Raw genomic sequence first — 275,345 nt, 5'->3', positions numbered from 1 at the left:
GGAAAGGAGGGAGTAGCTGAGCCATCTCAGTTCCTGAATTCTATCCAAAGATTGATCTTTGCACCTTAAAGGAAACTGTAATATATGTTATGTGTTGGCACCTAGGGGCAATGTAGCAAAAGTGTTTGTCTTAGAGTAGTTGGAACTGAGCTTCCTCCAAGCCTGATTTCCTGGACGTGGTTTCGAGATGGACTCCAAATGGCAATGTACGAAGAAGTAAGCCAGTTATTCTTTCTTTTTACCGGTGTAAGCTACCTCTATTACACTGGTGACAAGGATAAACAGGATACATCACTCCTTTGATTCTTCACACATTGTGAGGAGCAGTGTGGCTGAAGATGGCTGTTTATGGATTTATGAAGGAGTTTGATCCTGACCAGGAGGCCTGGGTACACTATGCAGAGAGACATTCCCAGTATTTCATTGCTCATGGCCTTGATGATGATAGCCAGAAGCGTGCCTTTTGACTGACTCTTTGTGGAGCAAAGACATATGGACTCAAAAGAAGTTTAGTAGCTCCTGATCAGCCCAGTGACAAATCATTTGAGGAATTGATTGGGATTGTCTCAAATCATCGCAACCCCAGGCCATCAGAGATTGTGGAGATGCAGAAATGGCAACTCAAAGGAGTAGACCTATTTTTCAGAAAGGCACAAGTCCTTCTCAAGAATAGATATGACCTTGAAAACTAAGGAATTTTTCACAAAAGTGGGCAAAATAGAAATCTTACCTAAATCTTTCTCAGATCACAATCTTATATCTATGGTCTAGAGGAGAAAAGGTAAAACATTTAGATGGAGATTAAATGAAACTTTGCTGCAAGATAAAGATATGGTGGACATCAGTAAAAGAAAATTGAAAGAGTATTTTGAAATGAATCTGAACAAAGGAACAGATCTCCAAATGGTCTGGGACGCAAGTAAGGCCTATACGAGAGGACATTTTGATCAACAAAATAGTCAACTTAAGGAAAAAAGGGAAGAGAAAAGACAAAATATTCTGAATGAGATCAAAAAAAGAGAAGAAGAATTAAGGAAAACGTCTGGAAAGACAAGTGCACTTCAACAAATTAAAATGCTTCCACAACAATTATCAATGTTAACAATATGGGATATGGGAAAAAAGTTAAGTTATATGAAACAAGGAAGTTTTGAATCAGCAAACAAGCCAGGAAAATGCCTGGCTTATAAATTGAAGAAAGAAAGAGAACAGAGAACAATATTTAAAATAAAGGAAAATGGAGCGGAATTCAGAGATGATACGGTCGGCCATACAAAGCGTCTTTCATCAATATTATTCAAATTTACATAAGAGACAGGATATATCAACAGATTTAATGGATAAATACATTGAAAAACAAAAATTACCCAAAATTTAAAAGGAAGAACTATTAATGATGAATGGTCCCATAACAACAGCTGAGATGGTGGCAGCGAAAAGAATGATTAGTTGGGGAAATCCCTAGGACCGGATGGACTGTCAGGTTGATACTACAAGATCCTTGAGGATGATCTCCTACAACCACTACAGTCTACAATGAACTCTATTTTGAATAGTGGGGAGATACCTGGTACTTGGAAGATGGCTTGTAGAACACTTATACAGAAAGAAGGACAGGACTTGACCTTGACCAAGAATTATAGGCCGATATCATTACTAAATAATGATTATAAGCTATTTATGGCAATTTTGGCAGAAAGAGTTAAGGAAGTCCTACAAGAATTCATACATGAGGATCAAAGTGGCTTCTTACCTAAGAGGCAGTTGAGAGACAATGTAAGAACGGCCATAGATGCTGTGGAATATTTGGAAAAACACCCAGAGAAACAGCTGCTTTGATTTTTCTCGATGCAGAGAAAGCGCTTAATAATCTTAATTGGCCCTTTTTATTTAGAACTCTAGAGGACCTGGATTTTGGAGTAAACTTCATAAAATGGGTGAAATCTATTGATACCTCTCAGAAAGCGCAAGGAATTATCAATGGAAATGTGACCAAATCCTGTGAAATACAAAGGGGGACGGGACAGGGTTGTCCCCTGTCCCCGTTATTGTTTATTTTGGAGTTAGAACTGCTGAACCACGATATTCAGACAAGATGAGCGAATCAGAGGAATAAAGAGAAGAAAAGAGTCATACAAGCTGAGGGCATTTGCGGATGGTTTGGTTTTTACCTTGGAAGGTCCTTGAAAGGGCATTGAAATCTTGGTGAGAAAATTGAAAGCGTTTGGGGCAGTAGCAGGTTTCAAAGTTAACAAGCAAAAGACAAAGTTGTTAACAAAGAATATGAGCTCCCAAGAACAATCAGAATTGATAGAAAAGATAGGCTTCCAAATTGAAAAGAAGGTAAAATATTTGGGAATTGTACTAACAAATATGAATCGTATGTTATTTCATCATAACTATGTTAAGGTGTGGAATGAAGTTTAAAAGATGGAAAAAGCTCCAACTGTCTTTTCTGGGGAGAATTGCAACAATTTAAATGAATTTGCCGAGAATGTTATTTTTGTTTCAAACAATACCCATTGTAACCTCGGACGTATCATTTAAGCCTTGGCAGAGATATGTATCTAAATTTATCTGGCAAGCAAAAAACCAAGAGTTAAAATTAAAATATTGCAGGATGCCAAAGAAAGAGGAGGACTAGGTTTACCAGACCTCCAGGCATATTTCTCTGCCTGCTGCTTAGTGTGGATGGAAGATTGGATGTTGTTGAAAAATAGGAGACTGTTGGAACTGGAAGGACATGAATTGAGATATGGATGGCATGGCTATTTGTGGTATGACAAAGCTAAAGTTAACATAGAATTTAATAATCATTATGTGAGACGTGCTATCCTAAGAGGATGGAATAAATATAAACCTAGGTTCGGACAGAAAATACCACTTTGGGTATCTGCCCAGGAGGCTATTCATAGGAGGGAATGGTCATCTATGCATACATAGTTAACATACAATGATGTATTAGAAATGTTAAAAGATGAATGTAAATTCAAATCAAGGGAGGAGTTGTTGAAAGAAGGTCATATATGTCAATGGTTTTTGTATGTACAAATTATGGAAAGGTTTAAAATAGATAAAAAGAATTGTGGGTTTGAGCAATCGAAATCTGAGTTTGAAATGGCACTGTGTACAAAAGATGAGCATGTGATTTCAAAGATGTATATAATCTTTGATTAAGGTATGAAACAGAGGATGAGCAGGTAAAAGATTGTATGATAAAATGGGCTTAACATTTTGGATATAACATTTCAGTGGAACAGTGGGAGAATATGTGGGGAAAGGGTTTGAAATTTACATTATGTTCAAGAGTTAAAGAGAATCTTTATAAGAAGATGTATTGATGGCATGCAGTACGTTACCTAAGAAGCTGGCCAAAATGTATAAGGGTAAATGTTGGAAATGTGAGGAAGAAGGAACCTTCCATCACCTTTGGTGGACCTGCAAAAAAGCTAAGGCATTCTGGATGCAAATACACCTTTGAATTCAGAAAATATTAAAGACTAATATACAAATGAAACCAGAAGCCTTTCTATTGGGGCTAATGGACAATCATCTGAAAGAGAAGGGGGGAACTTTGCTTTTGTATATGACAACGGCAGGGAGATTATTATATGCACAGAAGTGGGAAGATGAAACAACGTCAACAATGCAAGAACGCATATTGAAGATGTTCGAGTTGGCAGAAACGGCAAAACTAACAGCGATAATGAAGGATCAATCAACCGCCACATTTATATCAGAATTTATTTATTTATTTTTATACCGCCCAATAGCCGAAGCTCTCTGGGCGGTTCACAAATGGAATGGAATGGAAACCACTGATAGGATTTCTGCAAGAGACATAGAAAAACAACGTATTTGTCTGTGGATTCAATGTATGAGATTTAGTTAACTTAGAAGAAAGAAAAGAATTTGATTATTATGTTAAATGTATTGAACAAGGAGAGCATATAATTCACATTTTTGATGTGTAGAGAGCCGAAAACATACCTTAACCTTGATGTGTGTTTTCCTTTCCTTTCTCTCTCCCCCTTTTCTTCTCCCTTTTTTATAGCTTTATGTAATACTTTTAGGCTACATGTGTTTATGAAATAATAATAAAAAATGATTACAAAAAGAGAGATTGTGCAGCGATTTCAGTTTAACAGTCCCTCACGCTCCCCTGGGATGTCTGTGGCAGACTATGTGGCAGACCTGTGTCGCCTGTCAGAGCATTATGAGTTTGGAGATACCTTGAATGCCCTGTCTGTGGCATCAATGAGGACAGGATGCAGAGGCCTTTATTGGCAGAATCCAATTTAGACTTCAAGAAAGCCCTGGAGATTGTGCAAGCCGTGGAGGTGGCAACTCAGAAGGCTTCCGATTTGCAGAGGGTCTCTACAACCCCAGAGATGCTCAGATAGTCTCTGCTACTGTGCCTAAGTTGGCTGAAAAGGGCTCTTCGGGGAAGACAGAATCCACAAAGGTAGCCGAAGTCCCTGTTTTCGATGTGGAGGGAAACCTGATGGTCACCCATGCCCCCACAGGAATAGTGAGTGCTGGTTGTGCCTAAATCGAGGCCATTTCGCTAAAATGTTTCGTACAAGAAGGACACAGAAAAAGGACCAGGAAGCTCACAACAGCAAGCAGATACACCACATTACAGGTGCAGGAGAGAATGCTGAGAGCACAGATGTGGTGTACACCACGTATGACATGGCTAGAGAAAATGTTGATACACACATGTACTGGTGAATATGCCCCAGTGAGAGGCAGTATCCATGTTGAATAGATACTGTTGTTTTTATACTGCTGTTTTTATGTTTCTGATTATTTTCAAATTTTGTATCCTTTTTAAATGTTTACTGTTTATAACTTTTGTGAACCGCCCAGACAGCTTCGGGTGTGGGGCAGTATACAAATGTAATAAATAAATAAATCAATAAATAGAGGTGATATATGCGAATGAGACCTTACAATTGCCCTTAGTTGCAGGGAAAGGGAAAGGACCTAGTCTAATGGGCCAGGACTGGATAAGGCTGCTGAACCTTAACTGGGCAAACATGAATAATGCCAGTTATTCCGGAGAGACTGAAAGGACCACAATCCCTGCTTCAGATCATGCCACTGCTTTCGGCGTCTCTCCTGATGAAGTAACTTCAGAGCTAGAACATCCAGTGACACCCATTGGGTGAGCCGGGAGAACGGGCAGTTACCCTGCGCCATTGAAGGTGACATCCCAAGGCCAGGGAGAGGCTGAACTTGTCAATACAAAGGACCTTGTGGGTTAAGACCAATGTATCTGGAAACTAGTTCAGTATACTCAAGATATCAATTGATTTTCTGTATCTTCATTTTCGGTTTGTCTATATGCTGATAGTAGAAACTAAAGGGAGAGGAGTGTACTTTGGTCCAGTTTAATTTCTGCCTTGACAAATGTGAGGCAAAACCTCCGAATTTTAAAAGAGACACTGTCCTAGTTACAACTAGGTCTGTGCAAGCCTTGGGCCTCAGAATTTGAAATCCAAATTACGATGGTCATTTCGTAAGGGATCTGCCATTTTATGATGGAAAACCACCTTTTTAATGCACAGCTCTAGGCTGTAAAGAAGAAACAGCCTACGACTTTTGTATATCTGTACAGATATTTTGTACTCTGTACAGCACCATGTACATTGATGGTGCTATATAAATAAATAAATAAATAAATAAATAAATAATAATAATATATCGCCCAGAGAGCTTCGGCTATGGGGCAGGATATAAATGTAATAAATGAAATAAATAAATAAAATAAATAAATAAAACTCCCAGCATGCATTGCCTGGGAGAGCTGAGCCTATCAGAGCCCAGGATCAGTGGGCACTCACGTCCTCCCTGCTGCCACTGCAACCGCCCACTCACAAGCGTGATCGCCCACTCCCTGACGTGGTCCAGAACACTCCAGTTCCTGGAGGCGTTCTCGTGTGTTCTGCAGGCGCCCCACAGCCGACTGCATCTCCCAAAAGCCGAAGCAGGCATCTGCGTGGTGCCCGTGGAACACATGAGGACCCCTCCAGGGACCAGAGTATCCTGGACCACATCAGGGAGTGGACGATCACGCTTGCGAGTGGGTGATCGCCGCGGCAGCAGGGAGGACACGAGTGCCCACTGACCCCGGGCTCTGGTAGGTTCAGCCCTCCCAGGCGATGCATGCTGTATAGGTTGTAAATGTTTTTCATTAAAAAAGGAAAAAAAAGGAAAAAGGGAATGAGAAAGAGAGAGATGAAAAAGAAGGAAAGAAAAATGAGAGAGAGAGAGAGAGAGAGAGAGAGAGAGAGAGAGAGAGAGAAAGAGAGAGAGGGGAAAAGGGAGGAAGGAAGGAAAAGGGGGCAGGAGCACTACCAGAACCAGTATCTTTCCATTCTCATCCTGCAAAAACAGAGACATTAGAGGAATGAGTCCAAGTGGTTTCTATGGGGTGTGGCAGCGGTGCCGCCGCCAGGTGAGCCCCCCTCCCCCTTACTTACCTGCGTTTGGAGCTCCAGATGGAGGTGAACCGTTTCACCTCCATCCACAGCTCCCCCTGACCCGATTCGAATCTGCCTTTGGTGAAGACGGATCGGGTCGCTATGCCCCGGATTCACGATCCGAATCGGAGTGGAGCACAGCCCTAGTTCCTACTCATCTCTATGCATGACCAGGGCATGGTGCCACACCACAAAACCCCATCCCCAATGTCACATTTCCCACCAGCATTTCTGAAACATCGAAGCAAAAGAAAATTCCAAACCTTTTCCTTTCGGGCCCTTCATTTTTTGGCTTCCTAATCTGAAAGTGAGTGAGAGAGAGAGAGAGACATTTGTAATGGCTGATGAGGGCCTCCGTGGTTTTCTGACTCTTAGGGACCCCCGTGGGAGAGGAGGCTGAGGGGCCAACAATCCCCCTTCCCAAGGGACAACACAATTTCAGCCTCCATGTGTTTTTCAATTTTGTGGGAGAAGCTGGGTGGCTGCTGAAAAGGGCAGCAGCATTGCATCTTGTCCCTTCAAAACCCCTTGACGCACTTTGTCGCAGTGGCTCTACAGGCAGTGACCAACACAAGCTCTCGCAGAAGGACACCACACTGTGAGTTTCCCTCCCCCATCCCCTGAAATGGCAGCCAGTTCTACTGGGGTCCCAGGGTCATCCTCAGGGGCTTCCACCAACTCATGTGGTGAGTTTTTAAAGAGCCAAATAGCTCTGTGAGCAGAGAGTGCAGTGTAATGGATTGCCTTACCTCTTCCTCTGACGGCTCCAATGGAGCTGCATTCCTCTTCCTCCACGCCCGCTTTCTGCTTGGGGGGAGGTTCCCTTCGGCCTAAATAGAAGGAAAGAATGCCATCAGGCGGGTGGTCTGCATTCCCTTGGACTATCCCTACATGCTATTTCCCATCTTTGTACCTCCCTTTCTACTGTGCAGGGAAGGAGCGGTCTTTCAGCAGGGCTGGTGGAATGGCCCTGCTTCCCAGTCAAAATGGAGTCAATGGGTTGACTGCAGAACCACTGTTGCCTCTCATTTCAAGATGCTGTGGATGATGGAGGAGGAAAAGGAGAGGGCGGAGAAGGTGATCTTACCTGTGAAGATGGTTGCCCTGTTGTTGTTGTAGGAGGTGTAGCAGATGCTGTTGCAGGAGGTGGAGGAGAAGGTGAAGCTGCGGATGATGCTTCTGACTCCTGTGAAAATACCAGTACATGAACTCTATCTTGGGCTAGAGCGTAATTGATAACTTCCCCCTTTCACCACTCAAGCTCCACTACGTTGACGTTCCTTTGGCTTGAGGGCTGCCCTGAGGGGCTGCCCTTGGGAAAGTCAGGGAATTCTGATTGGCCAACACATTCATCAAGCTATTTTTATGAATCTATTATTTACCCCAGGATTACCTCAGCTTCTTTCTGAACCATTTTGACCAGGGAGAGGGGAGGAAACACCCAGATATCAGGCAGCTTACGCCGGAGTACATATTCCCCTCATCCCACATTGTCAGACAGTGATCCTGGTTGCACCCCCAGAAGTAGAACATCCTATGCTACCATGCCCCATTCATGGCCTTGCTCCTTCGCTGACTCCCGCCCTCCACCATCCACCAGCCATGTTCGCTCTGGAGAAGACTTACTTCCAAAGTTAGGAGGGCTGCATTCACTGCCTGGGCCCAGGCATTCCACGGCACAGATGTTTCCTGGAACAATTCAGTGAATTATTATTATTATCGAGTGGAATTTTAAGATATTTCTAAAACGTTTGCACGATGTTTTTTAGGATGTTTTTAAGAATGTAAATTATGTTTTAATGGAGTATTATGTATTTTATCGTTTATTGTTGTTCCCTGCCTCGATCAAAATGGAGGGGTGGGTAAGAAATAAATATATTATTAAATTATTATTAATATTATTATCATTATTATTTAACCCCCTCTCTTAAATAACCCATGTTGGGTTCTGGTGATGTCCGAATCCATGCCCCAGCCGCCTGGCAAAGGCTGCATCACATGATGCTTCCCTGATGTCCAGGAGAGGGCCAACTCTGTCACCTTGCTGGGTTCACCTTGCCTGAGAGAGGGGGAGAGAGGCTGCCTGGCTCCCTGCCCAGGCTAGCTGGTTGAAATCAAGCAGGGCTGGACTGGGAAAGGTGGAGAGCATGAGATGAGCAGGAGGGGCAGCCTTGGCCTCCAAAATAGCGGAGAATAAAATAGTGGAGGAGCGGGCAGAGAAGGGCGGAGGAAGATTGTGAAGAGGAGCGCTGAAAGAAACCCTTGGAAGGTTGCAGGATGGGAATCCAGCTTCCTAGTCCGTCTCCCCGAGGAGAGATGCCCAGCAGGCCCATTGAACATCCTGCATGCTGACAAAGCCATGCAAGTGAAATCACAAAAAGGGGGCGGCTATAACTCCAGGGACGCTTGCAGGAGCGGGACAAAACTTCAGGCGCAGCATCCACTGGCAGGGATGCACACCGGGCGAATCGCAGCCCCAGGCAGCTGCTGCCTCCCCACCAAGATGGTGTTTGACACCTGGGGGGGTTGCACAGGGCCAACGTCGGGGGAGGGGACAGGGTCCTGGAAACAGAGATCTGCCGGCTGGAGGAGAGTGGTGGGAGCGGTTTTGGCCGCTCTTCCCAGACAACCCGGAGTGCGACCCAAGGTAGCCCACTGTGACCACCCCATGACACGATAACTGATGTTGTATTATTTGGGCCAAATAAGCCATCGTGGGCTAAAAAAGCTCCTGACAGATGACATGATAACCCACGAAGGGTTAATCAATCCACTCTCTTAAATAACCCATGGTGGGTTATTGTGACGTCAGAATGCAGTCAAAGTCTAAACCATGGTTTAATTTGTTTTTAACTGTGCATATTTATTGTTTTTATACTGTATGTTTTTATCTGTACGCTGCTCTGAGATATTAATGATATAGGGCGGGATAGAATTGTTTTAAATAAATAAATAAATAAATAAATAAATAACCACAGGCAGTTATAGGTTGATTGTTCAGTTATGATTTTGGAACGGAAACTGCCTTGGTCGCCCTGTGGGATGACCTTTGCCGGGAGAGGGACAGGGGGAGTGCGACCCTGTTGATTCTCTTGGACCTTTCAGTGGCCTTAGATACCATCGACCTTGGTATCCTTCTGGAAAGGTTGCCTGGGTTGGGAGTTGGAGGCACTGTGTTGCAGTGGCTCTGCTCCTACTTGGAGGGCCAATTCCAGAAGGTGGTGGAAGTGGCTGTTCTGAATCAGTGCCTGACAACAGTAATGGACTGGAGGAGGGCCAAGAAACTGAGACTCAATCCAGACAAGACAGAGGTGCTGTTAGCAGGTGGTTCACCTGTTCGGCTAGGTGGTGTTCACTCTGTTCTGGAGGGGGTTGCACTCCCCCCTAATGGATTGGGTTCGTAGTTTGGGGGTGCTCTTGGATCCAAAACTATCATTTGAGGCATAGGTGAACTCAGTGGCAAGGAGCATCTTTTATCAGCTTAGGCTGATACTGATATACCAACTGCGTCCTCATCTCGACAGAGATAGCTTTGCTACAGTTATCCATTCTCTGATAACCTCTGATCTGGATTACTGCAATGTGTTATACATGGGGCTGCCTTTGAAAAGTGTCCGGAAACTTCAGCTGGTTTAAAACGGGGCAGCAGCTTTGCTAACAGGGACTGGCCAACGAGACCACATCACGCCAGTCCTTTTCCAGCTGCTAGGTCCGGGCCCGGTTCAAAGTGCTGGTATTAACGTTCATAGCCCTTAACAGCTTGGGCCAAGCTGTCTGAAGGAACGCCTCCTCCCAGATGTACCTGCCACAACACTAAGATCATCCTCAGGGGTCCTTCTCCGTGAGCCCCTGCCAAAGGAAGTGAGGCAGGTGGCTACCAGGAGGAGCAGGGCCTTCTGTGCTGTGGCACCCCGGCTGAGGAATGAGCTCCCTAAAGAGGTTCGCCTGGCACCTACACTGTACTCTTTTAGACACCAGGTGAAGACCTTTTTATTCTCTCAGCATTTTAACAGCCTATTAACTTAATTTTAACTTTGCTGTTATGAATTTATATTTTAGATCTGTATTAATTTCTGCATTGCTGCTCAGTTTTCTCTGGTTGTGTTTTTATATTTTATTTTATACTATGCTTTTATATTGTTTGTTTTATATTTTGAATGCTTTTCATGGTTTTAATTTTTCTAAACCATCCAGAGAGCTTCAAATATTGGGCAGTATTAAATGCAATAAATAAATAAATATTGTATTATAGTTTACTCTAAATCTATTATTATGTTAAGTACTTTGATCGTTTTATTAGAAAGCAGTATAAAACTCTGCATAATGAATAAGAAATTAATATATTGTCTCCTGTCTTTAGCAAAACAGACAGAAGAGAAGAGCCACTGACCTCCCTAGTCACCTCCGTGGCCCAAGCCTCTCCTAAGGAAGCCCAGCGAGTCTGTGAAGCAAAAAAGAGAAATAATTAAATCCAAAGGGATTTCGGACATCCACCGTGAATTCACCACCCATTTTGATGTAGATCTTCAGGAAAAGTCCCTCGTGGGGGGGGGGGAGGATCTCTTGGATGCTGCTGGCGCTAGAATATGACTGGAGAGACTTGCCCGCCTCTGCCTTAGTCAGCTGCCACGCCACCACCAATCCCGCCCCTGCTCATGCCACTGCGTGAGCTCCTGGTTGCCCCCAAAGACGCTGGGCCCAGTGGGTGGAGAGGCAGTGGAGAGTCCTCTGGACTCCTGGACCCAGTCAGGCACCCGTAACAACCTACACTAGAATGTCCCCAACCATGGTCTTGCTCCTTCGCTGACTCCCTCCCTCCGCCGTCCACCAGCAATGTCAGATCTGTAGGAGACTTACGTCCAGGGCTTTCAACGCCTCTGCGACTGCCTCTTCCCAGGCACTGCTCGGTACAGATGTTTCCTGGAAAAATTCAGTCAACAGATCACTCAGTCAACAGATCAATGGGAAGGATGAGACAACAGTCAACAGCACCTCCATCTCCCCTGGGTTCAACCTCAGCTTGTTCACCCTCATCCAGCCACTTACTGTATTAATCTCACCAATACGCCACAAAAATGAAAGAAGAGCGCAAGGCGTAACACGCTGCGAATTTCCAACAATATCCTTTCAGGGGCCCAGGGACATCTAAATCCCAGCTCACCATCTCCTCCCAATAACACCACCGGGCAGCAAAACAGACAACACAGAACGGCCACTGAACTCTCTTCCCACAGCCGCGAGCAGACTTTGCCACCTCGAAACCACATGTTTCTGTGAAACAAAAAGAGCCATAAAAGGGTGTCTGAAGGGGAGGCAGAAGATCAAACTTTTATGAAATCTACGCTGAATTCACTTTGCATTCAGCTGCACATGTTGGGAAAGGCCCCCGAGGAAAAGGAAGCATCTCTTGGATGCTCTTGGCACAACAGAGGCCACATTCATGGCCTCGTTCCTTGTTCCTTCCCTGGCTCCTCGCTCCACCCTCCATCAGGAACGTTAGACCTGAAGAAGACTTACTTAGTGTCTTCTTCTCAACCCACCCTTTGTTTGTACGTCAAGGTTAGGGAACAACAGCCCTGAGGGCCACCAGCGCTGCCAAACCTCAGGGTGAACCTACTGAGATTGAGCGCAAGTTGCACCTACCACACATTCTTGATGTCGTTCTGCTTTTCTGGTGTATACACACACACAGACATATATATACACACACATATATAATGACATTGATATTCTGCCTTTCCTCCCCATTACCCCCACATCAATCCTGTGAGGAAGGTTAGGCTGAGAGGTAGTGACTGACCCAGATCTTCCAAAGAGATCAGCAGTGGAACGGAGCCCCCAAATGAGAAAGAGGAAGGAGGCAACGTTTATGGTTCCAGTGAAACCTGATATCAATGGGGAGGATGAGACAAAGCTTATTGAACCATACCCTTCTGTTAAATTTAGAATTTGTAAAGCCGTAACTATATAAATGTATAAACTGGGTGCATCATGCTGTCTTCCCACTATCCCCACAGGGCAGCAAGACATGGAACAGGGAGACGCCACACTTACTTTGACTACCACAGGGGTTGGCTGGCCTTTGGCCAGGCGTGCGTTCTGTGAAGCAAAAATAAACAAACACTGGCAAGGTCTGATGATAACTGTGACAAATGTGTCAGGTGGTATTTATTTATTATAGGCAAAGTTTTCTTGAAGGAGTTTAATAGAGCTTACACAGTTTTCTTCCCTCTCCTCAGCCCATTTTACCTTTAAAATGTGTGAGTAAGTTACAACTGTGGGGTAGGGTCTGCTCATTGAGCCTAAACATGTGAAGTAGTTTTGTCTCGCCCATGATCCCCCAGTTACATTCTCCCCTGAGTGAGGAGTTGAACTTTGGGGTCACTTAATAATAGGGGGGGCATATTTTGGAAACCAAAGAGGAGGACAAATGGCCGGCCCAAGAGGGTGTGACCACCAACATGTCCAGTCCCCAAAGGGCTTGACCACCAACTGAGTAACCCATCGAGAGCGCACAAGAAAAGCCTCATGTTGCAATGCTCTCAATCCCACAAAGAAACCTGATCACCCCCACAAAAGGCTTTGGAAGAAGAGCCCTGGAGTTCTCTCTTTCCATTCTTACTGGTCCCCAAGGAAGTTTAAACCGCAACCCATGCCGTCCTCCCATTAACAGCCTTTGGCAGCAAAACACGGAAGACGGAAGAGGCACTAACCTTGCCTGCTGCTGTGGTGAGGCGATTCTGATGGGGATTCTGTGAAGGAAAAACACACAAACCATGTCAGTGTCTGAGGGAAAGGGAGAAGAGTACCTGGCAAAGAAATCCACAATGAATTTAACCTGCATACTGCTTCAGAAAGAATGACAAAACCGCAGACATTTATTTACCGATATCCCACATTTTCTTGAAGAGGATCAATAGGGCTTCCATGGTTCTGCTCCCCGCCACAATTCATCCTTAAAAGTGTGAATATCTTACAACTGTGTGATGTAGGTCATGCTGAGAGAGCCTAACCAAGTCAGCTAGCTTAGCCTGGCCTGTGGTCGCCCAGTTCGGTTCTCCCCTGAGTGAGGAGGTGAACTTGGCCCTCCCTTGATATTCATTGATTCACCCATTCTCTCATTCCATTTCTGTACTGCCCCAATAGCCTAGGCTCTCTGGGTGGTTTACAAAGACCAAAGACCCTTAAAACACAATATTATACACAGAGTAATATAAAGAAAATCATTTACATACAAACACATCAATAGATAGCACACAAGTAGTAATAGGAGGGGTACCTCCAATCAAACAAAAAGTGACAGGTCAGTGGGGTTGTGACTGTGGGGTTGTGGAAAACTGATGACGAACAACTTAGAGCCACCTACTTCTTTTTTTTTTGTTTAGAGCAGCCCTTCCCCAACCTGGTGCCCTCCAAAGGTGTTGGACTACGACGATCCATCATTGCAAGTCAGTATGTCCTATGGTCAGGAATGCTGGGACAGCAGGATGGGGAACGTAGGGCGGCGGCTCCAGGCAAGCCCCCCCTACCCCACCCCACTTACCTGCTCTGTTGTCGCTGGGCCCGGGCTTGAACCGAGCGCCCTGGTGCACCCGGAAGCAAGGCCACACCTGCAGCCTTGCTTCTGGGTGGACCCAGGGGCTCTCTTCAAGCCTGGGCCAGGCGACGACGGAGCAGATAAGAACCCCCCTTCCCCACCTGGCCCCTTACCTGGACCTGCCGCCACCACTGCACAAAGTGTGGCAGCTCCAGGCAACCCCCCTCCTGCCTGGCCCCTTACCTGGAGCCGCCACTGCACGAACTGTTGGGGTGGCAGCTCCAGGCAAGCCCCCCCCCCCGCACCCCACCACTTTCCTTCTCCGTCAAGGCCTGGCCTGTGCTTGAATCGAGCCCCCGAGTCCACCCAGAAGCAAGGCTGCAGGTGCGGACTTGCTTCCGGGCGGACCAGGGCGCTCGATCCAAGCCCGGGCCCAGCGACGACGGAGCAGGTAAGTGGGGTGGGCTGGGGTGGGGGCTTGCCCAGAGCTAGCGCCGCAGTTCGCACAGCAGCGGCAGCGGGTCCAGGTGAGGGCCCAGGCGGGAGGGGGGTTCTTACCTGCTCCGTCCTTGCAGTCCAACACCTTTGGAGGGCACCGGGTTGGGGAAGAGCTGCTCTAAACAAAAAAAGAAGTAGGCGGCTCTAAGCTGTTCGTCATCAGTTTTCCACAACGCCACAGTCACCTCTGCATATCCTAATCTCCATCCTGTCCTCATGGTTTATCTGCTTTGGCAGAATGAGAATTTCACTGGGACTTTCTGCCTCCTTATGGAGGATGTGGCGTTAAGGTTGGTGAGCCTTAACTCCCAATTTCCCCGCGTTTTGGTGCTTGATGGAAAAGTGTACGTACTTAACGTTGTTTCATAAACCGTAGGTTTTTGTTTTTTGAATTTCATGACTTTTTGTAAAGGATGACCAGAGCCCTGCCCTCTTTTAAATGTGGTCACTGTAGTATAGCTCCTGCAGCTTTAACTGTTGTGATGAAGAGGGAATTTCACCAGGTTCTACATATAAACAAATGACACCTGCTGAAATTCCCTTTTCTATGCAACTGTTAAAGATACAGGAGCGCTGTCCTCCGTTCCATATGGCTAGGGTGACTATATAAAAGGAGGACAGGGCTCCTGTACCTTTAACAGTTTCTTACGGACGTTTTTCACGCCCGAGAAGCAGAGGTGGAGGGTGGACACTTAGAAAACTGTTTCTTTATACAATTTAATAAAAAGCAACAAACCAAGGTGTCATCTTAAAGTTAACCAAATAGTACTTCTTCACCATGGCTAGGCAAAGCATACGTCTAAATGCAAAGAAAAGGAAACTGGAAACATGATTTTGGAGAACTAAGATGCTAAAACAATTAGCACTTACAATTTGCAAACACTGAAACACAAAGACAAGCAAAAAAGGGGTGTGAGTGGAGAAAACGCCGATAGACGTTGTGTGATTTGCAATCGCACAAGAAGGCAAGTCAAATTCCCACTCTGAACGCTGTGTTAGGGTGACCATATGGAAAGGAGGACAGGGCTCCTGTACCTTTAACAGTTCCATAGAAAAGGGAATTTCAGCACATGCCATGTGTATGCATGCAGCCACTGGTGGAATTCCCTCTTCATAACAACAGTTAAAGCTGCAGGCGCTATACTAGAGTGACCAGACACAAAGGAGGACAGCGCTCCTGCAGCTGTAACTGTTGTGATGAAGAGGGAATTCCAGCAGTGGCTGCAGGCATACAAACGACATGTGCTGAAATTTCCTTTTCAATACAACTATTAAAGATGCAGGAGCCCTGTCCTCCTTTCCATATGGTCACCCTAGCTGTGTTCACCATGCCTGGATCAACCCCCGCAAAGATATTTTGTAACTAAACAAAACGACAATTCTCCTGCTGCAGCTTTTGCCTGTATTTTCTCAAAAGTGTGTGCTTTTGTGTGTGTGTGTGTGTGTAGTGCTTAAGGAGGCGCACACTCTGTCTCCCATGCTGTTGAACTTTGAAACTGATGTTTTTTGTCAATGAATACTCAGTTGCTCTTTGCAGATGTTGGGGGTGGGGAAACGTAGGCCTTTCCTAAATTCTGTGTTAGGCTTTCCTCCTCATCCCTCATTTATCCTTCATCTGTTGCGCTGGGGGTAATACATGTTTGCTACCATACATTGGTGAAATTCCCTTTTCGGCGCATTTACAAACTTATCCCACAACTATGGGATGCACCTATTAAAGATACAGAAACATTAGATTATACCTGTCCACATTTGGAATTTTCAGTCGTGGGATAAGTTTGTAAATGCACTGAAAAGGGAATCTCACCTATGGACATGGGTTCAGTTAATGGGCTGGAGCTGCTCCCCTGGCTCCTCCAGGCATCGAAGGTCCCATTCCTGAGGGGGGCCGCTGAGATTCATTTTGAATATGTACCTACCGACTAGTTGATTTTATGGCCTGTTGCATGTAAGGTAAGGGCATCTTCCTAGGTCTGGGAATTGGGACTTCCTACCTGACTTTTCCTCCCACCTCTACAGGAAAGTTCAGAGCTTTGGGAGACTTACACGCAACTGATGTTCTTGCGCCTCCATGAAATCCCACAGCAGCCGCCTTGCTGGGTAGCTGGTCACACCCAGGTCCTGCAAGAGAAAGATGGACAACAGGTCAACAACTGGCGGATCCAATCCAGGATGACTGAGAACGTGTCGACGTTTTAGGGGAGATCCAGGGCAGGCAGAAGGGAGACAACACACTCAGCATTGCCTAACAGATTAGGGTAGCGCTTCAGAGATCAGGCAGATGCCTTCAGCTTTATCTGTGTAAAACACACTTCTGTGAAAGTGGAATTCCATTTTTAAAAAAGAAAAGAGCGTGGATCACACAAGTCAGCCCACTTGTGGCATTGAGAAAAGACGGGGGGGAGGCAGAGCGTGGTCTACCTGGGGGAGACTGGCCTGTTTCCAGTGGACCACAGAGGGCTTGGCAGCGCTTCTGACTCCTGTAATTCAGGCTGCACTTGCTGGGCCCAGGGTGTACGCATTTCGTTCAGTCTTTCTGCCTGTGTTTTGCATGTTGTCAGGTGTCTTTCGTTCCATCATCCACTCATTGAAAAAATCAATACTTTTTTTAAGAAAGTCCAAGAATTTCATCCCATTTACACTAATGCCCGTTAGCATAGATCTAATAAAGTGCATTAGTGATGCCTATTTATGCAAGTGTGATTTGGTGCAAATCCCCACAAAAAGAAAAAGTGGTTTGAAAAAGGCAGTTCAGAATTATGCACACTTTTAGTACATTTCTTCGTTCTCTCCTGCAGAAAACGAAGATAAGTTTGGTGATTTTATATGAGCGATGGCAAAAGAGCTGCGGCCAGGGGCATGCGATTAACTTCTGGCATGAAAGAGGTGTCATCGAAATAGGGCTCTTCCCTCCTGCCCCAGGACGTGCCCTGCCTTCCCCCCTGCAAAGCTGCCCCAATTTTGACTTCACTTGTGGCAGAACCCCCTAACCCATGAAATCTCCTCCAGTGCCTGTGGGAGAAGCAAAGCCCCCGATTCCCCGCTGGCCCTCTCTCTCCAGAGCCACCAGCTGACACTTCCCAAGATGGGACCCTAAATTGTTGTTAAGATGTGAGACAGAAGATGAACAAGTAAAAGACTGTATGACAAAACGGGCACAAAATATTGGGCATAATATCTTAATGGAAGAATGGGAAAATATGTGGGGAAAGGGTTTAAAATTTACACAATGTGCAAATCTTCAAGAGAATTTGTATAAGATGATGTACAGATCGTATATGTCACCTGTAAAATTAGCTAAAATGTTTAAAGGGGCTTCAAGTAAATGTTGGAAATGTAAAAAAGAAGAAGGAACCTTTTATCGTCTTTGGTGGACTTGTAAAAAAGCCAAGACCTTTTGGACTCAAATCCCTCCTTAATCCAAAAAACATTAAAGAAATGAAACCAGAAGCTTTCTTACTTGCAGTAATGGACAAACAAATAAAAGAGAAGGGGGAAATGCTTTTTCGTATTGGGTGACGGCAGCAAGATTGCTATTCGCACAGAACTGGAAAAATGAAATAACACCAAAAATGAATGCATTGATGTTGAAGATGTTGGAACTTGCAGAGATGGAAAAACTTACAGCGATGTGGGGAAAGGGAGGAAAGAAGCATAACTCTGTGAATCCAATGTAGGAGATTTTAATAAATTATAAGATCATAAGAAAAATTGAATTGGATATATAAAGGGTGATGAAGAAATTAATCAGCATTTTTGGCATGAAGAGGGCAAAAGAAAAATATACTTTAACCTCACCCTTAAGTGCTTTTAGTGTAATTGTAGTGGTTATATGTATACCCTTGTTTGTATGTACCATGTGGGATGTTTGCTTAGCTGCTGTTGGGAAAAAATAAAAAATTTAAACCACCAAGATGGAACCCTTCTTACCTTGCGCCACGTTGGATTGATGATGCTCATCATGAGCAGCGGTGGGTGGAAGACGGTGTGGGGAGGGGGAAGGGGGTCGGCTCTCTGGGATGGGGGGTAGGGAGGGGAGGGAAGGGAAGGCTAAACTATTTAACAAGTTCGCAACTAATAACCTATCAAAATATTAAACTTTAACTTTAAAATTACAAAGAAAAATGAACAATAAATGCTGGTAGCACTAGAAACACTAAACAGCCACACTCCCACGCCAATCCGCCACACTCCCACACTAATCCTCCACACTCTCTCAAGACACCAACGGTCTCTCGGGGTTGGAATCCTGCGTCACCACGGCTGCTAGAACTCCGGCATTGTGGAGAATCCGGCTCTGGACTGGATGGGATTTTGATATAGGCAGTGACCACCATGGGCAACCACAGGGGGGTGAAGGGGGCCTTCTACCCCACCCCACCCTCACCCCCCACTGACCCATGAGCCATAATCCTAGCCATGGATCCTTTGAGTTGCAATAGAAAGGAAGGTTTAAAGCACTTGTTGTGAGAGATCAATGGGTTTTCTGCCTAAATGTATTGTTTTGATTATTCCTCGCCTCTATTATAAGATATATCTGACATGATTAATTGGAATGTTTGGTCTAATGGCTTAATACTGCAATTTTCATCCTTCTATAAGAATTTCAGGGAACTCTACGTTGAAGGAAATGTAACCAAAAGAATTGACCTTGGTGCGATAGATGATAGATGAATATAAGGGAGAGGGGGAAAAGTCTAAATCAATAGGTGCCCTAGAAGGAAACTAGGGGGCTGTCTAGATGCCTTCTTTGCCCCGTGGTGCCTGTGCAGTGGTGCTGCATTGATTATTCAACGCAGTCCCCAACATCACAAGCACAGCAACCCTTTGCGACAGTAATTGGTGATCATTTCTTCAGCACTGCTAAGGTGATGGTGTTAATATCTGCAGGAGTCCCTATGCAGACCTGAATGAAGGGAATTCAGCTGCCTGATGAGCGAGTCCAGGAACTGCTCTCTGAGGGTGACACTTCATTCAGCGGATGAAGTGCATCTGGAAGCCCACGTTTCTTATGCTATACAACACTTGTTTCTCTTTCAGGGGGCCCAAGACTCCTTGCAACAGGAATCTGGTTGAATGTCAACCTGTATCTTCCTTTTCATACAATTCTACTACTTTTTACTTATTTACATATTTATCATTAAACACCTGTCATTTGCATTTCATCATAAGACCTCTTATATTGTCTTAAGACAGATGGATTAGTCTTGTCAGAATCAGCTGTTTCCAACAAATCCATTGAATAGGATAAAGAATAGAATAAATCCAGGAGACGAGGTCTATAGCCAGCTGCATTTTCTCGTCTCCCCCCATTTTATCTATGGGGACCAATATTGCCCCCTCCACTCTGTTGGGACTTTTCAGGAACACTTCAGTGCAAATAAAGTGTGATGCCAGTACTGGTGCCCACCATTCAACAACGACCTTTAATTAATGGGGTGGGGGGATACGCTGGGCTGCGTTGCTTTTCACTGGCACAATGAGTGACTTAATTCCATCCGCTATCACAGACGGCCATTGGCCAGCAATGGAGGGAGCAAGTCAGTCCGTTCAAAATCCTTGGACTGTTGCCCCCCAAAGTCCTCCCACGTTGTTCGTGTAACACGGCAGTCCAGTTCTTGTGAGGAATGACCCTCCCTATCGGTCACCGCCTTCCAGAGGGTTGTGAGTTCACGAGCAATGCTCCTGCTGACTCCTTCCAGCCTTCCTTAATAAAAGCCTCCTCCTCATTTTTTTATCATTTTATAAATCATTATTACTTATGTCTAAAAGAGGGCAGGGATATTTACTTGATTGGCATTCTGAACCAGCTTAAACCACTTCCGAAGGCATTGAGGCAGTGTGGTGTAGCGGCTAGAGTGTTGGGCTGGGACTCAGGAGATCTGGTTTCCCCACTCAGGCATGAAACTCACAGGCTAAGTTTGGGCCAGTCCCTCACTCGCAACCTGACCTACCTCACAGGGTTGTTGTGAGGATAAAATGGAGAGGAGGAGGAGGACTATTTGAGCTGCCTTGGGTTCTTTGCAAGAGGAAGAAAGGTGGAATAATAATAATAATAAAAATAATAATTTTTTGCCCGGTTTGAATGGATTCAATCCTATGCCTTTTTTTAAGCAGTTCAAAGTCATGTTAAGACACCATCCTATCCGTTCCAGCCTCGATGGTCGGAAGCCTCTGAATGTGGAAGCTCACAAGTATCCCATGGAGAGCCAGAGACATGGCGGGAGTAATTTCCGCCTCCCTCTCCTCCCTCTCTGCCCTTTCATGAGATCGGCTTGTTTGCCCGTCTAGCTGGGACGCTTTGGAGGGGGTGGGAAGGAGGCTGGAAAAGCCTCAGGATAACCTCCATCCTGACCTCCCCAATCCCCTCCCCTCTGCCCCGCCCACTGGGGGAGTTCCTGACCTCGGAGAGGCATCAATCATGGTTCTTTCTGTGTTGGCTGCAAGGAGGAAGGAGGGGGGGGCAGAGGATTGATTCCAGATCTGAGGTCAGAGCGCTGCCTTCCATGATCCTGGAATCATCAGTCTCCTGTGGCCCCCCAGACACTGTCTAGGGAGCATAGAATTGTTCCCTTACACTACTGCTTTGTAACCATTTAAAATGGTATTGACAACTGATGGGGCCCAGGACATGCTCCATATACCATTTTCAAACCGCCTTCAAAGTGTCATTTCCTGCTCGGTGTAGATCTGGCCTGAGGCTGAAATGGTGATTTACAACAACCCTGCAATGCAGTCCAGGGTTCTAAAGAGTATTCAGAGTCATTAATGGCCAGCAGGCAGTACAGCTGCCACTAATAGCACAGGCGGTAGGAGCCTGCACAAGTTCAGGAGAGGCCCGAGGCCCAGTGATGGCATCCCAGAATCAGGCCTACATTCCTATGTTAGTCCTCCTCCAGTCGTACCATGATGGGCATAACTCAGGGGAATTGCACACCCACCGCCCCTCTTTTGTGGGGGTTGCAGCTGCATGCCGGTCGCAAAATGATGAGACATCTGACTTTCCCACAAGGCAAAGCCGCAGTTCTAGATGCCATCACAAACTGCCTGAATGTGACTCAACTGGTGTAGCCTGAACAATTCAGGGGATGAACCCATGTGCTTCAAACATGGCATACCTACAGCCCTGCTTAGGACCTACAATGGTGCTAATTATTATGCCTGTACCTGTAATTTCATTTCTTTTTTGGTAAATTTTCAAGCTTCTAGTTCTCAATGAGGGTTGAGAATTTTAAAGAACTCCTAAAAATCAGGCGATGAACCCATCTGCTTCAAACGTAGCATACCTAAATCTCTACTTAGGACCTACCATAGTGCCAAGTTACATGTCTGTACCTTTAAAAATGGCAGTGTATTTTTAAAAAAATAATTTTAAAAACTCAAACATTTAAAAATTCCTAAAAATCAGAGGATGAACAAATAGGCTTCAAACCTGGCATGCCTAAACCCCTACTGAAGCTCTACCATGGTGCTAATTTTTGTGTTTGTATCTGTAATTTCATTTCTTTTTTAGGAAACTTCCTTCTCAAGCTTCTAGTCCTCAATGAGGTTTGAGAATTTTAAAGAACTCCTAAAAATCTGGGGATAAACCGATATGCTTCAAACATGGCGTACCTACAGCCCTGCTTAGGACCTACAATGGTGCTAATTATTATGCCTGTACCTGTAATTTCATTTCTTTTTTGGTAAATTTTCAAGCTTCTAGTTCTCAACGAGGGTTGAGAATTTTAAAGAACTCCTAAAAATCAGGCGATGAACCCATCTGCTTCAAACGTAGCATACCTAAATCTCTACTTAGGACCTACCATAGTGCCAAGTTACATGTCTGTACCTTTAAAAATGGCAGCGTATTTTTTTAATTTTTTTTTTAAAAACTCAAACTTTTAAAAATTCCTAAAAATCAGAGGATGAACAAATAGGCTTCAAACCTGGCATGCCTAAACCCCTACTGAAGCTCTACCATGGTGCTAATTTGTTTGTTTGTTTCTGTAATTTCATTTCTTTTTTAGGAAACTTCCTTCTCAAGCTTCTAGTCCTCAACGAGGTTTGAGAATTTTAAAGAACTCCTAAAAATCTGGGGATAAACCGATATGCTTCAAACTTGGCATACCTAAATCCCTACTAAAGACCTACAATGTTGCCAAGTTACATGTCTTTACCTCTAAAAATAACAGCGTATTTAAACATTTTTTTAAAAAAACTCAATTTTTTAAAAAATCCTGAAAATCAGGGGATGACTCCATATGCTTCAAACTTGGCATGCCTAATGCCCTACATAGGACCTACCATGGTGCTAATTTTTATGTTTGTTTCAGTAATTTCCTTCCCTTTTGGGGGAAACTTCTTAAGCCTCTAGTCCTCAACGAGGTTGGAGAATTAAAAAAAACTCCTAAAAAACTGGGGATGAACCCATATGCTTCAAACCTGGCATGCCTAAACCCCTACTAAAGCTCTACCATGGTGCTAATTTGTTTGTTTGTTTCTGTATTTTCATTTCTTTTTTAGGAAACTTCCTTCTCAAGCTTCTAGTCCTCAACGAGGTTTGAGATTTTTAAAAAACTCCAAAAAATCAGGGGATGAAGCCATATGCTTCTAACCTGGCATACCTAAAGCCCTGCTAAGGATCTAGCATGTTACCAAGTTACATGTCTTCACCTTTAAAAATGACAGAGTATTTAATTTTTTTATAAAAACCAAAACTCTCACTCAAAAAAATTTCCTAAAAATCAGAGGCTGAACCCATAGGCTTCAAACCTGGCATGCCTAAACCCCTACTAAAGCTCTACCATGGTGCTAATTTGTTTGTTTGTTTCTGTATTTTCATTTCATTTTTGGGAAACTTCCTTCTCAAGCTTCTAGTCCTCAACGAGGTTTGAGATTTTTAAAAAACTCCAAAAAATCAGGGGATGAAGCCATATGCTTCTAACTTGGCATGCCTAAAGCCCTACTAAGGGCCTACCATGGTGCAAAGCTACATGTCTTTACCTTTTAAAATGACAGCATATTTTCATTTTTTTTAAAAAACCTCAAACGTTTTTAAAAACTCCCAAAAATCAGGCGATGAACCCATATGCTTCTAACTTGGCATTATGGAACATGGTTAGCAGCACTAACCATGGCTAAAAGTGTCATCTGACACATGTCTGTGGTTAACATGCTGAAATAATAGAGCCTCAAGTATAGAGTGGCCAAAATTGCCATGGCTGCTCTATACTGCGGGCAATTCCACTGCTCCAGACGGCTGCTTTGCCTAAGCGTCTGCAGAGGCCACCATTTTGCATAGTCGGCAAAGATTTTGATGCAGTTACGTCTGATTGAACAGGCGCGTGTTAAACTCACATTTACTTCCTCATTGCCCGGCACTTCTTCCCTTTGTTGTGTCATGATATCGATGTCGCTTGTTGATGATGCGTCCCGTTCGCTTGCTTTGGCCCGCTCATTCCCATGGCCGACACACTCAAAATGGCCGCTGGAGCTGTACTATAAAGAGGAGTCACCAACATGGCGGATGGCATTAGCCGGCACAGCAGACACACTCAAAATGGCCGCGAGCATGACAGGCCATGAGCCACTAGAGGAACGGAGGATTTCCCCGTAAAAACGTACATTTACGTGCTAGTCCACGCAAAAATGGCTGGCGCTACTGCATGGGCTCCTAATGCACAGACTTCCGGGATATGGGGCGGAGCAGTTGGAGGACTCAGGTGCTCCACGCACCTAGTGTGACCGTATGGAAAGGAGGACAGGGCTCCTGTATCTTTAACAGTTGCCTAGAAAAGGGAATTTCAGCAGGTGTCATTTGTATATATGGAGAACCTGGTGAAATTCCCTCTTCATCACCACAGTTAAACATGCAGGAGCTATACTAGACTGACCAGATTTAAAAGAGGGCAGGGCTCCTGCAGCTTTAACTGTTGTGATCAAGAAGTTGATGCACGCCTCTTGTCCTGCCTGCCTCATTCCTCTCCCTAAGCGCAGGACAAACATGCGACTCAGCAGCAGCAGCAGCAGCTTCGCCTAACTGGTTGATTCTCCCCCCCCCCCCCCCCATCCCAGACAGGGCTGGAATTAGAGTAACGAAAGGCCTAAGAGGCTAAGAAGAGGAACGGGCCTGTTGCAAAAAATAAATATGATAAAATCAAACCAATTATCTAACATTAACAAATGTATCTGAATCAAACACAAAAATCTTCACCATAAATAATTTACTACACATTTCTTCAAACAAACTTTTATATATGCTTTCTTCTTTCTCCCACTTCCTCATCTTAAACCTTAATAAACCTTTTTATAAATTGGACTCATAGTTTGATCACTCAAGGAATATTCTGCCATGTGCCAGATCGCTTGGTTTCTCCTAAAGGCTTTCATTCATTGAAGAAGAAAGGGGAAACGGGTGGAGGGAACTTCTATCCTTTACTTTGCTGACTCAGAGTTCCACTGCTGCTGGTGCAAGTTTCTACTCCAGCCTTCTCCAACTTGGTGCCCTCCAGATCTATTGGATGGAGGCCCCCTCCTCTGCATTGGAAGCCCATCCAGGCAACAGGAATAATAGTTTAATTGAAACAGAGAGCCAGCCTGTGCCTGACTCAGGTGTAGGAGCATTCTAACTCTCGATGCCAGCCAGCCCAACAGCACTTTTACACTGTGGAATGTGGATGATTGACTTCTATTAGCCTGAGCAGAAGCGCCCTCCCTCTCCCTCACCCCATTGGTAGAATCAGCAGCCAGTTAGTGTTTCCCACTCCCCCAAACACTGCAATTGGAGGAGGAGACGGTCACAGACAGCACTGTGGCAATTCCTAATTGGTTAGCTGCAGATGTCAATATCAAAGCTAGCCCTCACCCCACACATCACCTTCCAAATATGGAGTTATTCAATTCACACACACACACACACACACACACACACACACACACACACACACACAGCATTGACACCTGAAAAACAGTCGGAGAATTTCAGAGACATTAAAAAAGTGTGCCAGAATCCACACTCCCATGCAACCTATGACCTTTGCCTCCTGTTTTCGCAACAAGCTTGTCCCCGACAGGTTTTAATGATCCTTCTGCAGGCAAAGGTTCTTTTTTGTGGGTCACTGTTGGTCATGAGTGTTTTCATCTAAGGATGACCCTTCATCGCCCATGATGTGGAACTCTGAGAAAAAGGCCTCTGACCCATTCTGTTTTGCCTGACCTCTGGGCTGCTTTGACTGACCTCTCCTTTCCTACATTTTGATCTGTGGTTGCCTCACCTCTGCTGAGCTCCAGGTGCCCGACTGCCCACCAAACCTGCAACAGGAAAGGTGCCCTCCTAACCCAGCACTTCTTAGCTAAAAACTGGAGATCCCCTTGATGCCAAGGGCTGAACATGCTCAAGGTGAAAGACCCCAAAGAGGAGGCTTGATAACCTGAGTTTGAAGGGTATGGCTCCCGTGGCTTTTAGAAATAATAATTTTAAAACCTCAATATTTAAAAAAATTCCTAAGAATCAACAGATGTACAGATCTGTTTTGAACTTGGCATGGCTAAAGCCCTACTTAAGAGCTATTGTGGTACAAAGTTTCATTTCTTTACCTTTAAAAATGATGGTGTGTTGTTGTTTTTTAAAAATTAAAGCCTCAAAATTTGAAAATTCCTAAAAATCAACAAATGAATGGATATGCTTCAAATTTGGCATGGATAAAGCTCTACCTAGGAGCTACCACTGTGCCAAGTTTCAACTCTTTATCCTTAAAAATGGCAGTGCTGTAAGCATTTTTGTTAATTCCAATTAAAGTAGCGCGACCCTTGGGGTGGGGAGGATGGGGAAAATGGATTTTTCTTCAAATTTCATAATCCCCCTTTCCAGATTTGTTCCTAAAATCCTAACAAACCCCAACACCTGGAAGAAGTCCAGGATAATAGTAATACCAAAACCTGGGAAAGACAACGCAAAGGTGGGATCCTATCACCCAATCACATTACTCAATCAGGATCAAAAAATTTTTTCATAACTTTTAGTTCAACGATTAAATAGGTGGTAGGTCTTCAGGTAGACCAGACTGGACTTATTCCCCAAAGACATATATCTGGACCGATACAACCGGTCTTAAATATTATCTATGATGCCAGCAGAACAGGTCACTCATTGTCACTAATTTCACTCGACATATTCAAGGCCTTTGACTGTCTTGAATGGCAATACTTGTGAAGAGTCCTAAACTATTATCAGCCAGGAACCTCATTTGTGACCGCAATTTCCAAATTATACGCTGCTAGTACTGCAACGGTGCGTACTAACAATATAGATTCTCCGCCTATCAGCTTGGCACGGGGAATGAAACAAGGCCTCTGCTCTTCACCCTCTCCCTGGAACCATTGGCTAACATTATACACCAACCCCCAGGTATTCTCGGACACAGAGGAGGGTGTGAAGAACATGTGATGAACCTGTATGCGGATGACATGATAATTCTGCTGGGGGACCCACATCAATCAGTTTCTAACCTAAAGGAAGAACTTGAAAATTTCAGACAAGTGGCAGGTTGAGAAGTTAATTATGAAAAATCTACTATCATGTCATACAACATTCACCCCAACCATCAATACCTTATTAGCCATACCATGGGAACACTAATTTGTAGAACTTCCTTTAGATAAATTAACAAATTGTTTAAAATAAATGAAATTATTAAAACTATGATTACAGACTTGAAGAAATGGAATAAATGGAACCTTGGCAAATTGCTACAATACAAATGATTCCCCTAACCCTAACCCTAACCCTAAAATTGTATTAACCAAGTTTTCTGTAACAGCTGATTAAACCCCAATTCTTAGGGGACTGTTCTATTCTCTGTTATATAAAGAAAGAAATGAGAAAAACAACAATAACAATGCAGGAAGTGAACAGACGTCTCTCAACGGGAATGCTCAAGGAGGGGATGGCCGAGGGCCAGCCCACATCACAGGCAGGCCCAGCGTTGAATGAGGCGGCCTGGGGCACATTGCAGATCGAGCACCTGAAACCTCCTCAGCTGGCCGAAAGGACTGTTTTTGAGCATCCTGGCCACGACGTCATGTGCCGCAAAGGATCTCATAACGCCTCCAGCCAGCAGGAACTCCCCTGTGAAGTCAGCCCACTGGATGTCTGTGTATACACTGTAACGGATGTCAGGGTCCACCTGACGTCCCTGCCAGGTAGGCTCCTGGACCAAACGTCCCAAGCTCCCAGGCAACCCATCTCCCTAGCCCTGTCCACAACTGGGAAGAGCCACATGTTCCAAGAAGAAAGCACAAGCACACATTAGGGACCAAAGGAGGTTTATTAACACCACTAAGACTAACATGTAAGGCCTTGGTCGGTAAAAGCTAAGCGGAGGGGACAAGGGAAGGTTGGGAGAAGGGGGTGAGGGAGAAAGGAGTGAGAAAGGAAATTGAGGGAGAAAAGGCTAGCCATTACCCCAATAAAACCATCAGTCATTTCACCACCCAGCCGCAGCGGCGGCGGCTGACCTTGTCCACAATACCCCAACACATTAAAACCTAAGAAAAGCCTAACTAACTCTGAGCAGCCCCCTTTGACTGTCCGGACCTGATCTTCTGTTCGACACACGTGTCGTCCAGTCAGGAAGATGACGACTCCTTGACACTGGACTTTTTATCCCTTCTTCGACCACCTGGCCCCATGACCGACGCCAACCAACCGATGCCCTTCCCGGGCTTCCGGCGACCCCTCCCAACAGGAGCGAGACCCACATCTTAGCAACATTCTTTCCCACAGCTGAAATGGGTTAACATCTAGGCAGCCCCTGAGAACTCCCAGGTGCTAGAGCGGGAGTCGGAAGCGCCAGGCCAAGACGACCTTGGCAGGCGCTCCCAGCTCTCTCCCTCCCACCCGAGCCTGGGACAGCGAAACTTGAAACACCACGAAATGCACTTTGCTCGTTCTTGGTAGACACAAAAAGCAACATTAGATCAAAGCAGACCCGTTTCAGACCCATTGTCCTTCACATATGCATTATGCAAACCATGTGGGGCACGGAAGATTCGGCTGTGAATAGCATGGCAATAACCAGCCAACGGTGGTTGAACTTTGGTGTGAAGTTTTGCGGAAAGGCTCAGTGGTGGAACACATGCTTTGCATGCAGAAGACCCCACACTCGATGGGTGGCCTCTCCAGGTCGAGGGGAAAGGCTCCTGCCTGAAGCCCCAGCGAGTGGCTGCCAGTCAACGCCAACTAGACTAAGGAGCATGGACTGACTCGGTACGAAGCCGCATCCATGTTCTCAGGGTGAAACACCAGGGGTGCTGCTTCAGCGGAATCCTTGTAGCACAGAGGCCCCTTTAAAGGGAGGGTGGAATTCAGCCGCTCTTGGGCGTTCTGTGGCAGTTGGTGGTGGACTAGGGATTGTTGAGATTTGAAGAAAGAGAGAGTTGCCTTGCGCCTTTCTTCTGCCACGAGCAGCAGAGAGGTTGGGGAACTTTCCTGCGCCTGGACTAGGAGAAGGAGCAGTGGGAGGCACTGTCCAAGGCTGGGACCAGGGCTTCCTTCCAGGGCATTCACAGGAGCAGACAGAGGGAGCCAAGCGCCAGGATGCCGTATACTGGCAGGGAGTGGATACGTTCACATGCCCCGTATGCCATGGTAAGCAAAGCCTGGCTCTTTGTTTCTCTCGGTACCCGATCCTTCTCCCAAAAGGCAAGTAGCCGTGCTTCATGGCGGGCAAGAGTCTGAACCTGAATTCCCTGCATCCAAGGCCACTGTGACGTGTTTGTTAGCCCACTAAATTGACCAGTTGGGTGCTCCCAGGAGTCTTGCTGCTCCACCCATAGGATGACTGACTGCTGACGGGATGTCTGGCACCAGGGAAGCGGAAATCAAGCCTACGGGAGCCGAGATGGCCGAGAACATTTCTCCTGCAGGCACCGACACAATGGCCAAGTCTGCAGTCTGCACCAACCCCAACAAAGTGCGCCATGCAGCATGTTGAGTGATCCCGGCTGTGTTCTTCCGTAGTGCAAGAATGAGCCCAAACTGCACAGTTCCCACCCTAAGCCCTGTGGGTAGACGTCACACTGAGAGAGGCCCCCTGGCCACCGGTACTTTGGGCTCCAGGGAGAAAGTCCCTTGGTGACCTTTGCATTGGGCAAAGACTAACCCAGGCGTGTTTCTGGCTGCCTTCTCCCATGGGTGGGGTTTGTGGCTGGCAGTTGGCAGCTGCTCCTTCTCCCGGCAGGGGCCTTAATCTCCAAGAAGGTCTGTTCCTCCCTGTGACCCTAGATGGTGAAGAAGACCGTCTGTCGCAGCAGTTCTCTCCCTCAACCAGGGAAGACGCCTGGCTAGGACAAGACCATCGTAACTCCCCACCATGGTCTGTCCTGTCCTGGCACTCGTGTATCCGGGAGATGCTGGGGGGTGAGTGGGAAGCACAAGACTCTTCTCTCCCCACGCCCATAGCTCAGTATTATGCCCGACACGGCCAGGGATCAGGAAGCCATCATTTGGAATGCAGGTGGAGGGCTAACGTGCTTTATACGGGTGGCAGCAAGGCATCCGTCTCCCCAGACCTTTGTTGGCAGCTGACTGAAAATATGCACCAATGGTTGGTTGTGACGTGTGGATGTGCGCGTGCGGGTATTTAAGTGGGTGATTCTGTGGATTTTAAGGGTTTTCTTTTCAGCCCCGATTTAGGAAGAGACCTGCGGCCACCAGCGCATCCTCATCTGGCACAACTACAAGGGGACTTTCGGGTAACGATTTAGGCAAATCTTTTTTTCCTTTCTTTTCAAATTTTCAAATTTATTTTAATGTAACCAACAAATGATCAGTCCCCTAACAACTGATGCGTAAACAGCTGTTATATAGAATTAATTACGTAATACAATTTTTTTTTGGGGGGGGGAGAATAATACAAAGAAGGAAAGAAAAGCAAAAAAATGGAAGGGAAAAGGAATAACAAAATAAACAAATAAATGAATTAATAAGTGTGCCGTATGGTCTTCATTTGTTGTTATAATGTCCAAAAAATGAAGACCACACTAACCATTTAGTCAAATGCTTCCCTTTGGCTTATTTATTAGTTTAAAGATATTTAAATCTGTAGGCTGTTGTATTCAATAGGGATGGGTGAATCTGTCATGCTCAATTTCACTCTGGTTCCCATTTCTCACTCAGGTTTCCTCAATATTTTTCTCCTAATTCCGCATTGGATTGCAATATGTTTTTGAGTCTGCATATGCACGCTTTCAATTTTTTTAAGCATTCCCCCAAATGAACACATTTTTGTGCACAATTTTGCCAATGTACACATTCCCCCACCCACATTGAATAAAGTCTTTTTTGTGCATTTTTGCAAATATGTTAATGTTTGTCTGCATTTTTGAAAGGTGTACATTTTTGTATACCGTCATTTTCATTTTGGTGGCTGAGATGGCCTGGACAGAATCAGATGTTTTCTTAATGCAGGATTTTAAAGCATAGATTACTAACTGCACTATCGCATACAATCACATGAGAAGAAATAATCCCATAAGTACATATTTCAGCACGGCCCTCACCCATCCTGTGAGACTGGGCAAGCATCCACTCAGCCAGTCCATAGAAGTGCCTCTGGGAACATCTGCTATTTGGCTAGCTTTATTAGCACGGACAATAGCACCATTCATATGGGCTTCAACCCCTTGAAAAGGGCTATTTACATACACGCAGCCTTCCCATGAAAGAACTGCACAGGCTCTGCCTTCCTCTTTGAGTATGAAATCTATGGCCATCCGATTCGGTATTCCCATTTGTCTGATCTGTTCTGCCTTGCCCAACTCTCCAACAGACTGCTTGAATTCATCTGCCCTGATTTCGAACAACCGCTTGAGGTCTTATGACATATTGTCTCAGGCAGGCTGTTCCCACCACTGGGAGAATCCCTACTGTGGAGCACCCAACCAACTTCCCTTGAGTGAGGGGATTCTTATAACCGTTCTCTAACATTGCCTTGGAATCCTCAACGGTGCATCTATTGCAATGTCTCCCATATGCCGTACCAATTGCCACGCAAGATCTTGTAAGCCTTAATACCACGTACAAAATAATGACCTTCGAGTGCAATGGCGTTTCTATCAGAGCCAAGTGTGAAGTATGCATAGTGGCCTCCAAATGGTATAACACTGCCTCTATCTTTGGCGGTGGGGGCACTTACTTTGGTACCATTTAGGTAGCATTCTCCCTTTGAGGCCCAGACACATTCCCAGACAGTAGCATTAGAGAACTCTGTACACCGCGCACCCTCTGCCACATTCGTTAGATCACGTACTGTGTAGAATGTTTTAAAAGTTTGGCAAGTTTGGCCTATTTTAACCCGCAGACTTCCTTGGCTTGTTTCACTGGAATGACTTCATGCACACCCAATCTCCTGCTTTCAACTTATGGCCCCTTTTGTGCTGGTTGGGAGCAGGTAAAGCAACTTTGACCTGTGGAAAGCGTCCTTGCATAGAGTTGGTTAGCTGGACCAATGGTCTCTAATCCGCTCATCGACCCGCTGCAGTTCACTGCATGGTGGTGGTGAAGCTGGTACACGCATTGGCCTGCCCATCACAATCTCATGTGGTGACCGACCAAGGGGACCTGGAGTGACCCTCATTGCATACAAGGCTAGAGGCAACGCCTCTGGCCATTTGAGTCCCATCCCTTCACAGATTTTGGCAATTTTGTTCTTTGGAATCCCATTATGCCTCTCCACGAGCCCTGTGGATTGCGGGTGAGAAGGACCACGACGGCGTAGGTCTACGCCCAAAGCCTTTTCTAGGACTGAGATCACCTTGCTGGTAAAACGAGTCCCCCAGTCACTCTGTAGAGTAGCTGGCAATCCAACTCTCAGGATGAGTTCCCAGAGCAGTTTCTTGGCATGGCATCCGCCCTCAAGGTCAGATAGGCCTCAATCCGTTTGGAGAACATGTCGATTCTTACTAACTCATATTGAAATCTTTGACATTTGGCCATTTGGATGAAATCAATCTGCAATTTCACCTGCGGGACCTTGACTGCGTTCCCCACATTATGCTTTTGACATGACATACGTTGTTTGGTTTGGTTTGTTACCATGGTTTGGTTTGTTATTGGCTTGTGGGTGGGGGGTTCACGTACGATCCCATCAGGATCCGGCTTGCAGCCCCATTTGAGCCATTCGTGTTGCTCACCAAGGCTGGCTGCACGTTGTGTTGCTGCCAAATGTCCAAGGGCACTGGGCAAAGTGTGGGTGGCATCCTGGACTATCCCTACGAAGGCTCTTGTGGCCTTTCCTGCGGCCTGATCTGCCCAGTCGTTTCCCCATTTTATTGGATCTTCTCCTGTCTGGTGTCCTGCCCGTTTAACCACTGCACCTGCAAGGGGTTTCTGCAAGGCATTCAATTGTCCCTCTACACTCTTTGCGTTCTTTATCGGTGTCCCTGTTGCTGTTGGGAACCCTCTATTTCCCCACAGAATTCTGAACTTGTGGACTGTCCCAAATGCATATCTAGCGTCTGTATGTACTGTGACCTTCCGGCCTTCATGCATCAAACAAGTTCGAGGGAGCGCAAACCATTCCGCTCCCTGAGCTGACAAACTCCCTGGCAGGGCTGCAGCTTCGAATTCCACTCCTGCGCTTCCTGCCACAGCATATCCTGCCAATGGCCATCCTTCTGCCCCCCTTTTGGCAGAGACACCCACAAAAACAACTTTGTCCCAAGTACACTACTTTCCGCTGCACCCACTGCACAGGCAATCTTACACAACAAGTCTATACCTAGTACATTGACTGGAGTGCTCCAAAATCTCATGTTCCAAAATCTCTTGCCTCCCTGGCACTTCCACTGACACGTCCTCTGACATTGGCCGGGTTTCAGACACCCACTGAATCCAATCGCGTTCACATTCTTTTGCCCTAGAGGCAAGGCGCACTTTTGTGGGTTAAGAGTGGAATCTGTAGCCCCTGTATCCACCAAAAGTTCTACTTCGCACCCAGGTACTTTCAAAGAGACTTGAGTACCCACTCCCGGGTGGGGAGTGACTTGAACACAGGCAAAATGCATAGCATCTTCCAAATCCCAATCATAGTCTGCTCCAATCCAGACCCAATTTCTATCACTTCCAGACCACAACCTTTCTCTACACATTTGTGTAAACCCATCATTTTCTGAGTCTGTCACTTCCCCCCTTCTTCCGCATGCCTCTGTAGCTGCGCTTTCCTATGGCACTTTCTTTTCAACGTAAGGACATTCTCTTTTCCAGTGCCCTGTCTGACCACAATGAAAACACTCTCCTGAGCCTGGGCTGAAAGGCAGCACCTCAGCTCTCAGTCCTCCAACTGGGGTTCCCTGCAGCTGCCCCCCTTGCCGTCCTTGACCTCTTCCTCGCCTTCCTCTGCCACTAAAACCTCCCCGACCCCCTCTTCCGCTATTCCCTCAACCCCTGCCTGCCTGTGTTTTCAAGGGAGTCGCCTGCATAACCATGATGGAACCATTTAGGTCTTCTCTCTTCCTTTCTTGAGCACCCAGACATTGTTATACTGCATTCACTGGCTCCTTCACAGTCTTCTCCCCCACCCTAAAATTACATGTGTATATTTCTGCTGCACAACTCCTGGCAGCCCCTTTACAGAGAGATCCACCATTGCTGAAGTTGCAGTCTCTTTGGCATTTGCAATTTCCACTTAACCAAATAAATCTTTGACCAGTCTGCCTTAGCCGGAAAATCCTTGTCCAAACCTTCCATCAATTTGTCTCTTTTGTCCACCAAGTCATCATATTCAGGTGCATTCATTGGCCATTGTGAGCTTTCTTTGAGAGCCTGTACAGCTAACGTTCAGCTAACGGGGAAGGGGCCCAGCGCTTGGGCAAGGGAAGCTGTTGCCCCCTGGGCTTACCTGCAGGACAACAGACCCCAGTTCTTCTTTCAGCAGCTTCTTGAATCGTTCTGTGCAGGGGTGGACACCGTGTAGACCTCCAGAAACTTGGGCCAACAACTCCCATCAGCCCAAGCCAGCATAGCCGATGGTGAGGATCATGGGAGTTGGAGGCCAAAATATCTGGAGGGCCACAAGTTGGCCTCCTCTGGATTTTCTTGTGGGATATCGGACTGACTTTTGTCCTTCATTTCCATCCAGATGCTTCAGGATACCAGCAAGTAGTTCATCAGCTGCTCCACGACTCGCCCCTTGGGGATCATCCCCTCTTCAGAAACCCATTGCCTGACCAAAAGAAGCGTGAGGTAGGTGGGGTCACCCAATGAAGTGGATTGCCAAGAGGTCCGGAACAGAGGCGGGGAAGTGTTTCTTCACACAAGGCATAACTCACGGATGGAATTGGGTGCCAAAGAATGGGGTGAGAAGCACAAGCCTAGATGGCTTCAACAGGAGATTAGACCCATGATAGGATGGAGGGGGTCTATCAGTGGTTCTTAATCCTGGAAGCTGAATATGGAACCTCCACATTCAGAGGCAGTATACTGCTAAATACCAGCTGCTGGGTAGCAAGACTAGGGGGAGGGTATTGCTCTTGCCACCAGGCCCTGCTTGTAGGCATCATTGAAGCATCTGGTGCGATCATAGCAGAAGGTAGGATGCTGGGTGGATGGACCATTGCTCTGATCCAGCGGAGCTGCTCTTAAGCTCTTATCACAAAACACGGTAACGTAAAACAGTGCAAAATGATTGCTTGTCACAAGCAAAATATCGTTAGTGACAATATTTTAGGGCCCCACCCACACGACTGATTTAGTGCAGAGGGGCAGCACACCAGGTTTGTTTGTGACTGATGACACTGTCGCCAATCCACAGTGACCGCGCAGTTTTGGAAAGTCCTTTTAGTGCATCTTTTTCCCCTTAAAGGCTGCTACCCTGCAGTTCCACTACAGTGTGCCCCAGCCCCCGGCATTAAATCCTGGGCATGCCTATTTCTCTGACCTGGCTGTGAACTGGTCAAGCGGTGGGGCCACCCCTTCCTCCCCCATTTCCCTCTTTATCCCCAATTGAAATAGGACTGCTTTTCCATTCACAATACCTAGCCTCATTTTTCCATTCACAGTATCACAGTGGTGCCATTTCAAGCATTCACAGTAGTGCAGTAGTGCTGTTTCAGGCATTCACAATAGCCTTGTACATCTTTTCCTGTATTTCAGGCATTCACAATAGTGTAATAGCTCCTTTCCCCATTTACTAGCATTTACTGTTTCAAGCATTCACAATAGCGCAGTAGCTCCTTTCCCCTTTCACAGGCTGTAGCCTGTTTTTTCCATTCATGAAGTAAAGATGACATGGCAGCCCTGCATGTCTGTCATTTAGAAAGACAAACCTATTTGCCATGGAGCAGCGTGAAGGCTGGGGTGAGAATAATCCATGAGAACTGGATAGTAGCCTCGTCTGTTCCCGGACAGCAACCAGTTAGCACACTTTGTTCACTCACATGGCCCAGATGGCTTCCTGCGCTATAAGATTACCAGCTAAAAGGGATCACCTTGAAAGCGCTCAGCCGGCACTGAACACGCTTATCTCGAAAATGGGGCGAGAATTAATGGCTAGTCCTGAATCTGCCAGGGCAGTCGCCTCAAGTTTGCATCGCATGTCTCTTTTTTCAGAGAGGGAATTTATTGCACCTGCTGGTATTGTTGCCGCCCACTCCCCACAAGCTTACTCTTCGCCGTGCAAGCAGGCTTCGTCCGACAGCTTTGCAGAGAATGCGCCCTTCTAAATCCCACGTCAAAGACGACCCAGAGGACGAAGAGCTGCGCCAGCCGAAATATGATTTTGTGCTCAAGTTAGTGCTTTATCTCTTTCTTGTGTGTGCGATGAGTATTGGGAGAATATGCAAACCTGGTGAGAGTCCTGGTGGTCTTAAACTGTGTCCCGTTCTGGTTTTAATCTAGAGCATTAGCTTAAAACCAGATGAAAACTCTTGTTGGATGTGATTAGTGCTCACTACTCCGTTCAAGATCATGTTTGGTGCCCGCATACTTGAGTCAGCTTTGTGACTCCTTGTTCTAAAGGGTTCCCTCAAACTTCGTAAAGACTGTTTCCTTCTTCATGTATCTAACCAAAGATAATGATGTAGTGTACGGATGTTGAACAGTACCATAGACTGGAGCTCCAGTTCTCCAGCGCATCATACCTGAGACATGCCTTTGAACTCCCTCTTCTCACAGAACTACAATTCCTGGGGTTCCTTGCGGAGAATCAGTTCAAACCTGTGTTCTAGAAAAAGCCCTTTCACAATCTTTCTTCTTTTATCCTTCTCTCGAAATGCTTAAATAAAGAGGGGGAGAAACATTTTCTTTGATGTTTTCATTTCCTGCCAAGCAAGGCTCCCTTCGATAGGAAAGCAGCTTTAAAATACGAATGAATGAATTAACGAATAAATAAATAAATTTATTATTAATTCGTTAATTCATTCCTTCATATTTCAACTCTGCTTTTCTGCCAAAGAGGGCCTTTTGGGCAGAAAATGAAAACCTCAAAGTAAATGTTCTCTTTTTTATGTTTTCATTTCGGCAGCAAAGTCGATACTACCCCAAAAAATCACCCCACTTTTCTAAATTTAGAAATTCAAGCGCAGAAAGAGACAGAACCTGCCAGAATGCAAGAACATTGGAAAATATCTCCTAAGAGAAAAGTGTTTTCTTTTCAACACCGAGGAGAAAGCCTTGTTACGTTCTTTTTGTGCTTTGCCAGTAGAGGCACAGAATGCAATTGCAATGAGATTTGAGTGCCTGAAAGAAAAGATGAGAAATCTCTATGCAGGAAATGGGAGATGCACAGACTCTGAAGAAGGGGCATACTGGCTAATGGAGGGCTATTGTTCAGCCCAGCCAGACCATAGTCATAAAGGAAGGGATGGAGATGAACAGGAACCTCCTAGGCCTGGGAAGGGCGCATCATCTTGCCTCAAGGCAGTAGAGACTAACCCACTAAGTAAGATAGAACAGAGATGCCATACGAGGGAAGTAGTATGCCCACTGTAAAATTTACGGACTTAAGAAGACCTTCTGCCTGGGCAGGTATGAGATACCTGGGAGATGAGGCATTTGGCTCCCCGCAGAGACTAGCCAAACAAAAGGCAACATCCAATATCCCTTATCCAAGAAAAGACGTGTGTCCAGCACTTTCAAACGTTAGTTGGTTGAGTCCCATAATGTTGCCCACTGACACATACCCTTTTCTTCTCATCCATGTGGGAACAAATGGTATTGCCAAGCGGAGCTACAAAGAAATCCCATCAGATTTTGAAGCTCTGGGAAGGAAACTCAAGCACTTTGGGGCCCAGATAGTTTTCCCATCCATCCTCCCGGTTCTTGGAAGAGGATAAGAAAGGGAAAGAAGAATACTCTGGGTGAATGACTGGCTACGAAGGTGTGTTGTGCAAGTTCTTTGCCCTTAGGGACGAGATCCAATCAGCCCCTAAGCACGACTCCACACTTCCAGCGACAGAGGGTTCAAAAGCACTTTATTGATTAGTAATCAAGGTCTGGTCTCTGAAGGCGAGCAGTCAGACAACCGAAACAGGGGATTCAGCACAGCTTTTGAAGCTTGAAAGGGGCAGTGCCCAGTAGCGGCATTAACCAATCAGAACGTAACACTGGAGCATAGCTAATCTTTGCTAAACAATCCCCTTGCTCACAGTAAGTTACAGTAAGCTAACTTTTGCCTGGAGCCGAAGCTATTGTTTTCGTTAGATAAGACAGATACAAGGAGACACCCTTGGAGACGTGGCATTTTGCTTACTACATAATGGCTGCTTCACAGTTTCCTTAAGAAAATGGAGGCACCTATGCTAACAGGTGGTGCCGACGTGAGAGATCTGGATTCTGGGACCACGGGCTATGCTACTTGGAAGATGGACTGCTGGCAAGGGATGGGTTGCACCTCCTAAGGGCTGTGAAGAATGTGTTTGGTCACAGCATGAAGAACTTGATCAGGAGGGCTTTAAACTAAATCCTAAGGGGGCAGGAGACGTAAACTTCAAGGCAACAATGGATGAAGGCTCATGCACCATAACACAGAGAACAGCTCCAACAATGTAGGAATGAAGCCAGGCTACAAAGAACATGGTCTTCGATGTCTGTATCCCAATGCCCAGAGTATGGGAAACAAGAAGAATGAACTTGAACTCTTAATACATGAAGGCAAATACAACTTGATAGGTATAACTGAAACTCGGTGGAATGACTCCCAAGACAGGAATATAGCAACTGAAGGATATAACTTGTTCAAAGAGAACAGAAGAAATAGAAAGGAAGGCGGAGTTGCATTATACATTAAAATTACTTATCCCTGCACAGAAATACCAACGGGTTTTTATTTATGATTTGGATGAGGAGATGCAGGGAATGCTTATCCAATTTGCATATGGCACAAAACTGGGGGAGGGGATAGCTAATACTCTGGAAGACAGACACAAACTTCAAAGTGATCATGATAGCCTGGAACACTGGGCTGAAAACAACACAATGGAATTTAATAGGGATAAATGCCAAGTTCTACATATAGGGGGGGGGGGGGGGCAACCAAATGCACAGTTACAAGATGGGGGATACTTGGCTCAGCAATACTACAAGCGAGAAGGATCTTGGAATTGTTATAGAACACAAACTGAATATGAACCAACGGTGTGATGTGGCTGTAAAAAAAGCAAATGCTATTTTGGGCTGCATTAATAGAAGTATAACTTCCAAATCGCGTGAGGTACTGGTTCCTGCCTATTCGGCCCTGGTTAGGCCTCATCTAGAGTATTGTGTCCAGTTCTGGGCTCTACAGTTCAAGACGGATGTAGACAAGCTGGAGTGTGTTCAGAGGAGGGCAACCAGGATGATCCGGGGTCTGGAAACAAAGCCCTATGAAGAGAGACTGAAAGAACTGGGCATGTTTAGCCTGGAGAAGAGAAGATTGAGGGGGGACATGATAGCACTCTTCAAATACTTGAAAGGTTGTCACACAGAGGAGGGCCAGGACCTCTTCTCGATCATCCCAGTGTGCAGGACATGGAATCATGGGCTCAAGTTACAGGAAGCTAGATTCCAGCTGGACATCAGGAAAAATGTCCTGACTGTTAGAGCAGTAGGACAATGGAACCAATGACCTAGGGAGGTCGTGGGCTCTCCCACACTGGGCATTCAAGCAGCAGCTGGACAACCGTCTGTCAGGGATGCTTTAAGGTGGATTCCTGCATTGAGCAGGGGGTTGGACTTGATGGCCTTATAGGCCCCATCCAACTCTACTATTCTATGTTTCTATGGAATCAAGGAGGAGGAAGAGCTATCTGAGGTGCAGATGACAAACCTGGGCTATATAAATCGACAACGCAAATAGCAGGATCATAATCTGAAAGACCCCCAGCCCAGAAACATCAGCAGGAGGAAATCAAAGGAGGGTTCGCTTGAGGCCAAAAAAGGATGTCTTCTGCTCTTATGTCATGGAATACAGCTGGGGGGGGGGGGGAGAGAGGAAGGCCAGAGCTCAGGATTGTGAGTTGATGACATATTTATCTATAGACGCACTGATATCACTGCAAGAAACATGGCTCACTGCAACAGATGAGTTACTGATTCCACATTTTACAGTGTAGTTAAACCGACAAAAGAAACCACAGGGCCAGACCTGTAAGGGGTTTAGCCATCCTGGTTAAAGAAGAGCACTTGGAGCGAGTACTGACAGAGCTGAATATGGAGTTCCCAAAGGCTTTGCTTATCCTATGAGATGATGTTAATGACAGACTGGACTCATCACTACCATTAGTTGCAGAACACGGTGGTATATCGCAAGATGTCCCTGTAGAACTAAATTACTGGAAATTCAGAGTTGTGAAGATAAATTGTGCTGCTTTAAATTTATTTAGGCTAACATAGATGTTTGGATTGCATGTTGTAGGCGGCAATGGTCCCAGCACTACATATCCTTTTACTCATTTCTTGGCTTATTCCAGCACTGTTCTTGATTACATTTGTGTTTCCAAAGAAAAAGCACATCTATTCTCCAGTGTAACGGTTCCCCCCAGGGAAGACAGGGATCCCCAACTCGTAGTGGTAATGCTGGTTGCTGAATCCGACTTAAGACTTGAAACTTTTTCAGACCACTGGTTTTCCTAGAAGCAGGAAATTTATCAGGAAAAGAGATGAAAATAGCAAAAAAATAAATACGATCAAGCTGGAAGCATTTCAGAATTTGAATATGGCTAGATCTTTGCTCAATATCACTGTGTCTTGTGATTCTGATCCTGACTGAGTTCTACTTGCGCATCAGGCCGTGTGTGATACTCTGAAACCTTTCTTAACAACTGCTATATTGTCAGTTCAAATGATACAAAGCCTATGAAGACTTTATGGTTTGATAAAGAATGCAGAACACTGAGAAGGCATTTGATAAGACACATATGACGAGCACAAGTGTCACATCGCCCTGAGGATCACTGACATCAGTTGCCCATGCGCAATCCCTAATCCGTTTGCTGAGTCTCAGATACCCTGGGTCAGTGCATGCGATTTTGGATATTTTTAAAGCAAAGGTGATCCCAGTGCTAACATTCAGTGCAGAAACGTGGGGATATGCAAATCTCACCAAAAGTGAACAAGTTCAAAATGGCCCCAGGGGTTTCAAAACTGAAATGGGGATGAGAATGATTACAGGTCTAGAGAAACAGAGAATAAGCAATCTAGGTACTTCATGGCTGCAGAAATTCTCAAATTACTAAATTTTGGTTGCTCCTTGCAGGCTTTAAACCCATGGGGAAATGTTACTAGAAATTGCTTTAAATAATAAGTCTTGGATGTTGACACCCAGTCTGATATCGCTTTCCGTACATCCTCTAGAATAGCTAGGTGGTGGCAGGTACCAGACATCAGCATCAACGCAAAGGTACCTCTTAATCTCCATGACGGTGGAATACTGAAGGGCTTTCAATGGATTGCGCTTCGAACAAATGGACTGTGTGATGAATTCCACTAGGTTTCATGGTGTATCTGTCCAAGAGAGATTGTGTGTTTGTGAGGAAGCGGCTTTGGAGGATTTGGCAGGTTATACTCTCAAATGTCAATTATACATTGACAGGAAAGCCCATTAGTTAGATTGCCCCCCCCCTTTTTTTAATGAAATTTGGGGTGTAAAGAGGAAACTGGGATTTTTGCTACAAGGAACTAAGCAATATCTGGTTTGGAGGGTTGCACCTTTTGCAGTAAAGGCTGCTCAATACAGGGAGAAGTATGTAGTTTCCATTGCTATGAATTGCCTGGGAGATGCTGAATAATGAGAAATGCGTTCTGATGCGGGTTTATAGTGTCATGTATTGTATAAGTAAAGCTAGTTATTTTAGGAATACTTTTTAACCTTAACAATTTTACTGACAAATTTTAATTGGTCACTTGTGTAACCTTTGGACTAATGCAATAATAATAATAATAATAATAATAATAATAATAATAATAATAATAATATGCAAATGCCATAAAATACATATAATTAAAACATTTAAAACTAATACATTATTAAAAGCAGCATATTATTAAAAGGCATCTTAAAATTCAACTGGGTAGGCCTGCCGGAAGAGATCAGTCTTTATAGCTTTTTTAAAATCTGCAGACCGAGGGAGAAAAGTGTTTTGCAGGAGGAGCCGCCGCCGGTGGGACACGCCAGAAGAGCCGCCGGGTGGGAGGGGGGATTATTCGAAAGGAAGAACATGCGAGGGGGAAGCGGCCAGAGCAGCGTCTTTGAATGGGGTCGAGATTCTTCCGCAGGCGGCGCTGCCTAGCTCACAGTACACACAGCAAAGAAAGAGGCGCTTCTTTTAGGCACGTCTTTAAAAAAGGCGCACGGAAGCCCCTTCGCAACGACGTGTAGATCTGGCCCTGGAAGACTGTTAAGTTGACGAGTCTCTCCTGGCAGGTCATTCCATAATCTGGGAGCGGCAGAGGAAAAAGTCCTCTGGGTAGTAGTTGTCAGCCTTGTTTTTGTTGGCTGGAGTAAATTCTTCCCAGAGGACCTGAGTGTGTGGGGCAGATTGTACGGGAGAAAGAGATCCCGCAGGTCCCCTGGACCCAAACCATGTAGGGCTTTGAAGGTGATAACCAACACTTTCTACTTTGCCCGGAAACTAATTGGCAGCCGGTGCAGAGATTTTAAAACTGTTTATTCACTTTTTATAAAAATAAATAAATAGCAGTGGTGTCATTGGTGTGATTCCCCCCTGCTCTGAGTTAGGCCACAACCCAGTTGTGGGTCACAGCCGCCAAGGCAAGATGACTGGTCCACCCTGGTCCACTCCACAGCCGAGGGATCGTGGTGTGACTTTTCAACTGATCTTTGTCACCTTGGTCTCTCTCTCTCTCTCTTTTAGGGAGAGCTTCAAGAAGCTGGTGTCCCTCAGAAGGAAAAGCCTATGCTCTCGTGCTACTTGTACAGTTGGGGATGTCGCCTCTACCTCTGGGGATCCAAACAATAGAAAACGACGTTTACGGAGGTATGAAAGAAGCTTGATCTCTGCTATGCTGGCTTCTGAAGTAAACAAATGACATTTAAAGATGCAGCTCCCACTGTAGTGGTTCAGTTTCAAGCATCTGCAAATCTCCTCTGTTGTAGCCGTGATGCTAGCAATGCTGTGCCAAGTTCCATGTTGTGTGTGTGGAGCTTGAGCTGCAGGAAGAAATACGAGAGCCACATGTGTCGTAATGGTAACGCTTCCACTGGAAAGCCGTCTGTCTCACCTTCATGTCACTGATACCATCCTGAGGGCTGCTGCTTGGGAGCCTCCTCAAAGCGTTGCAGAGTGAGATGTGAAGGGCAAGGCCTGTTGGGTGCCTTGGAGTGTTCCAGCTCCTTAGCAGCACGTTGATCCGAGGCTGTGCTTTCGTGGGAGCCCAGTGAATATGTACATCCATATGTACACTCATTCCCTAGAACCTCCCCGAAAATTCCCCATCGTCAGTGGGCTGAATCCTCTCAGTAAATGAAAGCTGTTACCAAGCACAATTACAGGGTTTTCCATACTTAACGGGAAAACAGTCCAAAAAACAGCTGTCGTTACCTGAGTTCTGCAACCTTTCTAGACTGGATGGGGAAAGAAGATGCTGCGCTATTTGGAATGCCTGAAATAGCAGTACTGTACTTGAATTCCGCAAGCCTTCTTGTTATGGAGAGGGGCAAAGAACCCACTATCACTGAAAATCCTGCACAGGCCCTGCTCTGGCTTCTGAGATCTTGCCAGGCACAGCCCAGAGACTTCCAAGTCTACCCTTAGCCAGCTTAAGGACTAGAAACTTTTTCTTTTGAAAATGAGGTTCTCAGAATGCTGAGCGCTGTACTTCTGGAGTGTGTAGAGGTGGGGACAAATAGGGTTGGGTGTGCTCAAATTTCTCCCAACTCTCCAATACAAAATGAGGACGAGGAAGTAAAAACTACCTGCTTACCTTCATGGTAGAGTCAGCACTGTCCTGTTATTTAAAATGGTCTGCGAGAAACTCTCCAATTTCCCTGGTGCTCCCAGGGAAATAGACTACTTGCTAAACCATTCTAAAAGCTTTTATTTTCATGAGTTTTGTCTTAGAAGAATGGAAATGGAACATCCCCTTGGAGGACAGACGGGCCCCCACAAAATTTCATTTTTGTATTGGAGCTGTCGTGTTTTTAGGGAATGCAGTTCACCTTAGGTCCTTCAGTTGGCCTCCCCACAGTGTGCATGTTTAAATTCAGCAGTGACTTGAGGCTTCTACACATGACCTGACCCACGGGTCAGTGCTAAGAAGACAGCATTAGAATGCTGGAATGGATTTGGCCTGGATCTCTTTCCTAAACAGGTAAAGGCCAAATGTTTTCAGGCTCTGACCCTTCTGCCTACTCCAGGCTCCGATTCTGCCTCAACTTTCTAACATCTGATTTGGTTGTTTGCTTTGTTTTCCTATTCAGTGTAGTTGACCAATGCCTAATCCGTACAGCAACCCATGTGTATAAATTCATTAAAGGCTTGGGTAACCAGGAGTAGAATTACCCTTGGCTCTCTTCTCTGTAGGCTCTCTGTTGTAGCTGTGTTGTTCCTTGTGTCGTTTCTGAACATTTTTGACTGGGCTTCTTGCAGGCATTGCCATGCATCCCGGAAGGATAGCTTCTTGAGTGCCTCTTCTTGGCCATGCCACTGTAAATAGCTTGTTCCAAAATCCCCCATATCGGCCTTGCCCAACTTGGTGCCCTCCAGATGTTTTGGACCACACCCTCAGCATTCCTGACCATTGGCTATGTGGGCTACAGCTGATGGCAGCTGAAGTCCAAAACATCTGGAGGGCACCCGGTTGGGCAAGGCCTTTCTGTTTCACAGAGGTACTTAGAGGTATGAGAGCCAGTGTGGTGTAGTGGCTAAGGTGGTGGACTGGGAGTCGGGAGATCCGAGTTCTAGTCCCCACTCGGCCATGGAAACCCACTGGGTGACTTTGGGCCAGTCACAGACTCTCAGCCCAATCTACCTCACAGGGTTGTTGTTGTGAGGATAGAAATGGAGAGGAGGAGGATTATGTATGCCACCTTGGGTTCCTTGGAGGAAAAAAGGTGGGAAATAAAATAAATAAATAAATAAATAAATAATGATAATGATGATCCAGAAGCCACAGGCTATGGAAATCCATTGTCCTGGTTCAGGTGACTGCTCTTCCATGAATGGCACCACGCAAATAGTGTGTCTTCCTTTGTCAGCGTCACCTTGCACGCCATGGCCCTTGGCAAGCGCCCCAGGCAGGATGGAGAGAAGGAGGAGGAAGAGAGCCCCCTTTGCAAAGTGTTACAGCTCTGCGCCGACCGCATTGCCAGCCGCCCTCCCCAGACGCAATGGAACACGAACAGCAACAACCACAACATTGTGGAAAGCACCATTATGGGGGAGCGTGATGAGACGACAGAGGACAAACATCATGGACATGCAGCAGGTGGTGTTCCTATTCCCGGTGGTCCAGCTCTTTTCTCTCGGGTCCAGCCGGGAAAAGCTAGCCATGGTGGAGAGCAGGGGAGGGCTGTTTTCCATGCATGCTGCCCTTTACACTGACAGTCCTGATTCCAGTGGCCTCTCCCTAAAGAGAGCAGCCTCATGAGGGTTCCAGTGAATTTTCCAACTCGGAGATGGTCTTTTTAAGACTCAACCAGGTTGTGTTGACTCATGAGCCAAGCTGCGAGGTCTCGGCACATTCACAGGTCTTATTCAAAAGACCAAGAGGGCTCTGCAAGAGGTCACATTGGACTGGCGGCCATCACGGAACGTGCTTTAGGCCACCTGTGACTGGCATGCGCTCCGTGGCTTATGACCCACCTGGCAATCGGGCAAACGGCCCCTCTGTCACGTTGCAGCTACTTCAAATACTTTGGGTTGCTGACACTGTTGGTGTGCCGCTGGAGTGTGTGTGCTTCGTCTTGTGGAGCGATTCAGAGAGCTCAGTTGGAATGGCACGGGCTTGGGAAGCCTATCTGAGTGAGAGAGCCACCCACACAGATTTGCCCACCGGGCCCCACGGAAGCAGCCTGGAAGCACCTTCCAGCCCCTGCACAGCTAACGGGGAAGGGGCACAGCACTTGGGCAAGGGAAGCTGTTGCCCCCTGGGCTTACCTGCAGGACAACAGACCCCAGTTCTTCTTTCAGCAGCTTCTTGAATCATTCTGTGCAGGGGTGGATACCGCATAGCCCTCCAGAAACTTGGGCCAACAACTCCCATCAGCCCAAACCAGCATAGCCGATGGTGAGGGATCATGGGAGTTGTAGGCCAAAATATCTGGAGGGCCACAAGTTGGCCGCCTCTGGATTTTCCTGTGGGTTATTGGACTGACTTTTGTCCTTCATTTCCGTCCAAATGCTTCAGGAGACCCGCAAGCAGTTCTTCAGCAGCTCCACAACACCTCGATTGACTCGCCCCTTGGGGATCGTCCCCTCTTCAGAAGCCCAAAGCCTGACCCAAAGGAGCAGGAGGTAGGTGGGGATCACCCAATGAACTGGATTGCCAAGAGATCCGGAACAGAGACGGGGAAGTGTTTCTTCACACAAGGCATAACTCATGGATGGAGTTGGGTGCCAAAGAATGGGGTGAGAAGCACAAGCCTAGATGGCTCCAACAGGAGATTAGACCCATGATAGGATGGAGGGGGTCTATCAGTGGTTCTTAATCCTGGAAGCTGAATATGGAACCTCCACATTCAGAGGCAGTATACTGCTAAATACCAGCTGCTGGGTAGCAAGACTAGTCGGAGGGTATTGCTCTTGCCACCAGGCCCTGCTTGTAGGCATCATTGAAGCATCTGGTGTGATCACAGCGGAAGGTAGGATGCTGGGTGGGTGGACCGTTGCTCTGATCCAGCGGAGCTGCTCTTAAGCTCTTATCACAAAACACGGTAACGTAAAACAGTGCAAAATGATTGCTTGTCACAAGCAAAATATCGTTAATGACAATATTTTAGGGCCCCACCCACACGACTGATTTAGTGCAGAGGGGCAGCACACCAGGTTTGTTTGTGACTGATGACACTGTCGCCAATCCACAGTGACCCTGCAGTTTTGGAAAGTCCTTTTAGTGCATCTTTTTCCCCTTAAAGGCTGCTACCCTGCAGTTCCATTACAGTGTGCCCCAGCCCCCCGGGCATTACATCTTGGGCATGCCTATTTCTCTGACCTGGCTGGGACCTGGTCAAGGGGTGGGGCCACTCCCTTCCTTCCCCCTTTTCCTTTCCCCCCCCTGTTGCGATAAGACTGCTTTTCCATTCAAAATACCTAGCCTCATTTTTCCATTCACAGTATCACAGTGGTGCCGTTTCAAGCTTTCACAGTAGTGCAGTAATGCTGTTTCAGGCATTCACAATAGCATTGTACCTCTTTTCCTATATTTCAGGCATTCACAATAGTGTAATAGCTCCTTTCCCCATTTACTAGCATTTACTGTTTCAAGCATTCACAATAGCGCAGTAGCTCCTTTCCCCTTTCACAGGCTGTAGCCTGTTTTTTCCATTCGTGAAGTAAAGGCGATACGGACGCTCTGCACGTCTGTCATTTAGAAAGACAAACCTATTTGCCATGGAGCAGCGCAAAGGCTGGGAAGAGAATAATCCGTGAGAACTGGATGGTAGCCTCATCTGTTTCCTGACAGCAACCAGTTAGCACACTTTGTTCACTCACATGGCCAAGATGGCTTCCTGCGCTATAAGAGTACCAGCTAAAAGGAATCCCCTTGAAAGCGCTCAGCGGGCAACGAATACACTTATCTCGGACATGGGGCAAGCATTAATGGCTAGTCCTGAATCTTCCAGGGCAGTCGCCTCAAGTTTGCACAGCATGTGTCTTTTTTCAGAGATCGAATTCAGCCGCCGTGAAGGCATTGAGTAAGGCATTGACTATGGCTAGTAACAACAAGATGACCCTTGGTACTGCAATTAAGCTTCGTCCGAAACCTTTGCAGAGAAGGCATCCTTCTAAATCCTACGGCAAAGATGACCTACAGGATGATGTGCAAGCCCGGTCAAACCAGGATTTCGTGCCCACGTAAGTGCTATGTCTCTATTTTTTCTGTGTGATGGGTATTGGGAGAATATGCAAACCTGGTGAGATTCATGGTGGTCTTAAACCATCTCCCGTTCTGGGTTTAATCTAGAACAGCGTGGCTCTTCTTTGATTCCGTTAGTGCTCACTACTCCATTCAAGTTCACGTTTGGTGCCCGCATACTTGAGTCAGCTCTGCGACTCCTTGTTCTAAAGGCTTCCCTCAAACTTTGTGAAGGCTGTTTCCATTTCCATGTTTCTAACTGAAGATAATAATGTTGTCTGTACTACTATGTTTAACACACTAAAATAAAACCACTTTCAGAGCAATTAGCAAAACCTATCCCCAAATTAACAGGTAAGTTCCTTTTTCAGTGTAATCTCAAACACTTTGCTTATTTCAGGTTTATGGAGATTTGCATCACCTGGTTCTCTGCCATTAATCTAACAGGAAAGGAAAGGAACCTCTTGTGCAAGCACTGAGTCATTACTGACTCTTGGAGGGACGCCTGCTTTCGCTGACGTTTTCTTGGCAGGCCTTATAGCGGGGTGGTTTGCCATTGCCTTCCCTAGCCGTTATTACCTTTCCCCCAGCTAACTGGGTACTCATTTTACCAATCTTGGGAGGATGGAAGGCTGATTCGACCCGAGCCGGCTGCCTGAAACCAGCTTCCGCTGGGATCGAACTCAGGCCATGGGGAGAGTTTCAGCTGCAGAAACTGCTGCTTTACCACTCTGTGCCACGCGAGGCTCTATCTAACAGAAGAACCGCTATATTGAAGAGGCTTCTGGCTCAGCTGGCATCCCAGCTCACTCACCACAAGACTGCCACAACACAGTGCAGCGTGAGGATAGGGATTGGAAGCATGTTTTTCCCCTCCAGAAGCAGCTTTGATTCAAGACTCGAGGGCATTTATATGACATCTGTATCACGTGCGAGTGAGATGACCCAAAGTCATTCCCTTGCCTGAAAACCTCTGTAGGAACACTGAGTAGCTGTAAAAGAGGCAGGGGCAGAGGCTGTGCATCAAAACGTCCCCCGTCCCCCCACTACAACTTAGATTTCCTGAGGGAATGTGTTTTGATTGGGAAATTGTTTTGGAAATAGCTCCTTGTTGTTGTTGTTTTGTTTTTTCAAAAAAATCCTTTGTATTAAAGTTTTACAACTTTTGAAAGATGACCACAAAGAGGGAGAGAGAGGGAGAATATATCCGTCTATGACCAAAGGTGGAGAAAGGGGTAACATTTTCTTTTGGGGGAAAGAACATCTGTGGGTGAGGCTCAAAGGAGAGCCCAGGAACTCATCAGCCCAGCCCCAGGGCTGACTCGCCACAAGGCCCCTGAGCAGGTCTGCAGCTCTATTAGAGGGGAAAGAAGGAAAGAAGGAAAGAACGCGGTGGTTTTGTGTTCCACAGGAGGTGGGATTTGGGGGTTTGCTTTTTTATTGTCGTTAAAATGAAATTCTAGTCACAAGAGGCCTGAAGCCAAGGATTTGGTGGTTCACTTACTCTGAATCAGCGTGCAGGATTCATCCCTTGAGACCGACCCCACACCGGCCAGGCCGCCTCCTCTTCCTGAGCGGGCGCTGCGTGAGGTGTCCGTTCGCTCTGTCCCTGACGTGCAGACACAAGTGCCCTGCTCCCTGTGCACCTCTCCTGCCCCTGGGCTGTGTGAAGTCGCCCCTCCTCTCCTTCCTGCCACCCCCTGGCCCTTTGGATATCTGGACCTCAGCGCCCTCCCAAGAACCCTGTATCCCCAAGCACACGCCTCTTCTGTTCTTCTGAGGCCCCTGTGAGGTCATTCCGTTGGATAAAGGTTCTTCACCCAGAGACGAAGATGCTTCATTTCCCCTTTGTGCAGACTCTCTATCCCCTCAGCTATTCAGCCCCCCAAGCTCCACCAGTGCACATAACTTTGGAATCCTCAACTGCTTTCCTAGCTCCCTAGAAAGAGAATTCACCACTTCCAAAGCAAACCTTTAAAAGAAAGAAAGAAAGAAAATCAGCCCAAACCCCACAGACAGAGTTCTTTTAAATGAAAATAATAATAATAATAATAATAATAATAATAATAATAATAATAATAATAATGAGGTTTAACTAGAACTTAAAATCCCTCCCACTAGCCCGTAGAGATGCAAGAACCTCACTTCGGCTCCAACCTCCAAATGACAAAATTAAGTAGCCTACAAAACATGAAGTCAAGAGACGCCTCTCTTCTCTCCCTGCTGGTCTGCCCAAAGGTGGCAGAACCATGGCTTGCTAAAGGAGAACCACGTTACTAAACATACCGCAAGGGAGGATTTTTTCTACTAAACTGAAGAGCGCCACCCGCACTCGCTGCCAACGCCGACTTGCCTCGCTAGTCGCCAGGACCGCTGCCATCTCGCCCTGTGCTGCTGCTCCTACTGCTGCCGCCACCGCTGCAGACTCAGCCGTGCTGATGCGGTTGCCGCCGCCACCTTGCCCCACGTTGCTTCTGCAGCAGCTGTGGCCACCGCCACAGCTGCGGCTGCAACTCCCACTGCCACTGCCTTATCCCACAAGGCTGCTGCTACTGCTGCCATGGCCGCCCACCTGGCTGGCCGGCCAGTGAACCGGTGTTCTCTTGGCACGCGTACACGCGCCCCACCTCCTCCAAAAGTCTGGACTCAGCTAGCTCATCCTGGAAGTCTCCCAAGACTTGAGACTTCTGGGAGAGCGGCAGGGAAGATGACTGCTCCCCCCACCCGTGCCAATCGGGACATATGAAATGGCCTCTTAAGAGGCCCTTTCAGAGGTCCCGATTGGCACAGGTGGGGTGGGGTGGGAGGGTCTTCTTGGCCTCCAGAAAGGGTGTCTAGTCAGACTCACCACTAGTATAGGTGGGAGGCAATCTGGGGGTGCACTGGAAATTGGCTAGCCCTGGCGATGGTTTATGAGTTAAGAGCAGATACTGACAAGGACAGGCTTTGCCACACCTTTATTGTCTTAGCTAACTATACAAAACAAATTGCTTGGACAATGCTGCTATTTCAATGGCTGACAAGGACTTGTTCTGAATTATTTTCATTTCTTTTCTTTCTACCTGTCTCTGTCTTTTAGGTCCCTGTGTAGGATTTGGCAAATTGCTCAGAATAGCAAGTATCAGCGATGGACGTGGCCGGCCTGGTTCTGGTAAGTTATGACCCCCCTCCTGTTTTTATTATTATTTATGAGAAGCCTTTAAAACCTTTTTGCTTTAAACTTATTTAGGCTTAAATAATTCCCTCCCTCTACTCCCGGGACATTTTTAGTATTACTCCATCTTTTAAGTTTCATCCAACACAAAGTGGCACAAGCAATATTCTCGGTCATTCCAATCCTGATCCCACAAAAAAGGACCTTTGCGTGCAGAAGGATCATTAAAAACTGTCAGGGACAAACTTGTTGCGAAAACAGGAGGCAAAGGACACTTAAGCGCCATTTTGTTGACAGCCTCCATCTTTGTCTCTGACCTACTTTGAAACTCTGGCATCGATTGGTCTATATCATTCTCCAGGTTATCTTTTCCTTGGAAAATGTCATTTCTTTCCCCTCTGGAAAGCCTCTTCTTTTTGGCCATTCTTTATTTACGACAAAAAGAGTATTGGTTCTTTATCTGTGCATCCAACAGCTCTTCTTCATCTTTCTGTTTTGTAACCGTTGGATATTTATAAAGAATAACCCTGTCTTTATTACAACGTTCTACCAGTCAGTCCATTCTTTATATGGAACAAGACAGCTGGAACAAGTTGGGGCATGTCGCAAGACAGTTAGATCTGATACAGAAACTCCTAGTAAATCTTATTTCATCAGGCCTTATTTATACTCAAAACCTTCAAGCATAGAGCCCCTGATACACTGGAGCCTTGTTTGATTTGTACCCTTAGTTACCCCGTTATTCAGCATCGCAAACAAATCAAGCCCTTTTACAGTTGCCACAGTTAGGGCATGACCCAGTTGTGGGTCACAGCCGCCAAGGCAAGATGACTGGTCCACCCTGGTCCGCTCCACGGCCGTGGGATCGTGGTGTGACTTTTCAACTGATCTTTGTCACCTTGGTCTCTCTCTCTCTCTCTCTCTTAGGGAGACCTTTAAAAAGCTGGTGTCAAAGAACTTGAACAGCAACAATCCGTGCTCTACTTCATGCTCTAATCCGTGCACAGTTGGTGACGTGGCCTCTACATCTGGGGATCCAAACAATGGAGAAACCCATTTACAGAGGTATGGAAGAAGCATGGTCTCTGCTCTGCTGGCTTCTGAAGTAAACAAACGACTTTTAAAGATGCAGCTCCAGCTGTAGTGGTTCAGCTTGAAGCATCTGCAAATCTCCTCTGTTGTAGCCGTGATGCTAGCAATGCTGTGCCAAGTTCCATGTTGTGTGTGTGGAGCTTGCGCAGCAGGAAGAAATACGAGAGCCACGTGTGTCGTAATGGTAACGCTTCCACTGGAAAGCCGTCTGTCTTGCCTTCTGTCACTGATACCATCCTGAGGGCTGCTGCTTGGGAGCCTCCTCAAAGCGTTGCAGAGTAAGATGTGAAGGGCAAGGCCTGTTGGGTGCCTTGGAGTGTTCCAGCTCCTTAGCAGCACATTGATCCGAGGCTGTGCTTTCGTGGGAGCCCAGTGAATATGTACAACCACAAGTACACCCATTCCCTAGAATCTCCCCCCAAATTCCCCATTGTGAGTGGGCTGAATCCTCTCAGGGAATGATAGCTGTTACCAAGCATAATTACAGGGTTTTGCATAAGTCATGGGAAAGCAGTCCAAAAGTCAGCTGTGGTTACTTGAATTCTGCAACCTTTCTAGAGTGCAGATGGGGAAAGAAGATACGGCGCTATTTGGAATGCCTGAAATAGCAGTACTGTACTTGAATTCCGCAAGCCTTCTCATTACGCAGAGGGGCAAAGAATCCACTATCACTAGAAATCCTGCACAGGCCCTGCTCTGGCTTCTGAGATCTTGCCGGGCACGGCCCAGAGACTATCAAGTCTACCCTTAGCCAGCTTAAGGACTAGAAACTTTTTCTTTTGAAAGCAGAGATTCTCCGAGTGCTGAGCGCTGTGCTTCGGAAGCTTGTAGAGTTGGGGGCAGTGAGGAGGCCTTCTGTGATGAGGAGTCCCTACAGCATGACAGTGAGGAGGATGGAGAAGATGTATATCATGTGCATCCAGCAGGTGAAGTTGCGTTCCTATTGCTGGTGATCCAGCTCTTTTCTCTCGTGTCCAGACTGGAAAACCTGGCCATGGTGGAGAGCCGGGGAGGGCTGTTTTCTCTGCATGCTGCCTTTTACACGGAGAGTCCTGATTCAAGTGGCCTTTCCCTAAATAGATAAACCTCATGAGGGTTTCACTGAATTTTACAGCCTTGACCTGCTTTTCTTAATACTCAACCGGGTTGTGGCGACTCATGATCCAAACAGTGTAGATCTCAGCGCTTCGCAGGTCTTTTTCAAAAGGCCCAGAGGGCTCTGGAAAAGGGCCCCTTGGATTGACGGCCATCATGGAACGTGCTTGTCTGAATCATCCCATCCTGCTTGCCAGTAGAGTATAGTGGGGACCTGCTTTTTGCTGCATCAGGCTTTCTCGGTCTTTGTTGTTCTGGGCAGATTTCTTCTCTCGCAGATTAACGGGGAGAGGGGGAAGGAAGGGCAGAGGGAAATGCATGTAATGGGCCAATCAATCCAGCAAAGAATCCGGAAGCAGAAGGCCCAGTAGAAATCGCAGGATGAAAAGCCTCTGTGTGGAGAAGCCCTAAGGTGCCCCCACTTGCTTCATAAGCTCTTCCTCAAGCCATGTTCACGCTCTTTAGTGTGAAAATGTTGAAGTTCTCTGTGGTTGACTGTTTTGTTAATTTGCGCTATCACTGAATCTCTGCATGTGTTTTTGAAGTTCCTGAAAAGAGTGGCCTTCAACCAGGTTTTGGGTCTTTCAGGAATCATTTTAACACGAATTGGATACTATACCATTCCATCCATGGAAGAGCTGGCCCAAATGACAAGCGACCAAGGAGAGTGCATTGTGACCAATTTCACCATTGGCCGGAAAGGTGAGGATGGACCCTGGGTCTGATCCAGCCTGGCAATTCTTATGTTCTTATGTTCTCGTGTATGCTTTAAAGTGGGCTCCTGCATTGAGTAGGGGGTTGGACTCCATGGCTTTATAGGACCCTTCCACTCTACTATTCTATGATTCTAGTTTTGCCTAGTGGTTGCAAAAGATTTACCCCACAGCACCTTAATTTACCTTCACCTTCATTAATTTAAAATTAATGTCAAAAATTACCTAGCTGCACCAGTGCTTATTGAGGTGTAAAAGGCCCTCTGCATGTTCTCAGAAGCACTCTCCTCTTTCATCACTTTGCTTGCTCCAAGGCTGACCTCTGGCACATGCTTACACTACATTTCTAAGACACATGTAGCTGTGTGCGCAGGATGATTTTGGTGTATCGTCGCAGCCATCCAGTTTGGGCTGACCCCGTGCTAATCATCGTCTTCTCTCTAGGCTATGGCTCAATTTACTTCGAAGGCGAAGTCAACCTGACCAACTTGAACCTAGATGAGATTGTGGGCATCTGCAGGAAATATGTTGTCATCTACCCAGATGCCAGATTGGCTCCACCCTTCGGGCAAGGTTTAAATCGGTAATGCAGAGCTCCCATTGCCGGAAAGTTGGCTTGCGTTCTCCATGACTAAATGTGCGGCCTTCGTGAAGTTTAATTGCAGGTGTATTTGCGTTCCAGGTCTCCAACCCTCTGTTTTTTTTAACAGGCGAGCCGAAATTACATTGGATGAATATTGGCCCACTGACAAAACCTCAGGTGGCTTGATAAAGAGCCCAAACCAGCTTGCAAAAATGAAATATGAAAATACCTTAGAGGCCGACTGTCGGAAATGTGGTGTCCAGTTCCTGGAGTACCGGCCCGAAACTGGTTCGTTGGTATTCAAGGTAACCCCCGTTGCTTGTGAATAGATCAAAGGAGCTCCCATGCTGAAGCCCTAGCATCTACTCCTTTTCCTTATGGCCTATAAGATTTTAAAGCAGACTCCAAAAGTGTGGAGGGAGGATCGCTTCCACAGGCTGGTTGCCGTTTTAGTGGATTTGGGCTGATGTCCACAGTAATTCTGGGCTTACAAGCAGTGCCCCTAGCGTCGTGACACCCCACCCCCCGGCTTTGCCTCTTTGGGTGTGCTTCAGCTGGTGAGTTCTCTGCTTCCGTATCCCCACTGTGTGAAGTGCTGGCAGACTGCAGGGCCAGTTTTGAAAACCAGGTTTGCCATTGCCCTGTAGTACCCAGACGGAAGCAGGAGAATGAACAGACGCTCCTGAATGTTTGTGAAGTAAAAATGACACGGCAGCTCTGCATGTCTGTCATTTAGAAAGACAACTGTATTGGCCATAGAGCAGCGTGAAGGCTGGGAAGGGAATAATCCCTGAGAAGTTAATAGTAGCCTCATCTGTTCCCGGACAGCAACCAGTTAGCACACTTTGTTCACTCACATGGCCAAGATGGCTTCCTACACTATAAGATTACCAGCTAAAAGGAATCCCCTTGAAAGCGCTCAGCCGGCACCGAACACGCTTATCTCGGACATGGGGCAAGCATTAATGGCTAGTCCTGAATCTGCCAGGGCAGTCGCCTCAAGTTTGCATCGCATGTGTCTTTTTTCAGAGAACGAATTCAGCTGCCGTGAAGGCATTGACTACGGCCACTCACCACAAGATGACCCTTTGCCCTGCAGTCAGACTTCGTCCAAAACCTTTGCAAAGAATGCACCCTTCTAAATCCCGCGACAAAGATGGCCTACAGGAAGTTGTGCAAGCCCGGTCAAACCAGGATTTCATGCCCAAGTAAGTGCTATGTCTCTATTTTTTCTGTGTGATGGATATTGGGAGAATATGCAAACCTGGTGAGATTCATGGTGGTCTTAAACCATCTCCCGTTCTGGGTTTAATCTAGAACAGCGTGGCTCTTCTTTGATTCCATTAGTGCTCAAACTTTGTGAAGGCTGTTTCCATTTTCATCTTTCTAACTGGAGATAATTATGTTGTGTGCAGATGTTGAACAGTTCCATATGGAGCTCTAGTTCTCAACCTCGTACTACCTGAGGCACGCCTTTTGACACCATCTCAAAATGTAAAACACATTGTGTGTGTGTGTGTGTTTTTTTACAGTTTTTAAAATACCGTCTCTCTCTTTCACTCCTAGAAAAGATCTGATTCCTAGTTGGCTGAACTCTAGGTCCTGCAGTATTGCATTCTGCACTTCTGGCTATTACAGAAATAGGTCAGATCACCAGTCCAGTTGCTAGTCCTCACATGAGCAGACTCAGTGAAGCAATGGAACGAAGATAAGTATGGACTTGCCAAGTTCCCATTGATTCACTGTGTCGACTCCAGTTGGGAGTAACAATTGGATTTAGGTCATTATCTCCCTTTCCAAAGAGAAACCAATAACAGAATAAGGATGTTTCTCTAATGTACCAGAGTTTGCTACATCCCATACACTAATGTACCCAGGGCCAGGGCCAATCTATTTTGCGCCCTAGGCAGGCACGCCGTTCTGAAGCCACCCCCCAACCCCAGCGTCCTGGATTCGAAGATGACTGCTCCCCCCACCCGTGCCAATCGGGACATATGAAATGGCCTCTTAAGAGGCCCTTTCAGAGGTCCCAATTGGCACAGGTGGGGTGGGTTGGGGTGGGAGGGTCTTCTTGGCCTCCATAAAGGGTGTCTATTCAGACTCACCACTAGTATAGGTGGGAGGCAATCTGGGGGTGCACTGGAAATTGGCTAGCCCTGGCGATGGTTTATGAGTTAAGAGCAGATACTGACAAGGACAGGCTTTGCCACACCTTTATTGTCTTAGCTAACTTGAAAAACAAACAGAACTTTTAGGGTTCACAATGGAGGATGAAGGCAACGGCTGGGGGAGGAGCCCTCCCAATCTGCTTTTAGCACAATGGACGTATTCCTTCAGTTGTCAGGATGTCTTTAGGATGTCTTTAAGCACCACTGTTCTCTCTCCTATCAATTACAGCTGGACTAGATAGGATGGAAGTGGTGAGTCTACTGCATGGGGACATCCAGAGTATTGCATAGTGATATTGGACGCAGTGGTTTTCAATCTTAAGCCTGAGTGGTGGCACCAAACATAAAAGTTTCATTATGCGAATCATCGTATTAGGTGATTTGTGAGAGACTTTCCACCTCCCCACTAAAGGTGAAGATTCAGGAACTCCAGTAACAACTTAGTGTGGAATTCAGGGCTTCTTTAGGGCTTCTCGACATGACCATTTCTTCCCAGAACTGTTCTGCTGTTTCTGCTCCCTCTTTCAGGGAGGGGCCTCTACACTGGCTGGTTTTATCCTGGGTCTTTCCATTTCTTTTCTTTACATGGAGAGGCAGGGCCGGTGCCAGACTATTTTGCGCCCTAGGCAAGGTGAGCTACTTTCACACACACACACACACATACACACAAAATGCCAACTTTGATTTTTAAGAATATATGTTTCCTGGAAAAAATAAGAAGCACAAAACTTGAAACTGCTACATTGATTTTAAAGTGCAAGAAATACGTCATGCCAATTATAGCAAACAAATTGGAAAGGAACGTCTATGGGTCTAAAATGCATTATTTAATAGGAATATCACCTCCAAATCATCCCCCCCAACTCACATGCACACGCACTCAGCATCACTCACTCCAAACAAACACACGCATGAACACACACATTCACTCAAAGACCCCATGCACCCCATTCACCCATACATTCTCTCTCTCTCTCTCTCTCTCTCTCTCTTCCGGGCGCGTTCTGGACGTCTGAACGTGGAGCCACTCCACCTCCACCTCCACCCCAGTGTCCCTGGCTTTGCTTCAGCTGGGCGGGCGCAGGGCGCCATCTCGCCCGCCCAGGCCCAACTGAATCCTCAGGCCAGGCCGGCTCACAGCCAACACGCGTGAGTGCTGCGCTGGGCCCGGCGCCCCTCTTAGCTTGGCGCTCTAGGTGGCCACCTGAGTGGCCTCTATGGTAGCACCGGCCCTGTGGAGAGGCAGCACCTCTCCTGAGCAGAAATGGTCCTGTGGAGAAGCCAGTCAAAATCAGCCTCTATCAAGTACTGTGATGGTTTCAGGTTGTATCTAGGACTCTCTCGATGGTTGCTAGGATAAAGAAACAAATGCTTGATACACCTTTTTAAAAAAATATTAAATTCAGCTGATACTCAGAACTAAATGCAGACAGATTGCATAGCTTGAACACCAGCTGCACCCCTGCACCCCCATTTCTAAAGCAAAGTGTTCTCCCGTATGTACCTACTCAGACCCTTCAGTCCTCTTCGGAGGCATTTCTAAAAATGCCCCTGACAAAGGAGGCGGGATGGGAGGCTACAAGTGAGGCAGAGGCCTTCCGATTTGGGGAATGGGTTCGCCTGGGACCTACATTGTTATCTTTTTGGCACCAGGCAAAGACATTTCTTTTCTCACAGCCATTTTAGAGTTTAGTTTTTAGATTTTATGGCTAGATTTTAGTTTTATATATTTTAAAAAGATTGATTCCTACACCCTTTGTTTTCTGCATTATATTTTATTCTGTTTGTAATCTGCCCAAAGAACATCTGTTATTGGTCAAATTAAAAATAGAATACATAGGGAGGGCTGGGGGGGGGGGGGGCGGTGGCTCTGGGGGCCCTCCACTGAGGCCCAACACTGCCACGCCCTAGTTCATTCCCCAGGCTGCATCATAGAACTGGAAGGGGCTTTCTAGGCCAGGGCGTTCGACCCACTCCTCAGCGCCAGTGCAGGAATCCCTCTTAGAGCATCGCTGCCAGATGGTGGTCCAGTCTCTGGTTGACTACTCCAGTGATAGGGAGCCCACTGCCTCCCAAGACAGTTGGTTCCCTTCTCTGACTGCTCTAACCAGTAGAAAAATTTCCCTGTTATTCAGCCAGAATCCGCACTTGGATGACAGAGAACATGTTTCGGCCTCCTTTGTGTGACAATGCTTTAGGTACTTGAAAAGTGCTATCTAACCCTCCTCATCTTTCTCTTCTCAAGGCCAACATACCCAGTTCTTTGAATATTGCCATTCCAATTATGAGCCATCTCACTGGAGGCAGCCCTCACGGGATGACACCTGCACAGGTCCCAGCACCAACTGAAGAGGTGGACTCATTCCGTGGCCCACCCCACTCCACCCCCCGAAGCAAGCAGACAGCTCAGAAACGTCTCCAAAGACTTCATTCCCAGCCCTTGGCGACTCACGACATGACTGGAACTCCACCATTGTGGGCCAATCCCTGGAAGTGCCGCTCTCCACGCTCTTGCTGATTGTGGTGCTAGTAGTGGTAGGAGGCTTCCGGCTCCCAACAGATTCTGGCTCAAACTCAGAGGACAGGATGGGGGTGGGATCATGTGCAGAGTAAATATCACATCCGCACCAGAGGCAAGCCTGCCTTGGAGAGGCATTTTTGGCAGGTCCTAGAGTGATCTGCTGTGAAAGCCTTGCATGAAACAGCTGAACTATGCAGGGGAGGAAGATGGAGCTCAGAGGCGATGTAGCGATGCCAGGGGCAGCTGGGCTCCCACTTACGCACATTTTCTGTGGATTGGAGCTGTGCTGAGATAAGCCAACCACAGATATGCAAAAGCAGAACGAGAACAGCAACAAGAAAGGCCACACCTCTGACTTTGTTATAGCAATTTAATTTAACAAGCTTGAGAGCTACAGCCGTTAAATAAAACAAAATTACATGATTTCTTTCTGTTGTATCTCCTTGGAAAAAGTGTTATTTCAATTCCCTTGTATCTGAGATGAATTGCTGGGGGAATTTCACGGTTGGCAAATAAGGGCTGAAGGGTGCGCATGTGTAAATGTTGCATGCGCGCTGGACTTCAACACTGCGCTGGCCAGAGACAACCTGAATCTGGCGTTGACATTTGGCCAGTGTGTTACTTGCTCTTGGCTTAACAGTAGTTTTAACCACCATACAGTAAAAGGAATTTAAAATGATTTGGGAGAAATGTAACTTTGAGACAGAGGAGTCACGAAGCAATACGATCAGTAAAATTTAACTGAGCTCTACAACAGGATTGTAGCCTCTGTCTTTTAAGACTCCGCTGTTCTGTTCATAACCCGAATAATAAATTTAGTAATAAAGTTTAATGACACAAAAGTTAGACCTAAAAGCAGTGCAAAGTCCTAAGATCACCTTTGCACCTTTGAGACATTCCTCCACTATCAATGTAGGTCAGAAAGCAAAGAACCATTTTATTATTTCACGTGTGTTCTTGCCAATGTGGAAATCCTTCAGAAGCATGTTCACTACGTCGTAGAACTGGTTGTCATAAGCTAGCTTGTAATACACATCGATAGCATCACAATAGGTCAACAGCTTCTTCAGGTTTTTTAGAGCCGGTTCATTGCCTGCCCGCTGCTTGAACCTGAAAGAGATGGTCATACTGTTAACAGATGTCCTCACCCCCTCTGCTTTCATCCTACGGCCAGCCTCTCCATCAGTTCAACCTAGTGCCGGAAGAATGAGATCTACCCCCTTTCAGTACGTACTCTAAAGGACTTGAAGACATGAAGCCAGTATCCCAATGATACAGAAAACCTGATTTGGGAGAAGTCTCCCCACTGGAGAATTGGGCTTCAAATGGTTCACCTGGTTGCAGAGGACTTACTCCTGGGCCATTTCCTCAAAGGTGCTCGCCTTGAGCAGGCCACGCTGCTTGCACTCCTCCAGGTAGCTGAAGTCCTCCTTTACAATCACTTGCTGATACAGGACTTCAGCCCAGTCCGGAACGAAGTCATAGGCCTCAGCCACGACTGCCGCCTAGCGAGAGATTGGGAGTGGAGAGGGAAGAGATTCCAGTTGGAGCAGGAGCAGGAGCATGCTAGGAGCTGCACGCTGCCCCCTGCCAACAAAAGGACTCTGCCCCCTAAGGCTCTCTGTCCATCGTACTGAGATCCTGACTGCATGTCACATTCACAGCATGAAAAGTAGCCAGGCTCTCAGAAAGAACAAGGAAAGTGTCTGGGCCCACAACAGGACCGAGCTCCAATCAAGCTCTTGCAAGGAAAAATACTCAAGATCCAACAATAGCTGTAAGCTGTTCCCGATGGTGAAAGCTCTCCTGTCCTCTTCGTCACCGGGTAGAACCTGGGCAGGGACATGGCACATTCCAGCAGGCTCTTCTGGCTCAGGTTGATCAGCTTGGTTTTGGGGTTGGTGTTCAGGAAGTGGAGCTGCAGCGTAATGAGCTTTGTCAGCCTCTTGCAGCGCAAGGACTGACGCACACAGAAGTCCTCAAAGAGGAAGGATGAAGAGAAAGGAGTCAGGTAAGCAAGGAGGAAGCAGCTGCAGTCACTGCACCTAGCTGCAACAGGACAGCCTTGGTTTGGGTCCAGGCTACCCGCGGGGTCACCTTCACCTGTACAATCCACCTCGCACACTCAGGTTCTCTGGGAAGAATTTCCATCAGCGAGCCAAAATTAGGCTGACATGTATTACCCAGAGGACCTCTTCTGCTTCTCCCAGACTGTGGCATGGCCTGCCGGAGGAGATTCGTCAACTTAACAGTCTTTTAGCATTTAAGAAAGCTATAAAGACGGATCTCAGGCATATCCAGTGGAGTCTTAGGATGTTTTTAGGATGTTTTAACAGTGTATACTATGTTTTTAATCAGTATTTTATACTTACTGTCGTTCCCCACCTTGATCCAAACGGAGAGGCAGGTAAGAAATAAAATTATCATTATTCCCAACCTGTTGCGCTCCAGATCTTTGGACTAACTGTCACCAGCCCCAGCCAGCATGGGCAATGGTCAGAAATGGTCAGTGGGAGCTGTAGTCCAAACCATCTGGACAGCACCAGGTTGGGAAGGCTGCAACAGGGCAACTGGATACATACCGGACACCAGGTTTGGATTTGCATGGGCAGAGCAGACTGTGATTTGGAGCTGCAAATAGGAGGGTTTTTCCCCACCACCAAAGGTGCAGCATGCGAAGCTGAAAGTAACAACGAGGGCCTGAGCTAGTTCTCCCCTTCAGACACAATGGCAGTTCTTCTGCAAATCCTGGATGGAGGGTCACTGACCTTCACTAATGCTAATGCTTTACCGATAGGAATAGTTCTCTGGCGTAGTGGTCTACCATTGCTTGGCTCCGACGGGCCAATTCAAATGGGTGAGCCCAGGGTGGCTGTGTGCAAAAGGACTAGGCAGAGCGTAAAGCATGAGCGTATGCCCAGAGGTTCTCGCACCTCTTCACATCCTGTGTGGGTAGAAAGGCAGCCACAAGAGTCAGTGTTTATGCTCCAGGTCTCCACGCCTTTGCTTGATGCACCTACTCAGGCACACTGGATTTTCTAGAGTCTAAGTGCTAAGCATATACTTAAAGTGGCAGCAAGGCGGAGCTCCTTCGTAACAGAACGTGCCACACCTGAAGAAGCTCTTGATGAAAGCCCTAACCCTCTTTATCGGCGCTGCTGAGAGCTATTCCAAGGTAAAATGGAACACTGAATGGGGCTGGATGAAGGTTTAAAATAGTGATGGGAGCCTGTAGCCCTCAGCTCCCATCAGCCCCAGCCAGCATGGTAATAGATGCTGGGAGTGGTAGTCCAACAGGTTTCAATTTAAAGGGGAGCTGTGAAGTGTTTGCTCCATGTGTTCTGTGGTGTGATAGTTCTTGCATCAGGTACGTGAAAAGGGCTGTGTTCTGAAGGCACTCCTCTGGAAAGGAGAGAGCAGGGTGATTGTATGACCACGGTGGGCAGCGATGCCGCCTGCTCTGTGTCAGGGGACCTACTCTGTGTCAGGGGACACACGCTCCCCCACCCCCACCCACACGGCACCTCCTCCTCCTCCACCTGAGATCGAACACCTCATGCATCCCACCGTTTCCAGGTCCGGGTGGCTCCCGCCCGGGGCTCCCCGGGACGAGCGGCAATTTACCCCAAGGCTGGGATTCAATGAGCTTCAGCTGGACCTTGGCTGCCGCCTCGTGGTTCTCCCCAATCTCCCGGCACATGCTGAAGCAGAGGGCGATCATGTTGTGCTTCTCGCTGTCTCCTGGGCGGCAGCGCTTGATGTAGTCCAGCAGCGCTGTCTTGAGGGTCCCGCTCTGCCAAAGAGGGAGGGGCGGAGAGTGAAGGCAGCGCGTGGCTTGGGACCTGGCCAGCGCCAATCCTCAGGGCAAGTGAGCTCTGGCGCTGAGCAGAGCCCTCCAACAGCAACGCCAGGCCTCACAGTCGCTTGTGAAGGAGCGTAAAGGTGGCAAGAAAAACCTGCCCTTAAGACGGGGGTGGGGCAACTTGTGGTCCTCCAGCAGATATCCAGGTCTCCAAGTCCTGCCGTCCCTCATCACTGGCTCTGCTGGCTAAGGCGGAGGGAGGGGAACTGTAGGCCAAATACACCTGGAGGGCCAGAGGTTGCCCACCCCTGCCTTCAAGGGTGAGGGCATGGGCAAGTGACGGAGAGTTCGGTAGCACGGGGCAACATGTCGTGGGAATGCAGGGACTGGGGCGGTTATTTTGGAAGAGGGAAACAAGCAGAACAAAGGCACTGGAGGTTCTACAATTTGGAACTCTTGGACTGGGAAGGGTGGATTCTGTTGTTTGTACCCACCGGGTGCAACGTCTTTCTCATTAGCACCTCAAAGTGGTGCTTCTCATGCAGCAAGTCAAAGATGTAGGTCATCTCGATGCCAGTGAGAAGTCGAACCTTTGGGGAGAGAAAAGAGCTTGAGCTTCAGAACCCACAAAACGTCACCCCACACGTCGCCGTTGGAGCAGTGCTGTGTCATGACAGCCCCACTCTTCCACTTGGGACAGAGTCCCTGCCTGGGGAATGCCACTGCCCAGCCACTTCCCCCATTTCAGTGGGGTTCCAGACACTATGGACACCTCCCAGCTGCAGGCAAGAACTCCCCAGCTGAGAGACTGAGCAACGGAAGAAACGAACGCAAGGCCAGGAGGAAGCAATGGCTGCTCTCTCACCAGACCAGTGGAGAGCCACTCGCTTCCACACACAAGGCCCGACTCCTGGCACTGCTTCTCCCGAGAGACACTGCAGGACGCTTGCTGGCGTAAGTCAACGTGCAGCACAACAGAACAAGACCTGTGTCGGAGCACAGGCCACCCTGCACAGGCGCGGGCAGGCGAGCGTCTGCCTTGCCACGGCCTTCCCTGCTCAGTGAGGGAGACAGCGGAGCTCCGGGAATCAGTGGGAGCCACAACAGCCTGCCGCTCTAAAACCCCAAAGACCAGGGGGAGGAAGGGGCACCGCAGCCGCTCAACATCCTCCACGGGGTGCTTTTGGGGCTGCCGCCACCGCCGCCGTCTCTACCTCCCACAAGGCCGTATTCTCCGCTGGGTGCTAAGTGTTCGTCCGGGAGCGTTCGGGCAGCTTGGAGAACGCGAATAATCCCTTCCAGATGACACGTGAGGCTGAAGCAATTATGGGCGAGGATCAGGAGCTCTGTAGCTAAGGGAGGGAGGAATGGGGGCTCCCATCAGTAAGCATTTTGCTTAAAACAGAGTTCTTGTGGCCCCAAAGCCAAAGAGCGGGATTTAAGTCCCTGCCTTGTTACTGTCTGCTGAATGGGACCCCCAGCAGCCAACCTCTCAGCTGTGGGAGACCCAGAGACCCAGTTCCCAGGCTTGAGTCATGAAGGTCAGAGATGGAGACCACCGCTTTCCCCTTCTGGGAATGTTCGCACAGTCTCAAAGGGCTCAAGCGGTAAACCTGCACTGCTCCCTAGACACACGTGCAGCCTGGGGAACTGCAGCAGCATGTGAACCGAGGCCTCCACGAATGCAGCTCCTGGCATCGCATTTCCCAGATGTCCACCATGCCAAGAGAGCAAAAGGACAGGACACGAGGTCGCTCCTACAGCACAGTCGTATCTATGTGTACTCGGACATGACGTCCCAGGGACTGCGACGAGATCTGTGGCCAAGTGCGCATGTTTGGGGTAGCCGTCTTAGTCACAAGACCCAAGTCCTCAGAAGCGTGACATTACTGGACGTCCAGAGATAAACACTTACTGCAGGCAAGCTCCCCGTGAGGGACAGATGGAATTTTATCCAATAGCTTCACGCCAACCAGGGTGGGGTCCTGGCACAGTTTGGCCAACTGCAGGAACGCCTCGCTCTCCTCTGCTGGATTTAAGACTTGCTTTTTCCCTGTACAGCCAGCAGGCCCAGAATGACATTGTGATATGTGGATGTATATACCTTTAAGAGGCCTGTAGCTGCTAGTCTCCAGGTCCTCATCGAAGGCCTGGGCGGAGCCTCTGTTTCAGTCAGTGGGTGTTGTGGGCCTTGCGGAGGGAGTTTGGTGTCACTGTTCTAAGAAGTTTTAGTAATAAAAGAATCCAGCAATGAAAAGACTCTGATGTTATTGCCTGGTAGTCTAAAGGCAAGTGGCAGGCTGAGCAGGTAAGCTCACCCGTAGGGTCCCTATGCCTGAGGGATACTACATGGTGTAGAAGTGGGATCCACATGAATATGATGCACACCTGGGAAACGACCCAGGCCTTCAAAAACATCAGAATAGTGTTTGAGGAGACCCTCCATCTTGGTTGGAGAATGTACTGCTAATACGTGCACACGTCTGATCAAGTCAAGGGCTACACAGGCTGACCGACCCAGAAGTGGTGGATCTCCAGTTTCTGTGACATAGAAGGTTAGATTTCGATTCTTCAGACCATTTTTGCAAGGAGCTATAATGGTACCTCTTGGTTTGACCTTTGCTCCACCAAAGGCAATTAGTGTCACATTTGTCATTGCTGTATGCACTTTATCCTGCAAGCACTCTGCAATATCTTTTGGAATTGTGTTAGCATCAGATCCAGAATCTAACTTGAAAACAACTGGAAGTCCTGCCACAACTACTGTGCTATACCAGGCTTCTGGGCTTCCCATGAGCCTAGCTTGATGGCATGTAGTTATTACTCCCATGAATAAGGCATTTACATCTTTGGTGAGACTGGAAGGCTCAGATTGTGTCCTACACATTTTAGCAAAGTGATTCCTTCCTGCACACCTATTGCAGGTCTCTCCAAAAGCTGGACACTGCCTGGGCCTGTGAACATAACCGCATCTACTGCAGGAATTGCCCCTTGCCGCTGTAGGTTTAACTGTTGCAAAGGTCTGCTTTGGGGCCCTTTTACTTTCTTGGTAGCTTATGGTCCTTCCGCTTTTATGTTGGATGGCTAAGATGTTTGTTTCTGAGGTCATTGCTGTTGCCTGAGCCCTGATAAGAGCCTTTGCTCTACAGATGGTAATAGCTTGCTCTAGAGTCAACTTAGGGTCTTCTAGAAGCTTTTCTTTAAGCTTGCTGTCTGAGATGCTGAAAACAGGCCCCAAATTCACAATGCTGAGATTTTTCTCTAAGGGCTGTAACAAAACAGTCTATGCCTGCGTCCTCATTATAAGGAAGCTGCCAGAACTGGTACCGTTCAAAAACAGGGTTTCTCCTGGGCTCACAATAAGTTTTGAATGCAGCAAGGGCTTCTTCTAGTGTCTGACTTTCAGGATCTGCATAGATATTAGGAATGGTGTTGTAAATTTCTAAAGCCTTTTCTCCTATGCAGTGCAGCATTACAGCAATTTTGTAGTCTTCTGACTCTTTCTCCGCTTTTGTAACTGTAAGGTATAGTTGTAGTCTCTGTTCCCATTTCCTCCAATTTTCTCCTAAGTTCCCAATAAAGCTTAGCTCAGAAGGAGGTTTGAAATGCTCCATGTTTTATTCCAATATGGCGGCGGGCACTAAAACCCCTCTTCAAGTGGATTTCTGAAGGGGAGAGTCCACTTCTGACACCATGTAGTATCCCTCAGGCATAGGGACCCTACGGGTGAGCTTGCCTGCTCAGCCTGCCACGTGCCTTTAGACTACCAGGCAATAACATCAGAGTCTTTTCATTGCTGGATTCTTTTATTACTAAAACTTCTTAGAACAGTGACACCAAACTCCCTCAGCAAGGCCCACAACACCAACTGACAGGAAACAGAGGCTCCGCCCAGGCCTTCGATGAGGACCTGGAGACTAGCAGCTACAGGCCTCTTAAAGGTATATACATCCACATATCACACTTCCCACCCCCTCCAAAGCGTCCCAGCTAGACGGGCAAACAAGCCGATCTCATGAAAGGGCAGAGCGGGAGGAGAGGGAGGCGGAGATTGCTCCCGCCATGTCTCTGGCTCTCCATGGGATACTTGTGAGCTTCCACATATATAGTGCTTACATAGCGCTGGATCTCCCAACTCCCAGTCCAACACTTTAGCCACTACACCACACTGGCTCTCACTGAGTTAAAAGCTGGGGTGAGACATCCTCCAACCAAAATAGGAATAAACCAAACAATTATTTAAAAATCTGTTTAAATAGATGTATATATTATTGTTCTTATTCTTATTGGCAAGTTACGTTACCCTGCCTCAAACTATGTAAATATATTGTTTTTAAATCCTAACCAATCACATCAGTATACAAATGCATGTCATATCACAAATTTAAACAAAATACTTATAGCCACTTACTATATTTCAAAAGTATATCTATGTATTGGTGGCATGTACCATATACATTAGTAATAATCAAAATAAAGTACATTGATATAATGAAAACAATTATACAGCATTTGTAATGGTTATTCTATGTTTTTATGTTCTATATAGTGTGTCCTAAGGAAGCATTCCTGGCAAAACAGGTTATGTGTACTGGACTCCTGTTTATTGAATTACCACATGCTGTATAATTGCTTTCATCATATGAATGTCATGCCGTATAATTTGGTAATTAAATTACCAACACATCTCAAGATGCTAGAAAATTGCTTTTATTTTTTAAGAATGTTCAACACATTTTGGCCCAGATTTTTTTGATTTTTTTTTTTTGGGGGTGGGGGGTGGGGTGGGGGGGGGTGGGGTGTCTTCTCTCAGAGAATTCTTTAAAATTGTCTTCAGAGAACTCTGGAAAAATCTGAAAGATATGTCTTGTACATTCAGCAAATAAAGTATGAGACCTATCTTCTAGAATCCCCCAAAGAAAGCCCCAAAGAAAATCTGGGCTGAAATGCATTGAATAGTCTCCAGAATGAAAGCAATTTTTCTAGCATCCTGAGATGTGTCCTCTTCTTGTGCATCGCTAAGCAAAGACATTTTTGTTTCCCCGGCTTGATAATGTATTACTGGTTGTTTTTAATAAATTGTTTGTTTTACTTGTATTTTACCTTGTTTTTGTGAAGCATCCTGGAAGCTCTGCTATAGAAAGAATCTATCTTCTTCAGCTGCCAAAACAGGGCCTCTTTAGCTAAATGCCTTTTAAAACAGTTTGTGGTTTTGCACCTTTTCAGAAAGCAGTGGTAGAAAAACAACACCGGATTTCCGTGGGGAGGCTGTTCTGCAGTCTGGGGGCCAAGATGCAAAAGGCGCTGCTCCTCCGTGCTTTGGAGCTCCTATCAGGGGCAGAGTTCCAGACCGGAACACGCTCTCCCAGGGGTGGGGTGGCCGCCGCTGTGCCAGGACTCTGTCTCTTTATCCCCGGCTGGCTCAGCTGATCGCTCACCTCTTCCCTTTTCAAAATACAGGGAAGTGAAATGATCGCCCTCTCATTCACGCAGATGCTCCCTGGCCAGCCATTTCCCGCCGTCGCCGGCCTTAAGAGACTAGAGAGGGCGGGGCCGGCCCTGTGATGACTGAGCGGATGTTGGCAGCCGTTGGGCCTCTTCTTCTCTGCACCTAGTTAGCCAGGCAGGTGGGTTGGGCTACCCCACTGCTCTCTCATGGTGGCAGGAACCTGGGTTGCCCTGCCCCTGTTCACCTCCCGCCAGCTCCTTCCTTCCCTGCAGCCAGGAGTGCTCCTCGCCTCCGACCCGGCCTGGCCCCACTGGGACGTTGAAGCCTCCTGGGTGACGACTGCTGTGGGGTGTGGGTGTGGGTCTCTGCAGCCCTCTGCTCAGCCCTGAGCGTCTCTTGCACGCTGGCGCAGTGCAGCCTCGGGTCCAAAGGGTCAAGGTGGAGGGAGGCCACTGTATGGGCCATGACACCCCTTCCCTCCCCGACTTCCAAGGGCACAGAGGGAGGGAGGGAGCTTCGTGGCTGATGGCACCGGGGTGGGGGAGGCAAGCAAGCCGGATCGCTCCCTGGCAAGCCACCTGTCAGGCCTGCGGCTTTCCTCTGCAAATCTGACCAGGCCCCATGCTGGGCAAAATCCCTTTTTATTATTATTTATTTATTTATTTATTTATTTATATAGCACCATCAATGTACATGGTGCTGTACATGTACCCATGTGCATTCCCATGGAGAAATCCCTGCTGTGCCTCACAGGGCGGCCTTGCTGATGGCCAGCAGTCGGAAAGGGAGCCACGGCCAGGCCAGGCCGGGGGTTGTGCCCTTTCCTGGGCTTTCTCGTTCCTTGCCCCCTGCCCTGTCCCAGCCCAGTGTGTCTGCTGTCACAATCTTGGCCTCCTCTCTCTGTTTTCTTAGGCTTGCATCCTGGTGGCTGACTTTCCTTTTGTGTAGCAGGTAAGGCTGGATTGAGGGCTCTGTCGTTTATATACACAGGAAAGCAGGTTGGAGGGAAAGTTGCCCCTGGCCGGGCCAGTGTGGGAGATAAACCAGGAGTTGCTGGCATCATCTGAGACTAACTGCAGGGGTGCCCACCTTTCCCCTGAACAGTGTCCCTCGACGACGACTCCTTCAGTTCCCCCTGCAGCCGTGGCATGTTACGCACCCAAGCTATGAGAAGAGGCACTCCATCCATGCCTAGAGGTATGCTTCTCTTTACACTTGCGCCTCGTGTTCCAAGTTAAACTGGACTTCAAAACAAGTACTACTGGCTCTGGCACGGCTTGTCCCCACGGAGCGCTCCTTGATGGCTCTGCAGCCTCCTGGAGGGAGGCCTCGGGTGGGACGCTGCAGAGCGCAGCGGCTCCAGGCCCCGTGTTGTTCCAGGCGTCCATGTAGGGCCGGGGCGAGGCTGCAGGTGGGCTGCGGATGACCCCAGGCCAGCCCCAGAGAAGGCAGGGCAACAATTCCAAAGGATCCAGACAGAAGCCCAGCGCTGCCGAGAGCAGAGGCAGCTGAGAGCAGTGTTGTCGCCTCCTCCTCCGTGACCCCTTCCCCCCAAGCTCAGCCCCACAGGAGGTCTCTGCAGAGTGGCTGACAGACAGAACACAGCTTCCCCTTGGGACGTCCAGCCGGGGCCAGGAAGGGGGACGTGTGTGGCAGAAGTAGCCACCCTGGCAGTGATCCTGCCGCCCGCTGCCTTGCCTTTAGCCTGCCAGGATCAGCGGTTTCTCATCCTCAAGTTACAGGCTGCCATGTGTGGGGGCAGGGCGTAGATTTGATTCACCCCCCCCCCCAAATCTTCCTGCTCCCCCCTCTAATTTCTCCCGGTTTGGGTATGAAAGCGTTCACTCCAAGGCCCCTCCTTACAGCCCCATGAATACTATAGTCATCCTGGGGGCAGCAGGGGCAGCCGCCCTCCTATTTTAGCAGCAGCAGCAGCCTGTCCCCCCTCTGCCCCATGCAAACCAGAGTTGCAGCCCCCTCGGTACACTGGGGGTGGGATGGCACGGAGCCGTCCCCCCACCCTAGCTGACAGGAGTTGCTGTTGCAGGGCTCTGAAGGCAGGCGGGCTGTGCGAGTCGGTGCTTTTCGGGCTCCCGCTGGTCGTCAGGCCCACAAGCTGCTGGCAGCTGAACTGGGATGAACTGGAGGCCAACCAGCAGTGTTTCCAAGCCCTCTGCCACTGCCTGGTGGTGAGTCGGGGGGGGCAGGAGAGCCTGCAGCAGGCCACCGGAGCAGAGCGGCTTTAGGGCACCTGGCGCTGCAAGGGGGCAGCCCCACAGCAATCGCACTGGGGCCCTGCAGCACAGAGCGAGCCATCCGCAAGACCGGGCTGCTCCCTCGGGGCTGGGGGGTGGGGTGGCCCTTGCCGCGGATGCCCGTCCTCATGGGCTGAGCCGCCCTGGCCCCAGCTCTGTGAGGAAGGCTGGTGCTGAGCCGCCCTGGCCCTGCCTTCCCAAAGCACTCTGCCCGCTCCAGGCAGGACAATCCCACCCTCAGCCTGGTTGGGGGAACCAGGCAGGGCCTCAGCACACCAGGATGGCTCCGGCAGGGGGCACCACAGGCCCAAGTCACCCAGCGCGGTCTCCCTCTTTCAGAAACGGGAGTTGCTGCTTCTCACCCAGTATGAGCCCCACGGAGGGGGGGGGCAGGTGGCCCCAGCTGGGGCTCCTGGGCCACCACCTACCAGGTCCTCCTGCCCTCGGGCTCCGGCTCGCTGCTGCTCCGCTCCGTGGCAGCCCGAGAGCTCCTCCTGCCGTGCAGCGTCCCTCTGCCTCCTGCTGACCCTGCAGCCGCCACTCTCAGCGAAATGGAGGCAAGTGGAAGACAGCCAAAGGCCAGCTGCATGCCCTGGCCCAGGCCAGGCCAGGCCATTGGGCCCCGGTGGCTTAAAGGCCAGCCTGCTCTCTCCAACAAGGAGACGCCTCAAGAGAACAGGGCCAGGCCTGCAGGGCTCCTCTCCAGTCCCCTGCTGGAGCCTCCCTCTCCCAGGACACCTTGGCCTGGAATGGATGGGCAACTCCAGGCCCCCAGACGTCTCGGCTTGCAACCCCCAGCAGCCTCGGTGAGGAATGATGGGAGTGGTTGGCTGAGACGCCTGGAAGGCTGCACGTGCCCATCACAAGGGGCAGCAGTGTAACGTGAGGGCGGGTTTAAACCTCGAGTCACGTGAGGCCGCGTTGAAGGCCATAAATGCCCTGGAGCTGGATTGGGGCTCCAAGACCCGCTTAGTCCAACGGTGTGTCCCCAGCATGTCCAGCCGGGTGCCCCTGCCGGAAGCCCTTCTCCATGCAGGACGTGAGCACAGGGCTCCTGCGTGTCCCCCCCCGTCCTCCATGCACTTGGCTTCCCCCCACCCCCACGCCTTGGTGGACGATGTGCTGTGCGTTGCCGGACTCCCCTCTGTCTCCTGCAATCAGCCCAGGTTGCAGGATGAGGCTCGCTCGCTCGCCCTCCCCTGCACGGCAAGCAGCGCTCCTCTGAAGCCCAGGGTGGGGGTGGGGGTGCAGTTTGTGCTTACAGAGAGGAGACGGAGAGCTCTCAGGGTGGGACAAAAATCACCCCCCCCCCCTTGCTTGCTCTCTAGGGCATCCTTGACAGTTTGGATGTGGAACTGGCCTACAACCCCCTGAGTGCCACAACTCACCTCTACCGAGCCCTGAGGAGCAGCCTGATCCGACCAGTTGCCTCCCGGCCTCAGCGGCCGGCAGAACGGCCCTCGCCTCGCCAGGTACGGGAGCCTCGAAGCAGCCCAGCAGCAGCCACGGGACAGAGGCCGCTTTGGGGAGGGAAGAGCGGGGGGGGGGAAGCAGCTCTGTGGGACCGGCTGCCAGTGCGAATGGCGACCTCCGGGCTGGGGCAGGGTGAATGGCCCCTGCAACGCTTCCCCCAGGGTAACGGCATCTTTTTCTGCCCACAGCAAGGCAGCCGTTCGCACCCAAGCAAGGCCCGGGCCACCGTGGCCCCCCTCCGCATGGCTCTCCCCACGGCTAGACTCGGGGCCCCTCTTTTCTCCAGCGAGGAGGATGAGTTCCTGGAATCCACGTAGTAGCCCCCTGGGTCCGTATGAGTCATTGAACCCCCCCCCCGAGGGCACCGAGTGCTGGGCCCAAAGCCAAAGCCCCCCACCTACTTGGAGGCAAGAGGAGCTCGAGGTACAGGAAGGCCCTCCTCACTACTCCCCAGCCTCAGAGGGGCTCAGCCCTGTTCAAAGGCGCAACCCCCCCAATTCCTTGGACAGAGCTCCTCCTCTCCCTCTCCCCCACCCAAAAGCTCCCCAGCAGTGGAGGACTGCCTCTCCCAGGAGGTCCCTTCATGCCAGCCAGCACCCCCCACCCGTTCCCAGCCCCTTTCCTCCCCTGCCCCACAGCTGCATTCCAAGAGAAACATGCCTCTGTCCTTCTGCAGGGAGCCCCAACACTCGCGGGGGCAAGGACCAGGCTGGCATCGGGCTCCAAGAGGAAGAAGGAGCCGTGGCCGAAAGCTTTTCCCTCTGATCGAACCAGCCGTCTTCCACCTTTCAGCAACTCAGAGCAATGCCCCCCCCCCACCTGGTGTGGCAATTCCACTACACTTTGGGCTTCCTCCTGTCAGCCGTTGGCCTCTTCCGGCCTCTGTTCAGCCCCGCCCCACCTCCTGCGTCAATAAACCTCTTTTGGCAGCTCTGAGCCCGACTGAGACCCGGCCTCCTTCTGCTCTTCCCCATTCCAGGCCCTTCTGCACCCTCCACCCCCCCACTGTTGCATCTCTCAAGCCCCCCTCCCCCATGCTGTAGAAGGGGGAAGCAGTTCTGGACCAGCCCCCACGTCCTCTTGCAGCAGCCCACAGAGGAGGAAGTAGCACATCAATGGGGGGGGGGGCACGGCTGTAGTTCTGCACGCCCTCGCCTGCACCTCCAGCTCAAGCTCAATTTCATCTGCATGCTGCCCTGAGATCCCAATAGCGTAATAGATAACACAACTTAGTCTGGGGGGAGCGGGGGCTGGGCCTCATCATGCTCGGGACCAGCAGAAGGAAACCCTGTGGGCAGGAGCCCCTCGCTCGCTCCCCCTGAGGCCAGGCAGAGCCCTGGCTGCCAGCACTGGTGGTGGGGCCTCCCCTGGCTAGACCGGCCCTGTCCGCCGCGGAGCTTGGCTTTTAAGGAGTGCTTTGAAGTACAGGCTGGCTAGAAGACCCTCCTCCTCCTCTTCTTTCTCCGCCACCACCTTCCTGGCCAGGCCCTGCTCGGCCCAGCTGCCTCTCCCTCGGGCCACTTCCATGCCCAGGGGAGAGGGTGGCCAGCCAGACACTCAAGAGAAGCTGCCCTCTGCTTGGAAGGGGAAATGGCTCAGACCCAGGCTGAGGAGGCTCAGGGCTGAGCACAGGTAAGAGCTGTGGCAGCCCCACTTCAGCTGCCGCCCCTGTCACAGACGACAGGAGCTTTGCTCCACAAGCCTGTTGCTTTCCCACACTCGGGACCCCAAAGAAACAGGTGGGGCGCAACCAGGGACCGTTTACTCAGCTGGCAGGAAGGGGGGTGTTTTACGAGACTTCAAAAAGCACGGAAGGAAGGAAGGAAGGAAGGAAGGAAGGAAGGAAGGAAGGAGATCTTGCATCAGGATTCTCCAGGGACAACAGCCCGGGGGGTTGGGGGGGAGGCGCAGCAGGGCTGGAGAAAGGCCGGCCTGGAGCACAGGCCATTGCTGCCAGTCAGTGTGGGGAATACTGGGCTCAATGTACCCAGGGCCGGGTGCAGCCTTAGGCAGCGGACCTTGGTCCCTGTGCTTTGAAAACGCCATGGAAGCAGGGCAGTCCTACTCTTGAATCACGCCCTCCCAGCGCAGACTCTAAAGGCCAGCAGAGTGCTGTACAAGGCGGCGGCGCCAGCCCTCCCTGCGTGCCCCAGGCGGCACAGCCCTGAGCAAACAGGAGCCAGGAGGACTCCCCCCCCCCCGCCCACCGCATCACATGCAGCTCCACTAGAAAGCAAGGCTTTAATATCAAAATAAACTTCTGTAGAGAAATACCTTCCAAAGGCCATCCTGCCATCTGCAGGGGGCCGATGTGTGTGTGTCATGAAGCCCGGTTGCGCTCGAGCGGCAGTGCAAGCCTGAGCACCGTGCGCTGGCCCAAAGCCGCCCCCCTCCAGTTCCTCAGGACCCCAGAGACCACGAGATCCCCCCCTCGCCTGGGGGGGGGGCGGCACGCTCTGGCTCCAGGCTGCCCTCATATTTCGCCCAGGTCTTCATACACAGAGACCGTCCGGCTCTGATCCACAGACTGCTCGTGGCCCGAACGGCTGGCTGGGACCGGGGGCAGCTTCAAGACGCGGCTGTAGATGGGCTCCCGGGGACCCACCGCCTCGCGGCTCTTGTCGTTGTTGTTGTTGTTGCTGCTCTTTCGGGAGCCGTCCTTCGGCCCGTCCCCGTCAGGCGCTGAAGGAGTCCGGGGCACGCTGGTGCCGCCCAGCTGAGGGGACCGCTTGTGGGCCCGGGGGACTTCGGGGCCAGGCAGGGCTTGGGAGCCTTGAGCCCTACCTTCTGGTGGAAGGCCGGCACGGCGTAATCTCCGGCACCAGGCAGGTACGGCACCTCGTAGCCCGCTTGGCTCTCCCGGCCCTGCGTCCGCCAGGCCTCGCAAGGGAGGCGCGCCTCGTCGTAGATGGCGGAGGGAGGCGGGGCCGGCCATGGGGCCCGGCCTTCCGGCTCGTCGTAGATATGGGCTGTGCCACGTGGTGGCCCCTGGCAGCCGCCGGGCCCCACTTGCTCGTAGAGCAGCCGGGCGCTCTGGGGTCAAGCGTTTGCCTTGCCTGCCCCACCGTCATGCCTGCTGTCCACGGGGTCGGCGTAGAGGGTGTCTGGCTGGGGGCGGGAGCCCTTGACTGCGTCCAGGGGCTCCGAGTAGACGTTGGCCGTGTCCTCGGAGGGCTGCGGGTGGCCAGGCAATCCGGGGAGCGGAGACCGCGGTGGGGTGCTGGGCCACGGTGCCAGAGGCTCATGCAGGCTCTGCCCCTTCGATGGAGGGCTGCCGGCCACCTCCTTCTCCTCCGCAGCGAAGCTGAGCTTGGCAGCGAGCATGGCTCTGGGTGCCCGCCTCTCGGGAGCAGGCCCCTCGCCCTCCAGGCTGAGCAAGTTCGCGATGGTGCTCTGGATCTGGACCACGCCGGAGGCCTCGGAGTCCAAGGAGCAGCTGCTCTGCCGGTTCTCTTCCACCTGGGCCTTCTGAGCCTGGATTGCAGCCTCCACGATGTGGAAAATCTCATTCCCCTGCTTGGTCTCAAAGGTGAAGTTCCCAGGGCCCGATTCACAGCGCCGGCCGGCTTCAAAGGAGAACATCACCTGCAGGGCAGAAGTCGCACTGAGCTCCCGCCCAGATGGCAGGCAAGAGCTGCTCCCCACCCACCCACCCACCCCTAACAGCGGGGGCGGAACAGACCCACCCCCAGCTTGGGTCTGCCTGGACCTTCCCTGGGTTTGAGGGAAAGCAGGGCTCTTGCTGCTCCTTGCACCAGAAGGGGAACTGCCCCGCTTGCTATTTAGTCCTTCTGCCCGATGTGCTCGAAGGCAGCTGCGCCCTACATGCCCCACCGCTCGCAGGCTGTGAGCCTCCCCTGTGTCCCATGAACCATGGGGCTGGGGCCCTTTCCTCCCCGAGCAGGCCCTGCCCCATCTTTGTAGCTCCCAGGATGGGGGTCTTGGCAGGCAGGCAGAGAGGCTCTCCCCACCCACGTCCTTCTCACGCCATCCTACCACCCCACCACTTCTCTCTCTCTCTCTCTCTCACACACACACACACACCCTTCTTGCCCCACTGCACCAACCTTGTTCCGGCCGTATCTGCAGACGAGGCGATAGGGCCACGTGAAGAGGGGCAGGTTGGAGTGGGGATCTCCAAGGATGAGGCTGTCCCGAGAGGCCTTCAGCACGTACACCCCTTGCAGCTTGCAACGCTTGGCTGCCTCTGTCTTCTGCACCGTCACCCAGAACTTGCTCACTGTGGCAAAGGGGGAGAGTCAGCGCAGGGGCCTCCCAGAGCCTGCTGTCCCGCCTCCCCGCAATTGCACGCACGTACACCTCTCGCCTCTGGCAGAGCAGGAGGGGACCCGGGGCCCAGCCCAGTGTCCCGCCCCAAGCGCTCCCCCCGCTGCCCGTCCACTCCCAGATCTCCCTGGATCAGGAGCTCCCTCCGCTGCCTGTCCCGAAGTGTGCTTGGGGAGCTTTGGGGCCAGGCTCTGCCAGGCTCAGGCCTCCTGGGTCATCATCGCACGTACACCCCTGCGGGTTCATGAGGGTACCCCGCATTTCCTCACCAGCTTTTCTGGCCTCGACTAAGGCACTGCCTGGGCCCTCAGGCCCCGCAATGTGCGGCTTCGGTGCTCACCTCCGTTCCACGGACAGCTTCTGCAAAGCCACGCGGTAGGTTTTGGCAAAGTGGACCATGCTGGGATCTGGGCCTGATTCCATCTTCTGGAAAACTAGGGGAAAGCAGTGGGTCAGGTCACACCGGAGGATTCTCTTGGAGCCTGGAAGCCCTGATCAGCCCAATCCCACGGCTGTTTCCCTTTCCCAGGACAGCTACACCAGTCCATCGGGCTTGCGTGAAGCGGCTGTGGGGCTTGTGAGCCAGCCCCCACCCCCTGCAGTTGCCTGAGTCCACCTCTGTCCCAGGGGCCTTCGTGCAGAGACCCCTGGATCTAGGCCAATGGTGTGTCTGCCCATCCTGGCTGCTCGTGAGGCCAGATGGTCTTGTGGCTCTCCTGTGCCCACCCCCCAACCCACCATTTGCAGGCAGGCTTGGAAATGATCCTGGCTTTGGGGGACAGGGGCCACATCTTGGCCTTCTTGGCCTAACTCCAGTGCTCAGCTTCCTTCCCTCAGAGGAGACCCACCTGATTAAGGAGGGCCCTCGATCCAAGGGGGCCATGAGAGGCTGCAGCAGCTTGAAATACTCTGCTACCTTTGGTGCCTCGTTTAGACATTTTCCTTCCAGCAGCAAAAAGTCTACGTCCAGCTCTCCCGAACAACTCTCTCAGGTTCACACATGGCAGAGCCAGCACCCTACTGGGGTGCCTTTGTGAGAGTTTCTCCTTTCTCACCCCACAGCCCTCAATGGGCAAAAGTGGCGGGCCCCCTCAGGCAGGCAGGCAGGCAGGCAGGCAACGTGGCATCCCTGCTGGCCACGCCGTTCAAAGGAAGGTGGTTGACCCCTTACCTTTATTCAGGTACAAAATGTCCTCCTGTTCAAGGTGTTCTGATAGCTCAGAGCTGTAATAGTTGAGCGTCTCACCTATACAGGGATGAACCGCTTGAGTAGCATTACAGACTCAAATAATCTGGCAAACAGACAGATTCCCCACCCACCCCCAATCCCACAACACACACACACAACTTAAGGCAGTGTTTCAAGGGCACAGGTGCCATTTATGCATTTACCAAATAAACACTGCAACGATGCACATGTGAATGATGCACTTTACAAGGCACTGGTGGGTTGGGGGAGGGAGGCAAGTGGGGAGCAAGTCGGGGCCGGGGCCAGAACACCTGTGTCTCACACAGCATGAATGCAACGCGCCCTTGTATTTCGTAGGAGTGGTGCTCCTCATGATCTGCACAGGCTGACTAAGTGATCAGTGACAGCCGTGACTAGTTGCGTGTACATGTTATGAGGGCACTGTGAGCAACAGGATGCAGGCTTGGCATTGTAAGGAGGTTGCCACCAGTGGGTAGGTTGGGTGGTGGGAGCAGAGATCCCTTGGGCAGGGAGCCTTTCATCCACGTCTTACTGTTGTCAATACTAGACCACACTGAGAATAGTAGGACCAAGCTTGAAAGTAAGGGTGAGGTCCTTGACCCTGTGCAAGTTATAAAGGTCAAAGGCCCCCCAGAGAGACCCAGGGAGAACGAGACGCCCACCAGACACCATGACCCACGCTCTGTGCCCCACGCTTGCCAGGAGGGCAACTGTAAGAGCTCAAGGAGGACCGCTTTGTTGGCTGAGAGGAACAGAACTTTCATATTACTAAAGAATGTGCCAGCCACGATTTCTATTAGGTTTCTAATTGTCCACATTGCATTGTACGCAATAATGTGGTTTGCTTGTTTCATCATCGCAAAGATCCTTGATACCATTTGAGCGGTAAATGCATATTTTGTGGCACCACTTTGTGTTACTTGGCTTGAGAGACATTTCAGGGACCACAACGCCCATATAAATTAATTCCGGAAGCCCAAAACACTCAGCTGGATTCACACATCTATCACTGAGCAGGGTCTTGTCCTTTAAGGCCATTGTGTTCTCTCTCTTGATGTGGGGGTGGGGTGGGGGGTCTTCACAGTGCTGCTTTGGCCCTGCTCTGCCACTCAACCCTGTGGTTTCGCTGCTGCAGGGTGGTGGTATGTAACGCGGGTTGCTTGAGGGGGGGGGTCCGGTGGTCATCTGGGTACAGGAACCCCCGCTCCCCCTTCCCCGCGCTGTCTTTGGCTTCCAGCGAGCAATCAGCTGTCACCCCAGACGGCTCCTGGGTCCCTGCCGGAGCGAGGTCACACAGTGGAAGGGCCGTGGTGACCTCGCTCTGAAGAAAAAAGCCGGGGTGAGTCCCTAACTTTGCTACTGAGCATTTGCGTCTATTTGCCCCGCAGTGGCTGAGAACTGGCGGCTGCGTCATATGACTGACGCAGCACCAATTCACCAACTCTGCTTCTTAATGGCTGCCCACGTGATCCTGCTCTCCAGCTGAACAGAAGCGGGGTGGGTGGGGGGTGGGATAGCACCAGGGGGAAATGGGCAAGCTCCACAATTCAGATTCGGACGTTGACATTTCACTCCAACCTGAAACATCTCCACTTTGAAATTTGACATCAAAATAGAAATATTTTTGATTTCCAGCACTTATTCGAGGGGCTGTTTCCAGATTAATCAAATTAATCATTGAGTGTGATACAAAACTTAATAAATCATACTGGGGGAAAACCTGCCAACAGCTGCTTCAAAGTCCTGTCAAATAGCAAAGGTTTGCTGCCTATTCATGCATCCCAAAAATATGTAGCGAATATTCAGTATTTGAATGGAGGCTGTAGGGTGGGGTGGGGCTTTCCTAGTGTCAGCTCTGTGGCCCGAGGAGGCCCCCCTCCCACACACAAGCGACATCCCAGAGGCCGTTCTGCAGAAGGGGCAGAGGGCATTTCCCTTGGCTTACCTGTGAACTGTGCAGCCGCGTGCCTTATCTCTCCCTGGGGGTGATGGAGGTATCCCAAGGCCTGGGATAGGAAGAGGTGGATGTTGCCATGGCTGTTTCTCATCTGCAGAGAAAGAAAAGGCAGGCGTATGTTTTCAATGGACGTTTGATGCCTTGGCCATTTGGGAACAGTTCCTTCTTACAGATGGGGAGATAACTTCTTCTGCATGGCTGGACTGACCTGAGCATCAAGCCAGTCACCCCAATGGAAGCCGAAAGGGGGTTGCGGACACAAGACCGGTGTGCAACTGCCCTGGCGGCGCCCAGCAACGAGGAACTCCACCGGGAGTTACGGGGGCTCAGGAACGTGGACGTCTCAATTTCTCAAGGGGGGGGCGCATGGGGCTAGACTTGTAAAGGGGGGGGCTACGCCTATTTGTTTACATTTATTTACATATTTCTATTTCTGGAAACCATCCTTCAATCAACAATGGATCCCAGAGTGTTTAAAGCCACATATTGAAATAACAAATACTCAACAAAATACTACATTTTAATTACATTATGGTAGTTTACACACTACCCCACCATCCATTGTCCTAAACCATATACCAGTGTTCTTCAAACGTTTTTCCCCATGACACAATGCAAGAATATCAGATGCCATCAAGCCATCATTGGATATTAACCAATAAAACAACTTTTATATGATTCCTGAAGCACCAGAGCTTGCCTCTTTTCAGTGCTTTTGTTACATGGTGCTATTTCCCCCTGCATAGTCACACTTGAATTCCCAATGCCAGCAGATCGACGGCGCTTCAATGGGCCCATGACGGACTCACAGCCAGGGTCTGTTCATCCATCCATCCGGAGGCCTGTGAGTGATGGGGACGCCTGCACTGGTTGAACCTGCTTTGGTTCTGGTGTGCTGCTGCTGCTGCTGCTTCCATTGAAGGGCAGGGGTGGGGCAGGCAGCCCTTTTGAGGTTGAGGGCCATGTTCCCTGGCAGACATGTTGCTGCTGCTGCTGCTCAGGGCCAGAGCTGAAAGGGAGGGGATCAACCCATCCCCTCTCTGACCTTCCCTCTCCCCCTCCCTTCTGTGGACTGCCAGGGAAGGGTCAGGCTGCTGCTGCCAGAGGCCTGATTGCAGGCTGAGGTCCAGCGGTTGCCCTCCCCTGTGGCAGGGGATTTAAAAGAGGGGATGGACAGAGGCCGCCCCTTCTAACAAGCATCTCTTAGTCTGAGTCACGATCCAGTGGAGCGCAAGGCACGCCCGTGTCCTTGTTCACGAGCTGGGGCTGCGTGGGGGCACTGCATCCTTTCATGCCAGCCTCATGGGCAAGGGAAAAGAAGGGGGGCCCATGGGACTGGATTCCCTCCTCTCACACCCCAAACTGAGGGTTGGTGGCACTACTGGCCATAGCTGTCAACCTGGTCCATTGAGCCAACAGAAACCCCCAGGCAGCCCCCTTTGGGCCACGGACTTCCTTCAGGACACTCATTGTGGGCTACTCGTGGTTTGCCCATCATTGGCGTGAGTGCCATTAATTTATGGAACCCACTGTCAAATGAGGCATTGGTGGCTTTTAGGTTGGATGACTTTAAAGTATGTGTGTGTGGGGAGGTTCTAGAAATTGGAGGAGGGCCAGGCCCATTGGCAGCTATTAGTCACGATGGCTCATTGGGGCCTGCAGGTCCAGAGGGAGTCGGCTACCCGATGCAAAGGGTACGGGCGGGACCAGAGCAGGGAAGATGGGCCCTTTCCCCTTCCCACTGGGCCACCCCAGTGGACTAGACAGACCCCTTCCTTTGGTCTGATCCCCCTCCAGTGGGTTCATGAAAAACACTGTGACAGTGCTGAGCCAAGTGAGCAGTGCTCTATAATCCGATTCACATTTTTGATATTCATAAATGTGCCGTTTGCTGGCTATTAATAAGTGGCCACGTGACCTTATCTATATGGATAATTTGGTATCTTTAAAAACCCTGCCTGCTGGCCCACGCAATCACTGACCAGGTATTTCCAGACTTTCACCAAGCAGCTCCGGAGGTTGTCCCAGGCCAGGCTGCGAAACATCAGCTTCAGGTGACCCCATCCAAGGAAGACGCCACAATGCAAAAGGGCCAGTTTGCATCTCTGCAAGCAAAGGGGAAGCTGGGTCACCACGTGAGATACACAAGGACGGCAGCTGCGTCAAGGGGGCAACCCCCAGCCCCGTCTCGGCGACCCTTTGGACCTCACCACCTTCCCGAGTTTGTGTATTAAAAAGGGTTGTCGGAGCCTTGCTGGACTGTCCCTCTCCGGCAGTGGGGCTGGGCCATCCTGTGGGGCAGTGTGTGTCTTCCCAGCCTTTCCTTCGCTCCCCTTAAATACCAGGGCGCTCTTCATCATCTGTCAAGTATGCTGTAGGGTGGATCCCTGCATTGAGCAGGCGGTTGGACTCGATGGCCTTATAGGCCTCTTCTAACTCTACTATAGTATGATATGATTCTATGATACCACTGTGTTAGGGCCTAGTAGCCTGACTCAGTCCTGAGGTGCTCCACAAGAGCCCTGTATTGACTCTTCCTCTGGTCCTCCTCCAGGTGCCTACTCTGAGGGAAGCTTGGAGGCTGGCAACAAGGGAGAGGGCCTTTTCAGTGGTGGCCCCCCCAATTATGGAACATTCTCCCTGATGAGGCTCTCCTGGCATCAACATTGTTAGCTTTTTGGCAAGACTTTTCTCTTCTCCCAGACATATGTTGAGTTTTTTTAGCTGACCCCAGAATAGTTGTTCTAAATAGATACTGTCTGTCCTGGTATGTCATCTGTTTTTATGGTTCTAAAATTTGTGTATCGGTTTTAACGTTCAGTGTTTTAATCTTTGTAAACCACCCAGAGAGCTTCGGCTATGGGGCGGTATATAATAATAATAATAATAATAATAATAATAATAATAATAATAATAATAATAATAATAATTTTTAAAAAATTCCAGGGTTGCTATCTGTGCTTGTTTCGTGCAGGATTCAAGCAAGGGTGGGGTGGGGGGATCCCACTCCTTGCTCAACCCAGGTGTTTGTTCGGGACAAGAACAGGCTGAAGACTCCAACTGAACGACATGCATGGAGACAGCTGCTGTGAAAGAACGGGGTGGGGGTGGGGTCCTCTTCCGCTGGAGCAATGCAGCTGCTTGGGGCAGCAGAAGAGCTGCAGCTGGCCTAGGCAGGGAGAGGCCTTCCCCGGCAGGGCTCCCTCTGAGGGCTTAGGGCCAGGGCAACTGTGGCGCCTCTTCCTCCTCCTCTCCCATACCCCTGCCGGGACTCCAAGGTCCTCCTCAGAAGCCTCCACCAGATGGCGGGAGATGGGGAGCTACTAAGGCTAGTGGCCTTTTCAGTGGTGGCTCCCCAGTCCGGGAACGTCCTCAGTTTGGGAGGTGGGAGGCAGAAGCCACCCGAGGTTCGAGCCACGGGGAGCAGTGGCCTGGATCACCACCATGCTGGGAGGCTCGGAAGCCACCTTTTGCCAAGAGGCAGCCATGGGCCATCCGACTCAGCACCACTGTGGCACGTTGTGGAAACCTCCGTGGTGACTCGGGGCTTTCCTGCTTTGCTTGTTTCTTTATTGTGGTGTTTTGAACCATTTATTATGTTTATATTGCTTTTCTATTGTATTGTGTATGTCTTTTGGTGTAAATCCCTTAGGCCGGGGAAGGCAACGGCAAACCACCCCACTATAAGGCCTGCCAAGAAAACGTCAGCGAAAGCTGGCGTTCCTCCAAGAGTCAGCAATGACTCAGTGCTTGCACGAGAGGTTCCTTTCCTTTTCCTTTATCAGAACTAGAAATAAATGTCGACTGCACTAAAAATGTAAAAATAAAATGTTAAAGTGTGAGCTGGCTTGGATTCCTTGGGAGAGGAAAAAGGCAAGCTATAAATGCCATCAAATCAGTCAGTGCCCTCACCGGCCGCTCTCTGGGGATTGTGTGTGTGTGTGTGTGTGTGTGTGTGTGTGTGAGTCGGTCTTCCTTCCCCAGCTGTCCTCCAGCAGTTGAACCCGGGCCTTTCCTTGTGCAAAGCAGGGCAGCGCAAGCGGTCCCACCGCCATGCGGAGGGGGGGAGGACATGCGCCACAGCCCCTGAGGAACAGATCAGGCAGACGGCCTCTCCAGAGCACTCACTTCGGGGGAGGGCTCAGAGCGAGAGAGTTGTGAGGGGGGGCTCACCCTCCAAGAAGCGTGGCTCGCTGGCCGCACTCCCTCAGGGGCCTTTGCCAGAATGTGTGTGTGTGGGGGGAGGCAGGTGTAGCAGCAGTGCCCGCAGGGGGCCCAGTGATGTCGGGGTGGGTGGGCGTGATCCACCAACCCCCCCCTCCACCGCCTGAGTAGGGGATTCAGCCTGTGCCGTGGAAGTGCTGGCCCTAAAGTAGGTGCTCTAAAAGGGGGCTACCGAACACCCCCCGCCATGGGCTGGGGAAATGCGCCTGAGGAGGGGCTTGGCTCTGTCCCGCGTGGGCCTCTAGACTTGCCATGACAACTGTGCCGTCCCGGTCTTTCAGGTGGAGCAGCAAAGGGAGCAGGCTGTGCACAACTTCCTTCTCCAGGAGGGTCTTGTCAGCTTCTTTCGATCTCATCACCAGCTGCCCGAACAGCGAGATGGCCATTGCACGCACGCCAGCGCTTTCCTGGGGATGACACCCCCCCCCACAAGCACCTCTGAAATCCACGTGAGGTAAAGCGCACAGGAGCACCGCTGCGGGATGGCCTGGCGCAGGCCCTCCCACGAGCCCTTCGCTGGGACAGGTTCACGCTTGCTGGCCGGGAAGGCTGCTTCCAGGCCATGGCCCAAACGTACCCTCTGCCTGCCGACCTCACCATTTCCGGTCAGGGAAACCCTGCCTGCCCTACAAGACGGTGCTAGGCAGGAGTTCCACACCACTTGCATGGAGCGAGGTGTGCCTGGGCCACGGACCCAGTGCCGGATCGGCCCTTCCCTCCGGAAGCCAGGGCAAGAGCTGTCTTCAGCCGTTCTTGCTGCAGAACAATATTCTTCCGGTGGCCTTGCTGGACCCCTCTGTGTTTCCTAATAGCCCGGAGTTTTGACTGAATTTAGCAGGGGCTTCTGGGTGTAGGAGGGGAAGCAACCCCTCCTCACCTCTGCATGTGACATTTGGCTAATATAGGTCACAGTGCATGGAATTCAGCTTGGTTACTTTGGTGATAGCACACGGCCAGAGAATGAGGGGAAGGCTCTTCTGTGCTTTGGAAGGAACACGGACGAAAGTGTGTGCGTGGGGTGGGGGGCAGGGGGCTCTCTGCTCTCATCCATGATATTGAAAGTCTAGGTGAAGCCCCTGGCAGGCTTGGAGTAAGGGGGAGCCGAGCACACTCTGTTTTTTCATTCTCTGCCAATCCAGGAGACTCTGCCTAAAACCTAAAGGCATGAACTGCAGCTCCCCACCACCACTTCCCCCACCAACAGCGTTTGAAATTGCGCATGTCAGAGAATCCCACGGACCGTCTAGTCCAGCTCCTGCCGTTGATGCTGAATACCAGTAGCTGCAGCATGCCGCTTGTTCAGGTTCAGAGGAGGGCAACAAAGGTGATGCAGGGACTTCAGGACAGGCTGAAAGAACTGGGGACGTTCAGTCTGGACAAAAGGAGACTGAGGGGAGACGTGTGAGCAGTGTTCAGGCGCATCAAAGCGCGCCACAGGGAAGATGGTCAAGAACTACCTTCCACGGCCACAGAAATTAGGACCCAAAATAACGGGTATAAGATACAGCCGCCTAGATTTTGATTCAATATAAGGGGAAACTTCCTGACAGCAAGATCTGTACAACAGTGGAATAGTCTAACTACGGAGGTGGTGGCTTCTCCATCTCTGCAGGTTTCTAAGAAGAGGCTGGACAGCCGCCTCTCTGGGATGGTTTAAACGGTTTTCCTGCACATTGAAGAGGGTTGGGCTAGATGATCCCTGTGGTGACCTTCCAACCCCACAATTCTGTGATTCCTCAGCAGGTGGCCATTTCTAACCCCTCTCTTGTAATTCAGATCCTGCCTTGGGGAGCAACAGAAAACAAATTTGCTCCATCATCATCTACATGACAGCCTTTCAAACATTTGCAGGCGGCAAACCCTGGAGCCTCTTCTCCTGGCTAAACATACCAAGCGCCTGCAAGCTTTCCTCCCGGGACGCGGCCTTCAGTCTGATGCTAGGGCCCCAATCCATCTCAGAGCTGGGGGTGCGCTGTGGAGTCAATGCCCTGCTAGCATCCCATGTGACTTAGTGCATTGCATTGTACATGGGGCTGCCTTGGGAAGCTGTTTGCCAGGAAGCTGTCTTTGGGGCCAAACGCAGTGGGGGTCTGTTACTGACGGGGACCAGGCAAGGGGACAGGTCTTGCCCAATACGTAGACCACTGCCCTGGCCACTGGTCCGTGTCTGAGCGCTGTGCTGCCTTTCACCTGGAAAGCACTAAATTTGAGGGCTCAGGTCCCATAAAGGCCAGGTTTTCCCACCTGTGCCTGACCAGGCGTTAAGAGGCCCTTCTCGGGAACCCACCACCATCAGAGAGAAGGGACATGAGTAGAGAAAGGGGCTTTTCATTGGTGGCACCCTGACTTTGGTGTGCTTTTGATGTCAGATGGAGATTAAGAAGGGAAGAGCTCTCTCTCCACAGCGTGGCTTGGTGCTGGTGACGCTATGCTGCCTCCAGTATCAGAGGCAGTAAGGGGGCTGGTGTGGCCCGCGGCCCTGGATGACCCAGCGGGAGCTTCTGATGTCCTCGTGAGAGCCCTTATTCCGAAGAACCGGAACTCACATCCTCAAAGAATGAGCGAACATTCATAGCCAGGTCCACGCAGAGAGGCCCAATCCCCTGGCCATCCATCTTATAGATTGCGGTCATGATAGCTCCCAGTCCCTCGAGGATGTGCTCTTTAGGCCCGCTGAACATGGAGTCGATCAGGGTTGGGAGCTCTTCTCGGAGAAGCTTGACCTGAGCAAGCATGAGGGAAAGGCAAACTCCATGTTAGGCATGATAAGAAAAGGAATGGAGAATACAATGGCCAGTATCAGAACTGCCCTTATTCAAATCTATGGTGTGACCACACTTAGAACACTGTGTGCAGTTCTGGTCACCACCCCTAAAAATGGGTATTATAGAGCTGGAAAAAGGGCAGAAAAGGGCAACTGAAATGATGAAGGGGCTGGAGCATCTTCCCTATGAGGGGAGTTACATCAGCTGGGATTGTTTAGCTTGGGAAAAAGGAGGCTGAGGTGTACAAAATAGAGGTGTACACCTGATAGAGGTGTACAAAATTATGCATGGTGTGGAGAATGTGGACAGGGAGACCTTTTTCTCCCTCTCTCAAAATACTTGAACCCAAAGGGGTCATCCCATGAAACCGATTGGTGGGAGATCCAGGACCAATAAAAGGAAGGACTTCTTCACACAGCGCATCGTCAAATTGTGGAACTCACTACCACAAGATGTAGTGATGGCCACCAATTTGGATGGCTTGAAAAGGGGGTTGGATAAATTCCAGGAGACAAAGGCTATCCATTGCTACTAGCCCTGATGGTTGTGTGCTACCTCCAGTATTTGAGGCGAACAGAGTGCTGGACTAGATGGACCCTTGGTCTGATCCAGCATCAGGGCTCTTCTTACGTTCTTATGAAAGGGGAGTGGAGGACAGAGGCGTCTTCCAAAAGGCCTCATCATCTGCTGGTCATTGGAGAAGGAGGTACAATGCCCCCCATCCCACCCCACCCCTGTGAAGAACAGCTAGAAGCCGCCCGCTGCTCCTTCCTGCACCACAGCAGGTGTCACGTTTCCTTCATAAAATCAGCATTTATGTGGCTTTTCAAACCACGCATCATGAACGCTCAAGCCCACCCCACTCCACCACAAAAGCATTGTTTTACAGTTCCATCCTACACATGTCTACTCAGAAGTAAGTCAAAAGGAGTCCAATAGGGTTACGTGTACACAGGATTGCAGCCTTATTCTTGAAAAGAAGCATTTATACGTTGCCACTGCACACAAAGCGCTCTTTACACTATAAGCACAAAACGAAAGGAAATGGAATCGCCCTGAGGAGGGTGCCCAGTGCCTGGCAGTAAGGAAGAGGCAGCGGGAGGGAGGGAGGGGAAGGGTGGTCCAGTTGACACTGGGTGAGGGAGGGTGACCCCTTCCCTGTTGCTGTTGGACAGGGTGGCCCATGTACCCTACTTGGTCCTAAAGCTTTTAAAACTTGATGTTGTGCAGACTTTATACTGTTAGTTTTACCCTACCCTGTGCCTGCTTACCCTACCCTGTGCCTGTTTGCATTCTCTTCCCCTCCTTATTGTTTTACTATGATTTTATTAGATTGTAAGCCTATGCGGCAGAGTCTTGCTATTTACTGTTTTACTCTGTACAGCACCATGTACATTGATGGTGCTATATAAATAAATAAATAATAATAATAATAAGGGGCTGTCCAGCCCAGATCCTCTTTAAATATGTAGTTTTAAAGGTTTTAATGTATTTACTGTCCTTGTTTTTATTGCTTTAAGGTTGAATTCTTAAAAATTGTATACCACCTCGACGGCTGTTCAGCAGGTAAGGGGGCCTGAAAACATTGATGGGGAAAATAAGAAGAAGGGGGAGTGCGGGGGAGGGGGGAGCCTGGACGGTGGCCAGTAAACGGAAGCAGAATCCCAATAGGACAGTTCCCAGGTCCAGGAATTGGGCTGTCCGCCTGTTTGGGACAGGGTTGCACTCCCTCTGAAGGAGCAGGAACATCGTTCGGGGGTGCTCCTGGATCCATCTTTGTCACTGGAGGCCTCGGTGGCCCGGAGCATCCATGGCCAACTATGGTTGGTACACTGGCTGCCTGTTAGCTACCGAGCCACATACAAGGGACCAGCATACCTAGCAGACGGCCTTCCCTTGTATGCACCTGGATGACAACTACGGTCCTCAGAGGAGGCCCTGCCAGCCATTCCGAAACAAACAAGAGGCCGCCATGAAGCCTTCTCAGTGGCGGCCCCCACCCACCCTCCGGAAAACCCTCCCTCATGCGGTTTGGGTGGTGGAAAACGTAACGTCTTTTAAACGCCTCCTGAAAACTTAGCTGGTTTTATATTGCCTTTTTAACTTTTAACATTTTAAATTTATTTGTGCACTGCCCAGAGAGCTTCAGCTGATGGGCAGTATAAACATGTAATAAATATATAAAATAAATAAATAAATAAATAAATAAACTACACGCATTCCTGTATAGGGCTAGCCTAGCCACGGTCATCCATCCACTGGTCACCTCACAATTAGACTACTGCAATGTGCTCTCTGCGGGGCTACCCTGGTCTGCGGTCCAGCAGCTGCAGCTAGTGCAGAAGGCCTCAGCTAGGGTGCTCACTGGGACACCCAGCTATGCTCACATGACGCCTGCTTTAAAAGAACCGCACTGGATGCCAGTTAGCTACCGAGCGACGTACAAGGTTATGTTATTGTCCTGCAAAGCCCCAAAACATCTTGGGGCCAGAATACCTAGCAGGCCGCCTTCCCTCATCATACATGCCCAGGTGACGTTTAAGATCAGCAGAGGAGGCCTGGGTGGTCATTCCGGAACTAATGGAAGTTCACCCTGCCACACCCCAACGTCTGGCCTTCTCAGTAGCAGCACCCACCTTCTGCAAAGCCCTAACCCTCGTGCAGTTCAGGAGGCAGTAAATGCGCCATTTTTATGTATTTAATATTTACTGTTGTTTTCAGCCTCGATCAGAATGGAGAGGCGGGTAAGAAATAAATTATTATTATTATTATTATTATTATTATTATTATTATTATTATTGAGCAGGGGGTTGGACTCGATGGCCTTGTAGGCCCCTTCCAACTCTGCTATTCTATGATTTTATGATTCTTACCTTTCAATATCACCTCCTGGAAACACACCTGTCCTCATGGGGTTTCCTTGGGCTGTAACTGCTGTTGGGTTTTACTTGGGTTTTACGTGGTACTTTCAAACTTTTTATGTGTCTTTTCATGTTGCATTTTATGGTTTGGATTGTGAACTGCCCAGAGAAGTTCAGCTATTGGGAAGTATAAAAAAATGTAGAAAATAATAAAATGTGGCCTAGTTAGAGCATTTTCCACAGTGTATTGTTTTTCTATTTACTGTTTTTATACTGTATGCTTTTATCTGTATGCCGCCCTGAGATCTTATTGATATAGGGCGGGATATAAATGTTTTAAATAAAATAAATAAATAAATAAATAAATAATATTTAAATTATGGGAAGTATTTCTAAATTTGCACCTATACACTTAAATGGACCTAGGCCAATCCATGCCCTCTGAGCAAAGGCTTCATGGAAGAGGAGACGGCCAAAGATGGATGGGACAGATGAGAGGCCCCCCCGCCCCATCCCTGAGAGGTTCCCGCTGGAGCCGTTGAAAGGCAGCCGGGGGCTCCCGCCGACTGAGGGTGATGCACCAAAGACCCCTTCGGCTGCCTTTCTCTGCCACCCCCCACCCCGCCCTGCCTTTCGCATCTTTAGGAACTCACCTGTCCTTCATGGGCTCCTCATCTCAAAAAGCGGCGCCCCCTTCTCCACTCCCCTATCCCAGCTGCCAGGAAGCTGCGGGGGGCACCAGAGGGCAACACACGCCCCCTGAGGCGGCATTGCCTCTGGTGGGCAAGAGAGGCCAGGCTGCCCCCCCCCCCCGCCTCATTAGAGAGGCACTTTTCCATGGCTGGCCTCTCTGGTGGCCACAGCCCTGAGCCCCAGTGCTGCTGCTGTCTCCTGCTCCTCCGCCTCCCGGAGGCTCTTCTTCAACCCCGCCCTCAGCACACAGAGCTGCTCAGGACCCCTCCGGCACTCACCTTCCCTGGCTGGAACACAAAGCTGCTCAGCCCTTTCACACAAAGGTCTCGGATGACCGGATTGGAGGATGCCGCGCCGTCCTCGAGGTGGTCCTTGAGGTTGAACCTGTTCATCAGCTTGGCGGCAGAGGGGCTCTTGAGGAACTGGAGAGGGTGACGGGCAACAGGACCCCGCCAGGTGAAGCGCTCGTGCGGTCCCCCGAGCGGTCCTCTCTTGGGGGCAAGGTCCGCCCGCCAGCCCCGACGGACAGGCCCCCCCGCCCCGCAGCAGGAGAGACACAGCCGGTGGGTCGCCCAAGGCAGCCTCCGGACCTCTGGCTCACCTCAATGACCAGCGCCAAAGCCGTCATCTTGCTCAGCTCGTCCTCCTCGCTGCTGAGGATGAGGGCGGCCTCCCCAAAGATGCCGGGGATGTGTGGACTGTCACACTCTGTCATGGCCCTGTGGGGTGGAGGAACAGAGCCCTGTGGGGCTTACGATGGGGCTGGGGTGATGGAGGGCGCCACCCACTCTTCTGGCCAAGAAGCTCCCTGGCAGTCCTGAAAGGGAGGCCCAGAGCAGCCCATGGGGTGGGCAGCCTTTCCCAGACAAGCCGTCCCTCTCCGCATCCAGCCACCCTGGGTGACGCTGGGACTGGGTCACCCACCGGGTGCTTCGTCTGCCCAGCAGCTGTGCTGGGGGGAGGGGAGAGGAAGGCCCCATGCTGACCAGAGCCAGCAGCACATGGGGAGGGAGGAGGGATGATGCGCCCCTCCCGCACCATTTTTACTAAGGAATTTGCCTCTCCTCCATAGCAGATCCTATCCTTACCACAGAGGGTAGGGGGAACAGCCATGGAGGAGGTCCTGCCACAGGGCCTTTTGTCCCCCAGGGGCACTCAGAGCTACAACAGATGTAGATGGAGGAAATGGAGCGGGATGGTTGTGGGGTGGGGGAGGGGTCCAGTCAAGCCCCTCTCAATATGGACGGCGGGGAGAAGGGAGGGTGGCTGCGGTGCGGTGCGGATCGCCTGAGGAGGGGCAGCCGCAGGGCCCGGGTCGGGGAGCTTTCCGTTGGGGGCCCCCTTACCTGGCCAGCAGACGCGTGCCTTCTAAGAACTGCTGCGGGGTGCTCAGCGCCAGCCATCCTTGCTGGAACTCGATGCAGGCGTAGACCGGCCAATCCCAAGCGACAGAGAACAGGTTTTTCATGATCTCGACTGCCATGCTAGGAAGTGACACCGGCCGTCAGGCCCGGCGCTCTCCCTGCGCTGCCCCAGCCCCTGGCTCCGGGCCCCCTCCGAGGGGAGGTGCGGGCCCACACGAGGGCGGAGGTGGCGCGTGGCCACAGGAGCAACCGTGCGGCTGGCTGCGGGCGGGGGTGAAGCCTCGGCCGCCCTTCCGCCCAGGGAAGGCGCAGGCTGGTGACCCATCCTGAGCACGAGCCCTTCCCCGCCTCCTGGACAGGGCTGCTGCTGATGGCAAACAAGCGACTGCAGGAGACCACGTGGGGAGGGGGCGAGGTGGGAGAGATGAAGCCGGAAGTGGGGGCCCAAAAGGCGCAGGAAGACTTGGCCCCAGCCACGGTGGGTGCTGGGGTTTTTTTTTTGCTTTTCAGGCAGCAAAGTACCTTGGGCTGTCATGCTGCCTTCAGTGTGCAGTCACCCTACCCCACACACTTCTGGTCAGGATGGGGCAGTGGGGTGCGCGTGTGCGCGGAAGTCGCCGTCTTCCACGTGCCGTCTTCCCATCCACCCCGACCGCTGCTGAACCCTGGCACAAGGCTCAGAGCCCCCCGACTGGCAGCCCCCTGGACTGACTCCTCCCCCTTCATGAGGTTGGCCTGCACTCACTTCTGCCCCCTGCTGATTTTTAAGCGAGCACATCTGGCTTAATTGCACAGCGCGCCGGCGCGCCTTTGCAGCCCAGCCCCGCTCGGCAGTGATGGCCCTCTAGGCAGGTGAAGCTGGGGGCCTGGAAGCGCCAGGAGCATGTGGCTGATGCGCAGGGGAAGGAAGGTGGCGTGGGCACAGCTGGACCAGGAGCACAGGGGTTAGCGGCGGCGAGGCTGCTGCTCCTTTAGCTCTGCCTTCATTTAATTCCTAGGCCACCCTCTCTGCAGTTGGAGATGCGATTTCAATGAGGCAGGCACGTTCTGAAGCCTCCGCCCCGCCCCCCCGTGTGCGTGCCCGCTCCCCGCTTTGAAGCCAGGACGCTGGGGTTGGGGGGCGGAGCGGAGGCTTCGAAGCGGCGCACCTGGAAGTGGCTTCCTGGCGCGCCATTCTGAAGCCTCCGTCCAGCGCCCGCTCCCAGCTTTGAAGCCAGGATGCTGGGGTTGGGGGGTGGGGCGGAGGCTTCGAAGCGGCGCACCTGGAAGTGGCTTCCTGGTGCACCGTTCTGAAGCCTCCACCCCCAACCCCAGCATCCTGGCTTCGAAGCCAGGAGCGGCTTCCGGCCGGGCGCTGGCTTTGAAGCCAGGACGCTGGGGTTGGCGGGCGGCCGGGGCGGCGGCTTTGGAACAACGCGCCCGGAAGCTGCTCTAGGAGAGCAGCTCCCGTTCGGCACCCTCATTTGCTTGGTGCTCTAGGCCGCCGCCTGAGTTGCCTCTATGGCAGCGCCGGTCCTGCATATGACCAATCAGACACCTCTGTGCATTCATGCTGTTGCGGGCTGGGACTGGTGCCGACGTTGGGTCCTCTTATGATGCCTGGAAAGTAATCCGGTTCTAGGATTTGCTCTGCAAGTCTCCATAGAATCGATACAAAATAGTCTGTCCTCCTCTCTCATCAAGAGTATTTTCCGGGGGGTGGGGCTGGCAGGGGGACACTTAAGCAAGTGACAGAGAAGACAAGCCAGGGCCTCTGCTGTCATAGAGCTCGCTGTCCCCGCTCTCCACCCCCACCCCCACCCCCACCCCCACCCCACGCACTGCTGTGGTTGACTTGAAATGAAGCAACTTTTCACATAGGATTGTAATTGAATCATGGATTAAAACAAGGCTGCAGCCCTAAGCATGCATCCTTGATGGTTAACACAATTACAATCAGTGGGACTTACAAAGGATAAAATATGTTCAGGGTGGGAGCGTCAAAAGGGACAGCAGAACAACGGCAGAGAGGGAGGGGGGCTTGTAGCCCCGTCCCACCACTGGCCCTCCAGGGAGCAGACCCCAGTGCTGAAGGGCACTTCCTGCCAAGGCGTTTTCTCCTGCTGTTCATCCCAACTCAACCTGCCTGGAATTTGCCCCCAGGGGACCTAGTCATGGCTCTCCTGGGCAGCAGAGGTCAAGTCCTGATCCTCTTCTGTGTGAAGAGTGCTACCTTCAATGCAGGAGGTAATCTTTAGCCATCAGGACTACTAGCCACAGACAGCCTCATTGTCCTTGTTGGTCTGTTCCCCTATTAAAGCCACCCCCGTTGGTGGCCATCACTGCATATTGGGGCAACAAATACCACACTGGAACTCTGCACTCTGTGAAGAAGCCCTTCCTTTGATCCGAATTTCCTACCAGTCCTCTTCATGGGACTCTGCTGGGTTCTAGTGTCAGGAGAAAGGGAGAAAAACATGTCCTCCTTGCCAGGAATAGCTTTGTGTAGCTCGACCATGTCTCCCTGTTCCTCGCCGTTTTTTCTAAGCTAAAGAACCCAAACCTTGTGCTACATCTTAAGGCCCTCAGCAAAAATGCACATTCCTAGGAGGGCAATCAGGATGGGTGCTGGTGGTGCTCTGGAACCCAGATCCTGTGAGGAGTATTTGGAAGAGCTGGGTATGTTTAGCCCAGAGAAGAGAAGAGAAAGGGGAGAGAAAGAGAACGTCACGCGGAGCAGAGAGCACAATTGCTCTCTGGGCAGGACTCAAGCTGATGGGTGGAAACTGCAGGGAGGCAGATTTGGGCAAACCCTTCCGAGAAGCGTCCTGACCACAAGAGGTGCCGGACAGGGCACAGGCTGCCTTGGCAGGTGGGGGTTTGGCGGGAGGGGTTCCGCCAGAGGCCTGTCAGGGAGGCTGTGCCTGCGGATCCCTGTGTCGAGACAGCCAGCCTGCTCACATACATCCTGCCAGGTACCTCTTGAAGCTGAGTGCCTCAGGGTTTTCTCTCAGGATGACTTCCTGCCTGGCTTTTAAGGCCTCTGGCAAGTTGAGCTGCATCACGTAAAGGACCTGCTTGAGCAAAGGGATGAATAGCTGAAGGTGCATCTCTGCCAGGGCTGCGCAGTACCCGGGAATGCAGAAGGTCTCGTAGATGACGTTCATTGCCTGGCAAGAAAGAGGAGGGGACACGCGAGAGGCCAGTCTCAGTGGGAAGCTCCTCACTCGGCCACCGCCTCCCGCCCACACAGGTGCACTCCCCCTCACCCACCCACCCACTTCCACTCTCCCAGCCTGCCCGTCACCCACACTTAAAGTCAGTATTCGAAAGAGGTCCCAGCACACAGCTGCTCCTTCGGCCTTCCTTAGGAGTGGGGGGGGGGGACGCCATTGGGCCGAAGGAGGCCTGGGCGTGAGTGGCTGGGGCCCACGGACACCCTCTTTCTGAGGACGCTTTCTTGAGAATCACTCCTGAATGCCCTGGAGGGGTGTTCCTCCACTTGGCATTGTGCCTCCCCTGGAGCAAGCATGTATGTAACGTATGGCTATTTCTTTACTGAATTTCTTAAATGCCTATTAAAACAATTTAAAACAAGGTAAATAGAATAAAGATGATAAAAAAATAGCAGAGCACACGTAAAAGTCCAGCAAACCTAAAGTAATGACAAGGATTCCAAAGCTAAACACAGCCGTCGGAGGCAGGAGTTTAAAAAACCAAACCACAAGAAACTAAAAAGCCCATCTTTCGAAGCCCAAAGAGGCTAATCTAGCATGTAATGTAGCAGAGCCTCACCTTGGGCTGCTGGTTGGGGGCGCGGGGTGCTGTGAGAATGGAGGTTTGCGTGTTTACAATTGCCGTAATCTCTGTTTGTTTTTTGAAACCCCTTGTCTCTCCCCCCACCACCACCACCTCTCCATCTTCAGCATTATCCTTCATCCCGTGATCACTTGTTCTCCTTGTCCTTCATTTTGGGCTGCCAGTTTTATTAGTCATGGCTGCTTTTGTACTATTTTTGAAAACCCTCTTTAGGAGGGCTCCACACCTAAAGGCAGCCTGAAACTAATTTTAAATTAAACCGTTAGACGCACATCCAATGTGGCTCGGCCAACTCTCTGAAGCCCCATCCTCTGTGCGGAGGGGATTTTCCTGGTCCCCAGGTGTGCTGGGATGAGGTGGGACGGTTGCATGGCTGGCCTTGAGGGGGTGGGGCAGGGGAAGGGGCGGCAGAGGGGACCGGCACGGTGGGCCCAGTGCAGCCCAGGCAGGGGAGCCATGAAATCCCCACCCAAGCTTATCTCAGAGCACCACAGTGTCCTGCCAGCCGCAAAAAGTGCAGCTGGAAAGGCAGGCAGGCCTCCATGAGCGGTGCCCAGTGACTTACAGCCAGAGACATGGTGGCGCTGGCTTCATCCCCCTCCGAAGGATCCTTGACCTGGAGGTTCTTCAGCAACAGCTGCAGGATTTGCCCGGCCACAGGGGGCGTTGAGGCTATTGCTGCCCAGAGCTCACTAGCGTGCCTGTGAAACCAGCAAGGGCGGTGGGTGGGGTGGGGGGAGAGAAATCCGTCAGTGGCCTTCCCTCGGCCTTCAGTCCGGCAGGATGCGGCCCCTCCAAAGAGAGGCTGGGCGTGGCTCCGCAGGGCAGCCCACCAGGCCCCTACCTGTTCACAGGTATTGAAAAAGAGAGGCAGCTTCGCAGGACTTCCTCCATGTGATACGGGATCAGGAAGGCTAATGTCCTCAGCACCACTTTCCGAGTCCAATACGAGGCCTGGCGCAGCTGCAGGCACATGTAGATGGCTCCCACGATGTCTTGCACCTGAACAAAAGAAAAGAGCCGAAGGCTGCCTTGACGCTGGGTCGCTGAGCCTGAGCTCTGCCGGGGCTACCGGGGCTGCCCCACCGGCCCCTCCCCACACAGTCTGGTGGGGACTGCTGAGCGCAGCCTGCTCTCCCAGGGCGGTGAGGGGAGCAGGAGGTGGTGGCTGCGAAATGCCGGTCTGTTCCTGCTGGGCCACCCGCCTGGTGCGAAACTGGTCAGGCTTCCAGGCCCGGAAGCACCTCCACCTCCAGGCCGTGAGGCGCTTCTGCCCTGGGACTGCTGTGCCTCTGGGGCAAGGGGGGAGTTGGCACATCTGGCCTGTAGTTCGTTTCTACTGTTTCGTTGTCTCTTTCGTTTTGGCTTTGAATGCTCTTTCTCATGATCTCGATATGTTATTGCTGTAAGCTGCCTCTGGGGTGGGTGGGCTTTTAGAGCAAAAAAGGGGGCACGGATCTCTTCTGTCGATTAAGTAGAATCAAGCAACTACGATGAGTAACAGACCGTAGGCTGGCGAACGGCACACCCCAAAGGGCCCCTGTGCCGGAGCTCCAGAGGCTGATGTGGCTCCACCTGCCGGCCAGCCTGGCCCAAAAGGGGCCTCTTCACCCATAACAAAGAGCGATCGAGCCCCCTGTGCGGTGCTGCCTCAGCCTCCAACAGGGCACTGGGAAATCAGCCCCATGGGCCACGGGGGGGGGGCAGTCACGGGGGAGGCCCGGAGCCACGGCCACGCCGGGCCTTCACCCAGCACATCCCTTGCAGCTGGAACTGCCAGGCCGGCAGCGGATCCTTTAGAAGGCACAGGTGAACTCAGTGGCAAAGAGCACCTTTTATCAGCTCAGGCTGATGTACCTACTACACCCTTATCTGGACAGTGATAGCCTAGCTACAGTGATCCAGGCGCTGATAACCTCTAGCTTGGATTACTGCAATGTGTTATACCTGGGGCTGCCTTTGAAAATGGTCCGGAAGCTTCAGCTGGTACAAAACAGGGCAGCCCGTTTACTAACAGGGACTGGCCGGTGAGATCACATTACGCCAGTCCTTTTCCAGCTTCATTGGCTGCCAGTCCAGGTCCGGGACCGATTCAAAGTGCTGGTATTGACATTCAAAGCCCTAAACGGTTTGGGGCCTGGTTATTTGAAGGAACGCCTCCTCCCATATGTACCTGCCCGGACCTTAAGATCATCTACAGGGGCCCTTCTCCGTGAGCCCCTGCCAAAGGAAGTGAGGCAGGTGGCTACTAGAAAGAGGGCTTTCTCCGCTGTGGCACCCCGGTTGTGGAATGAGCTCCCCAGAGAGGTCCGCCTGGCGCCTACACTGTACTGCTTTCATCGCCAGCTGAAGGCCTTTTTATTCTCTCAATATTTTAATACTTAATTTTAACCTAAATTTAAATCTTACTGTTTTAACTCTGTATTTTAATCTTATATCAATTTTGCTGTGTGGTTTTATCCTGGTTGTGCTTTTTACACTGTATTTTGTAATTGTGCTTTTAACCTGTTGGTTGTTTTATTGTGGTTTTAATTCTTGTGAACCGCCCCGAGAGCTTCAGCTATTGGGCGGTATAAAAATGTAATAAAATAAATAAATAAATAAATAAGCGGCTGCAGAGGCCGGAGGAAGCAACCGCCTGCCCCGATCTGTGTGGGCCCAGGCTTTAGTCGGCAGTGGGTGGGTGCGCGTCCTACTCTTGAGCAGCCAGGGCATGGGCAGAGGTTGCCTTCCCCTTGCTCTGCTCCGTGATCAGGCCGCTGGCTCAGGCCGAGGCTTGGCTGCCCCTGCTGCATTGGGATGGCGTGCTGTGTCCCAAACATCCGCCCTCTCCCGACTGATCCATTTTCTACTCCCGACACCTCCTTGGCCATCCAGCTGATGGGGAACAAGAGAAGAATCTGCTATGCAGCTCCCTGAGCAGGAGTCACAGGAGGCCACAACAAGGTCAGCCGTGAGTCTGCCTGGAAGGAGACCAGCAGCACCACAAATCTAGCAGCGGCGGCAGCGCCTGCTTTCCAGCCTCCTTCCTTGCGTCATTCTGGAGTTTGCTCACATGGAAGACCTTTCACGACAAGACTGGCCCATCGTGAAGCTGCGAGAAAACTTGTGGCCCGGGAGACGGCACCTTTGCCAAACCGTGGAGGTCTCTCGTATATAAACCCGACATTTATAGCCCACGATACTCATTTCGATATTACCCTGGCCAGCCTCATCGTTTGCAACCTGCTCAGGGGTGCGGAGGCCATTGTCCTCCCTGTGAATCTTTCCAGCAAGTGATCACTGACCAGGACATTCGGAGCCTGGTGTCTGAAGCATTTGTACCTGGCATTTGCAAAGGAAGCTACATCCGGAGTGGGGGTCTTTTAACACGCAGGAAAAAAGCGGCTGAAGGGGCCTCTCACCCTTTCTACCTTCATGGCATGGTTCTGCAGGATCGCGTTGAGCACCTCTTCGGCGGCCTTCAGCTGCTCTGCGTCGGAGTCCCTCAGGCTATCCAGAACAGAGAGCAGCAGGTTGGTCAGCTGGGCGGAGAAGGCCTGGTCGCCACAATGCTGCAAAGAGAGAGGCGGTTTGGCCAAGCCAGGCCCCGCTGGCCTGTAGCTCAGTGGCCGACGGCCAGTCCCCAGCAGCATCTCCAGGGAAGAGGATTTGGGGGGTGGCTGAGGAGGAGGCCCCTTCTCTGCCCTAGAGCCCAGGGAGACCCTGCTGCCCCGCAGAGCAGGCCAGACCCGGCAAGGTGGGCACGCTGTCTGCCCGAGTACAGAGGCTGCTCCTCAGCTGCCCTGTGGAGGAGCTGTGGCGTTCCAGGAACGCGGCCATCACGCGACGGCCGAGGCAGGCATCCCAGGGATCCCCTCGCCAGGCTCTGCCGCTGCCATTCCAAACTTCCCCCAGTGCTAGGAGAGGGGCCGTTCTACAGAGATACGCCTGCAACGCATGGGGCAGAGGCCCGCAGCTGCAGGGCTCCTCCGCCCTGAGGCCACCTGGGCGGAACTGGCCGCTCCAGGCTGGGAAATTCCCTGGGGAATGAATTCTGCTTGCTCATCTGCCTCTCTCCCAGCACTGCTGGGCCACATGCTCCTGTGTTGCTCTGGGTGCAAGCCCCCCGACGTGTTGCCCACGTGGCTTTGACGCCACTGCTGCAGCTTCCGCTCCACCATGGCAGCCTGTGGGCCGGTTTGCAGGGGCTGGCTGGCGTGGCAGGCAGGCAGGGCACACAGCCCTCTCCACTACCTTCAGGAAGCAGCTCTGGAGTCCTGCCCAACATCTTCCCTGTCGGTTGGTTGATGGTAGGGCTGCCTCTCTGCTGCCACCATGGTGCCCTCCTGATGTCACAGATGAAGGGAAGTGTGTGTGCGTGCGTGCGAGTCCAATCCCCCCTGTGTCGTGCAGGTCCCCCCTCCCCTGCAGAGACCCATAGGTCCTTGCCCCACGCTACCACTCACAGCTGGGGGACTTGCTGAGGGAGGGGACCCCTGGAACGGGATGCTGAAGGCACTTGTTCCCTGATTTATTTGCTGTTTTATTTGTATATTTTGTACAGCACCAAGTACGTTGTTGGTGCTATATAAATAAATAAATAAATAAATAAATAAATAAATAATAATGATGATGTCAGAACTGTCCCACCCCAGCCCAAACACGCAAGTGTGCTCCCCATCCTGCCAGGGGTGGAATGAGGCCGCGAGGCCAGAGCTGAGCCCACTGAGGTTCAGCATTTTGCAACTCTGCCTATCTGCAAGGCAGCCACAGTACCATTGCCATCTGCCAGCTGCTGTCCAGCACCAAGAGGGAGCACCACTCCTCTTCCTGGGCCTTGAAGCTCCTCTGCATCGGCCACTTCCTCCTCTTCTGCTTGCTCTTCTTCAGCCCTGAGGCAAAAACAGAGCAGCTGCTAGACCCCAGTGGGCAATAACGGGGGTGGGGGAGGAAGGGGGCCTTGTTCCACCACCGTAACAGCAGCAGCAGCAGCAGAGAGCTGTGCACAGCACCAGGACCTCTGTAGGACCGTGACGAGGCGGCCGGGCCTGAAGCGGGGTGGTGAGGGATCTGTGGGCCGTCAGGGGAAGCCTATGGACACCAGTCGCTGGGGGACATGGTTGGGAGGGTCTGTTGCGGATTCCTGGTCGCCAGCTGGTCAGCTGCTGTGTGCCCAGAGCGCTGGACGAGATGGACCCTTGGTCTGATCCAGCCTCAGGGCTCTTCTGATGTTCTTAGGGGACGCTGATGGCTGGCCGGCGAGGGGCCAGGAGCAGAAGGACCGGAGGAGGAGGCAAGAGACGGGAAGGGCGGAGCAGGAGGAGGCAAAGGAGAGGGAGGGCTTGTAAAGGAGGCAGCAGGGAGGGGGGCGTGGGAAGCGGCAGAGGGGAGAGCGGAGGCCTCATCCCAGCAAGAGCAGGGCAGGACGGGGGCCTCTGGAGAGGCAGGAGGAGAGGACCAGATTCAGCGAGACGCCACGGCTGGAGCGGAGTAGGGTGGAGGGCTCGAGGAAGGCCTGCAAGGAGGATTTTGCAGAAATACACAAGTGGGTTGGGTGGGCGGGAGGCAACCCGGGCAGGGCAGGGCCAGGATCCTCAGCAGCGGAGAGCTGAGTTGGTTTCAAGGACACCTATTTCTAATAGGCATTCAAATAAAATTTACAGGTGAAGCAGATTAGGAAGACCTTTCAAATTTGCACCATCTTACCCCTGCTTCTCAATTAGGAAATTCTATCATCAAATGCTTCCAAGAGTATTCCGGAAATAAAAATGAGATCCCAATGCCTCATGCAACACAGCTTGGCCTTCTGACCCCTAAGCAGAGTTTGATCATGAGCACCCTTTACTGATAAGAAAGGAATCCAGATCAAGAGGTGCAGATGTTCCATTTATAGTTACGACTTTCACTTAGCAGTGTTAAAGAGGGCCCCATAATACAAGTAGCTACATAATGAGGCCAGGTGGGTCATCAGACAAGTAGCCGAAAACCTTATCCCAGAGCATATCTATCTATCTATCTATCTATCTATCTATCTATCTATCTATCCAGTAGTGTAAGGCTTCTTACTTGAGCTCTACCACACAAAACTTGCTCATTTTTGTTTTAAAGTGAAGCTTGAGCAGTGTAGACATGCAGAAAATTTTGATACTTTGAAAAAGTTCAAAGCTTGAGCTTTAATAGTAGTTAACTTTCTCCACACCAAACAGGCAGGGTAGCCACTCTGCCAGTGGGATGATGGACAGCCCTGCTCAGTCAATGAGTGTGGCATTAAGGCGGGCCCTGGGTCCAGCCAAGCAGTTAGGAGATTACGGTCATACTGCCTGGTCTGCAGTTCCCAGGTTCCTCGTTTTTGCCCTTTTTGAAGATAGGGACAATGTTATCCCTCCTCCAGTCATCCGGCACTTTATTTATTTATTTATTTATTTATTTATTACATTTTTATACCGCCCAATAGCCGAAGCTCTCTGGGCGGTTCACAAAAATCAGCCATCTTCCATGACTTCGTAAAGATCATAGGCAGTGGTTCTGAGAGTTCTTTCACTAGCTCCTTCATTACTCTAGGATGTAGTTCATTGGGCCCTGATTAGGTGTTCCTTGACCATTTGTTTATCAATCTCAAACTGCAATCCTGCCCCTTCAGCTTGTACTTCACTTTTTCCAGGCCACGGTCATAGACCTCCTTTTGGGAAAAGACTGAGCCAAAGTAGGAATTGAGCACTCAATTTGCCATCCTCACTGAGTAGCTGAACCACCATTTCTTTCCTGTCTTTTACTATGCGTGTATCTGAAGAAAGCTTTTTTGTTGATTTTAGCATCCCTCGCTAATCTCAGCTCATTCTCAGCTTTAGCCTTCCTGATGCCAATCCAACACTTCTGTGCTACCTGTCTGTACTCTTCTTTTGTAGCCTGGCCTTCCTTCCACTTCCTATATGTGTCCTTTTTTGTTTTCATGTCATCTCTAAGCTTTTTGTGGAGCCAAAACTCCCACCCATCGTGGACTCCTTTTCTCATTAGAGTCACTTATAATAGTTACGAGTTTATTAAAATCACATTTCCTAAAATCTAGAGTACGTGTATGGCTACACTAAGCTTTTGTTTCCTTTAAAATTGATTTTAAACTCAAGTATGCTGTGGTCACTTTCCCCCAGAGTTCCCCTAACTGCCACTCTATCCACTTAAGTCCTCCCTATTAGTCAATATCAAGTCAGATAGACAATCCTCTAGTTCCTTCCTCCACTTTCTGTTGGAGAAAATTATCAGCCACGCACATCAGGAATTTCTTGCAGGAGCCACTTTTGGCAGAATTTGTCTTCCAACAGATATCAAGGTAATTGAAGTCCCCCATCACTATACATCAGACTTCTTTGAAACACTGGCAATTTGTTTCTCAAAAGTTTCATCCTCCTGTTCTCCTTGATTGGGTGGTCAGCGGTAGACTGCATCATGTTCTTTTTATTCCTTGCCCCATTAATCTTAATCCAGATGCTCTCAATGGGGCTCCCAGGCTCAGCTGCCTGTATTTCTGTGCAGCGATAGGTATTTTTCAACATATAGTGCAACTCACCTCCCTTTCTATTTTTTCTGTTCTTTTTGAACAAGTTATATTCCTCAATTGCTACATTCCAGTCATGGGTGTCATCCCACCAAGTTTCAGTTATACCTATCAAGTCGTATTTGCCTTCATGTATTTGCCTTCATGTATAAGTTCAAGTTTGTGCTGTTTGTTTTCCATACTCTGGGCATTAGTATATAGCCACTGTGCATCAGATTGTGCATCAGTCAAAGGGCTATGTATAGGGAAATAAATCATAGAAACGTAGAATAGTAGAGTTGGAAGGGGCCTATAAGACTATCAAATCCAACCCCCCGCTCAGTGCAGGAATCCACCCTAAAGCATCCCTGACTGATGGCTGTCCAGCTGCCTCTTGACTGCCTCTAGTGTGGGAGAGCCCATGACCTCTCTAGGTCATTGGTTCCATTGCCGTACTGCTCTAACAGTCAGGACGTTTTTCTTGATGTCTAGCCAGAATGTGACCAATGCATTGTAAACTGCCCTGGGATACATATTTTGAAGGGTGGTATATAAATGCCTTAAATGTACAAACTAAACACGTCAAAAACAGTTTTGCTTGTCTTCCCTCCCAAACTGTCCCCTCGCTCTTCATTCTTTGTTACTGTTAATAATGTCACACTTTATCCAGTGGAAGAAGCTCGTAGTCTTGGCTTCATATTTGATTCTTCACTTTCTTTCTCCTCACATATCGAGGCTGTAGCCAAGTCCTGCTGTTTTTTCCAATATAACATTGCTAGGATCCGTCCGGTCTCATCTGAATCTTCTGCTAAGACCCTTGTCCATGCTTTGGTTATCTCCCGTTTGGACTTTTGTCATCTTCTTTTGACTGGTCTTCCTTATGCTCATCTCTCCTCTTTGGTCTCTCTTCGCCATTCTGCAGCCAAGATTATTTTCTTGGCTCGTTGTTTTGACCATGTTTCTCCTTTGTTGAAATCTCTTCATTGGCTTCTGATCCCATATAGAATTCAGTATAAGTTTCTTTTGCTGACATTCAAAGCGTGTCTTGGTCTTGCACCTTCTTATCTTTCCTCTCTCATTTCACTCTACCATCCCCCTCGTACCCTCCGTTCTTCAAATGTTACGTTGCTCTCCCGCCCAAGAGTCTCTATCTCTCTTGCCCGGCTTCGCCCGTTCTCTCTGGCCGCCCCGTTTGCTTGGAATGCTCTTCCAGAGCAACTACGTACTACGAGTTCCATTGTAGATTTTAAAACGCGTTTGAAAACTCATTTGTTTTCCATAGCTTTTGGTATTTTAGCTTGATTTACTGTTCTTATTACTATGATTATTCCCTTATTTCTGTTTTGTGAAACCCTTTCCCCTTCATATGTTTTAATGTGATTTTAGGTTGTAAGCCTCTAGGCAAGGCATCGCTGTTTTATTTGTATATTTTGTACAGCACCAAGTACATTGTTGGTGCTATATAAATACATAAATAATAATAATCTTGTGTAAATGTCTACACTGAAGTAAGTCCCACTGAGTTCCACGGAATGTACTTCCAGGTAAAGCTGTATAGGAGGGCAGCCCCAATCAATCAATCAATCAATCAATCGAGTACTGGGCAATTCCTAGTTACCAGCTGTTCTCTGGGAGTGAGTTTGGCCACAGAGCAGCACCTGCATTTGCCACAGACGCTCTACCCAACCAAGCCCTCTTAGCTGTGCCGTGACACATTGCATAGCATTTTCATATATTTTGCCTGGACGTTTCTGATCCCCCAAGACCTCCCTATTAGCCATTTTCATTGTCCCTCATGATAATAACAAGTGGCCTGGATTAACCCTGGGACAAGGGGCAGGATGTCAGCGACCTCAGGGCAGACCAGGGTGCCTGCCTGCCCGCCCCTTCCCACGCTGTGCTGAGCGATCTCCCCTGACAAAGGAGCACAGGCTGCTGAATTCTTGCCTCCTGGGCCTTACCCTTCCGGCGCAACAAGATCTCATAGAGGCAGCTGACTCCTTGCACTGCAAAAGCACTAATGCGCTGCACCGGATCATTGCACAGAGCTATCAGAACAGCAGTCAGGTGGGCCAGCTTGCTGAAGTCCCGAGACAGCTGATGAAAAGAAAGGGAAAGCATTAGCTGAGCCCCACCAGGGGGTGGGTGGGTGGGTGGGTGGGTGTTCCAGCCAGCCCCCACCTAAAGAACACAGGAAAAACCATGAGTGGGCAGCAGCGAGCAGGCAATAAAACACTCATCTGATGAGCCCCCAACTCTCTCCTTTGTGGCAATTGGGACACCCAGGGAGCGACTGTCACACGCTGTGGTGCCAGTCACACGCTGACTCTGGAGATGATCAGACCAGCTTGCCAGGCTGTTGTGTGGAGCAGGAGGCGCCCGCAGGTGTCCTGCCAAAGCATCCCAGGTGTGCCAACTTAGAGGAGGAACCGTTTCCCCACCACTGTCCAAAGGAGCCTCCATGAATTCAGCTGAAGCACTGGGCAAGTGTACGTGAGGGTGTCTCGCCAGGAACACCCACGTCCCCAGAGGGCAACTCATTGCCCCAGTCATGAGGAAAGTGCTCTGCTTCTCCACCCTGGCTCTTTGGGCTCTTTGGGCTACTGGACACACAGCCCAAAGCCGGCAGTCAGGCAGCCGTGCCAGACCCTCAGCATGGCAGCATGTGGGCCATTATCCTTAGGTTACACAGAAAGGAGCCACAATGCCGGTGTTACAGATGCACAACCTCATTTAGGTCTCCTGCTTCTTAAGAGCTCCTAGGCTGGGAAAGTGTCTGTGGCGTTACACCCCACAAGTCAGTTGCCAAATGTATGTCTGCAGTTTGTAAGTCTGTGGTGAGTTTAGAATGTTGGCCTGAGTGGGCGGAGTTAGGATGTCTGGGGAGGGGGAGGAGGGATATATAAGGGAAGGACGGAGGGGATTGCGGGAGACTTTTTAGGTCCTCTTAGAGTCTTTAGTGCTCTCTTTGTTTAGAGTACTTAAGTTCTGGGAAATTTGAGGTTCAGGGTAGAGAGTGGTGTCTCTGGAGTGTGGTGTGCACATAGTTGATGTATATTAATCAATACAGATAATAAAGAAAGCTCAAGAGTGATTGTGTGAGAGAAAGGAAAGCGTGTATGTGAATGAGTGAAAGGATTGGATGAAAGGTTTCAAAAAGGGTTTTAAATGTTTTATTTGAAACAAAGCTTGTGAACTTTTGAAAATAAATTTTGATTGTTTTGTTTTTAACTACCACAAAAATCCCACGTGTCTGTTTGGCATTTATCATCTGAAGTTTACACATTTAGCACCCACTCTGACAATAATTCACCTCAGCACATATAACTCACAGTGTTTTATTTGATATATTGAAATCCTTCTCCATTTAACCCCTTTCTCCACATAGTTTGGAGGAAGGGGTTTTTTATCCCTTGCCTCAGGCGTATCAAGCAGTGGGGCTTGGCTGGAGCAGGGAGTAGCTGCGGCCAGGCTTGGTGTTCAGAGCCTGTGTCGTGGCAGTGTCCCCCATTCCCACCCTGCTTGCCTTCTATGGAGAGGAGCCAGAAAGCCACATATTCCAGCAGTCTGGAGAGAGGCGGACGGGGAGCCTCCGTATTCACACATAACGCTGTTCCGATATCCAGGTGCCCTCCTACCTGGGAGCTCGCGGAGGCTCCTGGCTGGACACGGAATGCCGGGCCTGATCCAGCAGGGCAATTCCTGGGTTCCTTTGGGCAGACCATGGCTGCAGCCTGGGCGCCGCCTTGAGGAAAAGAGCCCCCCCTCTGGTCATGAGTACACTGGCCTCCCGAGCGCAACGGCTACTCACATCAAAGTGGAAACGCCCAGCTACAAATTTCAAGAGCTTCATTGCTGTCTCCACCACTCTCTCACGCACATGATCTGATTTTGAGGTCATCCATGGTTCCATGATCTATCAAACGAAGGGCAGACACAGAGAATGTGTTCCTAACCTTGTCTGGGCCACAGGAAGATCAAGATGAGCTGAAAAACGACCCCCACGTGACTACTGACAATTGGAAGTCTCCATTGTCTCACTTGTAGGCAGGCTCAGAAGCAGCATCAACAGAAGAGCAGGTTTGGACCAGTGAGGCCAGGGTGGCGAAATTCCTGTCCCAGAGGGTTTCCAGCCAGTGTGGCCGAACAAAGGCAGCCCAGTGGGCCCGTCCGGCATTTCCCCAGCCTCCTTGCCCCTCTAAGGCCAAAGTGGAGGCTCTGGCACCAGCATCCCCCCCCCCCCCCGTGAGGAGGGTGCAAAGGGCCATGCTGGGCGCCCTGCCCCCCCCCCCCGCCTACCTTCATCAGGTGCTGCAGCTCACTTGGGCTTGGGTTCTCCAGCAGCAGGTCTTGCAGCATCTCCTCAAAGCTGCTCATGGTCTGGTGGTAGAGGCCCTGAAGCACAAGGAAGCAGCAGGTGTGAGCCCCACACGTCCTGCTAGGAGGAGGGAAGGGCTGAGCCAGGGAAGGTGGACAAGATGCACCGGGTGCTGCCACAGCCCGGCCCATCCCCTGAATGGGTCTGGGTCGTCTCTGGCCCTGGACTAGCCCCCAAAGAGGTCTCCAAGGGGGTGTCTTTACAGCGCTGGGTTGGTGCTGCACCTCTTTGAAACCCTGCGCCTTCCTTCCCTGGCGTGGCGTCGGGTAATCCCAAAGCTGAGGAGGGAGCATGGGGTTCTGGGTGGCCGCCTGGGGACTGTAGCCGCCCCTGCCCTCTTCCTGGTGGAAGGCGACCAACCACAGGTCACCTTCCACCAGGCACCACCCAGCCACACCTCCGCTGCCACTCCAGAGCAAGGCAGGCCCTTCAAATGCGGAATTTAATTTCTGCACTGATTTTCATCCTGAAACTGTCATCAGAACGGACCACCACAGCAGTGAGTCTCCTGCACTGAGCAGGGGGTTGGACTCGATGGCCTTAGAGGCCCCTTCCAACTCTACTATTCTATGATTCTATGAGCGTTGGTAGGTGTGCAGCAGACAAGGGCTCACTTTGACGTCATCCACTGCCGGCTCGTTTCCGTACGTTTGCCCTTCTAGGCTGTCCAGGGGGGGAAGGCCAAACACGCTCACGAAGGAGACGCAGAGCAGCTGGGATTTCTTCTCTGCCTCCAGGAGAGGCTTCAGCTTGCTGATGGAAGAGGAACACACCCGAAGTTTAGTTGCAGCAAGAAGGGATGGAACCCTGTCAGCGCCCAAGGGATTTTGGCCTCATCCTCCGGCTCAGAGGAGCTGTCAGTCGCACAATCTCTCATGAAGGCAAAAAGGCTGCTTTGCCCAGATTCGCTACTGCCAAGGAAGTAAAGGAGGATGGCTGGGGAGGAAATGCAACGCCCCCCAGGCTGCCCCCGCTCCGGGGCAGAGCACAAGAAGGTCCCAGGTCACCTCGCTCAAGCCGGCGCACAAGACCCTATGGCAGGGGTGGGCAACAGGGGGCCGTCCAGCTGTCATTGGGCTTACCTGCCATGCCTCAGGAGCACGCCAGGGCCCTTGGAGCCTTTCTATGCCTTCCACCTTGAACTGGGCCCCCAAAGGACTGGGAGCCATTGCTCTTCTGACATATTTCTACTAAGGGTGACCCTCGAGCCTCGCTGCGAATCTCCCCTCCCGCCCGACATTTGAAATGCTGTTCCTGTCCACTACCTGAGTTCTTTCGCGATGTACATAGCATCCTGACGCACTGTGCTGGCCAGTGTGTGGACAGGTTCTCTTTCAATCAGCACCTGGGAGGTCATTACAGAGACACAGTATGAATGTTGAACAGGCGACACCAACTCCCCTTTAGAGGTATCTAGGGATCTGATGAGAACAGGCAGGTGTTTTCACCAACAACTGAGCTGCAACCGGAAGAGCCTCCCACATGGACGATCTCTCCACCAACAGCCCAGACTCCTCTGATGTGACCCTGGCCTCCCTACCGAGGCCAAGCTCCTTCCCAACACCCCCATCTATTTATCTGCATGCGCTTGTGGGCCAGGTCAAGACCCAAGACAGCAGCCACTGGGTAGCGCATGGGATCTTGCTTTTGCGGCGTTCGCGACTGAAGAGGCTGCTGCTCCTGGCTTTTAGAGATGCTTTGCTTCTGGTGGAGTGCTCTCTCTCTCTCTCTCTCTCTCTCTCTCTCTCTCTCTCTCTCTCTCTCTCTCTCACACACACACACACACACACACACACACCCTCCCTCCAATCTAAAATGAGAGTAACAAATTATAGCTGAAAATCTTGGCTTTCATTTTTGTGATTTGTAAATTAATTTAGTCATTAATTAGATTTGTATAATTTCCAACTGGCCAAAGCCCTTGGGGCAGTTCACAATCATAAAACCAAACAACAACAACAACAACAACAACAACAACAACTAAATCAACACCCACAAAAAAGCAACAAAATGCTACAATATTAAAATATTTTTTAAGAACGTTGAGGAGTCAGCAGTAAAACCAAGAATTAGAGCAACAGATTAATTATAAATAGGAAGAGGAAGGTCTTATCCTGGCACCTAAATGTACACATTGAAGGTGACAGTTGGGTCCCGCTAGGGCGGGGGGCATTCCATAGACAGAGGGCCTAGGAGTGGGCCTACAAACCCCTCCCCAGTGCTGTTCACAGGTCATGACAGCTCAGGGTGGCTTCATTGACCTGCAGGAGCTGTCCACGACATGCCCAGGACCTGAGGGCACCCTTTTTGCACAGGGCCTGCGGGCCCCTGGCGTGCCATGGCTTCTCATGTCGTGTGAACCCAAGCCGCAGGCGTTGCTTGAGGGCTCTGGCAAAAGGGCCAGGCACTGGGCACAGCCCTTGCTGGCCAAATGGAGAGGAGGGATGGCTCTAGGGGCCAGAAGAGGCACCAGCCGCTGGGCCCAACCTCTCTATTCGTGCAGCAGGAGACTCCTTGGGGGCAGCTGGCCAGCAGAGGTGGGGCTCAGGTTCACTAGCAACTATTGTGCTTCCACAGAAAGTGAGCGGAGCATACTTACGATCAGGCATTCCACCAGTGCCGTTTTCTTGTCCAGACAGATGCCTTGTGCTTTACCTGTTGCAGCAACGGCCTCGAGGAACATCAGCACAGCAATCAAAAAGGTTTTCTTCAGGTTTATGTCCTAAATGCAGTCCGAGGGCAGAAAACAGATCCCCATGAACAAACAAAGCCACATCCTTTCATATGGCTTCATAGGCATAATCTACCCCAAAGGGAGGGCAATGTTGAGGATGATCAGGGGTTTGGAAACAAAGCCCTATGAGGAGAGACTGAAAGAACTGGGCAGGTTTAGCCTGGAGAAGAGAAGGCTGAGGCGAGACATGAGAGCACTCTTCAAATACTTGAAAGGTTGTCACACAGAGGAGGGCCAGGATTTCTTCTCAATCATCCCAGAGTGTAGGACACGGAATAACGGGCTCAAGTTACAGGAAGCCAGATTCCAGCTGGACATCAGGAAAAACTTCCTGACCATAAGAGTAGTACAACAGTGGAACCAATGGCCTAGGGAAGTTGTGGGCTCTCCCACACTGGAGGCCTTCAGGAGGCAGCTGGACAACCCTCTGTCAGGGATGCTTTAGGGTGGATTCCTGCATTGAGCAGGGGTTGAACTCGATGGCCTTATAGGACCCCTTCCAACTCTACTATTCTATGATTCTATGATGATTTCTTGTATATGAAGTTCTAGGGCTGCGGCATTTATATTGACCATTCAGACCTTTCATCAGCTACAAAGGTGACTTCTGGGCAGCAGATCTTTTTAAAAAAACACCAAAAAAACAAAACAAAACAAAACACAATATGGGGGTGTGGAAGGAAAAGCTGGGCCATGAATGGATCCCTCCAAAACCCCTGCAGGCTGACACCAATGGGGCAGGTGGTGGGCAGCCCTGTGCAGTTCCGCCCCTCCTCTCCCTCTGTCCCTCCCTTTTTATGGCCTTCTCAAGCCATGTTACATAATACATCAATGTGGTTTGTTTCTCCCAATGAGCGGGAAAGGATAGCTCCAGGGCCAGCATCCTGGTTCTGGGAAACAGGGGGGCTTTGACATGCCCTCCCCCGAATGCTCCCCTTTGCCCTCTCTGCCACTGGAACAGTAACTCTGGAGAAGCAGTGACAGCAAATCACTGGGAGAAGGGGCGGCTTCTGCCTGCGGACCTCCCTATTGGCCTGTGACCCCCGGGGCTTGCTCTCAGCAGTGCGCCCCGACACTTCTTTCAAATGGAGGTGGCAAGGGCCCCAGAGAGAGAGAGAAAGAGAGAGAGAGAGAGGGGGGGAGAGAGAGAGATGCCCCCGCTGCTCACACCGGGGAGAGGACGCCTCTTATGAAGTGCTGCCTGGGGTGGCACACACAAGTTCTCGCCTCTTGCTTCAGCATTGATTTAATGACACCCACACAAAAACTGTTGGCTGAGAACCCTAAAAGCCCCGTAGAAGGAAGAGGGAACCAGAAAACGCCAGCTTAGCACCCTCACAACACACCCACACCCACACCCACGTTCATTTAAATGCTTTGGAGTCTGGAGCAAGCAGTGAGGGGCCACAATTGCGGCTGACACCTAATTGACTCATGGTGGTGAGCATCCCTGCAGACTGGAAGGAGCTGGAAGGAGGCTGCCAGCCCACGCTGGTCCCAGGCAACCGAGGGCCAGTGGAAGTCATCTCTGGCACAGCAGCTGCTGCACGCTGAGCCGTTTCTCTCCTGCTCCAGACTGAACTGGCTAGCAAAACCCCCACAAACTTCCCCAGCAGCCCATTTCAGCTCCAAGGAGGAGGGCGACAAGAGACAGTTGGTGCGCGAGGCAGACCCGCCCCCGCCCCCGCCTGACCACCCCGTGCAAAGGCAAACGTCTTCACCGTACCAAGGGGGCGATGGCAAAGTGCTCCATCATTTTGGTCAGGATGAGTTCGACCCGAGGGAGCAGCTCCTCCTTCATGCCCAGGGCCACACGTCCGTAGCACAGCAGCAGCGTGGTCGACTTGCAGTGCTGGAGGGGAAGGGCAGAGCACAGCGTCGCCTCCTCAGAGCCTGCCCAGAGTCACAGGAGGGCCCATGCGCGTGGAGGGCGGGAGGGCAAGCCAGGGTAAAAGGCATTCGAAGCAGCCTGAAAAGCCCTTTGGGAGTCACCCCAGAGGACTGCCGGGCTCAGGCAGAAGAGGGGTGTCCCCTCCGCCCCCCTGCCCCAAAGACACGCCGGCGCAAGGCCCAGGCCACCAAGTGTGGAATCCCCACACTCCGCTCCCTCAGTCTTCATGAGGCGTCCACACACCATCCTCATGGAATCGGGGAGGGGAGGGCAGCAGAGCCCCACCCCACCCCCCAGTGCGGCAGGCCTGAGCCTTCCTTCACTTTGCCCAAGGCGGGGGCCTTTGGACGCCCCCAGCCCCACACCGCTTTCCTTCTCTGCCGTTCCCTTCAGGCCCTTTTCAGCAGCATACTGCTGGGGTGTTGTTGTTATTATTATTATTATTATTATTATTATTATTATTATTATTATTATTATTAGAGAACAAATTACTTGGTACTAATGGGCGCAATATACACATTAATAGTCCTTTGCACTTTTCCTCCACAGTGAAATAATGGAAATGAAACATCAGATAAGGAGAGGTCATTTTGAACAATGATGGTGTGGGGGAAGAAAATAACTTCCTGAAAGAAAGGACTTTCAACTTCAGCAAAATGTTGGTTCTGATGAAACGTTTTAAAAAAGGGGGGAAAGGCAAGCCCAGGATCGCCCCCACACCTGCTGACACACACAAATAATGAATTGCATTTCTGAAATGATACCTGGCTGGCTTGTGACCCATTCTTGTTGAAGTTCTCCAGTGCCTTTAAAACCTCATCAGGGTGGCGGGATGCAGCCAAGCCCACAGCGGAAGCGATGCCCTGGGAGGGAGCAGCAAGTGGAAATGGCACGATGGCAGCAGCCGTCCAGCTCTCTGCCCACGAGGCCGAGTCGCTGCGGTGGGCCCACCCTGTGCCTGGGCAGGGATATCCTCGCCCTTGGGGTTCACAGAGCCTCTTCCTTGGGCAGAACCATGTCTCTCACGGATATGCCAGGAGCACTCAAGGCACTGCAGTGAACACAGCACTCTGGAGCAGCAAAGGGCTGTCCGCTGCCCCGATGCACCAAAAGTCTCTGTTAAACCCATGGTCCTTTGAGGACATAATTCTCAGGCAAGTCCCTTAAAGGCCACGAAGAGCCTCGGAGCCCCTCCTAGACTAAGATGTGTATCCTGGCGCCAGCATTCCTGGACCAGAGGGCCGCCTCGGTCTCAGCCAGGTGCTTGGTGGGCAAAAGGGCCTGAGTGCCAGAGGCCTCCCTGTCCCCATCCGTGCGCACATAGGCCTGGCCACTGCGCTGACCGCTCTGCACATCAAACCATGGTGCTCTGGCCCACAGAAGGTTCTGGCATGAGGGCACGGGGCGGCCTTTTAGGCACCACAGCACTTTGCTGTAAGCAAACCAAGGGACCCTCTGGAAGCTGTTTCTTAAGGACGCTTCAGACACACTTTTTCTGAACTCCAGGCACGCCCCACGCTCCCCTCTTCCCTCCTTCCGCCCCACATCCCTACAGCCCTTTCTCTTCTGAGCTCCAATGGCCGGGGGTGGGGTGGGGTGGGGTGGGGTGGGGTGGGGGCTTTAAGCAGCTTCAGGGTGGCGGAAGAGGAGGAAATGCTTTCACTTGCCGTCTCGGCTGTTCAGCGTTTGCTAACTTATTCAAATCCCTATGAGTGTCTCGACCTTAAGCAACCTCCCCCACCCCAACACAGAAACCCATATCCTTGCCGTGGGTTTTTGTTTGGGGTTCTTTGTGCTATTAGGATGGGACCTTTATAGGGCAGACAGTGGTTTGAATCGAGGGAGCGCCTCCCTCCCTGGCATGTGGGTGTGTGGGTTGTGTGGGTGTCTTGTTTTCATCACTGAACTCGTGCCATTTCCTCACAGACCCCAGCAAAGCCAGGACTTGCATCTGAGTAGATATGAGAGTGCTGTTAATCTGCAACCCTTGGCAGACTTACTTGGGAGTAAACCCCACTGAACTTAAAGGGGTGCTCTTGGTGGGGTGGGGGGATCAGAGCTGCCTCCCTTTATTGCAGGGGGGCATTTTACCCTCTTCTCCCTCCAATTGCAAACATAGAAAGGCCTTCTTTGACAAGTTCATAGCACAACACCGGCTTTACACACTGTCGATTTCACACCGTTAAGGTGTTTATTCCAGTTTATGTCCGATCTTTTTGAAAACGGGATAAGGGTGAAATGGCGGGAGACATCCTGGCTGGTGTTAATGTTATGTAATCGACCCACAAACTCCCATGAATGTACTTGCCCGTACCCTAAGGTCATCCTCAGGGGTCCTTCTCCATGAGCCTCTGCCAACGGAAGTGAGACAGGTGGATACCAGGAGAAGGGCCTTCTCTGCTGTGGCACCCCGGCTATGGAATGAGCTCCCTAAGGAGGTTCACCTGGCACCTACACTATACTCTTTTGGACACCAGGTGAAGACCTTTTTATTCTCTCAGCATTTTAACAGGCTATAAATTTAATTTTAATTTTGCTGTTTTAAATTTGTGTGTTAAATTTGTATTTCTGCACTGCTGCTGATTTTATCTTGGCTGTGGTTTTATATTGTATTTTATATCATGTTTTTATTCTGTTTGTTTTATACTTTGGTTTTAATATGTGTGAACCTACCAGGAAGCTTCGGCTATTGGGTGGTATAGAAATGCAATCAATCAATAAATGGCCAGCCACAAGCGTGCTAAAAATCGCTCTTTTAGAGATGCCTTATATTATCAAGCACCTGCTTGCCCATAAAGAACATTTCATAGAATCATAGAATAGCAGAGTCGGAAGGGCCCCACAAGGCCATCGAGTCCCACCCCCTGCTCAAGGCAGGAATCCACCCAAAAGCATCCCTGACAGATGGTGGTCCAGCTGCCTCCTGAAGGCCTCCAGTGTGGGAGAGCCCATATCCATGTTCAAGACACATGGATGGATTCACTTGGCCTGCCAATGAAAGGTTTTCCAATGAGAGTTTAGGCCACAGAACTTCTTGTAAGCCACTGACGAAGATGGGAGTCGACACACATTTGGCCTATTTGTAGTTTTTAGAGATTTTATATTATGGTTCTATTTATTTTATTAATATACAGATAAAAACTTAAGTACATAAAACCTATATGCTGTAATGCTAAATACTGTAGTAATGTAAGACACAAATGACAATTACTACAGTATTTTATCTGTATATTGTGTCACAATATATCCCCGTTACAATGTTTTTAACATTTGCACTTTTTAATATTATGCCATTTTAATTCTTTATATTTATGTCCCTTGACTCAGTATTTTATTAACCTACTCAGAACTAGGGCAAGAAAAGAGTGGAGGGGCTTTAGCCTTTCCTTGCAGCCATGGAAGGGCTACCAGGATGCGAGGAAGGCAACCAGGATGATCAGGGGTCTGGAAACAAAGCCCTATGAAGAGAGACTGAAACAACGGGGCCTGTTTATTTATTTATTTATTACATTTCTATACCGCCCAATAGCTGGAGCTCTCTGGGCGGTTCACAAAAATGTTTAGCCTGGAGAAGAGAAGACTGAGGGGAGACATGATAGAACTCTTCAAATACTTGAGCAGTTGTCACACAGAGGAGGGCCAGGATCTCTTCTCGATCCCCCCAGAGTGCAGGGCACGGAATCACGGGCTCAAATTACAGGAAGCCAGATTCCAGCTGGAGATCAGGAAAAACTTCCTGAGTGTTAGAGCAGTACGACAATGGAGCTAGTGACCTAGGGAGGTGGTGGGCTCTTCCACACTAGAGGCCTTCCAGAGGCAGCTGGACAACCCTCTGTCAGGGGTGCTTCAGGGTGGATTCCTGCACTGAGTGGGGGATTGGACTCGATGGCCTTGTAGGCCCCTTCCAACTCTTACTATTCTATGATTCTATGAGGGGGAATAAGCCAGTTCTTGCTAATGGCCTGGTCAGAAACTCGCCAGGAGCTCTTGCACTTCCTCCCACCAAGGAGTTGGAGCAAACTGGGAAATGGTGGAATATCTTCAGGCTCCTTCTTACCGGTTTCCCCCCACCTCACCCCACCCATGGCCATTGTGGTTCATGGCTTTTCCGGCATGCTTTACACGCTGTCATTGCCATGCAGCTGCTGTCTCACTCCTCCTCCCCCTTTTCCTGGTATTATTTGGGAATGAGGAAAATGCGGTATTCTTGTGGTCACGCAATGAAACTGCCATCGCCTCCCTGTGTTATTCCTGCCATCGCGCTACGTCCCACTTCGTGTAGGCGGGTGTTGAGCGGTGCGGTGTTGACATTGCTAGGGACGAGGATCGGGTGGGAGTGTTTCCTCCTTTGACCTATTGCCCCGTCTCCTTTTTGCTCTTGGGAGGTGCATCCTACTGGTGTTTCACTAGTACATGGTGGAGCCCAGCTGTGCTCAGCTCCATGTCTCAGGGATGCCTAAACAGATGGGCAGTGGGGCCAGGGTTGCGGGGGCGGGGGGGGAGAGCAGTGGTGGTGGCTGCAGCGGCCCCTTCATGATGCAGGCAAAACATGAACACCTGCTCCCCCTTCCCATTCAATCCGGTGTATTCTCAAGTGAGAAAAGTGCTACTGCTGGTTTTTACCAGGAGCAATACTGACTTGTGCACATGGGGGGGGGGGGAGGGATGAAGGGGTGGGGTTAAGTGCGGAATCCCCTCTCGTATCTAAGAGATCAGCCTGGCTGTTTTCTTTCCAGGCAATGGCTGAACTGTCCGGTACTCCCTGGAAGTCCGTCGCTCGATCCTCCCAGGGCACCCTCAGCCCCCAAACACTTGGAAGGTGGGGCTTCCCACGCTTTCTGATCCAAGACCATTGATGCAGAGGGGACGGTTTAATCCTGCCCCTGGTGAGCTGAGAGAGGTAAGCGATTGGGGAGCGGGGAAGATAAATAAATTTGTCAGGAGTCTGGAGAGTAGGCGTGTGTCCAAAAGCCTCTTGTCCTCCAGCCCCTTTCTGTCCGCTCTGGGACCCGGCCCTTGGGGGCACACAGATGGGACAGATCATTCCCTTGTGAAATTTGGTTTGCCGGCAGCAGATCCTCCCTGCAGGGGTGGGGGACCCATTAAGACGGTCTGCCCCCAGAGACTGATGGAATCTGAAGGGTTCCTGAATGCTCTGGGGGATTTTCCAGCTGATAGGGCTGGCAATTCGGCCGAGGCCTTGGTCTCACGATGGAATGGTGAGATGGGACAGGCCAACGATGCAATCGCTCCCAAGCACCCACTCCTGTGCTGTGGAGCCCGTAATTCCCCTGGGTTTACAGAAGATCTACGGGCAATGGAACAGGCTGGACGACAGCTAGAGTGCAGGTGGCGTAGGTCTCGGAGGGAGTACGACAGAAGATCAGCAAAGACTCTCCGTTGTTGTGCCTATTACGCGGCAGTGAGGAGGGCAAAAGAATCTTACTCTGCCTTCTCAATCTGATCCTCAAAATGCCACCCAGCAGAATTATTCCAGGTGGTGAAGAGCCTGTTGGGAGGAGGCTGGGGCTCTGGGAAACCAGGATTGGGAACCCTTGGGAACCTGCTGTAATAAATTTGCTAGGCACTTCGAGGAGAAAATTGCTCGTGCTCACTCAGAAGTTGATGCCACAGTTATCGCAGAGCCTGGGGAGGTGTACAGTGCCCCGTTTAATCATGTTTTTTTGGATCAGTTCCATTTGTTGACAAGACACTTGAATCAGTCCGTCCCACCCCATGTAAGCTTGACCCTTGCCCATCCTGGCTAATTCTATCTAGCAGAGGTGGATTGGTTGGGTAGGTCCAGGGGGTGGTAAATGCCTCCCTCTGTCAGGGAGTGGTGCCTGCTGCCTTGAAAGAGGCTGCAGTGCGCCCTCTCCTGAAGAGGCCCTCCCAGAGGTATGTGAGAACTACCACCCCATCGCTAATATCCCCTTTTTGGGCAAGGTGCTTGAGCAGGTGGCGGCCGGGCAACTTCAGACGTTCTTGGAAGAAACGGATTATCTGGACCCTTCTCAGTCTGGTTTCAGGCCAGGGCACGGCACTGAAACAGCCTTGGAGGCTCTGACTGACAACCTACTCCAGATGAAAGGGTGGGTCCTACCCTGTTGATCTTCCTGGATCTCTCGGCGGCTTTTGATACCATTGATCATGGTATCTTACTGGATCGGCTCTGCGAGATGGGAGTAGGAGGCACTGTGTTACAGTGGTTCTGCTCCTACTTGTGGGACCGATCCCAGAGAGTGGTATTGGGGGATTCCTGTTCCACCATATGGCAATTAAGCTGTGGGGTACCACAGGGTTCTATTCTATCCCCCATGCTGTTCTATATGAAGCCGTTGGGTGAGGTCATTAGGGGTTTGGGGGTTGGGTGCCATCAGTATGCTGATGATGCTCAGCTCTACTTCTCCTTGTCGTTGGAGTCAGCTGGGGCTGTGAAGGTGCTGGACCAGTGCCTGGAGGTTGTAATGGGCTGGATGAGGGCCAATAAACTGAAGCTGAATCCTGATAAGACGGAAGCTCTGTGGATTGGTGGTTCCCGAGTCTGGGAATTGGGTAAGTGACCTGTTCTGGAGGAGGTGGCGCTCCTTCTGAAGGAGCAGGTACGTAGCTTGGGAGTACTCCTAGACCCATCATTGTCACTGGAGGCCCAGGTGGACTCTGTGGCATGGAGTACTTGGGGTCAGCTTCGGCTGATCCGCCAGCTACGGCCTTTCCTAAACAGGGACAACCTAGCCACAGTATTGCATGCACTGGTAACTTCCCGATTAGACTATTGCAATGCACTCTACATAGGGCTGCCCTTGAAGATGATGAGGAAGTTGCAGCTAGTGCAGCAGCTAGACTGCTGGCGGGTACATCTTACAGAGACCACATAACACTGGTCTTAAAGGAACTGCACTGGCTGCCTATACGCTTCTGGTCGGAATTCAAGGTGTTGGTAATGACGTTTAAAGCCCTAAACGGCTTGGGACTCGATACTTGAGAGAGCACCTCTCCTTATATATGCCTGCCTGACCTGAGATCTGTTGGAGAAGCCCTTCTCCGCATCCCACCAATGCAACATATATGCTATGATGGGACACGGGAGAGGGCTTTCTCTGTGGTGGCACCCCCACTGTGGAATGCCCTCCCCTTGGAGGCCCGACTGGCGCCAACACTGATTTTATTCCGGCGCCAAGTGAAAACATGGCTTTTTAACAAAGCCTTTGATGGTTAAACTCACAAAGATGGCACATTGTTTTAACTGTTTTAACTGCTTTTACTGCTTTTAAATTATATAGTGTTTTAACTTGGTTCATGGTTTAATTTGTTTTTAACTGTACATATTTATAGTTTTATACTGTATGCTTTTATCTGTACGCCGCTCTGAGATCTTAATGATATAGGGTGGGATCTTACTGTTTTAAATAAGTAAACAATAAATAAATAAATCAGGGGAAGGATGACGCAAGAGAGTCATGGGATTTCCAAAGCAGAAGCAAGGGCGAATTTATCCCCCCACCCCAGCAATGAAACCTACTTTGTGCATGGGCATTCAAGCTTTTCTCTGGCACTACTTGGCAAAAGCCTTTCCCCTATTCTGTATGAAGTGGAAATGCACACAACTGCTACGCCACCCCCCGCCCAGACGAGGGACTGCCACCAGACCCAGAGGAACCTGAGCCTTTGGGAGAGGTGGTTGCAGAGACATCCCTGTCAGGAGAAAGGGAGCCTGTCTTTGAGGCAGAGGCTGAGAAAACCCCTGACCCCCAGGAGTGTTGTCCCCGCAAGCAACAGGCTCGTAGGCCTCTGGATAGGAAGCTCTGATGGCTACAGCTGAGCTCTGGGTGGAGTCCAGCAGGTCTGGGGCTTGAGAGCCTTCACTGAAAACCCAGCCAACGTTGGAACAACCTGGTCCATCCTGCCTCTACTGTGTACTTTGCCTCCTGAACCTTGCCTGTGATTGATGCTCAGTTTCTGGACCTTTTGGACTGCCTAATGACCCTGGTTCTGGACTGTGTAATGTACCAGACTGATTCACTGAGTTTGACCTCTTGCCTGTTATGGTGGCCACTCCTGTTGTTGCCTGATCCTCTCGTCTAACTGCCTGCCTGTGTTCTGACCGCTGCCTGGATTTAGACCACAGCTGTTGTAATCTGAACCCCCTCAGCCGATCATCTGTAGGCCTGTTTGCTGACTCCACTGCATTTAGAGCTTGCTACAGCCAAAGTAGGACAACAACGCTGAGAAGAGGCTCCTTTGTCCCAGGAGGAGAACCCTGATGGTGGGAGGTCCCCTCCTGTGGGCTTGCCCCACCTGAAGGTTCTCTCCCACACTCCACCTCGCAACACCCTGGGCTATTTTGTCTCACTTGTTCCAGGTCTGGAATAGGCTGGAGGTGTGAGGCTCTGTCTACCAATAGGGCCCCATTCTCTTTCCCAGGAGAAGAGCAGGTGTGTCATTGTCACCGGCATCATCACCATCTCACCATTGCTTCCAAAGGTCCTCGGTGGGACAGGGACAGGATACTGCAGAGTTGCTCTTGGACTAACTGAGAGTCATCTGAGGTACGCAGGATGGCTCCATAGTACTGGTAGAGGAAGATCTGTAGGAGGAAGAAGGAGGAGGAGGACCAGATCAGGCACCTGGATATAAAAAAACTAGAGGTTGAAACACATCAGAGGACCTTACCTGGAGGACCTTCTCTTCTGTTGCTCCCAGACTGTGGAATGGCCTGCCGGAGAAGACTCATCAACTTAACAGTCTTTTAGCATTTAAGAAAGCTATAAAGACTGATCTATTCCGGCAAGCCTATCCAGTGGAATTTTAGGATGTTTTTAGACTGTTTTAGTAATGTATACTATGTTTTTAATTCAGTTTTATGTATTTTATACTTATTGTTGTTCCCTGCCTCAATCCAAACAGAGAGGTGGGTAAGAATTATTATTATTATTATTATTATTATTATTATTATTATTATTATTATTGGTCTTTTCAGCAATAAATTCATTTGTAGCCTCTGAGACTATTCTCTCTCTGTGTATTCATAGAATCATAAAATAGCAGAGTTGGAAGGGGCCTACAAGGCCATCGAGTCCAACCCCCTGCTTAATGCAGGAATCCACCCTAAAGCATCCCTGACAGATGGTTGTCCAGCTGCCTCTTGAAGGCCTCTAGTGTAGGAGAGCCCACCACCTCCCTAGGTAACTGGTTCCATTGTCGTACTGCTCTAACAGTTAGGAGGTTTTTCCTGATGTCCAGCTGGAATCTGGCTTCCTTTATCTTGAGCCCGTTATTCCGTGTCCTGCACTCTGGGAGGATCGAGAAGAGATCCTGGCCCTCCTCTGTGTGACAACCTTTTAAGTATTTGAAGAGTGCTCTCATGTCTCCCCTCCATCTTCTCTTCTCCAGGCTAAACATGCCCAGTTCTTTCAGTCTCTCTTCATAGGGCTTTGTTTCCAGAACTCTGATCATCCTGGTTGCCCTCCTCTGAACACGCTCCAGCTTGTCTGCATCCTTCTGGAGCGTGTTCAGAGGAGGGCAACTAGGATGATCAGGGGTCTGGAAACAAAGCCCTATGAAGAGAGACTGAAAGAACGGGGCATGTTCATCTTGGACCTCCACCTGCCACCTTGCACCTTTAGCTGGGCAATGCCCAGACACCCGGTCAGAGAGCATGAAGGTGTCCTGCTGCTCCTGCTGTCGGCTCTTGGAGGCACAAGATGGAGCAGGCAACTGGATCAGGAGCAGCACCACTGGTGCCAGCTGGGACTGGCAGTGGATTCCAGTCCTGCAGCTAAAGTGGAAACCCAACTACCCCAGCAGCCCTGACTGGGAGCAACTGGCAGGATGAATCGACATGCCAAGAAAGCCTTTCTGGATGCTCCAGCTCACTACGGGCAGCACCTCCGCTTTGACACAAGGAGCCAGTTGGGAATGGCTCCCCTGGTCTCCCTATTCACTAGACGAGGCTGAGGGACTCTCCTCGGAGTTAAAGGGCAGTGGCACCTCCTGGATGGATATGAGTGGGCCCCAGCGCAAAAGGACACGGACTCTCAAGTCACTGTAGCTGGAGGCTTTGGTCTCCAAGGGCTCCAAGGGCTCCTGGCCCTCTCTCTGCCTTTAGGGGCGCTTCGTTCTTCAATTGCCCGGCTCTTTTAAGAATGATCTTGTTAGCTGTTCCAAAAGCGTCAGTCCACAATCATGTCACACATCATCCCACAGGGGTACTAAGGGAGCCCGGCCTCTTTATTCCTTAAAAGATGTCACTAACACAATCAGAGGAGAACATGGACCTTTATTATTATTATTATTTATTTATTTATATAGCACCATCAATGTACATGGTGCTGTACAGAGTAAAACAGTAAATAGCAAGACCCTGCCGCATAGGCTTACAATCTAATAAAATCATAGTAAAACAATGAGGGGAAGAGAATGCAAACAGGTACAGGGTAGGGTAAGCAGGCACAGGGTAGGGAAAAACTAACAGTAGAAAGTAACAGTAGAAGTCTGCACAACATCAAGTTTTAAAAGCTTTAGGAAAAAGAAAAGTTTTTAGTTGAGCTTTAAAAGCTGTGGTTGAACTTGTAGTTCTCAAATGTTCTGGAAGAGTGTTCCAGGCGTAAGGGGCAGACACCCAGAGCTAGACACCCAGAGCTAGAGTAAGAGGTATCACCACAGTTCAAGTCTATAAGTTAGTCTCCTTTTTGGGTTCAAGGGAAGGAAGCAATGGAATAGGAAGGCTAAAGCTGCGAATCAGCCGAGGCTAGCGAGGGATGCTAAAAGCAACAAAAAATCTTTCTTCAGGAACGGGCATAGTAAAAGACAGGAAAGACATGGTGGTTCAGCTACTCAACAAGGATGGCAAATTGATAACAGATGACAAAGAAAAATCCAAAGTGCTCAATTCCTACCTTGGTTCAGTTTTCTCCCAAAAGCAGATCTATGACCCCGCCCCCCGGGCAAAAATGTACAAGCTGAAGGGGCAAGATTGAAGCTTGAGACTGATAAACAAATGGTCACGGAACACCTAATTTCTTTGAATGAGTTCAGATCTCCAGGTCCCAATGAATGGCATCCTAGAGTAATAAAAGAACTGGCAGAAGAACCCTCAGAACCACTGACTATTGTCTTTGTGAAATCATGGAAGACGGGTGAAGTGCTGGATGATGGAAGGAGGGTTAATGTTGTCCATACCTTCAAAAAGGGCAAAAAGGAGGAACCTGGCAAATGCAGCTCAGTCAGTCTGACATCCATCCCTGGGACATTTTTGGAGCAGTTTATAAAACAATGCATTGATTACTAGAAGCCACCATGGACTTGCCAATAACAAATCCTGCCAAACCAATCTGATCACATCCTTGTGGACTATGGGAATGCTGTAGACATAATATATCTTGACTTCAGCAAAGCTTTTGACAAAGTACCACATGACATTCTGATTAGCAAACTAGCTAAAAGTGGGCTAGATGGAACAACTATTAGGTGGATCCACAGTTGGCTACAGAATTGGACACAAAGAGTGCTTATCAATGGCACTTTTTCAAACTGGGGGGAGGTAATGAGCGGGGTACCACAGGGCTCAGTCCTGTGATCAGTGCTCTTCAACATTGTTATTAATGACTTGGACGAGGAGGTGCAGGAAATGTTTATCAAATCTGCAGATGACATAAAATTGGATGGGATAGCTAACACCCTTGGAATTGTTGTAGATCACAAACTGAATATGAGCCAACAGTGTGATGTGGCTGCAAAAAAAGCAAATGCTATTTTGGGCTGCATTCATAGACATATAGCTTCCAAATTGCGCGAGGTACTGGTTCCCCTCTATTCAGCACTGATTAGGCCTCATCTTGAGTATTGCATCCAGTTCTGGACACCACACTTCAAGAAGGATGCAGATAAGCTGGAGGGGGTTCAGAGGAGGGCAACGATAATGATCAGGGGTCTGGAAACAAAGCCCTATGTGGAGAGACTGAAAGAACTGGGCAGGTTTAGCCTGGAGGAGAGAAGACTGAGGGGAGACATGAGAGCACTCTTCCAATACTTGAAAGGTTGTCACACAGAGGAAGGGCAGGATCTCTTCTCGATCCTCCCAGAGTGCAGGACACAGAATAATGGACTGAAGTTACAGGAAGCCAGATTCTGGCTGAACACCAGGAAAAACCTCCATACTGTTAGAGCAGTACCACAATGGAACCAGTGACCTAGGGAGGTTGTGGGCTCTCTCACTCTAGAGGCATTCAAGAGGCAGCTGGACAGCCGTCTGTCAGAGATGCTTTAGTGTGGATTCCTGCACTGAGCAGTGGGTTGGACTCGATGGCCTTATAGGCCCCTTCTGGCTCTACTATTCTATGTTTCTATGAGAGATTATTCACTATTTTCTTCTCAAGTCCAAAATATATTTTCAAACTAGAAGCAGATAATCTTGTCTACAATTCCCCGCCTCCCCGCCCCGGTGTGTGGGGACTAGCTGGGGCTTCTCAGTGATCAAGGGTGTTGCAGACCAGATCCCACCAGAACAGCTTCTCTGCAAATAAGGACTAGAGATTTTCTTTTTATTCTCTTATTTTATACCAAATTGAGATGAACAAACAGAGCACAATTTTCTGCTGATGCAACTGACTGAGAGGGAAGGCCTAACTACTACTGACAAAAAGCATGGCAATACTTCCAGTTTCACTTTCCTGAGGAAAACACACACACCACGAATCCTTTAGAGTGTCAGCAAGGGACCAGCATTCTTCACACACAGTATCTTAGTCCTTCTACTGCTGTTATTACTCTGATTATAATAATACAATCCCCAGGCTGAAAACTGATGCTAAAGCAACGTCCAGGGTTGAAACATGTTGAGCCCTGGAGGTACCCACCAAATGGCCAAATTCTGGGCCTCAGTCCTGGCATTGTCTAGTGAGGCTACGCTAGGACTTGTGGTGGTGGTGGACTTGAGAACCTCCATGAGATACCTTCTCTAAGGGTAGCCAGCACAGAACTGACCGTGGTTACCCCCGCCAAACCTTGCTGACATCACGGAAGGCAGAGAGCCACATCTCCCACAAACATCGTGGCTGGCAGCCGGCGGGCCCTCCTCCTGGGGCCCAGAGAGCAGAACGCTAGATGCAGCTACTCACCTTTTCAGGGCTTTGGCTGTCGCATTTTGTGTCCCCTTTCACTAGCTCCTGATGGAGTTCCTGAAAGCAAGCCTTATCCGTGACATCGATCAAGAGCCGCTCCACAAACTGTCAGGAAGAAGTGGGGAAATCAGGCCAACCGCTTGCTGGGTCCGGCTGAGGCTCGTCCAGCTCAGCAGTTGGCCTCCGGAGGTGGTGGCGCCCAGCAAGGGACGAATGCCCCAAGCGTGGGCCGAGGCCACAAAACGGGGCTCACAGGTGGGGATGTTCTTATGGCAGACATCTCCTACGCCCAAGGCGTCGTTTCCACACGCATCTTTCCTTCCTCTCGCTGGGGCAGATAAAGGTCTTGTGCACTCTGGGTCCAATGATGGCTACAGTGGTTTTCTAGGGTCACCAGCCAAAAATGGTGGGAGAAGAAAACAGGCACTAAAGCAACTGCTGCAGCTAAGCCTCTTCTGCCCCGAGGGAAGGAAGGAAGGAAGGAAGGAAGGAAGGAAGGAAGGAAGGAAGGAAGGAAGATGTCAAGATACCTTTTTCGGCATAAAGTACACTACTATCTTCAAGTGAGTCCCCCTCCCCGCTGCCCACAGTGATCAGCTCAGATGCCTCAAAGGCTGCAGCTCACAAGGAGAGCACAAGGCTGGACAACCACCTGTCAGGGATGCTTTAGGGTGGATTCCTGCCTTGAGCAGGGCGTTGGACTCGATGGCCTTGGAGGCCCCTTCCAACTCTGCTATTCTATGATTCTATGCTTCTCCCCATCACATGGCCACTAAAGCAGCAGCAGCAGCAGCAGCAAGCTGAGGGCGGGTGGTTTCCCTTCATTCCATCTCCTTCCCTGGCCTGATCTCTTCAAATCCGATCACCTGTGGCTTGGTCCTGTCTTGCATCCATCTCTGCCAGCAAAGAACACCTCTCCTACTAGCCCGTGGGGGTGGGGGGTGGGGACACGCGCTATGGAGGAGGGAAGCCTCGGGGGACAAGCGATGAACGCAGCGGAATGCCTCTCCGTGGTTGGCCGTCTACGCTGACTTCCGATGGAGTGGCTGGCTGGCTGTGGGGCGCACGTGGAGTGGGAAGCAGGAAGAGACCTTGGCTCCCCCCCCCCCCGCATCAGCTGCTCCTCAGCCGGAGGATGCTGGGGGGCACTTCAAGCAGGGGCCACCCCAGCAAACATCCCCTCTGGGCCTCCCTTATTCCTACCACCCACCCACCCACCCTCATGCCACCTCCATTCAGTTGTGCCCAAAGGAATCTGCTCGCCTTAGCGGGTGGTGGTGGTGTCCCCAAGTCACATAGCACGAAACTCCAATGGGCTCAGAACTGTGGTGAGGGACGGAGACCATTGCAAGCCCTCGCTGGCCATGGCAATGCAGGAGGACTCAGCGATGCACCCGCCTCCTGCCTGTGCCCGCTAATAACTCCTGGCCCCTTTTCCAAGGTGGGAAAAAGCCCAGGCCAGATTCAGTGGGAACCTGGCCAAGGAAGAAGAGCCCTCACCATACCTCCACCAGCTTCTGCTCCCACACGTCGATCTTGAAGGTGTCACTCTCGGTGAAAGCTGTGCAGGTGAGGAAGGGAATCGTTCAGGGCCAAGGTGCGCAACAGATATTATGGGTGGCCTTAGATGGCTCTGTGGAGAAGGGGCCTTCCTTTCCAGCATAGGCTCAATGCTGATGGCACTCTACAAGCTTATGGCTCAAGGATTTACAAAGTCAGAGCTCAAACGTCCAACGTGCCCGCTGGACTGTGCAAAATAAATATGCCTGCTGATACAGCAGGTGGACCCTTGGCTGAGCTGCTGTGCCAGGCCCACTGGGCTGCACAGGCATTTCACAGCCTGTCCCCGCCTGCCACCCCAGCTTCCTCGGAGCAACCCTGATCCCAAACAGAGGAGGCCCTTTGAATTAGATCAACCCTGTTCCCATGACAAGCGGACTCAGCGCAAGGGTCTCTGGGAGAATGGTGGTTTGTACCTTTGTTTGCCAGTTTCCCCAAGACACAGAGGATGCTACGGTACGGGAGCAGCCGGCCTCGGAAGCCCTCCAGGAGCTTGGTCAACACGTCTGCCGGGAAGTGGCTCCACAAGGCCACCAGGATGTCACCAGCCGCGTCCTGATACAGGTCCTGAAGATCCTGCAGCAACCGGGGGGTGGGGGGAGGCAGAAGCGTCACGCTGGGGGCAATCTGAGAGTTGCACGCACTGCCGGCACCGGCAGCACCCGCCTCTCGTGTCTGCTCTTGCCAGCAATGGCTTCTCCTGAGCAACGGAGTCGGGTGGAACGTGGCACAGCAATAGCCACAGCGCCGCTCCTCTGAGTGGACGGGACTCTTGCCCTGCTGGAGTGGCGGAGTCACACTAGCCTATTCCTTTCCTAACCACATTCTTAGGCTACCCAATTATCAAAACATATTTTATTGGCTTACAATAAAAGATGAAACTATCAAATATACCAAGAAGACTAGAAAGCCATAAAATCTAACACAGCCTATAACCAGTCACTATAGCAAACTCACCAGAAATTTCAAAACTTCAGAAAAGTTTTGAAAAAACCAAAAGTGGTGTTTGTTTTTTTTAACATTAGAAGCTTAAAAAGTTTTGAGGCAAAAGCACAACATAGGTGCCAGGCAGGAATTTGGGAAAGGGATTCCCTAACTTGGTGTCACCACTGAAAATAGACACTTGCCTGGGGGGGGGGGAAGGGGGGCACTGATGCCCGGAAGCCCCAGAAGCTCCGCTGCTTTGCTTGGGAGTGAACACAGCCTATCAGCCGGCCTGCGACCCAGCGGCGCTTTGGAAGGGTCGGCCCACTCTGGCTGGAAAAGGCGGCACCTCAGGCTTAGGAGGAGGGTCCCTGGAGAAAGGCTGGCCGGCAGGTGCTGCCCCTTTCTGCACGGTGGCTTTGGCCTGATTCCCCGCTCGAGCAATGACTGAAACTCCATCCAGACAAGACAGAGGTGCTCTGGGTCAGTCGAAGCGAGGGGCCCTGAGCTCTGGGGAGCCCCATCAGTCCCGTCTCCCCATGACTGTACGTCTCACTGGGCAGGGAGGGCAGGAAGCAACGACCAGCCCTGACTGGGTATTCCTGGGGGAGGCACCAGCTCACAGGCACGGAATGCCCTCCATGAGCCTCTGGAGAAGAACTTCTTCATACAGCACACAAAGTCAATTGTGGACGTTGCTATCACAAGTTGTAGTGATGGCCTGCCAACTTGCATGTCTTGAAATCCATGGAGGAGGAGGAAGAGGAGGAGGAGGAGGATGCAGAGGCGGCTATCCATGGCTTGCAGTCAGGATGGCTGCACATTACCTCCAGTACTGGAGGCAGGATTTCTCTCCATCCAGGTTTCTGGGGAATGCAAGTGGGAGGGTGCTATTCACCCGTGTCTTCCTAGCAAGCTTCGCACTGGGGCACCTGGCTGGCCACTGTGCACACCGAATGATGGACTAGACAGGCCTTTGGTCTGATCCAGCATGGCTTTTAAGAACATCATTAGAGGAACTGGCATGAAATAATGGTCAAAATGACCTGGATAGTATTCAAAGAGAGAATGCTGATATAAAGGCCAATCACTCAGGCCAAAAAGATATTTGAGTAATGAACAGGTATGAGGCTGTCTTATTATTCCAGGTCAAAAGTGTACTTAAAATTTCTGCTTATCAATTAATGAGCAAAAAATATTGTGTAAGGAATACACATCAAAAAGCTTGTCTAGAAAAAAATATAGACTGAAGTTTAATTAGCAAATTTTGAGTAAAGGAAATTATCTGGAAGGTATAATTAAAAATTGATGTCATCAAGCCAGAAAGGTGTACGTGAAACACCTATATGAACATTCCAATTTTTAAAGGAATGTTTAACAACAATGAGATGTAAGCCCTAATTTATGGGACAGTTGATAACATTAGTTATGAGGTAACTTCTACACAAAAAATTGTATAAATACATGCTGATTTCAGAATACAGGAGCTTCTTACTAGAAGCATATTGGTTGCAGTAAAAAGATTGGAGTAAAAGGACTTTCAGAGAAAATGCAGCTTCTCAAGAGGGAAGTGGCTGGATGGCTGTGGACTGGCCACGATGTGGCAAAGGGCCTCAAGCTGCTCTCCTTTCGCACCCAATCGCGGGTGTCGATCGCCCCCTGGTGAATCTCAGATATACCTGCTCAAGTTTGGGAAACAAGCTAGTTGGATGGAGCGGGAAGAAGAGCCTCACTCTATATTTCATAGAATCATAGAATAGCAAAGTTGGAAGGGGCCTACAAGGCCATCGAGTCCAACCCCCTGCTCAATGCAGGAATCCACCCTAAAGCATCCCTGACAGATGGTTGTCCAGCTGCCTCTTGAAGGCCTCTAGTGTGGGAGAGCCCACAACCTCACCAGGCAACTGATTCCATTGTCGTACTGCTCTAACAGTCAGGAGGTTTTTCCTGATGTCCAGCTGGAATCTGGCTTCCTTTATCTTGAGCCCGTTATTCCGTGTCCTGCACTCTGGGAGGATCGAGAAGAGATCCTGGCCCTCCTCTGTGTGACAACCTTTTAAGTATTTGAAGAGTGCTCTCATGTCTCCCCTCCATCTTCTCTTCTCCAGGCTAAACATGCCCAGTTCCTTCAGTCTCTCTTCATAGGGCTTTGTTTCCAGACCCCTGATCATCCTGGTTGCCCTCCTCTGAACACACTCCAGCTTGTCTGCGTCCTTCTTGAAGTGTGGAGCCCAGAACTGGACGCAATAGAGAGTAACCAGTACCTCATGTGATTTGGAAGCTATACTTCTATTAATGCAGCCCAAAATAGCATTTGCCTTTCTTGCACCCATATTGCACTGTTGGCTCATATTCAGCTTGTGATCTACAACAATTCCAAGATCTTTCTCGTTTGTAGTATTGCTGAGCCAAGTATCCCCCATCTTGTAACTGCCTTTGGTTTCTATTTCCTAAATGTAGAACTTGGCATTTGTTCCTATTAAATTTCATTCTGTTGTTTTCAGCCCAGCACTCCAGCCTATCAAGATCACGTTGAAGTTTGTTTCTGTCTTCCAGGGTATTAGCTATCCCACCCAATTTGGTGTCATCTGCAAATTTGATAAGCGTTCCCTGCACCTCCTTGTCCAAATCATTAATAATTTTTTTGAAGAGCACTGGGCCCAGGACTGAGCCCTGCGGTACCCCACTCGTTGCCTCTCCCCAGTTTGAGAAGGTTCCATTGATAAGTACTCTTTGAGTCCGATTCTGTAGCCAACTGTGAACCCACCTAATAGTTGTTGCATCTAGCCCGCTTTTAGCTAGTTTGTTAATCAGAATATCATGGGGCACTTTGTCAAAAGCTTTGCTGAAGTCAAGATATATGACATCCACAGCATTCCCACAGTCCACAAGGGAGGTTACCCGATCAAAAAAAGAGATCAAATTAGTCTGACAGGACTTGTTCCTGACAAATCCATATTGGCTTCTAGTGATCACCGCATTGATTTCAAGGTGTTTACAGATTTTCTTTATAAACTGCTCCAGAATTTTCCCAGGGATGGATGTCAGACTGGCTGGTCTGTAGTTCCCAGGTTCCTCCTTTTTGCCCTTTTTGAAGATAGGGACAACGTTAGCCCTCCTCCAGTCGTCCGGCACCTCACCCATCTTCCATGATTTTGCAAAGATAATAGACAAAGGTTCTGAGAGTTCTTCCGCTAGCTCCTTCATTACTCTAGGATGCAGTTCATCGGGCCCTGGAGATTTGAACTCATTCAAGGAAATTAGGTGTTCTTTGACCATTTGTTTATCAATCTCAAATTGCAATCCTGCCCCCTCAACTTCTGCCTCACTTTCTCCAGGGGGGTCATAGACCCGCTTTTGGGAGAAGACAGAGGCAAAGTAGGAATTGAGCACTTCAGCCTTTTCTTTGTCGTCTGTTATCAATTTGCCATCCTCATTAAGCAGTTGAACCACCATTTCTTTCCTCTGTCTTTTACTACTCACATATCTGAAGAAAGCCTTTTTATTGCTTTTAGCGTCCCTCGCTAATCTCAGCTCATTCTGAGCTTTAGCCTTCCTGACGTCATTTCGGCACTTCTGCGCCACTTGTCTGTACTCTTCTTTTGTAGCCTGGCCTTCCTTCCACTTCCTATATGTATCCTTTTTTGTTTTTAGGTCATCTCTAAGCTTTTTGTGGAGCCACATTGGTTTCCTCTGTTGTCTTCTATCTTTTCCCCTTGTTGGAATTGTTTGTAACTGTGCCTTTAAAATTTCATTTTTTAGATACTCCCACCCATCCTGCACTCCCTTTCTCATTAGGCTCATTTGCCACGGGACCTTAGTTATCATAGTTCTGAGTTTATTAAAATCAGCTTTCCTAAAATCCAGAGTACGTGTATGCCTACACTCAACTTTTGTCTCCTTCATAATCAAGATTTCAAGTATGACGTGGTCACTTTCCCCCAGAGTTCCCGTAACTGCCACTTTATCCACTAAGTCATCCCTATTGGTCAATATCAAGTCAAGGATTGCCGATCCTCTAGTTCCTTCCTCCACTTTCTGTAGGAGAAAGCTATCACCCATACATGTCAGGAATTTCTTGGAAGGGCCACTTTTGGCATCTGTTTTGTCATCTTGGCTCTTACCGTGGTCCTCAGCATATCTTCAGCGGCCAGTTTGATGAGGACGTTAGCCAGTTTGTAGTCTATGCTACTGGCTGACTTGATCACAGCTTGCAGGATCTGATTAATGCACAAGCGATGCTTTGGAGAAATCTACAGAATGGAAGGGAACACAAAAGGGAAACAACAGGGTTATGTGAAGTGCTGTGGGTGGGGACACACAGACACACAGACACACAGAAGGTACAGCATCGGTCTGAGCACAAGCCTTATTATTATTATTATTATTATTATTATTATTATTATTATTATTATTATTATTTTATTACATTTCTATACTGTCCAATAACTAAAGCTCTCTGGGGGTTCACATGATAAAATGCAAATATTAAAACCTTAAAATGCAACATGATACAACTTTCAAACATTTGAAGAATTTCCAAATCAATGCACACAGAGGATAAACCAAAGAGCCCCAATGTGAGCATAAACCTCATAGTATCACAGATAACTGAACCATAACAGTTGAAAGGGGCCTTGGTGGCCATCTAGTCCAACCCCCTGTTCAACACAGGCAATCTTCATCCGAAATCTACCCTCCTGTAACTTAGACCTGTTAGATCGAGTTCTGTCCTCCGGAGCATCAGAGAACAGAGTCCCAGCTGCATTCAGGTCTTTGAAGACCGTGCTATCCTGCCACCCTCCCCCCCCCCTGCAAGCTAAACATACCCAGTTCTTTCCACCTTGCCTCCTAGGACTTGTTTCCTAACCCTCTGGTTTTTCCCCCATGGTCTCAGCATGGTCCATTGGCCACTGATCTTGCCAACATGCCTCTCTTTAAATCGCTACACAGGCTCCCTGTCTGCTGCCGGATCCAGCCCAAACCCTTTGCCCTGACCTCCAAGGCCATGCATGGCCTAACCCCCACCCCACCATCTCTCCCACTGTCTCTCTTTCAGGCATGCCTGTGAAGGTCTCTCCCTCAGCTGTCCAAAGGTCTCCTGCTGCTGCCTCAAAAGACCCTACCCTTTCTCCCTCTGTGTCCTGTCTTACGCCTGGAGTTGCCCCCACTCTTAAGAACACTTAAGAGATACCACCACTGTTGCTTCCTTTTATGGATGGTTTCCTCCCAGGGCAAATAGCGCTCCTGTCCCTCTGATTCAGATCAGGACTATGATGAAGTCAAACTGTGAAGGCCCCACCTAGCATGGTTCCAACTGGGCTCTCCTTCTTCCCACAGCTTTTATTTATTTGGGGTGTGTTTTGTGTTTTTTAAATCAAGCAAAATCTAATGATGCACACAGAATCAAGGAACAGTAGAGTCGGAAGGGGCCTATAAGGCATCACCTTATGTCTAGCTTGTAATATCCGGTTCTTTTCTTGTTCGGGGCTTGCAGGACTGGGCACAGCAAGCCATGGATGAGTCCCACCCCTTTACTGGTCTGAAAGGTTTTACTCTAATATGGAATTTTGAACTTAAAGAATGGAGCTGGGTTATTATGGTCTTGAGTAACAGCTGATGCTTTGATGGATTCGCCCCCCACCCCCAAACAGCTGCACGTATTGGCCGCATGCAAGCAAACTCCTCGCGCTGAGTTTAGCTACTCTGCTGGCCTGGAGGAGGAGCAGACCCAGAGCCATCCCAGCTGCAATCGATGGTGCTAAGCCAGTGCGCAGGCGCTCTCATGCGCGCATCCCACCCAAACAGGGCCAGCCCTCTCAAGAGGCAGGGTGACCCCCTACGTGGCGGAGCGGGAGGAGCAGCACATGGTGCACTCCCCCTCCCCACCAGGAGGGGTCCCCACTGCTCTTCACTGGAGCGAGGTGGTGGCACTAGCAGGTGGTCCAGAGACCCCCGCCAGCCCTGCTCACCCATGGTGGCCAATACCGTGGCTGGTGAGGCTCCTCCAGCAGCTGCCCACCCTCCTTTTCTCTCTCAGGGCATCCTCCAAGTGAGGCAGAAGGTGGGTGGCTGCTCTGGGGGACCTGCCCCCCTCTGGCTCCTTTTAAGAGCCCACTTGGAGAGAGCCAGTGGGCAGGTGGGTGGGCAGGCAGGCAGGCAGGCGGGCTCTCTGGAGGGCCACTTTGGCTGCAAGAGTGACTGCCGTGGCTCTCCAGGAAGCAGGCGCTTTGGCTCGCTCAGAGGGGTTACATGGAGCCAAAGGGAGGGAGGACAGCCGCTGCAGGGGGGTTGTGACCACAGGGGCAGCCGCTGGGGGTGCCCAGTGGTGCCTCCTCACTTCAGGTGGCGGGAGGGCTTGTGCTTCTGCTGCACCCACACCCTTGCCCAGTGCAGCGGGGCAGCACTCTGGGCATGCCCCGCTCTGAGGAGGGGAAGGGGCTGATTCGGCGCTTCTGCTGCCCCGGTCCTTCATGGGTGGATCAAGGTGTCCCTCTCTAGCTCATTGGACCAGCAGTGGATGCCACAGCCCCTCGGAAAGAGAAGTTTTCATTTGCCCCCACAAGACCTCAGGCACACCAACGCCTTCTGGCAAGAGTGCACAAGGGTAGGTCCCACACCTCGAAACGGGGTTGGACTGATTCTTCTGATCAGCAGGGACACCATCCCAAGCAGATCTCTATGAACTGGTGTGTGTCAGGGGGATTCTCCCATGGGCCGATGAATTCCAGTGAGACCCTGAGCCCAGGACATGTGCTAGTATGATGAAACCGGCTCTACTTCATTAGTGTTACATGGTGGAGCCAGTCGTCCTTAAAACCTGGTTTTGCAGAGCCTGGAAAAACATACTTCTGGGTAGGGATGGGGTAGAACCAAAGTCATCCATGAGAAAGGCTTATTGCCCACTCCTCTCCAGGCTCCCCCTGCTACATTGTAGGAATGGGAATGGGAATGAACTAATGCGGCAGATCTCTAGTTTTATAAACCGGAGATGCGCAGCTGGTAACAGCAAAGTAAAGAATATAAGCTCCCTCCAGAAATGCACAGCATCAGAGAAGCAAAGTAGGACAGCATCAGAGAATCTAAATAACAATGGAATGGGCTAGAAAAAGGACTGATGAGGGTGAAGGGGCAGCCCCACTCCTTGAGTGCACCCTCCACCCCAAATTCGCCCCATGCTAGCAAACTGTCACTGAGTTATAACTTTCTACCTTATTTACTCTAAACAGCAGAGAAGCGAAACGAAGTAACACAACATCAGAGAAGCGAAGTAAGGCAGCCATAAGGAAGTGCCTAATGAAGGCTCCCAATGGAATGGGCTAGGAAAAGGACTGATAAGGGGAGGGGCACCTGCATCCCTTGAACATGTCACAGTCAGGTTACAGAGGCACACCCAGGATTTAATGCAGGCGAGCGGGGGCACATGGCACAGCAAGCGCATGGAAGCTGCTTCAACTAAAAGGAACACAGTGAAATGACTCTGTGATAGTGATACTGTGGTTTTCCAAGGTGGACGCCGCTGGTTGGGTGCGTGCTGGCCACGACATCATGTGGCGCCAAGCACCTCACCATGCACCCAAGCAGCCCTATGGACACAGCCCCCCAGTTGCCAAAAAAGAAGCTGACCATCCCTCTTTTTTGAGGGACCTTCCCACTAGATATGGGATAGGAATTGGCCCAAGAGAAAGTCAGGATGAGAACGAAAAACATAGACAGCGAGATGGTTTGAGATGTCATGCGTCTGCCCTCTAATCCCCAATTCACTTTTGAGCAGCATTAAAACAAACAGGCAAAGAACCAGCTGAAAGAGGCCCAAAGAGCGCCAAAGGGGGCCCCTACCTTGTGGATGCTCTGGCGGTACTTGCAGATGGCCCGCAGGACCCCGGCCACCTTGGTCTCAGCCAAGGCACACAGGTTGTCTGTGGACTCTTGCACCAGGGAAGGGCCATTTCCTTCTCTGAGATTCCTCAAGTTGAAAAAACAGATCTGTGATTCTGCCAAAGAGGAAGAACAGAGCTTAGGTCAGCAAATGGTACATACTGTAGCCACCAAGATGAGTAGAGATAGCCTTAGCTCTTCCTCCATGAATTTGTCCAGTCCCCTTTTAAAGCCATCCCAATTTGTGGCTATCACGACATCTCATAGTTTAACCATGTGCTGTTTGAAGAAGGCCTTCCTTTGGTCTGTTCAGAATCTCCCACCATCTGGCTTCACTGGATGACCCTGCTGGGTTCTAGTAAAACTTACCCACTTTTCTACACTGCACATACTTAAACACCCCCCTACCATGTTCCCCCTCAATTGCATTTTCCTAAATGAAACAGCCCCAAATATTTTAACTTTTCTCCAGCTCTACAATATTTTTCTTGGGGTGCAGTGACCAGGACATAGTGACCATGTTCGCACCATTATGATAATGCCAGTTTTATTTTCAGTTCCTCTCCTAATAATCCCTAGCATGGAGTCCACCTTTCTTCACAGCTGCTGCACACATCAGGCTGGCATTTTGATTGAGCTTGTCCACCATGACCTGGTCAGTTTCCTGGTCAGTTTCTCCTTTAGTGTCATCTGCAGACTTGGCCCTGCCCTTGCTCACCCCCTTACCCCTGATAATTTGTGAACAAGTTAAAAAGCAAAGGCCCCAACACAGATCCTTGGGGGAGGGGGGACCCCACTGTTTACACACACACACACACACACACACACACACACACACACAGTGTGAAAACTGAGCATTTCTTCTATTCTCTGCTTCCTCATATTTAACTAGACACCAGTCCTTAAGGCAAATACCCGACTGCAAACTGATAGTCAATTTTGCCGTTTCTTTGAGCCACCTTGGATTTTTTTTATGAGTGAATCAATAAACGTTCTATAATCACAAGATTTGCCTTTCTGAATCAGAACAAGCTGAAGGTCTACTTAGCCTAGTATAGAGACACAGGCTACAAAGACAGCATCATGTCTGTGATTTTGTATGGTTCTTTTTTGGGGACCTCTTGAACGACTGCAAATGTGGCGTTATTCTACCACTCTTCTTTAGTAATAAAAAAATCTAGGAGGTTTGTATTGGCTTTAGGTTTGATAGTTGCCACCTTGAATGAATGAATAAATGAATGAATAAAAAGTTACAACTTAGACCTATTGAAAGCAGTAGAATACGTCCAAGTGATCATCATCAGTACCTGTGAGACTGGACCTTCTGTGCAGAGATTGAAATGGGAACTCAAAATCACAGTAGACAAGGGCTGAACCCCAGCCTTGGGCAGAGTGTTTATTAAGACAGAGCCAAATGCCTCTGGCCCAATTGATTCTGGGGTGATAGTCTTGACCAAAGGGGGTGTGTGTGTTGGCAGTTTCTGGTAGCTACAGACCACGTTGACAGTAGGATAGCTAAAAAATGAGGCATGTTTGCTGTGGTGAGATAACTTCTTGACATCCAAAATTCCAGTCTAATTGACTTCTCATCTTTATCCATTTGACCCAAACCCAGGGGAAACCCTGCAATAATGAAAAGACACGGGCGTTTCTGCTAGACTCTCTACTTCCTTTGCCTGCTCCCAAGCACAGCCTGCACCACTGAGCAGCACAGAGCGGTGCAGGGTCCCAGCCAAAGGTCCAATCTTGCTTTGGTGCAGGAACTAATTGGTTGCAAATGCTGCAGCTGGATTACTGACAGGGACTGGGTATGAAACACACATATACGCCAGTCTTGAAACAGCCGCAACGGCTCCTAGACAATTCCCAGGTGCAGTTGTGGTATCAGCCTTATTTCCCCCCTGACAATTTTAATTCTGCTTTCATAGGCTACGTTGCTTGCTGTCTTCTAATTTTTGTTGTTACTGCTCATTGAGTTTGTTATTTTTGACATTCTTATTGTAAGTCGCTCTGAGAACCTCTAGATTGGCACACAGGAGATCAATACATAAATAATGGGGGAAATGATGACTCCTGCTTGTTGCCTCACAGAGGGATCCCGGGCCCTTGGGCTAGCTGAGGCCTCCCGCAGGCCAGGAACTGCCTGCCGCCTTCCTGTTGAACCACTGCCTAACCACGTGGGTGCTCCCTTCCTCTTCCTGTGGGAGCCCTGTGCCCACGATCCTTTAAGCACGGAGCCTCCTTGACCTCTTCTCAGTCCCCACAAGAGTCTCACCATTTTCATCCAGCTCCTCCTTCTGAGGCTTGGCCTTTTCTTTTTGCTGGGAGCTGTCTGTGCTTCTGCTGCACTCCTCTTCATGGTGACAAATCCTGTTCTTCCTATGCCTGACTCTCTTGAAGAATGAGCGGAGCCTGAAACAAAATTGAGACATTAAATGGGCCTTTCTTGGCAAGGGATCACATTTCTAAAAGATTAATTAGAGGTTTCCAAAATCCTCCATGTTGTAAACTGACAGTAAAGGTCATCGTAGCTTTCAAGAGAAACCGAAATAGGCTGGTGGGACTGCAGGGCAGGCAGGCGAACCCAGTAAGGTATCAATACTAATTTATGGAGCCCTCGTTGTTCAGTTGTGCAATAGATGTAAGATCAGGCTAAAGCCATGTTTGTGCTAGGGATGGCCTAGCAAGGGCTGACCAGCATAAACTTCCCCGGTAATGAGGGAGCCAGGTTTGGAGGGCACTATCCCGCTACGTACAATTTTACTTTTGTGGTTCTTGTCATTATTGCAAATCCTTCTCTGTTGTGGCAACCCAGTTATGGAAGGCTCTCCCCTGGGAGGCCCAACTGGTCCAGACGCTAGCTTCGTTTCGGTGCCAAGTTAAAATGTGGCTTTTTATCAGTGCCTTTGAGGGCTAATTTCCCTAAAGCTGCATGCAGTTTTATTTGGGTTTTACTGGTATTTGTTAATGGTTTAATACATGTTTAGCTGTGTAATTTATGTATCGTTTTATACTGTTTGAATTGATATTATCTGTACGCCGCCGAGATCTCAATAATATAGGCTGGGATACAAATATTTTAATACATACATACATAAAGCCCTTCGCTTCTCTCCAAGTAGACCAGCTAGGCCTGAACTTCTACCAATCGGTTCCAGCCAGGATTTTATTTACCGGCTGGGTTCTATGAAGACTGATAACTTTATAGAACCTATCTATAGGGGTGGGGGGACTTATTAATTATAAGGCAGGAAGGCTTAAAACGCAAACTAGTCTAGACTTCAGTGTTTTAGACGCATCAACGCAACTTCACAACCTATCAAACAGATCTTAAACAGAGGTTAACACTCCCCCTTTTTTGTGTGGGCACAGACACTGTGGGCGCAGCACAGCACACAATCAAGCGTATCTAAATCCTGTTAAAACAAATGGGCTGTAAAGACACCGGATTGTGGCATTTGCTCCACCCAGCAGCAGGGCCTTGCTCCTAATCGTGGGGCTTCCTCCTCTCTCGGCAAGCTCTGCAGGCCCAAAGATTTGTCAGTCATCTAGGATGTAAAACCCGAACCCTGGGGCACACATCACCTTCCACAGAAAGTCATGTTCTCTGGTAAATTTCGTCTTGACTCAACCTTCAATTTCGTCTTGACTCAAAAGCAGAAATTTTCCAGACCTTTGTGGGCAACTCTAGCTCATTACAAGGTGCTTTATGTCATATGTGACATCACAATCACGGCTGAATCCATTCATCACAGTCAGTGTCAGCACTGGCATGACGGCCTGGAAGTCCCAGTTTGCCCAGGCCGAGGGCAGCAGCAGCAGTTGCACCCTTAGGATGCCCCCTGGAGACGGGAAGTCACGTGGAGCACACAGCTGATCCGTGGGTTTGGAGCAGGAAGGGTTCCTGCAAACAATGCAGGGTCACTGGGGGGGATCACACATCTCCACATCTGAGGATTATCATCCTATTTCTACAGAAGTAGTTTTATAATGTGACTGGGCCCAATATGGATCAGCTTGTAAATCCTCTGGTTATTATTATTATTATTATTATTATTATTATTATTATTATTATTATTATTTATATAGCACCATCAGTGTACATTTCCGCAAATCCATTGGACAGGGGATATTCTGAACTGGAAGTGGCATGTTCAAAATCCTGTTCTAATAAACGTTTTTGAAATTCAGCACATTTAAATGGTGGTGCATTATCAGTTTACTATAGCAATAATTTATGGCTGACACGTAATATTTCTGGTTCTCCTTTTTCATTTCTCCATGCCCAATGGTATCCAATTTCCATGCTCATGTATCGATTCTAACAGGGCTTATAGGAATACAAGACACCTGGGAAGCTGCCTTAGACTGAGGCCTTAGCTAGACCTAAGGTTTATCCTGGGATCGTCCCGGGGTCATCCCTGTTCATGTAAATGACACACAGGATATCCCGGGTGCAGGCAGGGATGACCCTGGGACGATCCTGGGATAAACCTTAGGTCTAGCTAAGGCCTGAGTCAGACCCTTGGGTCCAATATCTAGCCCAATATTCTCGACACTGGCCTCATTCAGACAACACGCTAAACCATGCTGCTTAACCACAAAACCTTAACCATTTTGTGATTAATCAGCATGGTTTAGCGTGTTGTCTGAAAGGGGCCATTGATAGGGTTTCCAGCCCTATCTGGAGATGCCGCTGGGGATTGAACCTTGGACTGGCTCTCCCATGAGCCATGTCCCTACATCTTAGACTAAAACACCACTAACCTGCTATCTCTGAAGAGAACCTCATCATTTATGCTAACTTCGTTGCAGCGAATTACAGCAATGGCATTTTCTTGGTTAACACAGCCACATTTCATTGCTTCCATCATTTACTGCAAGGTGGTATTCTGAGCTGGCTGAGCAAAACCCATCCACATTAGGAACATAGGCAGATACCTTAAACCATGTTAGACCACTAGTCCATCTGGCCTTGAGTGCCAAATGTTTTGGGAGAAAAGTGGGGTACAAATGAAATAGAATAATAAACCAATAGTATTGTCCCTATTGACCGGCAGCGGCCTCCAGAGTTTCAGTCGGGGGTCTTTCCTAGCCCTACCTGCGTCTGCTGTGGGGGATTTTGCATGCAAGGTATATGCTTTGCCACTGAGCTAGTCAGAATCATAGAATAGCAGAGTTGGAAGGGGCCTACAAGGCCATCGAGTCCAACCCCCTGCTCAATGCAGGAATACACTCTAAAGCATACCTGACAGATGGTTGTCCAGCTGCCTCTTGAATGCCTCTAGTGTGGGAGAGCCCACAACCTCCCTAGGTAACTGATTCCACCGTCGCACTGCTCTAACAGTTAGGAAGTTTTTCCTGACGTGCAGCCGGAATCTGGCTTCCTTTAACTTGAGCCCGTTATTCCGTGTCCTGCACTCTGGGAGGATCGAGAAGAAATCCTGGCCCTCCTCTGTGTGACAACCTTTTAAGTATTTGAAGAGTGCTATCATGTCTCCCCTCAATCTTCTCTTCTCTAGGCTAAACATGCCCAGTTCTTTCAGTCTCTCTTCATAGGACTTTGTTTCTAGACCTCTGATCATCCTGGTTGCCCTCCTCTGAACACTCTCCAGCTTGTCTGCATCCTTCTTGAATTGTGGAGCCCAGAACTGGACACAATACTCTAGATGAGGCCTAACCAGGGCCGAATAGAGAGGAACCAGTACCTCACGTGATTTGGAAGCTATACTTCTATTAATGCAGCCCAAAATAGCATTTGCCTTTCTTGCAGCCATATCGCACTGTTGGCTCATATTCAGCTTGTGATCTACAACAATTCCAAGATCTTTCTCGTTTGTAGTATTGCTGAGCCACGTGTCCCCCATCTTGGGCTCCGCGGAGCGCCTTGCTTACAGGTAAAGCTCCAGCCGGCCAGAGGAAGGTGGGGTGTGCTTGCAGTGGGGAGAGAAGACCTTGGGGCTGCAGGAGCCTGGGCTCTGCAGTCTCTTTCCCCCAGCTGCTGAACATCTGCTGACTAGTGCCCCACCTTGCTTACAGGTAAAGCTCCAGCCGGCCAGAGGCAGCGCCTCGGCGCTGGCGCCGCACTTTGCGTCGCACAGAGGAGCCACCCTGTTTTGGAGAACACCAGCAGACCAGCAACCAACAGCAATTTCTCAAAAAACTTTTAATCAATTTTTAAATAATTTTTAATATGTGCCTGGGGAGCTCTGGGGAATATGGGGGTGCCTGCATAACTGTGGTCACGGGTAGGGGGAGGTATGGTGCTGGGGGAGGAACAGGCCAGATGAGGAGAAGAGGGGACAGATTCCTTACAGCTATCCCCTCTTCTAGTCCTTCCCCCAACCAGATGGTTCCTGGCGGCCTTATCAGCTTGCTCTCGGGTCTGGTGCTGCTGCTGCTGAATGCCAGTCAGTCCAAAACAAAATCTCTCTCATCCATGATCTGATTGTGGATGAGGGGGCTGACCTGGTATGCATCACTGAGACCTGGGTGGGGGAACTGGGAGGGGTTGCTCTCACCCAGCTCTGCCCTCCTGGGTACTCGGTGCAGCACCAGCACAGACTCGAGGGCCGGGGAGGGGGGGTTGCCGTGGTCTATAGGAATACAATCTCCCTCTCTAGGCTTCCTGTTCAGTCGAGTGCTGATCTTGAGTGTCTGTACTGTGTGTTGGGTACTCGAGACAGATTAGGGATTCTGCTGGTGTACCGTCCACCCCGCTGCCCCACAGTCTCCCTGCCTGAGCTGACAGAGGTTGTCTCGGACCTGGTGTTGAGAACCCCCAGGATGGTGGTTCTGGGGGATCTCAACTTCCATGCCGAGGCTGCTGTATCTGGAGCGGCTCAGGACTTCATGGCTGCCATGACAACCATGGGGCTGTCTCAACATGTCATCGGCCCAACACATGCAAAGGGGCACACGCTTGATCTGGTTTTCTCGACTGGACAGGAGGATGGTGATCTGGAAGTGGGGGAACTAACATCTACCCCCTTGTCATGGTCAGATCACTTCCTATTGAGGTTTAGACTCTCGGCGGCCTTTCCCCTCTGCAAGGGTGGGGGGCCTATTAAAATGGTCCACCCCCGGAGGCTAATAGACTCCGATGGATTCCAGAGGGCTCTGGGGGATTTTCCTGCTGATATGGCCAGTGCTCCTGTCGAAGCGCAGGTCGCTCTGTGGAATGCAGAGATGACTCGGACGGTTGACACGATCGCGCCCAAACGTCCTCTCTCTCTGAGCAGAGCCCGGTCAGCTCCTTGGTATACACCTGAGCTGAGGGCAATGAAGCAAGAGGGGAGACGGCTAGAACGCAGGTGGAGGAAGACTCGTGCTGGGTCTGATCAAACATGGGTTAGAGCTCACTATCGAGCCTACTCTGTGGCGGTGAGGGTGGCAAAGAGGCAGTTCTTTTCCACCAGCATTGCGTCTTCTCAGTGTCGTCCGGCGGAGCTTTTCCGGGTGGTTCGCAGCCTGTTACACTCTGGGCCAGGGCGAGAGATGGTGAAACCCTCGGTAGCACGCTGTGACGAGTTTGCATGGCACTTTGAAGATAAAGTTGCTCAGATTCGTCATGAATTGGACACCACACTTAATGCAGCTCCACTAGTAGAGGCGTTCAGAGCGCCGTCCGGTTCAGTTTTATTGGATGAGTTTCAGTTATTGAGGCCCGAGGATGTGGACAAGGTGCTTGGCCAAGTCCGGTCGACCACTTGTGTGCTTGACCCTTGCCCCTCGTGGCTCATTACATCAAATAAGGAGGGGATCGCCGGCTGGGTCCAGGAGGTTGTAAATGCCTCCTTGAGAGAGGGAGTGGTGCCGGCCTCTTTAAAAGAAGAAGAAGAAGCCTGAAGAAGCCTAATCTGAACCCGGAAGATGTTAACAACTTCAGGCCGGTGGCTAATATCCCTTTCCCGGGCAAGGTGCTTGAGCGGGTGGTTGCAGGACAACTCCAGGCACTCTTGAATGAAACGGATTATCTAGATCCATTTCAATCGGGTTTCAGGCCTGGTTTTGGAACGGAAACTGCCTTGGTCGCCCTGTGGGATGACCTCTGTCGGGAGAGATACAGGGGGAGTGCGACCCTGTTGGTTCTCCTGGACCTCTCAGCGGCCTTCGATACCATCGACCATGGTATCCTTCTGGATAGGTTGTCTGAGCTGGGAGTTGGAGGTACTGCGTTGCAGTGGTTCCGCTCCTACTTGGATGGCCGATTCCAGAAGGTGGTGCTGGGGGATTATTGCTCTGTGCCATGGCTCCTAAGCCATGGGGTTCTGCAGGGCTCTATCTTATCCCCTATGCTGTTTAACATATACATGAAGCCGCTGGGGGAGGTTATCCAGAGATGTGGACTGAGGTGTCATCAATATGCGGATGATACCCAGCTCTACCTTTCCTTTTCATCAAACCCAGGTGAGGCAGTGACTGTTCTGAACCAGTGCCTGGGCACGGTAATGGACTGGATGAGGGTTAACAAACTGAGACTCAATCCAGACAAGACGGAGGTACTGTTAGCGGGTGGTTCATCTGTCCGGCGAGGTGATGTTTGTCCTGTCCTGGACGGGGTTGCACTCTCCCTAAAGGATCGGGTCTGTAGTTTGGGGGTGCTCTTGGATCCAGAACTGTCACTTGAGGCACAGGTGAACTCAGTGGCAAAGATCACCTTTTATCAGCTTAGGTTGATATACCAACTACGCCCTTATCTGGACAGAGATAGCCTAGCTACAGTTATCCATGCTCTGGTGATAACCTCTCGCTTGGATTACTGCAATGCGTTATACGTGGGGATGCCTTTGAAAACGGTCCGGAAGCTTCAGCTGGTACAAAATAGGGCAGCAAGGTTATTAACAGGGACTGGCCGGTGAGATCACATTATGCCAGTCCTTTTCCAGCTTCATTGGCTGCCAGTCCAGGTCCGGGCCCGATTCAAAGTGCTGGTATTGACATTTAAAGCCCTAAACGGTTTGGGGCCAGGTTATCTGAAGGAACGCCTCCTCCCATATGTACCTACCCGGACCTTAAGATCATCTACAGGGGACCTTCTCCGTGAGCCCTGCCAAAGGAAGTGAGGCAGGTGGCTACTAGGAGGAGGGCTTTCTCCGCTGTGGCACCCCGGTTGTGGAACGAGCTCCCCAGAGAGGTTCGCCTGGCGCCTACACTGTACTGCTTTCGTCGCCAGCTGAAGACCTTTTTATTCACTCAGAATTTTAACACTTAATTTTAACTTAAATTTAAATTTTACTGTTTTAACTTTGTATTTTAATCTTATATCAACTTTGCTGTGTGGTTTTATCCTGGTTGTGCTTTTTATACTGTGTTTCGTAATTGTGTTTTAACCTGTTGGGTGTTTTATTGTGGTTTTAATTTTTGTGAACCGCCCAGAGAGCTTCGGCTATTGGTCGGTATAAAAATGTAATAAATAAAAATGAAATAAATAAATAATAAAAATGTTGAAGAGCACTGGGCCCAGGACTGAGCCCTGCGGCACCCCACTCATTGCCTCTCCCCAGTTTGAGAAGGTTCCATTGATAAGTACTCTTTGAGTCCGATTCTGTAGCCAACTGTGGATCCACCTAATAGTTGTTCCATCTAGCCCACTTTTAGCTAGTTTGTTAATCAGAATGTCATATGGTACTTTGTCAAAAGCTTTGCTGAAGTCAAGATATATGACGTCCACAGCATTCCCACAGTCCACAAGGGAGTCCTATCAAAAAATGAGATCAAATTAGTCTGACAGGATTTGTTCCTGACAAATCCATGTTGGCTTCTAGTATATATGTGCTGTCCAGTTCTGTATTATGGCATAAGCTTTCCTGGACTACAGCTCACTTCATCAGAGACTTGGAGTATTGAGATATCAAATATATAAATATAAGCACATGGTTTCAGAGGAGAGGACAATCCTTAGTGCAAATGCTTAGGCTTTGCACTAAGCATCTTTGTAAAATAGATATCACAATGATAAATTGTGCTTCGGCTATTGGACAATATAGAAATGAAAATAATAATAATTATAATGAAGATGATGATGATAAAAGTACTATTTCCTTCTTACCCTTTGAATTGAGCCTCTAGCCTACAAAAACCCATAACTGAAATTGTATTAGCAATTGTATTACCTGAGGTCATATATGAAACTCTGGGTTATGCTTAAACTGCAATAGACATGTCAGACATGGAGTGTCTAACAAAATTCCACCGTCGTTCCTTTGAGGAAAAAAATGGCTTTTTCCTTGGACTTCCATCTACAGACCTTCATACTGGAATCAGTCTCTTGCATGAAATGCTTTCAGCCACATTCACAGCACAGTCAAGCTTAAAACTGTGGTTCTTTTATTTTCTTTTAAAAACTCCAGTCACCTTCAGCTTATATGAAGTCTCCATGTTCACTCCTGGTACCGTGTTATGCTATTATCACGTGAGCATTGCTTTTGTGAAGGCAGGCACTTCGTAAGCAAATGCTGATTTTGAAAAGATGAAACACTGCAAGTTGTACAAGTTGCTCTCTTGACTCTTCCTCCTCTCCCTGGTCACTCAGCCAACTGCCAATGGAACCCTCTTCCTAGGTGGAATGCTGGGGGCACGCCGGTCGTTATAGAAGTTGCCCTTCTTTGTCCTCCTCCTCCTTCTGTGTTTTAGGGCAGGGATGGGAAGCAGCAAGTAGGTCACCATGTTAGACAAAGGTTCTTCCGCCCAGGGGTGAGATCTAATTAGCCCCAAAGCACAACTCCACTTTCACAATGACAGAGGGTTCAAAAAGCATTTTATTGATTTAAATCAAGATCTGAGCTCTAAAAGGTGAGTGGTCAGACAAAGAAAAGGAGGGGGCGGAGCCTGGCAGCCATGGAACTGGTAAGGGAATTGTGAAGCTCAAACCGGCCAAACCGGGAAAGTCAATTATCTTGTTTAAAAGCACATAAATCTCAGATGAGCATGTTGGAAAAGGACTATGAATATTAATTGTCGGTGTTATTGATGTTTGCGAGAGTTGAAATGATGTAAGGAGTGGAGGAACTGATGTGATAAAGCAGTGTCTCTGAGCGTTTCGGAGTGGAAAGCGAAAGTAAACTGCGTATGTGCTGGACTGTGCTGGATTGTGCACTGCAGTAATTGCATGTTATTTTTAGAACTTTCCCAGCGAACGCTGACTTGATTTATGGTGAATTTCACTCCTTGCTGGAAAAGAGAGAGCAATTAATTATTGGAACTACAGAAAGATAAAAGCAGCCCGGGCAAGGACTGTGTTAATCCGGGACATTAAAAAAGAGATTCATAAGGAGTGGGGAAATTGATTTTGAAGCAGCATCTGGAGAGGGGGCTAAGCTGTTTGGAACAGTTTGGAACCCTAACTGTTGGAGCTCCCCCAGCGAATGCTGACTTGATTTATGGTGGATCTCACCCTTTGTTGGAGAAGAGAGAGTTGTAAATTCCCGGGAACTACAGAGAGAGAAAAATACCCTGGGCAAGGAAGAAGAGCCAGGACATTAAGAAAGAGATTTATGCCCTATGTCGAACATTTAAAAAAAAAATTAAAACCGAATTTTCAAAAGTTACCTGGTCAAGGAAACGACCCAGTAATCACAACCTCCCCCACCTTGAGAAATTGGCCTTGGAAGAAGAGCAGGGAGAGACAGAGATAGCAGCGGCAGACCCTACAATGGCAGAAGATGTGAAGGCACCAGTTGGCAAGGAGCCAGCCACCATGGCTGAAATCAAAAGTTTCATAGTAGAGAATAATGAGACTATTTTTAAGAGAATCGATCAACAGGCTGAGAGATCAGATAAACGAATGGCAGTGCTGGCTGATAAGATTGCTCAGAACGTTAAGAGCATAAAAAATCTGGAGGTAGGAGTAAATTTCCTGGAGAAAAGACAGAATGTTCATGAAAAAACCTCTAATGTCCAATTTCAGGACCATGAATTAAGGCTGATCCAATTAGAAGATTATAATCGTCGTTCATCAATTCGTATTAAACATCTGATTCAATCACAAGAAGATTTGAGAGGCATAATTCTGCAATGGTTCAAAGATATGATGCCTGATTTGGAAATAGAGGACTGTGATTTAAACAGAATTCATAGAGTGGGGGAACAAAATTACAAGGGAGCAACTAGAGATATTCTGGTAAAATTTGGCAGTTACTACAAGAAAGAGCAAGTTATGAAGAAATTGAGATCCATGGCCCTGCTACAATATAAAGACAAAACAGTGCAAATTTACAACGATCTTTGTCAGCATACACTTAATTGGAGACGTAGTGTTAAGCCGATAATGGAAATATTAGTGAAAAAAGCAATAAGATATGCTTGGGGTTACCCTGTATTTTTAAGATTTACATATGGTGAGAGGCAGCACAGAGTAACCTCTTTGGATCAGGGCAAGGAGCTGCTGAAGAGTTTGGGTCTGTATGATGATGCTAGTTTGACTGAAACAGGCGGGGAGGGAAGTGAGGCAGGGGCATCTGATAATTGTAGACAGAATTGATAAAATATAGAGACCTTGCTGGCCAGGCGAAGCACTGCCTCCCCCCTCCCCCCTAAAAGTAGATGGCCGGAGTGATAGACTTATGGGGATTTGGGAGGGGAGAGGTGGGGGGTGGGGGGTAGGGGGGAAGAAGCGGGTTGGAGTATGGGATTGGAGGTTTTTTTATGGTATTTGTGTCTTTATATATGTGAATTTGAGTTACAGAGCACAAGGGATCGAAAGAGATATCAAAAGGGTGACCATGGATAAAAAATAAAAGTATCAACGCTCAATGTTAAAGGTTTGGGGGCAGTCGTGAAAAGGAGGAGAATTGAACAATGTTAAATAAAGAAGGATCTGACATTATTATGTGGCAAGAAACACATCAAGGGTTCGAGCACGCAAATATGATAAGGACAAAGTGGTCAGTTTATTATGAAAAGTCATTGGGGACTTCAAAAAAAATGGAGTGGCCACTTTGATTTCAAAAAAAGTGGATTTATATTAGAAACTATAAAGAAGGACGGTAGTGGTAGATACCTTATGATAAAAGGCAAAATTGAAGGAAAAGTATATACATTAATTAATGTTTATGCCCCAAATGTTTATAAAGTTTTTTATAAAATTATTTAAAGAAATAGAAGAATTTAAGGAGGGGTATGTCATCTTAGCTGGGGACTTTAATATGGTTATGGATAATAGATGGGACAGGTCAAACCTCACTAACGTTTATTTATTTATTTTATTTATGTATGGATTTTTATGCTGCCATTCAGCCAAAAAAGGCTCTCACGGCGGCTTACAAAAGTATTTCTTGACAAGAGAAAAGAGAAATAATATCACTATAATGAATAAATTAGTAAAAGAAAATGATTATGTGGATTGTTGGCGTTTACTTAATGGGGCAAAGCCTGGGTTTTCATATTATTCCCCAGTTCATCATACATACTCTAGGATAGACTATATATTTGTCTCGAAAGAGTTTGCAACTAGGGTATGTAAAATGGGGGTAATAAAGGTAACAGATCACGCATTGTTAAGTTTAGAGTTTACAATTAAGAAGAATTATAAAGAAGCATATAGGTGGAAATTGAATACAAAAATTTTGAAATTGTCAGAGTCCTGGGAAATTAATGAAAAGGGAGGAACAGAAGGGTCGGTGGTTTGGGACACCATGAAGGCTGTAGCAAGAGGAATTTGTATTAGAGAAATGTGTAATTTAAAAAGACAACAATATGCAGAGCAGGAGAAGTTAGGGACAGAGATTAGGAGTCTGGAGGAAGAATATTGGCAGGGTAAAAATAAATATAAATTAATAGAAATACAACCTAAGAAAAAGGAGTTAGAGAATATAAATATAGAACAGGTTCAGAAAAACATAATTTATATGAAAAGGGAGTATTTCGAAAATAGCAATAGAAATTCTAGATTGCTTGCCAGACTCACACAAAAAGAAAAAGCGAGAAATGGGATAGGAGCATTGAAGGATAAACAAGGGAATTATTGTCATACAATGAAGGATAAAATAAAAAAAATTCAGGAATTTTATCAAGAACTATATAAGGGGAAAGATATCCAAAAAAAGAAGTTGGAAGATTATATAGAAAGGTATATAAAGAAGAGAATAAAAATAGAACATAAAGAGCTAATGGAGAAGGTAATAACTCAAAGAGAGGTTGAAGAAGTAATAGACAACTTGCAAGTGGGTAAATCACCGGGAGCAGATGGTCTAGGATCAGAATATTATAAGGTTTTCAAAGGGTTTTTAGTACCGAAATTATTGAAACTTTATAACGCTATATTGCAATGAGAGAAGACGCCAGAATCATGGGAACATTCATTGATAATATTAATTCCAAAACCAGATAAAGATTTGACTGTCCCTGATTCATATAGACCTATTTCACTAATAAATCAAGATGCTAAAAAAATTTCATCAATTTTGGCAAAACGGTTAAATAAATTTATATCGGAATATATAGGAGAAGGCCAATGTGGATTTGTGGCGGGTAGACAGATGCACAATTTAGTGGGAAGAGTTTTAAATGTAATATATGAGATAAAAAAATCTAAGATTAAGGCAGGAATTTTGGCACTGGATATCTTTAAGGCTTTTGATTGTGTGAGCTGGCAGGCACTAAAGATTATTTTAGATAAAATGGGATTTGGAAATAAATTTAAAATGATAATAGAACAGTTATATTCCCAAAATACAGCTGTAGTGGTGGTAAACGACGGACTCACTGATAAGATACGACTAGCCAGAGGTACAAGACAAGGATGTCCGCTCTCGCCGGTCCTGTTTGTAATGGTTATGGAAGTACTGGCGAATGCATTAAAAGATGATGGAGAGATAGAAGGAATTGGTGGTGTAAAAAAAATAAAATTGAATATGTTTGCGGATGATACCCTATTAACTATCAAGAATCCAATAAGAAAGATAGATAGAATTAAACAACAATTGAGAGAATTTGAAGAAGCTACTGGATTAAGAATAAACTGGTCCAAATCAGAGATGATTTTGTTTAATTATACTAAAAAAGAAGAAAAGGAATGGGAACGGAAGGGAATAGAAATGAGAGTTAAGGAACAGATTAGATATTTGGGAATTAAAATTACAAAAAATTTAGATAATCTAGAGAAGGAAAATTTAATTAAGTTAAAAAAAGAGGTTTTAGTAAAATTGGAAAAATATAAAAGATTAAATTTATCATGGTTTGGAAGAATAGCATTAATAAAAATGAAGATTTTAGCAAAGATTAATTTTGTGTTTAGGATGTTACCAATAAAAATTTCAGAGTTAGAGATAAAAAGTTGGCAAAATATAATAAACAATTTCTGTAATGGAGATAAGAAAGCGAGGGTAAATAAGAATAATTGGTATTTAAGTCAAAGGAAGGGTGGAATGGGTCTCCCAAATATAAAATTATATTATGTAGCAAACAGATTAAGGCATATAGTAGAAGCAATTATAGGAGTAGGAGACTTAGATTGGATGGAGGACAAAACTACAAGTAATATAGAGACGAGATTGGAAAATGTTTTTTTTAGGGAAGGAGGGAGAAAATGGGTTGAAAGTATAGGTAATCTGCTCCTGAGGTCTCACTGGGAAATCTGGAGTAAATTTAAAGGGGAGCTGCTTCCAAGCGGCTCCCCTTTGTCACCGGTAAATAATGTTAATGAACTTCCCAGAGGAACTGAAGGGCAGATTAAGTAAAATATTAATAGAGAAAAATAAAATGAAGTTAAAGAATTGGTTGAGAGAAATAAATACAAGAGAAGATATGGAAGAGGTTTTAAAAGAGAAAAAATTAACTTGGTTAGATTATAGGCAATTAGAACAGTGGAATAAAAAGTGGATTAGAGAAAATAGAGTTTGTAGAGAAATGACGAAGTTTGAGGAATTAATAGTTAAAAGGGAAAAATGTAAGGAAAAAAAATAAGGGAGGAAGTTCAGTATTAAAAGGGTTAATGAGTGAAATATATAAAATATTGCTAGAGAAAGGGCTGGTGGATAGTTCAGGAAAATTGGTATGGGAGACAAATTTGAAGGTACAAATAGGACGACAGAGCTGGGAGGGACTCTGGAAAAAAAGAGTGTTGAGAAATATGTCAGTGAGAATAAAAGAGAATTATTTTAAATTTTTGTGGAGGTGGTACCTAATCCCGATTAGATTGAATAAGATAAATAATCAGCATTCAGCAAATTGTTGGAGAGGTTGTGGGGAAAACGGAACGTATTTACATATGTGGTGGGAATGCAAATATGTACAAAGATTATGGAATTTGGTGTTTTTGGAAATTGAAGAAATAGTGGGAATGAAAATAGAACAAACACCAAAAATTGCATTACTGTCACTATTAGAAGATTTAAAATGTGGAAAAGAAATTAAAGAATTGATATTGAGTTTGCTGACTGCAGCACGATTGATGGTAGCTAGGAACTGGAAGATTCAAGGGGAATATTCTATTGAAGAATGGTACAAAGAAGTATGGGATATAGCTATTAATGATAAGTTGACTTGTAATATTAAATGGAGGAGAGGTATAACTAAAATAAATGAGTTTGAAGGAATCTGGAAACAGTTCCTAATATTTGTGTTTTCTAAGGGAAGTGGGAAACCGCCAGCAGAAGAAAGTATGAGATTTTGGAAGCAGGAATAGATCCCGAGGTGGGGGGTGCACTTATATGTTAAGAATTAGGCATGTGCTCCGCTCCGATTAGAAGCGCAGAAGCAGGAGCGAATTGGCCTGCTCCGCCTTGCCCAGAGGCGGAGTAGAAGCGGACCGCGGGCCCCTAGAAGCAAGGCGAAGAGAAGCAGCCATTTTCGGAGCGCTTCTCTTTACGCAGTCCGCTCTGATCGCCATCTTGAAACATTTCGCATTGCGGAAACATTTTCGCATTGCGGAAAAGAATCGCAGATAACTGTGTTGTTTTTGATGCTATCTTTCTGAAAAATCTTGTGCTTAGAGAGTCGTGGATGGGGGTCACTTTGAGAATACTCTCAGCTCTCTGCGTGGTTCGGTTCGCGTGCAATTTTTTTTTAAAATCGGGTCAACAAACAGGGACAGCGCTGGTAAACCGGCGGTTTGGGGTTTTGTTTTTGTTTTTTTGAAGCGATGACAGGCACATTCAACTCCCAATCCTGATGAGAATTGATCACCTCACGAAGCATCCTCCAATCCCAGCGTGGGAGGGGGGACTAAGGCAGAGCCACCCTGAGACGTTTCTGCTTTCAGTGTCTTTGTGGGTTTGGCGTTCGTGGAGAGAGGGTCTACTTTAGTTAGCTGCTGCTGTGTACTTTGGAGATAGATTAGGATTTAGCTTGGCGCGCGTGTGTGTGTTTCTTTGCTTCTTTCTGACTTTTTGCTTAGTTTGCTGTGTGTTTTTCCCTTACTTTGATTTAATATAAACTTTATTTTTAAATTTTGGAGTGAGTGTTTGGTTGGTTGGTTGTCCCCCCCCCCCCTTTCCTTCTCTTAAAGCCTGACTGACTGTGTTTCATCTTCCTTCTATATACAAAAAAATAAATACCAAATAAAAAATTATTCTCTATTTCTTCTCTCTGTTACTTGGACTGTGTTATATTGTGTGCTGTGTGCTGTGTGTGTGCAGTGCACTGTTTGTGAAGTGCAACAGCCACAGATTGAGCATTTCAAATCCTGTTTGGGGAAAGCATACACACACTTCTTGTCCCAATTCCCTACATTTAGTAATATTCTTAAACATATTTTTATCTTCTTATACATATTCTTAGTAGTATATTAGTATATTCTTATACATATTATTATTAGTATTAATATTTTATTCTTATACATATTATTAGTAGTAGATATTATTAGTAGTATATTATATCATCATGAGAAGAGGGAGCAGGCGTGCTGAAAGCAGCAAGGCTCAGGCTACCAGCAGTAAGCAGCAGGCTGCCTCTCCTGCTGTTAAAATCAAACGGGCAACTCCTTGGCTGGCTGCTCCGCAACAGAAGCAGGACAAGCAGCAGGCAGGCGCACTCTCTTCTGCAACTTGTGCCCGGCGTTCTCTTTTTGAGGGTGGGAAAAGTGCCCCTTTGCAAGAGGCACGTGGCAGCAGTGCCATTAGAGGAGTATCCCCAATTCCTTCATTATCGTTTGAGCCCACGAGCCCGCTGATGGACCTGTCTCCAGACCACCTAGACGAGGTCCTCAGCACAGTGGAGGGGCAGGAGGAGGAGGAGGAGGCAGTGGTCCTCCAGGATGTGTGGGCTGAGGAGGAGCAGCAGCAGGCCGAGGCTCTCTCCCCAGTCTCATCCCACACCTCTTCCGCTGCCACCCCTGTTTCTGTGGCAACACCAGAGAGCTCAGGCGGGCAATTGGTGTCACCATGGAAGCGAAAGACAAGTATAGTGTGGGACCACTTTGAGGTAGGGCGGATCCCCGCTTTGCTGTCTGTAGCCACTGCAAACTCACCCTAAGCAGGGGTTCATCGACAGGGCATTATGGAACCAGCAGCATGAAGATGCATCTTCAGAGGCAGCACCAGGCGGTCTTGTTGGGGAAAGAGGCGGGCAAGGCGACTGGTTCCAGGGGAAAGCCAAAGGCGGCTGCTGCTGCTGCGGCTACTGCTGCTGGCACTGCCACTCTAAGCTCTCTATCTCCCATCCCCACAAGGGTTAGGCAGGCAACCCTGCAGGACATGGGGTGGGGGAAGTATGGACCCACAAGATGGCGTTTTCCAACGCCCACCCAGATCACTACCCGCATCGGTGAGATGGTGGCGCTGGACGACCAGCCATTCAGCCTCGTCGACAACGCAGGCTTCAAGAGGCTGATGGCACTTGTGGTGCCATACTATAAGCTGCCGTGTCGCACCACCCTGAGCAGGTGGGTGGTGCCTTCCCTGTACCGTTCCTGCAGGGAGTTAGTGCTGGGTCGCCTGTGCCAGGCGGAGGCACGGATGGTGCACTTCACCTCCGACATTTGGTCCAGCGAGAGTGGAGTGCACGCTTACCTGTCCCTGACGGCACACTGGTGGGCAGCCGTGGGGCAGGAAGCATCCAGCACTAGAGGGACTGGCAAGGAGGGCTACTGCTGGGCCCTCCTCCACACGCAAGTGATGGACCAGTCCCACACAGCAGGGGAGATTACGGAGGCCATGAACCGCATGGTGGATGGGTGGCTAGCTGGGCAGAAGGTCACCCGAGGTTACATGGTCACGACGAGGGAGCCAACATGGTGAAGGCGGTGCGCGACGGCGGATTCGAGGGCATCTGCTGCATCGCGCACATCTTGAACCTGGTGGTGAGGGATGGCCTTGGGATGGGCAGCAAGGCCAACCTCGGTCCCCTGTCCGGGATCCGTAACCTCCTGGAGAGCTGCAGAAAGGTGGCAGGGCATTTCCACCACAGCGTCAAGGGCAGTCGCTTGCTGCGGGAGAAGCAGGAGGAGTTGAATCTCCCACAGCACAGGCTAGTGCAAGACGTGGTGACACGCTGGAACTCCACCTACCTGATGCTGGAGCGTATGGTGGAGCAACGGCGTGCCATCCACGACTTGTTCAGGGTCAGGGACATGGGCGTCCACCACATGGGCAAGCAGCAGTGGGACGCCATGTCCCAGCTGGTGGTGGTCCTCAAGCCGTTCCTTGAGGCCACCGAGACCCTGAGCACTAGCTCTGCCCTCCTCAGCCAGGTGATCCCTGTATGCAGGCATCTCCAGAAACAGATGGGCGAGTTTCTGGAGTACAAGGATCCCGTCACCGGCAGGCACTTCGAGCCCGAGGTACGCGAAGCGGTGACCGGGCTGAGGGACGGCCTGATGCGGAGGCTGGAGCCCATCCAAACAGACAGGGCCTACATGTTGGCGGCCATGTGCGACCCTCGTGTGAAGGATGGGCTTTGTGGGCCAAATACCAGGCAGCACTGGGTGGAAATGCTGGTGGGTGAAGTGCGGGCGGCACGGGCCAAGAGGGTGGGGCAGAGTGAGGCAGAGGGGCAGAGTGAGGCAGAGGAGCAGGCCACCCCTCCCTGCAGCGGCAGCAGCAGCAGCACCAGCAGCAGCCTCACCTGCATCCCTCCCAGCAGTAGCACAGGCCAGGGGTATTGGGCAGACGCTCTGCATTCCGTGGTTTGGCAGAGACCCTCCCCAGCCACCGGCCAGGATGACGCTGGAACCACCGTGCAGCGTTACCTGGCAGAGCCCATGGAGGACTGCTCCATGGACCCCCTGGCCTACTGGTCATCCCGCTGCCAGATTTGGCCGGACCTGGCGCGGGTGGCCATGGATCGACTCAGCTGCCCACCCACCAGTGTTCCATGCGAGAGGGTGTTCTCTATGGTGGGCGACATAGTGACCCCTCACCGCTCTCGCTTGGAGCCGGACTTGGTGGAGCAGCTGGTCTTTCTGAAGAGCAATCTGCCCCTGCTGGGATACCCCACCCTCAAGCCCTCGTGGGAGTGACAGGCAGGCTCCCCTCCCTTTAATTCCACCCCTCCTTCGGTTGGCAGGCAGACTACAGTTCAGGCAGGCTTTTTCATTATTATTATTATTATTATTATTATTATTATTATTATTATTATTATATTATTTAGTGGCTGTGTTTCAGTTCACAACATCAACTCTGAATCATTCGATTCGTCTGTCTCAGTAAGGTCATGCCTTCTTCGTCTTACATACATACAGGCAGGCAGGCTGTAGTCCTTCTACAATTCAGTTCACTCCGTCAAATTCAGGCTTTCTCTTCTCTTCCTCACTACCACAGTAGACGACGTAGCAGGCAGCACTGCCAGGCTGGATCTTCCCCTAAAGGAGAATACTTCCTGCCTGGTGGGCATCATGAGCCTCTAAAAGCTGTAGGCAGAGTTCGTCAGCGTCCGTGTGTGTGTGTGTGTGACTGTGTGAGGGCAAAGCACCACACTTGATTTCATTTCATTTCTGTGGCGTCTGGTACAGCTTAGTAAACTCATCCGGATAGTTTTCCACCCAGTTCCAAAAGACTCCATGATTGACTGCACGTGTTTGGGTGAGGTGCAAGCAGGGGGCAAGGCAATGCCTGCCACCACCACCACTAGCCAGGCTGCCTCTCTCCAGCAGTCCACGGGTCGCCCTTTGGAGTGCCCTTGGAGTGGAAGACGTACTCCCTGATCCAGAAGTATCCAAACAGGCACAGGGTAGGGTAAGCAGGCACAGGGTAGGGTAAAACTAACAGTATAAAATCCGCACAACATCAAGTTTTAAAAGCTTTAGGAAAAAGAAGAGTTTTTAGTTGAGCTTTAAAAGCTGCGATTGAACTTGTAGTTCTCAAATGTTCTGGAAGAGCGTTCCAGGCGTAAGGGGCAGCAGAAGAAAATGGACGAAGCCGAGCAAGGGAAGTAGAGGCCCTTGGGCAGGCGAGAAACATGGCATCAGAGGAGCGAAGAGCACGAGCGGGGCAATAGTGTGAGATGAGAGAGGAGAGATAGGAAGGAGCTAGACGTTTATATTGGATTCTGAAGTGAATTGGAAGCCAATGAAGAGATTTCACAAGCGGAGTAACATGGTCAGAGCGGCGAGCCAAGAAGATGATCTTTGCGGCAGAGTGGTGGACAGAAACCAACGGACTGATGTGAGAAGAAGGAAGGCCAGAGAGAAGAAGGTTGCAGTAGTCCAACCGTGAAATAACCAGTGCATGAACAAGCGTCTTGGCAGAAGAGACAGACAAAAATGATAGAATCCTGGCAATATTATACAGGAAAAAACGACAAGATTTAGCTACTGCCTCAATATAAGGAATAAAGGAGAGCGAGGAGTCAAATACAAAGCCAAGGCTACGAGCTTCCTTGACCGGAGTAAGCGTAACATCATTGACAGTAAGAGAGAATGAGAGATGAGGAGAAGGTTTAGGAGGAAAAACAAGCAATTCAGTCTTTGCCATATTAAGTTTCAAACGACGATGAAGCAGCCAAGCTGAGATATCTGAAAGACATGCCGAGATACGAACGTGAACATCAGGAGAAAGTTCCGGAGATGACAGATATAGTTGTGTATCATCGGCGTACAGATGATATTGGAGGCCTCTCTCCCCGGTCTCGTCCCACCCCTCTTCCACTGTAACCCCTATTTGAGAAGCAAGCTGTCACTTCAACTCATTGACTTCCCCTATGTGCGGGAGGTACTCCAGGAGTCCACCGATCTCCCATAGTACAGCCACTTAGTGCGTACGGACAGTTTAAGTTTTCTGAGAAGTGAGCTCTCACTTCAACTCCTCTTGTAGTGCGCCGAGTTGAGCACAGCCACTACGGTGGATGCGCATGCCCGCATGCCTGGGAGCCGTCCTCGTGAGGTAGCTGGATCTGCTGGGACTGACTCCCCCGCAGATCTATGGCTTACTTGTGCAAGGTACCAGCTTTTCTGGGCCTGCCTGCCTGCCTGCTTTCCACCACCCAGGGTGCTACTGTGGTGGGGCATCTGCCAGGACTGACTCCTCGCCTGCTCTGCCTGCCTGGTGCCTGGGAGATGGGCTTTGCGGTTCGTGCCCAGCACCCTCCGGCACGCTTGCTCCCAGTCGTCCTCCTCTATGCCCCTCAATGCGTAACTGCTGGCTTAGAAAGAAACAACCAGCCATCCTTGCCTCACTTCCTCCTTGCGCCCGCTTACGGGTTGGTTTGCTATGCGTTAGTGCTCAAGCCATCCTTGCGGCACTACAATGCATGCTGCCTGCCTGCCTGCCTTCCCTCCCTTCTCCCCTTCCCGCCTCGCAGGGATGGTGTATGTGTCTTGCTTTGACTCAGGGGAGAAGTCCTTCCTGCGCTCACTTAGACTTTATCAAGTTCAAAAATCCATTTTTCAAGTGTGGAAGAAGATTTAGGGTTATCTCATGGCATGTTGGGATTTCCTTTGAACTGGCCCCATTGAGCTGTCTGCATTGCAACTTTAAATCCCTGACATACTGGAGTGTCCGATTTTCAAAACTTCCCCTAACATCAGGGGATGATGGGATTGGCTTGAAACATGGCGTCCATGTGGACACATGGGTAAGCTGTCATGGGACCAAAGGATAGGTTTCTGATGTGCAAATTGACGTAGTTGTAGAATGGGACTTGATTTGGGGTGAGTTAAAAGGTTTAAGCCCCGCCAAAAATCAGGCGATGATGGGATTGCCTTGAGTCTCAGCGTCCATGTGGACACATGGATTAGCTTTCATGGTGCCGAGTTTGTGGTTTCTAACATGCAAACTGACGGAGCTATCGAAAAGGGTGTGAATGGGGTGCCCGATTTTCATAAATTCCCCAAAAATCAGGGGATGATGGGATTGCCTTGAGTCTCGGTGTGCGTGTGTATCCCTGGATAAGCTTTCATGGTGGCGAGTTTGAGGTTTTTAACGTGCAAATTGACGGAGCTATCGAAAGGGGTGTGAATGGGGTGCCCGATTTTCAAAAATTCCCCCAAAATCAGGGGATGATGGGATTCCCTTGAAACTTGGCATGCGTGTGTATACGTCCATGAGGTGTCATGGTGCCAAACTTGAGGTTTCTAACTGTAACAGAAAAAAAGTTGTTTACTTTTTTAGCTTTCAATGCAACCCTATGGGGGGGAAACGGAGCTCCGATCTGGATCCGGAGCTCCGCAGCGGAGTGGAGCGGACATAGGCGGAGCGGGGGTGGAGCGAAGTGGCCCAATCCGCAAAATGCGGATCTGGAAGAGAAGCGGAGCAGGGGGTCCGTGCACACCGCTGCTAGGGGTGTGATCCGCTTCCCTTAGGATTGGAGAAGCAACAGCGAATTGGGGTGATCCTCCTCCGCCTGAGGCGGAGAAGCAAATCGGGGGCTGGAGAAGCATGGCGAAGACAGGTGACCATAAACGGAGTGGTCCTCTTTTCGCGGAGCGATCCGCCCGCCATTTTGGATTATTTCGCCCATAGGATTGCATTGCGGAAAAGATTAGTGGATAACTTTTTTGTTTTTCAAGCTATTTGAAACTCACTGTGCTTAGAGAGTCGTGGGTGGGGGTCATTTTGAGCCTATTTTCAGCACTCTGTGTGGTGCGGTTTGCTTGCTATAATTTTTTTAAAAATAGGGTAAAAAAAGCTGGAGAGGTACCTTTTTGAAGTGCTGAGAGGCAGATTCAACTCCCAGTCATGATCACCTGACTAAGCATCCTCCAATCCCAAAGTTGGAGGGGGGGATAGGCAAAATGGGATACTTAGTAAACTGGGATACTGGGAAACTTCTCTTTCTTAGTCTCTGAACGGACTTTTCCCAGTGTTTTTTTAAACAGTAGCCCCACCAAACGCACAAACACAACCTGAAATCATATACTAAGCAAATAAATAAATAAATAGGAAACACAGCACTGCTAACCACCCTAACCTTGGTGAACAACTGAATAGATGTGGTGCAAGGGGATGAGGTCCCCTAGGGCATGTGGACGTGCCCAGTGCATACTCTTACCCTTGGAGGGTCCTCAGAACCCTCCAAAGATTAACCAGTGAAGCTACCTATGCCTGTAATGAGTTGAAGTGTAAGCTAGCTTCTGGGCATGTCCACTTTCCTTTGATTTTTTTTTTGGGGGGGGGTGGGGTGGGGTGGGGTGGGGTGTCTTCTCTCAGAGAATTCTTTAAAATTGTCTTCAGAGAACTCTGGAAAAATCTGAAAGATATGTCTTGTACATTCAGCAAATAAAGTATGAGACCTATCTTCTAGAATCCCCCAAAGAAAGCCCCAAAGAAAATCTGGGCTGAAATGCATTGAATAGTCTCCAGAATGAAAGCAATTTTTCTAGCATCCTGAGATGTGTCCTCTTCTTGTGCATCGCTAAGCAAAGACATTTTTGTTTCCCCGGCTTGATAATGTATTACTGGTTGTTTTTAATAAATTGTTTGTTTTACTTGTATTTTACCTTGTTTTTGTGAAGCATCCTGGAAGCTCTGCTATAGAAAGAATCTATCTTCTTCAGCTGCCAAAACAGGGCCTCTTTAGCTAAATGCCTTTTAAAACAGTTTGTGGTTTTGCACCTTTTCAGAAAGCAGTGGTAGAAAAACAACACCGGATTTCCGTGGGGAGGCTGTTCTGCAGTCTGGGGGCCAAGATGCAAAAGGCGCTGCTCCTCCGTGCTTTGGAGCTCCTATCAGGGGCAGAGTTCCAGACCGGAACACGCTCTCCCAGGGGTGGGGTGGCCGCCGCTGTGCCAGGACTCTGTCTCTTTATCCCCGGCTGGCTCAGCTGATCGCTCACCTCTTCCCTTTTCAAAATACAGGGAAGTGAAATGATCGCCCTCTCATTCACGCAGATGCTCCCTGGCCAGCCATTTCCCGCCGTCGCCGGCCTTAAGAGACTAGAGAGGGCGGGGCCGGCCCTGTGATGACTGAGCGGATGTTGGCAGCCGTTGGGCCTCTTCTTCTCTGCACCTAGTTAGCCAGGCAGGTGGGTTGGGCTACCCCACTGCTCTCTCATGGTGGCAGGAACCTGGGTTGCCCTGCCCCTGTTCACCTCCCGCCAGCTCCTTCCTTCCCTGCAGCCAGGAGTGCTCCTCGCCTCCGACCCGGCCTGGCCCCACTGGGACGTTGAAGCCTCCTGGGTGACGACTGCTGTGGGGTGTGGGTGTGGGTCTCTGCAGCCCTCTGCTCAGCCCTGAGCGTCTCTTGCACGCTGGCGCAGTGCAGCCTCGGGTCCAAAGGGTCAAGGTGGAGGGAGGCCACTGTATGGGCCATGACACCCCTTCCCTCCCCGACTTCCAAGGGCACAGAGGGAGGGAGGGAGCTTCGTGGCTGATGGCACCGGGGTGGGGGAGGCAAGCAAGCCGGATCGCTCCCTGGCAAGCCACCTGTCAGGCCTGCGGCTTTCCTCTGCAAATCTGACCAGGCCCCATGCTGGGCAAAATCCCTTTTTATTATTATTTATTTATTTATTTATTTATTTATATAGCACCATCAATGTACATGGTGCTGTACATGTACCCATGTGCATTCCCATGGAGAAATCCCTGCTGTGCCTCACAGGGCGGCCTTGCTGATGGCCAGCAGTCGGAAAGGGAGCCACGGCCAGGCCAGGCCGGGGGTTGTGCCCTTTCCTGGGCTTTCTCGTTCCTTGCCCCCTGCCCTGTCCCAGCCCAGTGTGTCTGCTGTCACAATCTTGGCCTCCTCTCTCTGTTTTCTTAGGCTTGCATCCTGGTGGCTGACTTTCCTTTTGTGTAGCAGGTAAGGCTGGATTGAGGGCTCTGTCGTTTATATACACAGGAAAGCAGGTTGGAGGGAAAGTTGCCCCTGGCCGGGCCAGTGTGGGAGATAAACCAGGAGTTGCTGGCATCATCTGAGACTAACTGCAGGGGTGCCCACCTTTCCCCTGAACAGTGTCCCTCGACGACGACTCCTTCAGTTCCCCCTGCAGCCGTGGCCTTGGCTTATGAGCAAACAAATATGTAAGAAATCAGTAGACTGCCCTCTAGCAAAACTCTTGCGAGTTTACATAAAAACTGAATCAAAATAAAAAATCCGAGAGCACAGGAGAAGCTAAAAAGAATTAGCATTCTAAACGCTTGGGAGAAGGAGGCGCATTTGACCTGCCACCAGGTGAGCCTCTCGGGAGGGAGTTCCCCAAGCAAGGCACCACATCAAAGAAGCTCTGCCTGGTTGCCGCCCGCCTTAGCTCAGCCGGCCGGGGCAACTAGCGGGGAGCCCCCAAACAGGTGGGCTGATCTGGGGGCAGCAGCAAGCACCCCTTTCTCCACTCCTGGCTCCTGATGCCTGCAACGCGCATGAGAGTTGCAGCCTCCTGCCCACTTCCTCAGGAGTAAGACTTCTCCTGGTGTTTGGTGGTGGGACTGAGCAAACATGGCTAGGATGCAATTGCACAGCTTTACATGTGTCTACGGGTCCCTGGCCTGACTCAGGCTCAGCAAAGGCCCAGTGGATGGCACCAGCCAGTTCCCCAGGGAACATGTCCCTAAATTCCTGGGCCAGCAGAGCCATCCAGCACCAATTAAACCCCCTGAATTTCACCCTGCCTTAGATTTTTGAGATAAAAGCTTGTGAAGGCATGTCCAGAATGTGATCAAGCCACTTTTATGTTAGTCAGGGTGACGAAACGTCCGGTTTCGTCCGGACACGCCCGGGAAACGGGGGGGGGGAATCTGCGTCCGGCTGGAAATACTGTCCCCCCCCTTTTGTCCGGCCCCAACGGAAGCCGGGGGAGCCTTAATAAACCCCAACTCTTACCAGGCCTAAATTTCTGTAGTGAGTGGTGGCGGCCATCTTGAATCTCGCCTGAAATCACGTGAGATCTCGGCAGCTGGCTGGGAACTCAGTGAGACCCAGCCAGCAGCCGAGATCTCGCGTGAGTTTGGGCGAGATTCAAGATGGCCGCCGCAAGGGGTGGGTAGTGAGTGGGGTGAGTGCTTGGGGGCTGCGTGCAGGAACTTCCAGCAACGCAGCCTCCAGCCCCCCCCCCCCAGTGCAGAAGCAGCAGCAGCAGGAGCAGCAACAGGAGGAGGTAAGAGACTGAAGTTTGTGTGTTTGTGTGTGAGTGCATGGGGTCTTTGAGTGAATGCATGTATGCATGTTTTTTGAGTGAGTGATGCTGAGTGTGTGTGTGCATGCACACGTGTGCTGGCAGTGTGAGTGTATTGATGTCTGAATGGGATGCCTGGTTGTTTGACTGAATGAATGCATGTGCATATTTGCAGTGGGGGTGGCTGTAGTTTTCTCTGAGTTGGGGGGATGATTTGGAGGTGAAGTTCCTATTAAATAATGCATTTTAGACCCATAGACCTTCCTTTCCAATTTGTTTACTATAATTGGCATGACGTATATTTTGTAACAGTGGCTGACAATTGTTCATCCTTCTTAAAGAAACTTTTAAAAAATTAACAGGGTTGTTATTATCACCACCACCACCACCATCATCTATCTCTCTTTTCTTGCTTGTGGTGGTTTTTCTAGATGAACATGATGGGCTTTGCCAAGTCATGTTGTCTTTTACTGATTCAGAATAGGTATTGCAATTTCAATGTAGGTGTGTTTTTCTTGGTTGTTTTTGACTGTTATGTTTGGTTGAAGTTGAAACAAGCTAAGACAAGCTTTAATCCATTTTGTTCCATGGCTAACATTTGCAGGCTGTTACGTGATGCGTTCTCATTAGACCCGTGTACAAAAAAGTCCGTCCTGCTCACAGGAGCTGCCTTGTAACCACTCCCCCCATTGATGACAAACCAATCTTATTGGTGGCATCTTCACAACAATGATACAGGTTGGAACTGGAGACTTATTTCACTGGCCTAGAATCATAGTCACTACTCTTTCTAATTAGACTTTATAGCCAATTAGAATTTATCCTTAAAACAGGATACAGTATTGCAAAAACATGTTCATGCTGAAAACACAAAAGTGATAATCTGGCAATGCACAATACTACTGACAGTATAAAAACTGTGGCACTTAAACATATTCTTTCTGAGGTGGGGGAACACATTTTATGATTCTTTCATTCTTGCTTATTGATTATGTGTGACTGCGTATGTATGGTGATTAGCTGGTGGAGGGAATGGAAGAAGAGTTGAATGTACTAGGATAAACAAAGAAACTTGCTATTAAGAAGGGAAGCATGGGGTAAACTTCACAATATTAAAACTATAAATGTTTTGGGAAAACAACAATTGGAAGAGAGCACATCTTTCTTTATACAGGAGTAAAACAATTTCACTCAAAGTTCTATTTTTATTCAGCTGAGATATCAGTCCTTGATGGGACTGAAATTTCTAGAGCTTCTTCAAAAGCAAGTTTTCTTGCAACTGGTGTCATCTGGACTCTGGTCTTCTGTACTGCAGTTCATCTGGGTTCCATCTTTCATTATTACTTTTCTGAGAAGACTTCTTGCATCTCTTTAGGGTTATGATGGTGTTTGCAAAAACCTGCATAGGAAATTAACTACAAAGAGGCGTGGATCGCTGGATGAAGAGCAATTACAAAACAATAACTATGTATATGAATCTGCATCTTTTTTTTTCTCCTTAAGATTTAGAGGCTAAATTTTTACTCTGCACATGTTCTTGGCTATTATCATTATCATCATCATCATCATTATTATTATTATTATTATTATTATTATTATTATTATTATTATTATTATTTTATAAAGCACCATCAATGTACATGGTGCTGTACAGAGTAAAACAGTAAATAGTAAGACCCTGCCGCATAGGCTTATATTCTAATAAAATCATAGTAAAACAATAAGGAGGGGAAGAGAATGCAAACAGGCACAAGGTAGGGTAAAACTAACAGTATAAAGTCCGGCTAGGCTGCCAAGGGCTAGTTAAAGCTGAGTGAAACTTTCAATCAGGGGGCTTTGGGGGTGGCAGCATTTCTTATTCTTTAAACATACTTGCATGGCTGGCTAGAATAAAGAAAACTAAAGCAATTACTCTGAAAGTTACTGGTGCTCTTTGTGCAAAGCTTGACTGAGTAATTGCAATTGAAAAAAGCTAATAGTCAGGGGGCTTTACAGTCCATTCTTTGGACTGCAAGCAAAGGACACTCTCAGCTTTAGTTAGGCAAATGCTGTGCTCTGTCTTGGAGGGGCTCTCCTTGTGCCTTACAAGGGTCTACCCAATGCGTGTAATTTTTGTCTACTCTCTGGTAGCTGCACTTTGAGACTATTTAATAGATTAGAGAGAAAACTAGGTTAATTTTTAAATTTAATTCAGGTTTGAGGTAGACTCTTCTTGCCGTTGGAGGCTCTATTTTTGAAGTTTTTCTGGTATGAACAGGATGCTTATCAGGAAGCAACAGCTGGTTTGCAAACACAATGTTTTCTTTATTAGACTTTGCTACTAGTTATTTACTGTGTACTCTGTACAGCACCATGTACAGTGATGGTGCTATATAAATAATAATAATAATAATAATAATAATAATAATAATAATAATAATAATAGTTCAGATTTATGTTGTTTTATGTAGCATTCTTTAACATGCTTTATATTTTTAATTTCTATTTCTGAGCATGCCATAGGAGTTTCTTTACAACTTGGCATGGCAGAAACATTAAATTGGGTTTTCTCTTGAACTTGAGATTGAATTGGGGGAGCTTTAAAAACTGGTTGTTCTATGGGCTTACTTGGCTCTGTAAGTGAAGCTTCAGTTTCTCTAGCAGTGCACTAGACACAGCAAGAGATTGCTTAGGAGAGTTTTTGGGGGCAGTTACAGTATTGCTTCTCTCTGTAGCTAAGGTTTTAGGGAGAGTCTGCATTTATTTTATTTATTTATTTATTTAGAGTATTTTTATCCCGCCCTTCAGCCAAAAGGCTCTCGGAGCGGCTTACAATGTATCAATAAAGAAGACAGTCCCTACCCTCAGGCTTACATTCTAAAAAAAAGACATGACACACAAGGAAAAGTGTATGGGGAGGGAAGAGGGAGAAAAAAATAAATTAAGGAGACTGCTTGGGCTGGTGGGAAGGCCCTGCTCCGTCCTCTCATCTCCCAATGGAGGGGCAAACCAACAGCTCCTTCTTCCCCACATGGTGAAGATGTTAGCCCTGTGGGGGGGGGGGTTTCCAACTGAAGCAGGCTGGGATGGTGCCTGCCTGCTCCAGTCTCCCTCGCATCTTCTTCCCCACAGCATTTCTGTTTGCTGCTTTGGGGAGTCTCTTTCTGATCGTTTGCTGCACACACTTCTCTTAAGACCGGCTTTTGCTCAGAGGTCCGGTGGTTAGTGTCAGTGACTGGAGCTAACTGGTATTTAGCTTTTATGCTTTTTAACAATTCCCAAACTGTATGTAACATATGTATGTAACAAAGGAAACATCTGTATGTAACATTCTTTTTTTGCTATGGGAGGGCTTATTTAAGGTGCTAAAAGTCCTTAGCAGTTCAGAGGCTCGCAAGATGACACGATTATTATTATTATTATTATTATTATTATTATTATTATTATTATTTATTTATATAGCACCATCACTGTACATGGTGCTGTACAGAGTACACAGGAAAATTAGATCCATATAGATGTTTCCTTTGGAATGAACTCCATTCTTTAGGAGAAGATATGAATAAGTATGACAAGCACCCAACAGAAGTTTTGTCTAAAGTTTGGGAATTGTTATGGGGAAGCAAGTGGGACTGGTGTGGGTGGGTGGGGGAATGAGGCTGGGACATCTGGGGAGTAATAGAATTGTTAATTATGTCTTGAGATAATTGCAAATAGAAATGCCAACATAGAAACTTGCCGGCCAGGCTCAGCACTGCCTCCCCCCTCCCTTTAAAGTAGATGGCTGGAGTATTAGGCTCACGGGGATATGGGGGGGGATTAGAGTGGGGGGGGTGGGGAGGGGGGGAAGGTAGGAGGGAAGGGGTTGGGGTAGGAGGGTGGGGGTTTGTTGTATGGAGTTTGTGTTGTTATGTAAGTAAATTTGAGTTGCAGAGCACAAGGGATCGGAAGAGATTTCAAAAGGGTGAATATGGATAAAAAGATAAAAGTATCAACACTCAATGTTAAAGGTTTGGGGGCAGTCGTGAAAAGGAGGAGAATAGAACAAATGTTTAATAAAGAAGGATCGGATAATATAATATTATATTATATTATAATGGTCCAAGAAACACACCAAGGCTTCGAGAATTCGAATATGATAAAATTAAAGTGGGTAGCTTATTATGAAAAGTCGTTAGGGACATCAAAAAAAAATGGAGTGGCCACTTTGATTTTAAAAAAAAGTGGGTTTATATTAGAAGAAACAAAAAAAGATGATAATGGCAGATATCTTATGTTAAAAGGTAAAATTGAAGGAAAGGTATATACGCTAATTAATGTGTATGCCCCAAATGAGAGACATAGAGAGTTTTTTATAAAGCTATTTAAAGAAATAGAAGAATTCAAGGAGGGGTATGTCATATTAGCTGGGGATTTTAATATGGTTATGGATAATAGATGGGACAGGTCAAATCCCACTAATGTTGAAAAGAGGAATAATATAACTATATTGAATAAATTAGTAAAAGAAAATGATTATTCAGATTCATGGTGTTTACTCAACGGGATTAGGCCTGGATTCTCGTACTTTTCCCCAGTTCATCATACATACTCCAGGATAGATTATATATTTGTCTCAAAAGATTTTGTAACGAAGATTTGTAAAATGGAAATGGGGGTAATAAAAGTAACTGATCATGCCTTGTTAAGTTTAGAATTTACAGTTAAGAAGAATTATAAAGAGGCATATAGATGGAAGTTGAATACAAAAATATTGAAATATAATAAAGTGGTAGAGAAAATTCAGAAGGAATTGTCGGAGTCATGGGAAATTAACGAAAAGGGAGGAACAGCTGGGTCAGTCATTTGGGACACCATGAAGGCTGTAGTAAGAGGAATCTGTATTAGAGAGATGTGTAGCTTAAAAAGACAACAACGTGCAGAGCAGGAAAAGTTAGAGATAGAAATTAGAAATTTGGAGGAAGAATATTGGCGAGGTAAAGATAAATATAAATTAGTAGAAATACAAGCTAAGAAGAAACAATTAGAAAATTTAAATATAGAGGAGGTTCAAAAGAATTTAATTTACATGAAAAGGGAATATTTCGAAAATAGTAATAAGAATTCTAGGTTGCTTGCCAGACTCACACAAAAAGAAAAAGGGAGGAATGGGATAGAAGCATTGAAGGATAATCGAGGGAATTATTGTCATATAATGAAAGATAAAATAAAAAATTTTCAGGAATTTTATCAGGAACTATATAAGGGTAAAGAAACTCAACAAGAAAAGGTGGAGGAGTATATTGGAAGGTTTGTAAAGAATGGAATAAAACCAGAATATAAAGAGTTAATGGAGAAAGTAATAACTCAAAGAGAAGTTGAAGATGTTATTGATAATTTAAAAGTTGGTAAATCACCGGGAGCAGATGGTTTAGGACCAGAATATTATAAGGTCTTCAAAGATTTTTTAGTTCCAAAACTATTGGAACTTTATAATAGGATATTATTAGGAGAGAAGATACCTGAATCATGGGAACATTCATTGATAATTCTGATCCCAAAACCAGATAAAGATTTGACTAGTCCCGATTCTTATAGACCTATCTCATTAATAAATCAGGATGCTAAAATTTTCACATCTATTATGGCTAAACGATTAAATAAATTTATATCAGAATATATAGGAGAAGATCAATGTGGGTTTGTGGCAGGAAGGCAGATGCATAATCTAGTGGGAAGAGTTTTAAATGTAATAAATGTAATAAAAAAATCAAATATTAAGGCAGGAATTTTGGCACTGGATATTTTTAAAGCTTTTGATTGTGTGAGCTGGCAGGCATTAAAGATTATTGTAGATAAATTGGGATTTGGAAATAAATTTAAAAGCGTAATTGAACAGTTATATTCCCAAAATACAGCTGTAGTGGTGGTAAATGATGGACTCACTGAAAAGATACGACTAGCCAGAGGAACAAGACAAGGATGTCCGCTCTCGCCGGTCCTGTTTGTAATGGTTATGGAAGTTTTGGCGAAGGCACTAAGGGAGGATGAAGAATTAGAAGAAATTGGAGAGGTAAGGGAAATAAAGTTAAACATGTTTGCGGATGATACTTTATTGACCATTAAGAACCCAAAAAGAAAATTAGAAAGAATTAAATATCAGTTGAGGGAATTTGAAGAAATTACAGGGTTAAAAATAAATTGGTCTAAATCAGAGATGATGTTGTTTAATTATACTAAGAAGGAGGAAAAGGATTGGGAACATAAGGGAATAGAAATGAAAGTTAAGGAGGAGATTAAATATTTGGGAATTAAAATTACAAAAAATTTAGAGAATCTTGAAAAGGAAAATTTAACGAGGTTAAAGAAAGAGGTATTAGAGAAATTGGAGAAATATAAAAGATTAAATTTATCTTGGTTCGGAAGAATAGCCTTAATAAAAATGAAGATATTAGCTAAAATTAATTTTGTGTTTAGGATGTTACCAATAAAAATATCAGAAACGGAGATAAAAAGTTGGCAAACTATTATTAATAAATATTGTAACGGAGAAAAGAGAGCAAGAGTGAATAAAAATAATTGGTATCTAAGCCAAAAAAAGGGTGGATTGGGTCTCCCAAATATAAAATTATACTACGTAGCAAATAGATTAAGACATATTGTAGAAGCAATTATAGGAGTAGGAGATTTATACTGGATGGAAGAAAAAACTATAAGTAACGTAGAGATGAATTTGGACAATGTTTTTTTTAAAGATGGAGGGAGAAAGTGGGTTGGCAGTATAGATAATCCACTCCTGAGGACTCAATGGGAAATTTGGAATAAATTTAAAGAGAAGCTGCTTCCGAGCAACTCTCCCTTAGCACCGATAATAATGTTAAAGAATTTCCCAGAGGATCTGAAGGGTAGATTATGTAAAATATTAAAAGAGAAAAGTAAAATGAAATTAAAGGATTGGTTAAGAGATATAAAAACAAGAGAGGATATGGAAAAATTGTTAAAGGAGAAAAAATTATCTTGGTTAGATTATGGGCAATTAGAACAATGGAATAAAAAGTGGATTAAAGATAATAGAGTTTGTAGAAAGATGACGAAGTTTGAAGAGTTAATAGTAAATAAGGAAAAAGGGAAAGGAGGTAGTATAGTTTTAAAAGGGTTAATGAGTGAAATATATAAATTATTGTTAGAGAAGGAGTTTAGAGAGAACCCAGAGAAAATGGTATGGGAGTCAGATTTGAAGGTACAAATAGGGCGACAGAGCTGGGAGGGACTATGGAAACAAAGAGTGTTGAGAAGTTTATCAGTGAGAATAAAGGAGAATTATTTTAAAATTTTATGGAGGTGGTACCTAACCCCGATTAGATTGAATAAGATAAATGATCAGCATTCAGCAAATTGTTGGAGAGGTTGTGGGGGTAAAGGAACATATTTACATATGTGGTGGCAATGCAAATATGTACAAAGATTATGGAAGATGGTGTTTTCAGAAATTGAAGAAATAGTGGGAATGAAAATAGAACAAACACCAAAGATTGCATTGCTGTCACTATTTGAAGATATAAAGTGTGGAAAAGGAACTATAGAGCTGATATCGAGTTTGCTGGTTGCAGCGCGATTGATGGTAGCTAGGAACTGGAAGATTCAAGGGGAATATTCTATTGAAGAATGGTACAAAGAAGTATGGGATATAGCCATTAATGATAAATTGACATGTAATATTAAGTGGAGAAAAGGCGTAACTAAAATAAATGAGTTTGAAGGAATCTGGAAACAGTTCCTAATATTTGTGTTTACTAAGGGAAGTGGGAAACCGCCAGCAGAGGAAACGATTAGATTTTGGACTCAGGAATGATCCCGAGGTGGGGGGTGTACTTTTATGTTAAGAATGATTATGTTGTAGTATGATAATGTATAGGTAATAGTTATTCAACATATATGTACTCAACATTTATTCAATATGTATGTAGCAGTTGTTTAATGTTTTTCCTTTGTTATTATTATTACTATTGTAATGTTTTATGTATGTTTATATAGTGTAGAAAACAAATAAAAACTATAAAAAAAAAAGGAAAGAAAGAGGTTTCATCACTGCCAATGGACAGCCTGTCGTGCACTGAGGTCTCATCAATGACCTATTACAAGCCCTGATGCTTCCCCTTGAAGTGGCTGTGATGCATGTGCAAGCCCATGGACGTGCGCCTGGAGAAGAATTGAGAAAAGGAAAACAGAAAGCAGACCCAGCTGCTAAACAGGCTGCCCTGCAAGGAGAAGCAGGAATTTTCCTAATCCATCCCACCAAGCTGCCACCACCTGTGAACGAGTACACAGAGAGACTATAGCTCGAGAAGCCAAAGCCCAGAAGAATGAGAGTGGTTGGTGGATAACCCCCAAAGGACTTGCAGTGCTGCCTTGATTGATCATGAGAAAAATCCTACAAGATCTTCATCAGAACCTGGGACATCCTGGAGCCAGCAGCATGGTGGAACACCTGCAAAGAACAACCATTGGAAAAGGGATGCACCAAGAAGCCCAAAGAATAGCTGCAACCTGCACCATCTGTCAGAAGATCAACATTCCCAGACGACCCCCTCCAGCGATGGGAGGAAACCGTGGGCACACTACCCATTTCAGCGTCTACAAGTAGACTTCGCCGAAATGCCTCCTGCCAAAGAGTTTAAGTATTTGTTAGTTTTTGTTGATCAGCTCATGGGTTGGATAGAGGCCTTTCCTTGTCAGAATAACCAGGTTAAATCTGTAGTTCAAAAGTTAGTCAGAAATTGTAACTTGCTTTTCCTTACCTGAAGTCATAGAAATCAGAAGCCATTTTACTTCTAAGATAGTGCAGGGGGTAGCTAAAAGAGCTAGGGATAGATTGGAAGCTCCACACTCCTTGGAGGCCACAGGCCTCAGGACAAGTGAAAAGAATGAATAGGTCCTTGAAAGAAACACTTAAGAAAATCCAGCTAGAAACCTCTCAAAATTGGGTAGATGCCTTGCCGCTAGCCTTAACAAAGCTTAGGAGAATGCCTCGCAAGGGTTTAAAGATATCACCTTTTGAATTGATGTTTGGGTTTCCACCGCATGTGCTGACTGGGATAAGGGAAGAAGTTAAGTGGGAAATGGGAGACCAGATGTTATTTGATCATGTAACTGCCCATCAGTCTGTTTTAACACAGCTCCACAAGTACGCCGCACCCTTCCAGCGATTGCCACTTGATGCCCCGATCCATCGCTTCCAGACTGGAGATGAAGTGTTGTTGAAAAGGTGGAACCCAGATTCTGACGGCGTACGGTGGGAAGGACCTTATTCAGTAGGACTTGTAAGCCATTCAGCAGTTAAGTTAATTGGACTAAATAAATGGACTCATTGTTCTAGAATTAAAGCCTACAGGCCACCCCTGCCTCCTTCGAGCCTCGCATGCTCGAGGGACACGGGCAACCTTGAGGACAGCAACCCTCCCTCTCTGAACTCACCGGAAGCAGCTCAGAGCATAGGACAAGAATCCAACAAGGATCAAGACAAGCGTGTTAAGTATACTTGTATACCTCTTGGAGGCACCAAAGTTAAAATTGTGAAAAATTAGTAGATGGGTGGGCCTCCAAAGTGTGCACTATCATACAGCAGCTGAACCAGTCATTCGAAATTTTATAAACCCACTGCCCCAAGGAGAACTGAACAACACTGTTGTGTGGACACAAGGAAAGGGGCCTCAGAAAAACCCCTACATCTTTCAGAGGTTAGGGACTGTAGAGCCCAAAATCTACTGGCCTTTGTGGTATAGGCGGCATCCAGAGAATTATCGGCCTCGGCCCTAAATTAAAAAATAAGCATGTAACCACTTTAAAAGTAAAGAGTCTCAATTAGATACTCCCATTTGTGTACACCGCGATCGGCACCGATCAAAGTGTGCCAATTCCACGATAGGCCATGTCTATTTTTAAAAGATTCAGAAGCATGACCTTGGTCCTTCTTGAATGCTTGATCCTAATCCAGACGGGACAAGGAAACTGGTTCAAAACACATGCTGAATATATGTTTAACCAACATAGACAAGATGCAATTTTGTTTTATGAACATCCCCTTACTGTAAGAGACTTTACCATGATACCTAGTTTAATTACTGATCCTGACATGGTTGTAGGAGCTCTGCAAGCCACGCTAGGGAATAAAGGAGCAGGTACTCTTTTTACTAGAGTAAGTAGCAGTGAATTCAGAGCAAACCCACACCGAAAGTTTAAAACCAATAAGTACACCAAAGGAATGTGTTTTTGTTGTTCACACTCAGGAAGTTAGAATAACAAGACCAAAGATTGGGGAAAGTGGAAGCCATTCTATGAACGATTAAAGAATTATTCCTATTGTTCTGATAAATTTTGGTTGTGGGGACAGAGAAATACTTCCATGTCTATTAACTCCCCTAATCAAACAACCTTTTCTGATATATATCCTGAATACCCAATGTTTCAGGTGAAATATTCAGGAAAAGGAGGAAGTATTTGCTCTGGATGGTAAGCCAGAGACCCCAATTTATGGTTCTTTTATAAAGGATGGGCCACTAACTATCACCCAGGAAACTACCAATGTGTGGGCGTTGGGTATCTGACCATGCCAGTGCAAGTGGTAAAACTTGCTGGAACCAGAACTCGGAGAGAGACAGGGGGCTTAGGACAGCTAGTAGGACCCATAGGAAAGAATTGTAATGACATGGTGATTGTAGGAGAACAAATGTCTAAAACAGAACCTTCAAGAGTAGCAGGTGGATTATTCTCTGGAATCCTAACATTAGGAGCATATCCTGGCATCATTGCACAGGAAAACCGCAAAAGTATATTAGGATTGACCTGCCGCTTAGAGAAAACTATAAATGCTACTGCAAGAATGATTAGAGCAATGCAACCTGAAATAGAAGATCTTAGTCAAGAAGTTGCACAGCAGCGTTTTGTATTAGATGATATTTTGGCCAAACAAGGAGGATATTGTAAGATAGTTGGTAAAGGGTGTCGAGTCACCTTTCAAGATTTAAATAAAACTATTGAAAATGAACTTGAGAATCTCCAACATATGAATAGCCAAAATACAAGAGGGATCAGCGGACCAAATGATTGGTTTAACTGGCTTACCAGCTGGTTACCTGATTTAAGTTGGCTCAAGGGATTGATAATGATTATGTTAGCCGTATTGTTTGTTTGTCTAGTATTATCTTGTTGCTTTCCCTGTTTAATGGCTCTTATTCGCCACATGCAAAAAAAAGCTTGATGCAAAAACAAATGCTTGTAATGTATGAACAAATAGATGAAGGAATCAATGATAAACTGTGATTTATGATCTATAAAACGCTTTAGAGGAGGGAGAAATCTTAGCAAACGTAACTCCATTTTAGAAAAATCTTGCTGTGTGACTTGGGAGTGAACTCTGTTTCACCCAAACCCCCTGTCTTATGTAAGTGGTTTTTCAGAATCAGCAGTTGAGGAATCGGTTTGAACCAAACCCGGATGCCTGCTGACATTTAGTCAGAACCAGTACAATGTACACATTTTTAGAACAATGGTGGAAAAGAGGCATATGTAATGCTAACTATACCACGTATACATTTTTAGAATAATGGCAGGAAAGAAGCATATGTAATGTTAACTGTATAAATCATTGTAATTTCTTGTACTCAGTGTCCGAATGGCATTTAAGCTTTTCGCACCCAGAGCTGCAGCCTGAAAGCCTAAAATAAATCTATTGCATCCTCCAAACTTGATCTGTGCCTTTCTATGGGATCCGCCCTTAGGAAGAAAGAACCAGATATTTGTCTAACACGCCTGCCGCTTGGCAGGCCATCCCACAGAGTCGGGTTCCAGGAGACCCAGTTCAGTTCCTCTGATTCCTCTTGGCTACTTGGGAACAGGCTAAATCAGGCCACTCCATGAGAAGCTGGCCCCAGGCCCAACCCAGGGAGCAGAGCAGTAGGAAGGACAAGAGGCAGGCGGAGAAACGTTCTGGAAAGCAAACAGCGGTCGTAAGTGCCCGAGCATGTGGCCAGGCCACGGAAATCCATCCGCGTGGACTCCTCTGCCTACCAGAAGGGTGAGCAGGGCTGGAGCAGAAGTCCCTCTGGCCTGCTGTACAGGGAGGCCGTCTGGCAAGGCCCTCTCCGGCCACTGCAGGAGCCCAGCTGGCCCTGCGCCACAGATGAGGCGGGACCCAGCCTGGTGGAGGTCTCAGCCGCCCACCCCCCTCCACGGGGCACCAGCAAGAGTGAGCACAAGAGGGCGCTCTAGATGGAGGTCTCGTCGCACTTGGCCAGCGGCACCCCAGTCAGGTAGATGCGGGCCTGTCCAGCTCCTTGATGTAGAGGTGGGGGTAGCCATTGAGGCTGCTGTTCTTCTTGGCCGTGGCCAGCGGGTGGCGCTCGTCCTCCGGCGAACTCGGGGTTTGTGGCTCGTGGCTGCAGCTCGTGGTGGTTGACTGCATCAGGTCCAGCCCGTTCCTCTCCCGGCAGATCAGCTCCCACTGCAGGCGCTCCCGCCGGCATCGTTCATGGAGCAACAAGCAGCCGCTGCTCACAACGACGCCCAAGACGAAGCAGAAGACGCCGACCAGGACGCTGTAGCTGCGCTCGACCGACTGGTACGGATTGTGCCCGCCCTGGCTGGCACTCACCAGGCTGTAGGAGGCCCCCACGCCCCCCACCCCAGACTCCGTGCAGCGGCACGTGTATTCCCCCAGCGTTTCCGCCGTCACGGTGAACTCCAGTCCGTCGCTGCGCACGATGTAGGCTGATGCCTCTGGGGACGGTCTCTGCCACTCGCAGCTGGACCAGGTGGACTGGGGGACGCAGGGTAGGACCACCCGGGCAGAGAGCAGCACGGGCACCTCAATGGTGGTGGGCACCTCTGCCAGGGAGAAAGCAGAAGGTTAGAGGATGCCTGGGCAAGGCGGCCCCCACCCCTGCCAGACCTCACAGCCCTGAGAGGGTCTGGGCGCTCCCACCCGTTGCTCCAAGCCTCCAGCAGCGCAGCGTACAGAGCGCTGCTCAGCACCAGAAGCAAGTGGGAGCCCCCATCTGATCTGGATGTCTCTAGACCACAGTTCCCTGGTCCTTTTTGGACAGTGGGCCCATTTGGCCCTTTGAGGGCGCATGGGGAAGTCTCACGAAGTGGCTGCCGTGGTGGGCCTGGCCAGTCACAGCACGGCCATTTCACAGAAGGCCCACTGGGGAGGCCAAAGGAGAAGGCACTTGCCCAAGGACCGAGGGTCAGAGCAGAGGCGGGCGCCTGAACTCCGAAACACACAAAGCCTCCCCTTGGGAGCCCAGTACAGATGGGGCGGGAGGCCAGGCCTTTGCCCGGCAGCCGCCCAGCCCAGAAAAAAGAGAAGCTCCAGGGCATCTTAAGAAAAAGAGTAAGAATCAGGATGGGTTGGGTGGGGGCCAAGAGAGGGGTCAGGCTGGAGACCCCCAGCTCTAGACCTGCCGCACGGGGGGGATATGGCTGGCCAAATCCTGATCTTGTGGGGGCGAATTCCCCATCTGGTGCAGCAAGAGGGAAAGATCTGTCAGCTGTGACTGAGGTGATCACACATTCCATGGAGACGGTGGGCAGAGGGGCCCCATGGCCTGGAGGGCGGAGATTCCAAGTCTCCCTTGGCGGGTAGGAGAGAGAGAGACATGGGATAGAAAGCAGCGCCTGTGATGCGGCCACCACTGCCGCTGGGCGGCTGTTGAAAGGCCTCTTTTTTCGTCCAGCCCAAGGTGTGCGGCTGCCCCCGAATCATCCCCCACGGGGGCCTCAGCCCTTGGAGACCTCCAGAGAGTTCCACAAGCTAAGGGGAAGCCTGAGTTGGAAGCCTGCTGGGGGGCCCTGCTGCAAACGCGTTCCTCCTGATTGCGCTGGCCGGGGATCCTTCTGCGAGCGTGTGAACGCAGAGAGAGCGCTCCGCTCGCCATCTGGGACGCAGAGGAATGCCGCCCATGTTCAGCCTCAGGGAAAGCAATAGATGGGGAGCCCATGCATCCGCCTGCCCCCCCCCCCGATCCTCCAGAACTTGGGTTTAGCATCTTCCCTCTCAGGTCCACCAAAGCTCAGCCCACCCCCACTGGCATATGTCACAGCTTTAGCTGGGCGGTGGGGGGGGGGGGCTCGAGCGACTTGCTGAACCAGAACAGGAACAGCTCTGGCGCCTTGCCGCCACCATCACCACCACCACACACACACACACCCCTTTGCTCTGCACGGGGCACAAATTCAGCACCTTCACGGATGTGATGTCCTGGATCAGCCTGAGAAGAGGACAAGGCAGGCGGCTGAGAAAGCGGTGTTCCCCCTCCCCTTGCTGGCCAGAGACCCATGACCCACTGGGGCGGTGAACGTGCCCCTCCCTTTCCATGGGAGAGGAAGCGGCCGCTTGGAGCAGCTGTCCTGGCCCTGCCACCTGCCTCTTCTCTGGCCCCAGGCCAAGGCACGAGTCCCAAAAGGCCCCACTCAAAGCTGCGCTGAGCGAGGCATCTGCCGGGTTGGGACCCTGGCAGCATTGCTTTGAAGGAGAGGAAAGCGGCGTGTGCGCAAAGCCCCATGGCGCTGGAGCGCTGTCACACTTACCCAGCCTGTCCACGGTGGTCCTGGCAGGCCTCCTGCACTGGGCTCCAGGCGCAAGCGGGGTCCCTGGCCAAAATACAGTCCTGGCAGGTCCTTTATGCGGCGCAGGTGGCTGTGCGGATCTGGGCCACTCCGCTGTCAGAAGCCACGTACAGCCAGTCCTGCAGAGAAGGCATGGAGAGGCCTTGGTCACGGGGGGGGGGGATGGGATGCTCAACGGATCCCCGGGGGGGACGAGAGGGGTCACAAAGAGGGGCACAGGCTGGCCGCTGAGCCCCAGCACAGGTAAAGAGGGACCCTCCAGCTGTTCTCACGAGGGTGTAACCTGGATCGGGGGGCACTGGGGAACCGGAAAGGGTCCATATGGGGCTGGTTTGGGCGCTTTGTTTGGGTGATTACGGGGAAGCATTCCGAGATTACAATTCCTATGCCAAACGGCTGGGGTTTTTAGGGAATTTCCTGATGTGCTTTCCACAGTATTATTCGCATTTCTGCTTGAAGCCCTGCTCTCCAGTTCTGGTTAGGGTTAAGGTGGTGTTCTAGTATTATATCTGCTTTCTCCACACCAGCGACACTTCTCTACACTTCTGTCATGTCCCGTCTTCCTTGCCTATTTTCTGAGCTAAAAAATCCCAAAAGATGAACACCTCGATCATTTTAGTGGCCCGTCTCCATCCCCCCCCCAACTCCATCATCCTTTTTAGGTGCTGTGACCAGAACTGCACACAGCATTCTAAGTGTGGTCACACCATAGATTGGGTATAAGGGGAGTATGAGATTGGCCGTTTTATTCTCAGTTCCTTTTCTTATAGGGTAACCCCATCTGCCCACCACAAACCCAAGGTCTCTTCCTTGTTCAGTCACTGCCAGCTCAGATCAGGAAAGCTCGGATGGATATGGAGTTGAGGATTCCCCCGATAAATTGGATGACCTGTGAGGGTTGTAATTGGGATTTTTCATAGTTGATATATAGTCCTAATTTGTATAATAGGGAGCAAGTAATTTGTATCGAATTTTGAAGAATTTGTTTTGTTGGTGCAACCAAAAGCCAATCATCAAGATAGGGGTAGACTTCTACTCCATTCAAACGAAGATGAGCACATACAACAGACATACATTTGGAAAAAACTCTCAGGGCAGAGGAAAGGCCGAAAGGGAGAGTTCTATATTGGTAGATGTTATGCCCAATTATAAAACGTAGATACCTGCGGTATGTGCTTTCTATCGCGATGTGGAAATATGCATCGTGAAGATCAATAGATGCAAACCACTGTCCTCTGGATAGTAAAGGAATGATAGAAGCCAATGATATCATTCTAAATTTTCTGGTACTGACATGTGTATTTAATAAGCGTAAATCTAAAATTGGGCGAAGCCCTCTGTCTTTCTTCGGTACAGTAAAATATCTAGAGTAGAAACCTCTTAAGAGTCGACTCCAGGGAACTTCTTCGATGGCACCTTTTGCAAGTAACATGTCTACTTCCTGGAGTAGAGGTGACGTAGGTGTTGTGATCTTTACCGTACCGAGGGGAGGAAGGGTTTCGAATTCTATACGGTATCCTTTTTGGATTATCGAGAGGACCCATGTATCAGTAGTGATAGCTTTCCATTGTTGATAATATCGGGAAAGTCTATCATTAAAGAAAGTGGTAGAATTGGTGTGTTGGGCTGGCGTATCGAAAAAATCAAAGACGCCGCCTAAAAGAACCGTCGTTTTTACGAGAGGAAGCTCTGCCTCTGAAGTTTGCGAATTGCTTACGTGGCTGAGGAGCCTGCTGCAGATGTTGTTGCTGTTGTTGTTGTTGTCGAGGTTGAGCTTGGTAATACTGCTGTCTGTTGGGATAGTATGATGAGCGTGGCCTAGACCATGCGTGGCGACGGAGTGCTGTGGTTCCTGTTAAGGTCTTCGCTATACAATCGACTTGGTGTCTCGAGGTATGTATCTGCTGACGGGAAAGCTCTGAAGCCTCGGAGTGGAAGAGTCTAGCTAGATGTTTCTTGTCCTCAGGTAAGTGTTCCATTAGCTTTCCGATTTTATCCCAAAGCAGTAGCTGATAGCCAGACATAGCTGCCTGGTAATTTGTCACCTTAAGTGCCAGAGAAGAGGAAGTGTACAATCTACGAGCGAGAAGATCTAAACGACGCCCTTCTTTGTCTACAGGGGAAGAATGTTGATGTCTACTCTTGCCCTGTGAAGCCTCAACGACTATCGAATTCGGTGGCAGGTGCTGAAACAAAAATTCGACTTCAGATTGCTGGATCTTATACATACCCTCCAACCTCTTTGAGGATGGGGGATTTGTTGAAGGTGATTTCCACGATTGTTTTAAAGTTTCAAGCAAAGCCGGTAACATGGGTATGGCAACTGGTTTTGTTGTATCTGAAATAATAGAGTCATATACTGGGTCTTGGACAGTGGATGTGGATTGTTCCACCTGTAAACCCAATGCCTGAGCCATTCTAATGACCTGATCCGAAAAATGTCCGAGATCTTCTGATGGAGAAATACCCCCTTGCGGAGCAACCTCCATGTCAGGGGACGCTATCGAAGGCCGTGCCGAAGAAGCTGAGGATGAATCAGAGCCATATTCGTCCTGTCCTGATGTAGGAGAGTGTATTGGAGCAGATGGGAGCTGCACAAGTGGAGCTGGTTGAGGTTGTTGTAGCGCTAAGACATCGGATGATGGCGCTATAGGTGGATCCATTTGTCTTGGTGGCTCGATGCGCTGTGGAGGGTTAGCCACTGATGGCCTTGCTGACTGTTCCACAGATTGTTCGTAAACTGGTCGGTGTCGACTACGATGGTCTTGGGGGAAATGTTCCCATTGACCCTCATACGGCCATCGATAATATGGGTCCCGATCCCAATATTGGTATCCGTGTGGGCTTCTACCTGCTCTATCCCTGTAGTGTGGTGAGCAAGATCTATCCCTTGATCGAACTGAACGATCATAATGATAATATCGTCTTCTGGAATGAGTGGAGTATATGGAATCTGGTGAGTCGTGCCTATAATGCCTGTCTTGCGGTTGCATCTGCCTTGGCGGTATAGGAGTCGGCGAGAGATCTCTGATACCGCCTTCAGATGTCGATGTGAGTCTTTGCTCCCGCGCCGAAGGAAGCCGTACTGTCGGTATAGGAGACAGTAGTAAAGGTGGCGGTGGAGGAGGCGCTAAAAGTTGCGCCGGTATCGGCATCGACGTCACGGCTTCGGTCAATAACGTTTGTGGCACAGGTTCATCTGTCGGTACCGATTGCGGTTGTACGGTGTCGACCGTCGGTATCGGTCTATCCGGAGTCGGAGGAGGAAAAGACGGCCGAGTAGGGTTCGGCACACTCTTTTTTAGAGACTTTTTCTTTCTCTTTTTATTTTGCTCCTCCACACTCATGGTAGTATGTTTAGTCTTTTTTGCCTTCTTTGTTAATCTTTTGGCAATCGAGAGCGTAATGCCTCTCCCTGGTGTAGCCGGTAATTCTGGTTGTTGTGGGTCAGCCAGTAATGGAGAACGTGGCGAATTTTGGACAGGCTCCATAGTACAGGATTTCGATGTCGATGGCTTTTCGACTGCTTGTAAAGCTTTGCTCCAAAGGAGAGCTTTAAGTCTGTCTGACCTACGCCGCCGTGTTTGTTTAGAAAAGGCTTGGCAAAAACGGCAAGTTTCCATGACGTGGGCCTCGCCTAGGCACAGAAGGCAGAGGGAGTGCCCGTCAGACGGGGAAGCTTACTCCCGCAATTCTTGCATTTTCTGAAAGGGGCCTTGAGGGCCATGCGCCCTTTAGGGCGGTTGCTTTCCGTGAAAGCAAAGAAAGACACAAAATAATAAAAGTAACAATATAAGAATAAAGTAGAAATATGAGAATGATAGAAAGAGAAGAGAATAAAAGGAAAAAACGCCTCTAACAGTTGTTTATTTTTACTTTCTACAGAGAGTTTCCCGAACGATGTCACCACAATGGCGGTCAAAAGAGAACTGAGGTAATAGGCGGGAACCCCCTCTTTTGCGCATGTGCACTCGCAGCGTGGGGGCGGGGTTCCCGCCAAAACGCCTCAGCTATGGAAGTTTTTTCCCGACGAGAGTCCGTGCAGGTGCAGAGCCCAATGTTGTGTGATGCACAGAGACCACGAAGAAGAACAGTTAAAATCTGGGGGTTGGGGGGTGGGGGAGAGAGAACATTTTACCTGGTGCCCAAATGATAACCAAGTGGACTCTTTCTTAGGGAGGGATTTCCAAAGATGGGCTGCCGCCACCAAAAAGGCCCCCTGAATATGGCCTGGTTTATGTGGGGCAGAATGATGTTCCTGTAGGCCTTAAGCTTTGGCTCCCTTGACTTCTTACAGGCTGTGAGAGGTGAGCAACGGAGGCCCACGTTGCCTGGCCCCTGGCCAGCCCTGACGATGTAGCACAGCACTGGGAAAGGGGGTTATGTGTTAAGAAGAGCCTTGATGCTGGATCAGACCAAGGGTCCCTTTGGCAGGAACTCCCAAGCAGGGGCATGAGGACAACAGCACCCTCCCACCCATGGTCCCCAGCAATTAATACACATAGGCTTGGATCCTGGAGGCAGCACATAGCCATCGGGACTAGTAGCCATGGATAGCCTTCTCCTCCTCCAGGAATTTATCCAATGCTCTTTTCATAGGATCATAGAACAGCAGAGTTGGAAGGTGCCTACAAGGCCATCGAGTCCAACCCCCTGCTCAATGCTGGAATCCACCCTAAAGCATCCCTGACAGATGGTTGTCCAGCTTCCTCTTGAAGGCCTCTAGGGTGGGAGAGCCCACAACCTCCCTAGGTAAAGCCCTCTGAATTGGTGTCCGTAACCACATCTTGTGCTAGCAAATTCCATAGTTTAACTATGTGCTGTATGAAGAAGTCCTTCCTTTTCTCTGTCCAGAATCTCCCACCATCCAGCTTTATGGGATAATGACCCCACTGGGTTCTAGGATTATGAGAAAGGGAGAAGAATGTCCCCCTGTCCACATTCTCTATACCGTTGTACATCATTTTGTACATTTCTAAGTTTGTACACCAGTTGCTCTGGTACATGGCTGGGAGGATGCTGTTGCACTCCTGTCCTGCTTGTGCATTTTCTGTGGGCGTCTGCTTGGCCATTATTTGAACAGGATGCAGGACTGGATGGATCCAGTATGTCTATGTTGCCTTTCTTGGCAAAGCCCTCCAAAAGCAGCTCTCAAAAGGGAACTGATGCCATACAATAAATTTAAAAATGCAAATAAAACAGTCCAGTTCCAAAACCTAAGAAGAGCAGCAGCAGCAGCAGCTTAAACGCCCCTCGCATAGGCCAGGAGAGGCCTTGGGGCCCTGCCTGTGGGCTGCCCACCCCCACTCCGTGGCGCTCAAGAGACTCCCTGGGGTCTGATCCAGCTCCAGGGTGCTTCTCTGGTGTGGCCTCTCTTCCCTCGTGGCAAACAGAAGGGGGCTTTTTCTTTGCGTGGTTCCACGGCTGCTCCAGTTGGCTGCTTAAGGCTCTGATTATGCATGTCTGCTATAGGGTGTCTCGTAGATGGAAAAAACAGCAATGGTGAATTAAAACAATATGTTGAATCAATAGCAACGATGGTGCTGGTGCTGCGGCCCCAGCCGTCTCACGGTCCCTGCTTCAGTAGACTCACGGGGAGGAGGGGAAGACAAAACGGTGCGCAGAGGAGGAGGCTGAGCAGGAGCGAGTGGCCAAGACACGGGGTGGCGGTGAGAAGGGGAAGTACGGAAATCCCAGTTCCCAGTGGGTCTGCGTTAGGTGTGACTGAGTCAGGAACAACCTATTTCTGGGGGGGGGGGGGCGGGGAGGATTCCCCAATCCGAAAACACCTTTTGAACCCTCCACATCTTTACAGGTGCTCCTTCAGCTCCGCTCCACCGCAAGGGGGGATCCTGGGACAGGTGCTTGAGGTTCCAGGTGCCGGGGCCTCTGCTCTGCTGCATCCAGCATTCAGGAGCTGCGCAGGTGTGTGCATGAGAGGGCTACCCTCTCCTCATGGTACCTTAAAGGCCTCCCCAGGACATGGCCTCCACTGTGGGAGAGGAGGTGTCCCCCCTCCCGACCATTTCTGCAATCAGAGCGACATCTCTGGTGACAGCAAGCCCTGGATGGATGGGCCGTGGGGAGGGGAAAGAGGGCTCCCCTCCCGGAGGGCAGGGGGCTCACAGTGGGAGGGGGCGCCCCGAACGTCTCACCTTCAGGGCAGCTGTCAGTCACTTGAGCATCCTTGTCTCCGGCTCCAGTCTCAATCAGCCTGCGGGAGCAGAAAGACATCCCTTCAGCCCCCTCCGCACTGATGCCTTGGTGGGGGGGGACGATCCGGCTGGCCTCCAGGCCAAGTAGCACCAGTGTTTTCTCTGGCTTCTCTTCGCATGCGCCTACCCCAGCCTGGCCTGGAGCTGCTGCTACTGCCTCGTGATCCCCCTGCTCTCCAGTTGAGCTGATGATGTGGATGATGGGTTAGGTTGTCCAACCGGACCTCACTCAGGTGAGACGACACCAGATATTCTTAAAAAGTTCTTTATTGTATCGATACAAGGCCAAGTTATACGTGCAAGAGCAAGAGCAAGTTACACTTGACCCAAGCAACTGACCAAAAACAAAAGGGATACATGAGAATATATATGTTCTCAAGACAAAGAGCAAGCCATAGAAGGGTATGCGAGCCATAGAAGGGTATACTACAGTCTTAGCATTCTCATATACTGATGCTGCTAATTTTCTCCACATCAGTCCCCCCTTTGGACCTAACCCAATGGGTGCAGGTCCACTAACTTAGGTTACTATGTCTACCCATTTTCGGAGGTCGGGCTTTGGCCCTTCATCTTCGTCGTGCTGTGGTACAGCCATATACATTTGCTGGCGGACTTCTTTTCACACAACGGAGCTTACTATTGCTGAGCAGCAAACTTGGAAACAGGGAATCAAGCAAGGGAGGCACAGCAGGACGATTAAAACAAATAATCCAGTTACAAAAGCCTGCTTTGACCAAGGCCCATTAGGCAAGCAACCTGTGAGCCAATTCCAGGCGTCCCAACCATGCCAGGTTTGAACAGGGACAGAGGTGGCATCTCTGATGTCCTTGGCCAGTTTTCGCAAGATATTTCCGTTGTCTGCTATTTGTAGACAGCAGTCCGTCCAGACAATAGCATCAGGAACATGGACATTATTGTCTTCAGGTTTTGACACCTCAACGTATTTTTCTTCTCCACAGAGGTGTAACCAATGGAAGAAGACCCAGATAGAAGCAAAGGCGAGTACCAATAGTCCGGTGAGAACCCACTCCCAAGCAGTGTCCATCTGTTTAGAAAGACGTAGTCCTGCGAAGAACTAGGGTAAGAGGTTTCTGTGGATGCGGGTGGCTTGTGTAAGAAACAGTACCCTCTTTTTCTGGCCTCTCTTCGTCCTGTGGGTCCATGGGGAGGCTGGCAGTGCTCCTGCGTGGGCTCACATTGGCTGTGTGTTAGGATTGCACCCGAGGAAGCCTCCTCAGATGAAGAGGAGGCAAACTTACAAGTAGTAGAGGGTGTCTCCTCCCCCACAGCCAGACCAGAGACCGGTGCACAGTTGGAAGGGAGTCGTGCAATGGAGGAGGATGCAGGCCCCGTGGAGGAGCCACGGGTCAGTCAGTCACTCCCTCTGCCTGCCTCTCCTGAGGCTGAGTCAGAGACGGAGGTGGTTCGACCACCCAGCCCCCGCGAAAGGAGACGTAGGAAAAGGGCAGAACAAAGGCAGGGGATCAGGCGAAGTACGCGCCTGCAGAACAGGCACGGAGAAAACGCTGAGCTGTAGTAAGGGGAATGAGGCACAGCTGGGAGCTGGGTGGGGTCATGCTGGCAGGGCTTGAAAAGGGGAAATCTGACCGCTGGTCCACTGTAGATTTCCCCTTTTCAAGCCCTGCCAGCATGACCCCACCCAGCTCCCAGCTGTGCCTCATTCCCCTTACTACAGCTCAGCGTTTTCTCCGTGCCTGTTCTGCAGGCGCATACTTCGCCTGATCCCCTGCCTTTGTTCTGCCCTTTTCCTACGTCTCCTTTCGCGGGGGCTGGGTGGTCGAACCACCTCCGTCTCTGACTCAGCCTCAGGAGAGGCAGGCAGAGGGAGTGACTGACTGACCCGTGGCTCCTCCACGGGGCCTGCATCCTCCTCCATTGCACGACTCCCTTCCAACTGTGCACCGGTCTCTGGTCTGGCTGTGGGGGAGGAGACACCCTCTACTACTTGTAAGTTTGCCTCCTCTTCATCTGAGGAGGCTTCCTCGGGTGCAATCCTAACACTGTGAGACCTTCAGGCGGCGGTGGTTGCTTGCTACAATGAGTGTAATGGACCCAGGAGTTGATGCCTTTGACCCGGACAGCGGTGCGAGTAGTCAGCAGAATGGTGAAGGGGCCTTTCCACTTCGGCTCGCCTGGTCTAGCTGGTATCTTACGGATCCAGACTGTGTCTCCTGGCCTCAGCGGGTGCACTGGGACGTCCAGAGGCAGCGGCTGGGCATCCTGGGCGTACACATGTAGGACCTGAAATTGTTTCTGCAACTGAATAATATAAAAGGTTACATCTTCGTCCCCCCCTAGCAATGGTGGAAAAAACAGCAATGGTGAATTAAAACAATATGTTGAATCAATAGCAACGATGGTGCTGGTGCTGCGGCCCCAGCCGTCTCACGGTCCCTGCTTCGGTAGACTAACGGGGAAGAGGGGAAGACAAAACGGTGCGCAGAGGAGGAGGCTGAGCAGGAGCGAATGGCCAAGACACGGGGTGGCGGTGAGAAGGGGAAGTACGGAAATCCCAGTTCCCAGTGGGTCTGCGTTAGGTGTGACTGAGTCAGGAACAACCTATTTCTGGGGGGGGGGGCGGGCGGGGAGGATTCCCCAATCCGAAAACACCTTTTGAACCCTCCACATCTTTACAGGTGCTCCTTCAGCTCCGCTCCACCGCAAGGGGGGATCCTGGGACAGGTGCTTGAGGTTCCAGGCGCCGGGGCCTCTGCTCTGCTGCATCCAGCATTCAGGAGCTGCGCAGGTGTGCGCATGAGAGGGGCCCCCCTCTCCTCATGGTACCTTAAAGGCCTCCCCAGGACATGGCCTCCACTGTGGGAGAAGAGGTGTCCCCCCTCCCTCGATGACAATTTCTGCAATCAGAGCGACATCTCTGGTGACAGCAAGCCCTGGATGGATGGGCCGTGGGGAGGGGAAAGAGGGCTCCCCTCCCGGAGGGCAGGGGGCTCACAGTGGGAGGGGGCGCCCCGAACGTCTCACCTTCAGGGCAGCTGTCAGTCACTTGAGCATCCTTGTCTCCGGCTTCAATCAGCCTGCGGGAGCAGAAAGACATCCCTTCAGCCCCCTCCGCACTGATGCCTTGGTGGGGGGGGGGGGGACGATCCGGCTGGCCTCCAGGCCAAGCAGCACCAGTGTTTTCTCCGGCTTCTCTTCGCAGGCGCCTACCCCAGCCCGGCCTGGAGCTGCTGCTACTGCCTCGTGATCCCCCTGTTCTCCAGTTGAGCTGAGACCGGCCACCTTCCCACCTCGCCTTGCCCTGGGCCCTCCAGCTTTGGGGCCAGGGTCTGCCAGGCTCAGGCCTCCTGGGTCATCATCGCACGTACACCCCTGCGGGTTCATGAGGGTACCCCGCATTTCTTCTTCGTGGTCTCTGTGCATCACACTGATGCGCTCTGCGCCTGCGCGGAGACTGAATCGGGAAACTTCTATAGCCTAGAGTTTTGGCGGGAACCCCTTCCCCTCCTATATATATATGCTGAGGTTCCCGCCCTAATCCCTCAATTCTTCGTTGACCGCCATTGTGGTAGACTCAACTTAGGGACTTCCCTGCTTTGCAGCGCTTAGAGTTTGTAAAAAGAAAATAATATATATCTTCGTTATTGTTTTTTTCCTCTCTACTGTCTATCAGCTTATACTTCTTTTTTCTATTTGCATCCTTATTTTTCTTCGCGTATTTTTATTGTTGCGATCCTTGATCGCTTGGCCTTAGCGCATGGCTGTTAAGGCCCCGTTCCGAAAGTGTGTCCGCTGCGGGAGCAAATTGCCCCCGTCCGACGGACACTCTTTATGTGTCTTGTGCCTTGGTGAAGGACATATAGTACAAACCTGCCACCATTGTATGGCCTTCACCAGGCAGACTAGAAAACACCGCGCAGATCGGCTACGCTCCTTACTGTGGGATAAAGCCCTCTGAGCCGTCGAGACACACCCAAAGAAATCAAACACTACCAGGGAGACGCCCAGAATGGCGGAAGCAAACGCACAGCATGGCCTTAGAATTGTCCAGGTCTCGCCGACCCGTTCAGCCTCCGGCCCTATTCTTCTCCATGATCCACCTACTCCGGCTCAGCCAACCAACGCCCCTGGTATCGACAACAATACCAGCCAGCCAACAGATTCCGCTCGGATCGTAATTTCAGACAACAGTCATCATCATCGCAGCAAGGGAAAAGAACAAACTACGGATCTAGTAAGCTCCCCACTTACTGCAAAAGACCAGACTTCCCAAAGAAGCAGCGCCTTTGACTCTCCCCACGACTTGCAAAGCGAACAACCTGTCTTCTTCGATGGCCACCTCTCAAAATTTCATCATGCATGGGACTCCATCACCACAGACAAGTGGGTGCTCAGCATTATACAACAGGGTTACCGCATAGAATTCGACAAACCCCCTCCTTTCTCAGGGATAAAGATCACGAGACCATCACCAGCACTTTCACAAGAGGTGGATACCCTACTAAGAAAAGGTGCTATTCGAGCCCTATACCATCACGAACGGGACAAAGGATTCTACTCGAGATATTTCACTGTTCCAAAGAAAGATGGAGGCCTTAGACCCATCTTAGACCTCAGAGAGGTCAACAGATTCATTACACCCCGAAAATTCAGAATGGTAACCCTCACAACGATCGCCCCACTACTGTCCAAACGAGACTGGTTCGTCACTATAGACCTACGAGATGCGTACTTCCACATCTCTATACAAGAGGACAGTCAGCAATATCTTCGCTTTGCAATAGGGGAAGAAGCTTTCCAATTCCTAGTCTTGCCCTTTAGTCTCGCTACCGCACCGAGGGTATTCACAAAATGTATGGCAGTGGTATGTGCCCATCTGAGAACACAAGGAATATAAGTCTATCCATATATAGACGATTGGCTCGTGGTATCAAAAACATATCGCCAACTCAAAGAGCACCTCAACCTCACTCTCCAGCTTCTAAGGGACCTCGGCCTCTGTGTCAATACAGAAAAATCCGTTCTCCACCCCAGTCACATTATCCGTTTTATCGGAGTAGACATCGATTCCAACGTGGGCCGGGTTTTTCTCCCCAATCACAGAGCTCAAAGCCTTTCTACTCTAGCCAAGAAGCATCGAGTACAACGCAAAACAACCGCACACAACATCCAAAAAATGTTAGGAGACATGGCAGCAACAACCTCAGTCATACAGTTCGCAAGACTTCACATGAGGCACCTGCAGAACTGGTTTCTGAACGTCTACGACACCCACTCCAACAACCAACACATCAAACTCCAGATACCTCCACACATAAAACACTCATTGAGGTGGTGGGAACACCACAACAATCTAACGCACGGAATCACGTTTCGCAAACCGAATTCAACCATAACAGTAATAACAGACGCATCACTACTAGGTTGGGGGGCACACTGTGGATCCCTCAAGATCCAAGCCCACTGGTCCCGAACGGAGGCGACGAACCACATCAACTACCTGGAGCTCCTGGCGGTACAGAGGGCATTAAAATCCTTCATCACCGTCCTGCGGAACCGATACATCACAGTGGCGTCAGACAATACCACAGTCGTCTTCTATCTAAACAAGCAGGGAGGGACTCGATCCAGCCGCCTCCTGCACCTAACCATAAAAATCTGGCACTGGTGTATAACCAACCGCATACACTTAACAGCAGTGTATATAGCCAGTCAGGACAATACCATTGCAGACCACCTCAGTCGCTCCATCAAGACAACCCACGAGTGGAGCCTTCACCACGACATCATAGCGAAGATATTTGCTCACTGGGGAACATCGACAATCGACCTCTTTGCGACAAATTACAACGCGGTATGTCGATCTTTTTACAGCCGTGCAGGGATCAGCCGGGGATCTCTAGGAGATGCCTTCAGCATATCATGGAAGGGAACCCTGTTCTATCTGTTCCCTCCTTTTCCACTGATGACCAACGTTCTCATGAAAATAGAGGAGGACAACACAGACTGTATCCTGGTAGCACCCTGGTGGCCACGCCAACCTTGGTTCACAAAGCTACCTCTCCTATCAGAGAACACATTCTATCAACTCCCCCAGCAACCAGACCTTCTGACGATACATCAGGGGAGGGTCAGACATCCAAACCCCAACACATTGGGACTAACAGCATGGAGGATAATGCCGTAGTCCAAGACTTATTACCTGACCCGATACAACGGATCATTACAGAATCTAGAAAGCCTTCAACTCGTCGCTCCTATCTGGCTAAGTGGAAACGTTTCTCCACATTTGCCAAACAAGCTGGCTTCGACCCATTAATCTGTTCCTTCCTTCCATAAGGACAAGGTAGTATTACATCCTGATGTAGCCTTTCTCCCTAAGGTGGTGTCAGACTTCCATTTGGGACAGGACATTGTCCTACCCTCTTTCTTCCAGTCTCCATCAACCCAACTAGAACGCACCTTGCATTCCCTAGATGTCCGTAGAGCTCTCGCTTTTTATAAAGCAAGAACGGAGTCATTCCGGAAATCTCCCAGACTGTTCATAGCAGACACAGGTAAATCAAAGGGATTACCTGTCACTTCTCAAAGACTGGCAGCCTGGGTTGTACAGGCTATCAAGCTCGGAAATCTGCCAATGCCATCACAAGTCAACGCCCACTCTACCAGAGCGGTGGCGACCTCAGTGGCTTTTGGAAAAGGCGTCTCTCTGCCCATACTGTGTAGGACAGCTACTTGGGCGGAACCCTCCACCTTCTCATAAGACACTGCCGACTCGACGTACGTGCTAGAGAGGATTGCACTTTTGGACGAGCGGTACTGTCAGAAATTCTTCACTAAAGACACCATCCCACCTCCAAGGCATGTTAGCTCGCTAATCGCCCATCCGTGTGATGCACTGAGACCACGAAGAAGAACGTCAGGTTGCTTACCTGTAACTGGAGTTCTTCGAGTGGTCATCTGCGCATTCACATAACCCACCCACCAACCCCTCTTGGTGTATAGATATGTGTTTATAGGTATTGGAGAAAGTTTTTCTAATATGTACTTTCATAGTACTATCATCTCTCGGTAAAGAAGGCCACAATGTCGGTCTCCGAGAAACTGAGGGATTAGGGCGGGAACCTCAGCATATATATATATATAGGAGGGGGAGGGGTTCCCGCCAAAACTCTAGGCTATAGAAGTTTCCCGATTCAGTCTCCGCGCAGGCGCAGAGCCCATCAGTGTGAATGCACAGATGACCACTCGAAGAACTCCAGTTACAGGTAAGCAACCTGACTTTCCTCGCCAGCTTTTCTGGCCTCGACTAAGGCACTGCCTGGGCCCTCAGGCCCCGCAACGTGCGGCTTCGGTGCTCACCTCCGTTTCACGGACAGCTTCTGCAAAGCCACGCGGTAGGTTTTGGCGAAGTGCACCCTGCTGGGATCTGGGCCTGATTTCATCTTCTGGAAAACTAGGGGAAAGCAGTGGGTCAGGTCACACCGGAGGATTCTCTTGGAGCCTGGAAGCCCTGATCAGCCCAATCCCACGGCTGTTTCCCTTTCCCAGGACAGCTACACCAGTCCATCGGGCTTGCGTGAAGCGGCTGTGGGGCTTGTGAGCCAGCCCCCACCCCCTGCAGTTGCCTGAGTCCACCTCTGTCCCAGGGGCCTTCGTGCAGAGACCCCTGGATCTAGGCCAATGGTGTGTCTGCCCATCCTGGCTGCTCGTGAGGCCAGATGGTCTTGTGGCTCTCCTGTGCCCACCCCCCAACCCACCATTTGCAGGCAGGCTTGGAAATGATCCTGGCTTTGGGGGACAGGGGCCACATCTTGGCCTTCTTGGCCTAACTCCAGTGCTCAGCTTCCTTCCCTCAGAGGAGACCCACCTGATTAAGGAGGGCCCTCGATCCAAGGGGGCCATGAGAGGCTGCAGCAGCTTGAAATACTCTGCTACCTTTGGTGCCTCGTTTAGACATTTTCCTTCCAGCAGCAAAAAGTCTACGTCCAGCTCTCCCGAACAACTCTCTCAGGTTCACACATGGCAGAGCCAGCACCCTACTGGGGTGCCTTTGTGAGAGTTTCTCCTTTCTCACCCCACAGCCCTCAATGGGCAAAAGTGGCGGGCCCCCTCAGGCAGGCAGGCAGGCAGGCAGGCAACGTGGCATCCCTGCTGGCCACGCCGTTCAAAGGAAGGTGGTTGACCCCTTACCTTTCTTCAGGTACAAAATGTCCTCCTGTTCAAGGTGTTCTGATAGCTCAGAGCTGTAATAGTTGAACGTCTCACCTATACAGGGATGAACCGCTTGAGTAGCATTACAGACTCAAATAATCTGGCAAACAGACAGATTCCCCACCCACCCCCAATCCCACAACACACACACACAACTTAAGGCAGTGTTTCAAGGGCACAGGTGCCTTTTATGCATTTACCAAATAAACACTGCAACGATGCACATGTGAATGATGCACTTTACAAGGCACTGGTGGGGTGGGGGAGGGAGGCAAGTGGGGAGCAAGTCGGGGCCGGGGCCAGAACACCTGTGTCTCACACAGCATGAATGCAACGCGCCCTTGTATTTCGTAGGAGTGGTGCTCCTCATGATCTGCACAGGCTGACTAAGTGATCAGTGACAGCCGTGACTAGTTGCGTGTACATGTTATGAGGGCACTGTGAGCAACAGGATGCAGGCTTGGCATTGTAAGGAGGTTGCCACCAGTGGGTAGGTTGGGTGGTGGGAGCAGAGATCCCTTGGGCAGGGAGCCTTTCGTCCACGTCTTACTGTTGTCAATACTAGACCACACTGAGAATAGTAGGACCAAGCTTGAAAGTAAGGGTGAGGTCCTTGACCCTGTGCAAGTTATAAAGGTCAAAGGCCCCCCAGAGAGACCCAGGGAGAATGAGATGCCCACCAGACACCATGACCCACGCTCTGTGCCCCACGCTTGCCAGGAGGGCAACTGTAAGAGCTCAAGGAGGACCGCTTTGTTGGCTGAGAGGAACAGTTCAAGCTGCATGTTTGCAGCTTGAAGAGGAGAAGCAACTTAGCTCTCTGAGAAGCCATTGAGCAACATTGACTAACTGCGATTGGTCTGTTTGAATTGCAGCTTCTGTTCCTCCCCTTTTCAGGTACTTCAAGCCTCCAGTCTGCTGGAGGCGCGAGCCGAAGGAGGAGAGCACAAGGGCTCTCGGCCTGTGGCTCTCGGCCGTGGGCGCGAAGCCGGTCAAGCGGATCTTCTACTCCGGAGGAAAAACCCCAGCCACGGTCCGGTCGCTGCCACTTTCTGATTCAGGTCACGATCTTCTCATTGTCTCCTCTCAGTTCTTTTCTCCTCATATCTGTTCCTTATGGCTCGTTCCAATCTCGTCTCTCCCAACTTAGTTCCTATTCGGTGTCTCCCCTCTTCTCAGCTGCCTTTTTCATGTTCCTTATGGAACTGTCGCTCTGTTGCTTCTAAGGCCCCTGTCATCCAGGACTTGTTTATCTCTAGGTCTCTCCACCTCCTTGCTCTTACTGAGACCTGGCTTCCTGCCCATGATACTGCCATCTCTGCTGCCCTCTCTCTTGGAGGACTCTCTTTCTCTCACACTAGTCGCCCAGAGGGTCGGGGTGGTGGTGTGGGTCTTTTATTATCTAGTTTGTGCCAGTTCCAGCCTCTTTCCATTCCACCTTCACATTGCTTCTCCTCCTTTGAGGTACATGTGGTGAGGCTCTTCGCTCCACTGCGACTGCGGATTGCAGTTCTGTACCGCCCCCCAGGCTCATCCTCAAAATTTATCTCTGATTTTGATTCGTGGCTGTCCTTTTTCCTCTCTGATAACTGTCCTACTCTTATTTTGGGTGATTTCAATATTCATGTGGATGACCCTCAAGATGCTGCAGCTCTACGATTTCGCTCATTATCTTCCTCTTATGATCTTAAGCTTTGGTCTGATGCACCCACACATTCCCTTGGACACTGTCTGGATCTTGTTCTCACTCGGAATTGCTCTGTGTTGGACTTTTCTACTGCTCACTTTCCGTTGTCAGATCATCACCTAGTTTCTTTCAATATTACTCATAATCCTCCTCCTTCACGTCCCGCTTCTCGCTCTTGTCGTGACTTGCAATCTATCAATTATGAGGCTTTTCCCCAGTCTCTAGCCTCCTCCCTTCCTTCTGTCTGTTCGGCTGTCTCCTTGGACTCAGCTGTCTCCTTCTTTAATTCCTCCTTATCTTCAACTCTTGATAATCTTGCTCCATCTACAACTCGGATAGTTCGCCCTTCTCAACCCCAACCGTGGCTCACCTCTTCCCTCCGCTACCTTCGCTCTTGTTCCCGGGCAGCTGAACGCCTTTGGCGTAAGACCAGGGACCGGGCAGACTTTGTCCATTACAAATTTGTACTCTCCTCTTTCTCTTCTGCCATCTCACTGGCCAAACAGCAGTACTACTCAACGCTGATCCAGTCAAATGCTAGGCATCCTCAGCGGCTCTTTGCGTCCTTCAATTCTCTTCTGAAGCCTAATCCGCCATCTCTCCCCACTTCTCTGTCTGCTAATAACTTTGCCTCTTTTTTCAATGCTAAAATCCAAACTATCCGCTCTGATCTGGCCAGCTCTGCTCCTCTTCCAGTTCCTGTTCCTCATCTGTCAGCTCCTCCTGCAAATTTCTCTGCGTTTCCTTCGGTCTCTGCGGATGAACTGTCTACAATACTGCGCTCTTCGAAGCCTTCCACTTGTTCTCGTGATCCGATTCCTTCTCGCGTCTTTATTAATCTTATTCCTGCTATCCTCCCTTCCTTGCTACATATTATTAATCTTTCTCTGTCCTCTGGTTCATTTCCTTCTGCTTTTAAACATGCTACAGTCTCTCCCATTCTCAAGAAACCTACTCTTGATAGGCTCTCTCTGTCTAACTACCGACCTGTCTCTTGGTTGCCGTTTGTTTCAAAGATCCTGGAGCGTGCGGTCTACTCTCGCTGTCTTGACTTTCTTTCTAGTAACTCTGCTTTGGATCCATTTCAATCTGGATTCCGTCCTCTGCATTCCACCGAAACAGCCCTTACTAAGATCACCAATGATCTCCTTACTGCCAAATCTAAAGGCCATTATTCCGTTCTTATTCTCCTTGATCTAACTGCAGCCTTTGACACGGTTGATCATGATCTTCTCTTAGATTCCCTTCATGACCTTGGATTTTGTGGCTCTGTCTATAACTGGTTTGCCTCCTATCTAGCAGGTCGCTCTTTCAGCGTGTTGACTAATGGCAGCTCATCTTCCTCCTTTCCCCTTTCAGTAGGGGTTCCGCAAGGCTCAGTGCTTGGACCGTTGTTGTTTTCCTTATACATGTTGCCCTTGGGCACGCTTATTCAATCTCATGGCCTCCAATATCATCTGTACGCCGATGATACACAACTATATCTGTCATCTCCGGAACTTTCTCCTGATGTTCACGATCGTATCTCGGCATGTCTTTCAGATATCTCAGCTTGGCTGCTTCATCGCCGCTTGAAACTTAACATGGCAAAGACTGAATTGCTTGTTTTTCCTCCTAAACCTTCTCCTCATCTCTCATTCTCTCTTACTGTCAATGATGTTACGCTTACTCCGGTCAAGGAAGCTCGTAGCCTTGGCTTTATATTCGACTCCTCGCTCTCCTTTATTCCTCATATTAAGACAGAAGCTAAATCTTGTCGATTTTTCCTGTATAATATTGCCAGGATTCTATCATTTTTGTCTGTCTCTTCTGCCAAAACGCTTGTTCATGCACTGGTTATTTCACGGTTGGACTACTGCAACCTTCTTCTCTCTGGCCTTCCTTCTTCTCACATCAGTCCGTTGGTTTCTGTTCACCACTCTGCCGCAAAGATCATCTTCTTGGCTCGCCGCTCCGACCATGTTACTCCGCTTTTGAAATCTCTTCATTGGCTTCCAATTCACTTCAGAATCCAATATAAACTTCTCCTGTTGACCTTCAAAGCTTTTCACAGTCTAGCTCCTTCCTATCTCTCCTCTCTCATCTCATACTATTGCCCCGCTCGTGCTCTTCGCTCCTCTGATGCCATGTTTCTCGCCTGCCCAAGGGCCTCTACTTCCCTTGCTCGGCTTCGTCCATTCTCTTCTGCTGCCCCTTACACCTGGAACGCTATTCCAGAACATTTGAGAACTACAAGTTCAACCGCAGCTTTTAAAGCTCAACTAAAAACTTTTCTTTTTCCTAAAGCTTTTAAAACTTGATGTTGTGCAGACTTCTACTGTTACTTTCTACTGTTAGTTTTACCCTACCCTGTGCCTGCTTACCCTACCCTGTACCTGTTGGCATTCTCTTCCCCTCCTTATTGTTTTACTATGATTTTATTAGATTGTAAGCCTATGCGACAGGGTCTTGCTATTTACTGTTTTACTCTGTACAGCACCATGTACACTGATGGTGCTATATAAATAATAATAATAATAATAATAATAATAATAATAATAATATTACTAAAGAATGTGCCAGCCACGATTTCTATTAGGTTTCTAATTGTCCACATTGCATTGTACGCAATAATGTGGTTTGCTTGTTTCATCATCGCAAAGATCCTTGATACCATTTGAGCGGTAAATGCATATTTTGTAGTACCACTTTGTGTTACTTGGCTTGAGAGACATTTCAGGGACCACAACGCCCATATAAATTAATTCCGGAAGCCCAAAACACTCAGCTGGATTCACACATCTATCACTGAGCAGGGTCTTGTCCTTTAAGGCCATTGTGTTCTCTCTCTTGATGTGGGGGTGGGGTGGGGGTCTTCACAGTGCTGCTTTGGCCCTGCTCTGCCACTCAACCCTGTGGTTTCGCTGCTGCAGGGTGGCGGCATGTAATGCAGGTTGCTTGAGGGGGGGGTCCGGTGGTCATCTGGGTACAGGAACCCCCGCTCCCCCCTCCCCGCGCTGTCTTTGGCTTCCAGCGAGCAATCAGCTGTCACCCCAGACGGCTCCTGGGTCCCTGCCGGAGCGAGGTCACACAGTGGAAGGGCCGTGGTGACCTCGCTCTGAAGAAAAAAGCCGGGGTGAGTCCCTAACTTTGCTACTGAGCATTTGCGTCTATTTGCCCCGCAGTGGCTGAGAACTGGCGGCTGCGTCATATGACTGACGCAGCACCAATTCACCAACTCTGCTTCTTAATGGCTGCCCACGTGATCCTGCTCTCCAGCTGAACAGAAGCGGGGTGGGTGGGGGGTGGGATAGCACCAGGGGGAAATGGGCAAGCTCCACAATTCAGATTCGGACGTTGACATTTCACTCCAACATGAAACATCTCCACTTTGAAATTTGACATCAAAATAGAAATATTTTCGATTTCCAGCACTTATTCGAGGGGCTGTTTCCAGATTAATCAAATTAATCATTGAGTGTGATACAAAACTTAATAAATCATACTGGGGGAAAACCTGCCAACAGCTGCCTCAAAGTCCTGTCGAATAGCAAAGGTTTGCTGCCTATTCATGCATCCAAAAAATATGTAGCGAATATTCAGTATTTGAATGGAGGCTGTAGGGTGGGGTGGGGCTTTCCTAGTGTCAGCCCTGTCGCCCGAGGAGACCCCCCTCCCACACACAAGCGACATCCCAGAGGCCATTCTGCAGAAGGGGCAGAGGGCATTTCCCTTGGCTTACCTGTGAACCGTGCAGCCGTGTGACTTATCTCTATCTGCGGGTGATGGAGGTATCCCAAGGCCTGGGATAGGAAGAGGTGGATGTTGTCATGGCTGTTCCTCATCTGCAGAGAAAGAAAAGGCAGGCGTATGTTTCCAATGGAAGTTTGATGCCTTGGCCATTTGGGAACAGTTCCTTCTTACAGATGGGGAGATAACTTCTTCTGCATGGCTGGACTGACCTGAGCATCAAGCCAGTCACCCCAATGGAAGCCGAAAGGGGGTTGCGGACACAAGACCGGTGTGCAACTGCCCTGGCGGCGCCCAGCAACGAGGAACTCCACCGGGAGTTACGGGGGCTCAGGAACGTGGACGTCTCAATTTCTCAAGGGGGGGGGCGCATGGGGCTAGACTTGTAAAGGGGGGGGCTACGCCTATTTGTTTACATTTATTTACATATTTCTATTTCTGGAAACCATCCTTCAATCAACAATGGATCCCAGAGTGTTTAAAGCCACATATTGAAATAACAAATACTCAACAAAATACTACATTTTAATTATATTATGGTAGTTTACACACTACCCCACCATCCATTGTCCTAAACCATATACCAGTGTTCTTCAAACGTTTTTCCCCATGACCCAATGCAAGAATATCAGATGCCATCAAGACCCTCTTCCTGTGCTTTTTGTTCATTCGTTCAGTCGCTTCCGACTCTTCGTGACTTCATGGACCAGCCCACGCCAGAGCTTTCTGTCAGCCGTCGCCACCCCCAGCTCCCCCAAGGTCAAGTCTGTCACCTCCAGAATATCATCCCTCCATCTTGCCCTTGGTCGGCCCCTCTTCCTTTTGCCTTCCACTTTCCCTAGCATCAGCTTCTTCTCCAGGGTATCCTGTCTTCTCATTATGTGGCCAAAGTACTTCAGTTTTGCCTTTAATACCATTCCCTCAAGTGAGCAGTCTGGCTTTATTTCCTGGAGTATGGACTGGTATCTTCCTCCGCTCAACTTTCCTTATGGTCCAGCTCTCGCAGCCATAGGTTACTACGGGGAATGCCATTGCTTTAACTATGCGGACCTTTGTTGTCAGTGTGGTGTCTCTGCTCTTAACTATTTTAACAATATTTGCCATTGCTCTCCTCCCAAGAAATCTTCTGATTTCCTGGCTGCAGTCAGCGTCTGCAGTAATCTTTGCACCCAGAAACACAAAGTCTGTCACTGCCTCCACGTTTTCTCCCTCTATTTGCCAGTTATCAATCAAGCTGGTTGCCATAATCTTGGTTTTTTTGAGGTTTAACTGCAACCTGTGCTTAGTAGACTGAAAATGACTGACATGTAATATGCTTTTGACTCATTAGTCAAGACGTACTGTGTTGATTTAAAGAGATTCTTTATAATTAAGTAAGTCCCAGTGAGCAATCTGGAAATCACTTCTAAGTAAACATGCACAAGTTTAGGTAGCTAAAATTGTTTAATAGTAGCTGGATCGGGCCATTATGTGTATATTATTATTAGCTCCATCAATAAACATGGTGCTGTACATTATATATATATATATCAGACATATTTAAAAGGCAAACACACACACACCCTGTAATTCCTAAATGGGCAACCTTTTATCCCATAAGGCCTGAGGGAGAGAAGAGGAAATGAATCTGGGGAAAGCTGAACCTGACACAAAAGGAGCGCGGCTTTTGTCTTGCAAAGAGATCTGTTGAGCAGCTGAGGAGCAAGCAGGGGTTGCTTAGAGGCCATTTAGACTGACTTCCAAACACACAGCAATACAGACAACTGGAGACTGGCAGGAATCTGCCAGCTAGGCTTTGAGCTTACCTATGCTACCTGATTGGGCATTGCTCCCCCCCTCCCCCGGGAAATCCTGGTGGGAGCTTGAGGTTGCAAACAAAAAAACCTGTCCTTGGGATAGAAATATTTAGTTATTGGCAATAACAAACTGTAATATCTATTCTGTGGTACTGACAAGGCAAAACGTCTAGGAATATTTTGTGTACTATTCTGGAATTTCTTATTGTACTTTTGTTGACAGCAAATGTGAATGTAAGAACAGTTGAGACTTACATAGTTTTGTTAAAGGAATGCAATTTAATTTTCGAGTGTTGTTCCTGTTTCGATTTTAACTTGTATATTTTAAAAATTGTTATAGCTCCTGACGAAGGACAACTAGTCCGAAACATGAAGCAGAACACATTTGGATATTAACCAATAAAACAACTTTTATATGATTTCTGAAGCACCAGAGCTTGTCTCTTTTCAGTGCTTTCGTTACATGGTGCTATTTTCCCCTGCATAGTCACACTTGAATTCCCAATGCCAGCAGATCGACGGCGCTTCCATGGGCCCATGACGGAGTCACAGCCAGGGTCTGTTCATCCATCCATCCGGAGGCCTGTGAGTGACGGGGACGCCTGCATTGGTTGAACCTGCTTTGGTTCTCGTGTGCTGCTGCTGCCGCTGCTTCCATTGAAGGGCAGGGATGGGGCAGGCAGCCCTTTTGAGGTTGAGGGCCATGTTCCCTGGCAGACATGTTGCTGCTGCTGCTGCTGCTGCTGCTGCTGCTGCTCAGGGCCAGAGCTGAAGGGGAGGGGATCAACCCATCCCCTCTCTGACCTTCCCTCTCCCCCTCCCTTCTGTGGACTGCCAGGGAAGGGTCAGGCTGCTGCTGCCAGAGGCCTGATTGCAGGCTGAGGTCCAGCGGTTGCCCTCCCCTGTGGCAGGGGATTTAAAAGAGGGGATGGACAGAGGCCGCCCCTTCTAACAAGCATCTCTTAGTCTGAGTCACGATCCAGTGGAGCGCAAGGCACGCCCGTGTCCTTGTTCACGAGCTGGGGCTGCGTGGGGGCACTGCATCCTTTCATGCCAGCCTCATGGGCAAGGGAAAAGAAGGGGGGCCCATGGGACTGGATTCCCTCCTCTCACACCCCAAACTGTGAGGGTTGGTGGCACTACTGGCCATAGCTGTCAACCTGGTCCATTGAGCCAACAGAAACCCCCAGGCAGCCCCCTTTGGGCCACGGACTTCCTTCAGGACACTCATTGTGGGCTACTCATGGTTTGCCCATCATTGGCGTGAGTGCCATTAATTTATGGAACCCACTGTCAAATGAGGCATTGGTGGCTCTTAGGTTGGATGGCTTTAAAGTATGTGTGTGGGGGGAGGTTCTAGAAATTGGAGGAGGGCCAGGCCCATTGGCAGCTATGAGTCACGATGGCTCATTGGGGCCTGCAGGTCCAGAGGGAGTCTGCTACCGGATGCAAAGGGTACGGGCGGGACCAGAGCAGGGAAGATGGGCCCTTTCCCCTTCCCACTGGGCCACCCCAGTGGACTAGACAGACCCCTTCCTTTGGTCTGATCCCCCTCCAGTGGGTTCATGAAAAACACTGTGACAGTGCTGAGCCAGGTGAGCAGTGCTCTATAATCCGATTCACATTTTTGATATTCATAAATGTGCCGTTTGCTGGCTATTAATAAGTGGCCACGTGACCTTATCTATATGGATAATTTGGTATCTTTAAAAACCCGGCCTGCCGGCCCACGCAATCACTGACCAGGTATTTCCAGACTTTCACCAAGCAGCTCCGGTGGTCGTCCCAGGCCAGGCTGCAGAACATCAGCTTCAGGTGACCCCATCCAAGGAAGACGCCACAATGCAAAAGGGCCAGTTTGCATCTCTGCAAGCAAAGGGGAAGCTGGGTCACCGCGTGAGATGCACAAGGACGGCAGCTGCGTCAAGGGGGCAACCCCCAGCCCCGTCTCGGCGACCCTTTGGACCTCACCACCTTCCCGAGTTTGTGTATTAAAAAGGGTTGTCGGAGCCTTGCTGGACTGTCCCTCTCCGGCAGTGGGGCTGGGCCATCCTGTGGGGCAGTGTGTGTCTTCCCAGCCTTTCCTTCGCTCCCCTTAAATACCAGGGCGCTCTTCATCATCTGTCAAGTATGCTGTAGGGTGGATCCCTGCATTGAGCAGGCGGTTGGACTCGATGGCCTTATAGGCCTCTTCTAACTCTACTATAGTATGATATGATTCTATGATACCACTGTGTTAGGGCCTAGTAGCCTGACTCAGTCCTGAGGTGCTCCACAAGAGCCCTGTATTGACTCTTCCTCTGGTCCTCCTCCAGGTGCCTACTCTGAGGGAAGCTTGGAGGCTGGCAACAAGGGAGAGGGCCTTTTCAGTGGTGGCCCCCCCAATTATGGAACATTCTCCCTGATGAGGCTCTCCTGGCATCAACATTGTTAGCTTTTTGGCAAGACTTTTCTCTTCTCCCAGACATATGTTGAGTTTTTTTAGCTGACCCCAGAATAGTTGTTCTAAATAGATACTGTCTGTCCTAGGGTGACCATATTTTGGAAACCAAAAAGGAGGACAAAATGGCCGCCCTCAGGAGGCGTGGCCACCCCAACATGCCCACCCCAAGGCGGAGCCAACTCAACATGTCCAGCCCCCAAGGGGGCGTGGCCTCGGTCACGTTTATTTATTTATTACATTTTTATACTGCCCAAAACCGAAGCTCTCTGGGTGGTTCACAAAAAGTAAATGATACCAACCAATGAGTGCCAAAGGCACACAACTACTATAATAATAAGCTAAACACTAAAAAAAGAATTAACACTTATATAAAACCATTTCTTTATTTTTATAACAATAAATTTATTTTATTTTATTCCTTTTGTGAACCGCCCAGAGAGCTTCGGCTATTGGGCGGTATAAAAATGTAATAAATAAATAAATAAATAAATAAATAACATAATAAACAACTACAACCAGTAATCATCACCAGCAAGAGAAGGAGCAGTATTAACAAATGAAGCAGAAAATTCATATTAACAAATGAAGCAGAAAAATCTAGTACAATAAAACTGGGCTGAAAACAACAGAACGAAATTTAATAGGGATAAATGCCAAGTTCTACATTTAGGGAATAGAAACCAAATGCACAGTTACAAGATGGGGGACACTTGGCTCAGCAATACTACAAACGAGAAAGATCTTGGAATTGTTGTAGATCACAAGCTGAATATGAGCCAACAGTGCGATAGGGCTGCAAGAAAGGCAAATGCTATTTTGGGCTGCATTAATAGAAGTATAGCTTCCAAATCACATGAGGTACTGGTTCCTCTCTATTCGGCCCTGGTTAGGCCTCATCTAGAGTATTGCGTCCAGTTCTGGGCTCCACAATTCAAGAAGGACGCAGACAAGCTGGAGCGTGTTCAGAAGAGGGCAACCAGGAGGATCAGAGGTCTAGAAACAAAGCCCTATGAAGAGAGACTGAAAGAACTGGGCATGTTTAGCCTGGAGAAGAGAAGATGGAGGGGAGACATGATAGCACTCTTCAAATACTTAAAAGGAGGAGGGCTAGGATCTCTTCTCGATCCTCCCAGAGTGCAGGACACGGAATAACGGGCTCAAGTTAAAGGAAGCCACATTCCGGCTCGACAGCAGGAAAAAACGTCCTGACAGTTAGACTAGTGCGACGCTACCTAGGGAGGTTGTGGGCTGTCCCACACTAGAGGCATTCAAGAGGCAGCTGGACAACCATCTGTCAGGGATGCTTTAGGGTGGATTCCTGCATTGAGCAGGGGGTTGGACTCGATGGCCTTCTAGGCCCCTTCCAACTCTGCTATTCTATGATTCTGTGATTCAGAAAGAGCATAAACTACTATTAGCCTTGTTACAAGGTAGCTTCTGTGAGCAGTACTGACTCCATTTTGAAGTGACCCCAAACTCCACCTATAGACTGCGAGCAGTAACCATTTCCTGATAGAGTCTTCAAATGCCTTCCCCAAAGACAAAGCTGGGGGGAAACCAAGCAGAATATGACTGCTGGATGGCAAGAGTTTTACCTGGTCATACACATGCTAATGTAGCCCTGTTGCTGAACTCTAGGCTGCATCAAGTACAGCCATCATCCCAAATCACCCTCTTTTTTTCCCATAGCAAGTAGATCTTTAAACAAGATAATACCAAGACCCCCTAAAGGGGGAGGGGAAACAGGCTAGCTTCTTCTTTTTGAGTTTACTAAAGATTTCAGTTTGGGAGAGCGAGCTGCCATGCTTTCCCTCGCTAATTCCTTTCCTCTTCACCGAAGAGTTGCAATGCTCCACAGTTCTGCTCTACAAGAAAGGGCTGCAGCCCAAGGAGAGGTATATTATTATTATTATTATTATTAGATTCCCTCTACTCTTTCCCCTGCTGTCTCTGTGTGTATGCTCTTAAGTCTCAAAAGGTCTATTTTTCAATCTTGAAACTGCTTCTAAGCCTTTCCCCAAAACTAGCTTGTGCCTTTGTATTTGTTTCAACCTCAATAAATGTGCCATTGTGGCGTTATCCCCTTCAGTGCTGTAAGTTTCTTGAGTTAGAATCGCCTTACTTCGCCACAGATGCTCTATTGCCAATGTCAAAAGATTCCTTAGAAGTGGGTGTAAGTCTCATTAGAACATGTGCAAGTTTGTACACGGGTCTAATGAGAGCACATCACGTAACAGATCTGGTGGAGAATGTGGGCAGACACGTGTCTGTTCATACACACGTTAGCATAGAGGTTCACTGTATGAATTCTTTCTTGTATTCTGTTTCCAGTGCTGGGTAACACCAATGTGTTTGAAGTAATATTGCATGCAAAATGTTTTGCTTAGCCTAAATGTTTGCTAGAACTGTGATTTTAGAAACTGCTTTTTAGAACTGCAAAAATTAGAATTGCTAGAATTGTTTTGCAAGGCCTTGGTTCTTGGAGGGGCTCTCCTTGTGCCTTACAAGGGACTACCCAATGCGTGTAATTTTTGTCTGCTCTCTGGTGGCTGCACTTTGAGATTATTTAGAATCATAGAATAGCAGAGTTGGAAGGGGCCTACAAGGCCATCTAGTCCAACCCCCTGCTCAATGCAGGAATCCACCCTAAAGCATCCCTGACAGATGGTTGTTCAGCGGCCTCTTGAAGGCCTCTCTTAATAGATTACAGAGAAAACTAGGTTAATTTTAAATTTAATTCAGGTTTGAGGTAGACTCTTCTTGCCGTTGGAGGCTCTAATTTTGAAGTTTTTCTGGTATGAACAGGATGCTTATCAGGAAGCAACAGCTGGTTTGCAAACACAATGTTTTCTTTATTAGACTTTGCTACTAGTTATTTACTGTGTACTCTGTACAGCACCATGTACAGTGATGGTGCTATATTAATAATAATAATAATAATAATAATAATAATAATAATAATAATAATAGTTCAGATTTATGTTGTTTTATGTAGCATTCTTTAACATGCTTTATATTTTTAATTTCTATTTCTGAGCATGCCATAGGAGTTTCTTAACAACTTGGCATGGCAGAAACATTAAATTGGGTTTTCTCTTGAACTTGAGATTGAATTGGGGGAGCTTTTAAAACTGGTTGTTCTATGGGCTTACTTGGCTCTGTAAGTGAAGCTTCAGTTTCTCTAGCAGTTATTATTATTATTATTATTATTATTATTATTATTATTATTTATATAGCACTATCAATGTACATGGTGCTGTACAGAGTAAAACAGTAAATAGCAAGACTCTAGACACAGCAAGTGCACTAGACACAGCAAGAGATTGCTTAGGAGAGTTTTTGGGGGCAGTTACAGTATTGCTTCTCTCTGTAGCTAAGGTTTTAGGGAGAGTCTGCATTTATTTTATTTATTTATTTATTTATTTAGAGTATTTTTATCCCGCCCTTCAGCCAAAAGGCTCTCGGAGCGGCTTACAATGTATCAATAAAGAAGACAGTCCCTACCCTCAGGCTTACATTCTAAAAAAAAGACATGACACACAAGGAAAAGTGTATGGGGAGGGAAGAGGGAGAAAATAAAAAGAAATTAAGGAGACTGTTTAGGCTGGTGGGAAGGCCCTGCTCCGTCCTCTCATCTCCCAATGGAGGGGCAAACCAACAGCTCCTTCTCCCCCACATGGTGAAGATGTTAGCCCTGTGGGGGGGGGGGTTCCAACTGAAGCAGGCTGGGATGGTGCCTGCCTGCTCCAGTCTCCCTCGCATCTTCTTCCCCACAGCATTTCTGTTTGCTGCTTTGGGGAGTCTCTTTCTGATCGTTTGCTGCACACACTTCTCTTAAGACCGGCTTTTGCTCAGAGGTCCGGTGGTTGGTGTCAGTGACTGGAGCTAACTGGTATTTAGCTTTTATGCTTTTTAACAATTCCCAAACTTTAGACAAAACTTCTGTTGGGTGCTTGTCATACTTATTCATATCTTCTCCTAAAGAATGGAGTTCATTCCAAAGGAAACATCTATATGGATCTAATTTTCCTGTGTACTCTGTACAGCACCATGTACAGTGATGGTGCTATATAAATAAATAATAATAATAATAATAATCGTGTCATCTTGCGAGCCTCTGAACTGCTAAGGACTTTTAGCACCTTAAATAAGCCCTCCCATAGCAAAAAAAGAATGTTACATACAGATGTTTCCTTTGTTACATACATATGTTACATACAGTTTGGGAATTGTTAAAAAGCATAAAAGCTAAATACCAGTTAGCTCCAGTCACTGACACTAACCACCGGACCTCTGAGCAAAAGCCGGTCTTAAGAGAAGTGTGTGCAGCAAACGATCAGAAAGAGACTCCCCAAAGCAGCAAACAGAAATGCTGTGGGGAAGAAGATGCGAGGGAGACTGGAGCAGGCAGGCACCATCCCAGCCTGCTTCAGTTGGAAACCCCCCCCCCCCACAGGGCTAACATCTTCACCATGTGGGGAAGAAGGAGCTGTTGGTTTGCCCCTCCATTGGGAGATGAGAGGACGGAGCAGGGCCTTCCCACCAGCCCAAGCAGTCTCCTTAATTTATTTTTTTCTCCCTCTTCCCTCCCCATACACTTTTCCTTGTGTGTCATGTCTTTTTTTTAGAATGTAAGCCTGAGGGTAGGGACTGTCTTCTTTATTGATATATTGTAAGCCGCTCCGAGAGCCTTTTGGCTGAAGGGCGGGATAAAAATACTCTAAATAAATAAATAAATAAAATAAATGCAGACTCTCCCTAAAACCTTAGCTACAGAGAGAAGCAATACTGTAACTGCCCCCAAAAACTCTCCTAAGCAATCTCTTGCTGTGTCTAGTGCACTGCTAGAGAAACTGAAGCTTCACTTACAGAGCCAAGTAAGCCCATAGAACAACCAGTTTTTAAAGCTCCCCCAATTCAATCTCAAGTTCAAGAGAAAACCCAATTTAATGTTTCTGCCATGCCAAGTTGTAAAGAAACTCCTATGGCATGCTCAGAAATAGAAATTAAAAATATAAAGCATGTTAAAGAATGCTACATAAAACAACATAAATCTGAACTATTATTATTATTATTATTATTATTATTATTATTATTATTATTTATATAGCACCATCACTGTACATGGTGCTGTACAGAGTACACAGTAAATAACTAGTAGCAAAGTCTAATAAAGAAAACATTGTGTTTGCAAACCAGCTGTTGCTTCCTGATAAGCATCCTGTTCATACCAGAAAAACTTCAAAAATAGAGCCTCCAACGGCAAGAAGAGTCTACCTCAAACCTGAATTAAATTTAAAAATTAACCTAGTTTTCTCTCTAATCTATTAAATAGTCTCAAAGTGCAGCTACCAGAGAGTAGACAAAAATTACACGCATTGGGTAGACCCTTGTAAGGCACAAGGAGAGCCCCTCCAAGACAGAGCACAGCATTTGCCTAACTAAAGCTGAGAGTGTCCTTTGCTTGCAGTCCAAAGAATGGACTGTAAAGCCCCCTGACTATTAGCTTTTTTCAATTGCAATTACTCAGTCAAGCTTTGCACAAAGAGCACCAGTAACTTTCAGAGTAATTGCTTTAGTTTTCTTTATTCTAGCCAGCCATGCAAGTATGTTTAAAGAATAAGAAATGCTGCCACCCCCAAAGCCCCCTGATTGAAAGTTTCACTCAGCTTTAACTAGCCCTTGGCAGCCTAGCCGGACTTTATACTGTTAGTTTTACCCTACCTTGTGCCTGTTTGCATTCTCTTCCCCTCCTTATTGTTTTACTATGATTTTATTAGAATATAAGCCTATGCGGCAGGGTCTTACTATTTACTGTTTTACTCTGTACAGCACCATGTACATTGATGGTGCTTTATAAAATAATAATAATAATAATAATAATAATAATAATGATGATGATGATGATAATGATAATAGCCAAGAACATGTGCAGAGTAAAAATTTAGCCTCTAAATCTTAAGGAGAAAAAAAAAGATGCAGATTCATATACATAGTTATTGTTTTGTAATTGCTCTTCATCCAGCGATCCACGCCTCTTTGTAGTTAATTTCCTATGCAGGTTTTTGCAAACACCATCATAACCCTAAAGAGATGCAAGAAGTCTTCTCAGAAAAGTAATAATGAAAGATGGAACCCAGATGAACTGCAGTACAGAAGACCAGAGTCCAGATGACACCAGTTGCAAGAAAACTTGCTTTTGAAGAAGCTCTAGAAATTTCAGTCCCATCAAGGACTGATATCTCAGCTGAATAAAAATAGAACTTTGAGTGAAATTGTTTTACTCCTGTATAAAGAAAGATGTGCTCTCTTCCAATTGTTGTTTTCCCAAAACATTTATAGTTTTAATATTGTGAAGTTTACCCCATGCTTCCCTCCTTAATAGCAAGTTTCTTTGTTTATCCTAGTACATTCAACTCTTCTTCCATTCCCTCCACCAGCTAATCACCATACATACGCAGTCACACATAATCAATAAGCAAGAATGAAAGAATCATAAAATGTGTTCCCCCACCTCAGAAAGAATATGTTTAAGTGCCACAGTTTTTATACTGTCAGTAGTATTGTGCATTGCCAGATTATCACTTTTGTGTTTTCAGCATGAACATGTTTTTGCAATACTGTATCCTGTTTTAAGGATAAATTCTAATTGGCTATAAAGTCTAATTAGAAAGAGTAGTGACTATGATTCTAGGCCAGTGAAATAAGTCTCCAGTTCCAACCTGTATCATTGTTGTGAAGATGCCACCAATAAGATTGGTTTGTCATCAATGGGGGGAGTGGTTACAAGGCAGCTCCTGTGAGCAGGACGGACTTTTTTGTACACGGGTCTAATGAGAACGCATCACGTAACAGCCTGCAAATGTTAGCCATGGAACAAAATGGATTAAAGCTTGTCTTAGCTTGTTTCAACTTCAACCAAACATAACAGTCAAAAACAACCAAGAAAAACACACCTACATTGAAATTGCAATACCTATTCTGAATCAGTAAAAGACAACATGACTTGGCAAAGCCCATCATGTTCATCTAGAAAAACCACCACAAGCAAGAAAAGAGAGATAGATGATGGTGGTGGTGGTGGTGATAATAACAACCCTGTTAATTTTTTAAAAGTTTCTTTAAGAAGGATGAACAATTGTCAGCCACTGTTACAAAATATACGTCATGCCAATTATAGTAAACAAATTGGAAAGGAAGGTCTATGGGTCTAAAATGCATTATTTAATAGGAACTTCACCTCCAAATCATCCCCCCAACTCAGAGAAAACTACAGCCACCCCCACTGCAAATATGCACATGCATTCATTCAGTCAAACAACCAGGCATCCCATTCAGACATCAATACACTCACACTGCCAGCACACGTGTGCATGCACACACACACTCAGCATCACTCACTCAAAAAACATGCATACATGCATTCACTCAAAGACCCCATGCACTCACACACAAACACACAAACTTCAGTCTCTTACCTCCTCCTGTTGCTGCTCCTGCTGCTGCTGCTGCTGCACTGGGGGGGGGGGGCTGGAGGCTGCGTTGCTGGAAGTTCCTGCACGCAGCCCCCAAGCACTCACCCCACTCACTACCCACCCCTTGCGGCGGCCATCTTGAATCTCGCCCAAACTCACGCGAGATCTCGGCTGCTGGCTGGGTCTCACTGAGTTCCCAGCCAGCTGCCGAGATCTCGCGTGATTTCAGGCGAGATTCAAGATGGCCGCCACCACTCACTACAGAAATTTAGGCCTGGTAAGAGTTGGGGTTTATTAAGGCTCCCCCGGCTTCCGTTGGGGCCGGACAAAAGGGGGGGGACAGTATTTCCAGCCGGACGCAGATTCCCCCCCCCCCGTTTCCCGGGCGTGTCCGGACGAAACCGGACATTTCGTCACCCTGGTCTGTCCTGGTATGTCATCTGTTTTTATGGTTCTAAAATTTGTGTATCGGTTTTAACGTTCAGTGTTTTAATCTTTATAAACCACCCAGAGAGCTTCGGCTATGGGGCGGTATATAATAATAATAATAATAATAATAATAATAATAATAATAATAATAATAATAATTTTTTAAAAATTCCAGGGTTGCTATCTGTGCTTGTTTCGTGCAGGATTCAAGCAAGGGTGGGGTGGGGGGATCCCACTCCTTGCTCAACCCAGGTGTTTGTTCGGGACAAGAACAGGCTGAAGACTCCAACTGAGCGACATGCATGGAGACAGCTGCTGTGAAAGAACGGGGTGGGGGTGGGGGTCCTCTTCGGCTGGAGCAATGCAGCTGCTTGGGGCAGCAGAAGAGCTGCAGCTGGCCTAGGCAGGGAGAGGCCTTCCCCGGCAGGGCTCCCTCTGAGGGCTTAGGGCCAGGGCAACTGTGGCGCCTCTTCCTCCTCCTCTCCCATACCCCTGCCGGGACTCCAAGGTCCTCCTCAGAAGCCTCCACCAGATGGCGGGAGATGGGGAGCTACTAAGGCTAGTGGCCTTTTCAGTGGTGGCTCCCCAGTCCGGGAACGTCCTCAGTTTGGGAGGTGGGAGGCAGAAGCCACCCGAGGTTCGAGCCACGGGGAGCAGTGGCCTGGATCACCACCATGCTGGGAGGCTCGGAAGCCGCCTTTTGCCAAGAGGCAGCCATGGGCCATCCGACTCAGCACCACTGTGGCACGTTGTGGAAACCTCCGTGGTGACTCGGGGCTTTCCTGCTTTGCTTGATTGTTTCTTTATTGTGGTGTTTTGAACCATTTATTATGTTTATATTGCTTTTCTATTGTATTGTGTATGTCTTTTAGTGTAAATCCCTTAGGCCGGGGAAGGCAACGGCAAACCACCCCACAATAAGGCCTGCCAAGAAAACGTCAGCGAAAGCTGGCGTCCCTCCAAGAGTCAGCAATGACTCAGTGCTTGCACGAGAGGGTCCTTTCCTTTTCCTTTATCAGAACTAGAAATAAATGTCGACTGCACTAAAAATGTAAAAATAAAATGTTAAAGTGTGAGCTGGCTTAGATTCCTTGGGAGAGGAAAAAGGCAAGCTATAAATGCCATCAAATCAGTCAGTGCCCTCACCGGCCGCTCTCTGGGGATTTTGTGTGTGTGTGTGTGTGTGTGTGTGTGTGTGTGAGTCGGTCTTCCTTCCCCAGCTGTCACCGGAGAGACCTCCAGCAGTTGAACCCGGGTCTTTCCTTGTGCAAAGCAGGGCAGCGCAAGCGGTCCCACCGCCATGCGGAGGGGGGGAGGACATGCGCCACAGCCCCTGAGGAACAGATCAGGCAGACGGCCTCTCCAGAGCACTCACTTCGGGGGAGGGCTCAGAGCGAGAGAGTTGTGAGGGGGGGCTCACCCTCCAAGAAGCGTGGCTTGCTGACCGCACTCCCTCAGGGGCCTTTGCCAGAATGTGTGTGTGGGGGGGGGAGGCAGGTGTAGCAGCAGTGCCCGCAGGGGGCCCAGTGATGTCGGGGTGGGTGGGCGTGATCCACCAACCCCCCCCTCCACCGCCTGAGTAGGGGATTCAGCCTGTGCCGTGGAAGTGCTGGCCCTAAAGTAGGTGCTCTAAAAGGGGGCTACAGAAACCCCCCCCCCATGGGCTGGGGAAATGCGCCTGAGGAGGGGCTTGGCTCTGTCCCGCGTGGGCCTCTAGACTTGCCATGACAACTGTGTCGTCCCGGTCTTTCAGGTGGAGCAGCAAAGGGAGCAGGCTGTGCACAACTTCCTTCTCCAGGAGGGTCTTGTCAGCTTCTTTCGCTCTCATCACCAGCTGCCCGAACAGCAAGATGGCCATTGCACGCACGCCGGCGCTTTCCTGGGGACGACACCACCCCCCCACAAGCACCTCTGAAATCCACGTGAGGTAAAGCGCACAGGAGCACCGCTGCGGGATGGCCTGGCGCAGGCCCTCCCACGAGCCCTTCGCTGGGACAGGTTCACGCTTGCTGGCCGGGAAGGCTGCTTCCAGGCCATGGCCCAAACGTACCCTCTGCCTGCCAACCTCACCATTTCCGGTCAGGGAAACCCTGCCTGCCCTACAAGACGGTGCTAGGCAGGAGTTCCACACCACTTGCATGGAGCGAGGTGTGCCTGGGCCACGGACCCAGTGCCGGATCGGCCCTTCCCTCCGGAAGCCAGGGCAAGAGCTGTCTTCAGCCGTTCTTGCTGCAGAACAATATTCTTCCGGTGGCCTTGCTGGACCCCTCTGTGTTTCCTAATAGCCCGGAGTTTTGACTGAATTTAGCAGGGGCTTCTGGGTGTAGGAGGGGAAGCAACCCCTCCTCACCTCTGCATGTGACATTTGGCTAATATAGGTCACAGTGCATGGAATTCAGCTTGGTTACTTTGGTGATAGCACACGGCCAGAGAATGAGGGGAAGGCTCTTCTGTGCTTTGGAAGGAACACGGACGAAAGTGTGTGCGTGGGGTGGGGGGCAGGGGGCTCTCTGCTCTCATCCATGATATTGAAAGTCTAGGTGAAGCCCCTGGCAGGCTTGGAGTAAGGGGGAGCCGAGCACACTCTGTTTTTTCATTCTCTGCCAATCCAGGAGCCTCTGCCTAAAACCTAAAGGCATGAACTGCAGCTCCCCACCACCACTTCCCCCACCAACAGCGTTTGAAATTGCGCATGTCAGAGAATCCCACGGACTGTCTAGTCCAGCTCCTGCCGTTGATGCTGAATACCAGTAGCTGCAGCATGCCGCTTGTTCAGGTTCAGAGGAGGGCAACAAAGGTGATGCAGGGACTTCAGGACAGGCTGAAAGAACTGGGGACGTTCAGTCTGGACAAAAGGAGACTGAGGGGAGACGTGTGAGCAGTGTTCAGGCGCATCAAAGCGCGCCACAGGGAAGATGGTCAAGAACTACCTTCCACGGCCACAGAAATTAGGACCCAAAATAATGGGTATAAGATACAGCCGCCTAGATTTTGATTCACTATAAGGGGAAACTTCCTGACAGCAAGATCTGTACAACAGTGGAATAGTCTAACTACGGAGGTGGTGGCTTCTCCATCTCTGCAGGTTTCTAAGAAGAGGCTGGACAGCCGCCTCTCTGGGATGGTTTAAACGGTTTTCCTGCACATTGAAGAGGGTTGGGCTAGATGATCCCTGTGGTGACCTTCCAACCCCACAATTCTGTGATTCCTCAGCAGGTGGCCATTTCTAACCCCTCTCTTGTAATTCAGATCCTGCCTTGGGGAGCAACAGAAAACAAATTTGCTCCATCATCATCTACATGACAGCCTTTCAAACATTTGCAGGCGGCAAACCCTGGAGCCTCTTCTCCTGGCTAAACATACCAAGCGCCTGCAAGCTTTCCTCCCGGGACGCGGCCTTCAGTCTGATGCTAGGGCCCCAATCCATCTCAGAGCTGGGGGTGCGCTGTGGAGTCAATGCCCTGCTAGCATCCCATGTGACTTAGTGCATTGCATTGTACATGGGGCTGCCTTGGGAAGCGGTTTGCCAGGAAGCTGTCTTTGGGGCCAAACGCAGTGGGGGTCTGTTACTGACGGGGACCAGGCAAGGGGACAGGTCTTGCCCAATAGGTAGACCACTGCCCTGGCCACTGGTCCGTGTCTGAGCACTGTGCTCACTGTGAGTAGAGAAAGGGGCTTTTCATTGGTGGCACCCTGACTTTGGTGTGCTTTTGATGTCAGATGGAGATTAAGAAGGGAAGAGCCCTCTCTCCACAGCATGGCTTGGTGCTGGTGACGCTATGCTGCCTCCAGTATCAGAGGCAGTAAGGGGGCTGGTGTGAGAAGTGGCCCGCGGCCCTGGATGACCCAGCGGGGGCTTCTGATGCCCTCGAGAGAGCCCTTATTCCGAAGAACCGGAACTCACATCCTCAAAGAATGAGCGAACATTCAGAGCCAGGTCCACGCAGAGAGGCCCAATCCCCTGGCCATCCATCTTATAGATTGCGGTCATGATAGCTCCCAGTCCCTCGAGGATGTGCTTTTTAGGCCCGCTGAACATGGAGTCGATCAGGGTTGGGAGCTCTTCTCGGAGAAGCTTGACCTGAGCAAGCATGAGGGAAAGGCAAACTCCATGTTAGGCATGATAAGGAAAGGAATGGAGAATACAATGGCCAGTATCAGAACTGCCCTTATTCAAATCTATGGTGTGACCACACTTAGAACACTGTGTGCAGTTCTGGTCACCACCCCTAAAAATGGGTATTATAGAGCTGGAAAAAGGGCAGAAAAGGGCAACTGAAATGATGAAGGGGCTGGAGCATCTTCCCTATGAGGGGAGTTACATCAGCTGGGATTGTTTAGCTTGGGAAAAAGGAGGCTGAGGTGTACAAAATAGAGGTGTACACCTGATAGAGGTGTACAAAATTATGCATGGTGTGGAGAATGTGGACAGGGAGACCTTTTTCTCCCTCTCTCAAAATACTTGAACCCAAAGGGGTCATCCCATGAAACCGATTGGTGGGAGATCCAGGACCAATAAAAGGAAGGACTTCTTCACACAGCGCATCGTCAAATTGTGGAACTCACTACCACAAGATGTAGTGATGGCCACCAATTTGGATGGCTTGAAAAGGGGGTTGGATAAATTCCAGGAGACAAAGGCTATCCATTGCTACTAGCCCTGATGGTTGTGTGCTACCTCCAGTATTTGAGGCGAACAGAGTGCTGGACTAGATGGACCCTTGGTCTGATCCAGCATCAGGGCTCTTCTTACGTTCTTATGAAAGGGGAGTGGAGGACAGAGGCGTCTTCCAAAAGGCCTCATCATCTGCTGGTCATTGGAGAAGGAGGTACAATGCCCCCCATCCCACCCCACCCATGTGAAGAACAGCTAGAAGCTGCCCGCTGCTCCTTCCTGCACCACAGCAGGTGTCACGTTTCCTTCATAAAATCAGCATTTATGTGGCTTTTCAAACCACGCATCATGAACGCTCAAGCCCACCCCACCCCACCACAAAAGCATTGTTTTACAGTTCCATCCTACACATGTCTACTCAGAAGTAAGTCAAAAGGAGTCCAATAGGGTTACGTGTACACAGGATTGCAGCCTTATTCTTGAAAAGAAGCATTTATATGTTGCCACTGCACACAAAGCGCTCTTTACACTATAAGCACAAAACGAAAGGAAATGGAATCGCCCTGAGGAGGGTGCCCAGTGCCTGGCAGTAAGGAAGAGGCAGCGGGAGGGAGGGGAAGGGTGGTCCAGTTGACACTGGGTGAGGGTGACCCAGGGTTGCACTCCCTCTGAAGGAGCAGGAACATCGTTCGGGGGTGCTCCTGGATCCATCTTTGTCACTGGAGGCCTCGGTGGCCCGGAGCATCCATGGCCAACTATGGTTGGTACACTGGCTGCCTGTTAGCTACCAAGCCACATACAAGGGACCAGCATACCTAGCAGACGGCCTTCCCTTGTATGCACCTGGATGACAACTACGGTCCTCAGAGGAGGCCCTGCCAGCCATTCCAAAACAAACAGGATGCCGCCATGAAGAACCTCGGTGGCAGCAAAGCCTTCTCAGTGGCGGCACCCACCCTCCGGAAAACCCTCCCTCATGCGGTTTGGGTGGCGGGAAACGTAACATCTTTTAAACGCCTCCTGAAAACTTAGCTGGTTTTATATTGCCTTTTTAACTTTTAACATTTTAAATTTATTTGTGCACTGCCCAGAGAGCTTCAGCTGATGGGCAGTATAAACATGTAATAAATATATAAAATAAATAAATAAATAAATAAATAAACTACACGCATTCCTGTATAGGGCTAGCCTAGCCACGGTCATCCATCCACTGGTCACCTCACAATTAGACTACTGCAATGTGCTCTCTGGGGGGCTACCCTGGTCTGCGGTCCAGCAGCTGCAGCTAGTGCAGAAGGCCTCAGCTAGGGTGCTCACTGGGACACCCAGCTATGCTCACATGACGCCTGCGTTAAAAGAACCGCACTGGATGCCAGTTAGTAGGCATGTGCTCCGCTCCGATTAGAAGCGCAGAAGCAGGAGAGAATTGGCCTGCTCCGCCTTGCCCAGAGGCGGAGTAGAAGCAGACCGCGGACCCCTAGAAGCAAGGCGAAGAGAAGCGCCCATTTTCGGAGCACTCCAGTTTCCACGGTCCGGTCCGATCGCCATCTTGAAACATTTCGCCCATAGGATTGCATTGTGGAAAAGAAAGGGGGATAACTGTGTTTTTGTTGAAGCTATCTTTCTGAACATTCTTGTGCTAAGAGAGTCGTGGATGGGGGTCATTTTGAGACTACTCTCAGCTCTCTGCGTGGTGCGGTTCGCACGCTAGAATTTTTTAAAAAACCGACGGGAAAAATACCTTTTTCGAAGGGCTGAGGGGCAGAGTCAACTCCCGGTCATGATCACATGATCCCAAAGTTGGAGGAGGGGATAGGCAAAACGGGTAACTTGGGATTCTGGGAAACTTCTCTTTCTTAGTCTGAACGGACTTTTCCCAGTGTTTTTTAAAACAGTATCCCCACCAAATGCACAAACACCACCTGAAATCATATACTAAGCCAAGAATAAGAGAGCACTGCTACCCACCCTAACTTTGGGGAACAACTGAAAAGATGTGGTGCAAGGGGATGAGCTCCCCTAGGGCATGCCATGTGGACGTGCCCCCACTCTCTCCTGTACTTGGGGGGCTATCACAGCCCTCCAAAGAGAGTAACCCGGTGGAGCAATGCCTATCATGAGTTGAAGTGAGCGGTCTACTTCTTAGTGGTGGAGCAATGTCTTTCATGAGTTGAACTGACAGCGTTGCTTCTTAAAAGACTGGTCACTAGGACCAGTCAAATTGGCAGCTGCTTCCCCCTCCCCCGGGCACATCCCCCTATTACTGGTAAAAGACAGATATAGCCTTTTTAAAAAAGTTCTTCTTGTTGTTTATTCAGCAACACTGCTGCTTTTAATTCCACCCCTCCTTTGTTTATTTATTTATTCCATTTTATATGCATTACTGGCTTATCCTTGGCTCACTTCCTTATGCCCCCAGAAATGTCTGCTGCCTGCCTGCCTTCCCTCCCTCCTCCCCTGCCCGCCTCACAGGGATGTTGTGTGTGTCTGGCTTTGACTCAGGGGAGAAGTCCTTCCGGCGCTCAATTAGACTTTTGGAAGTTCCAAATCCATTTTTCAAGTGTGGAAGAAGATTCATAGGTTTATCTCTACTCCCCAATTCATGGCATGTTGGGATTTCCTTTGAAATGGCCCCATTGAGATGTCTGCAGGTTTAAGCCCCGCCAAAAATCAGGGGATGTTGGGACTGCCTTGAGTCTTGGCGTGCATGTGCACCCCTGGATAAGCTTTCATGGTGGTGAGTTTGAGATTTTTAACGTGCAAATTGACAGAGCTATGGAAAGGGGTGTGAATGGGGTGCCTGATTTTCATAAATTCCCCAAAAATCAGGGGATAATGGGACTGCCTTGAGTCTCAGCATGGGTGTGCACCCCTGGATAAGCTTTCATGGTGGCAAGTTTGAGATTTCTAACGTGCAAATTGACGGAGCTATGGAGAGGGGTGTGAATGGGGTGTTGGATTTTCATAAATTCCCCAAAAATCAGGGGATGATGGGACTGCCTTGAGTCTCAGCATGCGTGTGCACCCCTGGATAAACTTTCATGGTGGTGAGTTTGAGATTTTTAACGTGCAAATTGACGGAGCTATGGAAAGGGGTGTGAATGGGGTGCCCAATTTTCATAAATTCCCCAAAAATCAGGGGATGATGGGATTGCCTTGAGTCTTGGCGTGCGTGTGTATACTCCCATGAGGTGTCATGGTGCCAAACCTGAGGTTTCTAACTTTAACAGAAAAAAAAGTTGCATACTTTTTTAGCTTAATACAACCCTATGGGGGGGGAACGGAGCTCTGATCCGGATCCGGAGCTCCGCAGCAGAGCAGAGCGGACATAGGCGGAGCAGGGGCGGGGCGGAGCGGGCCGATCTGCAAATCGCGGATCTGGAAGAGAAGCGGAGCGGGGGGTCCGTGCACACCCCTACCAGTTAGCTACCGAGCGACGTACAAGGTTATGTTATTGTCCTGCAAAGCCCCAAAACATCTTGGGGCCAGAATACCTAGCAGGCCGCCTTCCCTCATCATACATGCCCAGGTGACGTTTAAGATCAGCAGAGGAGGCCTGGGTGGTCATTCCGGAACTAACGGAAGTTCACCCTGCCACACCCCAACGTCTGGCCTTCTCAGTAGCGGCACCCACCTTCTGCAAAGCCCTAACCCTCGTGCAGTTCAGGAGGCAGTAAATGCGCCATTTTTATGTATTTTATATTTACTGTTGTTTTCAGCCTCGATCAGAATGGAGAGGCGGGTAAGAAATAAAGCTGCTCAGGACCCCTCCGGCACTCACCTTCCCTGGCTGGAACACAAAGCTGCTCAGCCCTTTCACACAAAGGTCTCGGATGACCGGATTGGAGGATGCCGCGCCGTCCTCGAGGTGGTCCTTGAGGTTGAACCTGTTCATCAGCTTGGCGGCAGAGGGGCTCTTGAGGAACTGGAGAGGGTGACGGGCAACAGGACCCCGCCAGGTGAAGCGCTCGTGCGGTCCCCCGAGCGGTCCTCTCTTGGGGGCAAGGTCCGCCCGCCAGCCCCGACGGACAGGCCCCCCCGCCCCGCAGCAGGAGAGACACAGCCGGTGGGTCGCCCAAGGCAGCCTCCGGACCTCTGGCTCACCTCAATGACCAGCGCCAAAGCCGTCATCTTGCTCAGCTCGTCCTCCTCGCTGCTGAGGATGAGGGCGGCCTCCCCAAAGATGCCGGGGATGTGTGGACTGTCACACTCTGTCATGGCCCTGTGGGGTGGAGGAACAGAGCCCTGTGGGGCTTACGATGGGGCTGGGGTGATGGAGGGCGCCACCCACTCTTCTGGCCAAGAAGCTCCCTGGCAGTCCTGAAAGGGAGGCCCAGAGCTGCCCATGGGGTGGGCAGCCTTTCCCAGCCAAGCCGTCCCTCTCCGCATCCAGCCACCCTGGGTGACGCTGGGACTGGGTCGCCCACCGGGTGCTTCGTCTGCCCAGCAGCTGTGCTGGGGGGAGGGGAGAGGAAGGCCCCATGCTGACCAGAGCCAGCAGCACATGGGGAGGGAGGGAGGAGGGATGATGCGCCCCTCCCGCACCATTTTTACTAAGGAATTTGCCTCTCCTCCATAGCAGATCCTATCCTTACCACAGAGGGTAGGGGGAACAGCCATGGAGGAGGTCCTGCCACAGGGCCTTTTGTCCCCCAGGGGCACTCAGAGCTACAACAGATGTAGATGGAGGAAATGGAGCGGGATGGTTGTGGGGTGGGGGAGGGGTTCAGTCAAGCCCCTCTCAATATGGACGGCGGGGAGAAGGGAGGGTGGCTGCGGTGCGGTGCGGATCGCCTGAGGAGGGGCAGCCGCAGGGCCCGGGTCGGGGAGCTTTCCGTTGGGGGCCCCCTTACCTGGCCAGCAGACGCGTGCCTTGTAAGAACTGCTGCGGGGTGCTCAGCGCCAGCCATCCTTGCTGGAACTCGATGCAGGCGTAGACCAGCCAGTCCTCAGCGACAGAGAACAGGTTTTTCATGATCTCGACTGCCATGCTAGGAAGTGACACCGGCCGTCAGGCCCGGCGCTCTCCCCGCGCTGCCCCAGCCCCTGGCTCCGGGCCCCCTCCGAGAGGAGGTGCGGGCCCACACGAGGGCGGAGGTGGCGCGTGGCCACAGGAGCAACCGTGTGGCTGGCTGCGGGCGGGGGTGAAGCCTCGGCCGCCCTTCCGCCCAGGGAAGGCGCAGGCTGGTGACCCATCCTGAGCACGAGCTCTTCCCCGCCTCCTGGACAGGGCTGCTGCTGATGGCAAACAAGCGACTGCAGGAGACCACGTGGGGAGGGGGCGAGGTGGGAGAGATGAAGCTGGAAGTGGGGGCCCAAAAGGCGCAGGAAGACTTGGCCCCAGCCACGGTGGGTGCTGTTTTTTTTTTTTGCTTTTCAGGCAGCAAAGTACCTTGGGCTGTCATGCTGCCTTCAGTGTGCAGTCACCCTACCCCACACACTTCTGGTCAGGATGGGGCAGTGGGGTGCGCGTGTGCGCGGAAGTCGCCGTCTTCCACGTGCCGTCTTCCCATCCCCCCGACCGCTGCTGAACCCTGGCACAAGGCTCAGAGCCCCCCGACTGGCAGCCCCCTGGACTGACTCCTCCCCCTTCATGAGGTTGGCCTGCACTCACTTCTGCCCCCTGCTGATTTTTAAGCGAGCACATCTGGCTTAATTGCACAGCGCGCCGGCGCGCCTTTGCAGCCCAGCCCCGCTCGGCAGTGATGGCCCTCTAGGCAGGTGGCGCTGGGGGCCTGGAAGCGCCAGGAGCATGTGGCTGATGCGCAGGGGAAGGAAGGTGGCGTGGGCACAGCTGGACCAGGAGCACAGGGGTTAGCGGCGGCGAGGCTGCTGCTCCTTTAGCTCTGCCTTCATTTAATTCCTAGGCCACCCTCTCTGCAGTTGGAGATGCGATTTCAATGAAAAAGGCAGGGCAGCCCCCCTCTTCTCCATTGAAATTGTGCTTCTCCCGGGGGGGGCGAGCATGGAGTGGTCTCAGTGGGCCGGGAGGGGAGGCTGAGCCCTGAGACGGGGTGGGTAGGTGGGGGAAGCACGCGTGGACGCGTGCCCCCGGCCCTGCCAACTCACTGCCCAGCACCTCCGGCGGACCTCGGGCCAAATGCATCGCCACCCCTGCTCTAGAACGTCACATGACTGATGATGTCATTGACCCTATGACCAGGGCCGGCGCCAGACTATATTGCGCCCTAGGCAGGCATGTTCTGAAGCCTCCGCCCCGCCCCCCGTGTGCGTGCCCGCTCCCCGCTTTGAAGCCAGGACGCTGGGGTTGGGGGGCGGAGCAGGGTGGGGCAGAGGCTTTGAAGTGGAGCACCCGGAAGTGGCTTCTTGGCGCGCCATTCTGAAGCTTCCGTCCAGCGCCCGCTCCCGGCTTTGAAGCCAGGATGCTGGGGGTGGGGGGTGGGGTGGAGGCTTCGAAGCGGCGCACCTGGAAGTGGCTTCCTGGTGCGCCGTTCTGAAGCCTCCACCCCCAACCCCAGCATCCTGGCTTCGAAGCCAGGAGCGGCTTCCGGACGGGCGCTGGCTTTGAAGCCAGGACGCTGGGGTTGGCGGGCGGCCGGGGCGGCGGCTTTGGAACAACACGCTCGGAAGCTGCTCTAGGAGAGCAGCTCCCGTTCGGCACCCTCGTTTGCTTGGCGCTCTAGGCCGCCGCCTGAGTTGCCTCTACGGCAGCGCCGGTCCTGCATATGACCAATCAGACACCTCTGCGCATTCATGCTGTTGCGGGCTGGGACTGGTGCCGATGTTGGGTCCTCTTATGATGCCTGGAGAGTAATCCGGATTTGCTCTGCAAGTCTCCATAGAATTGATACAAAATAGTCTGTCCTCCTCTCTCATCAAGAGTATTTTCCGGGGGGGGGGCTGGCGGGGGGGCACTTAAGCAAGCGACAGAGAAGACTAGCCAGGGCCTCTGCTGTCATAGAGCTCACTGTCCCTGCTCTCCTCCCCCACCCCCACCCCCACCCCCACCCCACGCACTGCTGTGGTTGACTTGAAATGAAGTCAACCACATAGGATTGTAATTGAATCATGGATTAAAACAAGGCTGCAGCCCTAAGCATGCATCCTTGATGGTTAACACAATTACAATCAGTGGGACTTACAAAGGATAAAATATGTTCAGGGTGGGAGCGTCAAAGGGGACAGCAGAACAACGGCAGAAAGGGAGGGGGGCTTGTAGCCCCGTCCCACCACTGGCCCTCCAGGGAGCAGACCCCAGGGCTGAAGGGCACTTCCTGCCAAGGCGTTTTCTCCTGCTGTTCATCCCAACTCAACCTGCCTGGAATTTGCCCCCAGGGGACCTAGTCATGGCTCTCCTGGGCAGCAGAGGTCAAGTCCTGATCCTCTTCTGTGTGAAGAGTGCTACCTTCAATGCAGGAGGTAATCTTTAGCCATCAGGACTACTAGCCACAGACAGCCTCATTGTCCTTGTTGGTCTGTTCCCCTATTAAAGCCACCCCCGTTGGTGGCCATCACTGCATATTGGGGCAACAAATACCACACTGGAACTCTGCACTCTGTGAAGAAGCCCTTCCTTTGATCCGAATTTCCTACCAGTCCTCTTCATGGGACTCTGCTGGGTTCTAGTGTCAGGAGAAAGGGAGAAAAACATGTCCTCCTTGCCAGGAATAGCTTTGTGTAGCTCAATCCATGTCTCCCTGTTCCTCGCCGTTTTTTCTAAGCTAAAGAACCCAAACCTTGTGCTACATCTTAAGGCCCTCAGCAAAAATGCACATTCCTAGGAGGGCAATCAGGATGGGTGCTGGTGGTGCTCTGGAACCCAGATCCTGTGAGGAGTATTTGGAAGAGCTGGGTATGTTTAGCCCAGAGAAGAGAAGAGAAAGGGGAGAGAAAGAGAACGTCACGCGGAGCAGAGAGCACAATTGCTCTCTGGGCAGGACTCAAGCTGATGGGTGGAAACTGCAGGGAGGCAGATTTGGGCAAACCCTTCCGAGAAGCGTCCTGACCACAAGAGGTGCCGGACAGGGCACAGGCTGCCTTGGCAGGTGGGGGTTTGGCGGGAGGGGTTCCGCCAGAGGCCTGTCAGGGAGGCTGTGCCTGCGGATCCCTGTGTCGAGACAGCCAGCCTGCTCACATACATCCTGCCAGGTACCTCTTGAAGCTGAGTGCCTCAGGGTTTTCTCTCAGGATGACTTCCTGCCTGGCTTTTAAGGCCTCTGGCAAGTTGAGCTGCATCACGTAAAGGACCTGCTTGAGCAAAGGGATGAATAGCTGAAAGTGCATCTCTGCCAGGGCTGCGCGGTACCCGGGAATGCGGAAGGTCTCGTAGATGACGTTCATTGCCTGGCAAGAAAGAGGAGGGGACACGTGAGAGGCCAGTCTCAGTGGGAAGCTCCTCACTCGGCCACTGCCTCCCGCCCACACAGGTGCACCCTCACCCACCCACCCACTTCCACTCTCCCAGCCTGCCCGTCACCCACACTTAAAGTCAGTATTCGAAAGAGGTCCCAGCACACAGCTGCTCCTTGAAATCCCCACCCAAGCTTATCTCAGAGCACCACAGTGTCCTGCCAGCCGCAAAAAGTGCAGCTGGAAAGGCAGGCAGGCCTCCATGAGCGGTGCCCAGTGACTTACAGCCAGAGACATGGTGGCGCTGGCTTCATCCCCCTCCGAAGGATCCTTGACCTGGAGGTTCTTCAGCAACAGCTGCAGGATTTGCCCGGCCACAGGGGGCGTTGAGGCCATTGCTGCCCAGAGCTCACTAGCGTGCCTGTGAAACCAGCAAGGGCGGTGGGTGGGGTGGGGGGAGAGAAATCCGTCAGTGGCCTTCCCTCGGCCTTCAGTCCGGCAGGATGCGGCCCCCCCAAGGAGAGGCTGAGCGTGGCTCCGCAGGGCAGCCCACCAGGCCCCTACCTGTTCACGGGTATTGAAAAAGAGAGGCAGCTTCGCAGGACTTCCTCCATGTGATACGGGATCAGGAAGGCTAATGTCCTCAGCACCACTTTCCGAGTCCAATACGAGGCCTGGCGCAGCTGCAGGCACATGTAGATGGCTCCCACGATGTCTTGCACCTGAACAAAAGAAAAGAGCCGAAGGCCGCCTTGACGCTGGGTCGCTGAGCCTGAGCTCTGCCGGGGCTACCGGGGCTGCCCCACCGGCCCCTCCCCACACAGTCTGGTGGGGACTGCTGAGCGCAGCCTGCTCTCCCAGGGCGGTGAGGGGAGCAGGAGGTGGTGGCTGCGAAATGCCGGTCTGTTCCTGCTGGGCCACCCGCCTGGTGCGAAACTGGTCAGGCTTCCAGGCCCGGAAGCACCTCCACCTCCAGGCCGTGAGGCGCTTCTGCCCTGGGACTGCTGTGCCTCTGGGGCAAGGGGGGAGTTGGCACATCTGGCCTGTAGTTCGTTTCTACTGTTTCGTTGTCTCTTTCGTTTTGGCTTTGAATGCTCTTTCTCATGATCTCGATATGTTATTGTTGTAAGCTGCCTCTGGGGTGGGTGGGCTTTTAGAGCAAAAAAGGGGGCACGGATCTCTTCTGTCGATTAAGTAGAATCAAGCAACTACGATGAGTAACAGACCGTAGGCTGGCCCACCCCAAAGGGCCCCTGTGCCGGAGCTCCAGAGGCTGATGTGGCTCCACCTGCCGGCCAGCCTGGCCCAAAAGGGGCCTCTTCACCCATAGCAAAGAGCGATTGAGCCCTCTGTGCGGTGCTGCCTCAGCCTCCAACAGGGCACTGGGAAATCAGCCCCATGGGCCACGGGGGGGGGGGGCAGGCACGGGGGAGGCCCGGAGCCACGGCCACGCCGGGCCTTCACCCAGCACATCCCTTGCAGCTGGAACTGCCAGGCCGGTAGCGGATCCTTTAGAAGGCAGAGGTGAACTCAGTGGCAATGAGCACCTTTTATCAGCTCAGGCTGATATACCAACTACGCCCTTATCTGGACAGAGATAGCCTAGCTACAGTGATCCATGCTCTGATAACCTCTCGCTTGCGTTATACCTGGGGCTGCCTTTGAAAATGGTCCGGAAGCTTCAGCTGGTACAAAACAGGGCAGCCCGTTTACTAACAGGGACTGGCCAGCAAGATCACATTACGCCAGTCCTTTTCCAGCTTCATTGGCTGCCAGTCCAGGTCCGGGCCCGATTCAAAGTGCTGGTATTGACATTTAAAGCCCTAAACGGTTTGGGGCCAGGTTATTTGAAGGAACGCCTCCTCCCATATGTACCTGCCCGGACCTTAAGATCATCTACAGGAGCCCTTCTTCGTGAGCCCCTGCCAAAGGAAGTGAGGCAGGTGGCTACTAGAAAGAGGGCTTTCTCCGCTGTGGCACCCCGGTTGTGGAATGAGCTCCCCAGAGAGGTCCGCCTGGCGCCTACACTGTACTGCTTTCATCGCCAGCTGAAGGCCTTTTTATTCTCTCAATATTTTAATACTTAATTTTAACCTAAATTTAAATCTTACTGTTTTAACTCTGCACTTGTTCCCTGATTTATTTGCTGTTTTATTTGTATATTTTGTACAGCACCAAGTACGTTGTTGGTGCTATATAAATAAATAAATAAATAAATAAATAAATAAATAAATAATGATGATGTCAGAACTGTCCCACCCCAGCCCAAACACGCAAGTGTGCTCCCCACCCTGCCAGGGGTGGAATGAGGCCACGAGGCCAGAGCTGAGCCCACTGAGGGTCAGCATTTTGCAACTCTGCCTATCTGCAAGGCAGCCACAGTACCATTGCCATCTGCCAGCTGCTGTCCAGCACCACGAGGGAGCACCACTCCTCTTCCTGGGCCTTGAAGCTCCTCTGCATCGGCCACTTCCTCCTCTTCTGCTTGCTCTTCTTCAGCCCTGAGGCAAAAACAGAGCAGCTGCTAGACCCCAGTGGGCAATAACGGGGGTGGGGGAGGAAGGGGGCCTTGTTCCACCACCGTAGCAGCAGCAGCAGCAGCAGCAGCAGCAGCAGCAGCAGCAGAGAGCTGTGCACAGCACCAGGACCTCTGTAGGACCGTGACGAGGCGGCCGGGCCTGAAACGGGGTGGTGAGGGATCTGTGGGCCGTCAGGGGAAGCCTATGGACACCAGTCGCTAGGGGACATGGTTGGGAGGGTCTGTTGCGCCGTGTGCTGCTTGCGGAGGATTCCTGGTCGCCAGCTGGTCAGCTGCTGTGTGCCCAGAGCGCTGGATGAAATGGACCCTTGGACTGACCCAGCCTCAGGGCTCTTCTGATGGTCTCAGGGGAAGCTGATGGCTGGCCGGCGAGGGGCCAGGAGCAGAAGGACTGAAGGAGGAGGCCAGAGACGGGAAGGGCGGAGCAGGAGGAGGCAAAGAGAGGGAGGGCTTGTCAAGGAGGCAGCAGGAAGGGGGGCGTGGGAAACGGCAGAGGGGAGAGCGGAGGCCTCATCCCAGCAAGAGCAGGGCAGGACGGGGGCCTCTGGAGAGGTAGGAGGAGAGGACCAGACTCAGCGAGACGCCACGGCTGGAGCGGAGTAGGGTGGAGGGCTCGAGGAAGGCCTGCAAGGAGGATTTTGCAGAAATACACAAGTGGGTTGGGTGGGCGGGAGGCAACCTGGGCAGGGCAGGGCCAGGATCCTCAGCAGCGGAGAGCTGAGTTGGTTTCAAGGACACCTATTTCTAATAGGCATTCAAATAAAATTTACAGGTGAAGCAGATTAGGCAGACCTTTCAAATTTGCACCATCTTACCCCTGCTTCTCAATTAGGAAATTCTATAATCAAATGCTTCCAAGAGTATTCCGGAAATAAAAATGAGATCCCAATGCCTCATGCAACACAGCTTGGCCTTCTGACCCCTAAGCAGAGTTTGATCATGAGCACCCTTTACTGATAAGAAAGGAATCCAGATCAAGAGGTGCAGATGTTCCATTTATAGTTACGACTTTCACTTAGCAGTGTTAAAGAGGGCCCCATAATACAAGTAGCTACATAATGAGGCCAGGTGGGTCATCAGACAAGTAGCCGAAAACCTTATCCCAGAGCATATCTATCTATCTATCTATCTATCTATCTATCTATCTATCTATCTATCCAGTAGTGTAAGGCTTCTTACTTGAGCTCTACCACACAAAACTTGCTCATTTTTGTTTTAAACTGAAGCTTGAGCAGTGTAGACATGCAGAAAATTTTGATACTTTGAAAAAGTTCAAAGTTTGAGCTTTAATAGTAGTTAACTTTCTCCACACCAAACAGGCAGGGTAGCCACTCTGCCAGTGGGATGATGGATAGCCCTGCTCAGTCAATGAGTGTGGCATTAAGGCAGGCCCTGGGTCCAGCCAAGCAGTTAGGAGATTAAGGTCATACTGCCTGGTCTGCAGTTCCCAGGTTCCTCGTTTTTGCCCTTTTTGAAGATAGGGACAATGTTATCCCTCCTCCAGTCATCCGGCACTTCAGCCATCTTCCATGACTTCGTAAAGATCATAGGCAGTGGTTCTGAGAGTTCTTTCACTAGCTCCTTCATTACTCTAGGATGCAGTTCATTGGGCCCTGATGAGGTGTTCCTTGACCATTTGTTTATCAATCTCAAACTGCAATCCTGCCCCTTCAGCTTGTACTTCACTTTTTCCAGGCCAGGGTCATAGACCTCCTTTTGGGAAAAGACTGAGCCAAAGTAGGAATTGAGCACTCAATTTGCCATCCTCACTGAGGGCGTTGCTAGACCTACCAGGTGTTCCGTCGTTGAGGAGCGGTGAAAGCGGATTTTCCTGTTCAGCCGTGACGCCTCATGCTCCACACCTGCCTTCGATTTGTGGTGGAAGTTTGCGCCGGTTGTGCTGCTGCCGCCACGAGCACGGTTCTGCAGCCACACCGGCCTGATTGCCGCGGCTTTTTTTTCCCGCTCGCTGCACGGTTTGCGCAAGTCCGAAAGACCGCAAACTTGCGCAGCTGTCAGCGATGCCGCCGCCGACCCCGGCGGCAGCGGCGGCAGATCCGGAGCCGGCGGCGGCAGTGGCAGTGCCAGCTGAAGTGCTGCTGGTGCTGTTGAGAGTCAACAATGATGCGCTCACTTCCTGATGGGGGTCGTGGCGGGAGTAATATGACCCGAGGTCAATCGTCTGCATGGGCACTCTGTGCCTACATCTCCCATCATGCCTCTGAGGTGTCGCCGGCGATGACCGGCTCTGTGCCCTCTGCCCCATCCCAAGGAGCCAACCCACATCTGGTCATAGCCATGGCAGCAGCCCACAAACAGCTCTGCCCTCTGCCAGCCTGGTACCCACACTAACAGGCAGCGCACAGCACCGCCATTATGCGGCCATGGTAGCTGCCCACCGCGAGGAGTCACCAGCCACTTTTCCAGTCCTCCGGTCCTGCGCAAATTGTCACTGGGGAAATAATAAAAAAAAGCCGCTCCGCCGCGCTGCCCCAGCTGGCGGACTGCGCGCAAATGGCGGGCGCGGCTTGACCGAAGCCGCTGACCACTCCCCCTTAGCACGCCTTTTCCTGCACAGTGCGGACCGCAGTGACCTCACATCCTCCCACACATACTCCGAATTACCGTGGGACGGCAGGAAAAGGCGCCCTAGAACTCACTTTTTTAAAGTCGGGAGAAAGAGGCTTCACCGCAGGATAACGGCGGATCCTCGTGAACGTCATCTGTAAGCCTCGACGTGACTGCGGAAAGTAACGCGCGCTAGAGCCTCGTCTAGTAACGCCCTGAGTAGCTGAACCACCATTTCTTTCCTGTCTTTTACTATGCGTGTATCTGAAGAAAGCTTTTTTGTTGATTTTAGCATCCCTCGCTAATCTCAGCTCATTCTCAGCTTTAGCCTTCCTGATGCCAATCCAACACTTCTGTGCTACCTGTCTGTACTCTTCTTTTGTAGCCTGGCCTTCCTTCCACTTCCTATATGTGTCCTTTTTTGTTTTCATGTCATCTCTAAGCTTTTTGTGGAGCCAAAACTCCCACCCATCGTGGACTCCTTTTCTCATTAGAGTCACTTATAATAGTTACGAGTTTATTAAAATCACATTTCCTAAAATCTAGAGTACGTGTATGGCTACACTAAGCTTTTGTTTCCTTTAAAATTGATTTTAAACTCAAGTATGCTGTGGTCACTTTCCCCCAGAGTTCCCCTAACTGCCACTCTATCCACTTAAGTCCTCCCTATTAGTCAATATCAAGTCAGATAGACAATCCTCTAGTTCCTTCCTCCACTTTCTGTTGGAGAAAATTATCAGCCACGCACATCAGGAATTTCTTGCAGGAGCCACTTTTGGCAGAATTTGTCTTCCAACAGATATCAAGGTAATTGAAGTCCCCCATCACTATACATCAGACTTCTTTGAAACACTGGCAATTTGTTTCTCAAAAGTTTCATCCTCCTGTTCTCCTTGATTGGGTGGTCAGCGGTAGACTGCATCATGTTCTTTTTATTCCTTGCCCCATTAATCTTAATCCAGATGCTCTCAATGGGGCTCCCAGGCTCATCTGCCTGTATTTCTGTGCAGCGATAGGTATTTTTTAACATATAGTGCAACTCACCTCCCTTTCTATTTTTTCTGTTCTTTTTGAACAAGTTATATTCCTCAATTGCTACATTCCAGTCATGGGTGTCATCCCACCAAGTTTCAGTTATACCTATCAAGTCGTATTTGCCTTCATGTATTTGCCTTCATGTATAAGTTCAAGTTTGTGCTGTTTGTTTTCCATACTCTGGGCATTAGTATATAGCCACTGTGCATCAGATTGTGCATCAGTCAAAGGGCTATGTATAGGGAAATAAATCATAGAAACATAGAATAGTAGAGTTGGAAGGGGCCTATAAGACTATCAAATCCAACCCCCCGCTCAGTGCAGGAATCCACCCTAAAGCATCCCTGACTGATGGCTGTCCAGCTGCCTCTTGACTGCCTCTAGTGTGGGAGAGCACATGACCTCTCTAGGTCATTGGTTCCATTGCCGTACTGCTCTAACAGTCAGGACGTTTTTCTTGATGTCTAGCCAGAATGTGACCAATGCATTGTAAACTGCCCTGGGATACATATTTTGAAGGGTGGTATATAAATGCCTTAAATGTACAAACTAAACACGTCAAAACAGTTTTGCTTGTCTTCCCTCCCAAACTGTCCCCTCGCTCTTCATTCTTTGTTACTGTTAATAATGTCATACTTTATCCAGTGGAAGAAGCTCGTAGTCTTGGCTTCATATTTGATTCTTCACTTTCTTTCTCCTCACATATCGAGGCTGTAGCCAAGTCCTGCTGTTTTTTCCAATATAACATTGCCAGGATCCGTCCGGTCTCATCTGAATCTTCTGCTAAGACCCTTGTCCATGCTTTGGTTATCTCCCGTTTGGACTTTTGTCATCTTCTTTTGACTGGTCTTCCTTATGCTCATCTCTCCTCTTTGGTCTCTCTTCGCCATTCTGCAGCCAAGATTATTTTCTTGGCTCGTTGTTTTGACCATGTTTCTCCTTTGTTGAAATCTCTTCATTGGCTTCTGATCCCATATAGAATTCAGTATAAGTTTCTTTTGCTGACATTCAAAGCGTGTCTTGGTCTTGCACCTTCTTATCTTTCCTCTCTCATTTCACTCTACCATCCCCCTCGTACCCTCCGTTCTTCAAATGTTACGTTGCTCTCCCGCCCAAGAGTCTCTATCTCTCTTGCCCGGCTTCGCCCGTTCTCTCTGGCTGCCCCGTTTGCTTGGAATGCTCTTCCAGAGCAACTACGTACTACGAGTTCCATTGTAGATTTTAAAACGCGTTTGAAAACTCATTTGTTTTCCATAGCTTTTGGTATTTTAGCTTGATTTACTGTTCTTATTACTATGATTATTCCCTTATTTCAGTTTTGTGAAACCCTTCCCCCTTCATATGTTTTAATGTGATTTTAGGTTGTAAGCCTCTAGGCAAGGCATCGCTGTTTTATTTGTATATTTTGTACAGCACCAAGTACATTGTTGGTGCTATATAAATACATAAATAATAATAATCCTGTGTAAATGTCTACACTGAAGTAAGTCCCACTGAGTTCCACGGAATGTACTTCCAGGTAAAGCTGTATAGGAGGGCAGCCCCATCAATCAATCAATCAATCAATCAATCAATCGAGTACTGGGCAATTCCTAGTTACCAGCTGTTCTCTGGGAGTGAGTTTGGCCACAGAGCAGCACCTGCATTTGCCACAGACGCTCTACCCAACCAAGCCCTCTTAGCTGTGCCGTGACACATTGCATAGCATTTTCATATATTTTGCCTGGACGTTTCTGATCCCCCAAGACCTCCCTATTAGCCATTTTCATTGTCCCTCATGATAATAACAAGTGGCCTGGATTAACCCTGGGACAAGGGGCAGGATGTCAGCGACCTCAGGGCAGACCAGGGTGCCTGCCTGCCCGCCCCTTCCCACGCTGTGCTGAGCGATCTCCCCTGACAAAGGAGCACAGGCTGCTGAATTCTTGCCTCCTGGGCCTTACCCTTCCGGCGCAACAAGATCTCATAGAGGCAGCTGACTCCTTGCACTGCAAAAGCACTAATGCGCTGCACCGGATCATTGCACAGAGCTATCAGAACAGCAGTCAGGTGGGCCAGCTTGCTGAAGTCCCGAGACAGCTGATGAAAAGAAAGGGAAAGCATTAGCTGAGCCCCACCAGGGGGTGGGTGGGTGTTCCAGCCAGCCCCCACCTAAAGAACACAGGAAAAACCATGAGTGGGCAGCAGCGAGCAGGCAATAAAACACTCATCTGATGAGCCCCCAACTCTCTCCTTTGTGGCAATTGGGACACCCAGGGAGCGACTGTCACACGCTGTGGTGCCACCAACACAGGCGACTCTGGAGATGATCAGACCAGCTTGCCGGGCTGTTGGGTGGAGCAGGAGGCGCCCGCAGGTGTCCTGCCAAAGCATCCCAGGTGTGCCAACTTAGAGGAAGAACCGTTTCCCCACCACTGTCCAAAGGAGCCTCCATGAATTCAGCTGAAGCACTGGGCAAGTGTACGTGAGGGTGTCTCGCCAGGAACACCCACGTCCCCAGAGGGCAACTCATTGCCCCAGTCATGAGGAAAGTGCTCTGCTTCTCCACCCTGGCTCTTTGGGCTCTTTGGGCTACTGGACACACAGCCCAAAGCCGGCAGTCAGGCAGCCGTGCCAGACCCTCAGCATGGCAGCATGTGGGCCATTATCCTTAGGTTACACAGAAAGGAGCCACAATGCCGGTGTTACAGATGCACAACCTCATTTGGGTCTCCTGCTTCTTAAGAGCTCCTAGGCTGGGAAAGTGTCTGTGGCGTTACACCCCACAAGTCAGTTGCCAAATGTATGTCTGCAGTTTGTAAGTCTGTGGTGAGTTTAGAATGTTGGCCTGAGTGGGCGGAGTTAGGATGTCTGGGGAGGGGGAGGAGGGATATATAAGGGAAGGACGGAGGGGATTGCGGGAGACTTTTTAGGTCCTCTTAGAGTCTTTAGTGCTCTCTTTGTTTAGAGTACTTAAGTTCTGGGAAATTTGAGGTTCAGGGTAGAGAGTGGTGTCTCTGGAGTGTGGTGTGCACATAGTTGATGTATATTAATCAATACAGATAATAAAGAAAGCTCAAGAGTGATTGTGTGAGAGAAAGGAAAGCGTGTATGTGAATGAGTGAAAGGATTGAATGAAAGGTTTCAAAAAGGGTTTTAAATGTTTTATTTGAAACAAAGCTTGTGAACTTTTGAAAATAAATTTTGATTGTTTTGTTTTTAACTACCACAAAAATCCCACGTGTCTGTTTGGCATTTATCATCTGAAGTTTACACATTTAGCACCCACTCTGACAATAATTCACCTCAGCACATATAACTCACAGTGTTTTATTTGATATATTGAAATCCTTCTCCATTTAACCCCTTTCTCCACATAGTTTGGAGGAAGGGGTTTTTTATCCCTTGCCTCAGGCGTATCAAGCAGTGGGGCTTGGCTGGAGCAGGGAGTAGCTGCGGCCAGGCTTGGTGTTCAGAGCCTGTGTCGTGGCAGTGTCCCCCATTCCCACCCTGCTTGCCTTCTATGGAGAGGAGCCAGAAAGCCACATATTCCAGCAGTCTGGAGAGAGGCGGACGGGGAGCCTCCGTATTCACACATAACGCTGTTCCGATATCCAGGTGCCCTCCTACCTGGGAGCTCGCGGAGGCTCCTGGCTGGACACAGAATGCCGGGCCTGATCCAGCAGGGCAATTCCTGGGTTCCTTTGGGCAGACCATGGCTGCAGCCTGGGCGCCGCCTTGAGGAAAAGAGCCCCCCCTCTGGTCATGAGTACACTGGCCTCCCGAGCGCAACGGCTACTCACATCAAAGTGGAAACGCCCAGCTACAAATTTCAAGAGCTTCATTGCTGTCTCCACCGCTCTCTCACGCACATGATCTGATTTTGAGGTCATCCATGGTTCCATGATCTATCAAACGAAGGGCAGACACAGAGAATGTGTTCCTAACCTTGTCTGGGCCACAGGAAGATCAAGATGAGCTGAAAAACGACCCCCACGTGACTACTGACAATTGGAAGTCTCCATTGTCTCACTTGTAGGCAGGCTCAGAAGCAGCATCAACAGAAGAGCAGGTTTGGACCAGTGAGGCCAGGGTGGCGAAATTCCTGTCCCAGAGGGTTTCCAGCCAGTGTGGCCGAACAAAGGCAGCCCAGTGGGCCCGTCCGGCATTTCCCCAGCCTCCTTGCCCCTCTAAGGCCAAAGTGGAGGCTCTGGCACCAGCATCCCCCCCCCCCCCGTGAGGAGGGTGCAAAGGGCCATGCTGGGCGCCCTGCCCCCCCCCCCCGCCTACCTTCATCAGGTGCTGCAGCTCACTTGGGCGTGGGTTCTCCAGCAGCAGGTCTTGCAGCATCTCCTCAAAGCTGCTCATGGTCTGGTGGTAGAGGCCCTGAAGCACAAGGAAGCAGCAGGTGTGAGCCCCACACGTCCTGCTAGGAGGAGGGAAGGGCTGAGCCAGGGAAGGTGGACAAGATGCACCGGGTGCTGCCACAGCCCGGCCCATCCCCTGAATGGGTCTGGGTCGTCTCTGGCCCTGGACTAGCCCCCAAAGAGGTCTCCAAGGGGGTGTCTTTACAGCGCTGGGTTGGTGCTGCACCTCTTTGAAACCCTGCGCCTTCCTTCCCTGGCGTGGCGTCGGGTAATCCCAAAGCTGAGGAGGGAGCACGGGGTTCTGGGTGGCCGCCTGGGGACTGTAGCCGCCCCTGCCCTCTTCCTGGTGGAAGGCGACCAACCACAGGTCACCTTCCACCAGGCACCACCCAGCCACACCTCCGCTGCCACTCCAGAGCAAGGCAGGCCCTTCAAATGCGGAATTTAATTTCTGCACTGATTTTCATCCTGAAACTGTCATCAGAACGGACCACCACAGCAGTGAGTCTCCTGCACTGAGCAGGGGGTTGGACTCGATGGCCTTAGAGGCCCCTTCCAACTCTACTATTCTATGATTCTATGAGCGTTGGTAGGTGTGCAGCAGACAAGGGCTCACTTTGACGTCATCCACTGCCGGCTCGTTTCCGTACGTTTGCCCTTCTAGGCTGTCCAGGGGGGGAAGGCCAAACACGCTCACGAAGGAGACGCAGAGCAGCTGGGATTTCTTCTCTGCCTCCAGGAGAGGCTTCAGCTTGCTGATGGAAGAGGAACACACCCGAAGTTTAGTTGCAGCAAGAAGGGATGGAACCCTGTCAGCGCCCAAGGGATTTTGGCCTCATCCTCCGGCTCAGAGGAGCTGTCAGTCGCACAATCTCTCATGAAGGCAAAAAGGCTGCTTTGCCCAGATTCGCTACTGCCAAGGAAGTAAAGGAGGATGGCTGGGGAGGAAATGCAACGCCCCCCAGGCTGCCCCCGCTCCGGGGCAGAGCACAAGAAGGTCCCAGGTCACCTCGCTCAAGCCGGCGCACAAGACCCTATGGCAGGGGTGGGCAACAGGGGGCCGTCCAGCTGTCATTGGGCTTACCTGCCATGCCTCAGGAGCACGCCAGGGCCCTTGGAGCCTTTCTATGCCTTCCACCTTGAACTGGGCCCCCAAAGGACTGGGAGCCATTGCTCTTCTGACATATTTCTACTAAGGGTGACCCTCGAGCCTCGCTGCGAATCTCCCCTCCCGCCCGACATTTGAAATGCTGTTCCTGTCCACTACCTGAGTTCTTTCGCGATGTACATAGCATCCTGACGCACTGTGCTGGCCAGTGTGTGGACAGGTTCTCTTTCAATCAGCACCTGGGAGGTCATTACAGAGACACAGTATGAATGTTGAACAGGCGACACCAACTCCCCTTTAGAGGTATCTAGGGATCTGATGAGAACAGGCAGGTGTTTTCACCAACAACTGAGCTGCAACCGGAAGAGCCTCCCACATGGACGATCTCTCCACCAACAGCCCAGACTCCTCTGATGTGACCCTGGCCTCCCTACCGAGGCCAAGCTCCTTCCCAACACCCCCATCTATTTATCTGCATGCGCTTGTGGGCCAGGTCAAGACCCAAGACAGCAGCCACTGGGTAGCGCATGGGATCTTGCTTTTGCGGCGTTCGCGACTGAAGAGGCTGCTGCTCCTGGCTTTTAGAGATGCTTTGCTTCTGGTGGAGTGCTCTCTCTCTCTCTCTCTCTCTCTCTCTCTCTCACACACACACACACACACACACACACACACACACACCCTCCCTCCAATCTAAAATGAGAGTAACAAATTATAGCTGAAAATCTTGGCTTTCATTTTTGTGATTTGTAAATTAATTTAGTCATTAATTAGATTTGTATAATTTCCAACTGGCCAAAGCCCTTGGGGCAGTTCACAATCATAAAACCAAACAACAACAACAACAACAACAACAACAACAACTAAATCAACACCCACAAAAAAGCAACAAAATGCTACAATATTAAAATATTTTTTAAGAACGTTGAGGAGTCAGCAGTAAAACCAAGAATTAGAGCAACAGATTAATTATAAATAGGAAGAGGAAGGTCTTATCCTGGCACCTAAATGTACACATTGAAGGTGACAGTTGGGTCCCGCTAGGGCGGGGGGCATTCCATAGACAGAGGGCCTAGGAGTGGGCCTACAAACCCCTCCCCAGTGCTGTTCACAGGTCATGACAGCTCAGGGTGGCTTCATTGACCTGCAGGAGCTGTCCACGACATGCCCAGGACCTGAGGGCACCCTTTTTGCACAGGGCCTGCGGGCCCCTGGCGTGCCATGGCTTCTCATGTCGTGTGAACCCAAGCCGCAGGCGTTGCTTGAGGGCTCTGGCAAAAGGGCCAGGCACTGGGCACAGCCCTTGCTGGCCAAATGGAGAGGAGGGATGGCTCTAGGGGCCAGAAGAGGCACCAGCCGCTGGGCCCAATCTCTCTATTCGTGCAGCAGGAGACTCCTTGGGGGCAGCTGGCCAGCAGAGGTGGGGCTCAGGTTCACTAGCAACTATTGTGCTTCCACAGAAAGTGAGCGGAGCATACTTACGATCAGGCATTCCACCAGTGCCGTTTTCTTGTCCAGACGGAGGCCTTGTGCTTTACCTGTTGCAGCAACGGCCTCGAGGAACATCAGCACAGCAATCAAAAAGGTTTTCTTCAGGTTTATGTCCTAAATGCAGTCCGAGGGCAGAAAACAGATCCCCATGAACAAACAAAGCCACATCCTTTCATATGGCTTCATAGGCATAATCTACCCCAAAGGGAGGGCAATGTCGAGGATGATCAGGGGTTTGGAAACAAAGCCCTATGAGGAGAGACTGAAAGAACTGGGCAGGTTTAGCCTGGAGAAGAGAAGGCTGAGGCGAGACATGAGAGCACTCTTCAAATACTTGAAAGGTTGTCACACAGAGGAGGGCCAGGATTTCTTCTCAATCACCCCAGAGTGTAGGACACGGAATAACGGGCTCAAGTTACAGGAAGCCAGATTCCAGCTGGACATCAGGAAAAACTTCCTGACCATAAGAGTAGTACAACAGTGGAACCAATGGCCTAGGGAAGTTGTGGGCTCTCCCACACTGGAGGCCTTCAGGAGGCAGCTGGACAACCCTCTGTCAGGGATGCTTTAGGGTGGATTCCTGCATTGAGCAGGGGTTGAACTCGATGGCCTTATAGGACCCCTTCCAACTCTACTATTCTATGATTCTATGATGATTTCTTGTATATGAAGTTCTAGGGCTGCGGCATTTATATTGACCATTCAGACCTTTCATCAGCTACAAAGGTGACTTCTGGGCAGCAGATCTTTTTAAAAAAACACCAAAAAAACAAAACAAAACAAAACACAATATGGGGGTGTGGAAGGAAAAGCTGGGCCATGAATGGATCCCTCCAAAACCCCTGCAGGCTGACACCAATGGGGCAGGTGGTGGGCAGCCCTGTGCAGTTCCGCCGCTCCTCTCCCTCTGTCCCTCCCTTTTTATGGCCTTCTCAAGCCATGTTACATAATACATCAATGTGGTTTGTTTCTCCCAATGAGCGGGAAAGGATAGCTCCAGGGCCAGCATCCTGGTTCTGGGAAACAGGGGGGCTTTGACATGCCCTCCCCCGAATGCTCCCCTTTGCCCTCTCTGCCACTGGAACAGTAACTCTGGAGAAGCAGTGACAGCAAATCAGTGGGAGAAGGGGCGGCTTCTGCCTGCGGACCTCCCTATTGGCCTGTGACCCCCGGGGCTTGCTCTCAGCAGTGCGCCCCGACACTTCTTTCAAATGGAGGTGGCAAGGGCCCCAGAGAGAGAGAGAAAGAGAGAGAGAGAGAGGGGGGGAGAGAGAGAGATGCCCCTCTGCTCACACCGGGGAGAGGACGCCTCTTATGAAGTGCTGCCTGGGGTGGCACACACAAGTTCTCGCCTCTTGCTTCAGCATTGATTTAATGACACCCACACAAAAACTGTTGGCTGAGAACCCTAAAAGCCCCGTAGAAGGAAGAGGGAACCAGAAAACGCCAGCTTAGCACCCTCACAACACACCCACACCCACACCCACGTTCATTTAAATGCTTTGGAGTCTGGAGCAAGCAGTGAGGGGCCACAATTGCGGCTGACACCTAATTGACTCATGGTGGTGAGCATCCCTGCAGACTGGAAGGAGCTGGAAGGAGGCTGCCAGCCCACGCTGGTGCCCAGGCAACCGAGGGCCAGTGGAAGTCATCTCTGGCACAGCAGCTGCTGCACGCTGAGCCGTTTCTCTCCTGCTCCAGACTGAACTGGCTAGCAAAACCCCCACAAACTTCCCCAGCAGCCCATTTCAGCTCCAAGGAGGAGGGCGACAAGAGACAGTTGGTGCGCGAGGCAGACCCGCCCCCGCCCCCGCCTGACCACCCCGTGCAAAGGCAAACGTCTTCACCGTACCAAGGGGGCGATGGCAAAGTGCTCCATCATTTTGGTCAGGATGAGTTCGACCCGAGGGAGCAGCTCCTCCTTCATGCCCAGGGCCACACGTCCGTAGCACAGCAGCAGCGTGGTCGACTTGCAGTGCTGGAGGGGAAGGGCAGAGCACAGCGTCGCCTCCTCAGAGCCTGCCCAGAGTCACAGGAGGGCCCATGCGCGTGGAGGGCGGGAGGGCAAGCCAGGGTAAAAGGCATTCGAAGCAGCCTGAAAAGCCCTTTGGGAGTCACCCCAGAGGACTGCCGGGCTCAGGCAGAAGAGGGGTGTCCCCCCCGCCCCCCTGCCCCAAAGACACGCCGGCGCAAGGCCCAGGCCACCAAGTGTGGAATCCCCACACTCCGCTCCCTCAGTCTTCATGAGGCGTCCACACACCATCCTCATGGAATCGGGGAGGGGAGGGCAGCAGAGCCCCACCCCACCCCCCAGTGCGGCAGGCCTGAGCCTTCCTTCACTTTGCCCAAGGCGGGGGCCTTTGGATGCCCCCAGCCCCACACCGCTTTCCTTCTCTGCCGTTCCCTTCAGGCCCTTTTCAGCAGCATACTGCTGGGGTGTTGTTGTTGTTATTATTATTATTATTATTATTATTATTATTATTATTAGAGAACAAATTACTTGGTACTAATGGGCGCAATATACACATTAATAGTCCTTTGCACTTTTCCTCCACAGTGAAATTATGGAAATGAAACATCAGATAAGGAGAGGTCATTTTGAACAATGATGGTGTGGGGGAAGAAAATAACTTCCTGAAAGAAAGGACTTTCAACTTCAGCAAAATGTTGGTTCTGATGAAACGTTTTAAAAAAGGGGGGAAAGGCAAGCCCAGGATCGCCCCCACACCTGCTGACACACACAAATAATGAATTGCATTTCTGAAATGATACCTGGCTGGCTTGTGACCCATTCTTGTTGAAGTTCTCCAGTGCCTTTAAAACCTCATCGGGGTGGCGGGATGCAGCCAAGCCCACAGCGGAAGCGATGCCCTGGGAGGGAGCAGCAAGTGGAAATGGCACGATGGCAGCAGCCGTCCAGCTCTCTGCCCACGAGACCGAGTCGCTGCGGTGGGCCCACCCTGTGCCTGGGCAGGGATATCCTCGCCCTTGGGGTTCACAGAGCCTCTTCCTTGGGCAGAACCATGTCTCTCACGGATATGCCAGGAGCACTCAAGGCACTGCAGTGAACACAGCACTCTGGAGCAGCAAAGGGCTGTCCGCTGCCCCGATGCACCAAAAGTCTCTGTTAAACCCATGGTCCTTTGAGGACATAATTCTCAGGCAAGTCCCTTAAAGGCCACGAAGAGCCTCGGAGCCCCTCCTAGACTAAGATGTGTATCCTGGCGCCAGCATTCCTGGACCAGAGGGCCGCCTCGGTCTCAGCCAGGTGCTTGGTGGGCAAAAGGGCCTGAGTGCCAGAGGCCTCCCTGTCCCCATCCGTGCGCACATAGGCCTGGCCACTGCGCTGACCGCTCTGCACATCAAACCATGGTGCTCTGGCCCACAGAAGGTTCTGGCATGAGGGCACGGGGCGGCCTTTTAGGCACCACAGCACTTTGCTGTAAGCAAACCAAGGGACCCTCTGGAAGCTGTTTCTTAAGGACGCTTCAGACACACTTTTTCTGAACTCCAGGCACGCCCCACGCTCCCCTCTTCCCTCCTTCCGCCCCACATCCCTACAGCCCTTTCTCTTCTGAGCTCCAATGGCCGGGGGTGGGGTGGGGTGGGGTGGGGGCTTTAAGCAGCTTCAGGGTGGCGGAAGAGGAGGAAATGCTTTCACTTGCCGTCTCGGCTGTTCAGCGTTTGCTAACTTATTCAAATCCCTATGAGTGTCTCGACCTTAAGCAACCTCCCCCACCCCCAACACAGAAACCCATATCCTTGCCGTGGGTTTTTGTTTGGGGTTCTTTGTGCTATTAGGATGGGACCTTTATAGGGCAGACAGTGGTTTGAATCGAGGGAGCGCCTCCCTCCCTGGCATGTGGGTGTGTGGGTTGTGTGGGTGTCTTGTTTTCATCACTGAACTCGTGCCATTTCCTCACAGACCCCAGCAAAGCCAGGACTTGCATCTGAGTAGATATGAGAGTGCTGTTAATCTGCAACCCTTGGCAGACTTACTTGGGAGTAAACCCCACTGAACTTAAAGGGGTGCTCTTGGTGGGGTGGGGGGATCAGAGCTGCCTCCCTTTATTGCAGGGGGGCATTTTACCCTCTTCTCCCTCCAATTGCAAACATAGAAAGGCCTTCTTTGACAAGTTCATAGCACAACACCGGCTTTACACACTGTCGATTTCACACCGTTAAGGTGTTTATTCCAGTTTATGTCCGATCTTTTTGAAAACGGGATAAGGGTGAAATGGCGGGAGACATCCTGGCTGGTGTTAATGTTATGTAATCGACCCACAAACTCCCATGAATGTACTTGCCCGTACCCTAAGGTCATCCTCAGGGGTCCTTCTCCATGAGCCTCTGCCAACGGAAGTGAGACAGGTGGATACCAGGAGAAGGGCCTTCTCTGCTGTGGCACCCCGGCTATGGAATGAGCTCCCTAAGGAGGTTCACCTGGCACCTACACTATACTCTTTTGGACACCAGGTGAAGACCTTTTTATTCTCTCAGCATTTTAACAGGCTATAAATTTAATTTTAATTTTGCTGTTTTAAATTTGTGTGTTAAATTTGTATTTCTGCACTGCTGCTGATTTTATCTTGGCTGTGGTTTTATATTGTATTTTATATCATGTTTTTATTCTGTTTGTTTTATACTTTGAATGGTTTTAATATGTGTGAACCTACCAGGAAGCTTCGGCTATTGGGTGGTATAGAAATGCAATCAATCAATAAATGGCCAGCCACAAGCGTGCTAAAAATCGCTCTTTTAGAGATGCCTTATATTATCAAGCACCTGCTTGCCCATAAAGAACATTTCATAGAATCATAGAATAGCAGAGTCGGAAGGGCCCCACAAGGCCATCGAGTCCCACCCCCTGCTCAAGGCAGGAATCCACCCAAAAGCATCCCTGACAGATGGTGGTCCAGCTGCCTCCTGAAGGCCTCCAGTGTGGGAGAGCCCATATCCATGTTCAAGACACATGGATGGATTCACTTGGCCTGCCAATGAAAGGTTTTCCAATGAGAGTTTAGGCCACAGAACTTCTTGTAAGCCACTGACGAAGATGGGAGTCGACACACATTTGGCCTATTTGTAGTTTTTAGAGATTTTATATTATGGTTCTATTTATTTTATTAATATACAGATAAAAACTTAAGTACATAAAACCTATATGCTGTAATGCTAAATACTGTAGTAATGTAAGACACAAATGACAATTACTACAGTATTTTATCTGTATATTGTGTCACAATATATCCCCGTTACAATGTTTTTAACATTTGCACTTTTTAATATTATGCCATTTTAATTCTTTATATTTATGTCCCTTGACTCAGTATTTTATTAACCTACTCAGAACTAGGGCAAGAAAAGAGTGGAGGGGCTTTAGCCTTTCCTTGCAGCCATGGAAGGGCTACCAGGATGCGAGGAAGGCAACCAGGATGATCAGGGGTCTGGAAACAAAGCCCTATGAAGAGAGACTGAAACAACGGGGCCTGTTTATTTATTTATTTATTACATTTCTATACCGCCCAATAGCTGGAGCTCTCTGGGCGGTTCACAAAAATGTTTAGCCTGGAGAAGAGAAGACTGAGGGGAGACATGATAGAACTCTTCAAATACTTGAGCAGTTGTCACACAGAGGAGGGCCAGGATCTCTTCTCGATCCCCCCAGAGTGCAGGGCACGGAATCACGGGCTCAAATTACAGGAAGCCAGATTCCAGCTGGAGATCAGGAAAAACTTCCTGAGTGTTAGAGCAGTACGACAATGGAGCCAGTGACCTAGGGAGGTGGTGGGCTCTTCCACACTAGAGGCCTTCCAGAGGCAGCTGGACAACCCTCTGTCAGGGGTGCTTCAGGGTGGATTCCTGCACTGAGTGGGGGATTGGACTCGATGGCCTTGTAGGCCCCTTCCAACTCTTACTATTCTATGATTCTATGAGGGGGAATAAGCCAGTTCTTGCTAATGGCCTGGTCAGAAACTCGCCAGGAGCTCTTGCACTTCCTCCCACCAAGGAGTTGGAGCAAACTGGGAAATGGTGGAATATCTTCAGGCTCCTTCTTACCGGTTTCCCCCCACCTCACCCCACCCATGGCCATTGTGGTTCATGGCTTTTCCTGCATGCTTTACACGCTGTCATTGCCATGCAGCTGCTGTCTCACTCCTCCTCCCCCTTTTCCTGGTATTATTTGGGAATGAGGAAAATGCGGTATTCTTGTGGTCACGCAATGAAACTGCCATCGCCTCCCTGTGTTATTCCTGCCATCGCGCTACGTCCCACTTCGTGTAGGCGGGTGTTGAGCGGTGCGGTGTTGACATTGCTAGGGACGAGGATCGGGTGGGAGTGTTTCCTCCTTTGACCTATTGCCCCGTCTCCTTTTTGCTCTTGGGAGGTGCATCCTACTGGTGTTTCACTAGTACATGGTGGAGCCCAGCTGTGCTCAGCTCCATGTCTCAGGGATGCCTAAACAGATGGGCAGTGGGGCCAGGGTTGCGGGGGCGGGGGGGGAGAGCAGTGGTGGTGGCTGCAGCGGCCCCTTCATGATGCAGGCAAAACATGAACACCTGCTCCCCCTTCCCATTCAATCCGGTGTATTCTCAAGTGAGAAAAGTGCTACTGCTGGTTTTTACCAGGAGCAATACTGACTTGTGCACATGGGGGGGGGGGGAGGGATGAAGGGGTGGGGTTAAGTGCGGAATCCCCTCTCGTATCTAAGAGATCAGCCTGGCTGTTTTCTTTCCAGGCAATGGCTGAACTGTCCGGTACTCCCTGGAAGTCCGTCGCTCGATCCTCCCAGGGCACCCTCAGCCCCCAAACACTTGGAAGGTGGGGCTTCCCACGCTTTCTGATCCAAGACCATTGATGCAGAGGGGACGGTTTAATCCTGCCCCTGGTGAGCTGAGAGAGGTAAGCGATTGGGGAGCGGGGAAGATAAATAAATTTGTCAGGAGTCTGGAGAGTAGGTGTGTGTCCAAAAGCCTCTTGTCCTCCAGCCCCTTTCTGTCCGCTCTGGGACCCGGCCCTTGGGGGCACACAGATGGGACAGATCATTCCCTTGTGAAATTTGGTTTGCCGGCAGCAGATCCTCCCTGCAGGGGTGGGGGACCCATTAAGACGGTCTGCCCCCAGAGACTGATAGAATCTGAAGGGTTCCTGAATGCTCTGGGGGATTTTCCAGCTGATAGGGCTGGCAATTCGGCCGAGGCCTTGGTCTCACGATGGAATGGTGAGATGGGACAGGCCAACGATGCAATCGCTCCCAAGCACCCACTCCTGTGCTGTGGAGCCCGTAATTCCCCTGGGTTTACAGAAGATCTACGGGCAATGGAACAGGCTGGACGACAGCTAGAGTGCAGGTGGCGTAGGTCTCGGAGGGAGTACGACAGAAGATCAGCAAAGACTCTCCGTTGTTGTGCCTATTACGCGGCAGTGAGGAGGGCAAAAGAATCTTACTCTGCCTTCTCAATCTGATCCTCAAAATGCCACCCAGCAGAATTATTCCAGGTGGTGAAGAGCCTGTTGGGAGGAGGCTGGGGCTCTGGGAAACCAGGATTGGGAACCCTTGGGAACCTGCTGTAATAAATTTGCTAGGCACTTCGAGGAGAAAATTGCTCGTGCTCACTCAGAAGTTGATGCCACAGTTATCGCAGAGCCTGGGGAGGTGTACAGTGCCCCGTTTAATCATGTTTTTTTGGATCAGTTCCATTTGTTGACAAGACACTTGAATCAGTCCGTCCCACCCCATGTAAGCTTGACCCTTGCCCATCCTGGCTAATTCTATCTAGCAGAGGTGGATTGGTTGGGTAGGTCCAGGGGGTGGTAAATGCCTCCCTCTGTCAGGGAGTGGTGCCTGCTGCCTTGAAAGAGGCTGCAGTGCGCCCTCTCCTGAAGAGGCCCTCCCAGAGGTATGTGAGAACTACCGCCCCATCGCTAATATCCCCTTTTTGGGCAAGGTGCTTGAGCAGGTGGCGGCCGGGCAACTTCAGACGTTCTTGGAAGAAACGGATTATCTGGACCCTTCTCAGTCTGGTTTCAGGCCAGGGCACGGCACTGAAATAGCCTTGGAGGCTCTGACTGACAACCTACTCCAGATGAAAGGGTGGGTCCTACCCTGTTGATCTTCCTGGATCTCTCGGCGGCTTTTGATACCATTGATCATGGTATCTTACTGGATCGGCTCTGCGAGATGGGAGTAGGAGGCACTGTGTTACAGTGGTTCTGCTCCTACTTGTGGGACCGATCCCAGAGAGTGGTATTGGGGGATTCCTGTTCCACCATATGGCAATTAAGCTGTGGGGTACCACAGGGTTCTATTCTATCCCCCATGCTGTTCTATATGAAGCCGTTGGGTGAGGTCATTAGGGGTTTGGGGGTTGGGTGCCATCAGTATGCTGATGATGCTCAGCTCTACTTCTCCTTGTCGTTGGAGTCAGCTGGGGCTGTGAAGGTGCTGGACCAGTGCCTGGAGGCTGTAATGGGCTGGATGAGGGCCAATAAACTGAAGCTGAATCCTGATAAGACGGAAGCTCTGTGGATTGGTGGTTCCCGAGTCTGGGAATTGGGCAAGTGACCTGTTCTGGAGGAGGTGGCGCTCCTTCTGAAGGAGCAGGTACGTAGCTTGGGAGTACTCCTAGACCCATCATTGTCACTGGAGGCCCAGGTGGACTCTGTGGCATGGAGTACTTGGGGTCAGCTTCGGCTGATCCGCCAGCTACGGCCTTTCCTAAACAGGGACAACCTAGCCACAGTATTGCATGCACTGGTAACTTCCCGATTAGACTATTGCAATGCACTCTACATAGGGCTGCCCTTGAAGATGATGAGGAAGTTGCAGCTAGTGCAGCAGCTAGACTGCTGGCGGGTACATCTTACAGAGACCACATAACACTGGTCTTAAAGGAACTGCACTGGCTGCCTATACGCTTCTGGTCGGAATTCAAGGTGTTGGTAATGACGTTTAAAGCCCTAAACGGCTTGGGACTCGATACTTGAGAGAGCACCTCTCCTTATATATGCCTGCCTGACCTGAGATCTGTTGGAGAAGCCCTTCTCCGCATCCCACCAATGCAACATATATGCTATGATGGGACACGGGAGAGGGCTTTCTCTGTGGTGGCACCCCCACTGTGGAATGCCCTCCCCTTGGAGGCCCGACTGGCGCCAACACTGATTTTATTCCGGCGCCAAGTGAAAACATGGCTTTTTAACAAAGCCTTTGATGGTTAAACTCACAAAGATGGCACATTGTTTTAACTGTTTTAACTGCTTTTACTGCTTTTAAATTATATAGTGTTTTAACTTGGTTCATGGTTTAATTTGTTTTTAACTGTACATATTTATAGTTTTATACTGTATGCTTTTATCTGTACGCCGCTCTGAGATCTTAATGATATAGGGTGGGATCTTACTGTTTTAAATAAGTAAACAATAAATAAATAAATCAGGGGAAGGATGACGCAAGAGAGTCATGGGATTTCCAAAGCAGAAGCAAGGGCGAATTTATCCCCCCACCCCAGCAATGAAACCTACTTTGTGCATGGGCATTCAAGCTTTTCTCTGGCACTACTTGGCAAAAGCCTTTCCCCTATTCTGTATGAAGTGGAAATGCACACAACTGCTACGCCACCCCCCGCCCAGACGAGGGACTGCCACCAGACCCAGAGGAACCTGAGCCTTTGGGAGAGGTGGTTGCAGAGACATCCCTGTCAGGAGAAAGGGAGCCTGTCTTTGAGGCAGAGGCTGAGAAAACCCCTGACCCCCAGGAGTGTTGTCCCCGCAAGCAACAGGCTCGTAGGCCTCTGGATAGGAAGCTCTGATGGCTACAGCTGAGCTCTGGGTGGAGTCCAGCAGGTCTGGGGCTTGAGAGCCTTCACTGAAAACCCAGCCAACGTTGGAACAACCTGGTCCATCCTGCCTCTACTGTGTACTTTGCCTCCTGAACCTTGCCTGTGATTGATGCTCAGTTTCTGGACCTTTTGGACTGCCTAATGACCCTGGTTCTGGACTGTGTAATGTACCAGACTGATTCACTGAGTTTGACCTCTTGCCTGTTATGGTGGCCACTCCTGTTGTTGCCTGATCCTCTCGTCTAACTGCCTGCCTGTGTTCTGACCGCTGCCTGGATTTAGACCACAGCTGTTGTAATCTGAACCCCCTCAGCCGATCATCTGTAGGCCTGTTTGCTGACTCCACTGCATTTAGAGCTTGCTACAGCCAAAGTAGGACAACAACGCTGAGAAGAGGCTCCTTTGTCCCAGGAGGAGAACCCTGATGGTGGGAGGTCCCCTCCTGTGGGCTTGCCCCACCTGAAGGTTCCCTCCCACACTCCACCTCGCAACACCCTGGGCTATTTTGTCTCACTTGTTCCAGGTCTGGAATAGGCTGGAGGTGTGAGGCTCTGTCTACCAATAGGGCCCCATTCTCTTTCCCAGGAGAAGAGCAGGTGTGTCATTGTCACCGGCATCATCACCATCTCACCATTGCTTCCAAAGGTCCTCGGTGGGACAGGGACAGGATACTGCAGAGTTGCTCTTGGACTAACTGAGAGTCATCTGAGGTACGCAGGATGGCTCCATAGTACTGGTAGAGGAAGATCTGTAGGAGGAAGAAGGAGGAGGAGGACCAGATCAGGCACCTGGATATAAAAAAACTAGAGGTTGAAACACATCAGAGGACCTTACCTGGAGGACCTTCTCTTCTGTTGCTCCCAGACTGTGGAATGGCCTGCCGGAGAAGACTCATCAACTTAACAGTCTTTTAGCATTTAAGAAAGCTATAAAGACTGATCTATTCCGGCAAGCCTATCCAGTGGAATTTTAGGATGTTTTTAGACTGTTTTAGTAATGTATACTATGTTTTTAATTCAGTTTTATGTATTTTATACTTATTGTTGTTCCCTGCCTCAATCCAAACAGAGAGGTGGGTAAGAATTATTATTATTATTATTATTATTATTATTATTATTATTATTATTATTATTGGTCTTTTCAGCAATAAATTCATTTGTAGCCTCTGAGACTATTCTCTCTCTGTGTATTCATAGAATCATAAAATAGCAGAGTTGGAAGGGGCCTACAAGGCCATCGAGTCCAACCCCCTGCTTAATGCAGGAATCCACCCTAAAGCATCCCTGACAGATGGTTGTCCAGCTGCCTCTTGAAGGCCTCTAGTGTAGGAGAGCCCACCACCTCCCTAGGTAACTGGTTCCATTGTCGTACTGCTCTAACAGTTAGGAGGTTTTTCCTGATGTCCAGCTGGAATCTGGCTTCCTTTATCTTGAGCCCGTTATTCCGTGTCCTGCACTCTGGGAGGATCGAGAAGAGATCCTGGCCCTCCTCTGTGTGACAACCTTTTAAGTATTTGAAGAGTGCTCTCATGTCTCCCCTCCATCTTCTCTTCTCCAGGCTAAACATGCCCAGTTCTTTCAGTCTCTCTTCATAGGGCTTTGTTTCCAGACCTCTGATCATCCTGGTTGCCCTCCTCTGAACACGCTCCAGCTTGTCTGCATCCTTCTGGAGCGTGTTCAGAGGAGGGCAACTAGGATGATCAGGGGTCTGGAAACAAAGCCCTATGAAGAGAGACTGAAAGAACGGGGCATGTTCATCTTGGACCTCCACCTGCCACCTTGCACCTTTAGCTGGGCAATGCCCAGACACCCGGTCAGAGAGCATGAAGGTGTCCTGCTGCTCCTGCTGTCGGCTCTTGGAGGCACAAGATGGAGCAGGCAACTGGATCAGGAGCAGCACCACTGGTGCCAGCTGGGACTGGCAGTGGATTCCAGTCCTGCAGCTAAAGTGGAAACCCAACTACCCCAGCAGCCCTGACTGGGAGCAACTGGCAGGATGAATCGACATGCCAAGAAAGCCTTTCTGGATGCTCCAGCTCACTACGGGCAGCACCTCCGCTTTGACACAAGGAGCCAGTTGGGAATGGCTCCCCTGGTCTCCCTATTCACTAGACGAGGCTGAGGGACTCTCCTCGGAGTTAAAGGGCAGTGGCACCTCCTGGATGGATATGAGTGGGCCCCAGCGCAAAAGGACACGGACTCTCAAGTCACTGTAGCTGGAGGCTTTGGTCTCCAAGGGCTCCAAGGGCTCCTGGCCCTCTCTCTGCCTTTAGGGGCGCTTCGTTCTTCAATTGCCCGGCTCTTTTAAGAATGATCTTGTTAGCTGTTCCAAAAGCGTCAGTCCACAATCATGTCACACATCATCCCACAGGGGTACTAAGGGAGCCCGGCCTCTTTATTCCTTAAAAGATGTCACTAACACAATCAGAGGAGAACATGGACCTTTATTATTATTATTATTTATTTATTTATATAGCACCATCAATGTACATGGTGCTGTACAGAGTAAAACAGTAAATAGCAAGACCCTGCCGCATAGGCTTACAATCTAATAAAATCATAGTAAAACAATGAGGGGAAGAGAATGCAAACAGGTACAGGGTAGGGTAAGCAGGCACAGGGTAGGGAAAAACTAACAGTAGAAAGTAACAGTAGAAGTCTGCACAACATCAAGTTTTAAAAGCTTTAGGAAAAAGAAAAGTTTTTAGTTGAGCTTTAAAAGCTGTGGTTGAACTTGTAGTTCTCAAATGTTCTGGAAGAGTGTTCCAGGCGTAAGGGGCAGACACCCAGAGCTAGACACCCAGAGCTAGAGTAAGAGGTATCACCACAGTTCAAGTCTATAAGTTAGTCTCCTTTTTGGGTTCAAGGGAAGGAAGCAATGGAATAGGAAGGCTAAAGCTGCGAATCAGCCGAGGCTAGCGAGGGATGCTAAAAGCAACAAAAAATCTTTCTTCAGGAACGGGCATAGTAAAAGACAGGAAAGACATGGTGGTTCAGCTACTCAACAAGGATGGCAAATTGATAACAGATGACAAAGAAAAATCCAAAGTGCTCAATTCCTACCTTGGTTCAGTTTTCTCCCAAAAGCAGATCTATGACCCCGCCCCCCGGGCAAAAATGTACAAGCTGAAGGGGCAAGATTGAAGCTTGAGACTGATAAACAAATGGTCACGGAACACCTAATTTCTTTGAATGAGTTCAGATCTCCAGGTCCCAATGAATGGCATCCTAGAGTAATAAAAGAACTGGCAGAAGAACCCTCAGAACCACTGACTATTGTCTTTGTGAAATCATGGAAGACGGGTGAAGTGCTGGATGATGGAAGGAGGGTTAATGTTGTCCATACCTTCAAAAAGGGCAAAAAGGAGGAACCTGGCAAATGCAGCTCAGTCAGTCTGACATCCATCCCTGGGACATTTTTGGAGCAGTTTATAAAACAATGCATTGATTACTAGAAGCCACCATGGACTTGCCAATAACAAATCCTGCCAAACCAATCTGATCACATCCTTGTGGACTATGGGAATGCTGTAGACATAATATATCTTGACTTCAGCAAAGCTTTTGACAAAGTACCACATGACATTCTGATTAGCAAACTAGCTAAAAGTGGGCTAGATGGAACAACTATTAGGTGGATCCACAGTTGGCTACAGAATTGGACACAAAGAGTGCTTATCAATGGCACTTTTTCAAACTGGGGGGAGGTAATGAGCGGGGTACCACAGGGCTCAGTCCTGTGATCAGTGCTCTTCAACATTGTTATTAATGACTTGGACGAGGAGGTGCAGGAAATGTTTATCAAATCTGCAGATGACATAAAATTGGATGGGATAGCTAACACCCTTGGAATTGTTGTAGATCACAAACTGAATATGAGCCAACAGTGTGATGTGGCTGCAAAAAAAGCAAATGCTATTTTGGGCTGCATTCATAGACATATAGCTTCCAAATTGCGCGAGGTACTGGTTCCCCTCTATTCAGCACTGATTAGGCCTCATCTTGAGTATTGCATCCAGTTCTGGACACCACACTTCAAGAAGGATGCAGATAAGCTGGAGGGGGTTCAGAGGAGGGCAACGATAATGATCAGGGGTCTGGAAACAAAGCCCTATGTGGAGAGACTGAAAGAACTGGGCAGGTTTAGCCTGGAGGAGAGAAGACTGAGGGGAGACATGAGAGCACTCTTCCAATACTTGAAAGGTTGTCACACAGAGGAAGGGCAGGATCTCTTCTCGATCCTCCCAGAGTGCAGGACACAGAATAATGGACTGAAGTTACAGGAAGCCAGATTCTGGCTGAACACCAGGAAAAACCTCCATACTGTTAGAGCAGTACCACAATGGAACCAGTGACCTAGGGAGGTTGTGGGCTCTCTCACTCTAGAGGCATTCAAGAGGCAGCTGGACAGCCGTCTGTCAGAGATGCTTTAGTGTGGATTCCTGCACTGAGCAGTGGGTTGGACTCGATGGCCTTATAGGCCCCTTCTGGCTCTACTATTCTATGTTTCTATGAGAGATTATTCACTATTTTCTTCTCAAGTCCAAAATATATTTTCAAACTAGAAGCAGATAATCTTGTCTACAATTCCCCGCCTCCCCGCCCCGGTGTGTGGGGACTAGCTGGGGCTTCTCAGTGATCAAGGGTGTTGCAGACCAGATCCCACCAGAACAGCTTCTCTGCAAATAAGGACTAGAGATTTTCTTTTTATTCTCTTATTTTATACCAAATTGAGATGAACAAACAGAGCACAATTTTCTGCTGATGCAACTGACTGAGAGGGAAGGCCTAACTACTACTGACAAAAAGCATGGCAATACTTCCAGTTTCACTTTCCTGAGGAAAACACACACACCACGAATCCTTTAGAGTGTCAGCAAGGGACCAGCATTCTTCACACACAGTATCTTAGTCCTTCTACTGCTGTTATTACTCTGATTATAATAATACAATCCCCAGGCTGAAAACTGATGCTAAAGCAACGTCCAGGGTTGAAACATGTTGAGCCCTGGAGGTACCCACCAAATGGCCAAATTCTGGGCCTCAGTCCTGGCATTGTCTAGTGAGGCTACGCTAGGACTTGTGGTGGTGGTGGACTTGAGAACCTCCATGAGATACCTTCTCTAAGGGTAGCCAGCACAGAACTGACCGTGGTTACCCCCGCCAAACCTTGCTGACATCACGGAAGGCAGAGAGCCACATCTCCCACAAACATCGTGGCTGGCAGCCGGCGGGCCCTCCTCCTGGGGCCCAGAGAGCAGAACGCTAGATGCAGCTACTCACCTTTTCAGGGCTTTGGCTGTCGCATTTTGTGTCCCCTTTCACTAGCTCCTGATGGAGTTCCTGAAAGCAAGCCTTATCCGTGACATCGATCAAGAGCCGCTCCACAAACTGTCAGGAAGAAGTGGGGAAATCAGGCCAACCGCTTGCTGGGTCCGGCTGAGGCTCGTCCAGCTCAGCAGTTGGCCTCCGGAGGTGGTGGCGCCCAGCAAGGGACGAATGCCCCAAGCGTGGGCCGAGGCCACAAAACGGGGCTCACAGGTGGGGATGTTCTTATGGCAGACATCTCCTACGCCCAAGGCGTCGTTTCCACACGCATCTTTCCTTCCTCTCGCTGGGGCAGATAAAGGTCTTGTGCACTCTGGGTCCAATGATGGCTACAGTGGTTTTCTAGGGTCACCAGCCAAAAATGGTGGGAGAAGAAAACAGGCACTAAAGCAACTGCTGCAGCTAAGCCTCTTCTGCCCCGAGGGAAGGAAGGAAGGAAGGAAGGAAGGAAGGAAGGAAGGAAGGAAGGAAGGAAGGAAGATGTCAAGATACCTTTTTCGGCATAAAGTACACTACTATCTTCAAGTGAGTCCCCCTCCCCGCTGCCCACAGTGATCAGCTCAGATGCCTCAAAGGCTGCAGCTCACAAGGAGAGCACAAGGCTGGACAACCACCTGTCAGGGATGCTTTAGGGTGGATTCCTGCCTTGAGCAGGGCGTTGGACTCGATGGCCTTGGAGGCCCCTTCCAACTCTGCTATTCTATGCTTCTAGGCTTCTCCCCATCACATGGCCACTAAAGCAGCAGCAGCAGCAGCAGCAAGCTGAGGGCGGGTGGTTTCCCTTCATTCCATCTCCTTCCCTGGCCTGATCTCTTCAAATCCGATCACCTGTGGCTTGGTCCTGTCTTGCATCCATCTCTGCCAGCAAAGAACACCTCTCCTACTAGCCCGTGGGGGTGGGGGGTGGGGACACGCGCTATGGAGGAGGGAAGCCTCGGGGGACAAGCGATGAACGCAGCGGAATGCCTCTCCGTGGTTGGCCGTCTACGCTGACTTCCGATGGAGTGGCTGGCTGGCTGTGGGGCGCACGTGGAGTGGGAAGCAGGAAGAGACCTTGGCTCCCCCCCCCCCCCGCATCAGCTGCTCCTCAGCCGGAGGATGCTGGGGGGCACTTCAAGCAGGGGCCACCCCAGCAAACATCCCCTCTGGGCCTCCCTTATTCCTACCACCCACCCACCCACCCTCATGCCACCTCCATTCAGTTGTGCCCAAAGGAATCTGCTCGCCTTAGCGGGTGGTGGTGGTGTCCCCAAGTCACATAGCACGAAACTCCAATGGGCTCAGAACTGTGGTGAGGGACGGAGACCATTGCAAGCCCTCGCTGGCCATGGCAATGCAGGAGGACTCAGCGATGCACCCGCCTCCTGCCTGTGCCCGCTAATAACTCCTGGCCCCTTTTCCAAGGTGGGAAAAAGCCCAGGCCAGATTCAGTGGGAACCTGGCCAAGGAAGAAGAGCCCTCACCATACCTCCACCAGCTTCTGCTCCCACACGTCGATCTTGAAGGTGTCACTCTCGGTGAAAGCTGTGCAGGTGAGGAAGGGAATCGTTCAGGGCCAAGGTGCGCAACAGATATTATGGGTGGCCTTAGATGGCTCTGTGGAGAAGGGGCCTTCCTTTCCAGCATAGGCTCAATGCTGATGGCACTCTACAAGCTTATGGCTCAAGGATTTACAAAGTCAGAGCTCAAACGTCCAACATGCCCGCTGGACTGTGCAAAATAAATATGCCTGCTGATACAGCAGGTGGACCCTTGGCTGAGCTGCTGTGCCAGGCCCACTGGGCTGCACAGGCATTTCACAGCCTGTCCCCGCCTGCCACCCCAGCTTCCTCGGAGCAACCCTGATCCCAAACAGAGGAGGCCCTTTGAATTAGATCAACCCTGTTCCCACGACAAGCGGACTCAGCGCAAGGGTCTCTGGGAGAATGGTGGTTTGTACCTTTGTTTGCCAGTTTCCCCAAGACACAGAGGATGCTACGGTACGGGAGCAGCCGGCCTCGGAAGCCCTCCAGGAGCTTGGTCAACACGTCTGCCGGGAAGTGGCTCCACAAGGCCACCAGGATGTCACCAGCCGCGTCCTGATACAGGTCCTGAAGATCCTGCAGCAACCGGGGGGGGGGGGGGGAGGCAGAAGCGTCACGCTGGGGGCAATCTGAGAGTTGCACGCACTGCCGGCACCGGCAGCACCCGCCTCTCGTGTCTGCTCTTGCCAGCAATGGCTTCTCCTGAGCAACGGAGTCGGGTGGAACGTGGCACAGCAATAGCCACAGCGCCGCTCCTCTGAGTGGACGGGACTCTTGCCCTGCTGGAGTGGCGGAGTCACACTAGCCTATTCCTTTCCTAACCACATTCTTAGGCTACCCAATTATCAAAACATATTTTATTGGCTTACAATAAAAGATGAAACTATCAAATATACCAAGAAGACTAGAAAGCCATAAAATCTAACACAGCCTATAACCAGTCACTATAGCAAACTCACCAGAAATTTCAAAACTTCAGAAAAGTTTTGAAAAAACCAAAAGTGGTGTTTGTTTTTTTTAACATTAGAAGCTTAAAAAGTTTTGAGGCAAAAGCACAACATAGGTGCCAGGCAGGAATTTGGGAAAGGGATTCCCTAACTTGGTGTCACCACTGAAAATAGACACTTGCCCGGGGGGGGGGGGAAGGGGGGCACTGATGCCCGGAAGCCCCAGAAGCTCCGCTGCTTTGCTTGGGAGTGAACAGAGCCTATCAGCCGGCCTGCGACCCAGCGGCGCTTTGGAAGGGTCGGCCCACTCTGGCTGGAAAAGGCGGCACCTCAGGCTTAGGAGGAGGGTCCCTGGAGAAAGGCTGGCCGGCAGGTGCTGCCCCTTTCTGCACGGTGGCTTTGGCCTGATTCCCCACTCGAGCAATGACTGAAACTCCATCCAGACAAGACAGAGGTGCTCTGGGTCAGTCGAAGCGAGGGGCCCTGAGCTCTGGGGAGCCCCATCAGTCCCGTCTCCCCATGACTGTACGTCTCACTGGGCAGGGAGGGCAGGAAGCAACGACCAGCCCTGACTGGGTATTCCTGGGGGAGGCACCAGCTCACAGGCACGGAATGCCCTCCATGAGCCTCTGGAGAAGAACTTCTTCATACAGCACACAAAGTCAATTGTGGACGTTGCTATCACAAGTTGTAGTGATGGCCTGCCAACTTGCATGTCTTGAAATCCATGGAGGAGGAGGAAGAGGAGGAGGAGGAGGAGGCAGAGGCGGCTATCCATGGCTTGCAGTCAGGATGGCTGCACATTACCTCCAGTACTGGAGGCAGGATTTCTCTCCATCCAGGTTTCTGGGGAATGCAAGTGGGAGGGTGCTATTCACCCGTGTCTTCCTAGCAAGCTTCGCACTGGGGCACCTGGCTGGCCACTGTGCACACCGAATGATGGACTAGACAGGCCTTTGGTCTGATCCAGCATGGCTTTTAAGAACATCATTAGAGGAACTGGCATGAAATAATGGTCAAAATGACCTGGATAGTATTCAAAGAGAGAATGCTGATATAAAGGCCAATCACTCAGGCCAAAAAGATATTTGAGTAATGAACAGGTATGAGGCTGTCTTATTATTCCAGGTCAAAAGTGTACTTAAAATTTCTGCTTATCAATTAATGAGCAAAAAATATTGTGTAAGGAATACACATCAAAAAGCTTGTCTAGAAAAAAATATAGACTGAAGTTTAATTAGCAAATTTTGAGTAAAGGAAATTATCTGGAAGGTATAATTAAAAATTGATGTCATCAAGCCAGAAAGGTGTACGTGAAACACCTATATGAACATTCCAATTTTTAAAGGAATGTTTAACAACAATGAGATGTAAGCCCTAATTTATGGGACAGTTGATAACATTAGTTATGAGGTAACTTCTACACAAAAAATTGTATAAATACATGCTGATTTCAGAATACAGGAGCTTCTTACTAGAAGCATATTGGTTGCAGTAAAAAGATTGGAGTAAAAGGACTTTCAGCTTCTCAAGAGGGAAGTGGCTGGATGGCTGTGGACTGGCCACGATGTGGCAAAGGGCCTCAAGCTGCTCTCCTTTCGCACCCAATCGCGGGTGTCGATCGCCCCCTGGTGAATCTCAGATATACCTGCTCAAGTTTGGGAAACAAGCTAGTTGGATGGAGCGGGAAGAAGAGCCTCACTCTATATTTCATAGAATCATAGAATAGGAAAGTTGGAAGGGGCCTACAAGGCCATCGAGTCCAACCCCCTGCTTAATGCAGGAATCCACCCTAAAGCATCCCTGACAGAAGGTTGTCCAGCTGCCTGTTGAAGGCCTCTAGTGTGGGAGAGCCCACAACCTCACCAGGCAACTGATTCCATTGTCGTACTGCTCTAACAGTCAGGAGGTTTTTCCTGATGTCCAGCTGGAATCTGGCTTCCTTTATCTTGAGCCCGTTATTCCGTGTCCTGCACTCTGGGAGGATCGAGAAGAGATCCTGGCCCTCCTCTGTGTGACAACCTTTTAAGTATTTGAAGAGTGCTCTCATGTCTCCCCTCCATCTTCTCTTCTCCAGGCTAAACATGCCCAGTTCCTTCAGTCTCTCTTCATAGGGCTTTGTTTCCAGACCCCTGATCATCCTGGTTGCCCTCCTCTGAACACACTCCAGCTTGTCTGCGTCCTTCTTGAAGTGTGGAGCCCAGAACTGGACGCAATAGAGAGTAACCAGTACCTCATGTGATTTGGAAGCTATACTTCTATTAATGCAGCCCAAAATAGCATTTGCCTTTCTTGCACCCATATTGCACTGTTGGCTCATATTCAGCTTGTGATCTACAACAATTCCAAGATCTTTCTCGTTTGTAGTATTGCTGAGCCAAGTATCCCCCATCTTGTAACTGCCTTTGGTTTCTATTTCCTAAATGTAGAACTTGGCATTTGTTCCTATTAAATTTCATTCTGTTGTTTTCAGCCCAGCACTCCAGCCTATCAAGATCACGTTGAAGTTTGTTTCTGTCTTCCAGGGTATTAGCTATCCCACCCAATTTTGTGTCATCTGCAAATTTGATAAGCGTTCCCTGCACCTCCTTGTCCAAATCATTAATAAATTTTTTGAAGAGCACTGGGCCCAGGACTGAGCCCTGCGGTACCCCACTCGTTGCCTCTTTGAGAAGGTTCCATTGATAAGTACTCTTTGAGTCCGATTCTGTAGCCAACTGTGAACCCACCTAATAGTTGTTGCATCTAGCCCGCTTTTAGCTAGTTTGTTAATCAGAATATCATGGGGCACTTTGTCAAAAGCTTTGCTGAAGTCAAGATATATGACATCCACAGCATTCCCACAGTCCACAAGGGAGGTTACCCGATCAAAAAAAGAGATCAAATTAGTCTGACAGGACTTGTTCCTGACAAATCCATATTGGCTTCTAGTGATCACTGCATTGATTTCAAGGTGTTTACAGATTTTCTTTATAAACTGCTCCAGAATTTTCCCAGGGATGGATGTCAGACTGGCTGGTCTGTAGTTCCCAGGTTCCTCCTTTTTGCCCTTTTTGAAGATAGGGACAACGTTAGCCCTCCTCCAGTCGTCCAGCACCTCACCCATCTTCCATGATTTTGCAAAGATAATAGACAAAGGTTCTGAGAGTTCTTCCGCTAGCTCCTTCATTACTCTTGGATGCAGTTCATCGGGCCCTGGAGATTTGAACTCATTCAAGGAAATTAGGTGTTCTTTGACCATTTGTTTATCTTGTTTATCAATCTCAAATTGCAATCCTGCCCCCTCAACTTCTGCCTCACTTTCTCCAGGGGGGTCATAGACCCGCTTTTGGGAGAAGACAGAGGCAAAGTAGGAATTGAGCACTTCAGCCTTTTCTTTGTCATCTGTTATCAATTTGCCATCCTCATTAAGCAGTTGAACCACCATTTCTTTCCTCTGTCTTTTACTACTCACGTTTCTGAAGAAAGCCTTTTTATTGCTTTTAGCATCCCTCGCTAATCTCAGCTCATTCTGAGCTTTAGCCTTCCTGACGTCATTTCGGCACTTCTGCGCCACTTGTCTGTACTCTTCTTTTGTAGCCTGGCCTTCCTTCCACTTCCTATATGTATCCTTTTTTGTTTTTAGGTCATCTCTAAGCTTTTTGTGGAGCCACATTGGTTTCCTCTGTTGTCTTCTATCTTTTCCCCTTGTTGGAATTTTTTGTAACTGTGCCTCTAAAATTTCATTTTTTAGATACTCCCACCCATCCTGCACTCCCTTTCTCATTAGGCTCATTTGCCACGGGACCTTAGTTATCATAGTTCTGAGTTTATTAAAATCAGCTTTCCTAAAATCCAGAGTACGTGTATGCCTACACTCAACTTTTGTCTCCTTCATAATCAAGATTTCAAGTATGACGTGGTCACTTTCCCCCAGAGTTCCCGTAACTGCCACTTTATCCACTAAGTCATCCCTATTGGTCAATATCAAGTCAAGGATTGCCGATCCTCTAGTTCCTTCCTCCACTTTCTGTAGGAGAAAGCTATCACCCATACATGTCAGGAATTTCTTGGAAGGGCCACTTTTGGCATCTGTTTTGTCATCTTGGCTCTTACCGTGGTCCTCAGCATATCTTCAGCGGCCAGTTTGATGAGGACGTTAGCCAGTTTGTAGTCTATGCTACTGGCTGACTTGATCACAGCTTGCAGGATCTGATTAATGCACAAGCGATGCTTTGGAGAAATCTACAGAATGGAAGGGAACACAAAAGGGAAACAACAGGGTTATGTGAAGTGCTGTGGGTGGGGACACACAGACACACAGACACACAGAAGGTACAGCATCGGTCTGAGCACAAGCCTTATTATTATTATTATTATTATTATTATTATTATTATTATTATTATTATTTTATTACATTTCTATACTGTCCAATAACTAAAGCTCTCTGGGGGTTCACATGATAAAATGCAAATATTAAAACCTTAAAATGCAACATGATACAACTTTCAAACATTTGAAGAATTTCCAAATCAATGCACACAGAGGATAAACCAAAGAGCCCCAATGTGAGCATAAACCTCATAGTATCACAGATAACTGAACCATAACAGTTGAAAGGGGCCTTGGTGGCCATCTAGTCCAACCCCCTGTTCAACACAGGCAATCTTCATCCAAAATCTACCCTCCTGTAACTTAGACCTGTTAGATCGAGTTCTGTCCTCCGGAGCATCAGAGAACAGAGTCCCAGCTGCATTCAGGTCTTTGAAGACCGTGCTATCCTGCCACCCTCCCCCCCCCCCCCTGCAAGCTAAACATACCCAGTTCTTTCCACCTTGCCTCCTAGGACTTGTTTCCTAACCCTCTGGTTTTTCCCCCATGGTCTCAGCATGGTCCATTGGCCACTGATCTTGCCAACATGCCTCTCCTTAAATCGCTACACAGGCTCCCTGTCTGCTGCCGGATCCAGCCCAAACCCTTTGCCCTGACCTCCAAGGCCATGCATGGCCTAACCCCCACCCCACCATCTCTCCCACTGTCTCTCTTTCAGGCATGCCTGTGAAGGTCTCTCCCTCAGCTGTCCAAAGGTCTCCTGCTGCTGCCTCAAAAGACCCTACCCTTTCTCCCTCTGTGTCCTGTCTTACGCCTGGAGTTGCCCCCACTCTTAAGAACACTTAAGAGATACCACCACTGTTGCTTCCTTTTATGGATGGTTTCCTCCCAGGGCAAATAGCGCTCCTGTCCCTCTGATTCAGATCAGGACTGTGATGAAGTCAAACTGTGAAGGCCCCACCTAGCATGGTTCCAACTGGGCTCTCCTTCTTCCCACAGCTTTTATTTATTTGGGGTGTGTTTTGTGTTTTTTAAATCAAGCAAAATCTAATGATGCACATAGAATCAAGGAACAGTAGAGTCGGAAGGGGCCTATAAGGCATCACCTTATGTCTAGCTTGTAATATCCGGTTCTTTTCTTGTTCGGGGCTTGCAGGACTGGGCACAGCAAGCCATGGATGAGTCCCACCCCTTTACTGGTCTAAAAGGTTTTACTCTAATATGGAATTTTGAATTAAAGAATGGAGCTGGGTTATTATGGTCTTGAGTAACAGCTGATGCTTTGATGGATTCGCCCCCCGCCCCCAAACAGCTGCACGTATTGGCCGCATGCAAGCAAACTCCTCGCGCTGAGTTTAGCTACTCTGCTGGCCTGGAGGAGGAGCAGACCCAGAGCCATCCCAGCTGCAATCGATGGTGCTAAGCCAGTGCGCAGGCGCTCTCATGCGCGCATCCCACCCAAACAGGGCCAGCCCTCTCAAGAGGCAGGGTGACCCCCTACGTGGCGGAGCGGGAGGAGCAGCACATGGTGCACTCCCCCTCCCCACCAGGAGGGGTCCCCACTGCTCTTCACTGGAGTGAGGTGGTGGCACTAGCAGGTGGTCCAGAGACCCCCGCCAGCCCTGCTCACCCATGGTGGCCAATACCGTGGCTGGTGAGGCTCCTCCAGCAGCTGCCCACCCTCCTTTTCTCTCTCAGGGCATCCTCCAAGTGAGGCAGAAGGTGGGTGGCTGCTCTGGGGGACCTGCCCCCCTCTGGCTCCTTTTAAGAGCCCACTTGGAGAGAGCCAGTGGGCAGGTGGGTGGGCAGGCAGGCAGGCAGGCGGGCTCTCTGGAGGGCCACTTTGGCTGCAAGAGTGACTGCCGTGGCTCTCCAGGAAGCAGGCGCTTTGGCTCGCTCAGAGGGGTTACATGGAGCCAAAGGGAGGGAGGACAGCCGCTGCAGGGGGGTTGTGACCACAGGGGCAGCCGCTGGGGGTGCCCAGTGGTGCCTCCTCACTTCAGGTGGCGGGAGGGCTTGTGCTTCTGCTGCACCCACACCCTTGCCCAGTGCAGCGGGGCAGCACTCTGGGCATGCCCCGCTCTGAGGAGGGGAAGGGGCTGATTCGGCGCTTCTGCTGCCCCGGTCCTTCATGGGTGGATCAAGGTGTCCCTCTCTAGCTCATTGGACCAGCAGTGGATGCCACAGCCCCTCGGAAAGAGAAGTTTTCATTTGCCCCCACAAGACCTCAGGCACACCAACGCCTTCTGGCAAGAGTGCACAAGGGTAGGTCCCACACCTCGAAACGGGGTTGGACTGATTCTTCTGATCAGCAGGGACACCATCCCAAGCAGATCTCTATGAACTGGTGTGTGTCAGGGGGATTCTCCCATGGGCCGATGAATTCCAGTGAGACCCTGAGCCCAGGACATGTGCTAGTATGATGAAACCGGCTCTACTTCATTAGTGTTACATGGTGGAGCCAGTCGTCCTTAAAACCTGGTTTTGCAGAGCCTGGAAAAACATACTTCTGGGTAGGGATGGGGTAGAACCAAAGTCATCCATGAGAAAGGCTTATTGCCCACTCCTCTCCAGGCTCCCCCTGCTACATTGTAGGAATGGGAATGGGAATGAACTAATGCGGCAGATCTCTAGTTTTATAAACCGGAGATGCGCAGCTGGTAACAGCAAAGTAAAGAATATAAGCTCCCTCCAGAAATGCACAGCATCAGAGAAGCAAAGTAGGACAGCATCAGAGAATCTAAATAACAATGGAATGGGCTAGAAAAAGGACTGATGAGGGTGAAGGGGCAGCCCCACTCCTTGAGTGCACCCTCCACCCCAAATTCGCCCCATGCTAGCAAACTGTCACTGAGTTATAACTTTCTACCTTATTTACTCTAAACAGCAGAGAAGCGAAACGAAGTAACACAACATCAGAGAAGCGAAGTAAGGCAGCCATAAGGAAGTGCCTAATGAAGGCTCCCAATGGAATGGGCTAGGAAAAGGACTGATAAGGGGAGGGGCACCTGCATCCCTTGAACATGTCACAGTCAGGTTACAGAGGCACACCCAGGATTTAATGCAGGCGAGCGGGGGCACATGGCACAGCAAGCGCATGGAAGCTGCTTCAACTAAAAGGAACACAGTGAAATGACTCTGTGATAGTGATACTGTGGTTTTCCAAGGTGGACGCCGCTGGTTGGGTGCGTGCTGGCCACGACATCATGTGGCGCCAAGCACCTCACCATGCACCCAAGCAGCCCTATGGACACAGCCCCCCAGTTGCCAAAAAAGAAGCTGACCATCCCTCTTTTTTGAGGGACCTTCCCACTAGATATGGGATAGGAATTGGCCCAAGAGAAAGTCAGGATGAGAACGAAAAACATAGACAGCGAGATGGTTTGAGATGTCATGCGTCTGCCCTCTAATCCCCAATTCACTTTTGAGCAGCATTAAAACAAACAGGCAAAGAACCAGCTGAAAGAGGCCCAAAGAGCGCCAAAGGGGGCCCCTACCTTGTGGATGCTCTGGCGGTACTTGCAGATGGCCCGCAGGACCCCGGCCACCTTGGTCTCAGCCAAGGCACACAGGTTGTCTGTGGACTCTTGCACCAGGGAAGGGCCATTTCCTTCTCTGAGATTCCTCAAGTTGAAAAAACAGATCTGTGATTCTGCCAAAGAGGAAGAACAGAGCTTAGGTCAGCAAATGGTACATACTGTAGCCACCAAGATGAGTAGAGATAGCCTTAGCTCTTCCTCCATGAATTTGTCCAGTCCCCTTTTAAAGCCATCCCAATTTGTGGCTATCACGACATCTCATAGTTTAACCATGTGCTGTTTGAAGAAGGCCTTCCTTTGGTCTGTTCAGAATCTCCCACCATCTGGCTTCACTGGATGACCCTGCTGGGTTCTAGTAAAACTTACCCACTTTTCTACACTGCACATACTTAAACACCCCCCTACCATGTTCCCCCTCAATTGCATTTTCCTAAATGAAACAGCCCCAAATATTTTAACTTTTCTCCAGCTCTACAATATTTTTCTTGGGGTGCAGTGACCAGGACATAGTGACCATGTTCGCACCATTATGATAATGCCAGTTTTATTTTCAGTTCCTCTCCTAATAATCCCTAGCATGGAGTCCACCTTTCTTCACAGCTGCTGCACACATCAGGCTGGCATTTTGATTGAGCTTGTCCACCATGACCTGGTCAGTTTCCTGGTCAGTTTCTCCTTTAGTGTCATCTGCAGACTTGGCCCTGCCCTTGCTCACCCCCTTACCCCTGATAATTTGTGAACAAGTTAAAAAGCAAAGGCCCCAACACAGATCCTTGGGGGAGGGGGGACCCCACTGTTTACACACACACACACACACACACACACACACACACAGTGTGAAAACTGAGCATTTCTTCTATTCTCTGCTTCCTCATATTTAACTAGACACCAGTCCTTAAGGCAAATACCCGACTGCAAACTGATAGTCAATTTTGCCGTTTCTTTGAGCCACCTTGGATTTTTTTTATGAGTGAATCAATAAACGTTCTATAATCACAAGATTTGCCTTTCTGAATCAGAACAAGCTGAAGGTCTACTTAGCCTAGTATAGAGACACAGGCTACAAAGACAGCATCATGTCTGTGATTTTGTATGGTTCTTTTTTGGGGACCTCTTGAACGACTGCAAATGTGGCGTTATTCTACCACTCTTCTTTAGTAATAAAAAAATCTAGGAGGTTTGTATTGGCTTTAGGTTTGATAGTTGCCACCTTGAATGAATGAATAAATGAATGAATAAAAAGTTACAACTTAGACCTATTGAAAGCAGTAGAATACGTCCAAGTGATCATCATCAGTACCTGTGAGACTGGACCTTCTGTGCAGAGATTGAAATGGGAACTCAAAATCACAGTAGACAAGGGCTGAACCCCACCCTTGGGCAGAGTGTTTATTAAGACAGAGCCAAATGCCTCTGGCCCAATTGATTCTGGGGTGATAGTCTTGACCAAAGGGTGTGTGTGTGTTGGCAGTTTCTGGTAGCTACAGACCACGTTGACAGTAGGATAGCTAAAAAATGAGGCATGTTTGCTGTGGTGAGATAACTTCTTGACATCCAAAATTCCAGTTTAATTGACTTCTCATCTTTATCCATTTGACCCAAACCCAGGGGAAACCCTGCAATAATGAAAAGACACGGGCGTTTCTGCTAGACTCTCTACTTCCTTTGCCTGCTCCTAAGCACAGCCTGCACCACTGAGCAGCACAGAGCGGTGCAGGGTCCCAGCCAAAGGTCCAATCTTGCTTTGGTGCAGGAACTAATTGGTTGCAAATGCTGCAGCTGGATTACTGACAGGGACTGGGTATGAAACACACATATACGCCAGTCTTGAAACAGCCGCAACGGCTCCTAGACAATTCCCAGGTGCAGTTGTGGTATCAGCCTTATTTCCCCCCTGACAATTTTAATTCTGCTTTCATAGGCTACGTTGCTTGCTGTCTTCTAATTTTTGTTGTTACTGCTCATTGAGTTTGTTATTTTTGACATTCTTATTGTAAGTCGCTCTGAGAACCTCTAGATTGGCACACAGGAGATCAATACATAAATAATGGGGGAAATGATGACTCCTGCTTGTTGCCTCACAGAGGGATCCCGGGCCCTTGGGCTAGCTGAGGCCTCCCGCAGGCCAGGAACTGCCTGCCGCCTTCCTGTTGAACCACTGCCTAACCACGTGGGTGCTCCCTTCCTCTTCCTGTGGGAGCCCTGTGCCCACGATCCTTTAAGCACGGAGCCTCCTTGACCTCTTCTCAGTCCCCACAAGAGTCTCACCATTTTCATCCAGCTCCTCCTTCTGAGGCTTGGCCTTTTCTTTTTGCTGGGAGCTGTCTGTGCTTCTGCTGCACTCCTCTTCATGGTGACAAATCCTGTTCTTCCTATGCCTGACTCTCTTGAAGAATGAGCGGAGCCTGAAACAAAATTGAGACATTAAATGGGCCTTTCTTGGCAAGGGATCACATTTCTAAAAGATTAATTAGAGGTTTCCAAAATCCTCCATGTTGTAAACTGACAGTAAAGGTCATCGTAGCTTTCAAGAGAAACCGAAATAGGCTGGTGGGACTGCAGGGCAGGCAGGCGAACCCAGTAAGGTATCAATACTAATTTATGGAGCCCTCGTTGTTCAGTTGTGCAATAGATGTAAGATCAGGCTAAAGCCATGTTTGTACTAGGGATGGCCTAGCAAGGGCTGACCAGCATAAACTTCCCCGGTAATGAGGGAGCCAGGTTTGGAGGGCACTATCCCGCTACGTACAATTTTACTTTTGTGGTTCTTGTCATTATTGCAAATCCTTCTCTGTTGTGGCAACCCAGTTATGGAAGGCTCTCCCCTGGGAGGCCCAACTGGTCCAGACGCTAGCTTCGTTTCGGTGCCAAGTTAAAATGTGGCTTTTTATCAGTGCCTTTGAGGGCTAATTTCCCTAAAGCTGCATGCAGTTTTATTTGGGTTTTACTGGTATTTGTTAATGGTTTAATACATGTTTAGCTGTGTAATTTATGTATCGTTTTATACTGTTTGAATTGATATTATCTGTACGCCGCCGAGATCTCAATAATATAGGCTGGGATACAAATATTTTAATACATACATACATAAAGCCCTTCGCTTCTCTCCAAGTAGACCAGCTAGGCCTGAACTTCTACCAATCGGTTCCAGCCAGGATTTTATTTACCGGCTGGGTTCTATGAAGACTGATAACTTTATAGAACCTATCTATAGGGGTGGGGGGACTTATTAATTATAAGGCAGGAAGGCTTAAAACGCAAACTAGTCTAGACTTCAGTGTTTTAGACGCATCAACGCAACTTCACAACCTATCAAACAGATCTTAAACAGAGGTTAACACTCCCCCTTTTTTGTGTGGGCACAGACACTGTGGGCGCAGCACAGCACACAATCAAGCGTATCTAAATCCTGTTAAAACAAATGGGCTGTAAAGACACCGGATTGTGGCATTTGCTCCACCCAGCAGCAGGGCCTTGCTCCTAATCGTGGGGCTTCCTCCTCTCTCGGCAAGCTCTGCAGGCCCAAAGATTTGTCAGTCATCTAGGATGTAAAACCCGAACCCTGGGGCACACATCACCTTCCACAGAAAGTCATGTTCTCTGGTAAATTTCGTCTTGACTCAACCTTCAATTTCGTCTTGACTCAAAAGCAGAAATTTTCCAGACCTTTGTGGGCAACTCTAGCTCATTACAAGGTGCTTTATGTCATATGTGACATCACAATCACGGCTGAATCCATTCATCACAGTCAGTGTCAGCACTGGCATGACGGCCTGGAAGTCCCAGTTTGCCCAGGCCGAGGGCAGCAGCAGCAGTTGCACCCTTAGGATGCCCCCTGGAGACGGGAAGTCACGTGGAGCACACAGCTGATCCGTGGGTTTGGAGCAGGAAGGGTTCCTGCAAACAATGCAGGGTCACTGGGGGGGATCACACATCTCCACATCTGAGGATTATCATCCTATTTCTACAGAAGTAGTTTTATAATGTGACTGGGCCCAATATGGATCAGCTTGTAAATCCTCTGGTTATTATTATTATTATTATTATTATTATTATTATTATTATTATTATTTATATAGCACCATCAGTGTACATTTCCGCAAATCCATTGGACAGGGGATATTCTGAACTGGAAGTGGCATGTTCAAAATCCTGTTCTAATAAACGTTTTTGAAATTCAGCACATTTAAATGGTGGTGCATTATCAGTTTACTATAGCAATAATTTATGGCTGACACGTAATATTTCTGGTTCTCCTTTTTCATTTCTCCATGCCCAATGGTATCCAATTTCCATGCTCATGTATCGATTCCAACAGGGCTTATAGGAATACAAGACACCTGGGAAGCTGCCTTAGACTGAGGCCTTAGCTAGACCTAAGGTTTATCCTGGGATCGTCCCGGGGTCATCCCTGTTCATGTAAATGACACACAGGATATCCCGGGTGCAGGCAGGGATGACCCTGGGACGATCCTGGGATAAACCTTAGGTCTAGCTAAGGCCTGAGTCAGACCCTTGGGTCCAATATCTAGCCCAATATTCTCGACACTGGCCTCATTCAGACAACATGCTAAACCATGCTGCTTAACCACAAAACCTTAACCATTTTGTGATTAATCAGCATGGTTTAGCGTGTTGTCTGAAAGGGGCCATTGATAGGGTTTCCAGCCCTATCTGGAGATGCAGCTGGGGATTGAACCTTGGACTGGCTCTCCCATGAGCCATGTCCCTACATCTTAGACTAAAACACCACTAACTTGCTATCTCTGAAGAGAACCTCATCATTTATGCTAACTTCGTTGCAGCGAATTACAGCAATGGCATTTTCTTGGTTAACACAGCCACATTTCATTGCTTCCATCATTTACTGCAAGGTGGTATTCTGAGCTGGCTGAGCAAAACCCATCCACATTAGGAACATAGGCAGATACCTTAAACCATGTTAGACCACTAGTCCATCTGGCCTTGAGTGCCAAAGGTTTTGGGAGAAAAGTGGGGTACAAATGAAATAGAATAATAAACCAATAGTATTGTCCCTATTGACCGGCAGCGGCCTCCAGAGTTTCAGTCGGGGGTCTTTCCTAGCCCTACCTGCGTCTGCTGTGGGGGATTTTGCATGCAAAGTATATGCTTTGCCACTGAGCTAGTCAGAATCATAGAATAGCAGAGTTGGAAGGGGCCTACAAGGCCATCGAGTCCAACCCCCTGCTCAATGCAGGAATACACTCTAAAGCATCCCTGACAGATGGTTGTCCAGCTGCCTCTTGAAGGCCTCTAGTGTGGGAGAGCCCACAACCTCCCTAGGTAACTGATTCCACCGTCGCACTGCTCTAACAGTTAGGAAGTTTTTCCTGATGTCCAGCCGGAATCTGGCTTCCTTTAACTTGAGCCCATTATTCCGTGTCCTGCACTCTGGGAGGATCGAGAAGAGATCCTGGCCCTCCTCTGTGTGACAACCTTTTAAGTATTTGAAGAGTGCTATCATGTCTCCCCTCAATCTTCTCTTCTCCAGGCTAAACATGCCCAGTTCTTTCAGTCTCTCTTCATAGGGCTTTGTTTCTAGACCTCTGATCATCCTGGTTGCCCTCTTCTGAACACGCTCCAGCTTGTCTGCGTCCTTCTTGAATTGTGGAGCCCAGAACTGGACGCAATACTCTAGATGAGGCCTAACCAGGGCCGAATAGAGAGGAACCAGTACCTCACGTGATTTGGAAGCTATACTTCTATTAATGCAGCCCAAAATAGCATTTGCCTTTCTTGCAGCCATATCGCACTGTTGGCTCATATTCAGCTTGCGATCTACAACAATTCCAAGATCTTTCTCGTTTGTAGTATTGCTGAGCCAAGTGTCCCCCATCTTGGTTTCTATGCATTTGGTTTCTATTTCCTAAATGTAGAACTTGGCATTTTTCCCTATTAAATTCCATTCTGTTGTTTTCAGCCCAGCACTCTAGCCTATCAAAATCACTTTGAAGTTTGTTTCTGTCTTCCAGGGTATTAGCTATCCCACCCAATTTTGTGTCATCTGCAAATTTGATCAGCGTTCCCTGCACCTCCTCGTCCAAATCATTAATAAAAATGTTGAAGAGCACTGGGCCCAGGACTGAGCCCTGCGGTACCCCACTCGTTGCCTCTCCCCAGTTTAAGAAGGTTCCATTGATAAGTACTCTTTGAGTCCGATTCTGTAGCCAACTGTGGATCCACCAAATAGTTGTTCCATCTAGCCCACTTTTAGCTAGTTTGTTAATCAGAATGTCATGTGGTACTTTGTCAAAAGCTTTGCTGAAGTCAAGATATATGACATCCACAGCATTCCCACAGTCCACAAGGGAGGTTATCCGATCAAAAAATGAGATCAAATTAGTCTGACAGGATTTGTTCTTGACAAATCCATATTGGCTTCTAGTGATCACTGCATTGATTTCAAGGTGTTTACAGATTTTCTTTATAAACTGCTCCAGAATTTTCCCAGGGATGGATGTCAGACTGGCTGGTCTGTAGTTCCCAGGTTCCTCCTTTTTGCCCTTTTTGAAGATAGGGACAACGTTAGCCCTCCTCCAGTCGTCCGGCACCTCACCCATCTTCCATGATTTTGCAAAGATAATAGACAAAGGTTCTGAGAGTTCTTCCGCTAGCTCCTTCATTACTCTTGGATGCAGTTCATCGGGCCCTGGAGATTTGAACTCATTCAAGGAAATTAGGTGTTCTTTGACCATTTGTTTATCAATCTCAAACTGCAATCCTGCCCCCTCAACTTCTGCTTCACTTTTTCCAGGGGGGTCATAGACCCGCTTTTGGGAGAAGACCGAGGCAAAGTAGGAATTGAGCACTTCAGCCTTTTCTGTTATCAATTGTCTGTTATCAATTTGCCATCCTCATTAAGCAGTTGAACCACCATTTCTTTCCTCTGTCTTTTACTACTCACGTTTCTGAAGAAAGCCTTTTTATTGCTTTTAGCATCCCTCGCTAATCTCAGCTCATTCTGAGCTTTAGCCTTCCTGACGTCATTTCGGCACTTCTGCGCCACTTGTCTGTACTCTTCTTTTGTAGCCTGGCCTTCCTTCCACTTCCTATATGTATCCCTTTTTGTTTTCAGTTCATCAATAAGCTTTTTGTGGAGCCACATTGGTTTCCTCTGTTGTCTTCTATCTTTTCCCCTTGTTGGAATTGTTTGTAACTGTGCCTTTAAAATTTCATTTTTTAGATATTCCCACCCATCCTGCACTCCTTTTCTCTTTAGGCTCCCTTGCCACGGGACCTTACTTATTATAGTTCTGAGTTTATTAAAATCAGCTTTCCTAAAATCCAGAGTACGTGTATGGCTATGCTCAACTTTTGTCTCCTTCATAATCAAGAATTCAAGTATGACGTGGTCACTTTCCCCCAGAGTTCCCGTAACTGCCACTTTATCCACTAAGTCATCCCTGTTGGTCAATAACAAGTCAAGGATTGCCGATCCTCTAGTTCCTTCCACCACTTTCTGTAGGAGAAAGTTATCACCCATACATGTCAGGAATTTCTTGGAAGGGCCGCTTTTGGCAGTAATGGTCTCCCAACAGATATCAGGGTAATTGAAGTCCCCCATCACTACTACATCGCACTTCCTTGAAACACTGGCAAATTGTTTCTCAAAAGTTTCGTCCTCGTCTTCTCCTTGATTGGGTGGTCGGTAGTAGACTCCGATTATCATATTCTTTTTATTCCTAGCCCCATTTATTTTAATCCAGACGCTCTTGACGGGGCTCCCAATCTCATCCACCTGTATTTATGTGCAGGGATAGGTATTTTTAACACATAGTGCAACTCCACCTCCCTTTCTATTTCTTCTGTTCTTTTTGAACAAGTTATATCCTTCAATTGCTATATTCCAGTCATGGGAGTCATCCCACCAAGTTTCAGTTATACCTATCAAGTCGTATTTGCCTTCATGTAATAAGAGTTCAAGTTTGTTCTGTTTGTTTCCCATGCTCTGGGCATTAGTATATAGACATCGAAGACCATGTGTTTTATAGTCTGGCTTTGTTCCTACCTTGTTGCGGACACTATTTTGGGACACTGTTGGAGCTGTTCTCTGTACTGTGGTGCATTGGCCTTCATCCATTGTTGCCTCAAAATTTACGTCTCCCACCCCCGTAAGATTCAGTTTAAAGCCCTCCTGATGAAGTAGGGTTGTGATGAGGGTGTTGTTAAAGAAAAAGTGTGTGACGTTGAAGGCTCAGAGTCAGTGCCAGGTGCGAGGGCTCATCTATAGGTGAGAAGACAAGGCTTAGTTGAAGTGCAAACGGCAGTGGGAACGTTAGAGATACCCCACACGATTTCTACTGGCTATGAAGAATGGAAGCTTGTAATCTACATGAACTCCCCCCACCCAACCAAGATGTGGAATTCCTCAAGGGATTTAAGGGATTTCGTAGAACGTGAGGGGAAGAGCATTCCTGATGTGGAAGGACTGTTACAGCCACCTAGGCCAATGACTGCCACAGAAGCCACAGTCTCCACCATTGCTGTGATAGAAGCCATGGAGAAGATGTTGGGGAAAGTTTTGCAGCCCCATCCTGAAGCTACTCCCTGAGGATCTTTTCTGGCAGAAACCCTCCAGGTCCTGGGGAAGAAGAATACGGAGCCTGGGTCCATCATGTTAAAGTAATGGTGCAAGATTGGCAGGTACCAGAGGCTGAAAGGAGAAGGCGTTCAACGGACTGCTTGATGACAGCTGACCCATGGGTTGATGTACAGGCATGTTTAGAGGCCCTGGAGCACACATTTGGGAGTATGGAGAGCGCTGCGGACCTTTTGTTGTAGATTTTGCACCACTCTGCAGAAGGAAGGGGAGAGGCTGTCCGTATATGTGCAGCGATGAGAGAAAACGCCGCAGCAACTAGTCCGAAAGGGTGGACTGACCCCAGGACAGATGCATAAGGAAAGGGTTGCTCAGGAACTGAAAGGGACCCTCTATGATGAACTGTTATTAGTAAATATCTGCATGAGGGAGCAACAAGAAAAGCCTCCAATATTTTCCCAGCTGATGAAGGAAATTCGGGAGGAAGAAGAAAAACAGGCTGCTAAAGCGGCTTGTAGGAAAAAGGGACCCACCTGATTGGCATCCTCTCCATCAGCAGTATCATTTCCAACCAGGGTGGATGAAGCTCCTGCTGAGCTGGACAAACCAGTGCCTGTATTCCAAGGTGTGGAAAGAGGCAGTGGTCTCCAAGTCCAAAAGGAAACCCAAAGGAGAGATTTGCAAGGACCTAAACCTGCACCGCCTGCTACTCCGCAGGGAAGAGGACGATGGGCGTTTTTCTGTTTTTAGTGTGTAAACGATGGCCATGTAGTCATCAGGTGTCGAAATGAGGAAAACTCCACTCTGGTTCTGCAGAGACTCCATGGTACATGGGAAAACCAGGGAAACGAGAACTAGGTCTGGGAAGGGAGTCACCCAGACCTAAGAGAAGGTATGGCTCCACACCAAAGGACAAAGGAACCAACTCCCCTATGCCTTACTCTGGCCTTCCAGTTGGGTTGGTGGGACCACGTTCAGAGGTCCAGGTGAAGATTGAAAACACAGCCTGTCGAGCTGTGCTTGACAGAGGGTCTCAAGCCACTATCCTTTTCAAGTCTACTTATGAGAAGGTAACACCCCACTCGCAGATCCAACCCCTGACCAGACTCAACTTATGGGGTCCCAGTGAGTCAAACTACCCCACTGCCTGTAGGACCACTGTGACAAAGTGCGTCAAGGGGTATTGAAGGGACAAGATGCAATGCTGCTGCCCTTTTCAGCAGCCATCCAGCTTCTCCCACAAAAGGGTTGGGGGACACATGGAGACTGAAGCTGTGTTGTCCCCTGGGAAGGGGGATTGTTGGCCCCTCGGGCTCCCCTCCCACGGGGGTCCCTAAGAGTCAGAAAACCACGGAGGCCCTCATCAGCCATTACAAAATTATCTCTCTCTCTCTCTCTGTCACACACACACACACACACACACACACACACACACACTCTTTCAGATTCGGAAGCCAAAAAATGAGGGGCCCAACAAGAAAAGGTTTGGAATTTTCTTTTGCTTCTACGTTTCAGAAATGCTGGTGGGAAATTTAACATTGGAGATGGGGTTCTGTGGTGTGGCACCATGCCCTGGTCATGTATAGAGATAAGTAGGAACTAGAGCTGTACTCCGCTCCATTTCGGATCGCGAATCCGGGGCGAAGTGACCCGGTCCGTCTTCGCCAAAGGCGGATTCGAATCGGGTCAGGGGAGCTGCGGACCGAGGTGAAGTGGTTCGCCTCCATCTGGAGCTCTGAACACAGGTAAGTGGGGGAGGTGCTCACCTGGCGGTGGCGTACCCCATAGAAACCCCTTGGACTAATTCCTCTAATGTCTCTGTTTTTGCAGAATGAGAATAGAAAGAACCTCATTCTAGTAGCGCTTCTGCCCTCTTTTCCTCCCTTCCTTCCTTTTCCTCTCTCTCTCTCTTTCATTTTTTCTTTCCTTCTTTTTCATCTCTCTCTCTCTCATTCCTTTTTTCTTTTTTAATGGAAAACACTTACAACCTATACAGCATGCATTGCCCGGGAGGGCTAAACCTAACAGATCCCAGGGTCAGTGGGCACTCGTGTCCTCCTTGCTGCCGCTGCGATCGCCCACTCGCAAGCATGATCGTCCACTCCCTGACGTGGTCCAGGATACTCCAGTTCCTGGAGGGGTCCTCATGTGTTCCACAGGCACCACGCAGATGCCTGCTTCAGCTTTTGGGAGAAGCAGTTGGCTGTGGGGCACCTGCAGAACACACGAGAACTCCTCCAGGAACTGGAGTGTCCTGGACCATGTCAGGGAGTGGGCCGTCATGTTTGTGAGTGGGGATTGAAGCAGCAGCAGGGAGGACACGAGTGCCCACTGACCCTGGGCTCTGGTAGGTTCAGCCCTCCCAGGCAATGCATGTCGGGAGTTTTATTTATTTTATTTTATTTATTTATTTATTTCATTTATTACATTTATATCCTGCCCCATAGCCGAAGCTCTCTGGACGATATACAAAAGTTGTAGGCTGTTTCTTCTTTACGGAGGCCTAGGGCTGTGCATTAAAAAGGTGGTTCCATCATAAAATGGCAGATCCCTTACGAAATGACCATCGTAATTTGGATTTCAAATTCTGAGGCCCGAGGCTTGGTCAGACCTAGTTGTAACTAGGAGAGTGTCTCTTATTAAAATTTTGAGGTTTTGCCTCAAGACCGGTTCACATTTGTCAAGGCAGAAATTAAACTGAACCAAAGTACACTCCTCTCCCTTTAGTTTCTACTGTCAGCATGTAGATAGGAAATCAGGCCTGGAGCAAGCTCAGTTCCAACTACTCGAAGACAAACACTTTTGCTACGTTGCCACTAGGTGCCAACACATAACATATATTACAGTTTCCTTTAAGGTCCAAAGACCAATCTAAGATAGAATTCAGGAAGTGAGATGGCTCAGCTACTCCCTCCTTTCCCACATCCTCCCTTGCTGTAAAGAAAACAGTGTGATTTTGGTTTGATTTCCCCATCCATTGGGGGGATAGTCTCTGGAGAAGGTGCAATTCTCAGGGTCCTATATCCCCTTCCAGAGAGCACCATTTCATAAAGTCTCTTCCAACGCCAGCGATCACAGACGAACGGCACTTCTAGTCAGTACTCCTGCCCTTGCAAATTTATTCCCAAGTCCCCATAGATTAATTGGGGTTGTACCTTCTTAGTTGTGACTTCTAGGCTACAAACAGCAACCACATTTCAGAACTTCAGTCTTCTCTTTTCCAGTCTCTTCTGTTGCTTTATTGATGACACTGTTTAATTTAAGAGTGTCGTTTCCAAAGGACAGCGGAGTGTTGATCAGAATCCCACCAAGTCCCTTTCCAAGGGCCAGTAGAAGGAGAGCGCAGTTTAATGTGAGTTTCAGAAGGGAAGTTGCAGCTTCTCCTCCTGCTTCATCCGCTCCACATCTCGGGCAGCAGTGTCATTCACAGCAGCTGAGGCCTCAGCCTCTTTCTTGCTCTCCCTGTCTCTCTGCCTGTCCTGTCCTGTCCTTTCCATTTATTACCTTTCTGAACAGCACAATAGCTGAAGCTGTTGAGCCATCAATGACAAGAAAGTCCTCTATGGCGAGCAACTCAAAGCAGTCACAGAAAGAGATGGGATCCCTCAGACCCGGGGATTTCCCTTCGCAGCAACAAGCAATGGGAGCTCCAACCACGATGCATGGGGCAGCTCCAAAGTGAGGATGACCACGTGCTCCCGAACTGCCAAGACCATCAGCCTCCATGGAAGCAGCAAAGAAGCCAGTGAAGAGCAACGAACAAGACTTTAAGAAGGAAGATTAACAAGGGAGAAGCCCTTCCACAGTGAAGGAAAAATAACCCGGAGTCATCCCAGCCGCTGCACAAGCTCTCAGTCTGAATTCTGTGCTGCAAAAGACACTCTCCCGCTCATGGGCCATGTTCTCTGCCAACTTGCAAATATTAATACCTTCTTATCTGGAGCTCATGTTTCAACCTTGTCTTAAGGCAAAAAGGGGAGGGAGGGAAAGAGGGGGCAATACATGATCTATTGTTTCCCCATGTTTCTGACCTCCGGGTGTGTCCTCCCCCGCTCTCAATGGCCACAAGGGAAGGGAAAAAGTCCCCCTTTACAGCTCCCAAATGGGACAGCCACAGCCTGGTGCAGATTCAACTCCCACCTTTACTTCCCAGTGATCCAAGTTCTTTATCCCTTACTACAGGGTATGAGTGTGCTAGCAACAGTGGTCTTGCAGTCCTTGCAGGAAGAACTAAAGAAAGTAAATCATCTCAACATGGCAGAGGGCCTTCACTGGGGTGGCCCCAAACCTCTGGAACAAACTTCCACCAGGGGTCCACCATGCACTATCCTTGCAGGCTTTCCGGGAGGCCTGAAAAACATTTTATTTAACCACGGCCTTCCCATGATGAATACCGTTATTGCTGTTTTTGTTGTTACTGCTGGCTTTATTGTTGGTTTTGTGGTTTTCCCCCACTATTTTATTATGATCATATTCTTATTGCTTTTAATATTTTATTGCTTTTAATATTGTATGTATTTTGTTGTTGTAAGCCACTTTGTGAAGGCCTTTGCCCTGAAAGGCAGCCAAGAAATGTTTTAAATAAAGAAAATCAAGTATTGATTCTCTGAGATCTTTTCTTCTGAAGAGTGGTATAAAAATGCTGCGAATGAAAAAATGACGCCTATTTCAAAGTTCTCAATATGGAGCTGACTTTTTCTAAAACAGAAAATGGAAGATTGAGATTCCCTCTAGAAGCAAAAATGCTTAGAACCAGAGTCAAACTCCTTTTAAGTTCCTGGGGTGAACCCAGTCAGAAGCTGTGCTACTATGGGGCAAGGTTGAAAGTACTGAAAAGTAGGAAGTGTCTCAGCTGATCTCCAGAGGCAGGCAGGTCCACCTGGGAGGAAACAGCATTTCAAGTATCTTCAGCCATTGAATTGCCTCCTTGCCAGTGCAGTTGGTATAAAAACCTGGTCACATGATATGACCCCTATCAAAACGTTTGGTGCAACATTCTGCACCAGCTGACATTTCCAAGTGCTTTCCAAGGGCAGGCCCACATCGAACATGTTACAGTAGTCCAGTCATGATGTTCACCATGCACAAAGCATTACGGTGAGGTCCAACTGAACCAGGGATGGGTGCACCATTCCATTCCAGGGAAAAGCACACCCGGCCACAACTATTACCTGAGCAGGTATGGTCCAGGAGTATCCCCAAGCTGCTGTCCTGATCTTTCAAGGGTGCACCATTCTATGCTGAGCTCACCGTTCTATGGGTGCAGTGTTCTATGCTGAGGAAAAGCACACCTGGCCAACCATCACCTGAGCAGGTATGGTCCAGGAGTATCCCCAAACTGCTGTTTTGATCGTTCAAGGGGAGGGGAACCTCATCCAGAAGGGGATGACATCCGATCCCTGAACAAATACCAAGTATTTCTTGTCCTTAATTTCCTCTCATTTACCCTCATCCAACCAGGTTGTGATCTGTCAATGATACAGTCGTATCCTTAATCTCCTCCACTCATTTGCCCTGCAGTCCAATATGGGCCTCACCTGCTGTGTGACAACCATCATCTACTGGCCCATGATTGCCACGACGTCCATGAAATCCTGAGCCACACCTAACCCCAGGGCATTGGACTGAACCACCAGAGCCTATAATATTTCCTCAGGCTCTTACTTCTCTCAGCTGCCCCACCCCATTTTGGTCTCTCTTTCGGGGTGGGTGATCGCCACTGCTGCAAGGTGCTCAGAGAAGTGGACTTCAGAGTTCTGTGTCTCTCAGGGACCCTTTGAGCTGATCTAGAAGTTGATGTACTCTGGGAGGCAACAAATCACAGCCATTCCCAGAGCCATGCT

The 275,345-nt window shown here is 49.3% G+C and overlaps 3 protein-coding genes and 2 pseudogenes across 3 annotated transcripts; 1 reads left to right on the top strand and 4 right to left on the bottom strand.

The window, feature by feature from the left end:
• Window positions 1-60,703: 60,703 nt before the first annotated feature.
• On the bottom strand, window positions 60,704-64,308 carry LOC134411225 (spatacsin-like). The gene is made up of 5 exons (XM_063144940.1): window positions 64,274-64,308; window positions 64,007-64,127; window positions 63,636-63,731; window positions 62,964-63,132; window positions 60,704-60,844 (listed from the first exon to the last, which is right to left on the bottom strand). Exons 1-5 carry the CDS (start codon window positions 64,306-64,308, stop codon window positions 60,828-60,830), a joined length of 438 nt encoding a protein of 145 aa, XP_063001010.1. The 3' UTR covers window positions 60,704-60,827.
• A 6,279-nt stretch (window positions 64,309-70,587) lies between these two features.
• Window positions 70,588-72,635, top strand: LOC134411224 (meiosis 1 arrest protein-like; annotated as a pseudogene).
• A 2,125-nt stretch (window positions 72,636-74,760) lies between these two features.
• LOC134411223 (docking protein 1-like) lies at window positions 74,761-76,866 on the bottom strand (annotated as a pseudogene).
• A 75-nt stretch (window positions 76,867-76,941) lies between these two features.
• LOC134411222 (maestro heat-like repeat family member 5) lies at window positions 76,942-161,098 on the bottom strand. The gene is made up of 31 exons (XM_063144939.1): window positions 160,930-161,098; window positions 139,176-139,318; window positions 137,752-137,869; window positions 135,438-135,592; window positions 131,723-131,851; window positions 127,091-127,250; window positions 126,620-126,675; window positions 125,112-125,219; window positions 120,464-120,580; window positions 112,758-112,856; window positions 111,829-111,954; window positions 109,968-110,090; window positions 108,634-108,713; window positions 107,983-108,121; window positions 107,290-107,385; window positions 106,802-106,906; window positions 104,952-105,087; window positions 100,236-100,351; window positions 98,882-99,031; window positions 96,322-96,479; window positions 96,043-96,178; window positions 94,638-94,828; window positions 91,662-91,799; window positions 90,917-91,034; window positions 90,594-90,737; window positions 86,543-86,719; window positions 84,248-84,403; window positions 81,755-81,877; window positions 79,761-79,863; window positions 77,777-77,851; window positions 76,942-77,039 (listed from the first exon to the last, which is right to left on the bottom strand). Exons 1-31 carry the CDS (start codon window positions 161,096-161,098, stop codon window positions 76,942-76,944), a joined length of 3,942 nt encoding a protein of 1,313 aa, XP_063001009.1.
• A 14,057-nt stretch (window positions 161,099-175,155) lies between these two features.
• On the bottom strand, window positions 175,156-264,537 carry LOC134411221 (maestro heat-like repeat family member 5). Its single transcript, XM_063144938.1, has 37 exons — window positions 264,521-264,537; window positions 263,211-263,347; window positions 260,901-261,055; window positions 257,187-257,315; window positions 252,561-252,720; window positions 252,090-252,145; window positions 250,577-250,684; window positions 245,926-246,042; window positions 238,225-238,323; window positions 237,305-237,430; window positions 235,444-235,566; window positions 234,124-234,203; window positions 233,473-233,611; window positions 232,780-232,875; window positions 232,293-232,397; window positions 230,454-230,589; window positions 224,754-224,869; window positions 222,933-223,090; window positions 222,654-222,789; window positions 222,172-222,362; window positions 218,912-219,049; window positions 218,163-218,280; window positions 217,840-217,983; window positions 213,348-213,524; window positions 211,167-211,322; window positions 200,840-200,962; window positions 197,293-197,395; window positions 191,864-191,938; window positions 191,033-191,126; window positions 186,695-186,747; window positions 185,712-186,006; window positions 183,632-183,690; window positions 181,772-181,843; window positions 180,686-180,722; window positions 177,438-177,527; window positions 177,058-177,118; window positions 175,156-175,731 (listed from the first exon to the last, which is right to left on the bottom strand). Exons 1-37 carry the CDS (start codon window positions 264,535-264,537, stop codon window positions 175,156-175,158), a joined length of 4,755 nt encoding a protein of 1,584 aa, XP_063001008.1.
• Between the last annotated feature and the right edge of the window lie 10,808 nt (window positions 264,538-275,345).

The sequence above is a fragment of the Elgaria multicarinata genome, chromosome 19 (genome assembly GCF_023053635.1).
Source record: "Elgaria multicarinata webbii isolate HBS135686 ecotype San Diego chromosome 19, rElgMul1.1.pri, whole genome shotgun sequence".
Lineage (NCBI taxonomy): Eukaryota > Metazoa > Chordata > Lepidosauria > Squamata > Anguidae > Elgaria > Elgaria multicarinata.
The sequence above is the reverse complement of the archived record's forward strand: the minus strand, read 5'-3'. Positions and strand labels throughout refer to the sequence as shown.

Excerpts from the sequence above, each read along its gene's own strand:
- LOC134411225 (XM_063144940.1), bottom strand. The coding sequence starts at position 64,308 with ATGTTGAGCGGCTGCGGTGCCCCTTCCTCCCCCTG. Across the intron at positions 64,128-64,273 it reads GGTGCCCCTTCCTCCCCCTG|GTCTTGTTCTGTTGTGCTGC; the intron begins GTCTTTGGGGTT and ends GCTCCGACACAG. Across the intron at positions 63,133-63,635 it reads TGAGAAAGACGTTGCACCCG|AGCGGGACCCTCAAGACAGC; the intron begins GTGGGTACAAAC and ends CCTCTTTGGCAG.
- LOC134411221 (XM_063144938.1), bottom strand. Across the intron at positions 217,984-218,162 it reads CTTTGGCGCTGGTCATTGAG|TTCCTCAAGAGCCCCTCTGC; the intron begins GTGAGCCAGAGG and ends CACCCTCTCCAG. Across the intron at positions 177,528-180,685 it reads ACACCGTACAACCGCAATCG|GACCTGCCAGGACTGTATTT; the intron begins GTACCGACAGAT and ends CGCCGCATAAAG.
- LOC134411222 (XM_063144939.1), bottom strand. The coding sequence starts at position 161,098 with ATGGCCCATACAGTGGCCTCCCTCCACCTTGACCCTTTGGACCCGAGG. Across the intron at positions 139,319-160,929 it reads TCCCAGTGGGGCCAGGCCGG|GGGGCATCCTAAGGGTGCAA; the intron begins GTCGGAGGCGAG and ends TCCCGTCTCCAG. Across the intron at positions 107,386-107,982 it reads CGGCAGTGGATGACGTCAAA|GGCCTCTACCACCAGACCAT; the intron begins GTGAGCCCTTGT and ends CTTGTGCTTCAG.